The 244,755-nt window shown below is 56.6% G+C and overlaps 15 protein-coding genes and 3 long non-coding RNA genes across 36 annotated transcripts; 10 read left to right on the forward strand and 8 right to left on the reverse strand.

Moving 5' to 3' along the window:
* Positions 1 to 43,287: 43,287 nt before the first annotated feature.
* LOC148220727 (Fc receptor-like protein 4) lies at positions 43,288 to 46,744 on the forward strand. Its single transcript, XM_088154788.1, has 9 exons — positions 43,288 to 43,336; positions 43,792 to 43,812; positions 43,901 to 44,131; positions 44,365 to 44,631; positions 45,494 to 45,796; positions 45,878 to 45,961; positions 46,364 to 46,385; positions 46,475 to 46,554; positions 46,635 to 46,744. The coding sequence occupies exons 1-9, from the start codon at positions 43,288 to 43,290 to the stop codon at positions 46,742 to 46,744; spliced, it is 1,167 nt and encodes a 388-aa protein (XP_088010914.1).
* A 30,486-nt stretch (positions 46,745 to 77,230) lies between these two features.
* Positions 77,231 to 78,131, forward strand: LOC148220728 (endogenous retrovirus group K member 5 Gag polyprotein-like). The gene is given in 3 exon segments (XM_088180994.1): positions 77,231 to 77,576; positions 77,579 to 78,046; positions 78,049 to 78,131. Coding segments are annotated over 3 exon segments (897 nt in total).
* An 11,297-nt stretch (positions 78,132 to 89,428) lies between these two features.
* On the reverse strand, positions 89,429 to 101,268 carry LOC148220729 (uncharacterized). Its single transcript, XR_015808849.1, has 3 exons — positions 100,916 to 101,268; positions 96,893 to 97,015; positions 89,429 to 89,928 (listed from the first exon to the last, which is right to left on the reverse strand). It is a non-coding gene; the product is annotated as an uncharacterized LOC148220729 (long non-coding RNA).
* A 9,949-nt stretch (positions 101,269 to 111,217) lies between these two features.
* Positions 111,218 to 120,582, reverse strand: LOC148220730 (low affinity immunoglobulin gamma Fc region receptor II-like). The gene is made up of 5 exons (XM_088180995.1): positions 120,408 to 120,582; positions 114,952 to 115,182; positions 114,442 to 114,708; positions 113,582 to 113,652; positions 111,218 to 111,235 (listed from the first exon to the last, which is right to left on the reverse strand). Exons 1-5 carry the CDS (start codon positions 120,580 to 120,582, stop codon positions 111,218 to 111,220), a joined length of 762 nt encoding a protein of 253 aa, XP_088037121.1.
* A 7,348-nt stretch (positions 120,583 to 127,930) lies between these two features.
* LOC148220731 (uncharacterized) lies at positions 127,931 to 128,645 on the forward strand. Its single transcript, XR_015798666.1, has 2 exons — positions 127,931 to 128,065; positions 128,153 to 128,645. It is a non-coding gene; the product is annotated as an uncharacterized LOC148220731 (long non-coding RNA).
* A 12,016-nt stretch (positions 128,646 to 140,661) lies between these two features.
* On the forward strand, positions 140,662 to 151,292 carry LOC148220732 (Fc receptor-like protein 4). Its single transcript, XM_088180996.1, has 9 exons — positions 140,662 to 140,710; positions 141,341 to 141,361; positions 141,450 to 141,680; positions 141,988 to 142,242; positions 142,869 to 143,171; positions 143,253 to 143,336; positions 143,749 to 143,770; positions 143,860 to 143,939; positions 151,219 to 151,292. The coding sequence occupies exons 1-9, from the start codon at positions 140,662 to 140,664 to the stop codon at positions 151,290 to 151,292; spliced, it is 1,119 nt and encodes a 372-aa protein (XP_088037122.1).
* A 201-nt stretch (positions 151,293 to 151,493) lies between these two features.
* On the reverse strand, positions 151,494 to 159,750 carry CCT3 (chaperonin containing TCP1 subunit 3). Its single transcript, XM_014892828.2, has 14 exons — positions 159,579 to 159,750; positions 157,968 to 158,029; positions 157,411 to 157,461; positions 157,251 to 157,313; positions 156,561 to 156,657; positions 156,099 to 156,216; positions 155,729 to 155,915; positions 155,098 to 155,247; positions 154,523 to 154,655; positions 153,940 to 154,021; positions 153,641 to 153,821; positions 152,885 to 153,130; positions 152,513 to 152,644; positions 151,494 to 151,841 (listed from the first exon to the last, which is right to left on the reverse strand). Exons 1-14 carry the CDS (start codon positions 159,607 to 159,609, stop codon positions 151,737 to 151,739), a joined length of 1,638 nt encoding a protein of 545 aa, XP_014748314.1. The 5' UTR covers positions 159,610 to 159,750; the 3' UTR covers positions 151,494 to 151,736.
* A 985-nt stretch (positions 159,751 to 160,735) lies between these two features.
* SSR2 (signal sequence receptor subunit 2) lies at positions 160,736 to 165,462 on the reverse strand. 3 transcript variants are annotated; one of them, XM_088181088.1, is made up of 6 exons: positions 165,327 to 165,462; positions 163,452 to 163,606; positions 162,450 to 162,548; positions 161,960 to 162,068; positions 161,738 to 161,815; positions 160,736 to 161,074 (listed from the first exon to the last, which is right to left on the reverse strand). In XM_088181088.1, exons 2-6 carry the CDS (start codon positions 163,604 to 163,606, stop codon positions 160,964 to 160,966), a joined length of 552 nt encoding a protein of 183 aa, XP_088037214.1. In that variant the 5' UTR covers positions 165,327 to 165,462; the 3' UTR covers positions 160,736 to 160,963. The 3 variants fall into 3 exon arrangements, with proteins under 3 accessions (XP_088037214.1, XP_014748312.1, XP_014748311.1); XM_014892826.2 differs by having other exon boundaries at positions 165,228 to 165,460; XM_014892825.2 differs by having other exon boundaries at positions 165,403 to 165,452.
* Positions 165,463 to 171,036: 5,574 nt separating this feature from the next.
* LOC148220733 (uncharacterized) lies at positions 171,037 to 179,282 on the forward strand. 2 transcript variants are annotated; one of them, XR_015808852.1, is made up of 4 exons: positions 171,037 to 178,082; positions 178,158 to 178,248; positions 178,343 to 178,570; positions 178,658 to 179,282. It is a non-coding gene; the product is annotated as an uncharacterized LOC148220733 (long non-coding RNA). The 2 variants fall into 2 exon arrangements; XR_015808851.1 differs by having other exon boundaries at positions 171,042 to 178,248.
* ZBTB7B (zinc finger and BTB domain containing 7B) lies at positions 179,272 to 191,785 on the reverse strand. 3 transcript variants are annotated; one of them, XM_088181089.1, is made up of 3 exons: positions 191,674 to 191,785; positions 181,451 to 182,454; positions 179,272 to 180,690 (listed from the first exon to the last, which is right to left on the reverse strand). In XM_088181089.1, exons 2-3 carry the CDS (start codon positions 182,443 to 182,445, stop codon positions 180,270 to 180,272), a joined length of 1,416 nt encoding a protein of 471 aa, XP_088037215.1. In that variant the 5' UTR covers positions 182,446 to 182,454; positions 191,674 to 191,785; the 3' UTR covers positions 179,272 to 180,269. The 3 variants fall into 3 exon arrangements, with proteins under 3 accessions (XP_088037215.1, XP_088037216.1, XP_014748280.2); XM_088181090.1 differs by lacking the exon at positions 191,674 to 191,785 and adding an exon at positions 186,523 to 190,343; XM_014892794.2 differs by lacking the exon at positions 191,674 to 191,785 and having other exon boundaries at positions 181,451 to 183,074.
* Positions 191,786 to 193,251: 1,466 nt separating this feature from the next.
* Positions 193,252 to 196,276, reverse strand: LOC106863367 (SMAD family member 6-like). 3 transcript variants are annotated; one of them, XM_088181086.1, is made up of 4 exons: positions 196,205 to 196,276; positions 195,429 to 195,842; positions 195,182 to 195,295; positions 193,252 to 194,560 (listed from the first exon to the last, which is right to left on the reverse strand). In XM_088181086.1, exons 2-4 carry the CDS (start codon positions 195,820 to 195,822, stop codon positions 194,025 to 194,027), a joined length of 1,044 nt encoding a protein of 347 aa, XP_088037212.1. In that variant the 5' UTR covers positions 195,823 to 195,842; positions 196,205 to 196,276; the 3' UTR covers positions 193,252 to 194,024. The 3 variants fall into 3 exon arrangements, with proteins under 3 accessions (XP_088037212.1, XP_014748284.2, XP_014748283.2); XM_014892798.2 differs by having other exon boundaries at positions 195,197 to 195,295; positions 195,429 to 196,264; XM_014892797.2 differs by having other exon boundaries at positions 195,429 to 196,262.
* Positions 196,277 to 198,463: 2,187 nt separating this feature from the next.
* FLAD1 (flavin adenine dinucleotide synthetase 1) lies at positions 198,464 to 201,406 on the reverse strand. Its single transcript, XM_014892845.2, has 7 exons — positions 201,213 to 201,406; positions 200,369 to 201,116; positions 199,777 to 199,924; positions 199,485 to 199,583; positions 199,207 to 199,396; positions 198,763 to 198,836; positions 198,464 to 198,681 (listed from the first exon to the last, which is right to left on the reverse strand). The coding sequence occupies exons 1-7, from the start codon at positions 201,372 to 201,374 to the stop codon at positions 198,546 to 198,548; spliced, it is 1,557 nt and encodes a 518-aa protein (XP_014748331.2). The 5' UTR covers positions 201,375 to 201,406; the 3' UTR covers positions 198,464 to 198,545.
* A 304-nt stretch (positions 201,407 to 201,710) lies between these two features.
* Positions 201,711 to 202,633, reverse strand: CKS1B (CDC28 protein kinase regulatory subunit 1B). 2 transcript variants are annotated; one of them, XM_014892805.2, is made up of 3 exons: positions 202,502 to 202,633; positions 202,032 to 202,159; positions 201,711 to 201,965 (listed from the first exon to the last, which is right to left on the reverse strand). In XM_014892805.2, exons 1-3 carry the CDS (start codon positions 202,558 to 202,560, stop codon positions 201,913 to 201,915), a joined length of 240 nt encoding a protein of 79 aa, XP_014748291.1. In that variant the 5' UTR covers positions 202,561 to 202,633; the 3' UTR covers positions 201,711 to 201,912. The 2 variants fall into 2 exon arrangements, with proteins under 2 accessions (XP_014748291.1, XP_014748290.1); XM_014892804.2 differs by having other exon boundaries at positions 201,711 to 202,159.
* Positions 202,634 to 202,754: 121 nt separating this feature from the next.
* SHC1 (SHC adaptor protein 1) lies at positions 202,755 to 213,000 on the forward strand. Of its 7 annotated transcripts, none has more exons than XM_088181095.1 (13): positions 202,755 to 202,817; positions 208,517 to 208,678; positions 208,921 to 208,991; positions 209,284 to 209,347; positions 209,607 to 209,726; positions 210,155 to 210,208; positions 210,318 to 210,369; positions 210,553 to 210,679; positions 210,777 to 210,945; positions 211,125 to 211,185; positions 211,309 to 211,476; positions 211,563 to 211,825; positions 212,089 to 213,000. In XM_088181095.1, the coding sequence occupies exons 1-13, from the start codon at positions 202,776 to 202,778 to the stop codon at positions 212,215 to 212,217; spliced, it is 1,482 nt and encodes a 493-aa protein (XP_088037221.1). In that variant the 5' UTR covers positions 202,755 to 202,775; the 3' UTR covers positions 212,218 to 213,000. The 7 variants fall into 7 exon arrangements, with proteins under 7 accessions (XP_088037221.1, XP_088037223.1, XP_088037225.1 ...); XM_088181097.1 differs by having other exon boundaries at positions 211,312 to 211,476; XM_088181099.1 differs by lacking the exon at positions 202,755 to 202,817 and adding an exon at positions 202,835 to 202,924.
* Positions 213,001 to 213,283: 283 nt separating this feature from the next.
* PYGO2 (pygopus family PHD finger 2) lies at positions 213,284 to 215,203 on the forward strand. 2 transcript variants are annotated; one of them, XM_014892802.2, is made up of 3 exons: positions 213,286 to 213,449; positions 213,528 to 213,577; positions 213,653 to 215,203. In XM_014892802.2, the coding sequence occupies exons 1-3, from the start codon at positions 213,326 to 213,328 to the stop codon at positions 214,724 to 214,726; spliced, it is 1,248 nt and encodes a 415-aa protein (XP_014748288.2). In that variant the 5' UTR covers positions 213,286 to 213,325; the 3' UTR covers positions 214,727 to 215,203. The 2 variants fall into 2 exon arrangements, with proteins under 2 accessions (XP_088037226.1, XP_014748288.2); XM_088181100.1 differs by having other exon boundaries at positions 213,284 to 213,577.
* Positions 215,204 to 215,363: 160 nt separating this feature from the next.
* Positions 215,364 to 218,936, forward strand: PBXIP1 (PBX homeobox interacting protein 1). 4 transcript variants are annotated; one of them, XR_015808854.1, is made up of 12 exons: positions 215,364 to 215,433; positions 215,995 to 216,073; positions 216,292 to 216,403; positions 216,488 to 216,555; positions 216,649 to 216,793; positions 216,887 to 217,099; positions 217,182 to 217,205; positions 217,278 to 217,351; positions 217,436 to 217,561; positions 217,651 to 218,164; positions 218,299 to 218,621; positions 218,702 to 218,936. XR_015808854.1 is itself a non-coding variant. In XM_088181093.1 (11 exons), the coding sequence occupies exons 2-11, from the start codon at positions 216,014 to 216,016 to the stop codon at positions 218,757 to 218,759; spliced, it is 1,851 nt and encodes a 616-aa protein (XP_088037219.1). In that variant the 5' UTR covers positions 215,364 to 215,433; positions 215,995 to 216,013; the 3' UTR covers positions 218,760 to 218,936. The 4 variants fall into 4 exon arrangements, 2 of the variants coding, with proteins under 2 accessions (XP_088037219.1, XP_088037218.1); XM_088181093.1 differs by having other exon boundaries at positions 217,651 to 218,621; XR_015808853.1 differs by lacking the exon at positions 215,364 to 215,433 and having other exon boundaries at positions 215,781 to 216,073; positions 216,342 to 216,403.
* Positions 218,937 to 220,198: 1,262 nt separating this feature from the next.
* On the forward strand, positions 220,199 to 221,975 carry PMVK (phosphomevalonate kinase). Its single transcript, XM_014892847.2, has 5 exons — positions 220,199 to 220,330; positions 220,472 to 220,535; positions 221,151 to 221,303; positions 221,371 to 221,500; positions 221,714 to 221,975. The coding sequence occupies exons 1-5, from the start codon at positions 220,218 to 220,220 to the stop codon at positions 221,848 to 221,850; spliced, it is 597 nt and encodes a 198-aa protein (XP_014748333.2). The 5' UTR covers positions 220,199 to 220,217; the 3' UTR covers positions 221,851 to 221,975.
* Positions 221,976 to 222,792: 817 nt separating this feature from the next.
* Positions 222,793 to 239,748, forward strand: KCNN3 (potassium calcium-activated channel subfamily N member 3). Its single transcript, XM_014892793.2, has 8 exons — positions 222,793 to 223,619; positions 226,552 to 226,647; positions 229,844 to 230,262; positions 233,871 to 234,012; positions 235,669 to 235,779; positions 237,063 to 237,190; positions 237,362 to 237,431; positions 237,849 to 239,748. Exons 1-8 carry the CDS (start codon positions 222,903 to 222,905, stop codon positions 238,143 to 238,145), a joined length of 1,980 nt encoding a protein of 659 aa, XP_014748279.1. The 5' UTR covers positions 222,793 to 222,902; the 3' UTR covers positions 238,146 to 239,748.
* Positions 239,749 to 244,755: the final 5,007 nt, after the last annotated feature.

Here is a 244,755-nt window from a genome sequence, read left to right on the forward strand (position 1 = left end):
GAACTGAGCCTCTTTGTCTTTCCGGTGGCTGTGCAGGTAACACCAATCCGAGCTTCCCCCCGCCGTGCAGGGGGGAGGCTTGGGAGGCCGCTTGGGCCCCGTTTGCAAATGAGGAGACCCGATGGCCGGGAGGAGGAGAGGCTCCTTGATAAGACCTTCATGGCTTCCTCCTCCATGAGCCTGCGGCTCTGGGGTGGGGTGCCCGGTTCCTGCTGCTGTTGGAAAGACCAGGCCTGCCCAGCCCCGACGTGGCCTGGGGGTGGCAGCCAGGCTTTGTCTGGAAGCAGAGGTGGCCATGGGCAGTGTGGGGCTGCAGCCCAGCCCCAGAAAGGCTGATTAACACCTCAGCGACCCCCCATAGCATGGCCTGAGCCTGGCCCAATTCTTGCAGTTGTGTTAAACTTCAACTCTTTAGTGCTCAGGTAAGATTTGCAAAACCTCTGGCCTTCCTTTGAATATGAAAGGGAATAAGAAGATTTCTGAAGTCAGTGAAGCAAGAGCTAAGTTTTTTAAATGGAAGGAGAAGGAGGAGATGCTGTCCAGATGACTGAAAATCCTTTTGTAAGATTGTAGGGATGAACTGATGTAATGAATATTCCTATAAACCATAGAGAAAGACATGGGGGATTGGAGATGTTCCATTTGATAGATGATTTTAACAAAGAGCACCTGTGTTGAGAATCTTTGCCCTGAGCAAAGAAGAGGAGCTCGGTTTTCTGAGGATGAAGCCTGAACAGAGAGAAAGGAGATGAAGAGAACCTTTGCTGTGCAACATTTCATTCTTAAAAGTAATACCCCATGAGACAGACATGGCCCACATCTACAGCTCTGGGAAGGTTGTGGAGTTGGGAGGAGTGTCACGATTGCAGGTTCCCGGGCAGATGCAAATCGTGAAAAATGAAACCACGAGAGGACTGTTTTCTTCCTTCTTGTGGAAAAATGCCTACAGCTTTCAACAAGAGGACACTTCTCTCTCCGGAAGTGAACTGAAAAAGACTAAACAGGGAACTGACCGAAGTATTTGTTGTCTGTTTGTTTTGTTGTTATGAAGGTTGGGAGAGGGAAGGAAGGAGTGGTCTGAAAAAAAATCTTATTCTGAATTTGGTTCTTTTCCCCTTTCTTTGTTTGTGCAGTTAAGAAATTTTTTTTTACACTCTTAAGTTTTAGGCCTGCCTTGCTTTTTGCTCCTGGTTCTGCCACACAACAGAAAAATGAGTTTATTTAAATTGGCAAATCAAAACAAAGACACTCCGTCATGGTTCAACCTTAATACAATGATGGGGAATATTGAATGCACTGAAGCATTGTGTATCATCAGTACAAAGGCTGTGGCTGTGTTTGTGCTGGGATCATAGGTAAAATTTACTAAGTTCCACCAGGACAGGAATTCTCTTTCAAAATAGGTGACACTGTCCCAGACTATTTTTCGAATTTCAGTACAAAAAGTGCCTTCCTCACCTTCTCTTAGACTTGAAGCAGCAACCGACTGCATCCAGAACTGGGCCTGGATACAGCTGAGAGCCAGAGAGATGTTATTTTGTGTAGCACCAAGTGCATCAATTATCAATTTGTGGTCATTTACATTTACCTTTCCCCAACTGGGCAATATGTTTGATACCAACCACTGTTGGGTTCCCAAAGCTGTTAAGGATGATTGCAGTGGTTGCTGTAATTTGGTTACATCTCCAGCTGTGGTAGCCAATTTATTCATTAGTACTTCTGAATCGATGCTATTCAAAATTCCCAATCCTGTTCCCACAACACCGGTTATGACTCTTGCCATTCGTTTTTTAGAAGAATTCCACTTTTGCAACCAGGTTGTCCATCCCTCAAAAGAAGTCTGTAAAAAGGGTGAACAAGCTGGCCGAATTTCTGAGACATTGCATTGCATCAACAATTTGATCTGTTTAAGAGACCATGCAGGATTAAATAATATTTGTTTTTGGCCAGTTTTTCTAATTACATATGGTTCAATTAAAAAAATCATAGGACTCAATAGAACCAGTGGCTGGGTGGTAGGTGTTAAAATATTAAAATCAAGTTCTCCCCAGTATTTTATCTTGTTTTTACCACACATGCTATTATAGGAAAACTGTACAGCAGTTAAGTTTAGCCAACAATCTTGATTTTTTATTCTACAATATGAGGTACCTCCATGAGGTCCTATGCCATAACTATATGCAGGTTTGGTGAGAGATCCAGCCACTAATTTACAAGTTATTGTGATATCATCACCTTTTGTCACCATGAAAGGAGGAAAAACCTTGTTTTTGTCATCCAACATTAGGGGGGTGCTTACACCATAGTATGTAATTACTGCAGTCAATGTGGGTTTTTCTACAGCATTTATTTTGAACCTATGGGTTAGACGTTTCAAGCTGGACTCATCTGCTATGCCATTCTGCCAGGAGCATGTTACATAGGTTGGTCTGGTTAAAGTAAAGTTATGCCAACGGTCAGTAAATTTGTCCATGCAAAGCTTTGTAACGTCGACATTGTTGGCATCAGGGTCCAAGACATAGTTACCAATCTAACTCTGGCAACAACACAGTATTAGGGGGACTTGTTTTTTACATGTCCATACTGTTGTGGGGCAGAGACTTGCCGTGATGTTAGGGTGCAAGCTACTAGTTATATCTGATTTTAAGAAATTCCCAGCAATTGCAATAGTAGTAGCTTTCTCGTGAGGGGATTTTTCCACTTTTCTGCATCCTACCTTAATTTCTTCACCAGTTGTTCTAGTTAACACTCTAGCCCAGTCCTTTTTGTCCCAGCCCCAGTCACTGGAATGGTATACCTCAGAATCGTGCAGTACTACAGTCGCAAGGTTTGGGTGACGATCTCTGGGGTAGGGTCCTAGAGCACTGGTATACCTTCCCCACAAGATTACATCCTCCTGAACCACAAATGGCTATGTGTCCTTCAGGGCCCTTAAAACTGATAGAATATATGCTGCAAAAGCTGGCACAGTGGCCCCTAATACCTGACAGAGTGTCCAGTGATGGAATTATGATCCACTCTGGTGGCCAACGGCATTTGGAGATCAGTGTCACATCAGCTCCAGTGTCAATGAGTCCCCTGCAGACAATGTTTTTTTCCATGTGGCTCACAACACAGATGATCTCTGAGCGTCCACAACTGATCCTACTAATCCAAGCAACAAAGGGAGTACTGCACTGTGACTCTGGTAAAAGAAAAGCTTGTGCAATCATTAGTCCATGAGGAATAAAACATGGGGGGTCAGGACACGTGGCAAGGACCGTAATTTCCTGGTTTGCGGTGACTGTCAAAACAGAAGGTATCGCATAAAATCCTTCTGAGTTGGATCTACTAATTCCTATGATTAAGAACTTATGTGTCTGTTATTCTGGGCCTAACTGTCCTGTGGAAATAGTATGATGCACACAATCTGTTTTAAGTGCTGGCTGCGCAGTCAGCAGCTCCAGTCTGGTGCCTAGGGGCATTGTGACAGGGAGGTTGGCTATGATGCGCTGCAACTGTGGATTTGTGGGCTGTCAGTCGTTTCTGGCATGCTCAATACAGATTTTTGTGTCATCACGCGCCACTTTCCTGTGTTCTGCTGGCAGTTTCCTGCCTGGTGACCATTGCATCTCTGTACTTGATGAGAGATGTTAGTGCCACAACAATGCCCTTTATACCCACAATGCTTTTGAAACAATTTTCTTTTTGATTTATTACAGCTCTTTGCGAAATGTCCTTCCTTGCCACAATTGTGGCAAGGCCCTAGGTTTTGTCCTTGCTGATTTTTAATGGTCTCTTTAAATGCTATAAAAGCCTCTGCTAACATTCATGTTTGGATCATAGCAGTTTGCATTTGCTGTTTCCTTATTATCCTCTTGAGCAGATGTTAGTGCATCAGCAAGGATTTGTGCTTGCAGTACAGCAGAGTGCTCCGGAGTTGTTATGCGGTTGCATGCCTCGATCATTTGAGCAATGGTGGGCTCAGGATCAGAGGGCAATGCACTTAGTGCCTTTTTACAGTCAGAATTAGCATTTGAGACTGCCAGCCTTTTCAGTAGCTCTTCTCTTGCTCTATCCAAAACTATTTGTTTGCCAAGAGCTATTTTTAGTCTGTCCAGGAGTTTTATATAAAGCTCATTAGGGCCTTGTCTAATATCAGAAAACTCCAAATTTGACTTACTTCCACCTGGGACTTTTAAAAGAGCTTTCCTAGCAGAGTCCTTAATGTCACTTAAAATATGCCTAGGAAGGTTCTCAGCCTGATGATCCAGGTCCACATCATCTCCCTCTCCTGCTAGGTGCTCTATGGTAGAAGTTGCCCATGCCTGATCCCCTGCATGGTTCCTTACAAGGTTTTTTAAAAGCCGTTTCCATGCTAGCTCCCATAATGAATATTCAGTAGGGGACAGCAGGGTAATCATCATATAACTCAAGTCATGAGGTGTTAACACATGTGCAGAGAGGGTAGCTTGCACCAGGTTGCCAAAGTACCGTGAATCTCTCTTGTACTCCCCAGCGGCTTTACATAGTTCTTTTATTTCCCCGAAGGTGAGGGGTTCCCAATGGGGATTAGCACCTCCCCTCCCATACCAGACTGGCATTACTTAAAGATTGGATACAATTTCCCACTCCCCCTCTCTAGCTGCTTCCCTCTTTATTTTTTCCCAAGGGTCAGTGTGAAACATCCCTGGTTGGAAGTCGTCCTCAGATGAGGAGTAGGAGGAGGAGCAGGAGAAGGGATCATAGTCGGGGGTAGGCCTCAGGATAGGCCTCGGTACCAGTAGGCGAGGTGCTGCCATTTTGTGAGCAGGCCCTTCCGGAGCCCAGGTGGGTGGGGTTCTGTCATGCCAGGAGAGGGTCTGGTCTTTGGGGCAAGTTCCAGTGAGAGCACAAGAGGTGTGGCCCAGGGTGGAAGGGGAGCGCTGTAGGGATGACAGGGTGGAGCTAAGGGCAGGGTTTCCTGACCAGCCAGATAGTCGTCAGAGGAGGAGGAGTTAGTGCTCTTAATATAGCAGTCTTTGCTGGAATGGTGGCCTTTGCTGTGACTCTGGTTGAGATGAAAGGTGGTGGGTCACAACATGTTAGACGAGGGACAAGGGTGACGTGCAGGACTGGGTGGAATGGAAGAGTGGGTTCCAGAATGATATGGCCATTACCACTCTGGACCCTGAGTGGACACGATGGAGATGGACACGGGGCAGTGGATCCATCAACTGAACTGTTATTTTCTCTGAGCCATGCCTGGGCGTAGGCCTTCGCCATATTGGCCCCATATCTATCTCTAGGAAAGGTTTTTGGGCGACAGTGTGAGGGGGTGGCTCTCCCAGGCATATCTGAATCTGGAGTGAAAAGTCCCATTAATCTTCATAGGATTGGTAGGAGTTTTTTCATCAAACTATTTCCTTTGGAAGCCAAATTGTGTGATTTATCTTTACCTGAGTCCCAAAAATATTTTGTCTTTCCCTTGGGCATAGTCGAGACTGGATGATTTTTAAATGCCCATTTCACAATCAGTTTTAATTCTTGTTTTTGAAATTTGATGTCCCAGGCAGCCAGTTCAAACTTTAAAATTCATATATGTCCCTCTCATCTACTGGCAGTCTGGTACACATCTTAGACAACTGAAAAACTGGTTTCTTTAAGGCTTCTGGCAAAAACCCTCATAGAATTTGGGGCACTCTGGGGACCTTGTAAGGTTAAACTTGAAAGAAAATCGAGTGGGTGATGGGGCAACTGTCCTCCCTCACAAGTCCTTACCTGTTCCCTGCAGGCTTCTCGTGGGGCTCCTCCCCTGTGCGCTGGGCTGCCCTGCTGTCAGCACCCACGCTGCTGAAGAACAAATTCTTCAGTACTCTGTGCCAGGCCTGTGTGGTTACTGCGCTGCAAAGAGAGAGAAAAGACAGAAACACACGGTCCTTTTTTGGGGAAAAAAGGCCAACTTTATTTTACGACAGCCTGTATTTAAAGTGTGTTACGTGCAGCTAGGACAGGACAGTAGTTCATTGGACAATTGGGAATAACATCCTTGGGACAGCACCTCAGGATGTATCCCACGGGAAAGACACCAGGTGTTAATCTTTATTATGAATTCCACTCTGTTTTTCACCATATTATCACCCTGGGAGATTTCCTCCCTAACTGAAGCTGTAGTCAGCTTGTCAGCCTGGGAATGGACCTGAGAGTCAGGAGAAATCCAGGCCTGAAAAGAATTTCCAAGCTCTAATTCCCTAGCTCTCTATATGTGTGTGTCCACAGGCCTGGCTTTCTCAAAACTCACTGAAGTGAAGGACGAAAAACCTAATTGGCATACCAGGAGACCTTTCCAATGATTATCCCAGCAGATCCTTTGAATATCAAAGGTCTCTGCTTGGGCGCCACGTGCGGCAACTCGGGGTCTGGCCCGGATGGACCATCTGGGAGATTGGTGAGAGGTCTCTAAACTTGGTGATTCAAAATGAGGGATGAGCACAGATAGGTGACCCAAAAAATAAATTTATTAATATAAAAATAGCAAACTGGATGAAGGTGAGCACAGTACTAAGGGGTGCACCAAAACGGCCAAGGGCAAGGGTAAACACAATTTATATAAGGTAGGATAGAGGTGGAGATTGAAGGTGAGGGTCCAATAGGAAAGAGGAATTAGGAATATGCAAAATATTGCAGCACTTTTAAACCAATAATCCTACAGAGAATGCACAGAGGATGCTGGAAGTGAACCAGTCTCTTCACTGTAACTGTAGTGGGTTCTCCCACGCCCTTTTGCTTCAGTCTCGAAAACTTTATTTCACTCCAACACACACCTACTGACCACCCCCACTGACCATACCCCAATGACCCCCAGCTAACCATACCATTGACCACACCCACTGACCAAACTCCAATGACAAACCAACTGACCATATTCCCACTGACCACTCCACTGACCACACCCCCTGACCACCCAACTGACAACCCCCACCTGTCTACCCAACTTACCACATTCACTGACCACACCCACTTACCACAGACAGTGACCACACCCACTGACTACACTCACAGACCACCTCAGCTGACCACACCTCAAGGACCACACCCACTGACCACACTGCCACTAACCACACCACCATTGACCACCCCTAATGACCCAACACACTGACCAGCCCACTGACCACCCTCACTGACCACAACTACTGACCACACCCACTGAACATACCCATTCCTAAGACACCTACACCCATACCCCACTGACCACCCAAATCATCATACCCCAACTGACCACACCCACTGACCACACCCCACCAAATTCTCCCACCTGACCACATCAACAGCCCACTCCTACTGACCATAATCCACTGACCACCCAACTGAACAAACTGACTGACCACCCAACTGACTGTACCCCAACTGACCACATGCTACTGAGCACATCCACTGACTGCACCCCCTCATTGACCACACCCACTGACCACACCCCCACTGACCACACCAACCAAACCACCCAACTGACCACTTCCCCATTGACCGCAACCACTGACCATGCCTTCCGCCCATACCAAATGCCCACACCCATTGACCACACCCTACTGTACACTTCCACTGACCACACCCACTGCCTACATCCCACTGACCACCCAGCTTACCACACTTGCTTCCTACAGCCACTAACCACAGCCACTGACCACACTCAATCCCCTCCTTAATGACCACACTTACTGGCAACACCCACTAACTACACCTCATTGATCACACCCACTGACCACACCCACAGAGAACTTCAAAGTGACCACACCCACTGTCCAAACAAACTGACCACACCTCAATGCCCACACCTAACTGACAACACCCACTAACTACACCCACTGACCACACCCCACTCACACCCAAATCACCATACCTGTGCTGAGCACACCCAGTGAGCACATGCACTAACCACAACCACTGACCACACTCCAATGACCATACCACTGACCATACCTCCACTGACCACAGCAACTGGCCGCACAACTGTCCACATCCCAATTCAGCACAACCACTAACCACAGCTTCTCCCCACACCGAATGGCCACACCTAATTACCACACCCCAGGGACCACTCCCACTTAACGTGTCCCCCAGTGCCACCTGTCCCCTGGGAAGCTGCACCGACAAGGGCACCCCCAAGAGCGGGACCCCTGCGGGGAGACACAGGGTGGATTGGGGACATGGAAAGAGTGGGGGGCATCAGGGAGCAGTGAGGGACTCAGGAAGGGGGAGGATCAGAGAGGGGTGGAGGAATCCCAGTGAGGAAGAAGGGACCCAGAGATGGGGGGGAGGCTTGGAAAGTGGTGGAAGGGACCCCAGGGAAGGACTGGAGATTCAGTGAGGGGACACATTGAGAGGGTTGAAGGGAACCACAGGGAAGATTTTGGAGACCCAGGCAAGGATGATGGGACCTGTGGACAACGGAGGGACATCAGAGAGGGAGAGGTGCACCCAGGGAGTGGTGAGGGGACCTAGTGAGGGATGCAGGCACCAGGAAAGGTGATGGGGGAACCCAAGGAGAGAGCTGGGAAGGCAGGGCAGCACACAGAAGGTTGAGCAGGGATAGGAGACCTGGGAGGGCTGTGGGGGCGCCCCGTGCCCATCCCTGCACTCACTGCCCACCGTGACTCTGAGCCGGGTGCTGCTCTTCTGCATGGGCCTCCCCTCGGAGCGCACCTCGCAGCTCTCATGCTACTCCCCGAGTGGGAGACCCCCACGGCGGGCACCAGGAGCTGTGGGAACTCCTGCAGGCCCCCCACCAACTGCCCGTCCAGGTAGAAGCAGTACAGGAGGGGGGCTGAGGGCTGCAGGGCAGTAGGGGTGCTGAGGCAGTTTAGATTGAAGTAGAACCCCTTGGTGAGCACAGGGGGACCCTCCAGCAGCGGCACCGAGACTGTTTGTGGCTTTCCTTTTATTTCCCTTTTTATTAGTTCTTTTCAAACTAAAATGAACAAAGGAAAAAAATTTGGATAGTTTTGTCTCCCTGCTCCACTTTGAGAGTTAATAGGTCTCTAATTTTGTCCCAGGAAGAGACAGAATCTACATTTTGCAGGGTAAACTGAGGGAAATGAAGAGATAACCAGCACACAAACTGCTTTAACTGTTTCCTAGAAATTGCAACATTTCCTCTGCTTAAGATATCCCAAACTTGGGAATATATACTCCTTTTTTGTGCAGAAAGCTGAGAGGCCATACTGTCGTTAAAAACAATCTACACAATTAAATCTACCTTATCTCGCAGTCAGACACAAACAGAAAGTGTTGAAAATAGTCCACAACCAGCTTGGGGACGGGTCTGGCGTCTTCTCTTCCCTGCGTGACGCGGGGATAGGAGGAGAGATTGAGCGCTGGAGAGCCAAGCGGCTTTCAAACTGCAGCCAGCCATGCCCGTAGCCTCCACTGCTGAAACCACGCTGCTCCTCCACCCATCCCCACTGCAGCTCACTGCTGCTTGCAGCGCCACTCCACCACTCAACTCCACCGCTCCGCATGCGTGCTGCTGTGGCTTGCATGCTGCTTGCTCGCAGTTTGGGCAGCACCCTGTGGACCAGCACTGCTGCCTGTGCTACGTGGCTCAGTCCCGCATGTGCTGCACTGTGGGCACTCCCCCCCCATCACGAACGGGGGTTATTTCAGGGCCCTTGCTAACACTCGTGAGGGATATTCACCTCCCTCTTTGGCTGGCTGAAACTGCTGCAAGGTAAGTCCTTTGTCCGAGGCTGACCTACCTTTGGGCTGAAGGCAGGCTGCTGGACTCGTCCTCGTAGGCACAGCTGCACAAAAAGCAGCCTGTTGCCTGCAAGGTAACTGATATTCCAAGGACTCGTATAATCCATTCCTGGATACCCAGCCACTGCGCAGGGTCTCTGACCTTGTAGAAAGCCCCACAAGAAGGCCCAGTGCTGGACGCCAGCTGACGGGATTCTTCTTTTCCCCGGGTCCTCTCGTCTACCTCTGGACTGTGGAGATTAAGAATACTCCTTCAAGGACATAGGCAAAAGACAAAGAGGCTCCTTCTTCCCAGGAGCAAGGTCCCACTTTAATGGAGAACGCTTCCAAGGGAAGAAGAGAGAGAGGGCAGCAAATGGCGGGCAGTTTTAAACCCTGGGGGAGGGGAGGGGAGGAACAGGATCCCGACAAATGGGGTGTACCCGAAGGGGAGGGACAACGGGAGGGCAGAACCATCACCATAGCTTCGGGAAGTACAGAACAAACCATTTAGTGCAATAGAACCATCATGAGCCCTGTGATACAAGGCAAACTATTTAGTGCAATAAAACACCCCACGGACACCCAGGGGCTTTTTCCTCTCTTCATTTTCTTCTTTTAATTCTTCTTTAATTTTAATTCTTTAATTCTTCCATCTTTTCTTCTTTTAATCCCCCAGTTTCACATCCCCCCAGTTCATACCTTCATTATCCTGATATCTGAGCAGGGAATAGGACTGGGGGAAACCCAGGGTGGGGGAAGCAAGGGGAGGGGCCAGCACAGATGGGGAGGGGTGTGGGGGATGGGGGTTTCCCACTTTCCCCCCCCAACAAGTTCACTTTCTCTCTCCTGCAACAGAAGGAAGAGGCCATTTGTGCAGAGAGTCACATGGGTTGGTTCTGTCCTGGGGGGCACATACAGGGGTCCTGTCCTCGGGTTCCTGTTACTGGGGGACACATCCTGCCCACCTGAGTCCTATCTTGGGGGAAGGTGGCTCTAGGTGGATCCTGACTTCCTTATTCTTGCTCATCGCCTGCAGGATCTCAGCCAAGAAGAGCAGCTTAGGTACGGAGCCCCAAAGGAAGTGAGGTGCTCCCAAACTGCTCCTCCTTGAAGCCAGTGGCCATCCAAGTGTGGGGCCCAGCCATGGCCCAGCCCCACTGCACAGGGATGGGCATTGGCCAGCCCTGCTCTGGCCAGCCCCAGCTGGCAGCCAGGACCTGAGGCTCCCCCCGCCCCCTTGGCTTTGATTCTCGCAGCTCTCGAGCTGCTGCAAAGGTGACAATTTTGGGGGGGAAAAGGCGTGGCTGTGGTTTGCTCAGCTCTGCAAGAAGCACAAAACACAGGGTGAGCCCAAGCAGTGGCTCTGCGAGGGCCTTTGATGGTTTTCAGAGCAGGGCTGGCTGGAAACCCCCCCTGCAGGGGCAGCTGCGAGGGAACCAGTGCGGAAATGCAGCAATTGATCATTTGGTCCCTGTGCCCAAGGCACTGAGAGAGCCCCACAACTGCTGCAAATGCCACAAGGATCTGCTCAATAATACAAGTGGGACCCTCCTTCTTGAAAAAAACCTGCAGCTTTTTAGAATCTCCTGAAAAGAATGTTTGTGTTCTGGATGTGGACACCACCAGGGAGGGAAAAGTGTGGAAATATCAAGCAGGGGCCCCACATCTGGCTCTGGGGCAGAGTAGTGTCACAGAAGGAGCAAGGGTTTGCCCAAGCAGGGCAATTTAGGGCTGGATGCAGTGGATTTACCAGGGAATCAGACCCTGAGGGACACACGGGCATTTCCATAGATTGCTGTGCCCTGCTCCAAGGATGGACAGAGTTCCTCCCTTTTTGGAGTAGAATCCATGGGAAGTAAAACAAATTTCAGGGTGGGAATGAGAAAAATGGGAAGAGTTACTAACTATGGTCCAACAAAAGCCTTCCTTAGGGCTGGATTGCTGCCTAGCAGTCAGAGAACAATCCCATGGAGCTGTTGGACACTCAGGGACATTCCACACTCTGTGTTATCCACAAGCAAACACTGCTGTGGGAGGCACCAATGGGCTCCTAAAGGGAACCAACAAATCTCATTGCTTTGTGATTTATTTGTGTTTGTATTGTGAGCGACTTCTTGGGAGAGCAATGATTTAAAGGATTCTATACACTAGATCATTTTATACCTTGTCAGATTGATTTTTCTGAGTTCATTTGTGGTTGAAAAAAAGTGGTGAGGGAAAATATTTTTGCCTTTCTTCTATGAATGTATTATTTCGTCTCATCCAATTGGCCATCAGGGTATCCAAGCAAACGTAAGCTGGGATTTCCAATCATCAGGGCAAGGTCGTAATAGGCGTCCCCTTAACTTTGGACACCCCAGAGGTTCCAGGGCCCCACTGGGGACAGCGGGAATGCACAGGGCCCCCCACGACACAGGTGCCCAGGATGTGTCACCTCTGGGACAGGAATCCCCAAAGACGTGGCAGTCCAATTCCCCTGGACCCCCACTGTCCTGGACACCCATCCTTGGTTCCCCACATTCCCCGAGCCAGTCACTCCTGGGAGCTCCATCCCGCACCATGTGCCCAGACTATCCCATCATGTCCCCAGCCTGTCCCCTACTCCTTTCCTGTCTTCACCTTTCCCTCACCCTGACCCCAACAAGGGTCACCTACACGTGGGGACGAGACGTGACCTCGCTTCCTGTCCCTTCATGGGAAGAGCCAGCAGCCAGGGGACAGGTGGCCACAGCAGCGAGTGACAGCCAGTGCCCATGGCCGGGGACAGCGGGATGGCCGGGAAGGTGGCGCTGCTCCTGTGGGGTGAGTGCCCCGGGCACGGGCCTGACGGCCCGGGGATGGGCCCCGGTGAGGCAGAGAGCGGTGGGGAGGGGGCACAGGGGGGCTGCGGGGTCCCCTGAGGTCCCCAAGGCCAGCAGAGCCAGGGCATGGGCATGGACCCCAGTGTGACCAGAGTCGTGGGGTGGCCCTGGGGACAGGAAGAGGGGGACAGGAATAGGGGAACTTGGATGTGGAGATGGGAACAGGGGAATAGAGATGTGGGGACAAGGATGTGGCAATAGGAACACTGCAGCTACTGTTGGGAAAGAAACAAAGAGACAGGGAGGCAGGGACAAGGGAAATGTACATTGGAGATCGGGCATGGGGACAGGTGCCATGGGAATGGGGTCACGGACACAGGGCCATGGGGATGTGGCCGTGGGGACAGGTGCTGTAGGGCTGGGGGAGGTGACCTGTGCACACATGGGGTGTCCACAGTGTCCCCATGTCCTGCCTCAGCCCAGGGTGACCGAGGTGTCCCTGTCCTCAAATCCTCCGTGCTAGACCAGTGTTCCCGTGGGGACACTTTGGGGACAGACACCACACCAGGTGCCCCAGGTGCTGCTGTCCCCACGGTGCTACCCCCACCCAGCCCGGTCCTTTCTCCCTTCTAGCCCAGACCCTCGGCCTCGCTGGTGAGTCCTCGGGGGATGCCATGTCCCTGCCCCGCTGTCCCCAGCCCCGCAATGGCCCGACAGCTGGTGTCCCCTGTCACTCGCAGGTGCCCAGAGCCCCCAGCTTCTCGTAGAGCCCCCCTGGACACAGGCGGTGCTGTGGGACCGTGTGACACTGACCTGCCAGGGCTCAAGGACTGCCGGTGTCACCACCTGGTTCAAGGATGGCCGGCTCTGGTGGCAGGAGAGACCCGGCCACTTCCTTGTCACTGAGAGCAGCACCTACTCATGTGACAGAGCCGGCAGTGGGCTCAGCATCCCCTTGATGGTGGCAAATGGTGAGGGGGGGATCTGAAATGCTCAGGGTGGCTCCCTGATAGGTCTGGATGGGCTCTACTCTGTGGGTGGCCTCACAGCACTCGTTTGACAAAGGCTTGTTTCCTGCATTCAGGGACATCCCAGTGCATCCTAGTTCATCCCAGTGTGGTGGGAACCCTGTGATGAAAGCTGTGCCAAGGGGCTGCTCCTGGTGTCCCTGGAACCCTCCCACGTGGTGGACACTCCAGACAGATGTCCCAGGTGCCATGGGCACCCAATTTGGAGCTGTCTCGGGCTCCTCAGTGTGACGGGACCCTCCTGTCCCACAGACCCGCTGGAGCTGCAGGTGCCAGTGCAGGTGCCAGCACAGGTGCTGCTGAAGGGGGTCACAGTGACGCTGCGCTGCTGGGGCTGGCAGGACAGCCCTGTCACCAGGGTGCGATTTTAGAAGGACAGGAAGGATCTAGGGGGGTCCCTCAGGGGCGCCGAACTGTCTCTGTCCCATCTGCAGTAGCACCACAGTGGTCACTACCACTGTGGGGGCTTGATGGCCTCAGGAATGTCACCAGTGACAGTGACAGTGCAGGGTGAGCACCCCCGCGGCTGGGACTCCAAAATGCTGACACCTCCAAAGCCAGTTTGCATTGGACTCAGAATGACAGTCCCAATCCCAATCTCCTTTTCAGAGCTCTTCAGGGTGCCAGTGCTGGACGGTCCCCCCCGAACCTACAGAGGGGTCCCCCCTCAATCTAAGCTGGCTCTGCACCCCCAGCCCACTGAGGCCCCCAGCCCCCCTCCTGAGACCCTTGGCATTGGGGTGATGCCCCCATTGATGTGCATCATGACACCCATCACATCCCAGCCACGCCATTCCACACCCTCCCCACCAGGTGACGGCCATCCCTGCCGTTGGACACAGCATCCCTCATCCCACCCTCACCTCACCCTCATCCCATCCTCATCCCCCACCCCTCACCCATCACATGCCCTCATCCCACACCACATGTTGACCCCCAGCACCACGGGGTCACTGTCCTGGGTGAAGGAGACCCTCTGTCCCCAGGTGCCACCATGCAGACTCCCTCATCCACCCACACCGGGTGCCAGCCCCTTCCCCGGCCTCAGCCCTGTCTGTGTCCCCGCAGTGCCCGTGGCCAATGCCACCATCACCCCCGGTCCCCCGGCACTCCAGGTGCGCCCAGGTGACCCCGTGACCCTGCGCTGCTCGGTGCAGGTGGGCTCAGCCCCTGTCACCTTCACCTGGCTGCACCACGGGCACGAGGTGGCCCGGGGTCCCCTCCTGGAGCTTGGGGCCGTCGATGTGGGACATTCGGGCACCTACCAGTGCGTGGCCACCAACCAGCTGGGACAGGACGGGCACCGCGTGTTCCGGGCACTCAGCCCAGAGCTGGCCCTGGAGGTGACACCACAGGGACACTGGATCACAGGTGGGGTCACACGGGCTCACTGGGATTGCAGGAGCCCTGCAGTGACAGGTGACCCTGATGTGTCCCTTCTGTCCCCAGCAGTGGCCGCAGGCCTTGGCGGGTCCCTCCTCTTCCTGCTCCTGCTCCTGGCTGGAGCTGTGGGCTGGCACCGGTGCCACAACAGGGGTGGGTGACAATGGGGACAATGGGGACAATGGGGACAATGGTGACCCCGGGGAGCTGGGGGGGCACCTAAATGTGGGGGTGGTGGGGCGGCACCCAGAGCCCCTGACTTGGGCATTGCTGAGAGCTCAGGACCTTTGCTCAGGGTCCTGAAGGATTTGGGGTGGTGTTGGAGGGACTTGCAGGGATTTTGGGGGTTCCTTCAGTGATCCCAGGGGAATTTGGAAGGTCCCCCTTCCTGTCAGGCTTGAGCTTCTGGGAGCTCAGGGGGTCCAGAGAACTGGGGTGGTTCAGGGGTTCTGGGGTGCATCAGGGATGCTCAGGGGTCCTGGGAAGAATTATGGGTGCAGTGGGGTTTGAGGATTCCTGAGAGGGGTCGGGGCCATGGGGACCCCACAGTTACCCCTCCCCTCTTTCATTTGCAGCTGCCAGGAAGCAGCAGGAAAGGTGAGTGGGGGGCTCAAACCACACTCTCCCCTTTCACCCCAACCCCCAAGACCTCCCATTCCCCCCCACACATCCCCTTGATTCCCTCGGGGCCCCCCCGGAGCCCCCGACCCCCCCAGAGGAGGGGGAGGTGCTGTACACCCACGTCGTGATCCCCAAGCAGACAGGGGGTGAGTCCGGGCTGGGACACAGGGACACGTCACCCATGGGTGTCCCCGTGCCCAGATGCCACAGCCAGTGTCTCTCGCAGTGTCCCCCTGTGCCACCACACTCCAGGATTCCGAGGTGACCTACGCAGAGCTGGCAGCAACCCATGGGCGACCACGGGAATGCGGGGACATCTCCGGGAATGTGCTGTGACACTCGGGGCACGGCTGGGAACTGGGGGAACTGGGGGAACTGGGGGCACTGGGGGACCCCACTCATGGGCAACCACACGTGGGTGTCCCCCCCACGGCTCCTGTTGGTTCCCAACATTCACGGTTCGGTGGGCACAAGTGAAAGGTCACCAGGGCACCCAGAGCTCCCCATGGCCCCTGAACCACAAGGGCCTCCCCACCCCCCTTCCACTCCACCCAGTGCCTCCCCATTCCACATCCAAGTGCTCCCAGTACCCTCAGAGATTTCCCCATTCCCTCCCCACCGTGCTCCCAGTACCCCCAAGGGCTTCCTGTTTCCCCTCCCAGTGCCTCTCCATTGCTCCCAGTAGATCCAGGTGGTTCCCATTCTCTCTCCCAGTTCCCCTGTACTCCCAGTGCCTCTGCAATGCCCCTCTCAGCACTCCCAGTACACCCACGGCTCCTCATCCCTCCTCCCAGTGCCAGGGGAACACAGGACTCGTTTCCCTCTTTTTGGCACCAAAATGCAGCTTTTTGGTTCAACTGACAGAGATGGTGTTTCTTTGTTCAGCTCTGTGGCGCTTTAGGAATGGGATTCTCCAATTTTGGGCTGCCACTCTAAACCAGGGCTCTGGATTCCCTTCTGCCCTGTCTCAAACCCCTCCTGTGCCGTGTTCCCCACACCATGAGGTCACAAAGGCCCTGGGGGGGTTCCGCAGCCTCCCCCTTTCCCAGGGCACTGGGGATCAGGCCACGGCACAGGGTGGGGTGTCAGGGACAGGAAAAGTTGGATGTCTCGAGACATTTTGGAACACCTGTGTGTGGCAGGGCTGGGTCAGGCCTTGCTGTTGGTGACACAGGGCCCCGTGTGTCAGTCAGTCTGTCGGCCATGGCACTCTGGGGACAGAGTGACGCTCTGCCAAACCCAGCTCCTGAGGGGCCGAGGGACCAGGAGTCCCACCTTGGCAGAAGGATCTTGGTGGCCCAAGGGCTTCAAAGGCAGAGCATGAGGTGGCCAAGTGTCTGAGCCTGTCTGCTCTTGGAGTGTCTGCCCCATCCACGCTGGATCCCAGGAGCTGGAAACTGTCTTGGTTTAAAAGAGAAACGTCTGCCAAGGAAAGCAGGAACCTTCCTGGAATGGAAATAGGAGCCATCCCTCCAAATTGTTATAACTGTGAAAATTATGGGGCTTGCAGGCAAAAATGTAAGAAAAGGAATAACAGCTCATTGCTGGGAAATTTATAGAACAGAACAGAACAAACAACAACACGAGAAGAGAAATTTCCAACCCGCTCAGGGCTGTTTGTTCATCTTTAGTGCAGTTCTGGCCACGGCCAGCAGGGGGCGGTGCAGGGAGCACTCCCGGCCAGCAGGGGGCGCTGCAGGGAGCAATCCCGGCCAGCACGGGGCGCTGCAGGGAACAATCCCGGCCAGCAGGGGGCGCTGCAGGGAGCAATCCCGGCCAGCAGGGGGCGCCCCGGTGCCGCTCGAACCCCTCAGGGGCCATGGCGGCCTCGGGCGGGAGGGACCAGGGGAAATCGCTCCTTTTGCAAACTCACGCTTTGCACCAATCGCTCCCGGCACCAGCACCGGCAGCGCCCGGGCAGAAGAGACCAAGGCAGCAGCTTGGATCCCAGTGCCCAGGGGCAGCGGAGCAGTGTCCCGGGGCCAGGCACACACCCTGCGCAACACCCGCCACCGCTCTCCCTGATCCCCAACGCAAGGAAGGCACCACCCAACCCCAGGCAGCTCTCAGCTCCACAACAGCACCTCTCGGGCCTTTCCAGCACAACTCCTGAAAACCCTCAGCCTTTCACTGCCTTTTCCTCCTCCAGCCCTGGCACAGCAGCTTTGGGAATGCTGAATTCCCCTGGGATGCTGAGGAAAGCAGGTGCTCCTTGCTGACACTGCCAGGGCTCCTCAGGGGCTCCACAGCTCGTTTGGAGCTGCTGCTCTTCCTGGGCCACTGCTGGTCCCGATACAGCAGCCCCAGGAGAGGGAGGTGGAGCAGACTCTTAACGAGCTGTTGGAATTTGGGCCGGGGGTCCTGAAGTTCAGCTGTGCTGCTAAACCATCCCTGTGCACAAACACTCGGCTCTGCTGCCTCTCCCAGGGATTTTGGGCTTCTGTAGCAGCACTGGACACATTTAGGGGCTCAGATGCCCCCAGCTCTGCCAACAAGAATTTTTTTGGTTGCCGGCAAGGTTCGGTGGAGCTTCTCACCTTGGCCACTGCACAGGGATGGGCATTGGCCAGCCCTGCTCTGGCCAGCCCCAGCTGGCAGCCAGGACCTGAGGCTCCCCCCGCCCCCTTGGCTTTGATTCTCGCAGCTCTCGAGCTGCTGCAAAGGTGACAATTCTGGGGGGGAAAAGGCGTGGCTGTGGTTTGCTCAGCTCTGCAAGAAGCACAAAACCCAGGGTGAGCCCAAGCAGTGGCTCTGCGAGGGCCTTTGATGGTTTTCAGAGCAGGGCTGGCTGGAAACCCCCCCTGCAGGGGCAGCTGCGAGGGAACCAGTGCGGAAATGCAGCAATTGATCATTTGGTCCCTGTGCCCAAGGCACTGAGAGAGCCCCAGAACTGCTGCAAATGTCACAAGGATCTGCTCAACGACCTGACCGGGACCCTCCTCCTTCCTGAGCTGAGCAGGCAGAGCTGAACAAACCAAAACCATTTCTGCCGCTGGTTCGGGGGGACACCCCAGGCTGATTCCGGGGGGCTCTGGGTCTGTGCCTCCCCCATCCCCTGGGGCACTTTACCTCTCTTCATTTTCCATTTCCTTCCTTTAATTCCTCAATTTCACATCTCCCCCCAGTTCGTTCCTTAATGATCCTGGGGGCTCCTGAGCAGGGAACGGGTTGGGGGAACCCCAGTGTTGGGGTACGAGGGGTGCAGGGAGGTTCGGGGGGCTGTGGGGGATGGGGATGCCCGGCTGTGTCCCCCCAACACTTTCACCTTCTCTGAAAAGAGGAAACTTCTTTCACTTTGATTTTCCCGTGAGAGTCACACGGGGGCGCGTTCTGTCCTGGGGATGGCACATCCAGGGGTGACAAATCCAGGGGTGACACATCCAAGGGTCCTCTCCCCCTACTCTGGGGTCTCCCTGTCCTGGAGCTGACACATCTTGGGGTCCTGTCCCCGTTCTCTGGGGTCTCCCTGTCCTTGGGGTGACACATCCTGGGGTTCCTATCCTGGGGACGAGCCGGAAAAGCTCGAGCAGCGGCTCTGCCCCGCGGCCGTGCCGGGGCTGGCGGAGGTGACCCCGGCTGGATGGCGACAGTGGCCTCGGACACGCTGTCGCAGCCACCCTCTGTCCCCGCAGCCCGCGACAGTCCCGGCCCTGGCAGCCGCGATCGCGACAGTGCCCCGAGCTCGGGACTCCGCTCCAGCAGCGCCGGGGGCTCCTCCCCGGGCTCCCGGGTCCCCTCCGCCCTCCCGGCACCTCCCTCCCGGCGCCCCAGGGCCGCGCCCGGCGGAGGCTCCGCAGCAGCTCCGGGGCTCAGACGCCGCTCGGGGAGCGCCGAATGCGGGGCTTTGGGCACCGGCGGGCACCGGGCAGGGCTGGAGCTGGCCCGGCCTTGGGGGGCGATTTGGGGCCACCCCAGGCTCCGTGCCGGGGCTTTCGGGGCGCTCGGGGCTCCGGATCGGCCCAGGGGCTCGGCAGCTGCGGGATCGGTGCCCGCGGCCATCCCGAGGTCCCCGAGCCCTTGGCCGGTGTCACCGAGAGGGGACAAACAGCGAGCGGCAGCTCCTTCCCCTGCAGGGGCAGCTGCGAGGGAACCAGTGCGGAAATGCAGCAATTGATCATTTGGTCCCTGTGCCCGAGGCACTGAGAGAGCCCCAGAACTGCTGCAAATGCCACAAGGATCTGCTCAACGACCTGACCGGGACCCTCCTCCTTCCTGAGCTGAGCAGGCAGAGCTGAACAAACCAAAACCATTTCTGCCGCTTTAATCCAAAAGCTGCGTTTGTGTCCAGTAAGAGGGACAAGGGTCCTGTGCCCCCTGGCACTGGGGGAGGGAATGGGGAGCCCTGGGGGCATACTGGGAGCACTGGGAGCACTGGAACGGGGAGCTCTGGGCAGCCCCACATGGGACCCCCTACTCGTGGCCACCTCCCGGGCACGGTGGGCAACCACAGGAGCCGAGGGGGTGGGGACACAAGGAGTGTGCCCTCGGTTAGGGAAGGCCAGTGTCCCCATTGTCCCCATTGTCCCCAGTATCCCCAGTGTCCCCAATGCCCCCAGTGTCCCCAGTGTCCCCAGTGTCACTGCTCGTTCTCGTAGCTGTCCCTGTGGTGCCGCTGTCGCCCGTGGGGTCCCGGCAGCTCCTCGTGGTCCCCTGGGGCTGTGGAGTGTCCTGAGTGAGGCTCCGGGGTTGGGGACCTGGGTGGGGGTGACACCCGTGGGTGACGTGTCCCTGTGCCCCCCTGTACTCACCCCCTGCCCTCTCGGTGCCCACGATGTGCGGGTCCAGCACCGCCCCCTCCTCCGGGGGGGCCGAGGGCTCCTGGGGAGGCCTGCGGGGATAAGGGGGGGTCTGTGGGGGTGCGGGGCTTCCTGCGCTGAGGGTAAAATGGGGGGTCAGACCTGGAGCCCCCCACTCACCTTTCCTGCTCCTTCCTGAGGGCTGCAAAGGGAAGAGAGGGGAGGGGTGACTGTGTGGGCCTCAGGGCCCTTGAACATCCTCGGGACCCCTGACTGCCCCCTGAGCCCCCAAACTCCCCCAAAACCCCTGACAGAACCCCCAACATCCCTGCAAGACCCTCCAGGACACCCCCAAATCCCCCAGGAGCCCCAGCTGAGGTTTCTGGGGGCTCAGCTTCACCCAAGTCAGGAGCTGTTGCTGACACCCTATGGCCCCCCCACTCTGGGGGCTTCACCCCAATCCCTAGGACCCCCATGTCCCCCCATTGTCACCCACCCCGGCGGTGCCACCAGCGACAGCCCCCGATGACAGCCAGGAGCAGGAGCAGGTACAGGAGGGTCCTGCCGACATTCACAGCCACTGCCGGGGACAGAGGGGGACACACCGGGGTCACCATGAGTCCCGGGGGTCCCGAACAGCCCGGTGAGCCCTTGTGACCCCACCTGTGTTCCGGTGCTGTCCAGTGATTTCCTGTGGTGTCACCTCCAGGGCCAGCTCTGGGCTGAGTGCCCGGAACACGCCGTGCCCGTCCTGTCCCAGCTGGTTGGTGGCCACGCACTGGTAGGTGCCCGAATGTCCCACATCGACGGCCCCAAGCTCCAGGAGGGGACCCCGGGCCACCTCGTGCCCGTCACGCAGCCAGGTGAAGGTGACAGGGGCTGAGCCCACCTGCACCGAGCAGCGCAGGGTCACGGGGTCACCTGGGCGCACCTGGAGTGCCGGGGGACCGGGGGTGATGGTGGCATTGGCCACGGGCACTGCGGGGACACAGACAGGGCTGAGGCCGGGGGAGGGGCTGGCACCCGGTGTGGGTGGATGAGGGAGTCTGCATGGTGGCACCTGGGGACAGAGGGTCTCCTTCACCCAGGACAGTGACCCCGTGGTGCTGGGGGACATCATGTGGTGTGGGATGAGGACATGTGATGGGTGAGGGGTGGAGGATGAGGATGGGATGAGGGTGAGGTGAGGGTGGGATGAGGGATGCTGTGTCCAAGGGCAGGGATGGCCGTCACCTGGTGGGGGGCACGGAATGGCGTGGCTGGGATGTGATGGGTGCCATGAGGCACATCAACGGGGGCGTCACCCCGATGCCAAGGGTCTCAGTGCCCTGGGAGGGTCACGCTCAGCAGGGTGAATGTGACCTGGTGTGCAGTGGGGGATGTGACAGCTGGGCTTAGGGATGCAGGGCTTGGATGTGCTGGGTGGGCATCCCTGGAGCCAGACAGTCCCAGTTGCCCTGGTCTGTGACACCCAGTGTTGGGGGCTGCGAGCTGGGCTGGGCTGGGGCTGGTATGGGGGGATGAGGTGGGATGGGAATGTGTGGAACTGGTGATGCTGTGGGTGGGGTCACTCTCAGCCCAAGGGTCCCACTCCCCCAGGAGAGTGATGTTCAATATGGTGCTCTCAGCCACGCTGTCACCATCTCTGACCCAGCACTGGTAGTGGCTCTTCCACACAGCCCACCCCTCAGAGCGCACCTCGCAGCTGTAATTCCCCGAGTGGGAGACCCCCACGGCGGGCACCAGGAGCTGCGGGGACCCCTGCGGGCCCCCCACCAACTGCCCGTGCCGGTAGAAGCGGTACAGGAGGGGGGCTGGGGACCGCAGGGGGCTGGGGGTGCTGAGGCAGCTGAGATTGAGGGGGGACCCCTCGGGGAGCTCGGGGGGACCCTCCAGCAGCGGCACCAAGAAGAGCTCTGGGAAGGAGATGGGGCGGGGGACGTGACCCCGAGTCCGCTGTGGGGCTCTGGGGGTGCTGAGGTGTGTGGTTTGGGGGTGCTCACCGTGCACTGTCACTGTCACCGGCTCTGACTCATCCCACAGTGACGGTCGGGAGCTCCTCTGGACACTGCAGCGGTAGCGGCCGCTGTGCTGCTGCTGCAGAGGGCTCAGGGACAGCTCGGTCCCACGGTGCTGCCACCACCACCACAGTTGCTGCTCCCCATCGCGGTAGAAGCGCACTGCAGGGACTGGCTCCTTCTGCCTGAGCCGGCAGCGCAGTGTCACGTTGTCCCCCTCCAGCAGCGCCCTCGCCGGCACCTGCAGCACTGGGGTGGCTGTGGGACAGGAGGGTCTCGATGGCCACAGAAGGAACCAGGGGTCCCACATTGGAACAGGGTGGTCTCGTCACACTGGGATGCAGTGATGTGCACAGGGGATGCTCCAGCGATGCTCTGGGATGTCCCCAGAGCAGGAGACAGGCTCTGGTCACAGAGAGGCGTGACCCATGAAGCTGAGCTCACCCAGAGCGCTCGGGGTCCCCGCAGGTGCCAGGATGGGGGAACAAAGATCTCTCACCATTTACAACGTGCACGGGGGGACTGTGCCCTGAGCCAGGTCTGTCACACGTGTAGGTGCCACTCTCGGTGACATTGACGTGGTCGTGCCCCTGCAGTCCCCAGAGCTGCCCGTTCCTCTACCAGGTGGTGTCACCGGCGGTCCCCGAGCCCTGGCAGGTCAGTGTCACCCGGTCCCACAGCACCGCCGGCCTCCAGGGGGGCTCCACCAGGAGCTGGGTGCTCTGGGCACCTGCGGGTGACAGGGGACACCAGCCTGGCAGGGCCACCACGGGGCTGGGGACAGCGGGGCAGGGACATGGCATCCCCCGAGGACTCACCAGCGAGGCCGAGGGTCTGGGCTGGAAGGGAGAAGGGACAGGGATGGCTGGGGGTGGCACCATGGGGACAGCAGCACCTGGGGCACCTATTGTGGTGTCTGTCCCCAAACTGTCCCCACGGGAACACTGGTGTAGCACGGAGGGTTTGAGCACAGGGACACCTCGGTCACCCTGGGCTGAGCAGGACATGGGGACACTGTGGACACCCCATGTGTGCACAGGTCACCTCCCCCAGCCCTACAGCACCTGTCCCCACGGCCACATCCCCATGGCCCTGTGCCCGTGATCCCAATCTGATGGAACCTGCCCCATGGCCCATCTGCATGGGACGTGGCCCTTGCCCCTGTCCCTGCATTCCTGTCTCCCTCTCCCTGTCCCCACACCTGCCCCAGACCCAAGGTTCCTTTTGCCACATCTTTGTCCCCCCATCTCGATCCCCCTGTTCCCATCCCTACATCCCAGTTCCCCTCTTTCTGTCCCCAGGGCCACCCCACGACTCTGCTCACACTGGGGTCCATGCCCATGCCCTGGCTCTGCTGGCCTTGGGGACATCAGGGGACCCCGCAGCCCCCCTGTGCCCCCTCCCCACCGCTCTCTGCCTCACCGGGGCCCATCCCCGTGGCGTCAGGCCCGTGCCCGGGGCACTCACCCCACAGGAGCAGCGCCACCTTCCCGGCCATCCCGCTGTCCCCGGCCATGGGCACTGGCTGTCACTCGCTGCTGTGGCCACCTGTCCCCTGGCTGGCGGCTCTTCCCATGAAGGGACAGGAAGCGAGGTCACGTCTTGTCCTCATGTGTAGATGGCCCTTGGTGGGGGCAGGGTGTGAACAGGATGGGGGCAGGGTGGGGACCTTGTGGGACATGGGGGTGATGGTGGGACATGATGGGAACAGGATGTTGACCGAATTTGGGCACTGAGGCGATGCACGGGGCCAAGGATGGGTGTCCAGGGGATTGGGGTGCCAGGGATTGGTTCCCATGGGAATGGGGGTCCCAAGAGTTGGGTCGATTCAAACTCAGGGATGAGGGTCCCAGGACAATGTGGCCTTCAGGGATTTGTGATCATGGGATGCATCCCAGGGATGGGGGTGCCATGGGAATGCGGGTCCTGGGGGAATAATGGACCCCAAGGGAAGGGGTGTCCCAGGGGCTGGAACTACCAGGATGGAGATCCTTGGAAATGGAGATCCTGAGGAATGGCAGTCCTGGGAAGAGGGTCCTAGGGAAGGGTGGACAAGGAATGGGGGTTCCATGGTTGGATTCCCAGGGGAATGGGGATGCCATGGATGGGCAGTTGCTGGGTGGGCCCGTGGGTGTCAGCTCCTGCTCTGGGTGCCTCTGATTTTGGGGTGACCCAGGGCCCCATGCAGCCTCCCTTGGATGTTCATTTCCTGGGCAGGCATCACATGGGGTCCTGGGTAGCTCTGCTTCTGTGCCCTCCTCTGCCTTGACATTTTCCTCTCTTTATTTCTCTGTTTTCCTTATTTTCCTCACTTTTGTGCCATGCTCCCTTATTCCCAGTTCCTGGCTAAGAAATCCTGGGGAGCACCTGGGCAGGGAACGGGTTGGGGGGAACCCCAGGGAAGGAGAAAAGGGGGTGGGGGTCTGTATGGAGGGATGGGGAGGCTGTGGGGGATGGGGGTGTCCGGCTGAGCCCCCCCAACACTTTCACTTTCTCTCTCCTGCAGCAGAAGGAAGAGGCCGTTTGTGCTGAGAGTCACACGGGGGCGGGTTCTGTCCTGGGGGCACATCCAGGGGGTCCTGCCTGAGGGGATCCTGTTCTGGGGGTGACACGTTCTGGGTGGATTTTGTCCCAGTGGTGACACATCCCAGCAGGGGAGATCCTGTCCTGGGGGATGGGGGTTCTGGGCAGGGTCCCTGGACACATTCCCTGAGGAAGTCCCTGTCCAGGGTAGGGCACATCCCGCACACCCCTGTCCCGGGTGGGTGGGGGGCCCTGGCGACCCCCTCTGTCCTCAGTGGGGCACTGTGACCTCTGTGACCTCTGGGGTGCCCCAATTTGGGGTGTGACCCGCCCACTCTACACCCCCTCATTGGCTGCCCCCGCCCATCTGGGAACCCTCCATCCCCATTTGGGAACCCTCACAGGTGCAGCCCCTCGGCCCCATTGCACAGCCCACCAGGATCATTCTGTGGGGGAAAAACCCCAGCGGGGCTGACTGGGGAGGGGGATGGACATGGGCTGGTGTCAGTCAGGGAGGGCACAGACACCCCAAAAACACCCAAAGCCACCCCCACACCCAAAAGCCCTGCAGGGCCTCAGTGCTGGCAACCAGGAGATGGATGAGACCCTGCACATGAAACACTTGAGAAGCTCTTGGGGGGCTTCCCCCTCTCTCTCCTGCTCCCCACAATCCCCCCACGGGGTTTCTGTCCTGATGAATTGGGACCTGATGGTTTTATTGGGGTTTGGGAGAAATCCTCTTCCACACTTCTCCACTTTCCCTCATCCCCTGCAGGATCTGAGCTGGCAAGAGCAGCTCGGGAATGAAGCCCCAGGCAGGAAGGAGCTCCCAAAGTGCTCCTCCTTGAAGCCAGTGGCCATCCAAGTGTGGGGCCCAGCCATGGCCCAGCCCCACTGCACAGGGATGGGCATTGGCCAGCCCTGCTCTGGCCAGCCCCAGCTGGCAGCCAGGACCTGAGGCTCCCCCCGCCCCCTTGGCTTTGATTCTCGCAGCTCTCGAGCTGCTGCAAAGGTGACAATTCTGGGGGGGAAAAGGCGTGGCTGTGGTTTGCTCAGCTCTGCAAGAAGCACAAAACCCAGGCTGAGCCCAAGCAGTGGCTCTGCGAGGGCCTTTGATGGTTTTCAGAGCAGGGCTGGCTGGAAACCCCCCCTGCAGGGGCAGCTGCGAGGGAACCAGTGCGGAAATGCAGCAATTGATCATTTGGTCCCTGTGCCCAAGGCACTGAGAGAGCCCCAGAACTGCTGCAAATGCCACAAGGATCTGCTCAACGACCTGAGCGGGACCCTCCTCCATCCTGAGCTGAGCAGGCAGAGCTGAACAAACCAAAACCATTTCTGCCGCTTTAATCCAAAAGCTGCGTTTGTGTCCAATAAGAGGGACAAGTGTCCTGTGCCCCCTGGCACTGGGGGAGGGAATGGGGAGCCCTGGGGGCATACTGGGAGCACTGGGAGCACTGGAACGGGGAGCTCTGGGCAGCCCCACATGGGACCCCCCAGTCGTGGCCACCTCCCGCGCACCGTGGGCAACCACAGGAGCCGAGGGGGTGGGGACAAGGGGTGTGCCCTCGGTTAGGGGAAGGCCAGTGTCCCCAGTGTCCCCATTGTCCCCATTGTACCCAGTGTCCCCAGTGTCCCCAGTGTCCCCAGTGTCCCCAGTGTCACTGCACGTTCTCGTAGCTGTCCCTGCGGTGCCGCTGTCGCCCGTGGGGTCCCGGCAGCTCCTCGTGGTCCCCTGGGGCTGTGGAGTGTCCTGAGTGAGGCTCCGGGGTTGGGGACCTGGGTGGGGGTGACACCCGTGGGTGACGTGTCCCTGTGCCCCCCTGTACTCACCCCCTGCCCTCTCGGTGCCCACGATGTGCGGGTCCAGCACCGCCCTCTCCTCCGGGGGGGCCGAGGGCTCCTGGGGAGGCCTGCGGGGATAAGGGGGGGTCTGTGGGGGTGCGGGGCTTCCTGCGCTGAGGGTAAAATGGGGGGTCAGACCTGGAGCCCCCCACTCACCTTTCCTGCTCCTTCCTGAGGGCTGCAAAGGGAAGAGAGGGGAGGGGTGACTGTGTGGGCCTCAGGGCCCTTGAACATCCTCGGGACCCCTGACTGCCCCCTGAGCCCCCAAACTCCCCCAAAACCCCTGACAGAACCCCCAACATCCCTGCAAGACCCTCCAGGACACCCCCAAATCCCCCAGGAGCCCCAGCTGAGGTTTCTGGGGGCTCAGCTTCACCCAAGTCAGGAGCTGTTGCTGACACCCTATGGCCCCCCCACTCTGGGGGCTTCACCCCAATCCCTGGGACCCCCATGTCTCGCCATTGTCACCCACCCCGGCGGTGCCACCAGCGACAGCCCCCGATGACAGCCAGGAGCAGGAGCAGGTACAGGAGGGTCCTGCCGACATTCACAGCCACTGCCGGGGACAGAGGGGGACACACCGGGGTCACCCTGAGCCCCGGGGGTCCCGAACAGCCCGGTGAGCCCGTGTGACCCCACCTGTGTTCCGGTGCTGTCCAGTGATTTCCTGTGGTGTCACCTCCAGGGCCAGCTCTGGGCTGAGTGCCCGGAACACGCCGTGCCCGTCCTGTCCCAGCTGGTTGGTGGCCACGCACTGGTAGGTGCCCGAATGTCCCACATCGACGGCCCCAAGCTCCAGGAGGGGACCCCGGGCCACCTCGTGCCCGTCACGCAGCCAGGTGAAGGTGACAGGGGCTGAGCCCACCTGCACCGAGCAGCGCAGGGTCACGGGGTCACCTGGGCACACCTGGAGTGTCGGGGGACCGGGGGTGATGGTGGCATTGGCCACGGGCACTGCGGGGACACAGACAGGGCTGAGGCCGGGGGAGGGGCTGGCACCCGGTGTGAGGGGAGTGGGCGACGGGAGGGATGGGTTTGATGGGGAAATGTGGTGGATGGGGTCACCCCATGGAGGGGTGAGGGGACACAGAGAGCGATGAGGAGACACAGGGCAGAGGCGGGGGGGTAAAAGAAAAATTTCTGGGGGTCAGGAGTGTAGCCAGGTGGGGGTCCCGTGGGGGCTGTGGGGGCTCCCCGTGCCCATCCCCGCACTCACTGCGCACCGTGACGCCGAGCCGGGCGCTGCTCTTCCGCACGGCCCCCCCCTCGGAGCGCACCTCGCAGCTGTAATTCCCCGAGTGGGAGACCCCCACGGCGGGCACCAGGAGCTGCGGGGACCCCTGCGGGCCCCCCACCAACTGCCCGTGCCGGTAGAAGCGGTACAGGAGGGGGGCTGGAGGTCGCAGGGGGCTGGGGGTGCTGAGGCAGCTGAGATTGAGGGGGGACCCCTCGGGGAGCTCGGGGGGACCCTCCAGCAGCGGCACCGAGAAGAGCTCTGGGAAGGAGATGGGGGTGGGGACTGTGACTCTGAGTCCACTGAGAAGTGGCTTTGGGGGTGTCAGGATATTGGAGTTGCAGCCTTGGGGGTGCTCACCGTGCACTGTCACTGTCACCGGTGCTGACACTGACAGTCCTGAGCTCACCCAACCCCCACAGCGGTAGCGGCCGCTGTTGTGCATCCGCAAGGGGGACAGGGACAACTCGGTACCCTGGAGGGACTCTCCCAGATCCTTCTCGTCCTGGTAAAATCGGACCATGGTGACAGGTTTGTCCGGCCGGCCCCGGCAGCGCAGTGCCACCGTGTCCCCCTCCAGCAGCGCCCGTGCTGGCACCTGCAGCACCAGCGGCTCTGTGGGACAGGAGGGTCCCGTCACACTGAGGGTCCCGAGACAGCTCCAAAGTGGGTGCCCATGGCAGCGGGGACATCTGGCTGGAGTGTCCACTGCGCGGGAGGGTCCCAGGGACACCAGGAGCAGCCCCGTGATAGAGCTGCCCCACAGGGGTCCCACCACACTGGGATGCACTGGGATGTCCCTGTGTGCAGGGGACAGGCTCTCATCACACGAGGGCTGTGAGGCCACGCAGACCTAACAGGGAGCCACCCTGAGCATTTCAGATCCCCCCTCACCATTTGACACCATCACGGCGAGGCTGAGTCCACTTCCCGATCTCTGTCATGTGTAAGTGCCACTCTAAGTGACAAGGAAGCTGTCGCGTCCCTCCTGCCCCCAGCGCCGCCCGTCCGTGTACAAGGAGGTGTCACCGGCGGTCCCCGAGCCCTGGCAGGTCAGTGTCACCCGGTCCCACAGCACCGCCGACGTCCAGGGGGGCTCCACCAGGAGCTGGGGGCTCTGGGCACCTGCGGGTGACAGAGGACACCAGCCTGGCAGGGCCACCACGGGGCTGGGGACAGCGGGGCAGGGACATGGCATCCCCCGAGGACTCACCAGCGAGGCCGAGGGTCTGGGCTGGAAGGGAGAAGGGACAGGGATGGCTGGGGGTGGCACCGTGGGGACAGCAGCACCTGGGGCACCTGGTGTGGTGTCTGTCCCCAAACTGTCCCCACGGGAACACTGGTGTAGCACGGAGGGTTTGAGCACAGGGACACCTTGGTCACCCTGGGCTGGGGCAGGACATGGGGACACTGTGGACACCCGATGTGTGCACAGGTCACCTCCCCCAGCCCTACAGCACCTGTCCCCACGGCCACATCCCCATGGCCCTGTGCCCGTGATCCCATTCCCATGGCCCCTGTCCCCATGGCCCATCTTCATGGGACGTGGCCCTTGTCCCTGGCCCTGCATCCCTGTCTCCCTGTCCCTGTCCCCACAGCTGCCCCAGCCCCAAGGTTCCTTTTGCCACATCCTTGTCCCCCCATCTCGATCCCCCTGTTCCCATCCCCACATCCCAGTTCCCCTCTTCCTGTCCCCAGGTCCACCCCACGACTCTGCTCACACTGGGCTCCATGCCCATGCCCTGGCTCTGCTGGCCTTGGGGACCTCAGGGGACCCCGCAGCCCCCCTGTGCCCCCTCCCCACCGCTCTCTGCCTCACCGGGGCCCATCCCCGGGGCGTCAGGCCCGTGCCCGGGGCACTCACCCCACAGGAGCAGCGCCACCTTCCCGGCCATCCCGCTGTCCCCGGCCATGGGCACTGGCTGTCACTCGCTGCTGTGGCCACCTGTCCCCTGGCTGGCGGCTCTTCCCATGAAGGGACAGGAAGCGAGGTCACGTCTTGTCCTCATGTGTAGGTGGCCTCTGGTGGGGGCAGGGTGAGGGAAAGGTGGAGACAGGAAAGGAGCAGGGGACAGGCTGGGGACATTATACTATGGTCTGGGGTATGGAGCTCCCAGGAGTGACGGGCTCAGGGAATGTGGGGAACCAAGGATGGATGTCCAGGACAATGGGGATCCAGGGGAATTGGACTGCCACGTCTTTGGGGATTCCTGTCACAGAGGTGGTACATCCTGAGCACTTCCCTTCTGAGGGACCCTGAACGTTCCCGCTGTCCCCAGTGGGGCCCTGGTACCTCTGGGATGCACAAAATTACGGGGAGGTCTTATGACTGTGCTCTGATGATTCACAGGCTACATTTCGTTCAATTCCCTGATGCCCAATTGATTTAGACAAAAGTATACATCCATAGAATAAAGGCAAAAATCTTTTCCATGGCCATTTTTTGCAATAAAAACTTAACTCAGTAAAAAATCAATATGACAAGGTAGAAAATGGTCTGCTTTCTAGAATCCTTTAAATGGTTGCCCTCCCAACATGTTGCTCAAAATACAAACACAAATCACAAAGAAATGAGGTGTCTTCGTTCCCTTTAGGAGCCCATTGGTGCATCCCACAGCAGTGTTTGCTTGTGGATAACACAGAGTGTGGAATCTCCCTGAGTGTCCAACATTTCCCTGGGATTGTTCCCTGCCTGCTGGGCAGCAACTTGCCCATAAGGAAGGCTTTTGTTGGGCCAGAGTTGGAAATTATTTCCCATGGATTCAGCTCCCCAAATGGGAGAAACTCTGTCCGTCCTTGGAGCAGGGCACAGCAATCTCTGGAAATGCCCGTGTGTCCCTCAGGGTCTGATTCCCTGGTAAATCCACTGCAGCCTGCCCTCAATTCCTCTGCCTGGGCACTCCCTGCTCCTGCTGTGACACCCCTGTGCCCCAGAGCCACGGGTGCAGCCCCTGCTTGATATTTCCACACTTTTCCCTCTCTTCTGCTGTCCACATCCAGAACACAAACATTTTTCTGTGAGGTTCCAGAGGGCTGCAGGTTTTGTTCAAGGAGGAGGGTCCCGGTCAGGTCGTTGAGCAGATCCTTGTGGCATTTGCAGCAGTTCTGGGGCTCTCTCACTGCCTTGGGCACAGGGACCAAATGATCAATTGCTGCATTTCCGCACTGGTTCCCCCGCAGCTGCCCCTGCAGGGGGGGTTTCCAGCCAGCCCTGCTCTGAAAACCATCAAAGGCCCTTGCAGAGCCACTGCTTGGGCTCACCCTGGGTTTTGTGCTTCTTGCAGAGCTGAGCAAACCACAGCCACGCCTTTTCCCCCCTTAGAATTGTCACCTTTGCAGCAGCTCGAGAGCTGCGAGAATCAAAGCCAAGGGGGCGGGGGGAGCCTCAGGTCCTGGCTGCCAGCTGGGGCTGGCCAGAGCAGGGCTGGCCAATGCCCATCCCTGTGCAGTGGCCAAGGTGAGAAGCTCCACAAAACCTTGCCGGCAGCCAAAAAAATTCTTGTTGGCAGAGCTGGGGGCATCTGATCCCCTAAATGTGTCCAGTGCTGCCATAGTAGCCCAAAATCCAAAATCCCCGGGAGAGGCAGCAGAACCGAGTGTTTGTGCACAGCGATGGTTTAGCAGCACAGCTGAACTTCAGGACCCCCGGCCCAAATTCCAACAGCTCGTTAAGAGTCTGCTCCACCTCCCTCTCCTGGGGCTGCTGTATCGGGACCAGCAGTGGCCCAGGAAGAGCAGCAGCTCCAAACGAGCTGTGGAGCCCCTGAGGAGCCCTGGCAGTGTCAGCAAGGAGCACCTGCTTTCCTCAGTGTCCCAGGGGAATTCAGCATTCCCAAAACTGCTGTGCCAGGGCTGGAGGAGGAAAAGGCAGTGAAAGGCTGAGGGTTTTCAGGAGTTGTGCTGGAAAGGCCCGAGAGGTGCTGTTGTGGAGCTGAGAGCTGCCTGGGGTTGGGTGGTGCCTTCCTTGCGTTGGGGATCAGGGAGAGCGGTGGCGGGTGTTGCGCAGGGTGTGTGCCTGGCCCCGGGACACTGCTCCGCTGCCCCTGGGCACTGGGATCCAAGCTGCTGCCTTGGTCTCTTCTGCCCGGGCGCTGCCGGTGCTGGTGCCGGGAGCGATTGGTGCAAAGCGTGAGTTTGCAAAAGGAGCGATTTCCCCTGGTCCCTCCCGCCCGAGGCCGCCATGGCCCCTGAGGGGTTCGAGCGTCACCGGGGCGCCCCCTGCTGGCCGGGATTGCTCCCTGCAGCGCCCCCTGCTGGCCGGGATTGCTCCCTGCACCGCCCCCTGCTGGCCGTGGCCAGAACTGCACCAAAGATGAACAAACAGCCCTGAGCAGGTTGGAAATTTCTGTTCTTGTGTTGCTCTTTGTTCTGTTTAGTTCTATAAATTTCCTAGCAATGAACTGTTATTCCTTTTCAGACTTTTTTTGCCTGATAGCTCCATAATTTTTACAATTATAACAATTTGGAGGGATGCGTCCTCTTTCCATTCCAGAGAAGTTCCTACTTTCCTTGGAGATGGTTCTACTTTAAACCAAGACAGTTTGGTCTCTTCAGTTCCAGCACGGATGGGACAGACACTCCTAGAGAACACAGGCTCAGACACTTGGCCACCTCATGCTCTGCCTTTGAAGCCCTTGGGCCACCAAGGGGCCTCTGCCAAGGTGGGACTCCTGGTCCCTTGGCCACTCAGGAGTTGGGTTTGGCAGAGCGTCACTCTGTCCCCAGTGTTCCATGGCTGACAGACTGACTGAGATACAGGAGTCTGTCTCACCCATCCCTGCCACACACAGGTGTTCCAAAATGTCTTGAGACATCAAACTTTTCCTAACCCTGACACCCGTCCCTGCACCATGGCCTGATCCCAACTGCCCTGGGAAAGGGGGAGGCTCCAGATCGCCCCAGGGCCTTTATGACATCATGGTGTGGGGAACACGGCAGAAGAGGGGCTTGAGACAGGGCAGAAGGGAATCTAGAGCACTGGTTTTTAGTGGCAGCCTAAAATTGGAGAATCCCATCCCTAGAGCCTGGCAGATCTGAACAAAGAAACACCATTTTTGCCAGTTTAACCATAAAGCTGCATTTTGGTTCCAATAGAAAGGCAACGAGTCCTGTGTTCCTTGGGCACTGGGAGTGTAACAGCCAGGTGAGGGTTTGCATCACTTTAATTAGTGGTTTGTCATCTGTCTCGACTGTCTTCCCTCAGAGTCAGGATTAACAGGAACACGACGGAAACAGTTTCTCTGGTGTTCAGGCTTGGATGTTTATTATATCTTATCAGAAAGTACATGGAGTAAAACAGCACTTCCACTACTTGCTAGAAGCGAGGAACAATGCCTACAGATGCAACTGCTACAAGGTCTTTTATGGCAAACAGTCCAATAGAGAATTAACACCTACATTATTTATACTTTTGAACCAATAACCAGATTCCCATCACCCTTAGAGTGACACTGACTGACCAACCAGAAATTACTACCAGAAAACCATGAAGAAGAAAGAAGAAGAAGAAAGATGAACAAAGAAAGAGACAACACTCAAAAACCTCCATGTTGTCCCATACCTATTGCTATACTATAAAAACCTCAAATTTAAAACCCATCACCCCATGAAAACACACACTTCTAATTCACTGCACACACTTCTAATTCACTACACACACATGATTTCTATTTCATCATTCATATTTAGAAGATGCGGGGTGACGCGAGCGACGGGGAGGGAAGGCATGCAGACAATCAATATGATTGATAAAGCAAGCTCCGTTTATTCTCTGTTACAATGGTTTTCTATACACTTAGCAAGCAACAAGTGCAGCTGTCATATTTTGATTGGTTGCAGATTCCTGCCTCGCTGCTTCTTCTTGCCAAGTTTCTTCCTTGTTCTCATGAGAAACTTCTGTAAAGTTGCATTAGAGCAGGATGACAAGATTACAGTGCCCTTGTCACATTAAAACATATTGAAACACTTGTGAAATGATGTACAGCCTGTCTTATTCAGATCAACAAGGGGATTGATCGAACAATGCTTCCAAAGACCCATGACCCTGATCAGTAAGCCATTCCTCAACAAGAAGATGTCTCCAAGGCCTCAGGTAAAAAGCAATGTTTTTCAGTGTTTTCTCTGTGTGAAAGCACAGAACTCTCAAAACCTCCAGATTTCAGGGATCCAACATGGGAGGAGACATGAGGAGCCGTGGGTGTACTGGGAGTGCTGAGAGGGGCATTGCAGAGGCACTGGGAGTACAGGGGTATTGGGAGATAGAATGGGAACCACCTGGATCTACTGGGAGCAATGGAGAGGCACTGGGAGGGGAAAGGGAGCCCTTGGGGATACTGGGAACACTGTGGGGAGGAAATAGGGAACTGTCTGAGGGTTCAGGAAGCACTTGGATATGGAATGGGGAGCCACTGGTTATAATGGAAGGGGGTGGGGAAGCCCTTGAGGGTTCTGGGGGCATGGGGAGCTCTGGGTGCTCTGTGCAGTCGCAAACGTGACCGCCTACTTGTGCGCACTTAGGCGTGAATGTTGGGCACCCACGGGGGCAGTGGGAGGGACACACAGGTGTGGCAGCCCATGAGTGGGGTCCCCTAGTGCCCACAGTACTCCCAATGCCCCCAGTTCCCCCAGTTCCCAGCCGTGCCCCGAGTGTCACAGCACATTCCCGGAGATGTCCCCGCATTCCCGTGGTCGCCCATGGGTTGCTGCCAGCTCTGCGTAGGTCACCTCGGGATCCTGGAGTGTGGTGGCACAGGGGAACACTGCGAGAGACACTGGCTGTGGCATCTGGGCACGGGGACACCCATGGGTGACGTGTCCCTGTGTCCCAGCCCGGACTCACCCCCCGTCTGCTTGGTGACCACGACGTGGGTGTACAGCACCTCCCCCTCCTCTGGGGGGGCCGGGGGCTCCGGGGGGGCCCTGAGGGAATCAAGGGGATATGTGGGGGGGATGGGAGGTCTTGGGGGTTGGGGTGAAAGGGGAGAGTGTGGTTTGAGCCCCCCACTCACCTTTCCTGCTGCTTCCTGGCAGCTGCAAAGGAAAGAGGGGAGGGGTAACTGTGGGGTTCCCCATGGCCCTGACCCCTCTCAGGAATCCTCAAACCCCACTGCACCCTCAATTTCTCCCAGGAACCTTGGGCATCCCTGGTGAGCCCCCAGAACCCCTGAACCACCCCAGTGTTCAGGACCTCCTGAGTCTCCAGAAGCTCAAGCCTGACAGGGAAGAGCAACCTCCAAATTCCTCCGGGATCACAGAAAGAACCCTCAAAATACCTGCAAGACCCTCTGACACCACCGCAAATCCTTCAGGATCCTGAGCAGAGGTCCTAAGTGCTCAGCGCTGCCCAAGTCAAGGGCTGTGGGTGCCACCCCACACTTAGCTGGTCCCTCAGCTCCCCAGGGCCCCCATATTCCCCATTGTCACCGACCCATGTAGTTCCACCTGTGCCAGCCCACAGTTACACTCATGAGCAGGACCAGGAAGAGGAGGGACCAACCAAGCCCAGCGGCCACTGCTGGGGACAGAAGTCATCAGGGTCACCTCTCACTCTGAGGATCCTGCAATCCCAATGACCCCGTGTGACCCCACCTGTGATCCAGTGTCCCTGTGGTGTCACCTCCAGGGCCAGCTCTGGGCTGAGTGCCCGGAACACGCGGTGCCCGTCCTGTCCCAGCTGGTTGGTGGCCACGCACTGGTAGGTGCCCGAATGTCCCACATCGACGGCCCCAAGCTCCAGGAGGGGACCCCGGGCCACCTCCTGCCCGTCACGCAGCCAGGTGAAGGTGACAGGGGCTGAGCCCACCTGCACCGAGCAGCTCAGGGTCACGGGGTCACCTGGACGCACCTGGAGTGCTGGGGGACCGGGGGTGATGGTGGCATTGGCCACGGGCACTGCGGGGACACAGACAGGGCTGAGGCCGGGGGAGGGGCTGGCACCCGGTGTGGGGTCATGAGGGAGTCTGCATGGTGGCACCTGGAGATAGAGGGTCTCCTTCATCCAGGACAGTGACCCCGTGGTGCTGGGGATCATCATGTGGTGTGGGATGAGGACATGTGATGGGTGAGGGGTGGCGGATGAGGATGGGATGAGGGTGGGATAAGGGATGCTGTGTCCAAGCATGGTGGGGATGGTGGGGAGGGTGCAAAATGGCATGGGTGGGATGTGATGGGTGCCATGAGGCACATCAATGGGGGGATTCACCTCAATGCCAAAGGCCTCAGTCCCCTGAGAGGGTGATGCTCAGTAGGGTGAATGTGACCTGATGTGCCGCGGGTGATATGAGAGCTGGACTTAGAGATGCATGGCTTGGATGTGCTGGGTGGGGATCCCTGGAGCCAGACGGTCCCAGTTGCCCTGGTCTGTGACACCCAGTGGTGGGGTCTGTGAGCTGGGCTGGGCTGGGGATGGTGTTGGGGAGATGAGGTGGAAAGGGAATGTGTGGAATTGGAGATGGTGTGGGTGGGGCAACTCTCAGAGCCCAAACGTACTTTGAGAAGGAGACGGGGGTGAGGTCTGTGACTCTGAGTTTTCTGAGAAGTGGCTTTCTGGGTGTCAGGATATTGGAGTTCCAGCCTTGGAAGTGCTCACCACGCACTGTCACTGTCACTAGTGCTGACAGTGGCATTTTTGAGCCCACCAACCCCCCGCAGTGGTAGCAGCTGCTGTTGTGGAGCTGCAGAGGGGACAGAGATAGCTCAGTGCCCCTGAGGGACCTTCTGAGCTCCTTCCCATCCTTGCAAAAAAATTGCGCCCTGGTGACAGAATTTCCAGCCAGCCCCCGCAGCGCAGTGTCACCGTGTTCCCCTCCAGCAGCGCCCGTGCTGGCGCCTGCAGCACCAGCTGCTCTGTGGGACAGGAGGGTCCCGTCACACTGAGGAACACGAGACAGCTCCAAAGTGGGTGCCCATGGCAGCGGGGACATCTGGCTTGAGTGTCCACAGCATGGGAGGGTCCCAGGGACACCAGGAGCAGTCCCATGGCACAGCTGTCAGCACCAAATCCCACCACATTGGGTTGCACTGGGATGCAAACGAGGGGTGTGAGGCCAAACGAGGGCTGTGAGGCCACCCACAGAGTGGAGCCACCCAGACCTATCAGGGAGCCACCCTGAGCATTTCAGATCCTCCCTCACCATCTGACACCATCACGGTGGGGCTGAGCCCACTGCCGGCTCTGTCACCTGTGTAGGTGCCACTCTCGGTGACAAGGAAGAGGTCGAATCCCTTCTGCCCCTAGCGCTGCCTGTCCTTGTACCAGGAGGTGACACTGGTGGTCCCCGAGCCCTTTTGCCACATCCTTGTCCTCACATCTCGATCTCCCTCTTCCCATCCCCACATCCCAGTTCCTCTGTTCCTGTCCCACTGTTCCTGTCCCCAGGGCCACCCCACGACTCTGGTCACACTGGGCTCCATGCCCATGCCCTGGCTCTGCTGGCCTTGGGGACCTCAGGGGACCCCGCAGCCCCCCTGTGCCCCCTCCCCACCGCTCTCTGCCTCACCGGGGCCCATCCCCGGGGCGTCAGGCCCGTGCCCGGGGCACTCACCCCACAGGAGCAGCGCCACCTTCCCGGCCATCCCGCTGTCCCCGGCCATGGGCACTGGCTGTCACTCGCTGCTGTGGCCACCTGTCCCCTGGCTGGCGGCTCATAGAAGAAAGGGGTAGGAAGCGGGGTCAGGTCTTCTCCTCATGGGTAGGTGGCCCTTGGTGGGGGCAGCTTGGCCCCAAGCTGGGGACAGGCAGTGGGCAGATGGGGACAGGCTGGGGACAAGACTGGGTGGCACAAGGTGGGCCATGGCCCTCCAGGAATGGAGGGCTTGGAAGGTGTGTGGAGCCAGGGATGGGTGTTCAGGGGAATGGAAGGGCTTGAGTAGGGGGAGTCACCAGGGGTTGGGGGACTCAGGGATGGGAGTCCCAGGGCAATGGGTGCTTTATGGATTTGGGGACATGGATGGGGGTCCAAGGGATGAGGGTGCAAGGGGAAGGAGGGTCCAGGGATAATCATGGTTCTGGGAGAAATGGGATTGTAGGGGATGGAATTTGGGTGGAAGAGTTCCTTGGGAATGGGAGTCCTGGGCCATGGAGATCTCGGGGAATGGCAGTCCTGGGATGGGGGTTCCAAGGAAGGGGGACATAAGGAATGGGGGTCCCTTGATTGGAATCCCAGGGGAATGGGAGTGCCAGAGATGGGCAGTGGCTGGGCAGCCCCATGGGTCACAGCTCCTTCCTTGGGTCCCTCAGATTTTGGGGTGACCCAGGGCCCAGCAGAGCCCGCCCAATGTGCTGGTGTCCTGGGGTCAACCCAGGTGGATTTTGAAGGTCTCTAGGCCTGTGTTCCCCACAGTGAGGAGGCTCTGGGGGACCCCGGGCTGGGATGTAGGACAGGAACCCCTCTCAAGACGTGTGACCCCCAGAACAGGATCCCCTCAGGCAGGACCCCCTGGATGTGCCCTCCAGGACAGAACCAGCCCCGTGTGACTCTCAGCACAAGCAGCCTCTTCCTTCTACTGCAGGAGAGAGAAAGTTTCCCTCTTGTTGTTGTGGGGGCAACGCCGGACACTCCCATCCCCCGCGGCCTCCCCAACCCTCCTTGCAGACCCCTCACCCCTGCTTCCCCCACCCTGGGGTTCCCTCAACCCATTCCCTGCCCAGGTGCGCCCCAGGCTCATCAAGGCACAAACTGGGGGGTTGTAAAATTGAGGGGTTAAAGGAGGGAAATGGAAAATGAAGAGAGGAAAAAGCCCCGGAGGGATGGGGAGCACAGACCCAGAGCCCTTCAGAATCCACCTGGGGTGTTTCCCCCAAACCAGCAGCACTTTTGGGGCCGGTGCTGGTTCCAGAATCACCCCAAAATCCGTAACCATAGGGGTCTCCCACTCGGGGAATTACAGCTGCGAGGTGCGCTCCAAAGAGGGGACCGCGCAGAAGAGCAGCGCCCGGCTTGGCATCACAGTGCGCAGTGAGTGCGGGGATGGGCACGGGGAGCCCCCACAGCCCCCATGCCACCTGTAGTTGGGGAAACACCGACTTGTCTGCGGACATACAACCCATCGAGTCGCTCCTGCCTTTCCCGGGGCCCTCCCCAGGTCCCCCAGCCCTGATGTGGTGTCCCCATACATCAACATCGTTTCCGCATACACCCATAACCACCAAGGACTCCTGACCCCTGTCGGAGGTCCCCTCACCCCTCCCTGATGGCCCCTTCCTGAACCCCTCATCCTTCCTTGGGGTCCCTTTGCAGACCCCCCCCATCTCTGTCCCCCTCTCCCGCACTGGGGTCACCAGCCCCTCCCCAACCCCCCCGGGTCCCTCACTGTCCCCATTTGTCTCCTCACTCCTGCAGGGGTTCCAGTCTCAGCGGTGTCCCTGTCAGTGCAGCACCCCAGGGGACAGGTGGCACCTGGGGACCGCCTGGTGTGGAGCTGCGCTGTGGCCACGGGGACAGGTCCCCTGTCCTTCTCCTGGCACCATGGGGGCTCGGCCACACCACTGGGCACTGGCTCTCGCCTGGAGCTGCGGCACGCTGGGGACAATGACAGTGGCCACTACCAGTGCCGGGTCAGTGACAGGGACAGCGTGGCCAAAAGTGCCCCCTTGAATGTCACCGTCCTGGGTGAGCGGGACCCTCGGGCTGGAGGTGACCCCACCCACAGCATTCCCATCCCCCCCTCGCCACTTGCCAGCCCTGTCTGTGTCCCCGCAGTGCCCGTGGCCAATGCCACCATCACCCCCGGTCCCCCGGCACTCCAGGTGCGCCCAGGTGACCCCATGACCCTGCGCTGCTCGGTGCAGGTGGGCTCAGCCCCTGTCACCTTCACCTGGCTGCACGATGGGCAGGAGGTGGCCCGGGGTCCCCTCCTGGAGCTTGGGGCCGTCGATGTGGGACATTCGGGCACCTACCAGTGCGTGGCCACCAACCAGCTGGGACAGGACGGGCACCGCGTGTTCCGGGCACTCAGCCCAGAGCTGGCCCTGGAGGTGACACCACAGGGACACTGGATCACAGGTGGGGTCACACGGGCTCACCGGGCTGTTCAGGACCCCCAGGATTCAGGGTCACTGCAGTGTGTGTCCCCCTCTGTCCCCGGCAGTGGCTGTGAATGTTGTCATGACACTCCTCTTCCTGCTCCTGGCTGTCACTGGGGGCTCATACTGGTGGCACCGCCGGGGTGGGTGACAATGGGGAGGCATGGGGATCCCAGGGATTGGGGTGAAGCCCCCAGAGTGGGGGAGCCATAGGGTGAAACCAACAGCTCTTGACCCAGAGACCTCAGCTGGGGCTCCTGAGGAATTTGGGGAGGTCCTAGAGGGTCGTGCAGGGTTGTTGGGGGTTCTGGGGAGTTTTGGGGCTCAGGGGGCAGTCAGGGGTCTCGTGGGTGTTCAAGGGCCCTGAGGCCCCCACAGTCACCCCTTCCCCCTTTCTTTGCAGCCCTCAGGAAGGAGCAGGAAAGGTGAGTGGGGGGCTCCAGGTCTGACCCCCCATTTTAGCTTCACCACAGGAAGGCCCACACCCCCACAGAGCCCCCCTTATCCCCGCAGGCCTCCCCAGGAGCCGTCGGCCCCCCCGGAGGATGGGGCAGCACTGGACCCCCTCACTGTGGGCACCAAATGGGCAGGGGGTGAGTACAGGGGGGTACAGAGACACGTCACCTACGTGTGTCACCCCATCCAGGTTCCCATATATGGAGTCTCTCACAGGGCGTCCCCCCGCCCACCCCCATCGTCCAGTTGACCCACGTGAAGCTGCCAGGACTCCTGGTGTGACAGTGAGAACCCAGTGACAGCAGTGACAAAGTGCTGTGACACTGGAGGGCGCTGGGGCACTGGGGGGCACTTGAGATCCCCCGAGGACACCCCCCCATATGCCTCCCCCCCTCCCCGGGCCACTGGGTGCCCATCCTGCCCAGGAGGTGGCCACGAGTAGGGGGTCCCATTTGGGGCTGCCCAGAGCTCCCCGTTCCAGTGCTTCCAGTATCCCCAGGGGCCCCCATTCCCTCCCCCAGTGCCAGGAGACACAGGACCCTTGTCCCTCTTATTGGACATAAAACACAGCGATAGGATAAAACCGGGAGAAATTGATTTTGTTTGTTCAGCTCTGCCTGCTCAGCTCGGGAAGGAGGAGGGTCCCGGTCAGGTCGTTGAGCAGATCCTTGTGGCATTTGCAGCAGTTCTGGGGCTCTCTCAGTGCCTCGGGCACAGGGACCAAATGATCAATTGCTGCATTTCCGCACTGGTTCCCTCGCAGCTGCCCCTGCAGGGAGGGTTTCCAGCCAGCCCTGCTCTGAAAACCATCAAAGGCCCTCGCAGAGCCACTGCTTGGGCTCACCCTGGGTTTTGTGCTTCTTGCAGAACTGAGCAAACCACAGCCACGCCTTTTCCCCCCAGAATTGTCACCTTTGCAGCAGCTCGAGAGCTGCGAGAATCAAAGCCAAGGGGGCGGGGGGAGCCTCAGGTCCTGGCTGCCAGCTGGGGCTGGCCAGAGCAGGGCTGGCCAATGCCCATCCCTGTGCAGTGGGGCTGGGCCATGGCTGGGCCCCACACTTGGATGGCCACTGGCTTCAAGGAGGAGCAGTTTGGGAGCTCCTTCCTGCCTGGGGCTCCATTCCCGAGCTGCTCTTGCCAGCTCAGATCCTGCAGGGGATGAGGGAAAGTGGAGAAGTGTGGAAGAGGATTTCTCCCAAACCCCAATAAAACCATCATGTCCCAATTCATCAGGACAGAAACCCCGTGAGGGGATTGTGGGGAGCAGGAGAGAGAGGGGGAAGCCCCCCAAGAGCTTCTCAAGTGTTTCATGTGCAGGGTCTCATCCATCTCCTGGTTGCCAGCACTGAGGCCCTGCAGGGCTTTTGGGTGTGGGGGTGGCTTTGGGTGTTTTTGGGGTGTCTGTGCCCTCCCTGACTGACACCAGCCCATGTCCATCCCCCTCCCCAGTCAGCCCCGCTGGGGTTTTTCCCCCACAGAATGATCCTGGTGGGCTGTGCAATGGGGCCGAGGTGCTGCACCTGTGAGGGTTCCCAAATGGGGATGGAGGGCTCCCAGATGGGCGGGGGCAGCCAATGAGGGGGTGTAGAGTGGGCGGGTCACACCCCAAATTGGGACACCCCAGAGGTCACAGAGGTCACAGTGCCCCACTGAGGACAGAAGGGGTCGCCAGGGCCCCCCACCCACCCGGGACAGGGGTGTGCAGGATGTGCCCTACCCTGGACAGGGACTTCCTCAGGGAATGTGTCCAGGGACCCTGCCCAGAACCCCCATCCCCCAGGACAGGATCTCCCCTGCTGGGATGTGTCACCACTGGGACAAAATCCACCCAGAACGTGTCACCCCCAGAACAGGATCCCCTCAGGCAGGACCCCCTGGATGTGCCCCCAGGACAGAACCCGCCCCCATGTGACTCTCAGCACAAACGGCCTCTTCCTTCTGCTGCAGGAGAGAGAAAGTGAAAGTGTTGGGGGGGCTCAGCCGGACACCCCCAGCCCCCACAGCCTCCCCATCCCTCCCTGCAGACCCCCCACCCCCTTTTCTCCTTCCCTGGGGTTCCCCCAACCCATTCCCTGCCCAGGTGCTCCCCAGGGTTTCTGAGCCAGGAATTGGGAATAAGGGAGCATGGCACAAAAGTGAGGAAAATGAGGAAAACAGAGAAATAAAGAGAGGAAAAGTCAAGGGCAGGGGAGGGCACAGAAGCAGAGCTACCCAGGACCCCATGTGATGCCTGCCCAGGAAATGAACATCCAATGGAGGCTGCATGGGGCCCTGGGTCACCCCAAAATCAGAGGCACCCAGCGCAGGAGCTGACACCCACGGGCCCACCCAGCAACTGCCCATCCATGGCATCCCCATTCCCCTGGGAATCCAACCATGGAACCCCCATTCCTTGTCCACCCTTCCCTAGGACCCTCTTCCCAGGACTGCCATTCCTCAGGATCTCCATTTCCAAGGATCTCCATCCTGGTAGTTCCAGCCCCTGGGACACCCCTTCCCTTGGGTCCATTATTCCCCCAGGACCCCCATTCCCATGGCACCCCCATCCCTGGGATGCATCCCATGATCACAAATCCCTGAAGGCCACATTGTCCTGGGACCCTCATCCCTGAGTCTGAATCCACCCAACTCTTGGGACCCCCATTCCCATGGGAACCAATCCCTGGCACCCCAATCCCCTGGACACCCATCCTTGGCCCCGTGCATCGCCTCAGTGCCCAAATTCGGTCAACATCCTGTTCCCATCATGTCCCACCATCACCCCCATATCTCACAAGGTCCCCACCCTGCCCCCATCCTGTCCACACCCTGCCACCACCAAGGGCCACCAACACGTGGGGACGAGACGTGACCTCGCTTCCTGTCCCTTCATTGGAAGAGCCGCCACCCAGGGGACAGGTGGCCACAGCAGCGAGTGACAGCCAGTGCCCATGGCCGGGGACAGCGGGATGGCCGGGAAGGTGGCGCTGCTCCTGTGGGGTGAGTGCCCCGGGCACGGGCCTGACGGCCCGGGGATGGGCCCCGGTGAGGCAGAGAGCGGTGGGGAGGGGGCACAGGGGGGCTGCGGGGTCCCCTGAGGACCCCAAGGCCAGCAGAGCCAATCTATGAGGTGACCGGGGTAATGGGGTGGCCCTGGGGACAGGAGAGGGGGACAAGAACGTGGAGACAATAATGGTGGGACAGGGATTTAGGGAGGCATTATGGGGCTGATGGACATGACCTGTGCCAGCAGGACGTGCCCATGGCATCCCCAATTCCAGGCTGTCCACACTGCCCCCGTGTCCTGCTGGAGCATGGGGTGCATTCAGCGTCCCTGTCCTTGAGGGACCCATGCCACACAAGCACAGTTTGGGGACAGACACCAAACTCTGTGTCCCCATGCGCCTGTCCCCACATTGCTATCCCCAGCCAGCCCTGTCCCTTCTCCCTTCCAGCCCAGACCCTCGGCCTCGCTGGTGAGTCCTCGGGGGATGCCATGTCCCTGCCCCGCTGTCCCCAGCCCCGTGGTGGCCCTGCCAGGCTGGTGTCCCCTGTCACCCGCAGGTGCCCAGAGCCCCCAGATCCTCGTGGAGCCCGCCTGGAGGCCGGCGGTGCTGTGGGACCGGGTGACACTGACCTGCCAGGGCTCGGGGACCGCCGGTGACACCACCTGGTACAAGGGCGGGTGGCTCTGGTGGCAAAAGGGACTCAAACGCTTCGTTGTCAACGAGAGTGGCACCTACACGTGTGGCAGACCCGGCAGTGGGCTCAGCCTCCCCGTGAGGGTGTTAAATGGTGAGGGGGGATGTGTGCCCTGGCACCCTTGGGGTCCCCGACAGCTCTGGGTGGGCTCCTTTCCTGGGTCACACCCCCCATGTGCTGAGAGCCTGTCCCCTGCTCACGGGGACATCCCAGAGCATCCCAGTGCGCTGAGACCCCCTCAATGCAAGGGGGGACCCCTGGTGCCTCCCAAGGCCTTTGGGAACCCCCAGACTCCCCAGATGTGACAGGTCCTTCCTGTCCCACAGAGCGTCTTGTGCTGCAGCTGCCGGCACGGGCGCTGCTGGAGGGGGACACGGTGACACTGCGCTGCCGGGGCTGGCACGATGGCACAGTCACTGGAGTACGATTTTACCATGGGGACAGGGATCTGGGGAGGACCCTCTGCGGGACCCAGCTGTCCCTGTCCCCCCTGCAGCTGCACCACAGTGGCCGCTACCGCTGTGGGGGCTGGGTGAACTCTGGGCCATCACCGTGCTGGGAGAAGTCAGCCCCAGTGACAGTGACAGTACATGGTGAATGTGGGAATGGGGACGGGAAACCCCCAAATCCTCCCAGCTTTCACCCACCAGTGCCTGGGTCCCTCAGCCTTCCTTTCATCCCTCCCTGGCTCACCCAGACCTTCCCATGTCCGTCTCGGGTCCCTCCATCTCTGTCCGGGTCCTTCTCCAGGTCCCCCCATTCCTACCTGGCATCCTATACCCCTCCCGAATTCCCAGCTCCATCCTCTACTCTCCCTTCCCTACCCAGCTTGCTTCCACCCCTCCCTGCTTCCCTCCAGTCCCTCCCTGGGCTCCTCCCGCCCTTCTCTGAGCCACCCCACATCCCCCCCGGGGTCTCCTCTGTCCTAGCTCGTGTCCCTCATCCCTGCCTGCCTCAACTCCACCCGTCCCTGGGTTCACTTCTCCCTCAATGGGGTCCACTCCCCATATGTTTCACCCCTCCCATGTCCCCAATCCCTCCTGTGTCCCCTCGCAGGGGTCCCGCCCTCGGGGGTGTCGCTGTCGGTGCAGACCCCCGGGGCACAGGTGGCACTGGGGGACTGCCTGGTGCTGAGCTGTGCGGTGGCCATGGGGACAGGTCCCCTGTTCTTCTCCTGGCACCGGGGGGGTTCGGGGACACCACTGGGCACTGGCTCCAACGTGGAGGTGTGGCACGCTGGGGACAATGACAGTGGCCACTACCACTGGAGACAACATGGCCAAGAGTGTCCCCCTGAATGTCACCATCCTGGGTGAGCAGGACCCTCGGGCTGGGAGTGACCTCATCCACAGCATTCACATCCCACCCATCCCACCCTTATTCCCCCCTCGGGGTCCTCTCCCCTAGTGGGTGCCAGCCCCTCCCCCGGCCTCAGTCCTGTCTGTGTCCCCGCAGTGCCCGTGGCCAATGCCACCATCACCCCCGGTCCCCCGGCACTCCAGGTGCGCCCAGGTGACCCCGTGACCCTGAGCTGCTCCGTGCAGGTGGGCTCAGCCCCTGTCACCTTCACCTGGCTGCGTGACGGGCACGAGGTGGCCCGGGGTCCCCTCCTGGAGCTTGGGGCCGTCGATGTGGGACATTCGGGCACCTACCAGTGCGTGGCCACCAACCAGCTGGGACAGGACGGGCACCACGTGTTCCGGGCACTCAGCCCAGAGCTGGCCCTGGAGGTGACACCACAGGGACACTGGATCACAGGTGGGGTCACACGGGCTCACTGGGATTGCAGGAGCCCTGCAGTGACAGGTGACCCTGATGTGTCCCTTCTGTCCCCAGCAGTGGCCGCAGGCCTTGGCGGGTCCCTCCTCTTCCTGCTCCTGCTCCTTGCTGGGGCTGTGGGCTGGCACCGGTGCCACAACAGGGGTGGGTGACAATGGGGACAATGGGGACCCCCGGGGCTGGGGGGACACCTAAATGTGGGGGTGATGGGGCGGCACCCAGAGCTCCTGACTTGGGCAGTGCTGAGAGCTCATGACCTTTACTCAGGGTCCGGAAGGATTTGGGGTCATGTTGGTGGGACTTGCAGGGTTTTTGGGGGTTCTTTCAGTGATCCCAGGGGAATTTGGAAAGTCCCCCTTCATGTCAGGCTTGAGCTTCTAGAGCTCAGGGTGTGCAGAGCACTGGGGTGGTTCAGGGGTTCTGGGGACCTCCAGGGATGCTCAGGGGTCCTGGGGAAAACTGAGGGTGCAGTGGGGTTTGATGATTCCTGAGAGGGGTCGGGGCCATGGGGACCCCACAGTTACCCCTCCCCTCTTTCCTTTGCAGCTGCCAGGAAGCAGCAGGAAAGGTGAGTGGGGGGCTCAAACCACACTCTCCCCTTTCACCCCAACCCCCAAGACCTCCCATCCCCCCCACACATCCCCTTGATTCCCTCAGGGCCCCCCCGGAGCCCCCGGCCCCCCCAGAGGAGGGGGAGGTGCTGTACACCCACGTCGTGATCACCAAGCAGACGGGGGGTGAGTCCGGGCTGGGACACAGGGACACGTCACCCATGGGTGTCCCTGTGCCCAGATGCCACAGCCAGTGTCTCTCGCAGTGTCCCCCTGTGCCACCACACTCCAGGATCCCCAGGTGACCTACACAGAGCTGGCAGCAACCCATGGGCGACCTCGGGAATGTGGGGACATCTCCGGGAATGTGCTGTGACACTCGGGGCATGGCTGGGAACTGGGGGAACTGGGGACACTGGGGAAACTGGGGGACCCCACCCATGGGCAACCACCCGTGTGTGTCCCCCCTACGGCTCCCGTGGGTGCCCAACATTCACGGCTAGGTGGGCACAAGTGAGGGGTCACCAGGGCACCCAGAGCTCCCCATGGCCTCTGAACCCCCAAGGGCCTCCCCACCCCCCTTCCACTGCCCCCCGTGCCTCCCCATTCCACATCCAAGTGCTCCCAGTACCCTCAGAGATTTCCCCATTCCCTCCCCACCGTGCTCCCAGTACCCCCAAGAGCTCCCTGTTTCCCCTCCCTCTGCCTCTCCATTGCTCCCAGTAGATCCAGGTGGTTCCCATTCTCTCTCCCAGTTCCCCTGTACTCCCACTGCCTCTGCAATGCCCCTCTCAGCACTCCCAGTACACCCACGGCTCCTCATCCCTCCTCCCAGTGCCCGGGGAACACAGGACTCGTTTCCCTCTTTTTGGCACCAAAATGCAGCTTTTTGGTTCAACTGGCAGAGATGGTGTTTCTTTGTTCAGCTCTGTGGCGCTTTAGGAATGGGATTCTCCAATTTTGGGCTGCCACTAAAAAACAGAGCTCTGGATTCCCTTCTGCCCTGTCTCAAACCCCTCCTGTGCCGTGTTCCCCACACCATGAGGTCACAAAGGCCCTGGGGGGGTTCCGCAGCCTCCCCCTTTCCCAGGGCACTGGGGATCAGGCCATGGCACAGGGTGGGGTGTCAGGGACAGGAAAAGTTGGAAGTCTCGAGACATTTTGGGACACCTGTGTGTGACAGGGATGGGTCAGGCCTTGCTGTTGGTGACACAGGGCCCCATGTGTCAGTCAGTCTGTCAGCCATGGCACTCTGGGGACAGAGTGACGCTCTGCCAAACCCAGCTCCTGAGGGGCCGAGGGACCAGGAGTCCCACCTTGGCAGAAGGATCTTGGTGGCCCAAGGGCTTCAAAGGCAGAGCATGAGGTGGCCCAGTGTCTGAGCCTGTCTCTTCTTGGAGTGTCTGCCCCATCCACGCTGGATCCCAGGAGCTGGAAACTGTCTTGGTTTAAAAGAGAAACGTCTGCCAAGGAAAGCAGGAACCTTCCTGGAATGGAAATAGGAGCCGTCCCTCCAAATTGTTATAACTGTGAAAATTATGGGGCTTGCAGGCAAAAATGTAAGAAAAGGAATAACAGCTCATTGCTGGGAAATTTATAGAACAGAACAGAACAAAGAGCAACACAAGAACAGAAATTTCCAACCCACTCAGGGCTGTTTGTTCATCCTTGGTGCAGTTCTGGCCACGGCCAGCAGGGGGCGGTGCAGGGAGCAATCCCGGCCAGCAAGGGGCGCTGCAGGGAGCAATCCCTGCCAGCAGGGGGCGCTGCAGGGAGCAATCCCGGCCAGCAGGGGGCGCCCCGGTGCCGCTCGAACCCCTCAGGGGCCATGGCGGCCTCGGGCGGGAGGGACCAGGGGAAATCGCTCCTTTTGCAAACTCACGCTTTGCACCAATCGCTCCCGGCACCAGCACCGGCAGCGCCCGGGCAGAAGAGACCAAGGCAGCAGCTTGGATCCCAGTGCCCAGGGGCAGCGGAGCAGTGTCCCGGGGCCAGGCACACACCCTGCGCAACACCCGCCACCGCTCTCCCTGATCCCCAACGCAAGGAAGGCACCACCCAACCCCAGGCAGCTCTCAGCTCCACAACAGCACCTCTCGGGCCTTTCCAGCACAACTCCTGAAAACCCTCAGCCTTTCACTGCCTTTTCCTCCTCCAGCCCTGGCACAGCAGCTTTGGGAATGCTGAATTCCCCTGGGATGCTGAGGAAAGCAGGTGCTCCTTGCTGACACTGCCAGGGCTCCTCAGGGGCTCCACAGCTCGTTTGGAGCTGCTGCTCTTCCTGGGCCACTGCTGGTCCCGATACAGCAGCCCCAGGAGAGGGAGGTGGAGCAGACTCTTAACGAGCTGTTGGAATTTGGGCCGGGGGTCCTGAAGTTCAGCTCTGCTGCTAAACCATCCCTGTGCACAAACACTCGGCTCTGCTGCCTCTCCCAGGGATTTTGGGCTACTGTGGCAGCACTGGACACATTTAGGGGATGACAGGTCCCAGCTCTGCCAACAAGAATTTTTTTGGTTGCCGGCAAGGTTTGGTGGAGTTTGTCACCTTGGCCACTGCACAGGGATGGGCATTGGCCAGCCCTGCTCTGGCCAGCCCCAGCTGGCAGCCAGGACCTGAGGCTCCCCCCGCCCCCTTGGCTTTGATTCTCGCAGCTCTCGAGCTGCTGCTAAGGTGAGAATTCTAAGGGGGAAAAAGGCGTGGCTGTGGTTTGCTCAGCTCTGCAAGAAGCACAAAACCCAGGGTGAGCCCAAGCAGTGGCTCTGCGAGGGCCTTTGATGGTTTTCAGAGCAGGGCTGGCTGGAAACCCCCCCTGCAGGGGCAGCTGCGAGGGAACCAGTGCGGAAATGCAGCAATTGATCATTTGGTCCCTGTGCCCAAGCACTGAGAGAGCCCCAGAACTGCTGCAAATGCCACAAGGATCTGCTCAGCGACCTAACCAGGACCCTCCTCCTTCCCGAGCTGAGCAGGCAGAGCTGAACAAACCAAAACCATTTCTGCCGCTGGTTCGGGGGGACACCCCTGGCTGATTCCGGGGGGCTCTGGGTCTGTGCCTCCCCCTCCCCCTGGGCTTTTTCCTCTCTTCATTTTCCATTTCCTTCCTTTAATTCCTCAATTTCACATCTCCCCCGATTTCGTGCCTTGATGATCCTGGGGGCTCCTGAGCAGGGAACGGGTTGGGGGAACCCCAGGGTTGGAATACGGGGGCTGCAGGGGATGGGGATGCCCGGCTGTGTCCCCCCAACACTTTCACCTTCTCTGAAAAGAGGAAACTTCTTTCACTTTGATTCTCCCGTGAGAGTCAAACGGGGGCTCGTTCTGTCCTGGGGATGGCACATCCAGTGGTGACACATCCAGGGCTGACACATCCACGGGTGAGAAATCCCGGGGTGACACATCCTGGGGTTCCTCTCCCCGTTCTCTTGGGTCTCCCTGTCCTGGAGCTGACACATCTTCGGGTCCTGTCCCCGTTCTCTGGGGTCTCCCTGTCCTCGGGGTGACACATCCTGGGGTTCCTGTCCTGGGGACGAGCCGGAAAAGCTCGAGCAGCGGCTCTGCCCCGCGGCCGTGCCGGGGCTGGCGGAGGTGACCCCGGCTGGATGGCCACAGTGGCCTCGGACACGCCGTCGCAGCCACCCTCTGTCCCCGCAGCCCGCGACAGTCCCGGCCCTGGCAGCCGCGATCGCGACAGTGCCCCGAGCTCGGGACTCCGCTCCCGCAGCGCCGGGGGCTCCTCCCCGGGCTCCCGGGACCCCTCCGCCCTCCCGGCACCTCCCTCCCGGCGCCCCGGGGCCGCGCCCGGCGGAGGCTCCGCAGCAGCTCCGGGGCTCAGACGCCGCTCGGGGAGCGCCGAATGCGGGGCTTTGGGCACCGGCGGGCACGGGGCAGGGCTGGAGCTGGCCCGGCCTTGGGGGTGATTTGGGGCCACCCCCGGCTCCGTGCCGGGGCTTTCGGGGCGCTCGGGGCTCCAGATCGGCCCAGGGGCTCGGCAGCTGCGGGATCGGTGCCCGCGGCCATCCCGAGGTCCCCGAGCCCTTGACCGGTGTCACCGAGAGGGGACAAACAGCGAGCGGCAGCTCCTTCCCCTCTGCGGGGGCAGCTGCGAGGGAACCAGTGCGGAAATGCAGCAATTGACCATTTGGTCCCTGTGCCCGAGGCACTGAGAGAGCCCCAGAACTGCTGCAAATGCCACAAGGATCTGCTCAACGACCTGACCGGGACCCTCCTCCTTCCTGAGCTGAGCAGGCAGAGCTGAATAAACCAAAACCATTTCTGCCGCTTTAATCCAAAAGCTGCGTTTGTGTCCAATAAGAGGGACAAGTGTCCTGTGCCCCCTGGCACTGGGGGAGGAAATGGGGAGCACTGGGGGGGTACTGGGAGCACTGGGAGCACTGGAACGGGGAGCTCTGGGCAGCCCCACATGGGACCCCCCAGTCGTGGCCACCTCCCGGGCACGGTGGGCAACCACAGGAGCCGAGGGGGTGGGGAAAAGGGGTGTGCCCTCGGTTAGGGAACTCCATTGTCCCCAGTGTCCCCAGTGTCCCCAGTCTCCCCAGTGTCCCCAGTGTCCCCAGTGTCCCCAGTGTCCCCAGTGTCACTGCTCGTTCTCGTAGCTGTCCCTGCGGTGCCGCTGTCGCCCGTGGGGTCCCGGCAGCTCCTCGTGGTCCCCTGGGGCTGTGGAGTGTCCTGAGTGAGGCTCCGGGGTTGGGGACCTGGGTGGGGGTGACACCCGTGGGTGACGTGTCCCTGTGCCCCCCTGTACTCACCCCCTGCCCTCTCAGTGCCCACGATGTGCGGGTCCAGCACCGCCCCCTCCTCCGGGGGGGCCGAGGGCTCCTGGGGAGGCCTGCGGGGAAAAGGGGGGGTCTGTCGGGGTGCGGGGCTTCCTGCGCTGAGGGTAAAATGGGGGGTCAGACCTGGAGCCCCCCACTCACCTTTCCTGCTCCTTCCTGAGGGCTGCAAAGGAAAGGGGGGAGGGGTGACTGTGGGGACCTCAGGGCCCTTGAACACCCTCGGGACCCCTGACTGCCCCCTGAGCCCCCAAACTCCCCAAAACCCCTGACAGAACCCCCAACATCCCTGCACGACCCTCCAGGACATCCCCAAATCCCCCAGGAGCCCCAGCTGAGGTGTCTGGGGGCTCAGCTTCACCCAAGTCAGGAGCTGTTGCTGACACCCAATGGCCCCCCCACTCTGGTGACTTCACCCCAATTCCTGGGACCCCCATGTCCCCCCATTGTCACCCACCCCGGCGGTGCCACCAGCGACAGCCCCCGATGACAGCCAGGAGCAGGAGCAGGTACAGGAGGGTCCTGCCGACATTCACAGCCACTGCCGGGGACAGAGGGGGACACACCGGGGTCACCCTGAGCCCCGGGGGTCCTGAACAGCCCGGTGAGCCCGTGTGACCCCACCTGTGATCCAGTGTCCCTGTGGTGTCACCTCCAGGGCCAACTCTGGGCTGAGTGCCCGGAACACGCGGTGCCCGTCCTGTCCCAGCTGGTTGGTGGCCACGCACTGGTAGGTGCCCGAATGTCCCACATCGACGGCCCCAAGCTCCAGGAGGGGACCCCGGGCCACCTCGTGCCCGTCACGCAGTCAGGTGAAGGTGACAGGGGCTGAGCCCACCTGCACGGAGCAGCGCAGGGTCACGGGGTCACCTGGGCGCACCTGGAGTGCCGGGGGACCGGGGGTGATGGTGGCATTGGCCACGGGCACTGCGGGGACACAGACACGGCTGAGGCCGGGGGGAGGGGCTGGCACCCGGTATGGGGGGAGGGGGGGACGGGAGAGATGGTTTTGATGGGGAAATGTGGTGGGTGGGGACACTCCATGGAGGGGTGAAGGAACACAGAGAGCGATGAGGAGACACAGGGCAGAGGCGGGGGACACAGGAGAGATTTCTGGGGGTCAGGGATGTAGCCAGGTGGGGGTCCCGTGGGGGCTGTGGGGGCTCCCCGTGCCCATCCCCGCACTCACTGCGCACCGTGACGCCGAGCCGGGCGCTGCTCTTCCACACGGCCCCCCCCTCGGAGCGCACCTCGCAGCTGTAATTCCCCGAGTGGGAGACCCCCACGGCGGGCACCAGGAGCTGCGGGGACCCCTGCGGGCCCCCCACCAACTGCCCGTGCCGGTAGAAGCGGTACAGGAGGGGGGCTGGGGGCCGCAGGGAGCAGGGGGTGCTGAGGCAGCTGAGATTGAGGGGGGACCCCTCGGGGAGCTCGGGGGGACCCTCCAGCAGCGGCACCGAGAAGAGCTCTGGGAAGGAGATGGGGGTGGGGACTGTGACTCTGAGTCCACTGAGAAGAGGCTTTGGGGGTGTCAGGATATTGGAGTTGCAGCCGTGGGGTGCTCACCGTGCACTGTCACTGTCACCGGTGCTGAATGTGTCGCTCCTGAACCCACCCAGCCCTCTCAGAGGTAGCGGCCGCTGTTCTGAAGCCACAGGGGGACAGGGACAGCTCGGTCCCACGATGCTGCCGCCACAGACGCTCCCCATCGCGGTAGAAGCGCACTGCAGGGACTGGCTCCTTCTACCAGCCCCGACAGCGCAGTGTCACCGTGTCCCCCTCCAGCAGCGCCCGTGCTGGCACCTGCAGCACCAGCTGCTCTGTGGGACAGGAGGGTCCCGTCACACTGAGGGTCCCGAGACAGCTCCAAAGTGGGTGCCCATGGCAGCGGGGACATCTGGCTGGAGTGTCCACTGCGAGGGAGGGTCCCAGGGACACCAGGAGCAGCCCCGTGGCACAGCTGCCCCCACGGGAGTCCCACCACACTGGGATGCACTGGGATGCACTGGGATGTCCCTGTGTCCACGGAACAGGCTCTGGCCACACGAGGGCTGTGAGGCCACCCACGGAGTGGAGCCCACGCAGACCTATCAGGGAGCCACCCTGAGCATTTCAGATCCCCCTCACCATCTGACACCATCACTGGGGTCTGAGCCCACTGCCGGGTCTCTGACACTGCTAGGTGCCACTCTCGGTGACAAGGAAGTGGTCCCGTGGCTCCAGTCCCCATCTCTGCCCGTCCTTGTACCAGGTGGTGTCACCGGCGGTCCCCGAGCCCTGGCAGGTCAGTGTCACCCGGTCCCACAGCACCGCCGGCCTCCAGGGGGGCTGCACGAGGAGCTGGGGGGTCTGGGCACCTGTGGGTGACAGGGGACACCAGCCTGCCAGGGCCACCACGGGGCTGGGGACATGGCATCCCCGGAGGGTCTGGGCTGGAAGGGAGAAGGGACAGGACTGGCTGTGGAACCAGGTGTGGTCTTTGTCCCCAAACTGTCTGTCTTAGGTTGCAATACAGGATGTAACCAAAAGTATGCATTCTATCACCATCTGATAAAATCAGCTGAGGTAGTATCCTTATGTCTCTGGGAGATAATCTTTGCTAAGAGGCCATCTCATAAAACCCAGTAGAACCGTCATCTTTTTCTTTTCCACAACTCATTCTTTTTCCAAAAAATATTGTCTGTTAATGGGCCATTGGGTCCCACTGTATGACTGATCAAATTACATCATCCCACTGGGAGATGATCCAGCCAGTGGCAGGAGCCAAGCCTTTCCTACCTAGATACAAACTGAGATTTGGAACACCAAGGCAGCCTTCTTCCACTGGAACCCAGAGGAGAAACCAGTCCTTTCCACATCATCACTGGACCTTTGGAGGAAAACTGCACCTTCTACAGGACCACTGCTTCAACTGAGCCACATCTGTCATCCAGCAGGGCTGCAGCCACCATTTAATAGGACTGCTACCAACAGCCTGACTGACGGGGTGTCAGAGTTATATTCTGACTGTCAGTGTTTTGGGTTTGTTCTCTGTAATACTGTATTTCTATTTTAATTTTCCTAGTAAAGAACTGTTATTCCTATTCCCATATCTTTGCATGAGAGCACCTTAATTTCAAAATTATAATAATTTGGAGGGAGGGGATTTACATTCTCTGTTTTAAAAAAAGAGGCTCCTGCCTTTCTTGGCAGACACCTGTCTTTCAAACCAAGACACCGTCCCCACAGGAACACTGGTGTAGCACACAGGTTTTGAAGAACAGGTCACCTCGGACACCCTGGCCTGAGGCAGGGCATGGGGACACTGTGGACACCCCATGTGTGCACAGGTCACCTCCCCCAGCCCTACAGCACCTGTCCCCATGGCCACATCCCCATGGCCCTGTGCCCGTGATCCCATTCCCATGGCCCCTGTCCCCATGGCCCATCTGCATGGGACGTGGCCCTTGTCCCTGGCCCTGCATCCCTGTCTCCCTGTCCCTGTCCCTACAGCTGCCCCAGCCCCAAGGTTCCTTTTGACACGTCCTTATCCCCACATCTCTATTCCCCTGTTCCCATCCCCACATCCCAGTTCCCCTCTTCCTGTCCCCAGGGCCACCCCACGACTCTGCTCACACTGGGGTCCATGCCCATGCCCTGGCTCTGCTGGCCTTGGGGACCTCAGGGGACCCCGCAGCCCCCCTGTGCCCCCTCCCCACCGCTCTCTGCCTCACCGGGGCCCATCCCCGGGCCGTCAGGCCCGTGCCCGGGGCACTCACCCCACAGGAGCAGCGCCACCTTCCCGGCCATCCTGCTGTCCCCGGCCATGGGCACGGGCTGTCACTCGCTGCTGTGGCCACGTGTCCCCTGGCTGGCGGCTCTTCCCATGAAGGGACAGGAAGCGAGGTCACGTCTCGTCCCCACGTGTAGGTGGCCCTTGTTGGGGTCAGGGTGAGGGAAAGGTGGAGACAGGAAAGGAGCAGGGGACAGGCTGGGGACATGATGGGATAGTCTGGCAACATGGTGGGGGATGGAGTTCCCAGGAGTTGGGGGCTCAGGGCATGTGGGGAACCAAGGATGGGTGTCCAGGACAGTGGGGGTCCAGGGGAATTGAGAGCTCCATGCCAGCAGGGATTCAGGGATGGGGGTCCTCTGGGAACATGGTGCCCAGGGATTTGTGATCATGCCATGTGGGTCCCAGGGTAGGGAGTGCAGGGGGGAAAAAGGCACCCTCAGGAATGGGGGTTCTGGGGTAGAAGCATCCCATGGGATGGGATCAAGGCAATGGTGGTGCTGGGCAATGGGAGTGCTGAGATGGGGGTCCCCAGGGAGGAGCGACCATGGGAATGGGGATGCCAGGGATGCCAGGGTTGGGCTCCCAGGGGAATGGGGGTGCCATAGTTGGGTTCCCAGGGAAATGAGGATCCCAGCAATGGGCAGTGGCTGGGTGGGCAGCAAGGTCACAGCTCTTTCATGGGGTGTCTCAGATTTTGAGGGGACTCAGAACCCAGCATAGCTCCCACAGGGTGCTCATGGCCAGGAGGGAACCCCAGGCTTTTCATGGGAGGCTGTGGCTCTCTGCCTCACACACCCCTGGGCTTTTTCCCATCCCCTCATTTCGTGGCTCAGCCATCCCAGGGAAAACCGGAGCAGAAAACAGGTGGGGGATCCCAGGAAGGGGAAAAGAGGGCTGGGGGGTGCAGGCAGAGACTGGGGGGCTGTGAGGGTTGGGGCTCTCTGGCTGTGTTCCCCCAATATATTAATTTTCTCTTTCCTGAGCAGAAGGAAGAGGCCGTTTATGCTGAGGCCAGGACATGGATTCTGTCCTGGGAGGGCACATCCAGAGAGGGATCCTGCCCTGACAGAAAAGGGCTCCTCTGGGGTGGATGCCTGGGTCTTGTCCCAGGGTCTTGTCCCAGGGAGGTCCTAGTTCTGGGGGTGGCAGCTGCTCTTGCAGGCACAGATCCTGCAGGGAAGGAGCAAGAATGGAGAAGTCTGGAATCCCCCAGAGCCACCATCCCCCAGGACAGCATCATTTCCTTCTGCTTCAGGAGAGAGAAAATGAAAGTGTTGGGGGACAAAGCTGGACACCCCCATCCCCCAGAGCCCTCAACCCCTCCCTGCAGACCCCCTACCCCCTTTTGTCCCAGTCTGGGGTTTCCCCAACCCATTTCCTGCTGAGGTGCCCTCCAAGATCATCAAGTCACGAACTGGAGGGTTGTGAAATTGAGGAATTAAAATAAGGAAATTCAATTGAAGACAGGAAAAAGCCCCTGAGTGGTGGGAGGGGCACCTGGGTGGTAAGGAGGCACAGACCCAGAGACCCATGGAATCCACCGTTGGGGTTTAGGTGACCCCCCAAACCAGGGGCACCCCGGGAGACAGCACTGGGCTTGGGTCACCCCAAACTCTGAGGCATCCAGGGAAGGAACTGTGACCCACGGGCCTGCCCAGCAACTGCCCATCCCTGGCACTTCCATTCCCCTGGCACTCCAATCAAGGGACCCCCTTCATTATGTCCTTTCTCCCTGGGACCCCATCCCAGGACTGCCATTTCCCAGGATCTCCATGGCCCAGGACCCCCCGTTCCCAAGGAACCCTCTCCCCAAAATTCCATCCCCTACAAGCCCCCTTCCTGCAGAACCTTGATTATCCCAGGACCCTCCATTTCACTGGGGCCCCCTCATTCTCCCATCACCATCATCCCTCGGACCCCCATCCATGACCCCAAATCCCTGGAGCCCAAATTCCCCTGGGACTCTGATCCCTGAGTCTCCCTGGCCCTGGTGACACCCCCTCCTCAGGACCCCCATTCCCCTAGACACCCATTCCTGGCTCCCCACTCCCTCTGAGCCCTCCTGGGAACTCCATCTCCCACCTTGTGCCACCCAGCCTTGTCCCCATTCTGCCCACAGCCTGTCCCCATCTTGTGGCCACCCTGCCCCCACCACAGGCCACCTACACAATGAGATGAGACGTGACCTCGCTTCCTTCCCCTTCATGAGAGGAGCCGCCAGCCAGGGGACAGGTGGCCACAGCAGCGAGTGACAGCCAGTGCCCATGGCCGGGGACAGCGGGATGGCCGGGAAGGTGGCGCTGCTCCTGTGGGGTGAGTGCCCCGGGCACGGGCCTGACGGCCCGGGGATGGGCCCCGGTGAGGCAGAGAGCGGTGGGGAGGGGGCACAGGGGGGCTGCGGGGTCCCCTGAGGACCCCAAGGCCAGCAGAGCCAATCTATGAGGTGACCGGGGTAATGGGGTGGCCCTGGGGACAGGAGAGGGGGACAAGAACGTGGAGACAATAATGGTGGGACCGGGATTTAGCGAGGCATTATGGGGCTGATGGACATGACCTGTGCCAGCAGGACGTGCCCATGGCATCCCCAATTCCAGGCTGTCCACACTGCCCTCGTGTCCTGCTGGAGCATGGGGTGCATTCAGCGTCCCTGTCCTTGAGGGACCCATGCCACACAAGCACAGTTTGGGGACAGACACCAAACTCTCTGTCCCCGTGCGCCTGTCCCCACATTGCTATCCCCAGCCAGCCCTGTCCCTTGTCCCTTCCAGCCCTGACCCTCGGCCTCGCTGGTGAGTCCTCGGGGGATGCCATGTCCCTGCCCCGCTCTCCCCAGCCCCGTGGTGGCCCTGCCAGGCTGGTGTCCCCTGTCACCCGCAGGCGCTCAGAGCCCCCAGCTCCTGGTGGAGCCCCCCTGGAGGCCGGCGGTGCTGTGGGACCGGGTGACACTGACCTGCCAGGGCTCGGGGACCGCCGGTGACACCACCTGGTACAAGGGCGGGTGGCTCTGGTGGCAAAAGGGACCCAAACGCTTCGTTGTCAACGAGAGTGGCACCTACACGTGTGGCAGACCCGGCAGTGGGCTCAGCCTCCCCGTGAGGGTGTTAAATGGTGAGGGGGGATGTGTGCCCTGGCACCCTTGGGGTCCCCGACAGCTCTGGGTGGGCTCCTTTCCTGGGTCACACCCCCCATGTGCTGAGAGCCTGTCCCCTGCTCACGGGGACATCCCAGAGCATCCCAGTGCACTGAGACCCCCTCAATGCAAGGGGGGACCCCTGGTGCCTCCCAAGGCCTTTGGAAACCCCCAGACTCCCCAGATGTGACAGGTCCTTCCTGTCCCACAGAGCGTCTTGTGCTGCAGCTGCCGGCACGGGCGCTGCTGGAGGGGGACACGGTGACACTGCGCTGCCGGGGCTGGCACGATGGCACAGTCACTGGAGTACGATTTTACCATGGGGACAGGGATCTGGGGAGGACCCTCTGCGGGACCCAGCTGTCCCTGTCCCCCCTGCAGCTGCACCACAGTGGCCGCTACCGCTGTGGGGGCTGGGTGAACTCTGGGCCATCACCGTGCTGGGAGAAGTCAGCCCCAGTGACAGTGACAGTACATGGTGAATGTGGGAATGGGGACGGAAAACCCCCAAATCCTCCCAGCTTTCACGCACCAGTGCCTGGGTCCCTCAGCCTTCCTTTCATCCCTCCCTGGCTCACCCAGACCTTCCCATGTCCGTCTCGGGTCCCTCCATCTCTGTCCGGGTCCCTCTCCAGGTTCCCCCATCCCTACCTGGCATCCTATACCCCTCCCGAATTCCCAGCTCCATCCTCTACTCTCCCTTCCCTACCCAGCTTGCTTCCACCCCTCCCTGCTTCCCTCCAGTCCCTCCCTGGGCTCCTCCCGCCCCTCTCTGAGCCACCCCACATCCCCCCCGGGGTCTCCTCTGTCCTATCTCGTGTCCCTCATCCCTGCCTGCCTCAACTCCACCCGTCCCTGGGTTCACTTCTCCCTCAATGGGGTCCACTCCCCATATGTTTCACCCCTCCCATGTCCCCAATTCCTCCTGTGTCCCCTCGCAGGGGTCCCGCCCTCGGGGGTGTCGCTGTCGGTGCAGCCCCCCGGGGCACAGGTGGCACTGGGGGACTGCCTGGTGCTGAGCTGTGCGGTGGCCATGGGGACAGGTCCCCTGTTCTTCTCCTGGCACCGGGGGGGTTCGGGGACACCACTGGGCACTGGCTCCCACGTGGAGGTGTGGCACGTTGGGGACAATGACAGTGGCCACTACCACTGGAGACAACATGGCCAAGAGTGTCCCCCTGAATGTCACCATCCTGGGTGAGCAGGACCCTCGGGCTGGGCGTGACCTCATCCACAGCATTCACATCCCACCCATCCCACCCTTATTCCCCCCTCGGGTCCTCTCCCCTAGTGGGTGCCAGCCCCTCCCCCGGCCTCAGCCCTGTCTGTGTCCCCGCAGTGCCCGTGGCCAATGCCACCATCACCCCCGGTCCCCCGGCACTCCAGGTGCGCCCAGGTGACCCCGTGACCCTGCGCTGCTCGGTGCAGGTGGGCTCAGCCCCTGTCACCTTCACCTGGCTGCGTGACGGGCACGAGGTGGCCCGGGGTCCCCTCCTGGAGCTTGGGGCCGTCGATGTGGGACATTCGGGCACCTACCAGTGCGTGGCCACCAACCAGCTGGGACAGGACGGGCACCGCGTGTTCCGGGCACTCAGCCCAGAGCTGGCCCTGGAGGTGACACCACAGGGAACCACTGGACAGCACCGGAACACAGGTGGGGTCACACGGGTCCTAATTGGGTCTGAGACCCTCGGATCATTGATGACCCAGGTTCACCCCTCGCTCTGTCCCTGCCAGTGACACAAACGGAACAGGGCACAGGAAGGGAACTCCTGAGGTCACTGGGATTGGTAAAAAACCTCTGGGGTGACCCCAGTGACCCCAGTCTGTCCCCCTCTATTTCCTGCAGTGGCTGCAGTGGTTCTTGGGTCCTTGTTGTTCCTAGTCCTGCTCATGGGCATCATTGTGGCCTTTCACTGGTGGATCCACATGCGTGGGTGACAATGGGGGACATGGGTCCAGGAGAGTGGTGGGAAGGCGCTCAGAGAAGGGGGGGTTGGCACCCACAGCCCCTCACTTGGGAGGGGCTGAGCTCCCAGTGACCTTGGCTCAGGGCCCTGGGGTGTGTGGGGAGGTGCTGAAGGGTCGTGCAGGGATGTTGGGGGTCCTATCAGGGCTTTTTGGGGATTTCAGAGAGTGCCCTTCCCTGCCAGGCTTGGGGTTCTGGGAGTTCAGGATGTTAGGGAAGTGGTGTGGTTCAGGGATTCTGAGGTGACCTGAAGGGAACTGAGGTTCTGGTGGCAGTTCAGGATTCCTGAGGGTGGATGGGGAATCAAAGTCACCCCTCCAGTTTTCCTTTGCAGCTGCCAGGAAGCACCAGCAAAGGTGAGTGCAGGCTCCAACCGTGATTTGGGTTTTCCCCAAACCCCCAGGACCTCCCATTCCCTTCCACACACCCCCTTGTTCCCACAGGGCCCCCCCGCTGAAGGATCCTCAGGCGACCTACATGGAGCTACAGGGGCCACATGGGCAACCATGGGATCCCAGTGACATCTATGACAATCTACAACAAAAGTTGTGACACTCTGGGAAGCCAGAGGCACTGGGTGACACGGGGTGCTCCCTCCATGGCTCCTGTGGTTGCCCGTCCTTCCAAGGGAGGTGGTCATGAGTCAGGAGGAGGCTACACAGGGCACCCTGTGCTCCCCATTTCCTCTCCCAGTACCCCCAGGGGCTCCCCCATCCCCTTGCCCGTACCTGCAGGGACTCCCCACCCCCCATCCGAGCGCTCCAAGTACCCTCAGTGACTTCCCCATTCTCTGGCCACAGTGCTCGCAGTACACCCAGGGGTTCCCCATCCCCCCTCCCACACCCCCTGTCCCATCCCGCTCTCAAAGGGGGAGTCGCGAGGATTCTTTCTGATCCATTTCTCAGATGAAAATGAAGCACAAATGCGGCAATATCATATCTGAGAAGTGTTTATTGATAAAGGAGGGGAAGTGTTCTCACCAACGGGCACAGATGAGAGAGCAGAGAGGGAAAAAGCGAGACAGAGAGAGAAACAGAAGACAGGGACAGTGTTACTGCAAGAACCCCAGGTGCTCTGTTGGCATCAGCTCGGCAGGTGCAGTGTGAGTGTTGAAATCCACAGCGAGCCCACGTGGCTTTTGTGAGTGCCTGGGCGCGATTTCCAAGCGGTGGCACCTGCGTGTCTGTGGTTTGGCCAACGATGGCCATGGGCTGGTGATGCAGAACTGGTGGCCATGGGCTGGTGATGCAGCACGGGTGGCCATGGGCTGGTGATGCAGCACGGGTGGCCATGAGCTGGTGATGCAGCACTGGTGGCCATGGGCTGGTGATGCAGCACTGGTGGCCATGGGCCGGTGATGCAGCACTGGTGGCCATGGGCTGGTGATGCAGCACGGGTGGCCATGAGCTGGTGATGCAGCACTGGTGGCTATGGGCTGGTGATGCAGCACTGGTGGCCATGAGCTGGTGATGCAGCACGGGTGGCCATGGGCCAGTGATGCAGCACTAGTGGCTATGGGCTGGTGATGCAGCACTGGTGGCCATGAGCTGGTGATGCAGCACGGGTGGCTATGGGCTGGTGATGCAGCACTGGTGGCTATGGGCTGGCTGCTGCAGGTTGGTGCTGCAGGGCTTGTGCAGCTCCTGGCTGTGGGCAACACGGGAATCACGGCAGAGGCGGTGGGTGCGTGCAGGCTTCTTGATAAGTCCTTTTGTAAGTTTCCAGACAGGGCTGTTTTGGCACTCCTGCCCCTGTTCAGGTCATGAAAGCTGCACGGTGGTTTGGTAATTTCTCTTCTGACTGGGCCTCATTTTCCTGGTGCCAAGTGATGTCTGGTCAATTGAATAGATCCTACTTTGAACCTGCTGATGATGAAAACACATGCATATCTTCTCTTTAACTTAGTGAATCAATTATGCGCTGTCATTGTACATTCAATTGAGGGGATTTATCTAAAAATCGTTTAACAATTTTTTATATATAAATTTTGCATTACTCAGACTTCTTTAGAAGCTAATTCCCCTTTCTTTTTGTTTTAAAAGCGGTATGCATGACTCTTGCTAAGAACATGAAGAGAATAACAAAGCAATATGTCTAGTGAGACCAGAAACTTACAGTAGTCAGGAATAATTCAGATATAACAATCCAAAACATTTCCAATAACAGACATAATTAATAACACATGTGAAATTAGATGATTACCAAGCACTAAAACATTGTGCTATCATCCCAGTGTCTGCAAGAACTGATAAACCTCAAATCAGTGAAGAACTGGATAATCATCTCTGGAAAACGATTCCCAAGCTCACTTGAAAAATAGGTCCAGCTCTCATATTGATAGGGTCAAATTGCCAAGTCAAAGTGACTCGAGTGTTGTTTTGATACAGAAAACATCTGAGTGTGTTGGCAGTTTCCCATCCAGGTAGAGCCAGGGCATGGCCAGAGTCCTGGCTCTAATTGGAAAAGAATTCCCTGATATAATTTAAAAAACAGGACTCTTAAGAGTAGAAGTTATGAGTACATTGAGAATATGAGAATATTCAGAATATTGAAAATTGAGAACAAATTGAAAAGATGAGAATTTTTGAGTAAAGGTCTTGGGGTGAAAGACTAATCAAACCCATCCAATAGGTGGTTCCCTCCAAAGATTTCCTCAGGATAGAGATGAGAAAAGCAGCAAACTGCTGGAGTGCTTCTGTAAGAAATAATTGGGATTGCATCTGTGCTCTGTCCTCTCTCACAATAACCACAAGATCATCAGTTTAGAGGAGGTTTTCAACAAAGCTCAGATACTGTTTCTTGGAACTCTTAAAAGACTGACAATCATGAGACAAGAGAGAGGTAGCCTGGATAAAGGAGATGCATATGCAACTAGAGGAGAAAAAGAAAAGATCCTGACAATGACACGTGTCTCATAGAGAATTACACCATGAGATGTTAAAACATATGAAAAAGCCAGCTATAAATCCGATATTAATATCTTAGGAATTATGCCTTTTACAAAATCGGTAAATTCACACCATGCAATCAATAGTGTTGCAGCAGACCTTAGATTTGAGATAGAAATGAATCAAGACACAGACTCTTGTTTAACACAAAAAAAGGTCCCGGTTTATTCTTAATTATCACTTGAGTAGAACAAAAAGCACACTTAAGAGAACTCAGTGAATCAGTATTAATACCGAACATAACATGATCTAAATAAAACTGGAACAGAACGATGTCTAAATTTAGTGGTACTGAAACTTACAGAAATGAAACTTAACAGAATGAACCTAATAGAACTTAGCCTTAGTCAATATTAACAGAACGTAACTGGACATTACAATACTGGACCTTGACAGGAATAGAAACCAACATCTATTACAAGTTATAGACATAACTTACTCTAATGCTAGTAATATAAAAAGGCACTAAAAGGTTCGAACAATCTGCGAACAGGATGATTTTACTGGAGGGATTAAAATGGATGTGATAAGTATCTTGTGATTCTATGTCGTTTGGATCATGATAATTGCAATTACTAAGTATAGCTCTTATTAGGATTTTTCAAAGTACAGTTTTAATCATTCTTAAATTACTGAAGAGGTATACATAATCAAAATGTCGACACATCTGTTTTATGGCAATAAGGATTTTCAGTCTGGGTTTAAATATTGATTGCTGTTCTACTAACATTTAATTAAAAACATTTGTGAAGAAAGAGTCCCCCGAATTAAGGAGGCAGAAACATTATCCGACTGTAAATATTGTTTGGTATATAAATTTCCAATTTTTATACTAAAAGCCAGTACCATTATAATGTGCCACAGTGCACATAGTTTTAAATTCCTCCAGCAAAACAATAAAAATCATCCTTTTCCCCCTTTTTTTTTTCTTTTTTCTGATAGAAGGGATTTGCAGACACAGTCGCCTGTGGGCTGTGGTAAAGAGAGGTAGCTCAGAAGTCGGGCAGCAGACGGCGGGGGGGCAGCTCCGGGCCCCGCGGGGAAAACGGAGCCGCCCCGAGAGCGGGAGCAGAGGGGGACAGGGAAAAAAAAACTTTTGCTGTATGGCATCTATATTCGTAGGGGTTGCATGCCTACATTTGGAACGAGCAGGTGGCGCTGGAAGCCGTGCGGACCCGCCACGGCACCGAGCCCGAAGCGAGCCCGGCACAGCCCCCCGGGGCTGCTGCACCCCCAAGGACACGCGGGGGAAAAAGAGGAGGGGAAAAGGCAGTAAAAACAAACCCTAAAACTGCACACAGGAGCGGGAAAAAACACCGGGAAATGAAGGCAGAACAAGGCTAAAAAGGCACAAAGCCCCCCCACCCCTCACCCCCCGCCCCAGCAGAGCCGCCGGCTCCGCCAAAAGCCGCGCCCCGAGACCACGAGAGAATGCGAGCGGAGCCCCCAGCTCCGGAAAGGAGCCGTGCCGCAGGAAATGCCGCCCGGTCCCCGCAGCTCCGGAGCCCGCACACTCCCCGCAAAGCCGCGGCCAGGCGCAGCCGGGGCTTCGGGGGGCTCTGGAGCACAGGACTCACCCGGACGCTGCTGCGCCACGGCCGCGGCTCCCCAGAGGGCGGGAGCGGCTGCCCCGCGCTATCGGGGGAACTAAACCGCGCCCCGGCTATTGTGCAGGCGCACGCAATGGAATTCCGGATCCCGGTTTCTTTGTCCCTCTCCATGCATCTTCACGTGGCTGGATTAAAAGCAGTTTCAAAAGCGACTATAACATTTGCTAGTAGTTTTTTCAACATGACAAACGGACTTAGAAGGTAATCTTTCCATCATTCGTGGGCAAAGGGAACAGAAACAGAGCCACAGACACGGGGGGCACCGTTCGAAAGTTTTCCGGCACCCTAGGGGGGGCGTCGAGAGCCGCAGCGGCAAGCGGCAAGCCGTCTGTAATTTTTTCTTTTTTTATACCATGTAGGTAGCGATTTTGTGGCTGCCATGTCATCCCCTATGGCCTCTGTCTCCCCGACTCGCTGGCCCTATCTCTCCCACGATTCCAGATCGCGGCTCCGCGGTTGCTTTGCTCATGTGTTCCCCGGTTCTTCAGACCGTGCCTCGCGTCGCCTTGGACGCTTTTTATTTTTTTTTTTTTCCGGCTCTCGTCTGTTCCCTCACCACGGTTCTTGAGACCGCTGTCCCCACGACTCGCTCGGCCGTGCTCCCACGCTCAAGGGCGTGATATATTTTCCGGTTCGTGACTTTTTCTTGTTTCTTGCTGTCCTGTGGCTGGCTGTAGCCGTAGCCTTTCGCTACTTTATATATTCCATTTCTGAGTGCCTTGCTTTCTTTTGACCCATCGCTTAATGCATCCCACAGTTAATTCCCACTCGAGGTTGTCGAAAACACTCCTGGGGTGGCAAAAAATCCTCTCTCCTGAGTCCATCACAACAGTCTTTTGAAGACCTGCGGGTCATACTTAACTGCTCTCTTAGAGAGAATAAGCTGGAGGACATTCAGCGTGGCCTGTTCTTCTTTTGACAGTGCCTTTCCCATCCTTCCAGCCCCTGCCGCTCACCTTTTCCCGATGTACCCTGGGCAGTGTGCATATTTTTCCCGGAGCCTTTCTCCCGAGCCTTCTTTCTCCTGCACTCCTTGGAGCCGCCCTCCGGCTCCCCCAGCACGGTCCTGTAGCGGCGATCTCCGACCCAGCCCCCGCCTTTTCACCCTGCAGAGCCACCTGCAGAGTCCAAAGGGGCCGATGCTCTGCTTCATTATCACCGTGTTAATCACATCGTGGAGTCACCAACATGCAGGAACTCAGGACTTCTGAACAGCTAAGCAATGGGATTAAGCAGAAGCCACTTTATTGTTTACATTATGCATTACTTACACATTCTAAACCCAGTACTTGATTTGAAATGAATGGGGCAGGAGACCTGCTCCTTTTTAAGGCCTTTATTAAAAGTCAGGTTTGGGTGGGGAACCCGAAGGGCTGTGCACACCGCTGCTCTTCCCCCGGATGACGCGAAGGAGCAGAAGTGCAGCTTTGTCTTTGGGCAGAGCTGGGCCTTCCATTCTCACAGGGTCTGTAAGAAGACAAGTGTCCCTCATAGTCAAGGAAGGTCATGTTAGTTGGTGCTATTAAGTCATGGCAGTGGAACAAAACAACTCTGGATGGTAAATTCGTTCTCTGCACTAATTTCCTGACCTGGAAACAGTATTCTCAGTTCCAGATGTTATTTGGGCTCGTTGTTTTAGGGGTTTTTAACTCTGAATAGTGTCCCATGAACACGTGCGGTTGCATCTCGTTTAACTGGTTTCGGGGAGGTGGGCGTGGATACCAAATATAGGTACGGGAACTGGGAAGGGACAAACAACTTGGAGCATTATGGCTGGGCATGGATACAAGGTAGGTACCGGGAAAAGGAAAGGACAGACAGCTGGGGACATTTACAGTTTACAAAAACATAAAGCATTAACAAACAAACAGTTAACATAAAAGACAACAACCTCCTAGAGACAAACTTGCATCTGGGAATTTATTCCCCACATGATTGGTGCCTCTATCTTGTCCACGTGCTCTACTTGCACCTTGTAGGAAATAGGATTGGTTACAGTCCAGTGCTTCCAAGCCCTTCTTTATCTTAGTTCTTGCAATCTTGGTATTGTGTTTTTCAGCCTCTTCTTTCCCAGTGTCACAGCATGTTTCTCGTAGCTGTCACTGGGGTCCCAGCAGCTCCTTGTGGTCACCTGGGGGGATGTGGCCGGGGGAGGTCCTGAGAGAGACTCTGGGGTTGGGGACCTGGGTGGGGGTGACACTCGTGAGTGATGTGTTCCTGCTCCCCCTGTACTCACCCCCTGCCCACTTGGAGCCCGCAGCATGGGGGTCCAGCACCGCCTCCTCCTCCAGGGGGTCCTGTAGGGATAAGGGGAGGTCTGGATGGTGACTGGGGAGGGGGTAAAGGGGAGTCCCAGTCAGAGCCTCACACTGACCTGTCCCGGGGCTTCCTGGCAGCTGCAAGGAAAAGGGGAGGGGGTGACCGTGGGGACCCTGGGAACCCTTCCTGGGACCTAAGCAGCTCCAACCACCCAAAGATCAAACCCCCAAATTCCCATGGAGCCCCAATTCCCACCGTACCCCTGATTTCCCCCCAGACACTCCAAGCATCCCTGAACTCCCCAGAACTTCTGCACCACCACAGTACCCCCAACGCCCCCCTGTGCCTCTGACTCTCTTAGCAACAAAACTCAAAGCCTTGCAGGGAGGGGCACCCCCCAAACTCCCCCAGGATCCCAAAAAGATCCCCCAACATCCCCGCATGACAGTCCAAGAGCTCCTCAAACCCTCCAGGAGCTCCCAGTGCCACCCCAATGTTCCTCAAAGCCCACCCAGGGATTCCCCTGGAGCCCAAACAAGACCCTCAAAATTCCCCCCAACCCCCAGGACCCCCAGCCGAGGTCACTGTGGGTTCCGTTTCCCCCAGCCCAGGGACCCTGGGTGCTGCCTGATCTCTGCCAAAACTCTAGGGGTTTCCCCTCACAATGATGTTTCTTTGTGGACAATATGAATAAAGTAGAACAAAGTAAAAGAAGCTCCAAAATGAAACCAACAAGAAGTATCAAAGATGACTTTTATTGTAAGTGTTTTGTAGATATTTGCCAGCAATTTAATGTTTCTGAAACCATCCAGTCATTGGTATCCACACTGCAGCCTTGAGCTCCTGGTTCCTCAGGCTGTAATGAGGGGGTTCAGGGTTTGAGGCACCATTGAGTACAGAACTGACAGTGCCAGATCCAGGGATGAGGAGGACATGGAAGGGGGCTTCATGTAGGAAAGTATACCATTACTAAGGAACAGGGAGAGCACGGCCAGGTGAGGGAGGCAAGTGGAAAAGGCTTTGTGCCATCCCTGCTCAGAGGGGATCCTCAGCACAGCCCTGAAGATCTGCACATAGGAGAAAACAATGAACGTAAAACAGCCGAGTGTTAAGCAGAGACCAACAGCAAGAAGTCCAAGTTCCCTGAGGCTGGAGTGTGAGCAGGAGAACTTGAGGATGTGTGGAATTTCACAGAACTGGCCCAGAGCATTGCCCTGGCACAGAGGCAGGGAAAATGTACTGGCCGTGAGCAGCAGAGCATTAAGAAAGTCACTGGCCCAGGCAGCTGCTGCCATGTGGGAACAAGCTCTGCTGCCCAGGAGGGTCCTGTAGTACAGGGGTTTGCAAATGTACACTTAGTTGTTGCAGTACATGATGGTCAGGAGGAAAGAAGAACAGAAACAAAAATAGTTGTGCAGCACGTCCTGCATAAGAGATGGTCCTGGTGTCCCAGAGGGAATTGTGCATGGCTTTGGGGACAGTGGTGCAGATGGAGCCCAGGTCACTGAGGGCCAAGTTGAGCAGGAAGAAGAACATGGGGGTGTGCAGGTGGTGGCCACAGGCTATGGCACTGATGATGAGGCCGTTGGTCAGGAGGGCAGCCAGGGAGATGGCCAGGAAGAGGCAGAAGTGCAGGAGCTGCAGCTGCCGCGTGTCTGCCAATGCCAGCAGGAGGAAGTCGCTGATGGAGCTGCTGTTGGACATTTCTTCACTATGGGCAAGGAGTCCTGTTGAAGGAGGGCACAGTGAAAAGTCAGGGCAGACTTTGTTGAGTAATATGTAAACCCCTTCTCCCAGCCCTGCCTCGGCTGCTCTGTGCCACTCCATTTTCCTTTTCTTTGAGCTTTTCCTTCAGCTCCGTGCCTCGAGCTCTACTGGGATCTGGCCCCGTTGCTGTGACGAGCAGGGGCTCTGCCCATGGACACCAAGGGGTCAGCTCTGCTCTGCCACAGTAGGGTCATGGGAACAGGGACAGGGCCCAGTCCTGGGGCTCCAAACTGCTCCTGAGGCAGAGGAGCTTGGCAGCATCTCCTGTCCCAGGGCTAAGGAATGGTGATGACCAAAGGCAGTTTGAGAGGGTTTCTTGCTCTGCCCAGGGAGAACAGAGAGAACTGTGCAATACAGAAGCATTGGCTGTAACTCAGTGGAGGGTGATGGGAGCTGCTCTGTCACTCCATCTTTCCCCAGCTGCCCTTTCTGAGATCAAGGGTAGTCACTGTGTTCCCCTGAAAATCAGCTTGACACAGCTGAGAGCAGGACCCACAGCAGAGCAACCTGGCTCAGCCTTTCTCAGAATCTCAGCCCCACTCCTGTCCAAGGACATTCCTGTCCCCTAGTGTTCCCTGGAGGCAGCTCCCAGTTTGGATGGCATCCCGAGGACACACCAAGAGTCCTGTTCATGGCACTGCTTGAAGAGAGTCAGCTCATTCCCAGCCTCCCAGCCTGCCCTGCCCTGAGCTCCCCGGAGCTGGGACACCCCATTGCTGTGCTCAGCCTGTACAGGAGGAGCCCAGGGGCTGGGCCTGAGCCTGCAGCTCAAACTGCCATTCCCAGAGAGCCCGTCAGCAATGCCAGGAGCATCTGGGCAAGGCAAGGAGAGAGAGCTGGGCCCTGAGGAAAAGCTTTTTCCTGAAAGCCCTGCCCAGCCCCTCCCAGGCAGCACCAGGGCAAGACAAAGGCCCTCAGGCCGTGGTCAGCAGGGATTGGGCACATGGCAGAGATGCCCTTCATGTCTGGTGCTGCTCTGCTGGCCTAGGAGGGGACTGAGGGGCCTGAGCCCCCGGACTGAGGGCTGTACTGGCTGGGAGGGGACACAAGAGCTGTGCTGCTCAAGGCAGTGTCAGCCCTGCAGGGCAGGGCCGGCAGGTGCCACATCTGCCCTGCAGCAGGGCTTCCCTCAGCAGTGCTTCCCTCTTTCCCTGCTGTCACGATCCGCTATTAATGCAGAGCGGGGGTCGTGATGGTTCTTTTGATCTTAAAGGTGCAAACAGGCAAAATGCAGGCGACAAAATCAGTTTATTCAACAGCAGAAAATCAGTTTATTCAACAACAGCAATGCATTTCATCAAATGCCAACAACTCAGTTACGGTAAAGGGGAGAGGTATAGGATAGGGAAAGGGGAAGGAAAGGAAGGGATGGGAGAATAGCTACCAACAGACGAGACGGGCGTCCTCGCGGGTCATCCGATAGACGAGTCTTCATCCGTGGGGAGATCTCAGAGGTCTTCTCCAGGGGGTCTTCATCAGTGGAGAGATCTCAAAGGGTTCTTTCCAGAGGGTCGCTCTTTTATAGTCCTTCTCCAAAGCGAGTGGCTTCTGGCCAAGAGGTGGGAAGATTTATGGACCATTGTGTGGTGCTGCAGGACACAGGTACGGACAAGCAGTCCTCAGTTGGTACAACACAGTCTCTGGTTGGTGCCACAACAGCACGGTCCAGTGAACACAATACACCAGCACACAGTCACGAGCATCCACCTGGCCCGGCCAGTAAACCATTGTCGGGAGTCAGCCTGGGTGGGGGTCCACGAGGTCTCCTTGCGACGGTCGGGAGGCAAAATCGAGGGGAACTTCGGACCGACCCTTACACCATCCCATCTCCACAGACCAGCACAACAGTCTTGGTCTTGGAGCCCTCAAGAGCTATTCCTGCTCCAGGCCCAGGGCCCATCCCAAAGCTGGGGCAGCCAGAAAGCTGTGCCCATTTCTATTCATTCCTGCTCAAATGAGGATGGATCCTCAGCCACTTGGAGGTTGCTGATGAATTTTACTACTGCAGAGGTCTCTTCTTTCTTGAGCACTTCAGTTCAGGAATTCAGTTACAAATGCTCATAAACATTTGTTCAAAACATCCAAACAAGAAAATCCCCTAGGAATAATTTTTCAATTCTTCTGTGCTTAATTACACAGATTTCAGAAGTCTATTTAAAGTGAATATATCATATTGAAAACAATGCAGAGAGAACTGTTTTGTCCTGTTTTCTTTTCCTGTTTGTAAATTGATATCAGCCATGTCCAATTGATACTGATCCCCTTCTATTGAGCACCTTCTAATGCAGTCTAAATAGATATGAAAATCAAGACTCTTCATGGCTGACAGTCAATCAAACTTTGTTCCCTCTCCCTCCCCACCATTTCCCTCATCCAACCCCTGGGACTCCTATGGATCAGGAATGGTGTTGCCAGCAGGACCAAGGCAGTGATTCTTCCCCTGTGCTCAGCATGGTTGGGCAGCATCTCGAGTCCCGTGTCCAGTTCTGAGCCTCCAATTTAGGAAGGACATGGAGAGGATGGACCATGCCCAGAGAAGGGCAACAAGGCTGGTGAGGGGTCTGGAACACAAGTCCTGTGAGGAGCAGCTGGGAGAGCTAGGTTTGTTTATCCTGGAGAAGAGGAGGCTCAGGGGAGACCTCATCACTCTCTACAACTCCCTGACAGGAGGGTGCAGACAGAGGGGATTGGGCTCTTTTCCCAGGGAACAGTGAAAGGACATGAGGACAGAGCCCTAAACATTTCCAAGGGAAGGTTAGACTGGACATTAGGAATACGTTCTTCAAAAAGAGGGTGATTGGACATTGGAATGGGCTGCCCAGGGAGGTGAGTGAGTCACCATCCCTGGAAGTGTTTAAGGAAAGACCGGATGAGGCATTGAGTGGTCTGAGTGACAAGGTGGCGTTAGGTGGCAGGTTGGACTTGATGCTCTCAAAGGTCTTTGCCAGTCTGGCTGATTCTGTGATAATTGTGACACTGCAGAGCCCTGGGGAAGCAAGGGGCCATTGTGACACTGCAGGGCCTCGTGGAACTGAGAGGACCAGAGTGACACTGTGTATGACAAGGCATCATAGAGCCAAGGGGCCATTGTGACACTGTGGGGCTACATGGGAGCAACGAGTCCATTGTGACAGTCTGGGTCCTTGTGGAACCACAGAGGCCACTGTGACACTGCAGGGCCTTGTGGAACCAAGAGGCCATTGTGCCACTGTGGAAACAGAGAGAGACCCTTGTGAGAGCCTAGGGCCTAATGGAATCAAGGGACCATTGTTCCCTTGTAAGAACTCTTGGAACTAAGAGAACAATTGCGACACTATGGTGCCCCATGGAACCAAGGGTCCCTTGTGACACTGCAAGATCTTGTGTAACCAGGGCTCCACTGTGACACTGCAGCAGCAAGGAATTCATGGTGGCACTTGGAGGCTTCATGGAACCAAGAGGCCACTGTGACTCTACAAGGTCTTGTGGATCTACCTGCTTGTTGTTTTGGTGTTCCTCATTAGCCTGACTCTTAGGGACATGGGCAGACTTTCAGAGGCAGCTTCTCTACCCAGGTGGCAATGTCTTTCCACTAATCAGCAGCCCAGATTTGTTTTCATCTATGTTGCTAGTTAGCCTTTTTCCACCTTTCCAGCCATCCCCACAGAGCATTGGCTACCATCCATGAATCAGTGTAAAGGTAGAGCTTTGGCCACTTCTCTCTTTCAACAATGTCCAGGACCAGCTGAACAGCTTTGAGTTCCACAAGTTGACTCCATCCACCTTCTCCTTCGGTATCTTGTGCAACCTGTCATGTGGGGCTCCATACGGCTGCTTTCCACTTCCGGTTCATCCCCACGATGCGGCAGGAGCCATCAGTGAAAAGAGCATAGCGTGTTTCATCTGCTGCCAGTTGGTTATATGGTGGGGCTTCTTCAGCCAGGGTCACTTGTTCCTGTTCCTCTTCCTCGGTGAGACCAAAGTTTTCACCTTCCGGCCAGTTTGCAATTATCTCCAAAATCCTAGGGCAATTTGGATTTCCAATATGGGCACGTTGTGTGATGAGGGCAATCCACTTGCTCCATGTGGCGTTGGTGGCATGGTGGGTCAAGGGAACCTATGCTTTAAACATCCACCCCAGCACTCGTAGTCGGGGTGCCAGGAGGAGTTGTGTTTCCGTGCCAATTACCACTGAGGCAGCTTGGACCCCTTCATAGGCGGCCAAGATCTCCTTCTCTGTTGGAGTATAGCGGGCTCTGTAACTTCAGCTCCAGAATCCCAAAGATCAGCCTAGAGTCTCACCAGGCAGCTTCTGCCAAAGGCTCCAGGACAAACCATTGCTCCTGATTGCAGAGTAAAGCACATTCTTCACCTCTGGTCCTGTCCTGACTGGGCCAAGGGCTACCGCATGAGCAATCTCCTGCTTGCTCTGGGTGAAGGCTTGCTGCTGCTCAGGCCCCCAGTGGAAATCGTTCTTCTTGAAGGGGACCAGGTAAAGAGGGCTCACAATCTGGCTGTACTCAGGAATGTGCATTCTCCAAAAGTCTATAGCACCTAGGAAAGATTGTGTTTCCTTCTTGCTGGTTGGTGGAGACATTATGGATGACCTCATGGGGATCTGGTATCATCCGTCTTGCCACTTTACTCCCAGGAACTGGATCTCTTGGGCAGGCCCTTTGACTTTGCTTTTCTTGACATTGAAGCTGGCTCCCAGCAGAATCTGGATGATCTTCTCTCCTTTCTCAAATACCTCCATTACCAGTTTACCCCACACAATGATGTCATCAATGTACTGTAGATCTTCTGGAACTTCATCCTTTTCTGGTGCAGCCTGGATCAGTCCATGGCAGATGGTGGGACTGTGTTTCCACCCCTGGGGGAGTCAGTTCTACCTGTACTGCATGCCCCTCTAGGTGGAAGCAAACTGAGGCCTGCACTCTGCTGCCAGAGGAATGGAGAAAAATGCATTGGCAATGTCAATGGCGGCGTACCACTTTGCTGCCTTGGACTCCAGCTCGTACTGCAGTTCCAGCATGTCCGGCACGGCAGCGCTCAGCAGTGGAGTCACTTCATTCAATGCACAATAGTCCACAGTCAATCTCCATTCTCCATCAGACTTGTGCACAGGCAAGATGGCGCTGTTGAAGGGTGAGTGGGTTTTTCTGACCACCCCTTGGCCCTCCAGCTCATGGATCATCTTGTGGATCATGGCATCCCAATTTGTCCAATATTGTTGGGGGTGTGCCATCAGGTGGGTAATTGGCACGTGTTGCTCATCCACTTTTGGGAGACCTACTGCAGATGGGTTTTCTGATAGTCCAGGCAAGGTGTTCAACTGCTTAATGCCCTCTGCCTCTACAGCAGCTGTTCCAAAAGCCCACCTGAGTCTCTTTGGGTCTTTGTAATAGCTGTTCTGGAGGAAGTCTATGCCTAGAATACACGGTGCCTCTGGACCAGTCACAATTGGATGGTTCTGCCACTCCTTCCCAGTCAGGCTCACCTCAGCCTCCAGTAAAGTCGATTCCTGCCATCCCTTTGTCACCCCAGCAATGGAAACAGGTTCTTCCCCCACATGTCCTGATTGCTTTAGGGTACACTGTGCATTATATTTCTGTGGCTCTGATGTGCCAGGCCATTGGATCCATACCGTCCAAAAGACCTGGTTTTCCCATGCCTCTACCTGGCTAGAGGCAGGGCCTCTCTAGCCCTGGTTATTATTTCTCTCCTGGGCATACATAGTAGAGGTTCCTTCAAGGGGATCAGATAGATCATTCTCCGTTCTGTCATACGCAACACATTGGTCATAGTAGGTTGAGGCAACCTTCACTTTAGCCAAAGTCCCTTGGTTAGTGTTTCCCTCCCTGAGTTGACACACCCATGCTGCTAGAACAGAAGTGGGTTTCCCATCCCACTTTCTCATGTCTTCCCCATGCTCATGCAGAAAGAGCCACAGTTCAGCTTGTGGGACATATCCTCTCTTGCTAGCTGGGGGACGTTGCATTCTGACTTTGGGGGCCTGTGACTTGCACAGGTGCCATACGGAACCTGTTCCTCCTTACCTCCTCCCTCATCTCCCTCATCTCCTCTTGGAGGCTCCTAATCCCCTCAGAGACATGGACCTGCATCGGGCCATCGATCATACTCTCAAAATTTCTAAGCTTGTTGGCAACAGAACCCACTGTCTCTCAGTTTTTATTGGCATTAATAGTCACAATAAAGGTGGTGTAGTGTGGACGCTGGTGAGACCCGGGGAAAACAGCAGTTTGAGTTTTCCCAAGCTACTCGAAGGAAAACAGAAGGGAAAGAATTAATAACAAAGTTTAGCACCTGGTGTTGTGGACAGGAGTCGTAAGTGAGGAAAGTGATATTTTGGTAAGAGCATGTTTACAAGAGGTGTTGTCTTCCTTGGACCAATGAGCTTTTTCTATCCTCAGTTCAGCAAACCAGTCTATAAAAATATGCCTACTCCTGCAATAAATCACTTCTTCTGCTTTCTGGATAAAGCCTGTGTTGCTGTATTTTTTTTGCTACTCCCTAGCCTTACAGCAGCAATGGAGGTTCCACCGAGATCACATTTGGGACATTACTGACGTTCATAGCACTGGGATATATCCAGGTGCTTGGAGTCTGCCAGGACCAGGAGGGATCCTTTGAGGTCTGTCAGAACTGAGGCTACGGCCCGAGCTAGATTAATCCTGGCCAGAGCCATGCCGTGAGCAGACTGAGCAACCCAGAAGATTGGGACAGCAGAGCCTGAGGCCAAAACCAGTGCCATGACGATATGGCCAGAGTTAGAACCATCTGGGAAGCCACAGACTCCCCCTCCCCAGATGCAGTGGGACAGGAGGTCCACGGGATATGTCGGACTGTCTCCTCCCTCGTTAAGAAAGGTACTGTGTTTTCTGTCCTCCTTTGAGAGGATCAATTTTATTGGAACACGAGCATATAGCTCGGGAGCCTATTGGCTTGTTTTGGAGCAGTGAACCCCCTGGCTTAGTTTCTAGGAGGAAAGAGCTCTCTTTAAAGATGGGGAGCCAACTATCTAAAAATCAGGAAACTCTACTCTCAACATGGAGAAATGTTTTGGCAGGCATGGAGACTCTGGTCTCAGATGAAGACCTGTGTACTTTGTTAGCTTGGGTGAAAGATTGTGGTTTCTCAGATTATACAGAAGTGGCATTCTCTCCGACACTGTGGGGAAAGCTTGGGGGCCATAGATGGAACGCTTTTTGGAGAGGGGACATTTCAGTTTCCTCTCTAATAGGTACTCGGGGAATTACTTGGGGAATTATTTATAGAAGTATGAGGGGTGGAATCCCATGAAATAGTGAGGCACAGGAGGGAAGTGAATCAGATCTAGCAACCGACCAGGATGAGGAAGAATCTGCCTTCCAGTCTGGCAATGGACAGGACTGCACGGGGGTCCCTTGCTCTGTAACTTCCCCTGGAAATCTGTTGACCCCAGTGACCCCCTGTGCATTGTACCCTTCACGTAAGGACTATGTTCCGCTCATATACCGTTCCCCAAAAGATTGTATTAAACCAATATATCCCTCACCAGCAGGGATGGGGGGGGCCAATCAGCAGATAATGGTGTCAATCGCCCCCCCCATTTGCGCCTCAAGGGGCAATTGCCCCCTCTGCCCACAGGCACCTACCCATGCAGGGCCAGCCACCCGCTGACATCGCTGCTACAGTCACTCTCACCGTCCCTCTGCTGCTACCCAAGGGAGCCACGCATGCCCTGTTTTTCCCTATGGATGCGGCCGGCCAAGCGGCAGCAGAGGCTCATATGGCAGCCACAGTGGCAGAGCAGGCAGCAGCCACGGTGTAAACTGCAATGACAGCATTGGCAGCCGCCTATGTATGGCAGCCTACAAGGGTGTTGTCCACACCTGCAGTGGATGTGAGCCTATGGCATCCATTGGCTGCAGATGGCCTGCAAGTGCCACCTGTCGCAGATATGGGGATGGCACCAGCCCCTCCCTCATCTCTGCTGTCTGAGCTAGGCCCACCCGCCAGGGTGGGGCCGCGGGCACCCTCCTCTGCTCCTGCAGGGGTGGAGCTGCCTTCTGCTTTACTCCCAGAATCATTGCCCACCCACTTGGAAATGACAGCCTCTTCATCGGCTTCAGCAGGGGCAGTGCCGGCCCCCCCACCACCTCTGGTGCTGCGTCTCGCCTCACCAGCCAAAGAAGATGTAGCTATTTGTGCACCCATGGGCAGGCCTCTTCCATCAATGCCTCCAGTAGCCATGCCATCTTCTGTCAGGCAGGCACTGCCTTCATCACTCCCACCCCATGCTGACGCCACCGATGGGCAGCATCCCCCCCTCCAGGGGCATGCCTTCGTTTTGTAAAGCCGACACAATGACAGTCCAGAGGTTTCCCCCCAGAGCCATCTCTGGACGCTTCCCCCATGTTCAGACACTGTGAGACCTAAAAATCACTGTGATTTTTGGGAAGCAGTCAAGCTTCAAGCATTGCAACAGGGTGACTGGGACTTGTTAGAACACATCGTGATGCCCAGGGGTGGTGTCAGTCATATGGAGGGGGTGGGGGAGAGTGTTCAAGTGGATGCTTGTGAGCTCAACCTGACCTCTAGGGGAGAATGACCACAAAATTATAGTGAATCCAAATGAAAGGGGAAGCTCAGGCATTTCCCGTGTTTAAAGCTGTCCTTAATACAGGACTACTTGATAGCCACGATGTCATAGCCTGGTGTGTAGTCCAGGATTTCCAGGACAAAGTTGCACAATATGTGCTTGGCTCTACACAAGTTATACAAGTTATCAGGGTATTGAATACAGATTTACTGGCACCATATGACATTAAGCATATAGCCCAAGTGCTGTTCCAGCCTGTTCAATTTACAGTTTTTGAAGATAATTGGAGGCAGATGACTGAAAAGGCAGCTGCAGAGAATATGCAGCACCATCGGACAGATCTTAGGTTTGCAATGGGAAGCAATGCTCTAATGGGCAGCATTGCTTTTCTAATCCTGATTTTCAGGCTACCTTGGACCCTCTGGTCCTTGAACAGTGCCAAAAAATAGGTTTTGCAGCAATGCTAAAGATGATAGAGCTAGCAGCTCCTAAGCCAAGATGTGTAAAAATTGTTCAGGGTCCCAGAGAACCATTCTTGCAATTTGTTGAAAAGATGGCAGCAGCCTTGGAAAAACAGGTTGAGGATGATAATCTAAGGCAACTGTTATGCAAACAGCTGGCCAGGGACGATGCAAATGTTGATAGTAAGAAGATTATACAGGCTTTGCCAGGAGATCCATCATTAACTGACATGATTGAGGCATGTGCTAATGTAGGTACCATAGACCATGAGGTCTCTACTCTAGCAGCTGCCATGTGGCACCATCATACGATTTCAGGGGGTGGACAATGGAAACTGGGAAAAATAAGGGCAAGGATAAGCAGAAACCAGAGAAGTGAAAGGCTAATGAGCCTACTTTTCTATGTTCCAAGTGCAGAAAACTGGGTCACTTTGTAAATCAATGCAAACCAGACCATGCTAATGGTCAATGATTGGAGGCCCAGGGAAACGGATAGATTAGCACCAACGGGTACAGCGTGCAGACACAAGCAGTGCCTCAGAACCCAGCACTGGCACATGTTTCCTCAGTCAATTTTCAGCCAGTACCGGAGGATCAGCCGGGGTGGGTGTACACACAGCAACAACAGTCACCCTAGACTCTAACAGTGTACATAAGATTCCTCTGGATGCCTTTGGAACTTTAGGCCAAGGGCTGAGTGCACTACTAGTTGGATGATCTAGTGCTACTCTTCAAGGAATCTTTGTTCACCCAGATGTCATAGATGCTGACTTTACGGGTCAAATCTCTGCTTTAGTTTCTATGCTTTGTCCCCATCACTATCCCAGCAGGAACTTGTATTGCTCAGCTTGTGCCTTTTTGTTCTTGTGTTCCCAGGGCTGATAAGCAAGATCGCAAAGATGGTGGCTTCAGATCTAAGGGACCACCACAAGTCTTTTGGACTGTGCACATCTCCAAACAGCGCCCACAGATGTGCACTCTGATTTTACCCAGCGCCAGCCTGCCTCAGATTCAGCTAAGAGGTTTGATAGATGCTGGGGTGGATGTAACAGTGATGTCCCTTTCTGCCTGGCCTCCCACATGGCCAATGGCCCCTCTTGGCCAAGCCACTGAAGGGCTGGGGGGAGCAACACAGACCTTTCTAAGTCAACGGCCTGTGCTGCTCAAAAATTTTGAGAGGCAGACAGCCGCAGTCTGACTGTCCATTACCACAGCCCCTATCAACCTCTGGGGGCAGGATGTTTTGGTGGCCTGGGGAGTGCAAACTGAAACATATTTTTGTTTGGGGCCACTGAAATGAAGGGCAAAAATTATTCTATGATGCCTTTACGGTGCCTGACCAATACCCGTATTTGGAAGAATTAATGGCCCCTAACAAAAACTGAATTGATCGCCCTTTGTCAATTGGTTCAGGAACAGTTACAGCAGGGACACATTGAACCTTCTAATAGTCCCTGGAATACACCCATTTTTGTTATAAAGAAAAAATCGGGGAAATGGAAATTGTTACAAGATCTCAGAAAGATTAATGCAATGATGGAAAGCATGGGGGCATTGCAGCCTGGTATGCCCTCCCCCACCCTGGTCCCTGCTGGATGGGACATTCCAATCAATGATTTGAAGGATTGCTTTTCACAACTTCTTTGTGTCCTGAGGACAGATGGAAATTTGCTTTTCCAGTGCCTACAATTAACAGTTCTGAGCCAGGACAGAGATATCAATGGAAAGTTTTGACACAAGGCTGTCCTAGTAGCCCAATGCTCTGTCAATGGTGTGTGGCTCAAGCCTTGTCTGGAGTCCGCAAGCAGTTTCCTGACCCATACTGTTACCATTACATGGACAACATCCTAATAGCAGCTTCTACTCAAGATGAGTTGCTGAGCATAGAGCCTCAGCTGCTCACTGCTTTACACTGTTATGGACTGCAAGTGACCCCAGAAAAGGTCCAGTGACAACCTTCTTGAAAATATTTTGGGGGTCAAGATCTTGGATCAAACAATTCAGCACGAAGAGGTGCAATTTGCAGATTCTATTAAAACTCTGAATGATCAAAAATTACTGGGTGCTATAGGTTAGTTACGTCCTTACTTAGGACTAACCACAGCACAGTTGTCCCTCCTTTTCAACATTCTGAAGGGGTGTGGAGGGAGCAGAAAACACAGAAGAAAGTTTCCCTGCATCCTCAGAACAAGCTCCTTGGAAAACCATAGCTTAAAGATAAGAAATGGCTTGTGAAATGACGAATACAAAAGGAATTTAGCTTCCCCCCCTTGGAAGACCCTCTTATCTATCTTCAATATTAGTGGTTCATTTTCTTTTAGTATCCATAGGCCAGCTTTGAATGTAAAATCCCTCAAGGATTGGTTAGAAAGTAGAATTCCCTTGGTGATTGGTGCAAATTGTAAAATCCTCAAAAGATATAAAACCCCTGTAAAACAATAGCCGTTGGTATATGCTAGATAGGATGCCTTCATAGAATAAACTATGGATTTGTGCCTTTCTGCATATGCTGGTTTCTTTTCCCCGCTGGTCTGAGAGCTCACCGCGAGCCAAAATTCTATCTGAGCAAGGCTCGGGAATTTGCTCGGTCACTGAAGGCTGCAGAAGCAGTCTCAGGGATCCCAAAGGGACCCTGAAAACCCCACCAGTGGCAAAGGGGGACTCTCGTTTAGATTCACCTCGGAGAGTGACCCCTGAGGGGCAGCAAGCACTGAAGGAGGTGCAGCAAGCTCTTTCTACTCCTCAGGTATACTGAGTAGATCCTTCCAGTGATATCACCGTGTTTACAACCAATCCAGATTTACATCCTACAGGTATCATTGGCCAATGGAATGACAAATGGTCTGATCCCTTGCACATTCTAGAATGGGTCTTTTTGCCACATCAGTTAAAGAAGACAGCAACTACCTTGCTTGAATTGTTTGCTCGACTGATAATCAAATGCCATCAACGATGCTTGCAATTGATGGCAGCAGATCCCACGAAAATTATTCTTCCTGTAGAGTGGGAATTCTCTGAAGGGAGCTTTGTTAATAGGGTTCCCTTGCAAAACACACTGCAAGACCTTACAGGACAGATTGCTTATGATCTACTCAGCCATAAGCTACTGTAAATGGCAAAAACAGCCAAGCTGCTGTTGAGACCCAGAAACAGTCGGGTGCCAATGCAAGGCCCTACAGTCTTCAATGATGGGTCAGGCAAAACAGGTAAAGCATTGTTACCTAAGAGGATGAGTCTGGCTGGCAAATGCTGGAAGGCCATGAGACAGGCTCTGCTCAAATGCTTGAGTTGAAGGCTGTCACCATGGCAACTTCCAAAACTTTTCTCAGGTACCCTTGAATTTGGTCATTGACTCTGCTTATGCTGCAGAAATAAGTCAGCATTTGGATTGCTCACTCCTAAAGGAAGTTGACAATGCCGTGTTCTTTCAGCTGTTGAAGGCCCTGTGGTGTGCAATTCAAGCTCAAGTTCATCTGTATTATATTCTGCACATACAGAGTCACACAAACTTACCAGGTTTTCTAATGGAAGGTAATGCCAGGGCTGACAGGTTGGCTAACCCCCACGGGGGTAGCACCTCAGCCTGACAAGATTGCACAAGCCAGAGTATCGCATGACTTTTTCCATCAGAATGCACATGCTCTGCAAAAACAATTTCATTTAACAGCAGCTGAGGCTGGTGACAGTGTCAATTCTTGTGTTGACTGTCATGGGCTTGCTGCACCTTTACCAGCGAGGCTGAACCCTAGAGGTCTAAAGGCCCTGCTGTTTTGGCAAACACATGTTACTCACGTCGCTGAATTTGGCAGATTTAAGTATGTGCACTTGTCTATTGACACCTTTTCTTCCACCATATGGGCATCTGCTCATACTGGGGGAAAAGGTCGCAATGTGATTGTCCATTGGAGGATGGCTTTTGTGATTCTGGGCATACCTTCTGCAGTGAAAACTGACAATGGCTCTGCTTACGTCTCACAAAAGATGAGGCAGTTTTTGCAGCTGTGAGGAGTCTCGCATAAATTTGGCATTCCACATTCTCCAACCGGTCAAGCCACTGTTGTACACTCTCATGGTACTCTAAAGTGTGTTTTGGACAAACAGAAAAGGGGAATGGCTGGAGAAACACTACACAGCCCATTGGGAAAAGCTGTTCATACCATCAATCACCTTACAGTGCCACAAGACTGTTATTGTAAATTACTTGACCTGATTACAGACTTCAGACGAGACATGTCTGCCTCAAGCAAAGGTCTTTATACATGACCTAACCACAAACAAGTGGGAGAGCCCACATGAACTTATCGTTTGGGGTCATGGATACTCTTGCATCTCAACAAATACCGGGGTACACTGGCTACCTGCAAGGTGTGTCCACCCTGGACTGCAATACCAGAAACAGAATATGGCCAATACACAACCTTCAACTGCTGAGCAACATACTGATCACCAACCAGATGGTCCCTCTACAAGTAGAGAATGAATATTCATCTGTTCATGCCTGAACTAATTTGAATTTTTAGACAGATTTTATTAATGTATTAGAAATAGTAATAGATTTTAATTCTAGTAAGCAGTAACAGATCTCACTATTGTATTAGAAATAACACTATGGTAATGTACTTCTTGCAGAGAAGAGCAACAGGTTTGAAAATTTCCTAAGCAGTAGAGGTATCCTCAGGTCTCTTGAGTTTGTTTGTTTTCACTTGCAAGGGGCCCCACAAGGAACCACAAACATTTCTCTTTTTAAATAAAAAAGGGGGACTTTTGGATGCTGGTGAGAGTCAGGGAAAAACAGCAGTCTGATTTTCCCAAGCTACTCAAAGGAAAACAGAAGGGAAAGAATTAATAACAAAGTTTAGCAGCTGGTGTTGACAGGATGAGTGCATGAGGAACATGACGTTTTGGTAAAAGCATGTTTACATGAAGTGTTGCCTTCCTTGGACCAATGACCTTATTCTATCCTTTGATTCTGCAAACCAGTCTATAAAAATGTGTCTACTTTTGCAATAAATGGCTTCTTCTGCTTTTGGGAAGGAGCCTGTGTTGCTGTGTTTCTTGGTCGCTCCCTAGCCTTACAGCGACACAGATGTGCCTGTATAGATTGACCCAGGAAAATGAAAATAAAATAAATCCAAAAGTTTGGTATCAAAAAGGGAAAATTGAGAAGTTGGAGAAAGAGTCCATAAGTATTGAAATTATGACCCTGAATAACCCAGTAAGGGTGAAACAATATCCTATATCTTCAGAGGGAAGGGACTAAAGCCAGTAATAGATGACTTACTAAGGCAAGGGCCTTTGGAACCCTGTATGTCTCCACATAATACTCCTATGCTCCCAATAAAAAAAAAGAAGCCTAATGGGAGTTAAGGACCTAAAAGATGCCTTTTGGGCTTGCCCCTTGGATGATAAAAGCCGAGACTATTTTGCCTTTGAATGGAAGGATCTCGAGACAAAAAGAAAACAGCAACTCTGATGGACCATTCTTCTCCAGGGATTTACCAATTCCCCAAATCTATTTGGGCAAGCCTTGGAAAAATTGTTATCCTTTGATCACTCAAGAGAAGTTAAATTGTTACAGTATATTGATGACTTGTTAATTGCTGGAAAAACAAAAGAAGTAGTTTAAAAAAAAGCACCAAAGACCTTTTAAATTTCTTAGGGGACAAGAGGTTGAAGGTCTCCAGATCAAAACTACAATTTACAGAGCAAGAGGTAAAATACCTGGGTCATTAGATTAGTGAAGGGAAAAAGAAATTAGACCTGGACAGAGTATTAGGAATCTTGGGTTTACCATCCCCTTACAGGGAACAGGAAATAGAAGCCCCCTTTTAACCAAAACCTCATAGCTCCTCCTCCTTTGCCCCCTTCAAGTAGGACTAGAAGTAAAAATCACCTTAGAGAAGTCCCAATGGGAGGGAAATGTAGGGGAGATAGGATTTGTAAGTCTCCCTCAGTACTGGGGATGTGAGGACCTTTAGAAAGGAAATGGGCTGGCTACTTGATAATCCACTCAGAGTAGCCAAACAATTCGATCAATTTCTGGGACCTAACACCTACACCTGGGACGAATTACAGTCTATTTTAGGTATACCATTTACTACAGAAGAAAAAGCAATGGTTAGACATTCTGGAATGTGGAATTGGGAAAGGAGGCATCAATAGAGTCCTCCTGGTGACCAAAAATGGCCTAATCAAAGACCAAATTGGAATCATCAAAATGCCCAGGATAGCCAGAATATGATAGATCTGAGAGATATCATTATCCAGGGCATCTGAGAAGCAGTGGCTAGGGGACAGAATATTAATAAAGCTTTTAATGAACATCAAGAAAAAGATGAATCTCCCACCGATTGGTTAGAAAGGCTGAGGAAAGCTTGCAGATGTATTCAGGAGTGAATCCAGCCTCCCCTATGAGGGAAGCACTCTTAAAAACACAATTTGTGGCAAAATCATGGGGAGACATAAGAAAAAATTGGAAAACCAGAACTTGAGCTAAAAATAACTACAGCTAGGAACCTGACTCAATTTCTGTTTGGGAAAACTGACGAAAAATTAAACCATAATTGCATAGAATTAACAGAATTACAGACTAAAGTAAGACCAGACCTAGAAGAGTGGGCTGGTTTCACCTGGGGATGACAGATTCAGAGAGAGGTTTTCTCTATGAGAACTTCCTCTGTGAGTTGACAGGACCAACTGAAGGCGGATTTGGTTATTGACAGCCTGAGGAACCAATTGGAGAAAGTTCGTTCACTCTGTGAACACACATTTTGAAGGAGGTAACCCAGAAAAGAGCTCTCTCTCTTTTCCAGTAGCAGTGCAGGTAACACCAGCCCGGCCTGGCTCCACTGCAGGCCTGTGGGCCTGGCAGGGGGGGCACGGCCGGGCCCCCCTGTCTGGGGAGCTGGCATGGCCCGGCAGGGAGGAGGGGTGGCCATGACAGTGACTGCTGCTGCTGCTGAGCCCCAGGGAGGCTGATTGAGATCTCAGCCGTTCCCCCCACACACCTTTTCCAGCACAGTCTGAGTTTCCGAGATCCTGGCACAGCTTCAGCACTGCAGCCTTGCTTTCCCGTGTGAAATCTTAACTCTTTCAATGCTCAGATAAGACTTGCAGACTTTTCAATCCTCCCCAGAGTGAAAAGGGAAAAATAAAAGAGCTAAGTTTCTTTAGATGAAAGGAGAATGAGGAGCTGCTGTGAAGATGGCTGAAAATCCTTTTGTAAGATTGTGGGGATGAACTAATATTGCACTGAATACTCCTATAAACCATGGAGAAAGACATGGGGGGTTGGAGATGTTCCATTTGATAAATTGTTAATCAACAAGCATCTGTGTTGAGAATCCTTCGCCCTGAGGAGAAAAGGGGATCTCTTTTTCTGGAGATGAAGCATGAAGAGAGAGAAAGAGAGATTAAGAGAATTTTTGGTTTGGAACAGTTTATTCTTAGAAGTAAATACCCCATGAGTTTAACATGGCCCATAAGCACATCTTTGGGAAATCTGTGAAGATGGGAGGAGCTTCCCAACTTGCGAGTTCTTTCCTGGGCAGATGTAAATTGTGAAAGTGAAACCACCAGAGAATTGGGTTTTTTCCTTCCCTGTGGAGAAGTCCCTATGGCCTAACAAGAGGAAACTTCTCTCTCTGAAGTGAACTGAATAGGATTATTTAAGTGGAGAACTGACTGAAGTATGTTGTTGTTAAGAAGGAGTGGGAAGAGGGAGAAGGGAGAGGTCTGAAAATCTTATTCTGAATTTGTTTCTTTCTTTCTTTGTCTAGTTAATAAATTTATTGTTATACCCCTTTTAAGTTTTAGGCCTGCCTTGCTCTTTTGCTCCTGTCTCTGTCTCACAACAGGAAAATGACTATATTTAAATTGGCAAGTCAAAACTTTGACATTATTTGGTGCATTGAGCAGTAAATTCAAATTAAACTAAGACAAAGAGGAAGAGCTGACTGAAAGAAAGAGGCTGTTTATAGATGGATCCTTAAGGGTAACAGAAGGAAAACATAAATCTAGATACGCAGTTGTAGATGAGAGAACATGGGAAGTAGTGGTCGACCACAAAGACCGCTACAAGCACCGTGGAAAAGGAGTGGATGCATGCATCTCGGGTAAAAGGACCTATGTGAGACAAAGACTGGAAAATAACTTCTACTCCAAGAGACTTGAAGATAAAGATCATCAGGCCATCAAATCATCCACCAAATGCTGGGCGATAAGATGTTTGCAGAAAGGGTATAATTGTTATCCATTCCCTTGTGCTAAGTGTAAATATTTTAAAGAGAATGGTATTATCATTGTCTAAGGGGGTACCCTCCAAGGAGACTGTGCCTAAACTGTTTGTATATTGAACAAATATTATCAAGTAGCATTTTGAAAGAAGCAGTGCAAAAGGAGCTACTTGAATTAGATTCACCGAAGTGGTGGGATATTTGGAACCACGGGTTAAGAGGGAAACTGGATAGCAAGCCATAGGTAATAAGAATAGAGTGTTGCAAGAGAAACCAAATTCCTTGTAACGGACCTCCAGTAAAGGTTAAAAAGTGGGGGGCATTTATAAAGAGGCATGAGATCCATAAAAGCCAGTATGGAGCCCCAAAGAATATCCTTGCTGCCAAAAAGATGATTCACTCGGTAGGCGGAGGAGGCAGAGGGTAAGATTGTTGTGGAGACTAATACTCATTCTGAGCCTTGCCCCGAGTGGGATTACAGATCCAGGCTCAAAGTGTGTCCAAAATGGTAAATATGGCATAAAAACCTTCCAGTCTGTTGCTGTTCACTCCAACATAAATGCAACTTGTTACAACCAAGTGAAATTAGAAACTTGTCGATATGGAGGTCAAGAGTATTGGGTAGCAGAAAAATCTAAGACCGGGGGCCTTAGGCAAGAGGAGCTTACCAAAGCTGTCCTATAGAAAAAGATACTTATTTTACTAAAAGAAATATGTGGGGATATTCAGATTACAGAGAAGTACAGGACGAGTATAAGAAAAAATTTAGCAAAAAAGTGTAACTAAACACTTAAAAGGAAGTAACACTAATCAAAATAAACAACACACAGAAAGCTTATATGAGCAAATAAAAAAGAGAGTTGGTGAGTGGAATTTACTAGCTTTAGAGAAAAGTTTGTTTGTTGATCTGATACAAAGAGTGGCACAAGAATTAAACATAATCTCCTGTTGGATATGTGGGGCCAGTCAAATAACTGAACAGTGGCCATAGGAAAGGGAAGGGCTAAGCCTAGACCAATTAGTAATTTGGAATAGAACTCATAAATCAAGGGAAAACCACCCTGAGGGATGGGTCATGAGCAACAAAATACTAGGTCAAGTATGTATTACACAAGGAAGTCCCAGTTTTGCAAAATCTCTGGGACACACTGCCTGCAAACTGATATATACCACTAACTCTACATCAGAAAATGGAACTTGGTGGCCAAAATCGCCACAAGGGTATTGTACTACGAATTCTAGCTCTGAAACATTGTGTTAAGTAAATCAAACTAATGCTAACCCCTTTGAAGAGGTATCTAACTTAAATCAAACTAATGCTAACCCCTTTGAAGAGGTATCTAACTTAAAAAAAAAAAAAGTACTGGGACAATTCAGGAAAAATCAATGAAAGGTAGAAAGCACCAGACGGGTTATTTTGGATCTGTGGGAATAGAGCATATGCAGAGTTAGAGAAAAAAGTGGAAAGAAACCTGCACCATTGGTGTGATACAACCAGTCTATTTCTTACTCCCAAGGTGGAAGGGGAAGCCAATTAAGAAAACCATTATATGAGACTTTAAAAAGAAGGAAGAGGAATGTTAACATAGATGGTACACAAACATGGAAAAATGATCAAGGGCCACCCCAAAGAATTATTGAATATTATGACCCCACCACCTGGGCACAAGCGGAAGTTGGGGTTACCATACTCCTGTATATATGTTAAATCGTATTATTTGGCTACAAGCAGTGGTTGAAATCAAAACTAACCAGACAGCACAAGAGATAGAATTATAGCAAAACAATTGTTGCAAACCAGAGCCACAGTGTATCAAAATCGATTAGCATTAGAGTACTTATTATCAGAAGAAGGAGAAGTATGTTGAAAATTTAATACCTCTGAATGTTGCCTGGAAATTAATGATAATGGGAAAGCTATTACTAAAATAGCTGGGAAAAAAAAAAATAATTGCCCACGTTCCAGTTCAGAAATGGAACTCTATACCATCTGACCATTACTGAGTTAAATTATTTGGAGGCTCTTGGTGGAAAAAAGTGGGATTTATGCTATTGTGTTCTTTGTTAAGACTATTGTTTGTAGTAGGTATGATTCCATGCTTTATTCAGCTGATTCATTCTGTGATTCAGGGAATGCAGATAGCCACAATGCCTGTAGACCCTGAAGCTGCCAAAAGGGGAAAAACTCACTCTCTTGTGATTATAAAATCAGAACCCAACTAAAGCTTATGGCTGCTCAAAAGACCATTGCATATGAATCAATAAATTAAAGAAAAATGGGAGGGATTGTGAAAAATGTATGTGAGATTCATGTTACGAGGCAATAGTAGAAATGAAACCATGCAAATGCTATGTGATGAGCAGAATAAGTGCCTAGAATAATTATAAAAATCAATTTTAAAAAGTCAAATAAAGCATAGAATAATGTCTGCATAAAAATAAGGAACTCGTGGTTACATCAGCTTGCTTGTGCTTATGCTTACTTGCACAAAAAAAAATGAGGTACCTCTGGTTATATTTTGCTTGCATAGAACAAAAATTAAGTAAATTGTGAAAACTATATTATGCAAATAACTGTAGATGTATAAATATCTGATAATTACACGTGCAAAAAGAAAAGGTCATGAAAAAAGACACTGAGGGAGACACAGAGCCCTCATCCAAAAGACCACCAAAAGAGGGCAAACAACCCCCTAGCAACAACCAACACCTGCACAGAAGATTACCATTGCCGTGAAATTAAGGAAACAAAAGAAGGCGGGGGGTACCAGGAGAACAAAACAAGCTGAACTAATGCTATGTTGTATGCGTCGTTGGTGGAGTGGCTCCCCAGAGCACCCAGAGTTGTTTGCTTGCTGCTTTTTCTATTAATAAATAATTATTGGAGGGATCATAATTTCTCGTGAATTTATAACACCAGCACCCCCTTCACCCCCTTTTTCCTCCACCTCTGAGTCCCCAAAAACTTGTACCTGCTCAAGTGTTCCCTGGGATCAGGAAACTAGGAACTGAGGGGGGGGCATGAAAGTGAGGAAAATATGGATAAATTAAAAATAAAGAGATGGAAAAGCCTCGTGAAGGGTAGGAGGCACAGCCTTGGAGCCCCCCAGAGCCACCAGGAGTCCCTCTGGAGAGGACCCCAAGCAACGAGCACCCTGAGGGATGCTGCCCTCAACCCTGGGTCACCCAAAAATCTGAGGGACCCAGTGAAGGAGCTGCACCCCCTGTGTCCACCCAGCCACTCCCCAACACTGGGACCCTCATTCTCCTGGGAACTCTACTATGGGACCCCTATTCCTTAGGCCTTCCTTCTTTGATACCCCTGTCCTGGGACTGTGCCATGATCTGTTATTAATACAGAGCGGTCGTGATGGTTCGTTTGATCTCAAAGGTGCAAACAGGCAAAATGCAGGGGACAAAATCAGTTTATTCAACAATAGCAATGCATTTTTATTAAATGCCAATAACTCAGTTGTGATAGAGGGGAGAGATATAGGAAACAAAGTATAGAGAGAGAAAAAGAAGAGGATGGGAAAATAGCTACCAATGAGACAAGATGGATGTCCTCATGGGCCAGCCAATAGATGAGTCTTATCCGTGGGGAGATCTCAAGGGTCTTCTCCAGAGGGTCGCTCTTTTATAGTCCTTCTCTAAAGCAAGTGACTTCTGGTCAAAAAGTGGGAAGATTTATGGACCATTGTGTGGTGCTGTGGAAGACAGGTGCAGTTGGGCAGAACATGCAGTCTCCAGTTGGTACAACACAATCTCTGGTTGGTGACAAAACAGCACAGTGAACACAATACACCAGCACACAGTCACCTGACAAGCATCCATCTTGGCCAGGCCAGGGAACCATTGTTTGGAGTCAGCCTGGGTGGGGGTCCTCGAGGTCTCCTTGTGACGGTCGAGAGGCAAAAACGAGGGAAACTTCAGACCAACCCTTACACCACCCTGTGACTCACGATCGTAGTCAAGAGTGCTCCTTTGTGGAGTTGTTGTGAAGTCTTCAGGACTCATCCAATCTGGTAGCATATCCTGAAAAACAGTGACAGAGTCAGACAAAATAGAAAAGTAGGAAAGAATAAGGGAGAGGAAAAGGAGAGAGAGAGAGATCAAAACAAAACAAATAATCAATTCTCAATTAAAATATGCATTCAATTTTGATTACAAAGAAATAAGCAATTTTTTAAATTTTTTTATTAGAAAAGAAGAAGTACATGATTTTGATTCCAAAAATACCACACAATGAAAAAAATAAGCAATTTCAGTCAATATCACCTTTTATCTTATTTTTTAAATACCTGTGCAGTTTGTCTTGTGTCAATAACTTTAGGGATGTCAACAGTGACCGATTTGGGTATTTCTATCAGATGCAAATTGTGCTAACTGTTTCATCATTCTCCAATTCATAATGTATAGGATTGCTGATAAAACAAAAGCAATCAAAACCAAAATCAAGAGAACAATGATGGGATGACACAATTTGTTCAGGACACCTTTAGCAGTAGGTGACCACCCAAAGAGAGTATCCCACCACCTGTGTTCAGCATCTGTCTTTCCTCTTTCCAAAACACGATGTATTTTTTCCACATTGTGATGAACAGCTATTAGAGTTTTCTGTCCGTTTCTCTTGATCCTCTCCAAAATTTCGATCAGATCTTGGTGGAGCAACAATTGCTTCACCAGAGAGAGGTTCATTCCAATTGGAGTGGGCAATAGATGGTGGATCAGCGTGTAATTTGACTGCAAAAGATGGTAAGAAGTAACTGGAGCTACATAGGAAAAATCACACCCTGCAATTCTAGTAAAGTTAAAACACAAAGATTTGAATGATTTTTAGTATCCACTCCCAAATTTTCTATAAAGCAGTTCTAAAGCATGCACATCCATTGCCATATACCCCAGTACAGTTTCAGGAATCTCGTTTGGATGAATTTCAAAGTTACAAACATTCTGTTCTGTGTCCAAGCAGATATCTTGAGCTCTAATTGCATTACTTTCATAGATAAATCCTTGTTGTTCCTGGACCATGCAAGTTTCCAAATTGACAGTTTGCCATTTCTCACCAATTTGACAGGCCCATTCCCTATGCTCAAAAGGATAGAGAATAGCTCCGTGTGATGGGTTGACTTGGGAAGAAGAAACTCAGAGAGAAGTTCTCTCTAAGGGAGCTTCCTTTGTGAGGGTTGGGACAACTTCAACAGCCAATGGGAGAAAGTCAGTTCTCTCCGTGAACACACATTTTGAAGGAGGTAATCCAGAACTGAGCCTCTTTGTCTTTCCGGTGGCTGTGCAGGTAACACCAATCCGAGCTTCCCCCCGCCATGCAGGGGGGAGGCTTGGGAGGCCGCTTGGGCCCCGTTTGCAAATGAGGAGACCCAATGGCCGGGAGGAGGAGAGGCTCCTTGATAAGACCTTCATGGCTTCCTCCTCCATGAGCCTGCAGCTCTGGGGTGGGGTGCCCGGTTCCTGCTGCTGTTGGAAAGACCAGGCCTGCCCAGCCCCGACGTGGCCTGGGGGTGGCAGCCAGGCTTTGTCTGGAAGCAGAGGTGGCCATGGGCAGTGTGGGGCTGCAGCCCAGCCCCAGAAAGGCTGATTAACACCTCAGCGACCCCCCATAGCATGGCCTGGGCCTGGCCCAAGTCTTGCAGTTGTGTTAAACTTCAACTCTTTAGTGCTCAGGTAAGATTTGCAAAACCTCTGGCCTTCCTTTGAATATGAAAGGGAATAAGAAGATTTCTGAAGTCAGTGAAGCAAGAGCTAAGTTTTTTAAATGGAAGGAGAAGGAGGAGATGCTGTCCAGATGACTGAAAATCCTTTTGTAAGATTGTAGGGATGAACTGATGTAATGAATATTCCTATAAACCATAGAGAAAGACATGGGGGATTGGAGATGTTCCATTTGATAGACGATTTTAACAAAGAGCACCTGTGTTGAGAATCTTTGCCCTGAGCAAAGAAGAGGAGCTCGGTTTTCTGAGGATGAAGCCTGAACAGAGAGAAAGGAGATGAAGAGAACCTTTGCTGTGCAACATTTCATTCTTAAAAGTAATACCCCATGAGACAGACATGGCCCACATCTACAGCTCTGGGAAGGTTGTGGAGTTGGGAGGAGTGTCACGATTGCAGGTTCCCGGGCGGATGCAAATCGTGAAAAATGAAACCACGAGAGGACTGTTTTCTTCCTTCTTGTGGAAAAATGCCTACAGCTTTCAACAAGAGGACACTTCTCTCTCCGGAAGTGAACTGAAAAAGACTAAATAGGGAACTGACCGAAGTATTTGTTGTCTGTTTGTTTTGTTGTTATGAAGGTTGGGAGAGGGAAGGAAGGAGTGGTCTGAAAAAAAATCTTATTCTGAATTTGGTTCTTTTCCCCTTTCTTTGTTTGTGCAGTTAAGAAATTTTTTTTTACACTCTTAAGTTTTAGGCCTGCCTTGCTTTTTGCTCCTGGTTCTGCCACACAACAGAAAAATGAGTTTATTTAAATTGGCAAATCAAAACAAAGACACTCCGTCATGGTTCAACCTTAATACAATGATGGGGAATATTGAATGCACTGAAGCATTGTGTATCATCAGTACAAAGGCTGTGGCTGTGTTTGTGCTGGGGTCATAGGTAAAATTTACTAAGTTCCACCAGGACAGGAATTCTCTTTCAAAATAGGTGACACTATCCCAGACTATTTTTCGAATTTCAGTACAAAAAGTGCCTTCCTCACCTTCTCTTATACTTGAAGCAGCAACCGACTGCATCCAGAACTGGGCCTGGATACAGCTGAGAGCCAGAGAGATGTTATTTTGTGTAGCACCAAGTGCATCAATTATCAATTTGTGGTCATTTACATTTACCTTTCCCCAATTGGGCAATATGTTTGATACCAACCACTGTTGGGTTCCCAAAGCTGTTAAGGATGATTGCAGTGGTTGCTGTAATTTGGTTACATCTCCAGCTGTGGTAGCCGATTTATTCATTGGTACTTCTGAATCGATGCTATTCAAAATTCCCAATCCTGTTCCCACAACACTGGTTATGTCTCTTGCCATTCGTTTTTTAGAAGAATTCCACTTTTGCAACCAGGTTGTCCATCCCTCAAAAGAAGTCTGTAAAAAGGGTGAACAAGCTGGCCGAATTTCTGAGACATTGCATTGCATCAACAATTTGATCTGTTTAAGAGACCATGCAGGATTAAATAATATTTGGTTTTGGCCAGTTTTTCTAATTACATATGGTTCAATTCAAAAAATCATAGGACTCAATAGAACCAGTGGCTGGGTGGTAGGTGTTAAAATATTAAAATCAAGTTCTCCCCAGTATTTTATCTTGTTTTTACCACACATGCTATTATAGGAAAACTGTACAGCAGTTAAGTTTAGCCAACAATCTTGATTTTTTATTCTACAATATGAGGTACCTCCATGAGGTCCTATGCCATAACTATATGCAGGTTTGGTGAGAGATCCAGCCACTAATTTGCAAGTTATTGTGATATCATCACCTTTTGTCACCATGAAAGGAGGAAAAACCTTGTTTTTGTCATCCAACATTAGGGGGGTCCTTACACCATAGTATGTAATTACTGCAGTCAATGTGGGTTTTTCTACAGCATTTATTTTGAACCTATGGGTTAGACGTTTCAAGCTGGACTCATCTGCTGTGTCATTCTGCCAGGAGCATGTTACATAGGTTGGTCTGGTTAAAGTAAAGTTATGCCAACGGCCAGTAAATTTGTCCATGCAAAGCTTTGTAACGTCGACATTGTTGGCATCAGGGTCCAAGACATAGTTACCAATCTAACTCTGGCAACAACACAGTATTAGGGGGACTTTTTTTTTACATGTCCATACTGTTGTGGGGCAGAGACTTGCTGTGATGTTAGGGTGCAAGCTACTAGTTATATCTGATTTTAAGAAATTCCCAGCAATTGCAATAGTAGTAACTTTCTCGTGAGGGGATTTTTCCACTTTTCTGCATCCTACCTTAATTTCTTCACCAGTTGTTCTAGTTAACACTCTAGCCCAGTCCTTTTTGTCCCAGCCCCAGTCACTGGAATGGTATACCTCAGAATCGTGCAGTACTACGGTCACAAGGTTTGGGTGACGATCTCTGGGGTAGGGTCCTAGAGCACTGGTATACCTTCCCCACGAGATTACATCCTCCTGAACCACAAATGGCTATGTGTCCTTCAGGGCCCTTAAAACTGATAGAATATATGCTGCAAAAGCTGGCACAGTGGCCCCTAATACCTGACACAGTGTCCAGTGATGGAATTATGATCCACTCTGGTGGCCAACGGCATTTGGAGATCAGTGTCACATCTGCTCCAGTGTCAATGAGTCCCCTGCAGACAATGTTTTTTTCCATGTGGCTCACAACACAGATGATCTCTGAGCGTCCACAACTGATCCTACTAATCCAAGCAACAAAGGGAGTACTACACTGTGACTCTGGTAAAAGAAAAGCTTGTGCAATCATTAGTCCATGAGGAATAAAACATGGGGGGTCAGGACACGTGGCAAGGACCGTAATTTCCTGGTTTGCGGTGACTGTCAAAACAGAAGGTATCGCATAAAATCCTTCTGAGTTGGATCTACTAATTCCTATGATTAAGAACTTATGTGTCTGTTATTCTGGGCCTAACTGTCCTGTGGAAATAGTATGATGCACACAATCTGTTTTAAGTGCTGGCTGCGCAGTCAGCAGCTCCAGTCTGGTGCCTAGGGGCATTGTGACAGGGAGGTTGGCTATGATGTGCTGCAACTGTGGATTTGTGGGCTGTCAGTCGTTTCTGGCATGCTCAATACAGATTTGTGTGTCATCACGCGCCACTTTCCTGTGCTCCGCTGGCAGTTTCCTGCCCGGTGACCATTGCATCTCTGTACTTGATGAGAGATGTTAGTGCCACAACAATGCCCTTTATACCCACAATGCTTTTGAAACAATTTTCTTTTTGATTTATTACAGCTCTTTGCGAAATGTCCTTCCTTGCCACAATTGTGGCAAGGCCCTAGGTTTTGTCCTTGCTGATTTTTAATGGTCTCTTTAAATGCTATAAAAGCCTCTGCTAACATTCATGTTTGGATCATAGCAGTTTGCATTTGCTGTTTCCTTATTATCCTCTTGAGCAGATGTTAGTGCATCAGCAAGGATTTGTGCTTGCAGTACAGCAGAGTGCTCCGGAGTTGTTATGCGGTTGCATGCCTCGATCATTTGAGCAATGGTGGGCTCAGGATCAGAGGGCAATGCACTTAGTGCCTTTTTACAGTCAGAATTAGCATTTGAGACTGCCAGCCTTTTCAGTAGCTCTTCTCTTGCTCTATCCAAAACTATTTGTTTGCCAAGAGCTATGTTTAGTCTGTCCAGGAGTTTTATATAAAGCTCATTAGGGCCTTGTCTAATATCAGAAAACTCCAAATTTGACTTACTTCCACCTGGGACTTTTAAAAGAGCTTTCTTAGCAGAGTCCTTAATGTCACTTAAAATATGCCTAGGAAGGTTCTCAGCCTGATGATCCAGGTCCACATCATCTCCCTCTCCTGCTAGGTGCTCTATGGTAGAAGTTGCCCATGCCTGATCCCCTGCATGGTTCCTTAGCAGGTTTTTTAAAAGCCGTTTCCATGCTAGCTCCCATAAGGAATATTCAGTAGGGGACAGCAGGGTAATCATCATATAACTCAAGTCATGAGGTGTTAACACATGTGCAGAGAGGGTAGCTTGCACCAGGTTGCCAAAGTACCGTGAATCTCTCTTGTACTCCCCAGCGGCTTTACATAGTTCTTTTATTTCCCCGAAGGTGAGGGGTTCCCAATGGGGATTAGCACCTCCCCTCCCATACCAGACTGGCATTACTTAAAGATTGGATACAATTTCCCCCTCCCCCTCTCTAGCTGCTTCCCTCTTTATTTTTTCCCAAGGGTCAGTGTGAAACATCCCTGGTTGGAAGTCGTCCTCAGATGAGGAGTAGGAGGAGGAGCAGGAGGAGGGATCATAGTCGGGGGTAGGCCTCAGGATAGGCCTCGGTACCAGTAGGCGAGGTGCTGCCATTTTGTGAGCAGGCCCTTCCGGAGCCCAGGTGGGTGGGGTTCTGTCATGCCAGGAGAGGGTCTGGTCTTTGGGGCAAGTTCCAGTGAGAGCACAAGAGGTGTGGCCCAGGGTGGAAGGGGAGCGGTGTAGGGATGACAGGGTGGAGCTAAGGGCAGGGTTTCCTGACCAGCCAGATAGTCGTCAGAGGAGGAGGAGTTAGTGCTCTTAATATAGCAGTCTTTGCTGGAATGGTGGCCTTTGCTGTGACTCTGGTTGAGATGAAAGGTGGTGGGTCACAACATGTTAGACGAGGGACAAGGGTGACGTGCAGGACTGGGTGGAATGGAACAGTGGGTTCCAGAATGATATGGCCATTACCACTCTGGACCCTGAGTGGACACGATGGAGATGGACACGGGGCAGTGGATCCATCAACTGAACTGTTATTTTCTCTGAGCCATGCCTGGGCGTAGGCCTTCACCATATTGGCCCCATATCTATCTCTAGGAAAGGTTTTTGGGCGACAGTGTGAGGGGGTGGCTCTCCCAGGCATATCTGAATCTGGAGTGAAAAGTCCCATTAATCTTCATAGGATTGGTAGGAGTTTTTTCATCAAACTATTTCCTTTGGAAGCCAAATTGTGTGATTTATCTTTACCTGAGTCCCAAAAATATTTTGTCTTTCCCTTGGGCATAGTCGAGACTGGATGATTTTTAAATGCCCATTTCACAATCAGTTTTAATTCTTGTTTTTGAAATTTGATGTCCCAGGCAGCCAGTTCAAACTTTAAAATTCATATATGTCCCTCTCATCTACTGGCAGTCTGGTATACATCTTAGACAACTGAAAAACTGGTTTCTTTAAGGCTTCTGGCAAAAACCCTCATAGAATTTGGGGCACTCTGGGGACCTTGTAAGGTTAAACTTGAAAGAAAATCGAGTGGGTGATGGGGCAACTGTCCTCCCTCACAAGTCCTTACCTGTTCCCTGCAGGCTTCTCGTGGGGCTCCTCCCCTGTGCGCTGGGCTGCCCTGCTGTCAGCACCCACGCTGCTGAAGAACAAATTCTTCAGTACTCTGTGCCAGGCCTGTGTGGTTACTGCGCTGCAAAGAGAGAGAAAAGACAGAAATACACGGTCCTCTTTTGGGGAAAAAAGGCCAACTTTATTTTACGACAGCCTGTATTTAAAGTGTGTTACGTGCAGCTAGGACAGGACAGTAGTTCATTGGACAATTGGGAATAACATCCTTGGGACAGCACCTCAGGATGTATCCCACGGGAAAGACACCAGGTGTTAATCTTTATTATGAATTCCACTCTGTTTTTCACCATATTATCACCCTGGGAGATTTCCTCCCTAACTGAAGCTGTAGTCAGCTTGTCAGCCTGAGAATGGACCTGAGAGTCAGGAGAAATCCAGGCCTGAAAAGAATTTCCAAGCTCTAATTCCCTAGCTCTCTATATGTGTGTGTCCACAGGCCTGGCTTTCTCAAAACTCACTGAAGTGAAGGACGAAAAACCTAATTGGCATACCAGGAGACCTTTCCAATGATTATCCCAGCAGATCCTTTGAATATCAAAGGTCTCTGCTTGGGCGCCACGTGCGGCAACTCGGGGTCTGGCCCGGATGGACCATCTGGGAGATTGGTGAGAGGTCTCTAAACTTGGTGATTCAAAATGAGGGATGAGCACAGATAGGTGACCCAAAAAATAAATTTATTAATATAAAAATAGCAAACTGGATGAAGGTGAGCACAGTACTAAGGGGTGCACCAAAACGGCCAAGGGCAAGGGTAAACACAATTTATATAAGGTAGGATAGAGGTGGAGATTGAAGGTGAGGGTCCAATAGGAAAGAGGAATTAGGAATATGTAAAATATTGCAGCACTTTTAAACCAATAATCCTACAGAGAATGCACAGAGGATGCTGGAAGTGAACCAGTCTCTTCACTGTAACTGTAGTGGGTTCTCCCACGCCCTTTTGCTTCAGTCTCGAAAACTTTATTTCACTCCAACACACACCTACTGACCACCCCCACTGACCATACCCCAATGACCCCCAGCTAATCATACCATTGACCACACCCACTGACCAAACTCCAATGATAAACCAACTGACCATATCCCCACTGACCACTCCACTGACCACACCCCCTGACCACCCAACTGACAACCCCCACCTGTCTACCCAACTTACCACATTCACTGACCACACCCACTTACCACAGACAGTGACCACACCCACTGACTACACTCACAGACCACCTCAGCTGACCACACCTCAAGGACCACACCCACTGACCACACTGCCACTAACCACACCACCATTGACCACCCCTAATGACCCAACACACTGACCAGCCCACTGACCACCCCAAATGGCCACACCCACTGACAACACCCTACTGACCACCCTCACTGACCACAACTACTGACCACACCCACTGAACATACCCATTCCTAAGACACCTACACCCATACCCCACTGACCACCCAAATCATCATACCCCAACTGACCACACCCACTGACCACACCCCACCAAATTCTCCCACCTGACCACATCAACAGCCCACTCCTACTGACCATAATCCACTGACCACCCAACTGAACAAACTGACTGACCACCCAACTGACTGTACCCCAACTGACCACATGCTACTGAGCACATCCACTGACTGCACCCCCTCATTGACCACACCCACTGACCACACCCCCACTGACCACACCAACCAAACCACCCAACTGACCACTTCCCCATTGACTGCAACCACTGACCATGCCTTCCGCCCATACCAAATGCCCACACCCATTGACCACACCCTACTGTACACTTCCACTGACCACACCCACTGCCTACATCCCACTGACCACCCAGCTTACCACACTTGCTTCCTACAGCCACTAACCACAGCCACTGACCACACTCAATCCCCTCCTTAATGACCACACTTACTGGCAACACCCACTAACTACACCTCATTGATCACACCCACTGACCACACCCACTGACCACCCCACAGACAACTTCAAAGTGACCGCACCCACTGTCCAAACAAACTGACCACACCTCAATGCCCACACCTAACTGACAACACCCACTAACTACACCCACTGACCACACCCCACTCACACCCAAATCACCATACCTGTGCTGAGCACACCCAGTGAGCACATGCACTAACCACAACCACTGACCACACTCCAATGACCATACCACTGACCATACCTCCACTGACCACAGCAACTGGCCGCACAACTGACCACATCCCAATTCAGCACAACCACTAACCACAGCTTCTCCCCACACCGAATGGCCACACCTAATTACCACACCCCAGGGACCACTCCCACTTAACGTGTCCCCCAGTGCCACCTGTCCCCTGGGAAGCTGCACCGACAGGGGCACCCCCGAGAGCGGGACCCCTGCGGGGAGACACAGGGTGGATTGGGGACATGGGAAGAGTGGGGGGCATCAGGGAGCAGTGAGGGACTCAGGAAGGGGGAGGATCAGAGAGGGGTGGAGGAATCCCAGTGAGGAAGAAGGGGCCCAGAGATGGGGGGGAGGCTTGGAAAGGGGTGGAAGGGACCCCAGGGAAGGACTGGAGATTCAGTGAGGGGACACATTGAGAGGGTTGAAGGGAACCACAGGGAAGATTTTGGAGACCCAGACAAGGATGGTGGGACTTGTGGACAACGGAGGGACATCAGAGAGGGAGAGGTGCACCCAGGGAGTGGTGAGGGGACCTAGTGAGGGATGCAGGCACCAGGAAAGGTGACGGGGGAACCCAAGGAGAGAGCTGGGAAGGCAGGGCAGCACACAGAAGGTTGAGCAGGGATAGGAGACCTGGGAGGGCTGTGGGGGCTCCCCGTGCCCATCCCTGCACTCACTGCCCACCGTGACTCTGAGCCGGGTGCTGCTCTTCTGCATGGGCCTCCCCTCGGAGCGCACCTCGCAGCTCTCATGCTACTCCCCGAGTGGGAGACCCCCACGGCGGGCACCAGGAGCTGTGGGAACTCCTGCAGGCCCCCCACCAACTGCTCGTCCAGGTAGAAGCAGTACAGGAGGGGGGCTGGGGGCTGCAGGGCAGTAGGGGTGCTGAGGCAGTTTAGGTTGAGGGAGAACCCCTCAGTGAGCACAGGGGGACCCTCCAGCAGCGGCACCGAGACTGTTTGTGGCTTTCCTTTTATTTCCCTTTTTATTAATTCTTTTCAAACTAAAATGAACAAAGGAAAAAAATTTGGATAGTTTTGTCTCCCTGCTCCACTTTGAGAGTTAATAGGTCTCCAATTTTGTCCCAGGAAGAGACAGAATCTACATTTTGCAGGGTAAACTGAGGGAAATGAAGAGATAACCAGCACACAAACTGCTTTAACTGTTTCCTAGAAATTGCAACATTTCCTCTGCTTAAGATATCCCAAACTTGGGAATATATACTCCTTTTTTGTGCAGAAAGCTGAGAGGCCATACTGCCGTTAAAAACAATCTACACAATTAAATCTACCTTATCTCGCAGTCAGACACAAACAGAAAGTGTTGAAAATAGTCCACAACCAGCTTGGGGACGGGTCTGGCGTCTTCTCTTCCCTGCGTGACGCGGGGATAGGAGGAGAGATTGAGCGCTGGAGAGCCAAGCGGCTTTCAAACTGCAGCCAGCCATGCCCGTAGCCTCCACTGCTGAAACCACGCTGCTCCTCCACCCATCCCCACTGCAGCTCACTGCTGCTTGCAGCGCCACTCCACCACTCAACTCCACCGCTCCGCATGCGTGCTGCTGTGGCTTGCATGCTGCTTGCTCGCAGTTTGGGCAGCACCCTGTGGACCAGCACTGCTGCCTGTGCTACGTGGCTCAGTCCCGCATGTGCTGCACTGTGGGCACTCCCCCCCCATCACGAACGGGGGTTATTTCAGGGCCCTTGCTAACACTCGTGAGGGATATTCACCTCCCTCTTTGGCTGGCTGAAACTGCTGCAAGGTAAGTCCTTTGTCCGAGGCTGACCTACCTTTGGGCTGAAGGCAGGCTGCTGGACTCGTCCTCGTAGGCACAGCTGCACAAAAAGCAGCCTGTTGCCTGCAAGGTAACTGATATTCCAAGGACTTGTATAATCCATTCCTGGATACCCAGCCACTGCGCAGGGTCTCTGACCATGTAGAAAGCCCCACAAGAAGGCCCAGTGCTGGATGCCAGCTGACGGGATTCTTCTTTTCCCCGGGTCCTCTCGTCTACCTCTGGACTGTGGAGATTAAGAATACTCCATCAAGGACATAGGCAAAAGACAAAGAGGCTCCTTCTTCCCAGGAGCAAGGTCCCACTTTAATGTAGAACGCTTCCAAGGCAAGAAGAGAGAGAGGGCAGCAAATGGCGGGCAGTTTTAAACCCTGGGGAAGGGGAGGGGAGGAACAGGATCCCGACAAATGGGGTGTACCCGAAGGGGAGGGACAACGGGAGGGCAGAACCATCACCATAGCTTCGGGAAGTACAGAACAAACCACTTAGTGCAATAGAACCATCATGAGCCCTGTGATACAAGGCAAACTATTTAGTGCAATAAAACACCCCACGGACACCCAGGGGCTTTTACCTCTCTTCATTTTCTTCTTTTAATTCTTCTTTAATTTTAATTCTTTAATTCTTCCATCTTTTCTTCTTTTAATCCCCCAGTTTCACATCCCCCCAGTTCATACCTTCATTATCCTGATATCTGAGCAGGGAATAGGACTGGGGGAAACCCAGGGTGGGGGAAGCAAGGGGAGGGACCTGCACAGATTGGGGGGGGGGGGGGGGCTGTGGGGGATGGGGGTTTCCCACTGTGCCCCCCCAGCAAGTTCACTTTCTCTCTCCTGCAACAGAAGGAAGAGGCCGTTTGTGCAGAGAGTCACATGGGTTGGTTCTGTCCTGGGGGGCACATACAGGGGTCCTGTCCTCGGGTTCCTGTTACTGGGGGACACATCCGGCCCACCTGAGTCCTATCTTGGGGGAAGGTGGCTCTAGGGGGATCCTGACTTCCTTATTCTTGCTCATCGCCTGCAGGACCTCAGCCAAGAAGAGCAGCTTAGGTACGGAGCCCCAAAGGAAGTGAGGTGCTCCCAAACTGCTCCTCCTTGAAGCCAGTGGCCATCCAAGTGTGGGGCCCAGCCATGGCCCAGCCCCACTGCACAGGGATGGGCATTGGCCAGCCCTGCTCTGGCCAGCCCCAGCTGGCAGCCAGGACCTGAGGCTCCCCCCGCCCCCTTGGCTTTGATTCTCGCAGCTCTCGAGCTGCTGCAAAGGTGACAATTCTGGGGGGGAAAAGGCGTGGCTGTGGTTTGCTCAGCTCTGCAAGAAGCACAAAACCCAGGCTGAGCCCAAGCAGTGGCTCTGCGAGGGCCTTTGATGGTTTTCAGAGCAGGGCTGGCTGGAAACCCCCCCTGCAGGGGCAGCTGCGAGGGAACCAGTGCGGAAATGCAGCAACTGATCATTTGGTGCCTGTGCCCGAGGCACTGAGAGAGCCCCAGAACTGCTGCAAATGCCACAAGGATCTGCTCAATAATACAAGTGGGACCCTCCTTCTTGAACAAAACCTGCAGCTTTTTAGAACCTCCTGAAAAGAAGGTTTGAGTTCTGGATGTGGACACCACCAGGGAGGGAAAAGTGTGGAAATATCAAGCAGGGGCCCCACATCTGGCTCTGGGGCAGAGTAGTGTCACAGCAGGAGCAAGGATTTGCCCAAGCAGGGCAATTTAGGGCTGGATGCAGTGGATTTACCAGGGAATCAGACCCTGAGGGACACACGGGCATTGCCACAGATTGCTGTGCCTTGCTCCAAGGATGGACAGAGTTCCTCCCTTTTTGGAGTAGAATCCATGGGAAGTAAAACAAATTTCAGCGTGGGAATGAGAAAAATGGGAAGAGTTACTAACTATGGTCCAACAAAAGCCTTCCTTAGGGCTGGATTGCTGCCTAGCATTCAGAGAACAATCCCATGGAGCTGTTGGACACTCAGGGACATTCCACCCTCTGTGTTATCCACAAGCAAACACTGCTGTAGGATGCACCAATGGGTTCCTAAAGGGAACCAAAACACCTCTTTTTTTGTGATTTATTTGTGTTTGTATTGTGAGCAACTTCTTGGGAGAACAATGATTTAAAGGATTCTATAGACTAGATCATTTTATACCTTGTCAGATTGATTTTTCTGAGTTCATTTGTGGTTGAAAAAAAGTGGTGAGGGAAAATATTTTTGCCTTTCTTCTATGAATGTATTATTTCGTCTCATCCAATTGGCCATCAGGGTATCCAAGCAAACGTAAGCAGGGATTTCCCATCATCAGGGCAAGGTCGTAATAGGTGTCCCCTTAACTTTGGACACCCCAGAGGTTCCAGGGCCCCACTGGGGACAGTGGGAATGCACAGGGCCCCCCACGACACAGGTGCCCAGGATGTGCCACCTCTGGGACAGGAATCCCCAAAGACGTGGCAGTCCAATTCCCCTGGACCCCCACTGTCCTGGATACCCATCCTTGGTTCCCCACATTCCCCGAGCCAGTCACTCCTGGGAGCTCCATCCCGCACCATGTGCCCAGACTATCCCATAATGTCCCCAGCCTGTCCCCTACTCCTTTCCTGTCTCCAAATTTCCCCCACCCTGACCCCACCAAGGGCCACGTAGGTACACGTGGGGACGAGACGTGACCTCGCTTCCTGTCCCTTCATGGGAAGAGCCGCCAGCCAGGGGACAGGTGGCCACAGCAGCGAGTGACAGCCAGTGCCCATGGCCGGGGACAGCGGGATGGCCGGGAAGGTGGCGCTGCTCCTGTGGGGTGAGTGCCCCGGGCACGGGCCTGACGCCCCGGGGATGGGCCCCGGTGAGGCAGAGAGCGGTGGGGAGGGGGCACAGGGGGGCTGCGGGGTCCCCTGAGGTCCCCAAGGCCAGCAGAGCCAGGGCATGGGCATGGAGCCCAGTGTGACCAGAGTCGTGGGGTGGCCCTGGGGACAGGAACAGTGGGACAGGAATAGGGGAACTGGGATCTGGAGATGGGAACAGGGGAATAGAGGTGTGGGGACAAGGATGTGGCAATAGGAACACTGTGGCTACTGTGGGGAAAGGAACAAAGAGACAGGGAGGCAGGGACAAGGGAAATGTACATTGGAGATTGGGCATGGGGACAGGTGCCATGGGAATGGGGTCACGGACACAGGGCCATGGGGATGCGGCCGTGGGGACAGGTGCTGTAGGGCTGGGGGAGGTGACCTGTGCACACATGGGGTGTCCACAGTGTCCCCATGTCCTGCCTCAGCCCAGGGTGACCAAGGTGTCCCTGTGCTCAAACCCTCCGTGCTACACCACTGTTCCCGTGGGGACAGTTTGGGGACAGACACCACACCAAGTGCCCCAGGTGCTGCTGTCCCCATGGTGCCACCCTCAGCCAGCCCGGTCCCTTCTCCCTTCCAGCCCAGACCCTCGGCCTCGCTGGTGAGTCCTCGGGGGATGCCATGTCCCTGCCCCGCTGTCCCCAGCCCCGTGGTGGCCCGACACCTGGAGTCCCCTGTCACTCGCAGGTGCCCAGACCCCCCAGCTTCTCGTGGAGCCCCCCTGGACTCCGGCGGTGCTGTGGGACCGTGTGACACTGACCTGCCAGGGCTCAAGGACTGCCGGTGTCACCACCTGGTTCAAGGATGGCCGGCTCTGGTGGCAGGAGAGACCCGGCCGCTTCCTTGTCACTGAGAGCAGCACCTACTCATGTGACAGAGCCGGCAGTGGGCTCAGCATCCCCTTGATGGTGGCAAATGGTGACGGGGGGATCTGAAATGCTCAGGGTGGCTCCCTGATAGGTCTGGATGGGCTCCACTCTGTGGGTGGCCTCACAGCACTCGTTTGACAACAGCTTGTTTCCTGCATTCAGGGACATCCCAGTGCATCCCAGTTCATCCCAGTGTGGTGGGAACCCTGTGATGAAAGCTGTGCCAAGGGGCTGATCCTGGTGTCCCTGGAACCCTCCCACGTGGTGGACACTCCAGACAGATGTCCCAGGTGCCATGGGCACCCAATTTGGAGCTGTCTCGGGCTCCTCAGTGTGACGGGACCCTCCTGTCCCACAGACCTGCTGGTGCTGCAGGTGCCAGTGCAGGTGCCAGCGCAGGTGCTGCTGAAGGGGGTCACAGTGACGCTGCGCTGCTGCGGCTGGCAGGACAACCCTGTCACCAGGGTGCGATTTTAGAAGGACAGGAAGGATCTAGTGGGGTCCCTCAGGGGCGCCGAACTGTCTCTGTCGCATATGCAGTTGCACCACAGTGGTCGCTACCACTGTGGGGGCTTGATGGCCTCAGGAATGTCACCGGTGACAGTGACAGTGCAGGGTGAGCACCCCCGCGGCTGGGACTCCAAAATGCTGACACCTCCAAAGCCAGTTTGCATTGCACTCAGAATGACAGTCCCAATCCCAATCTCCTTTTCAGAGCTCTTCAGGGTGCCAGTGCTAGACGGTCCCCCCCGAATCTACAGAGGGGTCCTCTAACCTGGCTCAGCACCCCCAGCCCACTGAGGCCCCCAGCCCCCCTCCTGAGACCCTTGGCATTGGGGTGATGCCCCCGTTGATGTGCATCATGACACCCATCACATCCCAGCCACGCCATTCCACACCCTCCCCACCAGGTGACGGCCATCCCTGCCCTTGGACACAGCATCCCTCATCCCACCCTCACCTCACCCTCATCCCATCCTCATCCCCCACCCCTCACCCATCACATGTCCTCATCCCACACCACATGTTGACCCCCAGCACCATGGGGTCACTGTCCTGGGTGAAGGAGACCCTCTGTCCCCAGGTGCCACCATGCAGACTCCCTCATCCCCCCACACCGGGTGCCAGCCCCTCCCCCGGCCTCAGCCCTGTCTGTGTCCCCGCAGTGCCCGTGGCCAATGCCACCATCACCCCCGGTCCCCCGGCACTCCAGGTGCGCCCAGGTGACCCCGTGACCCTGCGCTGCTCGGTGCAGGTGGGCTCAGCCCCTGTCACCTTCACCTGGCTGCGTGACGGGCACGAGGTGGCCCGGGGTCCCCTCCTGGAGCTTGGGGCCATCAATGTGAGACATTCAGGCACCTACAAGTGTGTGGCCACCAACCAGCTGGGACAGGACGTGTGGCTTTGCCTGTCGAGACTTTCACCCTTGTTCCCGACTAGCTCAGATGTTAGAATGAAACCTCAGAGATCCGCCACATGAATATGAATAAAAGATAACAAAAGAGGCTCTTTCGCCCCTGGGGAGATTCTTAGTTTTATTTCTTGTGCTCCTCCAGGAGCGAAAAGAGAGCGAGGTCAAGGTGCAGATGTCTTTTCTAGGGTCTGTAAGGGGGCGGGAAGAAATTGGATCTTGGCCAACTAGGCATGGCCAGACGGGGAGGGACCAGGCCACAGGATATTGCAGGGGTCACAGAATTTACCATTTCCAATACATCTAGTAAGTTACAACAAGGACTGGCACCATGTTTTCAGGGCACTCAGCCCAGAGCTGGCCCTGGAGGTGATACCACAGGGACACTGGATCACAGGTAAGTTCACAAGAGGTCACTGGGATTGGGGGACCCCTGGAGTGACAGGTGACCCTGATGTGTCCCTTCTGTCCACAGCAGTGGCAGCAGGGCTTGACGGGTCCCTCTTCCTGGTCCTGCTCATAGGTTCAGCTGTGGGCTGGCATAAGTGGAATAATATGGGTGGGTGACAATGGGGACAATGAGGGCCCTGGGGAGCTAGGGGGCTGTAGATGGAGCAGAAAACACTCATAAAGAAGAAAGTCTCTCTCTGTATCCCCAGAATAGGCCCCTTGGAAAACCATAGCTTAAAGATAAGAAATGGCTTGTTAAATGTCGAATACAAAAAGAAATCCAGTTCCCCCCGTTTGGTAAACCCTCTTATCTATCTCCAGTATTAGTGGTTCATTTTCTTTTAGTATCCATAGGCCAGCTTTGAATGTAAAATCCCTCGGGGATTGGTTAGAATGTAGAATTCCCTTGGTAATTGGTGCGAAATGTAAAACCCTCAAAAGATATAAAAACCCCTGTAAAACCCTTACCATTGAATATGCTAGATTGGATGCCTTCATAAAATAAACCATGGATTTGTGCCTTTCTGCATATTCCGATCTCTTTACCTTGCTGGTTTGAGAGCTCGCCATGAAACAAATTCTCTCTGGGAAAGGCTTGAGAATGTGCTCTGTAGCTGAGGACTGCCGAAGCAGTCTCAGGGACCCACGGGGAACCCCAAAAACCCTGCCAGTGATGGGGGCCACCTAAATGTGGGGGTGATGGTGCTGCATCCATAGCCCCTGACATGGGCAGTGATGAGAGCTCAGGACCTTTGCTCAGAGTCATGAAGTATTTGGAATGGTGTTGGGCCTTGCAGAGATTTTCGGGGTTCTTTCTGTGATCCTAAGAAATTTGGATGGTCCCCTTCGCTTCCATGCTTAAGCTCCTGGGGGATCAGGAAGTCCAGAGCACTGGCTTCATTCAGGAATTCTAGGAGGGCACCACGGATGCTCAGGGATCCTGGAAGAAATTGAGGATGCAGTGAATTTTCAGGATTCCTAAGAGGGGTCAGGTCGCTGGGGACCCCACAGTTACCCCTCCCCTCTTTCCTTTGCAGCCTCCAGGAAGCAGCAGGAAAGGTGAGTGGGGGGCTCAAACCACACTTTTGTTTTTCATCCCAACCCCCAAGACCTCCCATTGCCTTCCACACATCCCCTTGATTCCCTCAGGGCCCCCCCGGAGCCCCCGGTCCCCCCAGAGGAGGGGGAGGTGCTGTACACCCACGTCGTGGTCACCAAGCAGACGGGGGGTGAGTCCGGGCTGGGACACAGGGACACGTCACCCATGGGTGTCCCCGTGCCCAGATGCCACAGCCAGTGTCTCTCGCAGTGTTCCCCCTGTGCCACCACACTCCAGGATCCCGAGGTGACCTACGCAGAGCTGGCAGCAACCCATGGGTGACGGTGGGAATCAGAGAATATCTATGGGAATGTGCTGTGACACTCGGGGCACCAGAGGGCACTTGGGGGCTCTGGGGGAACTGAGGGCACTGGGTGAAACTGGGGGCACTGGGGGCACTAGTGGTCCCTGTCTGAGGGCAGCCCCCGTGTGTCACCCCCTCCCCCCCCTTGTCTCCCTTGGGTGCCCAGCCTGCCTCGGAGTTCGCTATGAGTGGGGGGTCCCACGTGGGGCTGCCCAGAGCTCCACGTTCCAGTGCTCCCAGTGCTCTCAATACCCCCAGGGGCTCCCCATTCCCTCCTTCAATGCCAGGGGGCACAGGACCCTTGTCTCTCTTATTGGACACAAAATGCAGCTATTGTATTAAACCGGGGAAAATTGCTTTTGTTTCTTCAGCTCTGCCTGTGAATCACGGTTTTAAAAAGTTAAAATTTTTGCTAAGAATAGAAGTAGTTTCCATGACCAAGATGTAAGCTAGGTAGGTAAATGGTAGGTTAATAATTTCTAGATGCTTAGGCTAGAGCTAATTGGTATAATTATCTGCTATTAGAAATGTACATACAGAAGAACGTAAAATAAGTAAATTGTTAACCATGAAGCACAGGACCTTGGATTGTGCCACAGGGTCACAGAGACCTGATGAAGACTCTCCTGACTTCATCCTTCGAGACCACTGACCTATTTTGAGACCACCAACCCAATTCAAGAGAAGAACTGCACACGCGTAAAGGACTAATGGGCTCATTTTAATATGGAATGGGGATGGGAGGTACTGGGGTTATGCATATGTATTGTATGTAAGACCTTGGGGAATAAATAGATGGCAAAGAACCTTGCTCGGGGCGGTCACACCTTTCAGAGGTGACTCCCGTGCCGCCTGCCAGTGAATAAACATATCACTTTGTAACTTTCATTAGTTAGAGGGTCTTTGTCCAAGATTATACCGCTTTTTGTAATGATTCACCTGCTCAGCTCAGGAAGGAGGAGGGTCCCGGTCAGGTCGTTGAGCAGATCCTTGTGGCATTTGCAGCAGTTCTGGGGCTCTCTCAGTGCCTTGGGCACAGGGACCAAATGATCAATTGCTGCATTTCCGCACTGGTTCCCTCGCAGCTGCCCCTGCAGGGGGGGTTTCCAGCCAGCCCTGCTCTGAAAACCATCAAAGGCCCTCGCAGAGCCACTGCTTGGGCTCACCCTGGTTTTGTGCTACTTGGGCCTTTTTTCCTCCACAGAAAGAATTCTCACGTTTGCAGCAGCTCAAAAGCTGTGAGAATCAAAGCCAAGGGGATGGTGGGAACCCTCAGGTCCTGGCTGCCAGCTGGGGCTGGCCAGAGCAGGGCTGGCCAATGCCCATCCCTGTGCAGTGGCCAAGGTGACAAGCTCCACAAAACATTCCTGGCAGCAAAAAATCTTATTGTGGGCAGAAATGGGGGCATCTGAGCCCCAAAACGTGTGCAATGCTGCCTCAGCAGCCCAAGGTGCCTGGGAGAGGCAGCAGAGCCGAGTGTTTGTGCACATGGATGGTTTAGCAGCAAGGCTGAAATTTTGGAACCCTGGCACAAATTTCAGCTGCTTGTTAAGGGTCTGCAGCCCTCAGAGAAGAATAGGGGCATTGGCCCAAGCAGCTTCAATTTCACCCCATTTTACCATCCCAATGCACTGCTCCCAGCCCAGGCTGTCCCTCTGCTCGAGCTGCAGCTGCAGAGTCCTCGGTGCTGTGACTCTGCCCTCCTCCTCCTCCTCATCCCCCACTGACTGCTGTGTTGGGACCAGCAGTGGCCCAGGAAGAGCAGCAGCTCCAAACGAGCTGTGGAGCCCCTGAGGAGCCCTGGCAGTGTCAGCAAGGAGCACCTGCTTTCCTCAGCATCCCAGGGCAATTCAGCATTCCCAAAGCTGCTGTGCCAGGGCTGGAGGAGGAAAAGGCAGTGAAAGGCTGAGGGTTTTCAGGAGTTGTGCTGGAAAGGCCCGAGAGGTGCTGTTGTGGAGCTGAGAGCTGCCTGGGGTTGGGTGGTGCCTTCCTTGCGTTGGGGATCAGGGAGAGCGGTGGCGGGTGTTGCGCAGGGTGTGTGCCTGGCCCCGGGACACTGCTCCACTGCCCCTGGGCACTGGGATCCAAGCTGCTGCCTTGGTCTCTTCTGCCCGGGCGCTGCCGGTGCTGGTGCCGGGAGCGATTGGTGCAAAGCGTGAGTTTGCAAAAGGAGCGATTTCCCCTGGTCCCTCCCGCCCGAGGCCGCCATGGCCCCTGAGGGGTTCGAGCGGCACCGGGGCGCCCCCTGCTGGCCGGGATTGCTCCCTGCAGCGCCCCCTGCTGGCCGGGATTGCTCCCTGCAGCGCCCCCTGCTGGCCGTGGCCAAAACTGCACCAAAGAGGAGCAAACAGCCCTGTGCGGGTTGGAAATTTCTGTTCTCGTGGTGCTGTTTCCTCTGTTCTGTTCTATAAATTTCCTAGCATTGATCTGTTATTCCTTTTCTTACAGTTTTGTCTGCAAGCCCCATAATTTTCACAGTTATAACAATTTGGAGGGACGGGTCCTATTTCCATTCCAGGAACATTCCTGCTTTCCTTGGTGGATGTTTCTCTTTTAAACCAAGATAGTTTCCAGCTCCTGGGGTCCCCAGTGTGGATGGAGCCGGCACTCCAAGAGCAGACAGGGTCAGACAATTGGCCACCTCATGCTCTGCCTTTGAAGCCCTTAGCCTGCAAGTTCCCTCTGCCAAGGTGGGACTCCTGATCCCTCGGCCCCTCAGGAGCTGGGTTTGGCAGAGCGTCACTCTGTCCCCAGAGTGCCATGGCTGACAGACTGACTGACACACGGGGCCCTGTGTCACCAACAGCAAGGCCTGACCCAGCCCTGCCACACACAGGTGTCCCAAAATGTCTCGAGAAATCCAACTTTTCCTGTCCCTGACACCCCACCCTGTGCCGTGGCTTGATCCCCGCTGGAAAATGGGGAAGCTGTGGAACCCCCCCAGGGCCTTTGTGACATCATGGTGTGGGGAACACGGCACAGGAGGGGTTTGAGACAAGGGAGAACGGAATCCAGAGCTCTGGTTTTCAGTGGCACGCCAAAATTGGAGAATCCCATTCCTTAAACCTAACAGATCTGAGCAAAGAAACACCATCTCTGCCAGTTGAACCAAAAAGCTGCATTTTGGGGCCAATAAGAAGGAAATGAGTCCTCTGTTCCCCAGACACAAGAAGGAGAGATGAGGAGCCGTGGGTGTACTGGGATGCTGAGAGGGGCATTGCAGAGGCACTGGGAGTACAGGGGAACTGGGAGAGAGAATGGGAACCTCCTGGATCTGCTGGGAGCAATGGAGAGGCATTGGGAGGGGAAATAGGGAGCCCTTAGGGGTACTGGGAGCACTGTGAGGAGGGAATGGTGAAGTGCCTGAGGGTTCTGGGAGCACTTGGATGTGGAATGGGGAGGCACTGGGGGCAGTGGTAAGGGGGTGGGCAAGGTCTTGGGGGTTCAGGGGTCATGAGGACTCCTGAGTGCCCTGTGCAGCCTCACATGTGACTCTCCACTTTTGCCCACCTACCCGTAAATGGTGGGAAGCCTCGGGAGCAGTGGGGGGGCACACGTGTGGCTGCCCATGAGGGGGGTCCCAAGTGCCTCCAGTGACCCCAGAGCACCCACTACCCAGCCATGCCCCGAGTGTCACAGCACATTCCCGGAGATGTCCCCTCATTCCCATGGTCGCCCATGGGTTGCTGCCAGCTCTGTGTAGGTCACCTCTGGATCCTGGAGTGTGGTGGCACAGGGGGACACTGCGAGAGACACTGGCTGTGGCATCTGGGCACGGGGACACCCATGGGTGACGTGTCCCTGTGTCCCAGCCTGGACTCACCCCCCGTCTGCCTGGTGACCACGACGTGGGTGTACAGCACCTCCCCCTCCTCTGGGGGGGCCGGGGGCTCCGGGGGGGCCCTGAGGGAATCAAGGGGATGTGTGGAAGGCAATGGGAGGTCTTGGGAGTTGGGATCAAAGGTGCGAGTGTGGTTTGAGCCCCCCACTCACCATTCCTGCTGCTTCCTGGAGGCTGCAAAGGAAAGAGGGGAGGGGTAACTGTGGGGTCCTCGGTGCCGTGACCCCTGTCAGGAATCCTCAAACCCCACTGCACCCTCAATTTCCCCCAGGAACCCTGAGCATCCCTATTTCTCGCCAGACCCCCTGAACCACCCCAGTGCTCTGGAATCCCTGATCCCCCAGAAGCTCAAGCCTGCAAGGGAGGGGGAACCTCCAAACTACCCTGGAATCACTGAAACCCCCCAAAATCCCTGTAAAGCCCTCCAACACCACCCCAAATCCTTCAGGACCCTGAGCAAAGGTTCAGAGTTCTCAGTGCTGCCCAAATCAGGGGTTGTGGGTGCCAACCCATCACTCCCAAGTTCAGGTGGATCCCCAGCTCTGCAAGGCCACCACTGTCCCCATTGTCACCCACACTTGTTTTTCCACCGGTGCCAGCCCACAGCTCCAGCCAGGAGCAGGAGCAGGAAGAGGAGGGACCCGCCAAGGCCTGCGGCCACTGCTGGGGACAGAAGGGACACATCAGGGTCACCTGTCACTGCAGGGCTCCTGCAATCCCAGTGAGCCCGTGTGACCCCACCTGTGATCCAGTGCCCCTGTGGTGTCACCTCCAGGGCCAGCTCTGGGCTGAGTGCCCGGAACACGCGGTGCCCGTCCTGTCCCAGCTGGTTGGTGGCCACGCACTGGTAGGTGCCCGAATGTCCCACATCGACGGCCCCAAGCTCCAGGAGGGGACCCTGGGCCACCTCCTGCCCATCGTGCAGCCAGGTGAAGGTGACAGGGGCTGAGCCCACCTGCACCGAGCAGCGCAGGGTCACGGGGTCACCTGGGCGCACCTGGAGTGCCGGGGGACCGGGGGTGATGGTGGCATTGGCCACGGGCACTGCGGGGACACAGACAGGGCTGAGGCCGGGGGGAGGGGCTGGCACCCGGTGTGGGGGGATGAGGGAGTCTGCATGGTGGCACGTGGAGACAGAGGGTCTCCTTCACCCAGGACAGTGACCCCGTGGTGCTGGGGGTCATCATGTGGTGTGGGATGAGGGCATGTGATGGATGAGGCGTGGGGGCTGAGGATGGGATGAGGGTGAGGTGAGGGTGGGATGAGGGATGCCGTGTCCAAGGGCAGGGATGGCCGTCACCTGGTGGGGGGCACGGAATGGCGTGGGTGGGATGTGATGGGTGCCATGAGGCCATCAACGGGGACATCACCCCGATGCCAAGGGTCTCGGTGCCCTGGGAGGGTCACGCTCAGCAGGGTGAATGTGACCTGGTGTGCAGTGGGGGATGTGACAGCTGGGCTTAGGGATGCAGGGCTTGGATGTGCTGGGTGGGGATCCCTGGAGCCAGACGGTCCCAGTTGCCCTGGTCTGTGACACCCAGTGGTGGGGGCTGTGAGCTGAGCTGGGCTGGGGATGGAGTGGGGGGATGAGGTGGGATGGGAATGTGTGGAATTGGGGATGCTGTGGGTGAGGCCACTCATTGCCCAAAGATTCCATTCACCCAGGACAGTGACGTTCAATGAGGGGCTCTCAGCCACTTTGTCCCCGTCACGGACCCAGCACTGGTACTGGCTGCTGTCATTGTTCCCCATGTATCGCAGCTCCAGGCGGTGGCTGGAGCCCAGTGGCACCCGGACACCCCCGGTGCCAGGGGAAGGACAGGGGACCTGTCCCCATGGTCACCGTGCAGCTCAGCACCAGGCGGTTCCCCAGTGCCACCTGTCCCGCGGGGGGCTGCACCGACAGCTGGACCCCTGCGGGGGGACACAGGAGAGATTGGGGACACGGGGGGAGGGGGGTCCACCAAGGAGCAATGAGGCATTCAGAGAGGGGGGAGATCAGAGAGGGGTGGGTGATCCCAGTGAGTAAGAAGGGGGCCCAGAGAGGGGGGGGAGGCTTGGAAAGTGGTGGAAGGGACCCCAGGGAAGGATGGGAGATTTAGAGAGGGAACACAAGGAGAGGATTGATGGGAAACACAGGGAAGATTTTGGGGACATAGGCAGGGATGGTGAGACGTCTGGAAAATGGAGGGATGCAGGCAAAAGGGAAGGCGATGGGGGGGACCCAGGGACGGAGCTGGGAAGGCAGGGCGGCACGTAGAGGTTGAGCAGGGATGGGAGACCTGGGAGGGCTGTGGGGCTCCCCGTGCCCATCCCCGCACTCACTGCGCACCGTGACGCCGAGCCGGGCGCTGCTCTTCCACACGGCCCCCCCCTCGGAGCGCACCTCGCAGCTGTAATTCCCCGAGTGGGAGACCCCCACGGCGGGCACCAGGAGCTGCGGGGACCCCTGCGGGCCCCCCACCAACTGCCCGTGCCGGTAGAAGCGGTACAGGAGGGGGGCTGGGGGCCGCAGGGGGCTGGGGATGCTGAGGCAGCTGAGATTGAGGAGGGACCCCTCGGGGAGCTCGGGGGGACCCTCCAGCAGCGGCACCGAGAAGAGCTCTGGGAAGGAGATGGGGGTGGGGACTGTGACTCTGAGTCCACTGTGAAGTGGCTTTGGGGGTGTCAGGATATTGGAGTTGCAGCCGTGGGGGTGCTCACCGTGCACTGTCACTGTCACCGGCTCTGACTCATCCCACAGTGACGGTCGGGAGTTCCTCTGGACACGGCAGCGGTAGCGGCCGCTGTTCTGCTGCTGCAGAGGGCTCAGGGACAGCTCGGTCTCACGGTGCTGCCACCACATTTGCTGCTCCCCATCGCGGTAGAAGTGCACTACAGGGACTGGCTCCTTCTGCCTGAGCCGGCAGCGCAGTGTCACGTTGTCCCCCTCCAGCAGCGCCCTCGCCGGCACCTGCAGCACTGGGGTGGCTGTGGGACAGGAGGGTCTCGATGGCCACAGAAGGAATCAGGGGCCCCACATTGTAACAGGGTGGTCTCGTCACACTGGGATGCAGTGGTGTGCACAGGGGATGCTCCAGCGATGCTCTGGGATGTCCCCGTGTGCAGGGCACGGGCTCTGGTCACACGAGAGGTGTGACCCATGAAGCTGAGCTCACCCAGAGCGCTCGGGGTCCCCGCAGGTGCCAGGATGGGGGAACAAAGATCTCTCACCATTTACAACGTGCACGGGGGGGCTGTGCCCTGAGACGGGTCTGTCACATGTGTAGGTGCCACTCTCAGTGACAAGGAAGAGGTCGTGCCCCTGCAGTCCCCAGAGCTGCCCGTCCTTGTACCAGGTGGTGTCACCGGCGGTCCCCGAGCCCTGGCAGGTCAATGTCACCCGGTCCCACAGCACCGCCGGCATCCAGCGGGGCTCCACCAGGAGCTGGGTGCTCTGGGCACCTGCGAGTGACAGGGGACACCAGCCTGGCAGGGCCACCACGGGGCTGGGGACAGCGGGGCAGGGACATGGCATCCCCCGAGGACTCACCAGCGAGGCCGAGGGTCTGGGCTGGAAGGGAGAAGGGACAGGGCTGGCTGGGGGTGGCACCATGGGGACAGCAGCACCTGGGGCACCTGGTGTGGTGTCTGTCCCCAAAGTGTCCCCACGGGAACACTGGTGTAGCACGGAGGGTTTGAGCACAGGGACACCTCGGTCACCCTGGCCTGAGGCAGGACATGGGGACACTGTGGACACCCCATGTGTGCACAGGTCTCCTCCACTACCCCTACATCACCTGTCCCCACGGCCACATCCCCATGGCCCTGTGCCCGTGACCCCATTCCCATGGCCCCTGTCCCCATGGCCCATCTGCATGGGACGTGGCCCTTGTCCCTGTCCCTGCATCCCTGTCTCCCTCTCCCTGTCCCCACAGCTGCCCCAGCCCCAAGGTTCCTTTTGCCACATCCTTGTCCCCCCATCTCGATCCCCCTGTTCCCATCCCCACATCCCAGTTCCCCTCTTCCTGTCCCCAGGGCCACCCCACGACTCTGGTCACACTGGGCTCCATGCCCATGCCCTGGCTCTGCTGGCCTTGGGGACCTCAGGGGACCCCACAGCCCCCCTGTGCCCCCTCCACACCGCTCTCTGCCTCACCGGGGCCCATCCCCGGGGCGTCAGGCCCGTGCCCGGGGCACTCACCCCACAGGAGCAGCGCCACCTTCCCGGCCATCCCGCTGTCCCCGGCCATGGGCACTGGCTGTCACTCGCTGCTGTGGCCACCTGTCCCCTGGCTGGCGGCTCTTCCCATGAAGGGACAGGAAGCGAGGTCACGTCTCGTCCCCACGTGTTGGTGGCCCTTGGTGGGGGCAGGGTGTGGACAGGATGGGGGCAGGGTGGGGACCTTGTGAGATATGGGGGTGATGGTGGGACATGATGGGAACAGGATGTTGACCGAATTTGGGCACTGAGGTGATGCACGGGGCCAAGGATGGGTGTGCAGGGGATTGGGGTGCCAGGGATTGGTTCCCATGGGAATGGGGGTCCCAAGAGTTGGGTCAATTCAGACTCAGGGATGAGGGTCCCAGGACAATGTGGCCTTCAGGGATTTGTGATCATGGGATGCATCCCAGGGATGGGGGTGCCATGGGAATGCGGGTGCTGGGGGAATAATGGACCCCAAGGGAAGGGGTGTCCCAGGGGCTGGAACTACCAGGATGGAGATCCTTGGAAATGGAGATCCTGAGGAATGGCAGTCCTGGGAAGAGGGTCCTAGGGAAGGGTGGACAAGGAATGGGGGTTCCATGGTTGGATTCCCAGGGGAATGGGGATGCCATGGATGGGCAGTTGCTGGGTGGGACCGTGGGTGTCAGCTCCTGCTCTGGGTGCCTCTGATTTTGGGGTGACCCAGGTCCCCATGCAGCCTCCCTTGGATGTTCATTTCCTGGGCAGGCATCACATGGGGTCCTGGGTAGCTCTGCTTCTGTGCCCTCCCCTGCCTTGACATTTTCCTCTCTTTATTTCTCTGTTTTCCTTATTTTCCTCACTTTTGTGCCATGCTCCCTTATTCCCAATTCCTGGCTCAGAAACCCTGGTGAGCACCTGGGCAGGGAATGGGTTGGGGGGAACCCCAGGGAAGGAGAAAAGGGGGTGGGGGGTCTCTATGGAGGGATGGGGTGGCTGTGGGGGCTGGGGGTGTCCGGCTGAGCCCCCCCAACACTTTCACTTTCTCTCTCCTGCAGCAGAAGGAAGAGGCCGTTTGTGCTGAGAGTCACACGGGGGCGGGTTCTGTCCTGGGGGGCACATCCAGGGGGTCCTGCCTGAGGGGATCCTGTTCTGGGGGTGACACGTTCTGGGTGGATTTTGTCCCAGTGGTGACACATCCCAGCAGGGGAGATCCTGTCCTGGGGGATGGGGGTTCTGGGCAGGGTCCCTGGACACATTCCCTGAGGAAGTCCCTGTCCAGGGTAGGGCACATCCTGCACACCCCTGTCCCGGGTGGGTGGGGGGCCCTGGCGACCCCCTCTGTCCTCAGTGGGGCACTGTGACCTCTGTGACCTCTGGGGTGCCCCAATTTGGGGTGTGACCCGCCCACTCTACACCCCCTCATTGGCTGCCCCCGCCCATCTGGGAGCCCTCCATCCCCATTTGGGAACCCTCACAGGTGCAGCCCCTCGGCCCCATTGCACAGCCCACCAGGATCATTCTGTGGGGGAAAAACCCCAGCGGGGCTGACTGGGGAGGGGGATGGACATGGGCTGGTGTCAGTCAGGGAGGGCACAGACACCCCAAAAACACCCAAAGCCACCCCCATACCCAAAAGCCCTGCAGGGCCTCAGTGCTGGCAACCAGGAGATGGATGAGACCCTGCACATGAAACACTTGAGAAGCTCTTGGGGGGCTTCCCCCTCTCCCTCCTGCTCCCCAAAATCCCCCCACGGGGTTTTTGTCCTGATGAATTGGGACACTTTGGGATTATTGGGTTTTGGGAGAAATCCTGTTCCACACTTCTCCATTTTCCCTCATCCCCTGCAGGATCTGAGCTGGCAAGAGCAGCTCGGGAATGGAGCCCCAGGCAGGAAGGAGCTCCCAAAGTGCTCCTCCTTGAAGCCAGTGGCCATCCAAGTGTGGGGCCCAGCCATGGCCCAGCCCCACTGCATAGGGATGGGCATTGGCCAGCCCTGCTCTGGCCAGCCCCAGCTGGCAGCCAGGACCTGAGGCTCCCCCCGCCCCCTTGGCTTTGATTCTCGCAGCTCTCGAGCTGCTGCAAAGGTGACAATTCTGGGGGGGAAAAGGCGTGGCTGTGGTTTGCTCAGCTCTGCAAGAAGCACAAAACCCAGGCTGAGCCCAAGCAGTGGCTCTGCGAGGGCCTTTGATGGTTTTCAGAGCAGGGCTGGCTGGAAACCCCCCCTGCAGGGGCAGCTGTGAGGGAACCAGTGCGGAAATGCAGCAATTGATCATTTGGTGCCTGTGCCCGAGGCACTGAGAGAGCCCCAGAACTGCTGCAAATGCCACAAGGATCTGCTCAACGAGCTGACCGGGACCCTCCTCCATCCTGAGCTGAGCAGGCAGAGCTGAACAAACCAAAACCATTTCTGCCGCTTTAATCCAAAAGCTGCGTTTGTGTCCAATAAGAGGGACAAGGGTCCTGTGCCCCCTGGCACTGGGGGAGGGAATGGGGAGCCCTGGGGGCATACTGGGAGCACTGGGAGCACTGGAACGGGGAGCTCTGGGCAGCCCCACATGGGACCCCCCAGTCGTGGCCACCTCCCGGGCACGGTGGGCACTCACGGGACCCGAGGAGGTGTGGGTCACAAGGAGTGTGCCCTCGGTTAGGGAACTCCAGTGTCCCCAGTATCCCCAGTGTCCCCAGTGTCCCCAGTGTCCCCAGTGTCCCCAGTGTCCCCAGTGTCCCCAGTGTCACTGCACGCTCTCGTAGCTGTCACTGCGGTGCCGCTGTCGCCCGTGGGGTCCCGGCAGCTCCTCGTGGTCCCCTGGGGCTGTGGAGTGTCCTGAGTGAGGCTCCGGGGTTGGGGACCTGGGTGGGGGTGACACCCGTGGGTGACGTGTCCCTGTGCCCCCCTGTACTCACCCCCTGCCCTCTCGGTGCCCACGATGTGCGGGTCCAGCACCGCCCCCTCCTCCGGGGGGGCCGAGGGCTCCTGGGGAGGCCTGCGGGGATAAGGGGGGGTCTGTCGGGGTGCGGGGCTTCCTGCGCTGACGGTAAAATGGGGGGTCAGACCTGGAGCCCCCCACTCACCTTTCCTGCTCCTTCCTGAGGGCTGCAAAGGAAAGGGGGGAGGGGTGACTGTGAGGGCCTCAGGGCCCTTGAACACCCTCGGGACCCCTGACTGCCCCCTGAGCCCCCAAACTCCCCCAAAACCCCTGACAGAACCCCCAACATCCCTGCACGACCCTCCAGGGCCTCCCCAAATCCCCCAGGAGCCCCAGCTGAGGTCTCTGGGGGCTCAGCTTCACCCAAGTCAGGAGCTGTTGGTGACACCCTATGGCCCCCCCACTCTGGGGGCTTCACCCCAATCCCTAGGACCCCCATGTCCCCCCATTGTCACCCACCCCGGCGGTGCCACCAGCGACAGCCCCCGATGACAGCCAGGAGCAGGAGCAGGTACAGGAGGGTCCTGCCGACATTCACAGCCACTGCAGGGGACAGAGGGGGACACAGCGGGGTCACCCTGAGCCCCGGGGGTCCCGAACAGCCCGGTGAGCCCGTGTGACCCCACCTGTGATCCAGTGTCCCTGTGGTGTCACGTCCAGGGCCAGCTCTGGGCTGAGTGCCCGGAACACGCGGTGCCCGTCCTGTCCCAGCTGGTTGGTGGCCACGCACTGGTAGGTGCCCGAATGTCCCACATCGACGGCCCCAAGCTCCAGGAGGGGACCCCGGGCCACCTCGTGCCCGTCACGCAGCCAGGTGAAGGTGACAGGGGCTGAGCCCACCTGCACCGAGCAGCGCAGGGTCACGGGGTCACCTGGGCGCACCTGGAGTGCCGGGGGACCGGGGGTGATGGTGGCATTGGCCACGGGCACTGCGGGGACACAGACAGGACTGAGGCCGGGGGAAGGGGCTGGCACCCGGTGTGAGGGGAGTGGGCGACGGGAGCGGAGGGATGGGTTTGATGGGGAAATGTGGTGGATGGGGTCACCCCATGGAGGGGTGAGGGGACACAGAGAGCGATGGGGGGACATAGGGCAGAGGCGGGGGGCACAAGAAAAATTTCTGGGGGTCAGGACTGTAGCCAGGTGGGGGTCCCGTGGGGGCTGTAGGGGATCCCCGTGCCCATCCCCGCACTCACTGCGCACCGTGACGCCGAGCCGGGCGCTGCTCTTCCGCACGGCCCCCCCCTCGGAGCGCACCTCGCAGCTGTAATTCCCCGAGTGGGAGACCCCCACGGCGGGCACCAGGAGCTGCGGGGACCCCTGCGAGCCCCCCACCAACTGCCCGTGCCGGTAGAAGCGGTACAGGAGGGGGGCTGGGGGCCGCAGGGGGCTGGGGGTGCTGAGGCAGCTGAGATTGAGGGGGGACCCCTCGGGGAGCTCGGGGGGACCCTCCAGCATCGGCACCGAGAAGAGCTCTGGGAAGGAGATGGGGGTGGGGACTGTGACTCTGAGTCCATTGAGAAGTGGCTTTGGGGGTGTCAGGATATTGGAGTTGCGGCCGTGGGGTGCTCACCGTGCACTGTCACTGTCACCGGTGCTGACAGTGACAGTCCTGAGCTCACCCAACCCCCACAGCGGTAGCGGCCGCTGTTGTGCAGCCGCAGGGGGGACAGGGACAACTCGGTACCCTGGAGGGACTCTCCCAGATCCTTCTCGTCCTGGTAAAATCGGACCATGGTGACAGGCATGGCCGGCCGGCCCCGGCAGCGCAGTGTCACCGTGTCCCCCTCCAGCAGCGCCCGTGCTGGCACCTGCAGCACCAGCGGCTCTGTGGGACAGGAGGGTCCCGTCACACTGAGGAGCCCGAGACAGTTCCAAAGTGGGTGCCCATGGCAGCGGGGACATCTGGCTGGAGTGTCCACTGCGAGGGAGGGTCCCAGGGACACCAGGAGCACAGCTGCCCCCACGGGAGTCCCACCACATGGGATGCACTGGGGTTCACTGGGATGTCCCTGTGTCCACGGAACAGGCTCTGGCCACACGAGGGCTGTGAGGCCACCCACGGAGTGGAGCCCATGCAGACTTATCAGGGAGCCACCCTGAGCATTTCAGATCCCCCTCACCATCTGACACCATCACGGGGGTCTGAGCCCACTGCTGGGTCTCTGACACTGCTAGGTGCCACTCTCGTTGACAAGGAAGTGGTCCCGTGGCTCCAGTCCCCATCTCTGCCCGTCCTTGTACCAGATGCTGACACCGGTGGTCCCCGAGCCCTGGCAGGTCAGTGTCACCCGGTCCCACAGCACCGCCGGCCTCCAGGGGGGCTGCACGAGGAGCTGGGGGGTCTGGGCACCTGTGGGTGACAGGGGACACCAGCCTGCCAGGGCCACCACGGGGCTGGGGACATGGCATCCCCCGAGGGTCTGGGCTGGAAGGGAGAAGGGACAGGACTGGCTGTGGAACCAGGTGTGGTCTTTGTCCCCAAACTGTCTGTCTTAGGTTGCAATACAGGATGTAACCAAAAGTATGCATTCTATCACCATCTGTTAAAATCACCTGAGGTAGTATCCTTATGTCTCTGGGAGATAATCTTTGCTAAGAGGCCATCTCATAAAACCCAGTAGAATCGTCATATTTTTCTTTTCCATAACTCATTCTTTTTCCAAAAAATATTGTCTGTTAATGGGCCATTGGGTCCCACTGTATGACTGATCAAATTACATCATCCCATTGAGAGATGATCCAGCCAGTGGCAGGAGCCAAGCCTTTCCTACCTAGATACAAACTGAGATTTGGAACACCAAGGCAGCCTTCTTCCACTGGAACCCAGAGGAGAAACCAGTCCTTTCCACATCATCACTGGACCTTCGGAGGAAAACTGCACCTTCTACAGGACCACTGCTTCAACTGAGCCACATCTGTCATCCAGCAGGGCTGCAGCCACCATTTAATGGGACTGCTACCAACAGCCTGACTGACGGGGTGTCAGAGTTATATTCTGACTGTCAATGTTTTGGGTTTGTTCTCTGTAATACTGTATTTCTATTTTAATTTTCCTAGTAAAGAACTGTTATTCCTATTCCCATATCTTTGCCTGAGAGCACCTTAATTTCAAAATTATAATAATTTGGAGGGAGGGGATTTACATTCTCTGTTTTAAAAAAAGAGGCTCCTGCCTTTCTTGGCAGACACCTGTCTTTCAAACCAAGACACCGTCCCCACAGGAACACTGGTGTAGCACACAGGTTTTGAAGAACAGGTCACCTCGGACACCCTGGCCTGAGGCAGGGCATGGGGACACTGTGGACACCCCATGTGTGCACAGGTCACCTCCCCCAGCACTACAGCACCTGTCCCCATGGCCACATCCCCATGGCCCTGTGCCCGTGATCCCATTCCCATGGCCCCTGTCCCCATGGCCCATCTGCATGGGACGTGGCCCTTGTCCCTGGCACCAAATCCCTGTCTCCCTGTCCCTGTCCCTACAGCTGCCCCAGCCCCAAGGTTCCTTTTGCCACATCCTTGTCCCCCCATCTCGATCCCCCTGTTCCCATCCCCACATCCCAGTTCCCCTCTTCCTGTCCCCAGGGCCACCCCACGACTCTGCTCACACTGGGGTCCATGCCCATGCCCTGGCTCTGCTGGCCTTGGGGACCTCAGGGGACCCCGCAGCCCCCCTGTGCCCCCTCCCCACCGCTCTCTGCCTCACCGGGGCCCATCCCCGGGCCGTCAGGCCCGTGCCCGGGGCACTCACCCCACAGGAGCAGCGCCACCTTCCCGGCCATCCCGCTGTCCCCGGCCATGGGCACTGGCTGTCACTCGCTGCTGTGGCCACCTGTCCCCTGGCTGGCGGCTCTTCCCATGAAGGGACAGGAAGCGAGGTCACGTCTCGTCCCCACGTGTAGGTGGCCTCTGGTGGGGGCAGGGTGGGGGAAAGGTGGAGACAGGAAAGGAGCAGGGGACAGGCTGGGGACATGATGGGATAGTCTGGCAACATGGTGGGGGATGGAGTTCCCAGGAGTTGGGGGCTCAGGGCATGTGGGGAACCAAGGATGGGTGTCCAGGACAGTGGGGGTCCAGGGGAATTGAGAGCTCCATGCCAGCAGGGATTCAGGGATGGGGGTCCTCTGGGAACAAGGTGCCCAGGGATTTGTGATCATGGCATGTGGGTCCCAGGGTAGGGAGTGCAGGGGGGAAAAAGGCACCCTCAGGAATGGGGGTTCTGGGGTAGAAGCATCCCATGGGATGGGATCAAGACAATGATGGTGCTGGGCAATGGGAGTGCTGAGATGGGGGTCCCCAGGGAGGAGCGACCAAGGGAATGGGGATGCCAGGGATGCCAGGGTTGGGCTCCCAGGGGAATGGGGGTGCCATAGTTGGGTTCCCAGGGAAATGAGGATCCCAGCAATGGGCAGTGGCTGGGTGGGCAGCAAGGTCACAGCTCTTTCATGGGGTGTCTCAGATTTTGAGGGGACTCAGAACCCAGCATAGCTCCCACAGGGTGCTCATGGCCAGGAGGGAACCCCAGGCTTTTCATGGGAGGCTGTGGCTCTCTGCCTCACACACCCCTGGGCTTTTTCCCATCCCCTCATTTCCTGGCTCAGCCATCCCAGGGAAAACCGGAGCAGAAAACAGGTGGGGATCCCAGGAAGGGGAAAAGAGGGCTGGGGGGTGCAGGCAGAGACTGGGGGGCTGTGAGGGTTGGGGCTCTCTGGCTGTGTTCCCCCAATATATTAATTTTCTCTTTCCTGAGCAGAAGGAAGAGGCCGTTTATGCTGAGGCCAGGACATGGATTCTGTCCTGGGAGGGCACATCCAGAGAGGGATCCTGCCCTGACAGAAAAGGGCTCCTCTGGGGTGGATGCCTGGGTCTTGTCCCAGGGTCTTGTCCCAGGGAGGTCCTAGTTCTGGGGGTGGCAGCTGCTCTTGCAGGCTCAGATCCTGCAGGGAAGGAGCAAGAATGGAGAAGTCTGGAATCCCCCAGAGCCACCATCCCCCAGGACAGCATCATTTCCTTCTGCTTCAGGAGAGAGAAAATGAAAGTGTTGGGGGACAAAGCTGGACACCCCCATCCCCCAGAGCCCTCAACCCCTCCCTGCAGACCCCCTACCCCCTTTTGTCCCAGCCTGGGGTTTCCCCAACCCATTTCCTGCTGAGGTGCCCTCCAAGATCATCAAGTCACGAACTGGAGGGTTGTGAAATTGAGGAACTAAAAGAAGGAAATTCAATTGAAGACAGGAAAAAGCCCCTGAGTGGTGGGAGGGGCACCTGGGTGGTAAGGAGGCACAGACCCAGAGACCCATGGAATCCACCGTTGGGGTTTAGGTGACCCCCCAAACCAGGGGCACCCCGGGAGACAGCACTGGGCTTGGGTCACCCCAAACTCTGAGGCATCCAGGGAAGGAACTGTGACCCACGGGCCTGCCCAGCAACTGCCCATCCCTGGCACTTCCATTCCCCTGGCACTCCAATCAAGGGACCCCCTTCATTATGTCCTTTCTCCCTGGGACCCCATCCCAGGACTGCCATTTCCCAGGATCTCCATGGCCCAGGACCCCCCGTTCCCAAGGAACCCTGTCCCCAAAATTCCATCCCCTACAACCCCCCTTCCAGCAGAACCTTGATTATCCCAGGACCCTCCATTTCACTGGGGCCCCCTCATTCTCCCATCACCATCATCCCTCGGACCCCCATCCATGACCCCAAATACCTGGAGCCCAAATTCCCCTGGGACTCTGATCCCTGAGTCTCCCTGGCCCTGGTGACTCCCCCTCCTCAGGACCCCCATTCCCCTAGACACCCATTCCTGGCTCCCCACTCCCTCTGAGCCCTCCACTCCCGGGAACTCCATCTCCCACCTTGTGCCACCCAGCCTTGTCCCCATTCTGCCCACAGCCTGTCCCCAGCTTGTGGCCACCCTGCCCCCACCACAGGCCACCTACACAATGAGATGAGACCTGACCTCGCTTCCTTCCCCTTCATGAGAGGAGCCGCCAGCCAGGGGACAGGTGGCCACAGCAGCGAGTGACAGCCAGTGCCCATGGCCGGGGACAGCGGGATGGCCGGGAAGGTGGCGCTGCTCCTGTGGGGTGAGTGCCCCGGGCACGGGCCTGACGCCCCGGGGATGGGCCCCGGTGAGGCAGAGAGCGGTGGGGAGGGGGCACAGGGGGGCTGCGGGGTCCCCTGAGGTCCCCAAGGCCAGCAGAGCCAATCTATGAGGTGACCGGGGTAATGGGGTGGCCCTGGGGACAGGAGAGGGGGACAAGAACGTGGAGACAATAATGGTGGGACAGGGATTTAGGGAGGCATTATGGGGCTGATGGAGATGACCTGTGCCAGCAGGACGTGCCCATGGCATCCCCAATTCCAGGCTGTCCACACTGCCCCCGTGTCCTGCTGGAGCATGGGGTGCATTCAGCGTCCCTGTCCTTGAGGGACCCATGCCACACAAGCACAGTTTGGGGTCAGACACCAAACTCTGTGTCCCCGTGCGCCTGTCCCCACATTGCTATCCCCAGCCAGCCCTGTCCCTTCTCCCTTCCAGCCCAGACCCTCGGCCTCGCTGGTGAGTCCTCGGGGGATGCCATGTCCCTGCCCCGCTGTCCCCAGCCCCGTGGTGGCCCTGCCAGGCTGGTGTCCCCTGTCACCCGCAGGTGCCCAGAGCCCCCAGATCCTCGTGGAGCCCCCCTGGAGGCCGGCGGTGCTGTGGGACCGGGTGACACTGACCTGCCAGGGCTCGGGGACCACCGGTGACACCACCTGGTACAAGGGCGGGTGGCTCTGGTGGCAAAAGGGACCCAAACGCTTCGTTGTCAACGAGAGTGGCACCTACACGTGTGGCAGACCCGGCAGTGGGCTCAGCCTCCCCGTGAGGGTGTTAAATGGTGAGGGGGGATGTGTGCCCTGGCACCCTTGGGGTCCCCGACAGCTCTGGGTGGGCTCCTTTCCTGGGTCACCCCCCACCATGTGCTGAGAGCCTGTCCCCTGCTCACGGGGACATCCCAGAGCATCCCAGTGCACTGAGACCCCCTCAATGCAAGGGGGGACCCCTGGTGCCTCCCAAGGCCTTTGGGAACCCCCAGACTCCCCAGATGTGACAGGTCCTTCCTGTCCCACAGAGCGTCTTGTGCTGCAGCTGCCGGCACGGGCGCTGCTGGAGGGGGACACGGTGACACTGCGCTGCCGGGGCTGGCACGATGGCACAGTCACTGGAGTACGATTTTACCATGGGGACAGGGATCTGGGGAGGACCCTCTGCGGGACCCAGCTGTCCCTGTCCCCCCTGCAGCTGCACCACAGTGGCCGCTACCGCTGTGGGGGCTGGGTGAACTCTGGGCCATCACCGTGCTGGGAGAAGTCAGCCCCAGTGACAGTGACAGTACATGGTGAATGTGGGAATGGGGACGGGAAACCCCCAAATCCTCCCAGCTTTCACGCACCAGTGCCTGGGTCCCTCAGCCTTCCTTTCATCCCTCCCTGGCTCACCCAGACCTTCCCATGTCCGTCTCGGGTCCCTCCATCTCTGTCCGGGTCCTTCTCCAGGTCCCCCCATTCCTACCTGGCATCCTATACCCCTCCCGAATTCCCAGCTCCATCCTCTACTCTCCCTTCCCTACCCAGCTTGCTTCCACCCCTCCCTGCTTCCCTCCAGTCCCTCCCTGGGCTCCTCCCGCCCCTCTCTGAGCCACCCCACATCCCCCCCGGGGTCTCCTCTGTCCTATCTCGTGTCCCTCATCCCTGCCTGCCTCAACTCCACCCGTCCCTGGGTTCACTTCTCCCTCAATGGGGTCCACTCCCCATATGTTTCACCCCTCCCATGTCCCCAGTTCCTCCTGTGTCCCCTCGCAGGGGTCCCGCCCTCGGGGGTGTCGCTGTCGGTGCAGCCCCCCGGGGCACAGGTGGCACTGGGGGACTGCCTGGTGCTGAGCTGTGCGGTGGCCATGGGGACAGGTCCCCTGTTCTTCTCCTGGCACCGGGGGGGTTCGGGGACACCACTGGGCACTGGCTCCAACGTGGAGGTGTGGCACGTTGGGGACAATGACAGTGGCCACTACCACTGGAGACAACATCGCCAAGAGTGTCCCCCTGAATGTCACCATCCTGGGTGAGCAGGACCCTCGGGCTGGGCGTGACCTCATCCACAGCAATCACATCCCACCCATCCCACCCTTATTCCCCCCTCGGGTCCTCTCCCCTAGTGGGTGCCAGCCCCTCCCCCGGCCTCAGCCCTGTCTGTGTCCCCGCAGTGCCCGTGGCCAATGCCACCATCACCCCCGGTCCCCCGGCACTCCAGGTGCGCCCAGGTGACCCCGTGACCCTGCGCTGCTCGGTGCAGGTGGGCTCAGCCCCTGTCACCTTCACCTGGCTGCGTGACGGGCACGAGGTGGCCCGGGGTCCCCTCCTGGAGCTTGGGGCCGTCGATGTGGGACATTCGGGCACCTACCAGTGCGTGGCCACCAACCAGCTGGGACAGGACGGGCACCGCGTGTTCCGGGCACTCAGCCCAGAGCTGGCCCTGGACGTGACACCACAGGGAACCACTGGACAGCACCGGAACACAGGTGGGGTCACACGGGTCCTAATTGGGTCTGAGACCCTCGGATCATTGATGACCCAGGTTCACCCCTCGCTCTGTCCCTGCCAGTGACACAAACGGAACAGGGCACAGGAAGGGAACTCCTGAGGTCACTGGGATTGGTAAAAAACCTCTGGGGTGACCCCAGTGACCCCAGTCTGTCCCCCTCTATTTCCTGCAGTGGCTGCAGTGGTCCTTGGGTCCTTGTTGTTCCTGGTCCTGCTCATGGGCATCATTGTGGCCTTTCACTGGTGGATCCACATGCGTGGGTGACAATGGGGGACATGGGTCCTGGAGAGTGGTGGGAAGGCGCTCAGAGAAGGGGGGGTTGGCACCCACAGCCCCTCACTTGGGAGGGGCTGAGCTCCCAGTGACCTTGGCTGAGGGCCCTGGGGTGTGTGGGGAGGTGCTGAAGGGTCGTACAGGGATGTTGGGGGTCCTATCAGGGCTTTTTGGGGAATTCAGAGAGTGCCCTTCCCTGCCAGGCTTGGGGTTCTGGGAGTTCAGGATGTTGGGGAAGTGGTGTGGTTCAGGGATTCTGAGGTGACCTGAAGGGAATTGAGGTTCTGGTGGCAGTTCAGGATTCCTGAGGGTGGATGGGGAATCAAAGTCACCCCTCCAGTTTTCCTTTGCAGCTGCCAGGAAGCACCAGCAAAGGTGAGTGCAGGCTCCAACCGTGATTTGGGTTTTCCCCAAACCCCCAGGACCTCCCATTCCCTTCCACACACCCCCTTGTTCCCACAGGGCCCCCCCGCTGAAGGATCCTCAGGCGACCTACATGGAGCTACAGGGGCCACATGGGCAACCATGGGATCCCAGTGACATCTATGACAATCTACAACAAAAGTTGTGACACTCTGGGAAGCCAGAGGCACTGGGTGACACGGGGTGCTCCCTCCATGGCTCCTGTGGTTGCCCGTCCTTCCAAGGGAGGTGGTCATGAGTCAGGAGGAGGCTACACAGGGCACCCTGTGCTCCCCATTTCCTCTCCCAGTACCCCCAGGGGCTCCCCCATCCCCTTGCCCGTACCTGCAGGGACTCCCCACCCCCCATCCGAGCGCTCCAAGTACCCTCAGTGACTTCCCCATTCTCTGGCCACAGTGCTCGCAGTACACCCAGGGGTTCCCCATCCCCCCTCCCACACCCCCTGTCCCATCCCGCTCTCAAAGGGGGAGTCGCGAGGATTCTTTCTGATCGATTTCTCAGATGAAAATGAAGCACAAATGCTGCAATATCATATCTGAGAAGTGTTTATTGATAAAGGAGGGGAAGTGTTCTCACCAACGGGCACAGATGAGAGAGCAGAGAGGGAAAAAGCGAGACAGAGAGAGAAACAGAAGACGGGGACAGTGTTACTGCAAGAACCCCAGGTGCTCTGTTGGCATCAGCTCGGCAGGTGCAGTGTGAGTGTTGAAATCCACAGCGAGCCCACGTGGCTTTTGTGAGTGCCTGGGTGCGATTTCCAAGCGGTGGCACCTGCGTGTCTGTGGTTTGGCCAACGATGGCCATGGGCTGGTGATGCAGCACTGGTGGCCATGGGCTGGTGCTGCAGGACGGGTGGCCATGGGCTGGTGATGCAGCACTGGTGGCCATGGGCCGGTGATGCAGCACTGGTGGCCATGGGCTGGTGATGCAGCACGGGTGGCCATGAGCTGGTGATGCAGCACTAGTGGCTATGGGGTGGTGATGCAGCACTGGTGGCCATGGGCTGGTGATGCAGCACGAGTGGCCATGGGCTGGTGATGCAGCACGGGTGGCCATGGGCTGGTGATGCAGCACTGGTGGCTATGGGCTGGTGATGCAGCACTGGTGGCCATGGGCTGGTGATGCAGCACGGGTGGCTATGGGCTGGTGATGCAGGTTGGTGCTGCAGGGCTTGTGCAGCTCCTGGCTGTGGGCAACACGGGAATCACGGCAGAGGCGGTGGGTGCGTGCAGGCTTCTTGATAAGTCCTTTTGTAAGTTTCCAGACAGGGCTGTTTTGGCAGTCCTGCCCCTGTTCAGGTCATGAAAGCTGCACGGTGGTTTGGTAATTTCTCTTCTGACTGGGCCTCATTTTCCTGGTGCCAAGTGATGTCTGGTCAATTGAATAGATCCCTACTTTGAACCTGCTGATGATGAAAACACATGCATATCTTCTCTTTAACTTAGTGAATCAATTATGCGCTGTCATTGTACATTCAATTGAGGGGATTTATCTAAAAATCGTTTAACAGTTTTTTATATATAAATTTTGCATTACTCAGACTTCTTTAGAAGCTAATTCCCCTTGCTTTTTGTTTTAAAAGCGGTATGCATGACTCTTGCTAAGAACATGAAGAGAATAACAAAGCAATATGTCTAGTGAGACCAGAAACTTACAGCAGTCAGGAATAATTCAGATATAACAATCCAAAACATTTCCAATAACAGACATAATTAATAACACATGTGAAATTAGATGATTACCAAGCACTAAAACATTGTGCTATCATCCCAGTGTCTGCAAGAACTGATAAACCTCAAATCAGTGAAGAACTGGATAATCATCTCTGGAAAACGATTCCCAAGCTCACTTGAAAAATAGGTCCAGCTCTCATATTGATAGGGTCAAATTGCCAAGTCAAAGTGACTCGAGTGTTGTTTTGATACAGAAAACATCTGAGGGTGTTGGCAGTTTCCCATCCAGGTAGAGCCAGGGCATGGCCAGAGTCCTGGCTCTAATTGGAAAAGAATTCCCTGATATAATTTAAAAAACAGGACTCTTAAGAGTAGAAGTTATGAGTACATTGAGAATATGAGAATATTCAGAATATTGAAAATTGAGAACAAATTGAAAAGATGAGAATTTTTGAGTAAAGGTCTTGGGGTAAAAGACTAATCAAACCCATCCAATAGGTGGTTCCCTCCAAAGATTTCCTCAGGATAGAGATGAGAAAAGCAGCAAACTGCTGGAGTGCTTCTGTAAGAAATAATTGGGATTGCATCTGTGCTCTGTCCTCTCTCACAATAACCACAAGATCATCAGTTTAGAGGAGGTTTTCAACAAAGCTCAGATACTGTTTCTTGGAACTCTTAAAAGACTGACAACCATGAGACAAGAGAGAGGTAGCCTGGATAAAGGAGATGCATATGCAACTAGAGGAGAAAAAGAAAAGATCCTGACAATGACACGTGTCTCATAGAGAATTACACCATGAGATGTTAAAACATATGAAAAAGCCAGCTATAAATCCGATATTAATATCTTAGGAATTATGCCTTTTACAAAATCGGTAAATTCACACCATGCAATCAATAGTGTTGCAGCAGACCTTAGATTTGAGATAGAAATGAATCAAGACACAGACTCTTGTTTAACACATGAAAAGGTCCCGGTTTATTCTTCATTATCACTTGAGTAGAACAAAAAGCACACTTAAGAGAACTCAGTGAATCAGTATTAAAACCGAACATAACATGATCTAAATAAAACTGGAACAGAAGGTTGTCTAAATTTAGTGGTACTGAAACTTACAGAAATGAAACTTAACAGAATGAACCTAATAGAACTTAGCCTTAGTCAATCTTAACAGAACGTAACTGGACATTACAATACTGGACCTTAACAGGAATAGAAACCAACACCTATTACAAGTTATAGACATAACTTACTCTAATGCTAGTAATATAAAAAGGCACTAAAAGGTTCGAACAATCTGTGACCAGGATGATTTTACTGGAGGGATTAAAATGGATGTGATAAGTATCTTGTGATTCTATGTCGTTTGGATCATGATAATTGCAATTATTAAGTATAGCTCTTATTAGGATTTTTCAAAGTACAGTTTTAATCATTCGTAAATTACTGAAGAGGTATACATAATCAAAATGTTGATACATCTGTTATGGCAATAAGGATTTTCAGTCTGGGCTTAAATATTGATTGCTGTTCTACTAACATTTAATTAAAAACATTTGGGAAGAAAGAGTCCCCCGAATTAAGGAGGCAGAAACATTATCCGCCTGTAAATATTGTTGGGTATATAAATTTCCAGTTATTATAGTAAAAGCCAATACCATTATAATGTGCCACAGTGCACGTAGTTTTAAATTCCTCCAGTAAAACAATAAAAATAATTCCTTTCCCCCTTTTTTTTCTTTTTTTTTTTTTTTCTTTTTTTTTTTTTTTTCTTTTTTCTGATAGAAGGGATTTGCAGACACAGTCGCCTGTGGGCTGTGGTAAAGAGAGGTAGCTCAGAAGTCGAGCAGCAGACGGCGGGGGGGCAGCTCCGGGCCCCGCGGGGAAAACGGAGCCGCCCCGAGAGCGGGGGCAGAGGGGGACAGGGAAAAAAAACTTTTGCTGTATGGCATCTATATTCGTAGGGGTTGCATCCCTACATTTGGAACGAGCAGGTGGCGCTGGAAGCCGTGCGGACCCGCCACGGCACCGAGCCCGAACCGAGCCCGGCACAGCCCCCCGGGGCTGCTGCACCCCCAAGGACACGCGGGGGAAAAAGAGGAGGGGAAAAGGCAGTAAAAACAAACCCTAAAACTGCACACAGGAGCGGGAAAAACACCGGAAAATGAACGCAGAACAAGGCTAAAAAGGCACAAAGCCCCCCCACCCCTCACCCCCCGCCCCAGCAGAGCCGCCGGCTCCGCCAAAAGCCGCGCCCCGAGACCACGAGAGAATGCGAGCGGAGCCCCCAGCTCCGGAAAGGAGCCGTGCCGCAGGAAATGCCGCCCGGCCCCCGCAGCTCCGGAGCCCGCACACTCCCCGCAAAGCCGCGGCCAGGCGCAGCCGGGGCTTCGGGGGGCTCTGGAGCACAGGACTCACCCGGACGCTGCTGCGCCACGGCCGCGGCTCCCCAGAGGGCGGGAGCGGCTGCCCCGCGCTATCGGGGGAACTAAACCGCGCCCCGGCTATTGTGCAGGCGCACGCAATGGAATTCCGGATCCCGGTTTCTTTGTCCCTCTCCATGCATCTTCACGTGGCTGGATTAAAAGCAGTTTCAAAAGCGACTATAACATTTGCTAGTAGTTTTTTCAACATGACAAAGGGACTTAGAAGGTAATCTTTCCATCATTCGTGGGCAAAGGGAACAGAAACAGAGCCACAGACACGGGGGGCACCGTTCGAAAGTTTTCCGGCACCCTAGGGGGGGCGTCGAGAGCCGCAGCGGCAAGCGGCAAGCCGTCTGTAATTTTTTCTTTTTTTATACCATGTAGGTAGCGATTTTGTGGCTGCCATGTCATCCCCTATGGCCTCTGTCTCCCCGGCTCGCTGGCCCTATCTCTCCCACGATTCCAGATCGCGGCTCCGCGGTTGCTTTGCTCATGTGTTCCCCGGTTCTTCAGACCGTGCCTCGCGTCGCCTTGGACGCTTTTTATTTTTTTTTTTTTCCGGCTCTCGTCTGTTCCCTCACCACGGTTCTTGAGACCGCTGTCCCCACGACTCGCTCGGCCGTGCTCCCACGCTCAAGGGCTTGATACATTTTCCGGTTCGTGACTTTTTCTTGTTTCTTGCTGTCCTGTGGCTGGCTGTAGCCGTAGCCTTTCGCTACTTTATATATTCCATTTCTGAGTGCCTTGCTTTCTTTTGACCCATCGCTTAATGCATCCCACAGTTATTTCCCACTCGAGGTTGTCGAAAACACTCCTGGGGTGGCAAAAAATCCTCTCTCCTGAGTCCATCACAACAGTCTTTTGAAGACCTGCGGGTCATACTTAACTGCTCTCTTAGAGAGAATAAGCTGGAGGACATTCAGCGTGGCCTGTTCTTCTTTTGACAGTGCCTTTCCCATCCTTCCAGCCCCTGCCGCTCACCTTTTCCCGATGTACCCTGGGCAGTGTGCATATTTTTCCCGGAGCCTTTTCCCGAGCCTTCTTTCTCCTGCACTCCTTGGAGCCGCCCTCCGGCTCCCCCAGCACGGTCCTGTAGCGGCGATCTCCGACCGAGCCCCCGCCTTTTCACCCTGCAGAGCCACCTGCAGAGTCCAAAGGGGCCGATGCTCTGCTTCATTATCACCGTGTTAATCACATCGTGGAGTCACCAACATGCAGGAACTCAGGACTTCTGAACAGCTAAGCAATGGGATTAAGCAGAAGCCACTTCATTGTTTACATTATGCACTACTTATACATTCTAGAACTCCTGTTCACACGATCACACTGTACTTGATCTTGTCCACACGCTCTACTCACACCTTGCAGGAAAAAGGATTGGTTACAGTCCAGTGCTTCACGGCCCTTCTTTATCTGAGTTCTTGCAATCTTGGTATTCTGTTTTTCAGCCTCTTCTTTCCCAATTTAGCATAATTTGTGTTTCAGTAGCTGTGACAAATTCCAGACTCTTTGATAAGAATATCTAAAAATGGTTTGGCCTGAGCAAACTGTGGCCTAAGCTGTTCAAATACATTGGTACAGTGGGCACCCATGGGAACAAGAGGGGTAGGGACACAGGGGGGCCACCTTCGGGCAGGGACCCCCAGTGCCCCTAGAGCCCCCCAGTTCCCAGCCGTGCCCCGAGTGTCACAGCACATTCCCGGAGATGTCCCCACATTCCCGAGGTCGCCCATGGGTTGCTGCCAGCTCTGCGTAGGTCACCTCGGGATCCTGGAGTGTGGTGGCACAGGGGGACACTGCGAGAGACACTGGCTGTGGCATCTGGGCACGGGGACACCCATGGGTGACGTGTCCCTGTGTCCCAGCCCGGACTCACCCCCCGTCTGCTTGGTGATCACGACGTGGGTGTACAGCACCTCCCCCTCCTCTGGGGGGGCCGGGGGCTCCGGGGGGGCCCTGAGGGAATCAAGGGGATGTGTGGGGGGGAATGGGAGGTCTTGGGGGTTGGGGTGAAAGGGGAGAGTGTGGTTTGAGCCCCCCACTCACCTTTCCTGCTGCTTCCTGGCAGCTGCAAAGGAAAGAGGGGAGGGATAACTGTGGGGTCCCCATGGCCCCGACCCCTCTCAGGAATCCTCAAACCCCACTGCTCCCTCAATTTCCCGAAGGACCCCTGAGCATCCATGGTGTCCCTCAGAAACCCTGAACCACCCCAGTGCTCTGGAACCCCTAAGCCCCTGGAAGCTCAAGCCTGGCAGGGAAGGGGAGCATCCAAATTCCGCCTGGCTCGCTGAAGGAACCCCCAAAATCCCTGCAAATCCCTCCAACACCACCCCAAATCCTTCAAAACCCTGAGCAAAGGTCCTGAGCTCTCAGCACTGCCAAAGTCCAAGGCTGTGGGTTCTGCCCCATCATCCCACATTTAGGCGGCTCCCCAGGATACTCATTGTCACCCACCCCTGTTGTGGCACCGGTGCCAGCCCACAGCTCCAGCCAGGAGCAGGAGCAGGAAGAGGAGGGACCCGCCAAGGCCTGCGGCCACTGCTGGGGACAGAAGGGACACATCAGGGTCACCTGTCACGGCAGGGCTCCTGCAATCCCAGTGAGCCCGTGTGACCCCACCTGTGATCCAGTGTCCCTGTGGTGTCACCTCCAGGGCCAGCTCTGGGCTGAGTGCCCGGAACACGCGGTGCCCGTCCTGTCCCAGCTGGTTGGTGGCCACGCACTGGTAGGTGCCCGAATGTCCCACATCGACGGCCCCAAGCTCCAGGAGGGGACCCCGGGCCACCTCGTGCCCGTCACGCAGCCAGGTGAAGGTGACAGGGGCTGAGCCCACCTGCACCGAGCAGCGCAGGGTCACGGGGTCACCTGGGCGCACCTGGAGTGCCGGGGGACCGGGGGTGATGGTGGCATTGGCCACGGGCACTGCGGGGACACAGACAGGACTGAGGCCGGGGGAGGGGCTGGCACCCGGTATGGGGGACGGGAGGGATGGGTTTGATGGGGAAATGTGGTGGATGGGGACACTCCATGGAGGGGTGAGGGGACACAGGGCAGAGGCGGGGGGCACAAGAAAAATTTCTGGGGGTCAGGAATGTAGCCAGGTGGGGGTCCCGTGGGGGCTGTGGGGGCTCCCCGTGCCCATCCCCGCACTCACTGCGCACCGTGACGCCGAGCCGGGCGCTGCTCTTCCGCACGGCCCCCCCCCTCGGAGCGCACCTCGCAGCTGTAATTCCCCGAGTGGGAGACCCCCACGGAGGGCACCAGGAGCTGCGGGGACCCCTGCGGGCCCCCCACCAACTGCCCGTGCCGGTAGAAGCGGTACAGGAGGGGGGCTGGGGGCCGCAGGGGGCTGGGGGTGCTGAGGCAGCTGAGATTGAGGGGGGACCCCTCGGGGAGCTCGGGGGGACCCTCCAGCAGCGGCACCGAGAAGAGCTCTGGGAAGGAGATGGGGGTGGGGACTGTGACTCTGAGTCCACTGAGAAGTGGCTTTGGGGGTGTCAGGATATTGGAGTTGCAGCCTTGGGGGTGCTCACCGTGCACTGTCACTGTCACCGGTGCTGACACTGACAGTCCTGAGCTCACCCAACCCCCACAGCGGTAGCGGCCGCTGTTGTGCATCCGCAAGGGGGACAGGGACAACTCGGTACCCTGGAGGGACTCTCCCAGATCCTTCTCGTCCTGGTAAAATCGGACCATGGTGACAGGCTTGTCCGGCCGGCCCCGGCAGCGCAGTGTCACCGTGTCCACCTCCAGCAGCGCCCGTGCTTGCACCTGCAGCACCAGCGGCTCTGTGGGACAGGAGGGTCCCGTCACACTGAGGAGCCCGAGACAGCTCCAAAGTGGGTGCCCATGGCAGCGGGGACATCTGGCTGGAGTGTCCACTGCGAGGGAGGGTCCCAGGGACACCAGGAGCAGCCCCGTGATAGAGCTGCCCCACAGGGGTCCCACCACACTGGGATGCACTGGGATGTCCCTGTGTGCAGGGGACAGGCTCTCATCACACGAGAGGTGTGAGGCCACGCAGACCTATCAGGGAGCCACCCTGAGCATTTCAGATCCCCCCTCACCGTTTGACACCCTCACGGCGAGGCTGAGTCCACTTCCCGATCTCTGTCATGTGTAAGTGCCACTCTAAGTGACAAGGAAGCTGTCGCGTCCCTCCTGCCCCCAGCGCCGCCCGTCCGTGTACAAGGAGGTGTCACCGGCGGTCTCCGAGCCCTGGCAGGTCAGTGTCACCCGGTCCCACAGCACCGCCGGCCTCCAGGGGGGCTCCACCAGGAGCTGGGGGCTCTGGGCACCTGCGGGTGACAGGGGACACCAGCCTGGCAGGGCCACCACGGGGCTGGGGACAGCGGGGCAGGGACATGGCATCCCCCGAGGACTCACCAGCGAGGCCGAGGGTCTGGGCTGGAAGGGAGAAGGGACAGGGCTGGCTGGGGGTGGCACCGTGGGGACAGCAGCACCTGGGACACCCGGTGTGGTGTCTGTCCCCAAAGTGTCCCCACGGGAACACTGGTGTAGCACGGAGGGTTTGAGCACAGGGACACCTCGGTCACCCTGGGCTGGGGCAGGACATGGGGACACTGTGGACACCCCATGTGTGCACAGGTCACCTCCCCCAGCCCTACAGCACCTGTCCCCACGGCCGCATCCCCATGGCCCTGTGCCCGTGACCCCATTCCCATGGCCCCTGTCCCCATGGCCCATCTGCATGGGACGTGGCCCTTGTCCCTGGCACCAAATCCCTGTCTCCCTGTCCCTGTCCCCACAGCTGCCCCAGCCCCAAGGTTCCTTTTGCCACATCCTTGTCCCCCCATCTCGATCCCCCTGTTCCCATCCCCACATCCCAGTTCCCCTCTTCCTGTCCCCAGGGCCACCCCACGACTCTGCTCACACTGGGCTCCATGCCCATGCCCTGGCTCTGCTGGCCTTGGGGACCTCAGGGGACCCCGCAGCCCCCCTGTGCCCCCTCCCCACCGCTCTCTGCCTCACCGGGGCCCATCCCCGGGCCGTCAGGCCCGTGCCCGGGGCACTCACCCCACAGGAGCAGCGCCACCTTCCCGGCCATCCCGCTGTCCCCGGCCATGGGCACTGGCTGTCACTCGCTGCTGTGGCCACCTGTCCCCTGGCTGGTGGCTCTTCCGATGAAGGGACAGGAAGCGAGGTCACGTCTCGTCCCCACGTGTAGGTGGCCCTTGTTGGGGTCAGGGTGGGGGAAAGGTGAAGACAGGAAAGGAGTAGGGGACAGGCTGGGGACATTATGGGATAGTCTGGGCACATGGTGGGGGATGTTGTTCCCAGGTGTAGGGGGCTCAGGACATGTGGGAACCAAGGATGTGTGTCCAGGACAGTGGGGGTCCAGGCGAATTGGGGTGCCCCGTCCTTGGCGATTTCTGTCCCAGAGGTGGCACATCCTGGACGCCTTTGTCCTGAGGGTCCTGAGCATTCCTGCTGTCCCCAGTGGGGCCCTGGAACCTCTGGGGTGTCCAAAGTTAAGGGGACACCGGTTACAACCTTGCCTTGATGATGGGAAATCCCAGGAAACATTTGCTTGAATTCCCTGATGCCCAATTCTTTGAGACAAAATTATAAATCCGTAGAAAAAAGGCAAAAATCTTTGCCCCTACCATTTTTTTCCCCAATCAAAAATGAACTCAGCAAAAATCAGTCTGACAAGATATTAAATGATCTGATGTATAGAAACCTTTGAATCATTGCTCTCCCAACAAGTTGCTCACAATACAAACACAAACAAATCACAAAGAAATGAGATTTGTTGGTTCCCTTTAGGAGCCCATTGGTGCCATCCCACAGCAGCATTTCCTTGTGGATAACACAGAGGGTGGAATGTCCCTGAGTATCCAACAGCTCCATGGGATTGTTCCCTGCCTGCTGGGCACCAACCCAGCCCTAAGGAAGGCTTTCCTTGGGCCATAGTCAGGAACTCTTCCCATTTTTCTCATTCCCACTCTCAAACTTGATTTACTTCCCATGGATTCTGCTCCCAAGCAGGGAGGAACTCTGTCCATCCTTGGAGCAGGGCACAGCAATCTGTGGCAATGCCCGTGTGTCCCTCAGGGTCTGATTCCCTGGTAAATCCACTGCAGCCTGCCCTCAATTCCCCTGCCTGGGCACTCCCTGCTCCTGCTGTGACACCCCTGTGCCCCAGAGCCACGGGTGGAGCCCCTGCTCGATATTTCCACACTTTTCCCTCTCTTCTGCTGTCCACATCCAGAACGCAAACATTCTTTCTGGCAGGTTCCAGAGGGCTGCAGGTTTTGTTCAAGGAGGAGGGTCCTGGTGAGGTCGTTGAGCAGATCCTTGTGGCATTTGCAGCAGTTCTGGGGCTCTCTCAGTGCCTTGGGCACAGGGACCAAATGATCAATTGCTGCATTTCCGCACTGGTTCCCTCGCAGCTGCCCCTGCAGGGGGGGTTTCCAGCCAGCCCTGCTCTGAAAACCATCAAAGGCCCTCGCAGAGCCACGGCTTGGGCTCACCCTGGGTTTTGTGCTTCTTGCAGAGCTGAGCAAACCACAGCCACGCCTTTTCCCCCCCAGAATTGTCACCTTTGCAGCAGCTCGAGAGCTGCGAGAATCAAAGCCAAGGGGGCGGGGGGAGCCTCAGGTCCTGGCTGCCAGCTGGGGCTGGCCAGAGCAGGGCTGGCCAATGCCCATCCCTATGCAGTGGGGCTGGGCCATGGCTGGGCCCCACACTTGGATGGCCACTGGCTTCAAGGAGGAGCACTTTGGGAGCTCCTTCCTGCCTGGGGCTCCATTCCCGAGCTGCTCTTGCCAGCTCAGATCCTGCAGGGGATGAGGGAAAGTGGAGAAGTGTGGAACAGGATTTCTCCCAAACCCCAATAAAACCATCATGTCCCAATTCATCAGGACAGAAACCCCGTGGGGGGATTGTGGGGAGCAGGAGAGAGAGGGGGAAGCCCCCCAAGAGCTTCTCAAGTGTTTCATGTGCAGGGTCTCATCCATCTCCTGGTTGCCAGCACTGAGGCCCTGCAGGGCTTTTGGGTGTGGGGGTGGCTTTGGGTGTTTTTGGGGTGGCTTTGGGTGTTTTTGGGGTGTCTGTGCCCTCCCTGACTGACACCAGCCCATGTCCATCCCCCTCCCCAGTCAGCCCCGCTGGGGTTTTTCCCCCACAGAATGATCCTGGTGGGCTGTGCAATGGGGCCGAGGTGCTGCACCTGTGAGGGTTCCCAAATGGGGATGGAGGGCTCCCAGATGGGCGGGGGCAGCCAATGAGGGGGTGTAGAGTGGGCGGGTCACACCCCAAATTGGGGCACCCCAGAGGTCACAGAGGTCACAGTGCCCCACTGAGGACAGAGGGGGTCGCCAGGGCCCCCCACCCACCCGGGACAGGGGTGTGCAGGATGTGCCCTACCCTGGACAGGGACTTCCTCAGGGAATGTGTCCAGGGACCCTGCCCAGAACCCCCATCCCCCAGGACAGGATCTCCCCTGCTGGGATGTGTCACCACTGGGACAAAATCCACCCAGAACGTGTCACCCCCAGAACAGGATCCCCTCAGGCAGGACCCCCTGGATGTGCCCCCCAGGACAGAACCCGCCCCCGTGTGACTCTCAGCACAAACGGCCTCTTCCTTCTGCTGCAGGAGAGAGAAAGGGAAAGTGTTGGGGGGGCTCAGCCGGACACCCCCATCCCCCACAGCCACCCCATCCCTCCCTGCAGACCCCCCACCCCCTTTTCTCCTTCCCTGGGGCCTCCCCAACCCATTCCCTGCTCAGGTGCTCCCCAGGATTTCTGACCCAGGAACTGGGGATGAGGGAGCATGGCACAAAACTGAGGAAAATGAGGAAAACAGAGAAATAAAGAGAGGAAAAGTCAAGGGCAGGGGAGGTCACAAAAGCAGAGCGACCCAGGAGCCCCATGTGATGCCGGCCCAGGAAACGAGAAGCCCAGGGGGGCAGCGCTGGTCCCTGGGTCACACCAAAATCTGAGACACCCAGGGAAGGAGCTGTGACCCAGGGGCTGCCCAGCCACTGCGCATCCCAGCACACTCATTCCCCTGGGAGCCCAACCATGGGACTCCCATTCCATATGTCCCACCTTCCCTGGGACTTCCATTCCTGGGACCCATCCCATGATCACAAATCCCTGGAGGCCACGTTGTTCTGGGACCCTCATCCCTGAGTCTGAATCAACCCAACCCTTGGGACCCCCATTCTCATGGGACCCCATCCATGGTACTCCAGTGCCCTGGACACCCATCCTTGGCCCCCTGCACCACCTCAGCTTCCAAATTCTGGAAACATCCTGTTCCTGTCATGTCACACTATCACCCCCATGTTACCACCCTGCCCCCACCAAGGGCCACCTACACATGAGGACGAGACGTGACCTCGCTTCCTGTCCCTTCATCGGAAGAGCCACCACCCAGGGGACAGGTGGCCACAGCAGCGAGTGACAGCCAGTGCCCATGGCCGGGGACAGCGGGATGGCCGGGAAGGTGGCGCTGCTCCTGTGGGGTGAGTGCCCCTGGCACGGGCCTGACGCCCCGGGGATGGGCCCCGGTGAGGCAGAGAGCGGTGGGGAGGGGGCACAGGGGGGCTGCGGGGTCCCCTGAGGTCCCCAAGGCCAGCAGAGCCAGGGCATGGGCATGGAGCCCAGTGTGAGCAGAGTCGTGGGGTGGCCCTGGGGACAGGAAGAGGGGAACTGGGATGTGGGGATGGGAACAGGGGGATCGAGATGGGGGGACAAGGATGTGGCAAAAGGAACCTTGGGGCTGGGGCAGCTGTGGGGACAGGGACAGGGAGACAGGGATTTGGTGCCAGGGACAAGGGCCACGTCCCATGCAGATGGGCCATGGGGACAGGGGCCATGGGAATGGGATCACGGGCACAGGGCCATGGGGATGCGGCCGTGGGGACAGGTGCTGTAGGGCTGGGGGAGGTGACCTGTGCACACATGGGGTGTCCACAGTGTCCCCATGTCCTGCCCCAGCCCAGGGTGACCGAGGTGTCCCTGTGCTCAAACCCTCCGTGCTACACCAGTGTTCCCGTGGGGACACTTTGGGGACAGACACCACACCAGGTGCCCCGGGTGCTGCTGTCCCCATGGGGCCACCCCCAGCCAGCCCTGTCCCTTCTCCCTTCCAGCCCAGACCCTCGGCCTCGCTGGTGAGTCCTCGGGGGATGCCATGTCCCTGCCCCGCTGTCCCCAGCCCCGTGGTGGCCCTGCCAGGCTGGTGTCCCCTGTCACCCGCAGGTGCCCAGAGCCCCCAGCTCCTGGTGGAGCCCCCCTGGAGGCCGGCGGTGCTGTGGGACCGGGTGACACTGACCTGCCAGGGCTCGGGGACCGCCGGTGACACCACCTGGTACAAGGACGGGCAGAGATGGGGACAGGAGAGAAGCGACAGCTTCACTGTCACCGGGAATGGCACGTACCACTGTCAGAGACCAGGCAGTGGACTCAGCCTCGCCGTGAGGGTGTTAAATGGTGAGGGGGGATCTGAAATGCTCAGGGTGGCTCCCTGATAGGTCTGCGTGGGCTCCACTCCGTGGGTGGCCTCACAGCCCTCGTGTGGTCAGAGCCTGTCCCCTGCACACAGGCACATCCCAGGGCATCCCAGTGCATCCCAGTGTGGTGGGACTCCTGTGGGGCAGCTGTTTCACGGGGCTGTTCCTGGTGTCCCTGGGACCCTCCCTCGCAGTGGACACTCCAGCCACATGTCCCCGCTGCCATGGGCACCCACTTTGGAACTGTCTCGGGCTCCTCAGTGTGACGGGACCCTCCTGTCCCACAGACCTGCTGGTGCTGCAGGTGCCAGCACGGGCGCTGCTGGAGGGGGACACGGTGACACTGCGCTGCCGGGGCCGGCCGGCCATGCCTGTCACCATGGTCCGATTTTACAAGGACGAGAAGGAGCTGGGAGAGTCCCTCCAGGGTACCGAGTTGTCCCTGTCCCCCCTGCGGATGCACAAGAGCGGCCGCTACCGCTGTGGGGGTTGGGTGAGCTCAGGACTGTCAGTGTCAGCACCGGTGACAGTGACAGTGCAGGGTGAGCACCCCACAGCCCCACCCCGACACCCCCACAGCCCCTCCCCAGGCGCTCGGTGTCACAAATCCCCCTCCCATCTCCACAGAGCTCAAGCCTGTCTTGGTGCTGGAGGGTCCCCCCGAGCTCCCCGAGGGGTCCCCCCTCAATCTCAGCTGCCTCAGCACCCCCAGCTCCCTGCGGCCCCCAGCCCCCCTCCTGTACCGCTTCTACCGGCACGGGCAGTTGGTGGGGGGCCCGCAGGGGTCCCCGCAGCTCCTGGTGCCCTCCGTGGGGGTCTCCCACTCGGGGAATTACAGCTGCGAGGTGCGCTCCGAGGGGGGGGGCGTGTGGAAGAGCAGCGCCCGGCTCGGCGTCACGGTGCGCAGTGAGTGCGGGGATGGGCACGGGGAGCCCCCACAGCCCCCACGGGACCCCCACCTGGCTACATCCCTGACCCCCAGAAATTTTTCTTGTGCCCCCCGCCTCTGCCCTGTGTCCCCCCATCGCTCTCTGTGTCCCCTCACCCCTCCATGGGGTGACCCCATCCACCGCATTTCCCCATCAAACCCATCCCTCCCGTCCCCCCCTCCCCTCACACCGGGTGCCAGCCCCTCCCCCCGGCCTCAGCCCTGTCTGTGTCCCCGCAGTGCCCGTGGCCAATGCCACCATCACCCCCGGTCCCCCGGCACTCCAGGTGCGCCCAGGTGACCCCGTGACCCTGCGCTGCTCGGTGCAGGTGGGCTCAGCCCCTGTCACCTTCACCTGGCTGCGTGACGGGCACGAGGTGGCCCGGGGTCCCCTCCTGGAGCTTGGGGTCGTCGATGTGGGACATTCGGGCACCTACCAGTGCGTGGCCACCAACCAGCTGGGACAGGACGGGCACCGCGTGTTCCGGGCACTCAGCCCAGAGCTGGCCCTGGAGGTGACACCACAGGGACACTGGATCACAGGTGGGGTCACACGGGCTCACTGGGATTGCAGGAGCCCTGCAGTGACAGGTGACCCTGATGTGTCCCTTCTGTCCCCAGCAGTGGCCGCAGGCCTTGGCGGGTCCCTCCTCTTCCTGCTCCTGCTCCTGGCTGGAGCTGTGGGCTGGCACCGGTGCCACAACAGGGGTGGGTGACAATGGGGACAATGGGGACAATGGGGACCCCGGGAGCTGGGGGAACACCTAAATGTGGGGGTGATGGGGCGGCACCCAGAGCCCCTGACTTGGGCAGTGCTGAGAGCTCAGGACCTGTGCTCAGGGTCCTGAAGGATTTGGGGTGGTGTTGGGGGGTCTAGCAGGGATTTTGGGGGTTCTTTCAGTGATCCCAGGGGAATTTGGAGGGTCCCCCTCCCTGTCAGGCTTGAGCTTCTGGGAGCTCAGGGGGTCCAGAGAACTGGGGTGGTTCAGGGGTTCTGGGGGGCTCCAGGGATGCTCAGGGGTCCTGGGGGAAATTGAGGGTGCAGTGGGGTTTGAGGATTCCTGAGAGGGGTCGGGGCCATGGGGACCCCACAGTTACCCCTCCCCTCTTTCCTTTGCAGCTGCCAGGAAGCAGCAGGAAAGGTGAGTGGGGGGCTCAAACCACACTCTCCCCTTTCACCCCAACCCCCAAGACCTCCCATCCCCCCCACACATCCCCTCGATTCCCTCAGGGCCCCCCCGGAGCCCCCGGCCCCCCCAGAGGAGGGGGAGGTGCTGTACACCCACGTCGTGATCACCAAGCAGACGGGGGGTGAGTCCGGGCTGGGACACAGGGACACGTCACCCATGGGTGTCCCCGTGCCCAGATGCCACAGCCAGTGTCTCTCGCAGTGTCCCCCTGTGCCACCACACTCCAGGATCCCGAGGTGACCTACGCAGAGGTGGCAGCAACCCATGGGCGACCACGGGAATGTGGGGACATCTACGGGAATGTGCTGTGACACTCGGGGCACGGCTGGGAACTGGGGGAACTGGGGACACTGGGGGAACTGGGGACACTGGGGACCCCACTCATGGGCAACCACCCGTGTGTGTCCCCCCCACTGCTCCCTTGGGTGCCCAACATTCACGGGTAGGTGGGCACAACTGAGGGGTCACCAGGGCACCCAGAGCTCCCCATGGCCCCTGAACCCCCAAGGGCCTCCCCACCCCCCTTCCACTGCCCCCAGTGCCTCCCCATTCCACATCCAAGTGCTCCCAGTACCCTCAGAGATTTCCCCATTCCCTCCCCACCGTGCTCCCAGTACCCCCAAGGGCTCCCTGTTCCCCCTCCCAGTGCCTCTCCATTGCTCCCAGTAGATCCAGGTGGTTCCCATTCTCTCTCCCAGTTCCCCTGTACTCCCAGTGCCTCTGCAATGCCCCTCTCAGCACTCCCAGTACACCCACGGCTCCTCATCCCTCCTCCCAGTGCCAGGGGAACACAGGACTCGTTTCCCTCTTTTTGGCACCAAAATGCAGCTTTTTGGTTCAACTGGCAGAGATGGTGTTTCTTTGTTCAGCTCTGTCGCGCTTTAGGAATGGGATTCTCCAATTTTGGGCTGCCACTCTAAACCAGAGCTCTGGATTCCCTCCTGCCCTGTCTCAAACCCCTCCTGTGCCGTGTTCCCCACACCATGAGGTCACAAAGGCCCTGGGGGGGTTCCGCAGCCTCCCCCTTTCCCAGGGCACTGGGGATCAGGCCATGGCACAGGGTGGGCTGTCAGGGACAGGAAAAGTTGGATGTCTCGAGACATTTTGGGACACCTGTGTGTGGCAGGGCTGGGTCAGGCCTTGCTGTTGGTGACACAGGGCCCCGTGTGTCAGTCAGTCTGTCAGCCATGGCACTCTGGGGACAGAGTGACGCTCTGCCAAACCCAGCTTCTGAGTGGCCGAGGGACCAGGAGTCCCACCTTGGCAGAGGGACCTTGGTGGCCCAAGGGCTTCAAAGGCAGAGCATGAGGTGGCCAAGTGTCTGAGCCTGTCTGCTCTTGGAGTGTCTGCCCCATCCACGCTGGATCCCAGGAGCTGGAAACTGTCTTGGTTTAAAAGAGAAACGTCTGCCAAGGAACCTTCCGGGAATGGAAATAGGAGCCATCCCTCCAAATTGTTATAACTGTGAAAATTATGGGGCTTGCAGGCAAAAATGTAAGAAAAGGAATAACAGCTCATTGCTGGGAAATTTATAGAACAGAACAGAACAAACAACACGAGAACAGAAATTTCCAACCCGCTCAGGGCTGTTTGTTCATCTTTGGTGCAGTTCTGGCCACGGCCAGCAGGGGGCGCTGCAGGGAGCACTCCCGGCCAGCAGGGGGCGCTGCAGGGAGCAATCCCGGCCAGCAGGGGGCGCTGCAGGGAGCAATCCCGGCCAGCAGGGGGCGCCCCGGTGCCGCTCGAACCCCTCAGGGGCCATGGCGGCCTCGGGCGGGAGGGACCAGGGGAAATCGCTCCTTTTGCAAACTCACGCTTTGCACCAATCGCTCCCGGCACCAGCACCGGCAGCGCCCGGGCAGAAGAGACCAAGGCAGCAGCTTGGATCCCAGTGCCCAGGGGCAGCGGAGCAGTGTCCCGGGGCCAGGCACACACCCTGCGCAACACCCGCCACCGCTCTCCCTGATCCCCAACGCAAGGAAGGCACCACCCAACCCCAGGCAGCTCTCAGCTCCACAACAGCACCTCTCGGGCCTTTCCAGCACAACTCCTGAAAACCCTCTGCCTTTCACTGCCTTTTCCTCCTCCAGCCCTGGCACAGCAGCTTTGGGAATGCTGAATTGCCCTGGGATGTTGAGGAAAGCAGGTGCTCCTTGCTGACACTGCCAGGGCTCCTCAGGGGCTCCAGAGCTCGTTTGGATCTGCTGCTCTTCCTGGGCCACTGCTGGTCCCGATACAGCAGCCCCAGGAGAGGGAGGTGGAGCAGACTCTTAACGAGCTGTTGGAATTTGGGCCGGGGGTCCTGAAGTTCAGCTGTGCTGCTAAACCATCCCTGTGCACAAACACTCGGCTCTGCTGCCTCTCCCAGGGATTTTGGGCCACTGTGGCAGCACTGGACACATTTAGGGGATGACAGGGTCCCAGCTCTGCCAACAAGAATTTTTTTGGTTGGCGGCAAGGTTTGGTGGAGCTTCTCACCTTGGCCACTGCACAGGGATGGGCATTGGCCAGCCCTGCTCTGGCCAGCCCCAGCTGGCAGCCAGGACCTGAGGCTCCCCCCGCCCCCTTGGCTTTGATTCTCGCAGCTCTCGAGCTGCTGCAAAGGTGACAATTCTGGGGGGGAAAAGGCGTGGCTGTGGTTTGCTCAGCTCTGCAAGAAGCACAAAACCCAGGGTGAGCCCAAGCAGTGGCTCTGCGAGGGCCTTTGATGGTTTTCAGAGCAGGGCTGGCTGGAAACCCTCCCTGCAGGGGCAGCTGCGAGGGAACCAGTGCGGAAATGCAGCAATTGATCATTTGGTCCCTGTGCCCGAGGCACTGAGAGAGCCCCAGAACTGCTGCAAATGCCACAAGGATCTGCTCAACGACCTGACCGGGACCCTCCTCCTTCCTGAGCTGAGCAGGCAGAGCTGAACAAACCAAAACCATTTCTGCCGCTTTAATCCAAAACCTGCGTTTGTGTCCAATAAGAGGGACAAGGGTCCTGTGCCCCCTGGCACTGGGGGAGGGAATGGGGAGCCATGGGGGGGTACTGGGAGCACTGGGAGCACTGGAACGGGGAGCTCTGGGCAGCCCCACATGGGACCCTCCAGTCGTGGCCACCTCCCGGGCACGGGGGGCAACCACAGGAGCCGAGGGGGTGTGGGACACAAGAGGTGTGCCCTCGGTTAGGGAACTCCAGTGTCCCCAGTGTCCCCAGTATCCCCAGTGTCCCCAGTGTCCCCAGTGTCCCCAGTGCCCCCAGTGTCCCCAGTGCCCCCGGTGTCCCCATTGTCCCCATTGTCCCCAGTGTCCCCAGTGTCCCCAGTGTCACCAGTGTCCCCAGTGTCCCCAGTGTCCCCAGTGTCACTGCTCCTTCTCGTAGCTGTCCCTGCGGTGCCGCTGTCGCCCGTGGGGTCCCGGCAGCTCCTCGTGGTCCCCTGGGGCTGTGGAGTGTCCTGAGTGAGGCTCCGGAGTTGGGGACCTGGGTGGGGGTGACACCCGTGGGTGACGTGTCCCTGTGCCCCCCTGTACTCACCCCCTGCCCTCTCGGTGCCCACGATGTGCGGGTCCAGCACCGCCCCCTCCTCCGGGGGGGCCGAGGGCTCCTGGGGAGGCCTGCGGGGATAAAGGGGGGGTCTGTGGGGGTGCGGGGCTTCCTGCGCTGACGGTAAAATGGGGGGTCAGACCTGGAGCCCCCCACTCACCTTTCCTGCTCCTTCCTGAGGGCTGCAAAGGAAAGAGGGGAGAGGGGTGACTGAGGGGGCCTCAGGGCCCTTGAACACCCTCGGGACCCCTGACTGCCCCCTGAGCCCCCAAACTCCCCCAAAACCCCTGACAGAACCCCCAACATCCCTGCACGACCCTCCAGGGTCTCCCCAAATCCCCCAGGAGCCCCAGCTGAGGTCTCTGGGGGCTCAGCTTCACCCAAGTCAGGAGCTGTTGGTGACACCCTATGGCCCCCCCACTCTGGTGACTTCACCCCAATCCCTGGGACCCCCATGTCCCCCCATTGTCACCCACCCCGGCGGTGCCACCAGCGACAGCCCCCGATGACAGCCAGGAGCAGGAGCAGGTACAGGAGGGCCCTGCCGACATTCACAGCCACTGCCGGGGACAGAGGGGGACACAGCGGGGTCACCCTGAGCCCCGGGGGTCCCGAACAGCCCGGTGAGCCCGTGTGACCCCACCTGTGATCCAGTGTCCCTATGGTGTCACCTCCAGGGCCAGCTCTGGGCTGAGTGCCCGGAACACGCGGTGCACGTCCTGTCCCAGCTGGTTGGTGGCCACGCACTGGTAGGTGCCCGAATGTCCCACATCGGCGGCCCCAAGCTCCAGGAGGGGACCCCGGGCCACCTCGTGCCCGTCACGCAGCCAGGTGAAGGTGACAGGGGCTGAGCCCACCTGCACCGAGCAGCGCAGGGTCACGGGGTCACCTGGGCGCACCTGGAGTGCCGGGGGACCGGGGGTGATGGTGGCATTGGCCACGGGCACTGCGGGGACACAGACAGGGCTGAGGCCGGGGGAGGGGCTGGCACCCGGTGTGGGGGGAAGGGGGGACGGGAGGGATGGGTTTGATGGGGAAATGTGGTGGATGGGGACACCCCATGGGGGGGTGAGGGGACACAGAGAGCGATGAGGGGACACAGGGCAGAGGTGGGGGGCACAGGAGAGATTTCTGAGGGTCGGGGATGTAGCCAGGTGGGGGTCCCGTGGGGGCTGTGGGGGCTCCCCGTGCCCATCCCCGCACTCGCTGCGCACCGGACCCACCCTCGGAGCGCACCTCGCAGCTGTAATTCCCCGAGTGGGAGACCCCCACGGCGGGCACCAGGAGCTGCGGGGACCCCTGCGGGCCCCCCACCAACTGCCCGTGCCGGTAGAAGCGGTACAGGAGGGGGGCTGGGGGCCGCAGGGAGCTGGGGGTGCTGAGGCAGCTGAGATTGAGGGGGGACCCCTCGGGGAGCTCGGGGGGACCCTCCAGCACCAAGACAGGCGTGAGCTCAGTGGAGATGGGAGGGGGATTTGTGACCCCGAGTGCCTGGGGAGGGGCTGTGGGGGTGTCGGGGTGGGGCTGTGGGGTGCTCACCCTGCACTGTCACTGTCACCTGCGCAGATTCCTTCCACCCCCAGATTCCCATCCAGCCCCTGCAGTGGTAGCGGCCGCTGTGGTTCAGCCCCAGAGGGGACAGGGACAGCTCGGGGCCATCGCCGATCGTCCCCAGTTTGTTCCCGTCCCGGTAGAAGGACACCCAGGTGACCGAATTTTCACGCCAGCCCCGGCAGCGCAGTGTCACCGTGTCCCTCTCCAGCAGCGCCCGCGCCGGCACCTGCAGCACCAGCCAGTCTGTGGGACAGGGGGGACCTGTCACAGCCGATGTCACCAGAACCCCCCATTGGGTCACAGCAGGGGTCTCCAATTCCAGCACGGGGATCCCCCTGCACTGGGATGCTCTGGGATGTCCCCAGAGCAGGGGACAGGCTCTGGTCACACCAGGGGTGACCCATGGAGCTGAGCCCACCCTGAGCCCTCGGGGTCCCCGCGGGTGCCAGGCTGGGGACACCCAAATCTCTCTCACCAATTGAGACTGTCAGTCGGCGGCTGAACCTGGTCCCGGGTCTCTCACACCGGTAGGTGCCATTCTCGGTGACAGTGAAGCTGTCGCTTCTCTCCTGTCCCCATCTCTGCCCGTCCTTGTACCAGGTGGTGTCACCGGCGGTCCCCGAGCCCTGGCAGGTCAGTGTCACCCGGTCCCACAGCACCGCCGGCCTCCAGGGGGGCTCCACCAGGAGCTGGGGGCTCTGGGCACCTGCGGGTGACAGGGGACACCAGCCTGGCAGGGCCACCACGGGGCTGGGGACAGCGGGGCAGGGACATGGCATCCCCCGAGGACTCACCAGCGAGGCCGAGGGTCTGGGCTGGAAGGGAGAAGGGACAGGGCTGGCTGGGGGTGGCCCCGCTTGGACAGCAGCACCCGGGGGCGGGGTGTGGGCTGTCCCCGAGCTGTTCCCGTGGGGACACCGCTTCTTGTGGGAAAGTGTCCAGGGAAGGTCCCCAACAGGTCTGGAGAGGCTCCCAAGGGGCAGCTCTGGGTGGCACGGATGCCTTGGTGGCAGGGACACCACGGCCACCCCGTGCTGGCACAGTTCACCAGCACCAGCCCCATGGCCACATGCTCCTGGTACTTGTCCCCTTGTCCCTGTATTCCTGTCCCCGTGTTCCAGTCCCCACAGCTGCCCCGGCCTCGTGGAGCCAAACTCCACATTCCTGTCCCCCTATCCCTGTGCCCAAATAAATCCCTTTCCCATTCCTGTCCCCTTGTCCCTGTCCCCAGGGCCACGCCGGTCATACTGAGGGGCTGGGCTGTCTCGCACTGGTTGTGCTGGCCTTGGGGACCTCAGGGGACCCCGCAGCCCCCCTGTGCCCCCTCCCCACCGCTCTCTGCCTCACCGGGGCCCATCCCCGGGGCGTCAGGCCCGTGCCCGGGGCACTCACCCCACAGGAGCAGCGCCACCTTCCCGGCCATCCCGCTGTCCCCGGCCATGGGCACTGGCTGTCACTCGCTGCTGTGGCCACCTGTCCCCTGGCTGGTGGCTCTTCCCATGAAGGGACAGGAAGCGAGGTCAGCCCTTGTCCTGATGTGTAGCTGCCCTCGGTGGGGGTAGGGTGACCACAAGAAGTGACAGGCTGTGGGCAGGGTGGGGACAAGCTGAGGACAAGGATGAGTGGCACAAGGTGAGACATGGATTTCCCAGGACTGGAGGGCTCAGAGGGTGTGGGGAGCCAGGGATGGGGCCCAGGGGAATGGGGATCCTGAGGACGGGGAGTCACCAGGGTTGAGGGGACTCAGGGATGGGAATCCCAGGAGAATGGGGGATCAAGGGATTTGGGGTTATGGAGGGAGGTCCGAGGGATGAGGGTGCTGGGGGAATGGGAGGGTCTTGGGATAATCAAAGAAGGGGGGTTGTAGTGGACAGTATTCAGGGAGAGGGGGTTCCTTGGGAAGGGGGGCCTGGGCCATGAAGATCCTGGGCAATGGCAGTCCTGGGATGGGGGTCCCAAAGAGGTGGGTCATAAGGAATGGGGGTTCCATGGTTGGGTTCCCAGGGGAATGAGGGTGCCAGGGATGGGCAGTGTCTGGGCAGGCCCGTGGGTCACAGCTCCTTCCCTGGGTGCCTCAGATTTTGGGGTGAGCCATGGCCCAGCACAGCCCGCCCAATGTGTTGGTGGCCTGGGGTCAGCCCAGGCAGATTCCGAGGGACTGTGGGTCTGTGTCTCCCACAGTGGGGAGGCTCTGGGGATTCCCGGGCTGGGATATGGGACAGGATCCACACCACCCCCCCTTCCCCCCCGCCCCAGGACATGTCACCCCCAGAACATGGGACACCCCAGAACAGTGACAGGACCCGCTGGCTGTGCCCCCTAGGACAGAACCCACCCCCATGTTACTCTCAGCCTGGTCTCTTCCTCAGGAGGGAACCACCGGCTTTCATCCACTGAACCTACCACTCACTGCCCACAGGAGATCCCAATCATTGGAGGAGGTGTGGGGGCAGCGAGAAGCTGATGGCAGCAGCCTGGCAGGGTCATGGCCCCTCCAGGCACCCCCGCTCCAGGATTCTGCGCCAAGACCTTGCCCAGCCTTTAGGCAGAGCTTTTCCATCACACCCCCCCCCTTCTCTGGGAGATTAAACACAGAAACAGCCTGAAACAATGTATTTATTTTGAGGCAAAGATAATTTTCTGTCTGGAACCCATCCCCCAGTGCAGGGATGCCAACAGCCCATGTCCAGGGTATTTTCCCCATATCCAGGGTATTTTCCATCCCTAGCAGACTTTAAACAAACTTTTCCAGGCTCAGCCTTGAGACCAGGTGACTGCAGTAAGCTCTTCCCCACGTCAACGTCAAGGCAGCTGGTTTCTCCCCTGCCACGACTCAACCTCTCATTCCTGGGCTGTCTCTGGTGCTGCAGATTGCTTGCTCTGGTTCTCACCCTTCTTTTTGTGCCCCGAAACGATGTCGTCAATGCGGAGGAGGAGAACTGCAGTCTGCAGAGAAACCCCACACCCAGGGCTCATCTGGAGTTCATCACAAAAGACAAAATCCAACCTGCCCAGCTTCCACACCACACAACCATCAGCCTGGGTGGAAATGGTTCAGTACAGGAGAAGGGATTGGTGCCTCAAGGCTTGTGGGAGCAGCAAGGGGCTGCTTTCCCATCACCATGGAAACAAGGACACCCATTTTTTCTTGTTGACTGACATAGAAGGGACACAGTATCCCTTCGAGGAACAGCCTTTGACCCAACACCAGCAGGGTAATGGCAGGATCTGTAAGAGGGGCAACTGAGACATGGCAGCCCAAGCCAGTCAAAGGGACAAAGCTCCGACGAGCACTAATGATTCCAGCATGTTGCACTGGACTGCTCAGGCACAACTCTGTCTGGCATTGGAAGCAGTAAAAATACTCTGCACCATTTGCAGGAAAAGATGGAATGAAATATGATGAAATTTAGCCGCAGGATCAAAAACCCTGGGAAAGCCTGAGTCTGGATTCCCTCATCTCTCATTACCCCATCTCCAGCAACAAGCTCAGACACCTGCATGCCCTGAGCTGGGTGTGTGATGCCCACCCAAACACCCGAGCATACAGTGAAGGATGTCCTCCTCTCCCAAATGATAACCCACCGACGCTCTGAAGTTTTCCCACTTCTCCTTACCTCCACGGCTGTTTTGTAGGTCTGAAGTTTGACAGCCAAGGGCTCCCAGATCCCCAGCTCCTTCATGTCAACCAGGGCTCCAGTCTCCCCATTCACCCCCCATGTCTGGCTCCCTTCCTGAGTGTGCTTGGCCTGGAAGCAGAAAGACAGGTGGGGTGAGATGGCGAATTCCCCTCTGGAGTCTCGAACTGACCACAGGCTCAGGAATATTCATAAGAATATTAATTAGAATATTCTCGATTTTGCAGTTTATACAAGAATATGTTACTGATAGCACGACAAGGGCACTGCTTTGAACAGTGACTCATCCAGGGAGCTGCGTGAACTAGGAAAGGCCTGCCTCTCTCCTGGAGCCCCTGCCACACGCCTTACCCTGAGTGAAGTCAGAACACGGATTGTACTAGCACCACAGTTCTGGATCAGCGTCCGGGGAATGACTTCCAGAGCCTGGGCCACTGCACGGTAGGGCCATTGCTCCACGCCTGTCATGCCCTTGGACTTCTCTGTCAGTGCATGGGAAACAGCCATTTCAGTGGCTCCCCCACCTGGCACCAGCTGCGGGTCCATGAGGACATTGCGGCACACCTGCATGGCATCCTGCAGGTTGCGCTCCACCTCCTGCAACAGATACAGAATCACAACATTGTTGAGGCTGGAAAGCCCTCTAACATCATCAAGTCAAAAAATTCCCCCAGCACTGCCAAGGCCACCACTAACCCAAGTCCCAAAGTGTCACATCCATACATCTGATAAATCCTTCCGGGGATAGTAACTCCACTACTGCCCTGGGTACCTTGTGCCAGTGCCTGACCACACTTTCCATGAAGAAATATCCAATCCAATCTAATATCCAATCTAAACCTCCCCTGGTGCAACTTGAGGCCACTTCCTCTTGCTCTGTCACTTTTTACTAGGGTGAAGAGCCTGACTCCCAGTGAGCTAGACCATCCTGTCAGGGAGCAGTAAGGTCCTCACTGAGCGCCCCCCAGCTCCCTCAGCTGCTTCTTGTGCTCCAGACCCTTCCTCAGCTCCACTGCCCTCCTCATTATTAACTGGAGCACCACACTAGCTGAAAGCCCAGCCTGCAGCCATGGCACAGGAGGTGAAGCAGTCCATGCACTCACTCACCGCAAGGATTTCCTTGCTGGCTCCCCGCAGGATGATGGTGCAAGCCTTAGGATCTTTGCAATCAGTGATGAAAGCAAAATACTCATCTCCTATTTTTTTCACTTCAAAGAGCCTAGCACCAGTTCCCACATCCTCCTCCCGGAGCTCATCTGTGCGACTGACGATGCGAGCTCCACAGGCCCTGGCACACCAAAGCATGACATCAGACACTCACAAATCAGAACTGAGAAAGAGTGAGATCAGAACAATTCCATGTCATACGCAGCAGGAATGGGCTCCAGACAGGAGCCAACACCTACCTGGCAATCCGGTTGTTGTCAGTTTTCCGCACCCTGCGGATGGCGGTGATGTTGGCTCTCATCAGGTAGTGCTGGGCCAGGTCTGAAACCAGGTTTGTGCAATTTCAGTAATGACTCAGCAATATCATGTTAAACTTCATCTGTTTATCAGTTATCAATCCAGCTATTTTAATTCTAGTCTTTGAAGCAAAAGGGATTACAGGAAAAAAGCACCTAAAATGTAGCTTTTTAAACCAGGCTGCAAGGGAAAATGGTAGCATAGCTCTCCAGGGGTTAAGACTCAGCTTCACTTGTTTTGGTATCTTTCCCAAACGCTGGAATAGCAAAATATTATTGTAAGGGTCTACTTTCACAAAGCAACATCAAGGATAAATTTCAATGCCTGCAGTGTACACCTCTTCACTAGAAAGCTAAAATAAAACCCAAACCAGGTTCAGCACCAGGTTTGGGAGGAGTTGTATTAGTTTGCTGTTGTGTCTTTTTTCAGTTTTGGTTGGGTTTTTTCCAGGTTCTTGAGCAGTGCACTTAACACCATTAACCTCACTACGATGAATTCAACACAGAGGATGACATGTGCTATTACCAGAAACTCCTTTTTCTGTGATGACCAGATCTGGCTTGACTCTTATCAGATCTTCACACATCTGCTGAATGTACTCTTCCTCCATCTGCAGGATACGGGCAAAGTCTTCCTCCCGAGTAATTTCAATGTCAGTCTGTACAAAAGAGGTGTAAACAGCTTAGAGTGCTCATTCCAACCTTCACAGTATTAGACACACCTCCCCTACCTTCAAGCAGATCAATTTCTCCAGTACAACCAGGGAAAGAGTCAGGGATGAAAACCACTGATCAGTTAAACTGCCACACTGTGTCAGTTGAGCATTAACCTTAGTTCAAGCTCAGAAACATTTCTTTTGCTTTTGACCAGCACTTAGATACACTAATCACTGTAGCTGATTCAATGAGTCAAAACACTGTAGCCTGACTCCTATTTTTATGGACCTCACAGCAGAATTAAGCCCCACATTCAACAGGCCTCTCAAAGGTAGAACACAGAAAACCTTTCACCACTTGCACTTTTAACAAGACATCTACATTTGTTCATTTTACTCACTCTAAATCAAGACTTGCAGATGTCTCAAACAGGACTCACTTTACCTGGCTCTCTCCTTTCTTGTACTCCAGTGAACAATCCAGAAGGACAATGCGTGGATTCTTAATAAGGCGACGCATTCTGGGATGCGTTACATCTTTGTTCACCATGATTCCACGCAAAACACACGAGTCTTCACTAAAACCACCTGGAATCTGACACAAGGCAGGGAGAAAATTAGGTGAGTCAATTTAGACTACAAAATGTGTGTATCTGAAAGTATCTCCTGAAGCTGTCTCACATACAGAAAAGGGAAAACATCTCCCAAGTAACCACGGTGCATCCAGACCACTATACAACTTTAATTTTAAACACACACTGACTTAGATTTTAAATGGGAAGCCATGAAAGAACTTAAGAAACTTTTAACATCCTATTGTCTGGCAATGTTTCATTTCCCATCTTCCAAATCCAATTGAAATTATCTTTTTGACAACTACTCTAAAAGAGCTGAAATAGCAGCCCCTGTTGGCATTGTAAATGAGCATGGCTGACACCACTGACTGAAATATTTTCAATGATTATGTCTGTGGACTGAGAGAAGAAACACAAAATTCTTCCCAATGCAGTCTGCAATAAACTAGTTCAGAACAAGAAAGAGGTACAAGGATAAGAAACAGTTCAGGACAAACTCACCTTTTCTACTTTTGCATATTTTTTAATATCTATTTCTTTTCTACCATTTTCTTCAAACTCCACAGTCTTAACAGCTTCAAGAGCGATGCTACAGGCTAAGTCAGACCAGCGGTTTATTGCCTTGGTGTTTATAGCACTCTTAATTATTTTAAGCATCATCTCTTTATTGTTCACATCCACTGGAGTGCTGAGATAAAGGAAAAAACAAAGAGCAAACTGAGTGTTAATTCCAAGCAACAACAACCTAACCCTTTTGACTCCCCCTCCAATTTTGCTAAGCTGTATTTGACTAACACGACTGCCTGAAGGAGCAGCTTGAAGCAGTACAGAAAGTCCCCATCCCTCCTCTCTAACTTCAGCCCATACTTACCCAATCTTCTTTAGAATACTGATCATGTCATCAAGAGCCTTACGATAAGCCCAGATGATCACAGTTGGGTGCATCTGCTGTTCAAGAAAGTGTTCAGCAACAGAGAGCATCTCTCCAGCTAAAAAAAAAAAATCAATCAAGATCCCCCAAGTAAGTTAGTAGGATAATTAACAGTCAAGAAAGGAGAGCATATAGCAGAAAAAAATATATTTTCTATCCATGCAGAGAGCTCTAACATCACCTATCTTTCCACTTAACAATGGTTATCATGGGGAAAGAACAACTTCCCAAAGTGTGGAGCTGATCACCTTAGGGTCTCATGAACCTAGCATGCTCTTACACAGTAAAAAAACCGCTCTCCATCTCAAGGTTAGTAAATAACTAAGATGTGTCTCATCACGAGCTCCGCTTAGAAAAAAGGGTGAACTTCAAAGTTCAAAGTGTCAGAGTCAGTCTCCTTACCAAGGATAATGACAGATGTGGTCCCATCTCCAACTTCTTCATCCTGAGTGCGGCTGATCTCTATCATTGATTTTGCAGCTGGATGCTGGACTTGAATCTATGTAGGAGCAAGGGGTACGGATTTGTCCCAGAATATTAAAGCAGAAATGTCTCATGCCACTCAATGGAACAAATATCACACCTTTAACACAATCAAAGGCATTCTGTCCAACCACAGCAAGGCTTTTTCTTCCCTTTTGAGACCAAAACCAAGCCCTTGTAATTGGCAGTATTGGGTCTCTTCACTGTTTTTCAGGCATGACAGTTTTTAGGATGTTCTTTAACAGCTCTTGCACCAGACAGAGGATAATAATTTCTAGGTCTCATCATGTGGCATTGCGAACACCACCATCTACTCAAAAGGTCTCAATGCAGTTGATAATAGCTCCAATTAGCAAAGAATTTGCATTACTCTTGTAAACATTCCATGAAAACTTCCCACTCTAGGATCAAATCTACATTTCTGTAGAGCAAGAACACTTGCTGGATATGTTTCATTTCTCCTCAGTAAGAACCTTTCTTGGTGCAGCTGCTTACCACTTGCTGGCTCTCAGGACAGGTGAGGAGTTCACACAACTCCACTGTCATCCAAGATCCAGACTGACATACTGACTTAATGTTAAGCAAGACAATCCTTTAGGAGAAACTTACTTCTCTAAGAATAGCATTGCCATCGTTGGTCATCACAATCCCACCCATGGGGTCCAAAAGCATCTGCAAGCACAAAGAGAACCAACACTTGACTGCTCTGCCCCATGTGTGCCTCACTTCTAGTCAGCTGCAGCTCAGGTGTTGCAGCACAAATTCTTACCTTCATCATTGCTCTCGGTCCTAAACATGTCCGGATAATGTCAGCAATAGTCTAGGAGGAATCAAAGAAATTAGGAATAGAGGAGGGCATCAAAAAGTCTAAAAAAATCCCCACAGTGAAATCAGCAGCTCTTGCAAAATTTAAGTGATCCAACAACTCTGCTGTGGTTGAGATGCAGCCAAGGTTAAGAATTGTATGGAAATGAGAATATGGGGATTATCAAGACACTTGAAACACACTAAATTATTATCTTAATCAGATGTCAAACCTGAGACACTTTCAGACTTCACAGAGAAAGGGAGTTTGGTTGGTTAAATCCCTCCATGGTTATTTCTAGGGTACCCATTGCATTAATAATGCAGATATTTTATTTTTATACAGAATTTTTATGTAATACTATAAAAAATCTTCTGCTAAGATAGAAAATTATCTTCTATGTTGCTTCTTCTTCTACTCTATATTCATATAGAGTAGAGAAAATATGCTTCACATCCAGTTTTCCCTCTGAAATATATAGATACACACACACAGAACAGAACAGCCTGAGAATTTGGTACCTTTGCAGCAGTGATGTTTCCAGTCTGGACTTTTCTTCCAGACTCACGTTTTGTATTCTGACCTAAAGAATACAGAAAAAATAAAATTAATCAAATACAATCAAGTACAAAACAATAAGGATGCAGTCACCTCTCAGTCACGCATTCAACATGTCACCAGTTTGAAATTCAGAGTTTACAATATAAATACTGCAGTGATGATGAGAAACACACTGACAGATTGTCAGTGAAAAACATTCCCTATTATAACAGAACTCCTCGTTAGCATCCTGAAACAAAGCTTTGCAACCCTGAAACAGGACCTATTACCCAGAAAATCAAACTGCAGTGACTCACTAGGATCTGACAGATCTCACAAAGCCAAGGAGCTGCTATTGTACAGTAGCGTTCAGTAAAAAAAAGTTACAGTGGCTTATGTACAGTAAGCAGAACTGGGTGAACATAAAGTTAATCCATCAACGTTGCTTTGGCACATGAAGATGACCCACTGCTGCCAACAAACTCAGCCCTAGCATATTTGGGCTCAGGTATACTCTTCTAGTATTAAAAGCAAGGCCTGAGCACGCCCAGATTTACTCAGGAGCAGATGCATGCGCACACGAAGGTGTAAGACAGAACAAAAGAAAGCAACAGCAAGAGCAGCACCAAGCCTCAGGCAAGCAGGCTTATAGAAAAGGGGCAATAGGCTACCACAGTCTGCCTATTGGATTAGTAGAGCACAGGATGGATGGAGGAAAGAGAATGAGATATCCGAACAAAAAAAAAAAAAAATCCCTCGGAACACTTCATTTTGATAGATGGTGACAGAATCATAGAATGGTTTGATTTGGAGGGGGCCTTAAGGATTACCTCGTTCCAAAGCCCTCTCACGGGCAGGGACACCTATCCCATCACTAAAGGCCCTTGTCCAAAGTCCCTCTCCCTCTTTCGGAGCCCCTTTTGGCACTCGAACGAATTCTGAGGTCTCCCTGGAGCCTTTACTTCTCCAGGCTCAACACCCCCAGCTCTCCCAGCCTGTCTTCAGAGCAGAAGGGCTTCAGCCCTTGGAGCATCACTGTGGACTCATTTAGACTCGCTCCAGTAGCTCCACGTCCTTAACATATTAGAGGCCCAAGAACTGGGGTTCACATGGGGTTCAAACGGGACAGTACAAAAAAACATGCTGAGAAAGATGTGAGAACAGCTGAGAGCACCGAAGGCTGCCAGAAGAAGGTCTGAGCGCAGTGGGGCTCCGAGATATCCCGCGGAGAACACGGCAGAGGCTGTGGGTACGGAGCTGTGAGGGGGAACAGAGGCTGAGGCTGTGGAGCTAAGAGGGGGAGCAGAGGCTGAGGGTATGGAGCTGAGGAGGAGAGCAGAGGCTGCGGGTAGGGAGCTGTGAGGGGGAGCTGTGGGTCGGGAGGTATGAGGGGGAGCTCGGGCCGCGCCCATCGCCAGCGGATGCCCGGCAGCACAGGGGTCCCCGGCCGGAACGGGCAGTGAAAAGCCGCCCGGCCATGAGGAGACCCAACATGGCGGCGAGTCAAGCGAGCGGCAAAGCGGGGCGGAGGTCCGAACCGTGCATACCCTCGCCCCTCGCCCGAGAATCCGGGCCGGGCCGGCGGAACTTACTAAGAACCAGGACGGGGCGTGGGCCCATCATCGCGGCGGAACCTTCTGGAGCCTCGGCACTGTCGCCTCGCAAAGCCGCGACTCCGCGCACCGCCTCCCACCGCCGCGGAGAATCGCGCGTGAGCGCCGCGCCCAATCAGAGGGAACGCCCGGCGGGTTCCGGCCGGGAAGTGACGCCGGGCGCGCGGGGCGGGAACCACAGGGGCTCCGCACGAGCGGGGTGCGCGGTGGCCGCGGGCAGGAGAGGCCGCAGGGCCCGCGGAGTGCAGGTCTCGCTGCCGCCTCCCCGTTCCTTCCGGAAGGCACCGGCTCCGAGATGTCACCCCGGCTCCGAAACGCATATCTCAGTGCCCCTGCCCCTCCACCCCCCTCGGTCAGCACGGTGGTCTCGCCCAGCCCGCGCTGCAGGCCACTGGCCACGGCCGCGCTACAGAACGCCAGGAAAAGGACGGATACTGGGGAGGTAGCGCCTGTGCGATAGGGCAGGCCGTGCCCGGCTCCTGCAGCAGCAGCTCCTGCTGCTAGAACGAACTGAGCCCGAGCCCCAGGCTCCGGTGTCCGCTCCAAGCAAGGCCCTTAGCCCTCTTCAGCCGCCAGCGGCCATTTTGTGTTCCAGGCCGTTCAGTGTCACCCGAAGAGACCGGGGGTCACATAATGGCATGAGAAAAGACCTGGTGTCATAGGACACGACCTGATCCACTGTCAGCAGAAAGCTGGACCGTGTCCAGGTGTGGGTGCATGTAGTTAAACAGAGCATACCCAATGCAGGAAGGGAGAGTTTCCCAGCCTCTGCACCTGATTCTTGAGGAATTTAACTCCGATCCTCCTCCCTGCACTCCACCCTCATTGCTTTACAAGCCCACCATGGACCTGAGTAGGCTGGTGGGCCAGAAAACAGCATCAACAGGGCAAAGTAGCAGCTCTGACATCCTCTATCAAATCAGGTCTGTGGTGTGACCAGAGCAAACTCCATCCCACAGAGAAGGCAGCACCTGGAAGGTACCCTCAGATATGACACCCTGCAGAAACCTGCAGCAGGCAAATGAGAGCTGGAGGCACCACAAGGGGCAAAGCCCCACAAACAGGCACTAACACACTGTTCCTACATATGTATTGCTGCAGCTGCAGAGGAAAGAAGAGATCTGTCTCCAAGGCAGTTTGGGACTTTTAGTTGTTCTTTTTTCTGTTTTCTTGTTTCTCCATTAGAACACAGAGGACACCTCATCGCTGCTGCTGCAGCCACCAAATCCTTTGCCCAGAGGGCTGAAAGCGCAGCATAGGCAGCACCTCTCAGGGAACGGTGCCACCCCGACCCAGCCACTGTTCTTGATGATTCAGGGTTGTCCTTTCCCAAGCTCTGGGATGCTGGTGGCATTTGACTCTGCTCAGTTCTTTTTGGTCTTGGGGGTGTCATACTTCCTCTTGCTCGAGTACCAGAGCAGCAGGGGGATCCCGATGGACGGCAGGGTCATCACACCAAATGCTGCCCAGTCCAGCTAGAGGGAGAAATTGTTAAAGTCAAAACAATCCAGGCCAGAGGAATCTTAGAGCAGTATGGTCAGAGGAGGAGAGAGGGGAGACCTCACACTGTCTGCAGCTTCCTCATGTGGGGAAGCGCAGGGGCAGGCTCTGCCCTCGGTGACCAGTGACAGGACCTGAGGGAGTGCCTGCAGTGGTGTCAGGGCAGGGTTAGGCTGGATAGTAAGGAAAGGTTCCTCTCCCAGAGGATGGTCTCCCAGCCACTGGAAAAGGCTCCCCAGGAAAGTGGTCACAGCACCGAGCTTGACAAGAGCTCAAGGAGTTGGATAGGGCCGACAGGCACCTGGTTGACACTCATGGGGTTGTCCTCTGTAAGGCCAGGACTTGGACTCCACGATCCATGCGGGTCCCTTCCAGCCTAGGAGGTTCTAAGATTCTACTCTCAGATTTTCTGGATCAAATCCCACAGTGTAGCTCCTTCACATAGGGAGCTGAGATGGAAACTCAGCTGCTTCTGTGATAGTCCTCTGGAGAACTGACAGGAATTAACTCCAGCTCCAGCTGGAACTCTCCAGGTGACTGCAGAGCAAGCCACACACACCTCGTGCAAGCAGGAAGCCACGGCACTGGGCTGCAGCTGCCGTGGTGCACTTTTCCATTTTCAATTGACAGGCACTTACAAAGTGAGGGGAGAACCTCCTGTCGAAGTCGCGCTGAGCCAGGATTCCTCCCTGCCCGGGAGCACTAGTGAAGCCAACCTGGAAAAGGCAGGGAAGACACAGGCTGTGCCACCTTTCCTCCTGGCTCCAAAACCGGGCAGGGTGACAGCACAGGGACAGGCATCATCCCTGACCACGCAGCTCCAGGAGCATCTGCAGGGCTCCCATAAATCAGCCACTTACCACAACCTGTGCACCTTCCTGGGCCAGGTAAGTGATGGTGGCAGAGGTGAAGTTGAAGTAGCCAGCTTTGAGAGGCCGTAGAACCACGGTGTGGGACACGTTGCTCGCTCTGGGAGCCGGACATTAAGGAAAATGGTTTTATTTCATCACAGGAAGAAAAGTGAGGAGATGGGAAAGAGCAGCCTGGAGCCAGGTGCAAAAGTCAGTGCTGCTGACAAATCTGAATGCTCGTGGTCACAGCCAGCAAGACCCACCTGAGGCTGACCCAGCTGCTCCTCCACAGGCAGAGCAACAGCCCCAGGACCTGGTCCTGTCTGCAAGTAACTTTAATTTTACACTGCACCATCCAGAAGAGCAGGGGTTTGGATTTGACACCCTGGCCAGGCTCTGGAAGGAATTTCAGAGACAGCAGATAAACATATGACGAAGCTGCAGGATGCTCAGGGGCAAGAAAAAGAGTTGGGAGAAATTTCAAAACATTAAAAGATACGGAGCAATCCTGTCCCACTTGACATTGAGCATGCCAGAGACGATGCCAAAATCTTCTGGGGGGAAGGAATCATCCGACAGCTCCACATCTAGGGCAGCGCTAAACACAACAAAGAGAGGGGTGAGATGGAAATCTTATGATTTGCCATCTGCTCATAGGCTCTGCAGCAAAGTGCACTGACAGTTCCATCCTGACCAAATGGAAAAACTGGTTTTTGAAAGATGAAATTTCACCAGTAGAAGATGGGGAGGAGACCTGTGGCGTCCTACAGGGAGACTGCACAGAGAGGAAGGCAAAACTGAGAGAAACAACTGCAAGGACAGGAAAACCACCGCTTTTTCCACAACAGGATTTGGCAGCTTGCTGAACTTCTGATACCATCCCATGGATACAAATGTTGGCCTAAATAATAACTTAATTCCACATATAAAATCACAGTATCTCATTAATGTTGCATGAATCCAACATTACAGCACCTTATATTCTTCTCTTAGCAATACCATACTCAGCATGCATTATTCTGCCTTTAAAAAAAAAATCTAAAGAACAAAACTGCAAAGCTTTTTAATAGTGTCCTGCATTTTGTCCAATCAGCTTTTCATTCTGCAACTGAAGCTTTTTACCAGCATCGTGGAAGTTCTGTTTTATCTTTGCCAGGTCCTGATAGCAAAAAGGAATTTTCATTAAAAAGAATAAACATGAAAAAGAGCTCACAAAGCCAAGGGAGCTGCATGCGTGGGGAGCAGAGTGTCACCAGGACACCACAGGAATTATACCATGCTGGACTGCCAGCTTGAGCAGCCACAAAATGAAAGCAGGGACAACGGAGGAGGAAGGAAAAGGCAAATTTCAGGGTCAATCCTTCAGGCACTGCTGGAAAGCTCAGAGTTAGAGGGAGCAAAAGCAACAGCACATCACGGAGCTCAGAAATCACCTTGTAGCCTGCAGCCACACAGAGAACATTTTGCTCATGGTCAGTACTGATGCCTGGACAGGGCTTACCTGGAGCCAACGTTGTAGATGTTGTACTGCAAAGTCAAGTCCTTGCCCTCCACTGCATATCTGTTTAACAGGGATTTGGAGGCCAGGAGCCTGGCACCATCCTCACAGTGAGCCACAGACACCAGGGCAAACACAGCCAGAAGCACGAGCTTCATCTAGAAACACAAGGAAATGGAATGGCACTGATCATTTGAAATCTATGAACACTTGCCTGGGGGGATGTAAGAACTGGCACAGCAGTGTCCCAGATCTGCAGCCGATGGTCTTCTCCCCTTTCAAAGCCCTGGCCGATATCACTCCCGTTTACAGAATCATGGAATATGCTGAGGTGAAAGGGACCCACAAGGATCATCGAGTCCAACCCCTGGCCCTGCACATCTCAGGAATGGGCAAAGCTTTCCGATCACTAAACCTCTTCTAGTAACTTCCAGACCAAAAGCTTTTGCAATTAACAATTTCATCAGTTTTAGCAACTAACAGTTAATTTTCCTTGCAAAACCTGGCAACTTTCCAGCACTGTCTTACACACCAGAGTTAGTTCTTTTCAGAAAGCACCAGCTCCTCACTTCCGACATTTATTCTTTCCTATTTCCGGCCACTGAGGAACCACCAACTCCCTCCAGTGGCTTTTATGATCCCCTGCACAAATCCCTGCTTCAGGCCACGTGGCCTGACTTACCCAAACACAGTGCCTGCCTCTGAAGCCACCCTGTTGAGAGGGCAAGGAAACAGGAACACTACAGATGTAACCACTGAGGACACTTGATGGGATTTTTAAATGCAAAATCTGCTTCAATATCAGGGCCTCTGCCCTCCACAGTCACAGGGTGGTTGGGGTTGGACAGGACTGTAAAGACCATCCGATTGCACCCCCCTGTCATGGGCAGGGACACCTTCCACTAGACCAGGTCGCTCCAAGCCCCATCCAAACTAGCCTTTGACACTTCTAGAGATGGGGCAGCCACAACTTCTCTGGGCAACCTGTGCCAACGACTCACCTCCCTCACAAGGAACAATTTCTTCCCAATATCCCATCTAACTCTGCGCTCTGGCAGTGGGAAGCCTTGTTCTGTCACTCCAGGTCCTCATCCAAAGTCCCTCACCAGCTCTCTTGGAGCTCTTTTAAGCAGTGGAAGGAGCTCTGAGGTCTCCCTGGAGCCTTCTCTGAGCTGAGCACTCTAAGCTCTCCCAGCCTGTCTCCAGAGCAGAGGATCTAGATCATCTAGAGCAGTCCCTGGATCATCTCTATGGCCTCCTCTGGACTCACTCCAGCAGCTCCACGTCCTTCCTGTGCTAGGGGCCCAGAGCTGGAGGCAGCTCTGCAGGGCAGGGTGTCAGGAGTGCTCTGCTGAGGGGCAGAATCTCCTCCTTCACATGCTGCCCAAGCTGTTGGGGATGTGCCCAGGACAGTGTTGGCTTTCTGAGCCCCTTGTGCACGTTAACTCAGCCACGGCATGCTGAGCTTCTTGTCAACCCATGCCCCCAAAATTCTTCTCAGGGCTGCTCTCCATCCATTCACCTCCAGTCTGGTTGTGTTTCGGTGCAGGTGCAGCACCTGCCTTTGGCCTCGCTGAAGCTCGTGGGCCTGGCACGGACTCGCCTGCCCAGCCCGACCCAATGCGGCTGCCAGAAGCCCCTTCCTTCCCCCCTGTCCTGCCCTACTGCAGCCGCACACCAGCGCATGCAGCCCAGGCTGCTCCAGCCCACTCACGAAGCCCACGGGCCCAGAGGGGTTCAGGGACACCTCTCAAGAGGGAACCGCCCGGTTTCACCCACCGCTGCCCGCGGAAGACCCCGACTCTGACGCTCCAGCTCCAGAAACCGGCCGCTCCTTCCCGGCCCCTCAGAGCCCACGACCGATCCTCTCCTACAGACCCTTCCCAGCGCTCTCCACTCCGTCCAGAGGCCCGAGGACACAGCTTCGAGATGCTCCGGGCCTCCCGCCCCTCACCGTCTCTCCCGCCGCCAACGCCGCAACGACGAGTCAGCGCAGCCGCGGCGGAAATGTCGCACTTGAACCACGCCTCAGTGTGGCCCTTTGCCCCCTGGGAAATGGAGTCCAGAGCCGTGCCCACGCAGGGACTCCGCGCCTGCGCAGGGCGCGCTTCCTGCGCTGCCCCATCGCCCGCTGGTGGCAGAGTGAGGGGAAAGGAGGCGGCGGGAGCGGCAGGGGCGCGTTCTGCTGGGCCTGGGCTCTAATGGGGCTCTGGCGAAGAGCAGCGGCTATGTCTCGGCGCAAGTTGCTCTGCCCTCGCCAGCACCCTGCGCAGGTCTGTGGTGGATGTGTAAAGCGGTGAGGGAGGAGTGAAGGAGAAGGAGCACGGCTAAATTCCTCAAGAATCACAGAAGCCCAGAATGTCCCTTGCTGCTTGACTCATTCACCCTAGAGAGGCTGCGGCCTTCTGCTGCCCGCGGAACAGGCCGTGTTCCGACCTAGCTAGTGCAAAGCCAGGAGCATAACAAAACTCTTGGCGTTTCCAGCACTGCAGGAAGCCCCCAGAGCTCCCCTGTGCCCATGTCTCTCACGCAGATGCTTCTGGTGGGAGAAAGGCCTCCGGACCCTCATCTGTACAAATACTGCTCCTCACACACACCTGTTCCTTTCGTTGCAGGTCCCCACTCCTGGCCTGTGCCAACACCTCTTCCTACCACGGCTTTCTGCTTTCCCTGCTCCCTCAAGCAGAAGTTCTCCAAGCTGCAGAGAATGAAAAGCAAGACACTTAACTATTCTCTCTCCCACCCCACCTCTCTGCCTGGTTTTTCTGCAGCCAGGGCAGGCTGTTCGCAGTCTTGAAACACTGATAAAAAACCTGTCCTAGCTCTTAGAACCTCAGACCTTTTTCTGTGAAGCAAGAGCATTTTTGGGAAATATTTAATTCCTCCCCTGTAAGCACCTATGTTGGTGTGATGGCTTTCAGGCCAGAAGAGGAGATCACACAACTCCATTGCCACCCACATAACTGTATTCTGGAAGATTCTGACTTGGGTTAAGGAGGGTTGAAGCCACACACTTTTAGAAGGGGTTCCAGGAAGGTGATGTGGTTGTTGGCTGGGTCAGTGTCTAAGAGCAGAGAAATGTGTGGCATCTGTGTTAAGTATTTACCTTTGGCTTTGTGGGTGCTGTGTGGGCAGCATTTTCAATTGGATGAGTATTTGAGCTGAGTTGGGCCATAGCAAGGAGGAGCTCAGAGCTGGTGATTTCTCACAGGTGCAGTGGTAGTTTTCTGTCTTTTGGTAACTTTGGTACCACGAGCCATGACGGCTGCAGCGTCCTGTCAGAACAGGAGAGCAGAAGGCTGTGGAGCTTTTGAGGGCAGGGTTGTTGTGGAAGACCTCTGCGGTGTCCAGTGTGATTCTGACTAGGGAGTTTTCTTGCACATGATGGAGAGTGACCTGCCAGCTGCAGGAATGGTGCAGTTAGCTGATGGGGCTTCTGCTGAGGATGACCCCTCTGCCCTCTGAAAGCTCCATTGAGGGGCCAAAGACCTCTGGCCTCCAGTGTGTAGTTTTAACTTTGGTTGGAAAGAGATCCCAGCGTAGCACATCTTCCAAAAAATTGCTGGCATTGCATCTGCATTAATTGTCTCACGTCCAATGGTGTGTGTCCCAGCAGCATCTCCTTTGGGCAGTGCAGCTGGCCAGATATCCCTCCTAACTCTGTAACACAAAAACTCCTAGTCAGGGTAAAACCATGTATTTTGGGGATGGAAAAATTTATTGGTACCAGTTTACAGCTGTGTAAGTTCAGTTAATGCAAAAGAAAAATCAAAGATTTCTGTCATAGAAGTATTTTACTGGATGTGTATAACCACACACGCCCCTCTTCAGGAAAAAGTGAATTACTAAGATTTGTTCTTTATTTTATTCTTCAAAGTTTTACACTTCAGTTCCAGTTTTATTGGCCAAGCAAGTATGGTCTGCAGCAGCAGTGCAATAACTCAAGCTGTTGAGGGAATGATACCTCCCCTTCTTTTGCAGGGGGGAATTTGTCCATTTTGAATGGCATTGTTGAAAAGAATGATCTTCTGGTCAGAGCTCTTTCCCTTGTTTTGTGCCTCTTTGTGAGGTTGAGGTGAGATCATGTCTATTGGGACATCCAATGTCACGGTGAGGAGTGGGCAATGGTGCAGCAGAAGAGCAGGTGTGAGGAGGATGAGAGGGTCACAGGGGATTTCCAAAAGGTGTCTGTGTTGGTTTCAACAACCAACGAGGAGCTAAACTCCAAACAAGCCACTGTCTTTCCCCTCCTGCCGTCAAGGGAGGGACAATAAATCAGAGATGATGACTTAAAAATAACAATTTCTTAAAAAATAAATCACAAAGCAATGGAATGAGACATACAGGATGGAAAGAAAATGATACAAAATAAAGGAAAATATTTTAATCAGCAAATAGCAAGGTGTTAAATAGCCCCCTTGTAATAAAGATAAAATGGCTGCTGCTTCCTTTAGCAGCTCATGTGGGCCAGGAGGACAAAGACACGATGTTGGTGAGGTTCTCTTGGCTCAACTCTTCCCTCCTGGAAGTAAAAAACGCCGGGATGTCAGGAGCTTATGGAGTAATTCTGCTGGCAGATGGGGGCGTGCTGGCATTGCCTAGTGAGCTCCAGACCTCCACTGTCAGTTCCCTGCTCCCTCCCACTGACAGCAGCAGTGTCTCTATAGGTCCGTTTTGGCACTTCACTGCCTCTTTTCGCATCAGCTGGGCTCTCCCTTGGCTTGGATGGACTCAGCTGGTCTCGACTCTGCTGCTTTTGGTCTCTTCTGCACCCGGGGGAGGAAGGAACGCCCAGTGAGGGAAGCCAGGCACTGAAAACTGCACCCCTGGCTCCACAGGAAGATCTTTCTGTCCTTACTCCTCTTGTCTGGGAGTAATTCTTTGACATAATGAATTTTGGAGGCTGAATCAAAATTTCAGGGGTGGTTACCTCACAGAGGATGAATCTGGCTTTTGTCTGGGAGCAATCCTTGAATATATAGAATTTTGGAGGTGGAATCCAGTTTTGGCGATGGGCTCCTGAATGATAATGACACCATAGAAAAGCTTCCTGTGATGAGTGGAAGCTTCAGGCAAGCCCTGCCTTAGCCTCAGATTTTGGTAACAGTTTAAATTTAAGAGATCACTCTGGACTGCAAGTTCTAATGATTGCAGATCAGATCTATTTATAAAAATTAGTTATTTATTAAACAGACCAGAGACGACAAATGAAAGATCCTAATCAGAGTTACTTACTACACGATAGAAAACTAAAGACCTACTAGTAGACTATAGCATAACATAAAACAGTGCACTGTATCAAGGTAATGATATTAAAGCCAGCTAAAGAAATAGTATTGATTAGGAGGCAAATGTAACTTAGCACCAAAATGTACAATAATGCACACAGATTCCTTCACTTAACCCCTGGGGAGTAACTGTGAAGCAGGTGTCCCTACTCACAAGAGAAACTCCCCACATTTCCATGGAAATGTACAGAAAGTTTCTGCCTCGTGAAAGTTTGATGTGGCTTTTAGAATTTGTAAATTGAGGTATCTGTCAGTTAAAAATCTGTCTTACATTGCCACTTCTCACTTCAACACTAAGATGTTTATTGGCAGTTGGGAGATGCCAGACCAGTGTTAAACCCATGGTACCAGAATAACTCCCTACAAGACAGCTTGTCCTGTTTGAATTACCTGACTGGTTACTGACAAACTATTGATAAGCCCTTGTGGGAGGGTGAGATGCTCTGCTATGGAAGGAAATCACATAGGCCCAAAGTTTCAGGTATAGATGAGAAGCTGCCCAGGGGAGGCCAAGGCCACCAGACCATCTGTCCTGGCAGCTTTCATCTGGGAGCAACCCTTAGATGTATTGCATTTTGGAGGTGGAATCCAAATTTTGGCCATGAGCTCCTGGAAACAGGAATGACAGTTCTTTTCCATAGGAAGTAAAGCACATAGCCCCAGTGTTTCAGGTGCAGATGAGAGGAAGCCCAGAAGAGATCAATGCCAGGCAGACCAGTCTGTCCTGGCAGCTTTTGTCTGGAAGCAATCCTTGGACATACTTCTTGCTTTGCCTTGTAAACCCAACCCCTTACTTGCCTTGCACTACCTTGCATACCCATCCTTCACCTGTCAGCTGCTTTCATTCCTGGCCTTCTCTTGCAAGGCTTACCCCTCCTTTGATTTGCCTTCCCATGCCTACCTCAACCTTGCATTTCTCTATGGACCCCTCTGTGTTCTTTTCTTGCCCTTCCTCCACTCCATTGCCTTGCACTGCCTTGCTCACCCATCTCCCAAGCTTGACAAGAAAAGGGTTCTTCCAGGTTTTACTCTTGTTCCTGTTTCACACTGGTTGTTTTTTTTGGGGGGGGAACAGGGAGTTCTGTAAACCTGGAAGGTCTTTAGCTGTGTTGTTTTTCCTTTCTTCCTTCTCTCCACTACATTGCCAGGAGTGGACTTCTCCTCCATTCTTGCCTTTGTCCCCTGGGCTACATGGTCTTCTACTGAGATAAAGGTATTATTTTTCCCATACTGGGGGAGGGGGCTTCCCTGTCCCATTGTCTTTGCCCTTGTCGGGTTCTGCAGCCCCATCTTGATGGAGGGGCTTCTCTGATATTTTGTTTTCCTTATTTCTGGGGTACTACTTCAGTCTTAGCTTTAGAGCCTTTGTATTTTTGGTTACTGCTGTTTCCTTATTAATTGATGTTTTGTTTTTTTAGTAAGCTGCTATTTTTTCACTTTTATCTTCTCACATTTGTCTCTCCTCCTGTTGAAAGGGGAGTGCTTAAAACTAAAAGAGAGGTAGCTTGTTCCCCAGGCTCCACCCTGTAAATAGTCTTAAACTGAGACAAATTTGGCACATAACTAAAGGGGCTTGAAAGAGAAAATGACAAAATAACAATATTGTCTGAAACATTTATATGTTGGGTACAGAACTCCCTGGTCAGATGCTTCTGGGTCTAGTCATGTGGGTGTGGCACCTTTGTGCCCCTATATGTGGAGCCATTTGCCCATCATGATGGATGTCCTTTTTCAGATCAGGGAGAGAGAGAAACCAAGATTGCTTTGTGGATACACTTTGTGATATCAGTTTATGGAAAGTTAACATCAGTGGTAATAAAGATCATTTTGGATGTGTTTGCCTGTCCAGGTCTAGCATGCTACTTCTGGGGTTTTATTAATGATTACACCCAACCTACTGGGAGAATGGGAGAGGATGATTTTTCCCAGCCTTTCACCTCCTTCTCCCCCTTCAGGTCTGGCATATTACTTTTTGAGAATGTTGAATTCCCTCAAAATGTTAGAAGACACCATAATTTGTTGCCTCTTGTGGAGCTAATACAAATTTCCACACATAAGGAGCAAGGTCCCAGAAAGCTTCTTTTCCTGGCACACATTTATCTGTGAGAGATGCAGCTGAGAACGTTTTGGTTTAGACTCGGACTACAGCAGTGACAGAATGTGATTGTACATAGACCTGAGAAGGAAAGTGCATGGCACTGGCGTGTTGTGATAGAAGCAGTGTGCTCGATGGCTCCTGTGCTGGCTCATTGTTCTGTGTCAGGAGTAGATGGACAATTCACCCTTTGGGAGGATGGAAACGTGTGATGCTGTATAAGGTGAGGAAGGAACCTGCAGAGCACCGTGGCTGTCTGTGCAGGGTACTTGTACAAGCTGCAAGAGGAGCGTGGCTGCCTGCCAAATTCAAGTTGTCCGTTTTAAGGGGGAAGGTCTGCCGCAGCTACCTGTGCTGATACATATTCCTAACTCAGCCCTATGTGAAAACAATTCCATTTAGCTTTAGACTCTGGGATCCAAAGAACCTGATGGTTGATGTAGCCAAGAAGGAAAGTACAGAGTACACGAGGATATGCACAACAGGTGCTCCCTGCCTGAGTCCAGGAGCAGCAGGGATGTGCAGGCCCTGGTATGGAAGTTAGAGGCAGAATTGTCAAGCAGAAGGAACCAAAGAACTGATCACACATTTTTCAGCAGCAAAGCATATTTTTCTGAGTAAGCCTAGCAATGCATAGTCTAAAAATGAATGTGACTGACAGTCGCATGTTATAAAAGGCCAGTCCCACATTTTCACAGTGAGGACTTCTAGCACACCTCCCTAAGGTGTGTGTGAAGATCTTTCCCATGAGTGGGGATGCCCCTCAAGGTTACACCTCGAGGCTCAGCAAAAGGCATTTGCCCACAGTTGCTGATAGAGGCAAAGAACATCAATCTCTACTTAAAAATTGGGGGTTTTCTAGCTTTAATGAAATTGCTTCAATATTGTTTCAAAAATAGAGCATTATGCTAGAAGTTACAGCTACCTATCCTGTGTACTAGATAATTCTGACTAAGGTATTTTTGTCTAAGCATTATCACCATTGTAATGGAATTAAAGAAATAATTTATTTTATTTGTATAAATATATTTGGTTAGCTATCCAAGACAAAGTTGTATAAAGGTAGGGTTACACCTGTAAGATCCTTTAGACATAAACCTTTGACCACATCTGGGATTGGATTTAGCCACACCCAGACTCCTCTATGAGAAGGAGTTTAGAAAGCCAGGGCATTCTTTCTGCACCTCCTAACACAAGGTGAGGGCTTCTCTAATAAATTTTGTCTGAAGCTCCCATCCTGCCTGTGACAAAGTGGGAGGTAGTTCATCAGTAATCAGTGTTATAAAGTTACTGAGAGCAGGTACTCTCAAATTTAAGACAAGCTGCCCTGGATGTCCAAGTTAAACCTTGAAGGTACATGCTAATTGCTCCATAGTCACTACGCTGAAAGAATAATGATAATAATAATAATGGGTTAGTTACAGTAAAAACCTACACACAAGTTTTTACATACTGTACTTGCAGAAATGTATTCAAGGTATGTGCTGTGTGGCCTACAAAGCACAAGGAACCAGCTTGTGATAAGGGAGGAAAATAGGAGTGTCTTCTCTGTCCAGGAATACATACAGTTTTGTCCCAGTTCCTGCAGCTAATATTGTTCCAGACTCGGGAACTTGATATGGGATAATTGCCCACAGATATCGAAGAGCTGGTGAATTGCCTTCTACAGGTTGGACTTCAATTTCATGTTTGATTTGTGACACCAATAACAGAGTTCCAGTGCTATCCCTTCTAAATAAGGCACAGAAGATCATCAAATATACCTAAAATACAGGAACTTGAGAATATGATGCCAACAGAGGATGTAGAAGGGGAGAATTCAGAGTAGAGAACTATACTGCATTTTCAGGGGTTGTTATATAAATGGTCATTTCTAGGTTAATAGGTTGCAGTTCCAGCACAGAATCCATTGGTGTAAACAATTTCACTTATTCTAACATTTTGGAAGAGACACCATCTAGAAGAATTTCAGTCCTCACCATGTTTTATACTGGAGGAACAGTCACAGTATTTCAGCTTGTAATTCTTTCTGTTTCTTGCAAGGCTCAAATTGCAGCTTTAATTCATTTTTCCATTGCATTATAACGTATGCCTTGTAATGCCTTGGACCAAAATCCTAGTGATTTTTTCTCACTTTTCAGCCCAGTTGTCTGCCACAAATCCCATAAGATTTTATCACCTAGAATTTTTACTATCAATTCCAAAGGATTTCCTTGAGTGTGTAATTTGGCTTGCTCAATCAAAACATTTTTGCAGGTATCAAAGGCTTCTTCTTGTTTCTTTGTCCATTGCCAAGCAACTTTCTTCCTGGTCCATTTCTGCTGTTATAGCATTTGCCAGGTAGTGTCTTGGTGTGAGGTGACAGGAGGGTTGAAAGAGAATTTTTTTGCATAGGCATTGACTTTGTCAATGATGAAAAATTTTTGCTGTTAAGTTCCTATTTATTTCTGATCGTGGGACACTGACTTTCACAAGATCATTCCATATTGTTTCCTCATCACACATAAGATGAGTCTTCAGTTTTGCCAGATGATTTTTGTTCACCACTCTCAGGGCTGGCTCTGAAATTAGAGCCCAAATTTCCCCTAAGGTATTTGCTAGGACTCCTGTATTACTGGTAGCTCTGTGATGGCTGGTGTAATCAAGGTGTTCAATGAAACAGGCACCTCTCTCAAAAGGTATATTTTTAGTTAGATTTTTAGCAGATACTTTTAGTTACTGCTGCCCCATCCAGACTAGATCCTGCAATTAGAGTGTGAGCCATCCCTACCTGCTGCAGGAAACTAAAACCTTCTGCCTTGAACATCAACTTCTGAGGGATGGCACGGATTCATCAGTGTCTGCATATGCTGTTAAAACTGCTGCGCACAGCTCTTGATGCAGCACAAGGGTGGCAATACCCTGCCAAACAGGACCCCTGATAATTTGTCACTGAGTACATCCTCTGTGTATCTGATCCTTACTGCCTATAGGACTTAATAGATTTTTTCACCAATTAGTAAGTGGGCAGACACAGTCCCACTATGCCAAGCTGACAAAATCCGTATCAGTTTGTCTTCTCCTCTCTTCTGCTGATAGATCTCCAGAAATTCCATTTTGGAATATAAGTGCACCCCTCCATCTAACAGATCCCTCTGCTCTTCCATTTGTATGAGGGGTATGCTTGTACCACCTCCCTTTCTGCTAAATCTGGCTAAAGCTCAACCTTGGAGTCTGAGGACTCGTTTAAGATATTTCTAACCCATTTCTCAGGATCCTGTGAATATGATTGGGAAATCAAAATCTTGTTTTGCCCATATGTCTTGGTTTGAAAGACAGGTATCTGCTAAAAGAGGCAAGGGCCTCTTATTTAGAAAAGGAGAGTATAATCCTCCCTCTCCCTTCACTCTACTATGACTTTGAAATTAAGGGCTCTCAGGTGAAGATATGGGAGTAGGAATAACGGTTCTTTACTGATATATATATATATACATGTAACAAGAGAAAAAAACACAACAACAATAAGTGCGAGATCAATAGCAACAGAGCAGAAAACCCAGTGAACAGTTCTCCCGGTTGTGGATACCTTTCCTCTGGTGCAGTTTCCGTTCTGGCGCTGCCTGCCAGCTCTGGGTGAGCAGGGAGGAGATGCGGGGATCCCACCTGGCTGTAGTGAATGGCGTCTGTGTCCCAGATGGGAAGGGCGGAGGGGAGAAGCTGCTCACAGGAGCCAGGGCAGTGTCAGTCCTGAAGCTCCAAAGGGATGTGCTGGAGTCAGCAGGAGATGCAGGAGAGCGTCCGAGCAGGGAGGTTGTGAGATCCCACAGTCAAGGAAGGCAGCTCCCGGCGTCAGCGTGGCAGAGCCGAGTTTTCAGCGACCGTCCTTCTCCGAGCCAGAGAGCGAGAGAGCCAGAGCCCGAGACAACAGCCCCCTATCCCACCTTTCCTTTTCCGATGTTCCCCCTGTCCCCACCCCCTGCGAGAGAAACTGTTACTAGCTAAGGTGTAGCCACAAATACTTAGCATAACTATGGGGGAAATTCCACAGACAGAAAAGGAAAAATTCAACCCCCAACACCATATCTGTACCTTTGTTTGTGAGCAGTATGTGCCACCACATATTGCTGTTTTCAGTCATTCTACACTGCATTGCTGCTCATAGCACCGCTGTGCTGGAGTATAATTAGATCTTGTGTGATTGCCTTTGCATCTTGTAAAGTCCTGACTTTCTTTTCCAACTCTCACATTGCTCTGCAATGCTATAACTTCATGGTCCGAAGCTCTAAAGAAAGGCAGCTAGCAGCCATCTCTATCTCCCCACTAACTTGCAACAAGGCTTTGATGCCCTTCCCCAGAGTAAATACTCATGTGCTGGATCTCTAAGAAGAGACAAAGGAAGTTGCAGCTCATGACAACAGATGATCCATACCTTATCCATAGCTTATCCATAGTTTTAGATTGTGGTGTTTATGGGAAATGTGAATCTGTTGCTCTTTGAAATGTATCAGAGCAGGTGACTGGCACCGGGGGATTCACTACCCAACACCCATCTCCACACAGTCATAGAAGAAACAAGTGTCCCAACTCTGGGTGTGGATCAGTTCCTGGCACACTGTGGAAAGAGCCCACTTTGGGGACATTATGGTGACTCAGATGGGGTGGCCATAAGGTCTTGCCTAGATCATCTTGCTGCCCCTGGCAATGGAGAATCAGAACAGACTCCAGGAGGCACCAGCCAGATGATCAGGGACTCCTCCAAATCTGCTTCAGCATTATGGCAGTGAGCAAACTCAAAATGCTCCAGAGATATTCAAGCAAGGGTGGATGAGTGGACGGAATTCTTGGATTGGCAAGTGCACTTTTGTTCCTTTTTCATATTGCTTTTACAAAAGGTGTAGATTTATCAGTGTAACTTATCAGTGGTATCAATCTCCATGTAAGTCACAAGGAAACACTGGGCAGTGAGCCTTAATCAATCAATGGGATGGGAGCACTGTAACTACTTAAGGGCCAAACTTTCTTACCATAGAAGAAAAAAGAATGATGTTATAGAAGGAAGAAGAAGAGGAATGGCCTGGAGATTTGGGCTCTTGGCCTGAATGTGTTATTTGTTATTTGTTATTGGACAGGAGGAGTCAGTTATAAGAGTTAGATGTTATGATGGTGGAAAATTTTGACAGTGAGGGAAGGGGACCAGGGGAAAATATCAGGGCATGCCCAGTTGATATTCTGGTTCCAATAAAGCTGGGGAATTAAACACTAGATTTTTCTATCTATAGTGGAGCCACACTTTCAGAAGTAACTTGCTGCAAGGGCCTGCTGAGGAAAGTTCCAGTACAGATTTTTGAGACAGTAGGAAAATGAGCTTTGTAGCCACTCCTACCACCCATGGCATGGATAGTTGGTGACACTAAAACAACTCATCCATTTCTATATATGCCATAATGCCCCCTTCCCTTTCCGGGATGAGATATATTTTGTAGCTTAAGTGCACAAAACCTTAAACCTTTTCTGAGAATACCATGCAGCTTCACATTCCACCTGAGATAGGCTGGAAAGCTCAGATCTGCCTGTTAATGTGTAAACCATCGGAGGACATTGGAGAAAATATTCTGGATGCCATTTCAAATGCAGTGATCCGCATGGGCCACAGGAAAATGAGGTAAAGCAAAGAATATGACTCCAGTTAAGACAAAAAGCTCAGAACGAAAAGTTAAACCATTAAGAATAAATAAATATCCTATAAAGACAGAAGCACAAAAAGGTCTGGAACCACTGACATACACATTCTTACAATTTGGTATACTCAGACAATGTCAATCTGACTTTTAGATGCTTTTCTCCAGGTAAAGAAGCCCTGTTCTTGAGAATGCAGATTAGTACAAGTTTAAGAGTAGTCAATCAAATATGCACAGATATACACCCAAGTGTACCAAATCCTTATGGCTTGTTAACCTCAGTGCTGGAAACAAACTTTTATTTTACTGTTTTGGCTTTAAAGAATGCTTTCTCTTATATCCCAATAGACAAGCAGAGCCAAATCATCTTTGCCTATGAATGAGAGAATCCTGTGGCTGGAAGAAAGATGCAGTTGCACAGTGCTCCCTCGAGGATTCAAAAATAAGCCCACTTTATTTGGTGGTTTTGGCAAAAGTAGAACAATGGAAAAAAGGTAAGTGTTCTTCTTTTGCAGAGTGTAGATGACATCCTAATTGGAGCTGGAAAGGAACAAACCTTCTTGAAAGTGACCATGAGCCTGCAGAACTTTTTGGGACTTGCTGGAATTTCCAGGAAAAAAAGGTAAGACAAATACCTTAGCTTTAAGGTATCAAAAGGACAATGAGCTCTGGGAGAAGGAAAAAGTAGTGATATTCCAAACTTCAGCTCCTAGGACTAAAAGATAACTAACAGGAGTTTTGTTAGTGGCAGGATTTTTCCCTATACAGGTTCAACGTTTTGGACTAATAGCCGAGCCCCTTTATTTGGCAGTCAAAGGCCCTGAAGAATTGCTGGAATGGCCCTGAGATGGTTAAACCAGTTATAACACCATAAAGGATGCTCATGAAAGCACCTTCCAGATACGACTAAGCCCTTTTCATGTGCACAAAGGCAACAAGTAGTCTCTTTGGGGATGACACAGCTTCTTGGAAGTTGGCAGAAGCCAGTGGCATCCTTCTCCAACTGGACCAGCAACTAGATGGCCAGCATACTTATGGGCCATAGCAGCCAGCACCTTAATGATGGAGGAGGCCCAGAAATTCACTTTGAGATGATCACTAACTGTGCTAGTCCCATATGCCATTGCTGGCTGTTTGGAATCCAAAGGGACATCACTGGATCTCTCCAAGCTGACTGGCAAAATACCAAGCTGTGCTAATGGACCAGGGAGGGAAGTAGCCATGTGTGTGACATCAACTTTAAATGAAGCCATTTTGCTCCCTACTGAAAAGCAAGGACCTTTTCAATATGGCTGGCTGCAGACCGTGGAGCAGTCAAGATGCCGAGATTTAAGGCATGAACCTTTGAAAAAAGCCTACGTTTTTGGCAGCAGGTTTGTGAATACAGGTAAGTTACCCCTGGTGGGATAGAAGAGATCAGTGGTATCCCTTAGGGTCTGTGTCAGGGACCCCTAGGATGACATTGACCCATAGAGCATCACCCTGTGCCCACAAATCTCCTGCCTTCACTCACTTCACTCACTTCTTGGGCATCTAGCTACCTGACCTGAGGACCAGCCGGGTTTCACTGCCTGCATCACACCTGGAGGCAAAGGTAGGAGCCCCCACAGCCTGGGGACCCCCTCCCCAGAAAATTCCACGTCCTCCCTGACAGCCCCATTTTCCGCAGGGTTGTATTGCAGTGAATGCTACAGAACCCTGAACATCTGCACCGTCTGCATGGCCCCCCTGAGCTTCCCAGACGCTGGGGAGGAGGAGATGTGAGCAGAGGGGTGCTGGGAGCCCACCCGAGCCGGGGGGGCTGCAGCAGATGGTGGGGACTGCAGCTCACCCCTGCCTTCTCTGCCCCTGCAGGGACTCCAGTGACGAGGAGACACCGGAGCTGCAGCTGGGTGCTGTGCAGGAGCGAGGGGGCCAGGAGCGAGGGCAGCGGCTGCTGCAGCGCATCAAGGACATGATAAAGGACCGGAGACTCCCCTTCAGAATGGCTGCTCAGCTGTGAGCCCAGCTGGAGGAGGAAAAGAGCGAGGAGAGTCATGTGGGCAGCAATGGGATGGCCAACAAGAACAGATTGCTCTGTAGGTGAGGTCTGGCTGCAGGGGTGGCAATGTCCCTGTCCCCCGCAGCACTGGCGATGCTGGATGCCAGCACTGCACTCCTCTCTCACAGCAAGACTTCAACTACCAGCAGAAGGCCAAGAACAGTGAAAGTGTGGGCAAGGGCCCAGTGACAGCAGGATAGTGTCACGTGGCAGCAAAAACATGGGTCCAGGTGCTGGGATGTGTCTGGAGCCCCACCAGTGCAGCAGAAGCTGAGAGCCACTGGGTGGGGATGGGCTGGTGAATAAATCATCTGGTCCTCAAGGCAACAGAGTCCTGGTACTCTGAGTTGGTATCCACCATTCCATGGTGATCCTGACCTTGTGATACCCCAGCTCCATGCTGTCCCTGGCTCCATCCCTGCTGTCACCCCAGCCTCTCAATGCCCCCCAGCCCCTACCTCCAGCACCTTGGTGCCACCATCTTCATGCCCACTGTGCCTCCAGCCCCTACACATCCCTGTTGCCAGCCTTTATGGTGTCCCCATTCCCATCCCTGTGGTGCCCCCAGCCCCATGCTGATCCTCACCCCTCGATGTCCCTCTCCCCATACATGGTGCCCCCTCCTCATCCCTGCAGTGCCCCAGACTCTCACTGTTCCTGTCCCCAGTCCCACAGTGCCTCCCATCCCGAGCTGTTCCAGGGTGGGGGTGCAGAATATACAGACAGCTGGACACGGGGGAAGTCCCTGCTTCTCCGTTTATTACCAAGCAGCCTTCGTTTAAAAAAAAAAAAAAAAACAAACACAGACATACAGACAGGCAGAGGCGGCCCGGCGGGGCGGGGGCCGCCCGCCCATGGTTTGTTTGGTTCCTGACACCAGAGAGGTTCAAGTAGCCGAAAAGGTTCAAGTTCACCATAAGGCACTTTAAAGCCATGACGGGAGCAGAGCCCCCCCGGCCCCATCACCCCTCCCGGCACCCCATGGCAGATGTGGAGGCCGGGCAGCGCTGGTGGTTGGCAGCGAAGGGGCTGGGGGGGGGGGGAATATATTACATCATCTTTTTAAATATAGATAAAACTCTTATTTGTAGACAAATAGTGCCGGTCCCCTACACCCCCGGGGAGGCTGCGCCCTGCGGGGGGCATGTGCAAAGGACAGAGGGGTGACCGTAGGGGCCCGGCCACCCCAGGGAAGGGGGGGGTCCCACAGGGCCGGGGGATTTTGGAAGGGAGAAGGGTCCGGGGGGGGCCGGGGCTGCCCCGCACCCGGGTGGGCTCACCCAAATAGTGCAACCAAGAGAAAGCAGCCGGGAGTGCAGGGGCGAGGGGGGCTCGCCGGGGGGGGGCTGCTCAGAGTGGGGAGGTGGGGAGACAAGCTATGCACAGCGCAGGACAGTGTCCCCCCCACACTGGGGAGAGGATGAAGGGGCTCTCCCCACCTGGGGGGGGGCGGGCCTTGGTCCATGGGTGTCCCTGCCCAGTCCTGGCATCCACGAGGGGTTTGGTGGGGGGACATCCAAGTCCCAATCCCGCCATCACCCACCTGGGCATGACCAGGTGGGCCCGGGCATGGTGGGGGGGTGGTAGGGGCCCCCCACCCCCTTGTGCAAATCGGCCGAGGGGAGTTTCCCCCTTTGCATAACTAGGAATGAACCGTGACGGGAAAAACAGGAACAGAAACCCCAGTGGGCACGGCACAGCTCAGCACGGAACGGCACGACACCTGCCGTTGCATCGGCCCTATGCCATCTCCACCGGCACGGTGCCATCTGGCTGCGGCCCCTCCTCACCCTCCGGCTCCTCATCCTCCTCCTCGGGCTGCCCTGGAGCCCAGTAGCGGGCGATGGAGAGGCGCAGCCCCTCCAGCCGCCCGTTGGAGAGGTCGAGGCCGGGGGGCCCAGCGGGCGGTGGAGGGGGCTCATCACGGCGGCGGCGGCGGGTCCGCACCTCCAGGCAGTTCTGGCCCTTGAGGTGCCGCTGGAGGTGGTCGTCCTTGGCGAAGGCCTTGTGGCAGAGGTAGCACTCGTAGGGCCGGGCGCCTGTGTGCAGGTGCATGTGGTTCTTCAGGTCATAGCTGTGCAGGAAGCGGGCACTGCAGTGCTGGCAGGAGTAGGGCCGCTCACCTGTGTGCTTCCGCATGTGGATCTTCAATTTGTCATTCCTGGAGTTGGGACACACAGGGAGATATTGGCATTGAGTAGCCAGCATGCCAATCCAATCACAGCAGAGAGGGCAATGGTGCTGAAAGCCCGACAGCAGGGATGCTCTGCAAGGCACAAGGGTCTGGGTGCTGCATGACAGGGCAGGGGACCATGGTACAGCTGCATGGCTGAGATGCAGCTGGCTGCAGGGATGCTGCTGGGTACCTGGGCTGGTCTGGCAGCATTAACAGTGTGGAAGACTTCCCTGGACCTGCACCACAACCATGCTGGGGCTGGCAGATGTGTTATGGGTGCCATCAGGTATCAGACCTTGGCTGATCTGGCAGCACTCAGAGTGCAGAACACCCCACTGACCTGACTTCACCAGCAGCTATGGCAGAGGGGCACTACAAGGGATGCTACTGGGTACCTTAGGTCAGTCCAGCAGCTCTCATGAGGTGCAGAAGGCCCCATAACCCCATGCACCACAACAGAACTTGCATGGAGGATGCCATTGGGTACCCTGTGTTGCTCTAGAGCACTCATGGGGTGCAGAAGACCCTCTGAATCTGCATTGCACTGGCAGGACTGGCAGAGGTGTGCCGTGCAGTATGCCATCAGGTACCCGAATTTGGTCCGGCAGCACTCAGGGCATGCAAAAAGACCCCATGAGCCATGCCAGGCCTGCGGCTAGATCCCAGTAGGACTGGCAGGGGAGTGCCATAGGGGATGTCATTTGGTACGTGTCAGGTGGGGAAGCGTCCATCCAGCAGCACTCACCGTGTGAATCGGACTCCACAGACCTGGCAGGCGAAGGGTTTCTCGCCCGTGTGCGTGCGCATGTGGCGGGGCAGCTTGCCGGCGCCATGGATGACCTTGTGGCACACAGGGCACTCCTGGGGCATCTGCGAGCGGCGCTTGCGCACCAGCTTGTCAGGGCTATCCAGCCCAGGCGCCAGCGACTCATGGTGCAGAGAGCTCAGATACGCCATCAGGTCGGGGTCGATGGCGTCGTCATCAGAAGCAGCCTCCTCAGGGGACAGGGGTGGCTGGTAGGGGAAGGGGAAGGAGTGTGGGGGCAGCTCCTCCTCCTCAGGCAGCTCAAAGCTGTCATATGGCAGGGGCAGCGCCTCAGGCAGAGGGGGCGAGGGCAGCTGGGAGGGCGGCGGGGGGCTGCCAGAACCCTCGGCCTCAGTGGGTGGCTCCTCGGCATGGTTGTTGAGACGGGCACCACGGGCTTGCAGGAACTTGCGGGTCTTCTTGCTGCGGCGGGGGGTGGGGCGGGGGGGTGGTGGGGCGGGCACCTCACCCTCGGGGAGGGTGGAGAAAGCCTCCAGGTAGCGGCGGGCGCGTTCGCAGTCGCCATCATCGGGGCCAGGTGCCTCCATCCCATTGCCCTGCAGGATCTCTACACAGGCAGCAATGACACAGGGGATCTCCAGCAGCCGGGCAGCACGCAGCACCTCGCCCATGTTGGCGCTGCTTATGGTCAGTGTGGCTGTGTAAGCAAACTCCAGCAGTGCACCCAGTGCCTCTGGCCCCACAAAGTCCAGCTCACAGACCTCCTGCCCTGGCCCCGGCCCTGCAAAGAGCTTCTTAAAATAGCGGCTGGAGGCAGCCAGGACAGCACGGTGGGTGCGGTACTCCAGCCCTTGCGTCTTGATGGTGACGTCGCAGAGCAGCCCCAGCTGCCGTTGCTCATTCAGGCAGCTCAGCAGCTCGCTGCTGTGCTCGGGGAAGGGGATGCCGATGAGGTCGTCCTCTGGGCTGGCCATTGTCCTCACCTGCAGGAAGGATAGGATGCTGCCTGACTGATGGAGGAATAACCTGGGAGAGAGCACTTGGAAGAAACCCTGCAGCTGGAGCATCACTGTCAGGAAGCCAGCGCACAAGGAACCCTCCATGTACATGCTGGTGGCACTGGGGTTTCAGTGGGACACTAAAACGGGGCAGGCTTGGGGCCTGCAGTCTGCCCTCAGCTTCCTCCGTACTATGTAGAGGTTGGCGGGCACAGGCCCCCCACCACAGGCCCCCCACCACAGGCCCCCACGCTTCCTCCACTACCACCAGCAGCCAGCCGTCTGCACCGCCACAGCAAAGGGGGAAATCTCAGTGTGGTGCCTTTGAACAGCGCTAAGGTGCAGCACTTCCTGTGTCAGCCCACCCAAAATCCCCCCAGCTCACTGTCATGGCCAAGCGCACCCATTGGCTCCCAGCAACCCCATCCTGGGAATGTGGGCCTCACTGGCAGCAGGCACGGGTGGGCGGGCGAGTGCTGGGAAGAGCACCCTGAGGGTTGGGGGCCGCCCCATGGAGCCCAGCTGGGCTGGGAACAGGGGCCACATTTCCTGCCACAGCAGATTAGGATCAGCACCCATGCCACCGGTTCCTGCCCCCGCTCCTGGTCGGGACTGGGCCCCCTCCCTCCCTCCCCCTGTGCCCCAGCCCGGGGCCACTCCTCGCCCAGCCAAGCCCAGCCTGCGCCAGCCAGGCCTTTCCCACGCTGCGGCTGGCAGAGCTTGGCCTCAGCCCTAAACCCAGCACTGCTCACACTCCCACTGTGGTCCCCATGGTGCAGCACCAGGGTCCCATGCATTCCTGTGGAGTCAGCACAGGTGGGAAGGGGGAAGCCCATGACCCTCACCACCTGCAGGCAGGGTGCAGGCAGCAGTGGCAGCTCCGGAGCTGCAACCTGCCCTGTGACACCATGCCCAGCTACAGCCCTTGCAGCCAGCCAGGCCGCTGGGTGACAGTGGCACTGCGGGGTGATTACCAATTGCAGCCTGGGGGAGGCAGAGGTGGGTACCACCTCTGTATTGTGGATTTTGGTGCTGCCAGAGTAGTGCCATGCCAAATCAAATCATGGTGGACGGTGGCATGTGGCACCAGCCGTTGCCAAGCCATGCCAGGCAACGCTGAGCCGTGCCAGGCCCATCCACCCCAAACCCCTCGTGCTGTGCCAAGCCACACTGTGCCGTCGGCAGGCGGGCGTGGGGGACGTGCCCCCTCTTGCCCATGGAGGGGCGGCGCGGCCGACGGCCCCCGGCACAGGGGCCCATCCCCAAGCCGGCCGCTCCCTGCGCTTGGGCGGCTGCCAGCTGGGGCTGCCTCGGCAGGCAGCTGGGAACGGCCCTGGAGCAACCGGCTGCGGAGCCGCCCCAGCCGCTGCCGAGCAGGCCCAACCGGCATGGCAGGCGGCAGCCGCCCCTGAAACCGGGAGCCAGGCAGTGCCGACCGCCTGGGATGCTGGCGCCAGCACCCATGGCCAAGCCCCCCGCCTTGGCAGGAGCCCATCCCACCACCAGTTGAGGTCCCCTCTGCCTGCTGAGGTGGGGGTGATCGGATTAGGGGTGATTAAACCATCAGGGCCCTGGGAGCCAACAGGCAGTGACAGCCCCCAGTGGGATTAGGCAGGATTAGCTGCAGGGGCAGGATTAAGCAGGGGGGCAAGTACCCCATGCCACAGCTTGGGCAGCTGGAGAGGGATGACAGGGATGTGGCACCTGACAAGGGTGGCCCAGAACCCCACAGACCTCGAGGACTGTTGCAAGCAATGGTCACAGGATAGGGTGGCACTGTGTCCTCCAACACTGCCTCCCCCAGTAATAGCACCAGGACAGACGCCCTTCTGCCCTGGTCCCCACAGCACCTCCAGCCCCACAAGACACCTGGGCACAGGACACTCACAAGACGGATGGCACACCCTGGCACATGCCTGTGGGGGTGTCTGGGTGCAGGGCAGCAGCTGAGACCCCGTCATATCCCAGCAGGTGGCAGGGTGCTCTGAGGGACGGGCACGGGCACCAGCCTCACCATGTCACAGTGCAGATGGACACAGCCTCAGTGCTGCCAATGCCACTGAAACTACCAGCAGAGGTCTGGTGAGGGAGTTGGGACCCCTGTGAGCAGCCACAGGACTCGATGCCAGCAGACATAGCTGTAGGGCTGGGGCAGAGTGGGGGCGAGGTGGTAGTGACAGGAGGGGGATTTTCCATCGCACCAAACCGCCCGTTACGGCTCCTTTGCTGACACCCCCACCCCCCCGCACATCCTCCTCACTGGAGCGAAGTCACATGCTGAGCGGGTGCTGCCGTCGAGGAGATCACCGCAGTGATAAGGAAATGGCAGAGGATGAGGTGTGAGGGGACTGGAGCCGCCCCCAACATTCCCTGGCTGGTGCTGGAGATGATGGCTGGGAGGGAGCAGGTGGTGATGCCCATGTCCTCGCCATGCCAGAGCTTTCTCAGTTACGTCAATGCTGTGGCTGGGCACATTTCGGCTGCAGCAGGCGAGCAGAACTGAGGAAGGGGGAATTGCTCCCCATGCTGAGCTAGATCCCATGCAAGGCGGGTGGCAGGAGGAACAATGTCTGCCCAGGTCACCCTGACATCCCTCTGCCAGCCCATGCAATCTGAAACAAGCAAGGCCAGGCTCCACCCACCTGCCAGCTCCCTCCATCCTAGGGGTCCAGCCACCCAGGCAGAGCCATGGACAGCGGGGTGGGGCCCCTGCAGCACCCATCCTGCATAGGCTGTGTCCCATGACACCAAGCCGGGATGGCACACTGGATGAGGACACATTGCCAGCCTGCACTGACTACTGGGCCACGGCTTGAGGATGGTGGATATTGTGAGGTCGAAAGGGGTGTCTAGGAGGGATCTCCTTAACTGTTCCCCCATGGGGAAGAAGGGCGGAAGTCCTGGGGAGCACATTCCGCACCCTGGGCTGCTGCCAAGTGCCCCTGCTTTCGGTCACAAGAGTCACAAATGCTGTCGAGGGACTTCACAGCCCCACTGGGGAGAATGAGTCACCCAGGAAGGGGAGCGCAGTGCAGTGTCACCCTGGCCCCTCACCCCGTGGGGCCCCTCACCTTTTGGGAACTAGGACCTGGACCCAGGAGTCTGGGCTGTGCAAGCACCCCACCCTGCTACTGCCCTGCCTGAAACCAGTTGGGAACAGCATGGCCCATAGTGTGGAGGGTGGTGGGGCTGCAGGGCAGGGGCTGTGCAGCCCCTCTGTCAGCCCAGCAGGGAAGGTGGTGGCCGGGGTCTGGCTCAGCTGGTGACCCTGTAGCAAGCACATGCCGGGGGTCCCATTGCTGGAGGAAGTGGGGAAAGCAGCACTACTCTTTCAAAGAAAAGAACGAGTAGAAACAAAAGGAAATGGTTTGGAGATGAAAGAGGATAAACAGTCCCCCATTCCACAGCACTGAGAGTGAGCCCCATGGCACTGCTCAGGCCCCCGATACTGGCCAGCTCACCCATAGAGCTCCCAGGCACAAGTGTGTGCTGCGCGGCCATGGAACATTCGCCATGGGCACAAGGGGGTTGGAGCGCTGTGGGCCAGGGCAGCCTCAGCGCCCAGCCGGCACCTGGGGCCCAGTGCCAGCCCGGCACGAGAGCTGCCACGGAGGCTGGGCACAGGGCATCCTTGTTAGAGCAGGACTGGCAATGTTGCCAGAGCCACTCCTGGCGTCTGTGGCAGGGACAAGAAGCAAAGTCCCCATGCTGCCCACCAAGCCTGTTGGCACCGTGCAGGTATCCTGCTGCCAAAACCTACCCCACTGCCACATCCAGTTGTCTGGCATTGCCACTGTAGGGTGTGGGCCCAGCTCTGCCAAACCGAAGTGACCCAGATCTCACCACTCGTCCCATCCCATGCCACCCCATCCCATCCCACCAGCAGCAAGGGTGGCATAGGGCTCAGACAACACCAACATCCCACAGCTTGCTGGTGCCGAAGCAGCTAGCCCAGATCGCCTAGTGCCCAGTGGTACCACACCGAGTCCCCACCACCCTGGCAACTTCCTCCACCATAGCAGCCAGTGATGGCAGGGTGGGTGTGTAGCTCACCTGCCCCGTGTCCTGGCGTGGCTCAGCGCTGCGTCGCGGCCAGGCTGGCGGCCCGCGAGTGGCAGGGAGGGGAAAGCAGGGTGCTGTGTGAACTTGGCCCCGCTCCCCGCTGCACTTGAGCTCAGGATCCCACCTCAAAAGGAGTCGACGCCCACACCCCGGGTCACGCACCTCCCAGCCCCACTTCCCAGAACACACACGGCATTAACTCTTTGCGGCCGGTACTGCGCGGTGGGGCAGCAACCCGGAACCAGGCAGGGGGCATCCCCTGGCCTAGTCCCACGGGAGAAGATTCCTAGCACTGCCAGGACTGGCACCCCGTACCATAAGTATGCCTTCCCCGCTACTAGCATTGTCTCCAAGCCGTCTGCCCCTTCCCCCCACGCCGAGGCATCACACAGGCCCTCACCTTCTCCTCTGCCGCAAGGCAGGGCGCTGGGTGCTCGCCACTGGCCATGGCCAGCCTGGCCGAGCTGGGAGGGCGCCTGCGCTTGGAGGGAGCAGGGCAGGGCTCGCTGCAGCATGCTGCAGCCTGCCCAGCCAGCCCTGGAGCCACCCCCCGGTCCTATGGATTCCTGCCCTGCTCTACCCTTGGAGTGGGTTCCTGAGGTGCCATGGGGAATGTAGGAAGGAATGATGGTCCAGCTGGACTATGCTGCCTGATCCCCTCCACTCCCTGGGCAGGGGCACTCGTGGGCTTCCCAGCCAGGCTGCAGATTCACGCAATCCCCCCCATAATTACACCCTCTGTGTCCCCAGCTAAACAGCAATTAGCAGCCTGGAGAGAGCGCCCCACACCCCACCACCAGCACCAGCACCCGCCCAGGCCACCCACGCCAGACTGGTCAGGGGCACCTGCACTGCAGCACCCTGGCATGGCCCTGGATGGGCTCCAGGCACCATGCTGGTGCTGTCTGTAGCAGGAGGCCAGGCAGAAAGGGGAAGAGCCCCATACCAGCTGGACAGTAAAGGGCTTCTGGTGTCAGCAATGCTGATGGGAAGAGCTGGGTTGTGCAAGAGCCTGTGGGCAGGCAGTGGAGATGGCAGGTGGGCAGAGGGGCATCGCCAACCCCAACCCTAACCTCTCCCATCACTGCGGTGCTGGGTAGGAGCCAGCTGTGGCACCACGAGTTGCCCAGTGCCTGGAGTGCAGGCAGCACACAGCCAGTGGCAGCAGGGTTGTGGGCAGCGTTGTCCACCACACTGCCACAATGCCCCAGGCTGACCACCTGCCTCAGTTGGGGGCACAAAAGACGGCACAGCCCTGGACAGCATCTGTGAGAGGGAGGGAGGAAGGACGGGAGGGAAGGAGGAGGGATGTGGCACCTGCTGCCAACCCTTCCCCTGCCCTTTGTTCCCCATAAAGGAGGGGAATGGCGCCAGTCCCCCCTGGCCCAGGTGTGCCAGGTGCTAAGGGCGGGAGATAAGGTGGGCGAGGCGGGCAGGGAGGGGCATGGCACAGCATGGGCACGCAGCCCTGAGTCAGGGTTCCTACTGGTGGCCAGGATGGGGTGAGTCACCGTGGGCCCCCCCACCCTGGGGGTGTCGCAACCACCCAGGCGCTGGCCACAAACTGCTGCTTGCCCTGGCTGGGGGGCATCAGGCTGCCTACCTGGGGGGCCAGGTGGGAAGGCGCTGGCCTTTGGGGAAGATGGGCTAACCTCCATCAGTCCATCCATCCATTCATCCTCCTCCAAGCTACGTCCTTGCCTTGGCCAGTGGCACCCTGACCAGTGTCACCAGTGATGGGACATGGCCTCATCCCAGCTCCTCTCCCAACAGCAGGATGGGCAACCCCATCTCCTGCATCATCTCCTGACACAGAGCAGTACCCTGACCTGCCAGGACATGGCATGCCATGGCCACATGCTTGCCCATGACAGAGGTGGCCAAGGACATGTGGCCTCTGTGTGTCACCTCTGGCCTTCCCAATGTGCCAAGGAGATGGCAGAAACACGCAAGGGAGAAGGAAGGAAGGATTCCAAGAAGGAAGAAGGGAAAAAGGGAAGAAGGGAAGAAGGGAAAAAGGGAAGACAAGGCTCTGCCAGCCACCAGCCTGGGACAGTCAGGCTCACCTACAACTGGGCCTGCTCGCTGGCCTCAGGGTGAGCTGGCTCTGGAGTTGCTGGCCCTGCAGCACAGTCACGGGAACCCCTTGGAGGGCAGCCAGACCCCCTGGGTCCCACTGTGCTGCACAGCCCCAAGAGGCCCCCCAGCTGGTGGCACCTCCTACTCAATATGCAGGGTTCATGTCCTCACAGCACCTCGGGGACTGAGCATCGCCAGTGGCACAGGTTGGGTCCCAGTGCTCCATCCTGGCACCAGGGTGGTGCTGGTCCTGGTGGGGTCACCTGGCAAGGACAGTGCCAGCCCACAGCCCCCCCCTCCACATCCTCCAAAATAGCCCGGCTTCCGCCCCCACGGCAGCTGCCTGCTGCCAGCTCCCCGCTGCCCACGGCTGATCCCAGGGAGGGAAGGGGGGCAGGCGATTCTAATCCCCCCCGGCCCCCCCGAGCCCACACAGCACTGACAGTGAGGCCGTGCCCGCCACAGTCACTCCGACCCACATAGCACCCCTGATGAGACCCCAGTCAGCCCTGCACAAAGGGCAGGGCAATGGCCCCACGGCTCCACAGTGCAGCAGGCACGGCAGCCTCTGTGGAGACCCTCGGTGAGCCATGGAGCTTTCCCCAAGGCCCACCACGATGTCCGCACCACACCGGATGCCTTGTGCCACCCAAGCAGGATCCAAGGGTCTCTTACCTTCTTTTCCTTGGCCCTGCAGAGTGGCTGACAATCCTCCTGTCCACCCTTGCTATGACTCCAAGCCCTGTGCCCTGAGGGTTGCCCATGGGAGGGGAATCAAAGCAAAACTGCTGGGGTGCCACTGTACCTAACAAATGTCAGCCAACACAGCCACACTCTCCACTCTGCTGGTGTTCACTGTAGGCAGGCTTGGCACCCACCCTGCCTGGGACCCAGTGCCTGGCAGCAGGGCCCCCTTACCCACTACCCACTCCACCTGCTGCCCATGGGGCCTGGCATGACAGAGACAGCTGGGCAGAGTGGAGCACGCAGTGCAACCAAGGCTGCGGGGAGAGGCCAGAGCTCACCTGACCTACTTCTCCTTCCGCATCACCTGCTTTCATTTTCCCTCACCCTGGCTGGTCCCCCCTGCCTGCCCATGGCTCTATCAAGTCATGCCACTAACGCTGGGGATACAAGTCACTCAGGCACCATGACTCCCACTGCACCATCCCGCATGTCAAGTGACCTCCCCAGCCCTGGGCACGGAGCACGGCCGGGTGCACTGGCCACAGCCCCAGCACCACCACCACCCCCCCCGCCTGCACGGCTACCCAAGCACCATCTTCCTGGCACGAAGCGAGTTTGACGGGTCTCAGCCCAGCCCCTCGCCAGGTCCTCTGACCGCCCTGGGGCTTGCTGGGGTGTGGACATGCAGCTCTCGGGGCATGTCAGGGACGCCAGTGCTGCCACGGGGAGCCAGGCGGGCGCCAATCCTCCAGACGGGGCGGACGCTCCCACCGGCACCCTGCCTGCTCCCGCCGTGGAGTTACCATGGGAAGGCAGTGCTGGTGGCGCAGGGGGAGCGCAGGCTCCCGGGGGCTCCCGCCAGCAGCCCACATGCTGCCAGGAGAGATTTCTCCCTGGTTTCATCATCCGCTGCCTGCGCTGAAGGAGAAGTTCCTGCTTCACGCACGGGGCAGCAGCCACCCCTCGAGGGCTGGGGTGCAGCAGGGGCTGTGCTGGTCCCGCACCCCGTGCTGTGCCCACTCCGCCCCCGTGTGCTCAGGCCTGTCGCACTCGTGCCACGTGTGCACTGAGGGTGCACGGCACCAGCTGGCAGAGACGCGCTGCCATAGCCTCGGGCTCAGCACCACAGCGCTGGGAGCAGCCTGCGTCCAGGCAGGGGGTCTTGGAGGGTCCCCAAGACTCAACACTGGTATGCCCCCCCCCCCCCACATCTGTCACCTCCCCGTCCTCACTTCTGCACCCATCCCCAGCATGGGCACTCCAGCCCTGCTGCCCCGCTCTCCGTTGCGCCAGTTTCCCCTTCTCCATGCACCCACTTTAAGTTCCTGAGCTCAGTCCCTCCCTCCGCACCCAGCACCAGCATCACCACTGAAGCTTTGAGTCGCCGCAGCTGTCGCTTGCCTCCGGCAGTGCCGAGGATTCCAGACTGCTCCCCGCTCCTACTAGCCCAGCTGTGGTGGGGCAAACCGAGGTACGGTGCGACTCACCCCACGACAAAACTGGCACTATGTCCCCTTGCCAAGCGAACGCAGCCACGGATCGAAGACGGCTGTGGCCCAAGACGTGGATCTGCTCCGGCGGGAGGGTAAATACCGCACCCCGCCCCGGGCAAACAGCGGCCGGGGGCAGCCAGCCAGGGGGACGAGGACAGGTACGGCAGGGCTGGGCGCACGGGGCAGAGTCCACCGGTGCTTGGCAGGTGCTACCACGACACCGATCCCAGGGGACCACTGCACAGCCGAGCAGAGGCACCCACTGCTGCTGCCAGTGTGTCAGGTCCGGGGCTCACCAGCGTGGCACAGCATGCTGGGACACTGGGATACCCTCCAACTCTAACAATATCGCTGGAGAAGGGGCTCCCTGAGTTGCCTTCCTCCTGCAACGGTGCCGTGCCTACCCGGTGCACCAGGCATGCCGCCAAGCTGCTCACCATGTTAGGAAGGGCGGGGTGGCAGCACCCAGTCACCCGCGGGAGACCTGCGGGGGACCCTGGCTGGATGGAGCAGCACCGCAACAGGACCACAGCGGAGCCTTGGCAGCTGCCCCGGCACGCAGCGGGCACCTGCCGATGTCACAGATTTCCCGCAGCCCCGTGCGCAAGGGAGCGGGAACAGCCCACGAGTGACACCCCCCGCCCCACGGGCGACGTGTCCACCGGCTCCGGCGGCGGGCGGGGACAGAGGGGCCGTGCAGTGATCCGCACGCCGACCGTACCCACCCGCTGCCAGCAGCATCCCAAATCAACGCGACTCACCGCAACCGGGCGGCAAAAGCGGTCGCCGCACCGGTCCCCGTCCCGATCCCGCTGCCGGAGGGTCGGTACCTCGGCGCAACCGTCGTCGGTGGGTCTGTCCACTCCCACCCACCGCCGCTCACCTGCGCGCCCCGCCCGAGCCACAGACCGGTCCCGGAGCCACAGCCCCGCCTCCGCCTTCACCTGCCGCCGCCGCGCCCCGCCCGCCCCCCGGCCACAGCCACCGCCGCCGCCGCCGCCGCCGCCGGGGCTCCAGGAAGCGCCCGCCCCCGCCTGCTCATTGGGCAGCGCGCCGGCGGTCACGCGTGCGATTGGTGGGAAGCCCCGCCCATCAGCCTCGCCACACCCCCTCGGGAGGGCGGGGGTCTTGCGGGCCCCCGGGACCGGGGTGCGCGGGTGGGGGGCAGCTGAGTCAGAGGCGGGGAACGGGATCGGGCGCGAGCCGGTCCCTCCGGCCTGGGGAGGAGAGCATAAGACGGCCCCGGTGCGGCCCTACCGGCGCCGAGCGCAGTGCCAGGCGCCGAGCGCGCCCCGCCCGCTGCGGCCGCCGAGTGTCGGGGCCGGCACGGCACTGCCCGCTCCGCCCCGCGGACAAGGGGGGCGGGGAACCGGTATGGGGGGGGTAAGAACCGAGAAGTGTGCACCGAGGGAGACTTTCGACTGCTGGGCACGGGAAAGCGTGCATAGGGTGAGGTAGGGGGGTGGAGAGTCGGACTCGGAGGGCCGGGCAATGAGAAGCGGGCACCGGGGTACTGGAATGCCGGGCACGGGGGCACGGAGAGCTGGACACGAAGAGCGTGGCATCGCGGGGTGCCGGTCGGGCTGGGGCGCGGAGAGGCGCGGCGCGGGGAGCAGCCCCCTGGTCTCGGCGGCGCTGGAGCGGGGTGCGGCGGCCCCCAGCGGGGTGGCTCCTTCGCAGGTGCTTGGGCGCGGGCCCCGCGCAACCTGTTTGGCCGCTGCCGGCTCAGGGAGGCAGCGGCGGCCGCGGGGTTCACCTCGGTTCACCCCGGCCCCCCCGCGCCTGGCTCGGAGCGCGGCCACTGCCCGGCGCTAGCGGAAAGTGTGAGGAGCCACTGCCGCTCTGGGGCTGCCAAGGCAAACACGGCCCCGCGCAGACGTTATGTCAGTGGGTGGGGGGGCCGCGCCGGGGCACCGCGCCGGGACCGAGAACGGGACCCTCCACCCCTTCGCCAAGCCCCCGGTACCGGGCACCTGCTGCCGCGCCTCGCCCAGCCGCCCGCTTCGCTTCTCCCAGCTCCGTCCCTCTGACCGTGCTCCTGCATCCCCGTCGAGGGTACCGGCCCGCCAGGCTCCGGGCTTCCGCAGGGCGGAGGGGAGGACCCGCACAACCACCTCCCCCTCCGCGCCGCTGCCACCGACCCCCGGCTCCATCGCTCCCCGCCCGTCCCCTCGGGCCACGGCTCGCCATAGCCACTGCGCTCTGCTACTGCCTGCGGCTGTGCTCCCGGTGTCTCTCTCTCCCTGCTTCTCTCGAGGCGACTCCGGCGGTGCGGTCGAACTCACCTCTCGCGGCGGGGCCAAGACCGGGGCCGGGCAGGGGCCGCGGGCTCAGCCGGGCCGGCGGCGTGGCAGGAAGGACCGGGTGGTCATCGCGGCCCGCTGCAGCTGCCTGCAGAGGGCACTGCTGGTTCCCGGAGCCGAGCCCCGTGGGCGGCACTGATACGCGTAGGGACACGGGCGTCTCTTGGTGCCGGTGGCACCGTTTATTTGGGTTAAAAACAGCAGACACGACTCAGGCAATCGGAGATCCCCTCGGCTGCACTTTCTCGGGGCTCCCCCATGCTGCCCGATCGGTTGAAGGACCTCCCCCGGGCCTGGGACCCATCTTTGGTAACTCCGAACCAGTCCCCACCCCAGGGGTGCTCACCTGCCCCCGCCCCTCATTCGACCTGCCCCACACCTATCCAGATGCTCTAACCTGCCGCACATTCCAGCTGTGCTCACTTGCCTCACCCCCCCGCAGTGCCAGTTCACTCCTATTCCTTGTCTACAGTGACATTTAGGCCCACAGCTCCCCCCTCCTCCCCACTCCCTCCCACCTCCCTTCTCTCCTGCTCCTCCTGTCCCCACCGGCTCTGGCTGCCACCCCCCAGGCCTGGCCCTGACAATGGGGACTTCTGCCTCATTCCTCGCTTTTTTTACAAAAATAGATAAATTAATATAAACTTGAACATTAAAATAATAAAATTAAAAGAAAAAAAAAAGATATTAAATATAGCGCCCTGTGTCACTGAGAGCCCCATGGCTGGGGGAAGCAGGTGCTGGCAAAGTGGTGAGCCATGCAAGGGGGGGCACTGCATCCAGCCAGCACTCAGACAGACAGTCCCCAGAGCCAGGACAATCCTGCTGCAACACAGCCCTGGAAGACACAGGCTGGGGTACAGTAGAAGGGCCCCCCAGCTTGTGAACTTGCTTTGGGGGAGCTCCCTGGCATCCCCCATCAGCCCCAGCCTCAGCGTGGCTGGTTCAGCAGGACCTCAAGCCAGCATGGGCAGGAGGTGATGAACTGCCGGGAGTAGCAGGGTCCCCAGCCCTTGGCAAAGCTGATACGGATACTGTGGGGATCGCAGGGTCCCTCTCTAGGTAGCTGCCAACCCTCTCTGTCCCCTGCCCACTGAAAATCGAACACCTTTGCCGAGTAGCCAGGCAGCACCTTGAGGACAGTGAGCCTGCAGGCAGCAGGGGGGCTCAGGGTGGGTGAGCTGACGAAGATGGGGTGCTCGCTGCGGTTGTACACCCAGACACCACCTGGCTCCCGGCTCAGCAGCAGCCCCCGGCCAATCTTGCCACGTGCTCGCCGGACAGCACAGCTGCGGTAGGCAGCTGGCAGCTGGGCCAGGCAGAACCCGCTGCCCCATGGCAGCTCACAGAAGACGTTCACTGATGCCTCGTGCACGGCGTAGAGGCGGCCCACGCGTGTCCGGTACTCCCAGTAAGCCAGTTTACACCAACAGCCATCCTTGATGGTGCTCCATGAGAGGCTGGTGTCTGGCAGGGGAGAGCAGAGCTGTCAGCACCAGGACATGACTGAGCCAAGCAGCTGGATGAGCCAAGGGGAGTGGGCACAAGAGGGCATATGAGGACAGATGGATGGACATGGCGCAGCAGGGATGCCTTAGCACGGGGTCCTGCACTGGGTGTGAGTCTCTGGAGCTGTTCCCAGTCCCCAAGTACCATGGTGAAGAGATGGGGGAGGGCTGTGAGGAGGGTTGGTCCCTGAGTGCAGGGGAAGGTGGGGCTGTGGTAGCTGGTGGCCTTGGTGGCCAGCAGCCAGGCGGGAGCTGGGGCTGTGTGCGTCAAGGCACATTGTGTGTGTCCCCATAGGCAGTGCTTCCTCCAGCAGGGAGCCCGGCACTGCCAAAAATAACAGGAGCTTCGGGGGGGCGAGGGGGGGGTGTGTCTGGGCCCAGGCTGCTCCCCCAGCAGGAACCCCTCATCCTGTGTCGGAGTCTTTTCCTCCTGCTGGGGGTGACTGCTGGCTCCATTCCCTGATTTTCATGTTCTGTCCCTTCCAACCTCTGCTTCTGACTCAGGGGTTCAGCCCTGCCCAGTGCCCTTCTGCCCGCTGGGTGTGGCAGAAGATTGTGGAGTGTGGTGGGCCAATCTTACCGCACCAGTCCCCACCGTTGTAGCTGAACTCCAGGAGCTGGGTGCTGGGGTGTTGGGGCTCATCTGGCCAGGAAGGCCCACAGGATGCCTTCAAGTAGGGGGGTGGCGGGGTTTCTGTAGGGGAGAGAGAAGGAAATGAGAGGCTGGGACTGCATCCTGCCCCCCTGGAGCCCTGAGCCACTCCCAGAGGGCAGGGGTCAGAGCCTGAGTGGGCAAAGCAGCCTCCGGTGTTGCCACCAGCACTCACCAGGTACAGCCAGGCGGCTGAAATGATGGGGGTTGCAGCACAGCACAGCCAAGTCCCCACAGGACCCCTGGCCCCCAGCACAGTAGCAGAGGTGCTTAAGCTCATGGGACTGGTGGAGGTCAGGCCAGCGGAAGAGGCGACAGAGCAGGACTTGAGGGGGGAGTCCCTGCTTGACCCCTCGTGGGTCCCCCCGTGGTGCCAAAACACAGCCAGACTCCCAGGCGCCTCGGCTCTCCACCACCTGCACCAGCAACTCCAGCTCCTCGTCCTTCAGCTTCTTGAAGAGGGCATTCGCTGCTAGTTTGAGGGCACTGGGGCCATCCTCGGGGCTGGCTGCTCCACAGCGCTGCCGCCACAGCCTCCGCACCAGCCCAGCACGGCGTGAACGGAACATGGGGTGGTCGTGGGGACCACCTGCAGGATGGAGACAGGCATCACCTCCCGTGCCCTGAGAGGGCTGTGGCTCCAGGGGATCCCAGTGGGGACCCTGCTGCATCCTCCTGTGTCCTCCCAGATCCCTGGCAAGGCTGCTTTGCCTGGGTTTGCTGCTGCCATCCCCACCATGAGGTGGGGTGCCACTTCAAGGAGTACTGGCATCCCCAAGGTCACATCAGACATGACCCCAAAAAACCACCCCCACTGCTGGAGAACCTGCCTGTGCTGAGACAGCGAGGGCAGGGGTTCATATGCGCCTGCCTACAGCACCCTCCCACTCCCCTCTCACCCCCTATCACGGGGCTGGGCAAGGGGTCCCTGCAGAAGAGGGTCTCACTCACGGTGGGTGGCGGAGGTGGGTGACAGGCTCCGGGGCACTGCATGGGGCTGTGCTCTCAGGGCGGCCGGCACTGCTCTGCCCGCCACGCGTCACTGCCTGGACTTTTTCCTGTGCTAGGACGCTCTCCCCTCCCCCGGACCTTCCCGTTTGGGGAATTCATTGGATTTCCCTCATCCCAGCCAGCCCTGGGGCTGAGCCATCGCCAGGGCCACCACATCAGGGCTACCACGGCAGGACGTGGCAGATGTCAGATGCGTGGGCTCCAGTGGTCAGGGTTGCCCAGCACCATGCTACCAAGGCAGCTGGGCACAGCCAGGAGCCCAGCCAGCACCACAGACACCAGTGCACAATCACAGGGCAGGGTCCAGCTGAATAGCTCATCTGGGCAGGGGGAAGCCATGAGGCACAGTGGCAGGACACCGTTGTGGCAGACCCCATCCCTACTCGCGTCCTCACAGGGTTCACTGCAAGGACCACCTAAGCCCCTCGTGGCATCTCGGGCCAGGGTTCCTGTTGCCCCTCAATTCTTGACCTGGCCAGGCCCTCCCCCCCCCCGCGAGCAGTGGGTGAGGGTGGGAGCCTGCTCCACAACAAAGGAGCTAATGTAAACGGGACCCTTATCCCGCGCCAGGCCAGGCTTCCTGCTCCCGACTTCCCGCAGAGATAAGGGAGGCCACACTGGCGCCAGTGCTGCTGCCGAGGATGGGGCGTGCAGAGCTTCCCCTGTGCTGGGACCAGGCACCAGCACAGGCAGCAATGGGGCACGGTGTGCTCATGGACCCACAGCTACCCCCATACTAGCATAGGGCACCACTCTGTTCCAGGCTTGTACAGATAGAACTAGAAAATAGGGATCTGACTCAGTCTCTGTGGAAAGCATTTCATTAAGTGTAGCATCTTCTGATGCCACCTGACCTCAAATATCTATTTCACCAAATGCAGACATATTTTTGGCCAGTCTCCTTCCTACCATGAGAGTTATATGCAACACATACAACAGGAGACTTTCAGAAGACTGAAAGATTTAAGTAATAGAGGAGAAAAAGCATAGGGCAAAGAAATTAATTATGAATTTTGTATGTTATTATTATTTATATTCACCAGAATTCTTTACAGATAACCATATTAAATGGAGCATGGCACCACATTTGCTGCAGCTCCCAGCCAGGCTGGGCCCATTGAAGATATTTTGCTCTTGCTGCTTCCCACAAACTGAAACAGGAAATGGCCAGGACTGGAGGAGCAGGCAGGAAATGCAGGCAGAACCCCAGCTCCCCACTCTTGCCTCTTGGCCCCAAGGGATGTGGGGACCCTCAGTCCTGGACATGGGCAAGGGGTCCACTGGAGTGCCTTAGTGCTACCCAGGGCTAGGATTGGAAGGTTTGGGGACACACACAGACAGACACATTCCCAGAGCTCTGCCCAAACAGATGCAGCCAGTCAGGTTTATTGGGGTCTCTGGTCAGGGGGAGCACAAGTTGGAGCAGAGTTTCAGTGCCAGAGGTCCATCAACTCCATCAGCATAGGGTAACAAGCACAGTCCTGGGGAGGGGAAAGAGGCATAGGGGGTAACAACCCACTAACCAGTACCAAGGCCACACCCTCTCAACCCCCAGGACCGCCACAGCCAGGCTCTCTGCTTCCCCTCAAGCACCACAGCCAGGCCCTTTTCCCTCCAGGAGCACCATGGTTGGGCTCTGCCACCCCCAAACACCACAGCCAGGCCCCTGTCATGTTCCAAGCACCACGTCAAGTGAAGCTGCAGGCAGGTAACTCACCCACAGCACCAGGGCAGGCAGGGGCTGACGGGGTCCTGTGACACTAGGGGGGCCCTTCCCTAGTCCAGCAGCTCACGGATGCACCAGCTGCAGAGAAGGAGGTAGATGCATTCCCGCAGAAGCCGCAGCAACCAAGAGCCCAGGCGCAGCCCCAGGGAGGTGGCAGTGGGTGCTGGCAGTGCCAGTGCCTGTACCCGTGCCACTTGCCGGGGAGCGCCCTGCAGACAGGCTGCCATGGTCCAGAAGAGGTGCATGGCCCATGAGGAATCAGCAGGATCTGACACGGTGGGAGAGGCAGCAGTGGTGACATGCCCTGGCAAGCACTGGAACCTGCTACATTCTCCACATTTCCAAAACTTCCCCAACAGTGGGTGCAGGGAGGGGGCAGAACCTGGGGACCCTTTTGTTCCTCCCACTCCTGCCCCATGGAGCCCTCTGGGCTCAACAAAGCCACGTGCCAGTGCAGTGCAGACTGCAGCAGGTTTATTTACTGCTGACAGGCAGCAACTTTATTCAATGTCACTCTCAGCAGCATTCCAGTGGAGCCTCCCAGAGCGTGGCCCTTCACTGGCGGGAGGTGCGCTCCTCTTCCTCATTTTCCAGCTCGTAGGCAGGCCGGTAGCCCTCCCGGCCCTGAGCATCAGTATAGCGTAGTGCTGGGTTCTTCTGTGTGTTGGTCATGCTCCCCAGGGATGTGTAGCTGCAGAGGGAAGAAGCAGCTGCAGGACTGCACCCAGGGGCACTGCCTGTGCATACGAGAAGGGCAGCACTGGGCACTCACCCTTTGTCATAAAGGATACAGTAGGGGACAAAGAGCTTGCGCAGGAACTCCCAGATGTCCCGGTAGGTCCAGTCCTGCAGGCAGAATTAGGCAGGGATTGAGGCAGAGGCAAAAGGCTGCTCCCTTGTCTCCCAGGGAAGCAAGTCAGACTTTCCTAGAGAGTACCTGGGATAGCCAGATGGTCATCAGAGCACCACTGTACCTCCCAGCACTTCCCCAAACACAGGGAAATCCCCCAGCAGGCAAACAGCACCCAGCAGCCTTGCTGCAGCAAGGGGCACCCACAGCTGCACAGTGGTGCAGCAAATACTCTGAGAGAGTGAGAATTGTGAGAGAAGCTGTCCAGGATAGGGGTGGATCACTGCTGGTTCCCAGCGCCATCGGGTCCCCCTGCCAAGCCCTGTAGCAACGGTCCCAGCCCCAAAGCAGGTAGAGGCCACATACCAGCAAGGGGTTCACCCGCATGTAAGGGGGCCAGCCGGGGTCTGTCACACACATGGGGGTCAGGGTGCATGAGTAAGGGTCCGTCCGCCGTGTTCCCATCAGGACAGCCTCCAGCTGTGGCTGCTGCTCCTTCAGATGGGCCAGCGCCTCCCGGATGGAGCCCTCCACAGTGCAGAGCTGGACGCCATACCTGTGCAGGCAGGGCGGGCAGCTGTCTGCAGGCTGCAAGCAACACTGCACACCCTCTGTGCAGCAGCCCACCCCACTCTGCCTCCTACCTCTGGACTGTTGCCTGAATGAACTGCTCCATTTCAGGGAACGGCGACACAATGCGAATGTAGAGCACCTGCAGCCTCTCCTGCCTGGCTGGGAACCGCCTGCAGAGAGACCCAGTGCAGCTGGACTCTGACCAATGGCAACTGGAGGCAAGGTAGCATCCAGTCCCCACCAGCTAGACCCCAGGAATCCACACATTGCCTCAGGGTGGAGCAAGCAAGAGCCCCAGAGCCCTGGCCAGAGTCTGCAGGACCCCTCAGCCTTGCCCCAGCCTGGAGCCCCATGCGTGGGTACCTCTGCACAGCAGCATGGACGAGGTGCAGCAGGGCTGTGCAGTCCTTGCCCCCGTTGAAGCCCACGCAGAGCTGGACCAGGCTGTACTGGTCCAAAGCCTCCTCGATGGTTCGCAGGGCTGCTGCCACCTTCTGCCCCAGGGCCGAGCCTGCCAGGACAGGACAGTCGGTGCCTGCCCAGCTCATGTTGCCTCAGCACGGCCCCAGGGCCTATGGCACTTCACCCTCTGGATACATCTCATACACAGGTACATAGCAGAGCCATTGTTGGCACCACAGCCAAGAGCTTGTTCAACCCAGAGATCTGGGCTACAACATGACAGGGATCCTGAGGGCACTGGGGAACTGTGGCGCTGCTGCTACTGCTGTACACTGTGCTCTCAGACCCTGCCACCACCAGCCCTGAGGTTACAGGTCCCATTCCCACCTGCATGGGATGAAGCCCACTGCAGCTGCAGCACCCCTCATGCCTCCCAGCACAATACAAGTCAAGCTCTGCTCCCAGGCTGGTGTTCCCATTGCCCCAGCCCTGACAGGCTGCATAGGAGAAGCATGGAGGCATAGAGCTGTGCTGCAGCACCTCTTTGCAGTACCTGACTCAGCCAGGCCATAAACCTTCACAGCTGCTGTAGAAACACAGTCTGTCACCGACGGCACAGCAACACCCGGCGGCAGCTCCCTCATCAAGAAGCAATACGCTTCCTCCAGGTCCTGCTCCGACTCTGAGTCCAGGGTCAGCTTCACACGGTAGTAGTTGCTGGTCCAGTCTGGGTAGGAACCGAAGCTGACACGGCCTCGGAAGGTGGCATCAGCCCTGTCCAGCATGGGCGCAATGAGCATCTCATCGGATGCCACATAGATGGTGCGGGAGTGGAAATGGGTCTGTTTGCTGCGAAAGAGGTGAGCAAGGCCATCCAGGGCACGCTCCATCAGTGCCGGGATGCCAGGGAAGATGTAGACATTGCGCACACTGACTAATGGGTACTTGAACGTGTTGCCAGTGCCATAGTTGAGGCGGGAGGACTCGGGGACACGAGCTAGCTTCATCTCTGGGCATTGCACCTCCGTCTTGCCAAAGAACTTGTGCACCAAGGCCATCAGCTCGGGGTGGAGGACGACCTTCTCCCCAAAGGCCTTAGCCACAGCCTCGAAGGTCACATCGTCGTGCGTGGGGCCGATGCCCCCGGAAGTCAGCACGTAGGTGAAGCGGGCAGCAAAGGCGGCCACCTCACTGGCGATGGCCTCCACGTCATCGGGCACCACCGAGATCCGGGCGACACTCACACCAAGGGCACGTAGTCGCCGGCACATGAAGAAGGAGTTTGTATCCTGCGTGTAGCCCTGAAGGGAACGGAGACCATGACGGCGGGGTGCCCCGACCCCAGGCGCAGGCCCCAGCCCACCCCACACCCGCAACCCAGGCCCACCCCCAGGCACCTTGAGAATCTCATCGCCGATGACGATGATACCGGCGGTGTTGGCGGAACCTCGGGCCACCGCCGCAGGGCCCGAAGCAGCCATGGGGCGACAGGCGGCAGCGCTCAGGGGGCCGCCCACTCGCCCCGTAGCCCGCAGCGCAGCCCGCAGCACCCTCCACATGGAGCCGCCCAGCCAGCCCCGCACACCGCGACACCGCCCCGCGCGCTCACGGGCCGGCCCGCACGTCCGTCAAGCGGCCTCGCCAGCACCCATTGGCCGGGAGGCGGGACCTGCGGGGACGGAACCATCGCGGGGGGACGGGGATATCGGCCAGCTCCATCTCCGTGGCCGTGCCCGGCGGACCAGGGCACGTGCGCCCCCGTCTCCGGGGGGCACGGGGAGGGTCCGTCCGTGTCCCCCCCAAGACTCCGAGAAGCCCTCCTCGGGAACCCACGCAGGACAGACTCCACGGTACCGGGACCCCTTCGCCCTCCATCCTGCACTACAGACACAGGGTTCACAAACATAACTTTATTGAAGCTTTGGAGGCATCGCAACAACGGGAAGGGCCTCCGGAACCAAGGCCGAGTCGCCAAAACGGCGCCCAGGCAGTATCGAGGGTCAGGGGGTGAAGCCCCCGAGAAATGTGGAGAAGAAGGAGGAGGAAGGTGCTTGCTCAGCGTGGAAGGACTGGGAGCTTCGGCACACCAGGAACCACTCACTTTTCTGGCTTCTTGGGCAATGGCCGTCGGAAGAGTAGAATGTGGGGCTCTGCGGGGCAAAAGAGAGGGTCAGGCCGGGCCCCCTGGGCGCCACCCGCTCCCCCGCGGGGCTCACCTGGCTCGTGGATCATGTAGTGGACCCAGCCCTGGCTCTGCTGCACCCCCAGGTTCCGCCACTCCGACTCCGACAGCAGGTGGGTCTTGGGCACCAGCTTGGCGATGTCCTTGGGCAGCATCACGTGCCTGCGCCCCGCATCTCTCAGTAAACACCGGGGCACCCCCAACAACCCCTCATTCCCCAGGACGGAGATTCCCTACCGGGGAGCTGTTAACGGGACGAGCACCGTGACCCCATACACAACCCTGATCGGGATCTCCCGTGTTACCAGGATAATTCCCCTCTTTCTTCACTAGAGAGCCATGACTCGCCTACCACTCCTCTCCCACTAGCGAGCCGTTAATGGCCTCTCCACCCCACCGTTTTACGTTATCGAGGCATTTCCCTCCCTCGCCCCAATAAACCTTAACCGAGATCCCTGCATCTTTATCAAGCAGATGTTACCGGGACCCCTTCCCACTCCGTACCGGTACTCAAACTCCTCATCATCGTACTTGTCGGAGTAGTAGATCTGTTTGTGCGCCATGACAGGCCCACGGTGCCCTCCCTCGGCGGCCGTTGGCGCCCCCGCCCCCCGCGGCGCTTTCAAACACCGCCGCCTCACGCGTCCATTGGCTGGCGCTGCGCCGGAGCGGGGCGGGGCTGTTGCCCATTGGCCGAAGCGCGCGCGACGCGGCGAGGCCGTGGCGCCGCTTCCCGCGGGCCAGGCGCCGTCCGTGATTGGCTCGTGAGTCACGTGACATGGGGCGCAGCGGGGCCACGCCGGAGGGGCGCGGGCCGGAAGTGAGTGGCGGCGAGTGTGGCGGGGGGGGGGGCCGGGGGAGCGGGGGCGCGCGAGCGCGGGACCGGCGGAGAGCGGCGTGAGACCCGCGCGTGACCGATGGTGCCCGGTGAGCGCGCGCCGGCCGGGGCGGTGAGGGCGCGCGCGGATGGAGGCGGAGGGCGGGGGGGGACCCGCGCAGGGCCCGGGATCCAAGGCCGGGCCCCCGCGGTGCCCCCGCGTACGCAGTGTCGCCGGACTGAGGCCGCGTCGCTCGCCGCCGCCGCCTTCCGCGGAACGAGTTGGGGTCCTGCTACAGCCGCCCGCGAGACGCCGCCGCTCCCTGTGCTGTGAGGGCCGAGCCGCCCTTCCCAGCTGCCTCGTTTGCCTAGCGTGAGGGAGCCTAGCTGCGGGGCAGGCCCGGACCCTCCTGTATGCGGCCCGACGGGGGCTGGAGGGGCCGGTACCGTGCTGTGCTAAGGTCTTGGGATGACCCACTCGACTTGGCGGCTGGTTGCGTGTGCCTGGGCCTCGGGCTTGCATCGCCCCACCCTGTGCTATACACGGGAAGGAGGTGTAGAGCTGTAGCGGTGCTCCAGGGTCTGGAGAGAACCCCGAGCCCCAAGACTGGCATGACCTTCAGCAGGGACGGGGCACCGGCTGGGTGTAGAGGGTTCCTCGGCCTCTGTGGTGCTGGAGTCTGCCCTCCTGTCATCCTGCCTTCTGTGCTTCAGAGTAAGGCAGCAGTGAGTACCTGGAGCCTAAATAACTGTTGTGAACGGGTACGTGTTCCCCCTTGCAGATCTGTGTCTGCCCTCCAGCAGTGTGTTGTGTCCATCTGTTCTTGCTTCTCCTCTTGAATCTCTTAGATGGGGTCATCCACACAGATTGTAGACCATGGACACGGGTTCCAAGGAAACGTGACCTGGGCCCTGCTTGCCACGTTGGCGCTGCAGAAGTCTTGTGGGCAAAGGACACTTCTTGTCAGTGCTTGTCAGGTCTGTCTTGGCGTCAGCCTGCAACAGGGGCTGAAGATGCCATCTCTTCTCCGCCAAGCGGGGCATGAGGATCCACCCACTGCCCTTTGGTGGGGGAATGCCTTGCCTGGGCTACCCTGGAGCTGTGCAAAGCAGTGTCCCATCCTCAGGAGGGACACATATGGCCTTCGGTAAGGCTGAGCATTCTGGCTCCAGGTCCAGATGCTCCTTCCCTGCCACCAGCCTCGGTGCCCGATGTCCAAAGGGCCCGGTTGTCACCTCTGCTTGGCAGTGGTGTAGTACTGCAGGGGTCAATCTCCACTGCCATTGCCATGCATAGCCCTCCTTATCTCGCTGCCTTCCAGGCTAATGGCGACAGCTCGCACAGGCTGCAGATAAAGGTGCAATTGCTGCCAAGCAGTAAATTATGTCTGCTGCCCTGCACTGCTCCACTGGCCTGGCCTCAACTGCCTCAGCTGGGCAGTGGGAGTAGGAGTGAGAAGAGCAGCATCTCCTGATCTGCTGCTTTGCTTGCCTTGGTTTTCCCTCTCAGAGCTTCCTGCCTCTGCCAGCTCACCCCTTGTAGAATCTTTCCATGATTCCTGTCTTCACTGGTCCCCTGGGAGGAAGGAACACAGCCCGGGAGGCTCTGTGTATAATTTTGCATCAGGGTGCTAGTTGAGGGGGTGGAGGAAGGGGTAGCTCTGCCCCCCTAAGTTGCCTTCACTCTCCCTCCTTGCACGTGGCTTTCCAGTAGTTTTTTGGGCTGGGCAGCGATTGGTTCCGACACTTGTCTTGGGTCACAGAGTGACTCTTGGCCCCCGATACCATTTGCCAATAGCAAATGTGAGCAGGGTTCAAGCAGTGCCAGGCTCAGCCTCGTGTTCCTGTCCCAGTGCATCCCATCTCCATCTTATTTACAGTGGGAAGAAGGTGGCTTCCAGTTTTCTTTCCCTCTGTGTTAGCAGCATGTTGCACAGCAGCCACAGCCCCATCCACCTGTGCATGGAGGAGCAGGGTCTGCCTTTGGCACCATGGCCCCCACCTCAGCGGGCTGGGACAGGGCTGGCTAACTCCCTGTTTGTCCCCGAACCGCAGGTCGGAGTGCCAGACGAGAGGGGCTGTGTCTCTGCTCCCTGCCCGGGGCCTGCCCTGCCCTCCGCCGGCGATGGAGTATGTGGTAAGGACTTCGGTGGAGGGCTAAGTGGCTTCGGTGGTGGATCCTGCCTGCCTCCTCTGTCTTCTGGGAGGTCTCCAGCCTCTTCCCCACATCTCCACTGGCATCTCCTAACCCCCTCTTCAGAAAGAAGGAGAGGTTGCGTGCAGGAATGCATAAATGTTGTTTGATGCTGCTGTGATGCGTGGGGGAAAAATCAGCTGATGGCTGGATTTGAATGTTCTCCTTTGCTTCAACCCCTGCCTCAGAAGTTCAGCATTGGCTGCAGTTTGACAGAGGGGGTCTTCTGCCCAGGGTGAGGTTTGTATGTGTGGCCATCTGCACCTTGCTGCAATTTCTTGCCAAATCACTGGCATGTTCCAGGCCTCTGACTCAGCTTCCAGCTTTTTCCAGGGAGGATGTTGGTAGCGGAGCCCTGAGTGTCCCCACTCTGCTTTTCTTCCTTGCCTCAGGTAGTGTGTGAAGTCCCAGTCTCAGGTGCCTGAAAGTAGTCCACATCCTTCTTTTTCTTATGATCCATTGTCTTCCTGTGATGGCAGGGCACATGGGGAGCAGCTGGGCCAGGATGTGTCCCCAGAGCTCCTTGGGGGCAGTTGTTCCAGGTGCCCTGCTCATACTCTGCTGCACAGGCAGGAGCTCCTGGTATCTGCCTGGCAAGGGGAAGGGCTGCAGCCTGTGATATGGGGCTTGGGACTGCCTGTTCAGGTAGGGCCAGTGTTCTGTGCCTTTGCACATCTCCAGGTTTGCCTTCTGCACTGAGGCCACTGGGAGGGAGCTCTGATGCCCTGGGGTGGACTCTGGGGCTGGGGGGGGCTATCATGATAGCACCTCTGGTCTCTAAGGGCTGGGAGCTGCGATGCATCTTGTCACAGGCTGTTGAGTGATGTGGATAGACTGGCCTCGAAGGTTCTGAGAAAATCGGGAGTTACTCTAGCTTATAAAAGCAAAGATGTGTCTGAGCAGGGGCTTCAGCTGGGAGGCTCATGAGCCCCTTGCTGCCTGGAGGTAATAGCTGCTCCAAGCCCTGGGGTGGTGAGAAGGGGCCAAGGAGACACTCCTGCCCCCCTGCAATTCCCTCCTGCTCTTATCCTGAGGAAGCATCAGGGCTCACAGATCTGCCACGCCAGGCAAGCCCAGGCCCACATCAACCAATGGCCAGTCCCTCATGGGCAAACATCACTGCTCCGTGGCCACTTGATGCCGCCCAGCCAGGCTTCCCTAGCAGCAGGGCTGTACTGGCCCCTCACCGGGCCAGCGACTTCCTGGCTCCGGGCTTCCTGCTTTTCTTCAGAGGAGTGGTGCTGCGGCCACAGGAAGGTCACAGCGCCAAACAGCCGGGGGCCCCTGGAGGGGACAAGCACTTTGTGGAACAGCCAGCACGGGCTCTCTGTGCCTGTGGGACCACCATGGCTGAGGTGGGGAGGGGGGCCGGCATTCACAGAGCTAGTGTGCGTGGCCAGGGAGATGCTTCAGTGACAGGCCCACTGTCACGTGCCACAGCCCCTCGCATCAAGTAGGTGGCAATTTCTAGCCCTGTTCTGGCTTTCCTTTCCCTGTCCCCATGGCAATATGCCAGGCTTTGTGAAGTGGGGCAGGCAGCTGCCAGTACCAAGCAGTGCTGGGCAAAGGCTCCAAGCAGGGAGAGCCTTTTCCTTGGCCTGGATTTACCCAGTTTTGGTTTGGTGGCCAGAGCACCTGGTGGTTGGTAAGGGTCTGGTTTGTGGTGTGTCAGGACGTTGGGTTCTGTCTGAACTCCTTGCCTCATCCCATAGATGGTGGAGGGGAAAGAGCTCTTGTCCCTCAGTGGGGCCAAGGCTGTGGAAGGCAGCACAGTCGGGCTGGCCCAAGTTCCTACTGCATGCAAGTGCGTCAGTGATGGGGAACAGGGGAGACCTGCCCCTAGCCTCCCTGATCCACAGGTGGGAGCGTTGCCCAGCTTCCCGAGGTTGAAGGGGCCGACTTTGGCCCCGGCACGTTCTTGCCGCCCGCTCCTGGTAGCTCCGCCTGTGACCTTGATTTTTCTGCTCCAGATAAGCGCTGCGTCCCCACCCCTCGCCGGGAGCCCCTCCTGCGCTGCGCCCCAGCCCCAGCGCAGCCCGCGCCGCGGGCAGAGCCTGCCCCGCCGCCTGTGAGTCAGCACAGCTCTTCCGATCAGCCGCAGCCCCTTCATCTCTTCTCCCGGGAGGAACAGCTGGGATGCGGGAAGCAGCAGCGATTAGCTGCAGCCTTTCCCACAGGCTCCCCACCACGGCTGGGGAGCCGTGCTGAGCCCAGCCTTGCCCAGCGCACAGCCTACCTGTATCCTACTCCTGGCCGTCCTCCTCTTTCTCCCACCGGCCCTCCAGGGAAGATCTGTGCTCTCAAAGGACTGCTTGTCCCTGTATTCCAGGAAGCTGCGAGCACTGGTGTCATCTCAGCATCGCTGCTCCCCCCGGCAGAGCCCGGCAAGCCAACAGCAGCTGCTCATCACCGGCACGTGGGTTGGGTGGCGCTGGCTGCCACAGAAGGACCTTGTTCCCTCCTGGACAGTGCTCGGAGCAGGGCTGGGATGGGCTTGGATGCGCTCTGTGTCTGCCTCATCTCCGGGCTTTAAATATTCATGCTTTTGATTTTCTCTTATCGGGCAGCCGCACAGAGGGCTGGAGTGAGCTGTGGGGCGGAGGGTGGCCGAGCTGAATCCAGCAGCAGGGCAGAGGGAGCTGGATCTGGACCTGGATGAAGATAATGGGATTTTTTGCTGGCCCGGTGTTGGAGTGGCAAGGGGCTTGAGGACCTCCAGGCTGGGGACAGAGCATTCTGAGCTCCCCTCCCTGTGCCAGCGGCTCCCCAGAGTGTCGCTGCAGCCCCATTTCCTCCCTGCTGTGGTGTGTTGCTCTCAGTCTGAACGGATCTGCACATCCTTCCTGACGCCGATCACGATTGATCGGCTGTGCCTGCACAGTGCTGGGCAGCCCCTGGACCCACTGCCCAGCAGCCCACGCCCAGCTCTCCTTGCCAGCCATGCCGGGCTGGCGTGGACCTAGCACAAAGCTCAGCCGAGGCTTCTGCTTGGGGGCAGCTTCCCGGCGGCTGCAGGCACTCGGTCTCTCTGTGGGGTCCCTGTGAGGCCCAGCTAGCTGCATCCACCCTACCGCCACTCTGGACAGGGCGGCTGTGGCCCTTCTCTCCTGTCTCCAGCATGGATCTCCTGCAAAAAAGCAAATACAGCCACCTGCGGAACGAGTCTGTCTCCTCTCCGGAGGAGGCCGTGGCGGGCCTGGGAGTCCCGCCCTCCCCAGTGGAGTCCCTTGCAAGCATGCGGTCTCTGCCTGGTTCCCTGTCCTCCTCCTCCCTCAGCCACGCTGCACCTCTTGGGGAGCTCTCACCTGAGGAGAGCCCTACCACCCTCTGCTCCTTCTTCCCCAAAATGGCCAACCTGAAGCTCTCCAATCCTGCCAACTTGCTCAGCTTGCGGGGCTCTTCAGCCAGCAGCAGCCCAGGGGAACCTGGTCCCCTTGGGATGCCAGCACTGGTGCCAGGGGGTGCTGCCAGCCCTGGCTCAGTGAGACCTGTCACTGTCTGTTCTCAGGATATGAACAAGCTGAGCTGTGGGAAGAAGACGCGGGTGGAAGGTGGCCAGCTGGGGGGTGATGAATGGACCCGCCACGGCAGCTTTGTCAATAAGCCCACCCGTGGCTGGCTGCATCCTGATGACAAGGTCATGGGCTCCGGGGTCTCCTACCACGTCCGGGTGAGTGCTGGGGAGTGGAGGAGAGTGGGAAGGGTCACTGTGGGGATTTTAGGACCTCCTGGTGATAGGATGCACCATGCTCTTTGAGGGAGGGGTGGGGGACAGGGCGGGGCAATGGGCAGTGAGATACCCAGGGAAGTTAACTGCTGCAGAGCCGGCATGCTTGAGGCCCCAGCCCCTTCCCTGACTGCATGGGGGACAAATTCCATGGCTAGCCAAGCTCACCTTGCTCTCTTGCACAGTACATGGGCTGTGTGGAAGTGCTCCAGTCCATGAGGGCTCTGGATTTCAACACCAGGACACAGGTGACCAGGTGAGTTCTGCCTCTCCCCAGAGGCTGCTCCTGTTGGGGAGGGGTGAGCCCTAGGCAAGCTCCTGGTAGCACATGGGGCTTTCAGTGGGGGCCAGGGGCTGCTGCAGCCCATCAAATACTAATTCCAGTGCACTTTGTCCACCCAAAGAGCCCCAGCTGGCACTCCCTGAGAGCTTCCGCTTTGTCTCTCTCTCTCTCCTGTGCTGATCCCCGTGTCCTCAGTCCTGTGGTTGGGGGGTCTTGGGGCAAGGCAGGCACTGTGGGGACTGACATCTCACTGTACTCCCTACAGGGAGGCCATTGGGCTGGTATGTGAGGCTGTGCCTGGTGCCAAGGGAGCCGTGAGGAGACGGAAGGTGAGGCCTGGCTGGGAAGCTGCTGGGGGAGTGTGCATGGCTGGTTTGGGCACAGGGCCAAGGACCACATCCCAGCCCAACTGGCAGTGGTGTGCTGGTCAGCCCAGGGCTCTGATCTCCCAGCTGAGGCTTGGGCCAGAGCCAGTGGTGAGGACAAGGTACCTATTTCTGCTGTGGAAGCAGTGGGAAGTACCCTGTCCTCCTGCTGCTGGGCTGTCTGGTCTGGGGAGCCCTTCTCTACACTAGTGTTTGCCCCTAGCCCTGCAGCCGCTCCCTGAACTCCATCCTGGGCAAGAGCAACCTGAAGTTTGCAGGCATGCCCATCACCCTGACCATCTCCACCAGCAGCCTCAACCTCATGGCCTCAGACTGCAAGCAGGTGAGAATGGGGAGGGGTTGGGTTGGCTTTGGACAAGCAGGAATCCTCATGTACCTCACCCCAAGTCTTGCTGGGGCAGGGGATGTACCCAGCCTCCTCAGGGAATGTCTGGATGGGCTGTGTGATGAGTGCCCACCTCCCCGCAATTCCTGGGGCTGAAGAGGTGGGAGGAATATCCCATGTGCTTTGTGGGATCTCTCCTGGAGATGGTGAGACCCAATTCATCTTGCCTGGGGCCAGATCTCCTGGTTTTGACACCATTCCCAGTGATGTCCCAGTCCTTTTCCTGGTGTCTGTGGCTCATAACCAGGGCTCTGGAGGATTTTGAACCCTCATGGTGGGTCAGCCCTGGGAGGAGTGGGATGTGCCACCTCTGGGTGGGTGACAAGAAATCCCTGGTTGTGTCCAACAAACTCTCCACCTTGCAGATCATTGCCAACCACCACATGCAGTCTATATCCTTCGCATCAGGGGGAGACCCGGTGAGTACTCAGGGTCCCCATTCATGCCCTGTGTAGGGGCCTCTCCTGCCCTCTCCTGGGCCCAGTGCTCCCCAGCAGCCCTGTCTCACTGCTGCTGTCTCACCCACAGGACACAGCCGAATATGTTGCCTATGTTGCCAAAGACCCCGTCAATCAGAGAGGTGAGGGTGCTGCAAGGGTCCTCAATGCCAAAGCCCCATTTTGGAGGTGTTCAGGATCAGTTTAGTGTAGCGGGGGGAAACTGGATGACCCATAAGAAAGCTCTGGGGTGTGCAGAGCAGGCTCAGGGGTGAAGAACCTTAGTACTGGAGTTCCACAATTGCATCCCACCATTTTCTATCCAGCCTGCCATATCCTGGAGTGTCCTGAAGGCTTGGCACAGGATGTGATCAGCACCATTGGGCAGGCCTTTGAGCTGCGTTTCAAGCAGTACCTGAAGAACCCTCCAAAGCTGGTGACTCCGCACGACAGGTCAGACCAGGGTTGTGTCACAGGGAGGAAGATGGTTTTGGAGAGGGGATGCAGCTGTGGCTGCTGTCACAGGCTTATCTGTACTGTGCTCTCCCAGAATGGCAGGGTTTGATGGCTCTGCCTGGGATGAGGAAGAGGAGGAACCAGCCCCAGATCACCAGTACTACAACGACTTCCCTGGCAAGGAGCCTCCCATTGGGGGGGTCGTGGACATGCGGCTGCAGGATGGGGCTGCTCAGACCCCAAATCACTTGGGTGCCACGCTGGTGAGGCTCTGGGCATGTCTTCTTGGGGAGGCACCATCTTAAAAGGGAGATGTAGGGCCATGGGTTCTGCTGAGGGTTATTCATGTCTCCTTGGTGTCTCTGGCAGCTTGGGGAGTGGGGAGCAGGAAGGGGGATGAGTATAAAAGGGGGTGGGAACTCATCACTGTCTCTCCCTGCAGCCTGTCGGCCAGTCATCCGGTGGGGAGTATGACCCCCAGAAGCAGCATGCTCCTGCCCAAGGTAATGTGATAGGTGTGGCCAGTGTCTATCCTCTTTCATGGATCTCAATTGCTCTGATGATGGGCACTGGTGGGGGGGTGCCAAGGTGGGCTGAAGCCCTGCTGACCACAGTGCTCCTGGTAGCAGGGAGAGAGAAATACCCAGCTCCAGCAGGCACATCTGGCCGCACAGACCTGTTTGATGACCCATCTTACGTCAACGTGCAGAACATAGACAAGACACGCCAAGCTTCAGCTGCCAGCAACCCAGGCACAGCCAATGGCAGCACACAGAGGGACCTTTTTGACATGAGTGAGTGGGACAATAACTACAAGCCAGGGTAGTGGATAGGTGGCTGTGTGCTTGTTCATGGTTCCCCTGCTCCTCTCTCCTTGCAGAGCCCTTTGAAGATGCCCTGCGTGTGCCCCCGTCTGTGCCTGTGGGGCTGCCCCCTGCCCAGGTGGTGGCCTCCATGGAGGAGCAGCTGAGACGGGAGCCCTGGTACCATGGGAAAATGAACCGCAAGGAGGCTGAGAAGCTGCTGAAGGTGAACGGAGACTTTCTGGTGCGGGAGAGCACCACCACCCCGGGCCAGTATGTGCTGACTGGTTTGCAGGGTGGACAGCCCAAGCATTTGCTGCTTGTCGATCCCGAGGGAGTGGTGAGTCCATGTAGGGGCCTGGGAATGGAGTTTGGGACAGCGGGGGGAGGTCCTAAGGGTTATGAGAGCCACTGGAGGATTTGGGTTCTGCACTGCTTATCAGGGGAGAACTCTGGGCTGACTGGGGATGGAGAGGGCCTGGTGGAGCACGGGTTTGAGACTGCAGCCCTAGGTCTGTGCCTTGCCCATGCCATGGGGGGTGGTGGCTCTGGCCTCACATGGGCACTGACAGCCTCCTGAGCACTCCTTTTCCGGCCCACCAGGTGCGGACAAAAGATCATCGTTTTGAGAGTGTCAGCCACCTCATCAGCTACCACATGGACAATCACCTGCCCATCATCTCGGCCGGCAGTGAGATGTGCCTGCAGCAGCCAGTGGAGAGGAGACTGTGAGCGCCTGGGGACCCCAGTGCACAGCACCCCCAATGCGCAGCCCTCTGGCCGTGTTCCATGCCTCAGGGAGCCCTCAGACTCTTCTAGGTGCTCCAACCAGGACTGAGCATGGACTTGGCTGAGGACAGGGCCTCTCTTCACCACATGGAGCTGGTGGCCATGGGGGGCTCAGGCTGTGAGTGCCTGCAGGGTGGGGAACTGTTCTTGCAAAACCCCTGCCCCTCCAGCTCCAGCCTTTGCAGAGCAGCTCAGCTCCTACCAAAACCCAGCCCTGCTGTCGTGCCACAGCCATTCTTGTGCTCACCAGCACGGGCTCAGACTGGCAGGGCTGAGTCCCCCTGAGCCAGAGGCAGCCTGTCCTTACCTCTGGCCCCTGGGCCAAGGAGGGGGCCTCTGGGGGGCTCTGCTCCTCCAAGCACGAGGCCCTCGACTGTACCGGATCACTTTATGTGTTAACTCTGTGCCTTGACCCCGCAGGTCCCACACTCTTATGCAAGAGCAGGGGCTGGTTACAGAGCCTCCCCCGTGCTCCCAGCACCCTGTACCCCATCCGTGACATGCTTGTGCTCCAGGATATGTGCCACCAAGTCCCCTTCCTCCCTGCCCGTCCCGGCTGGGCACGGGCAGCCCTGGCAGCCCCGGGGGGTTGGCGGGAGGACCCCCCCTGCATGCACAGTGTAACTCCCCCCAAGCCAAAGCGCATCCCCGCCCCTCGCAGCCCCAGGGCCCTGGCCCCGCTATACCAAAGGAACTGGCGGTTGTATTAAAGTTGGTATTTCTCTAGGCCCTGGCTGGTGTGAGCTGGGGGGTCACTGTGGGCGGGTGGTTCCTTCCTGTGCAACCCTATGGGCGCTACAGCTCGTCCTTTTTCTTTCCCCTCCCCCCCAGGACCTCATACGTGGTTTGTCCGGTCTGTTCTTTTCACTGTACCCCCCCCCCCCCTTCCATCGCGCTGCACTTGGTTTGGTCCGACCGAGGGGTAGGGTGGGAGTCTGCGGTGATTGACACATCTTGCGCGTTTCGCTCCGCCCCCCCCGCGGTGTGATTGGCCCTGCGTTGCTTCCGGTTCCGGTCGGGCCATGGCGGCGACGCGCGCGCTGTGAGGGCTATGGCGGCCCCGCACGCAGAGAAGCTGGAGGGAGCGGTCCCAGCCCCGCCGCCCCCGCCGGGGCCCCCGCACCCCGCGGGCAGCGCTGCCGCCGGCGGGCCCGGCCGGAAGCAAGGGAAGGCAGGTGAGCGCGGGTGGGCCGGGAGCGGGGTGGGTGGGGGTCGCCCCGGCCCCGCTGACGCGGCCTCCCTTGTCCCCTCAGGGCTGCAGATGAAGAGCCCCGAAAAGAAGCGGCGCAAGTCCAACACGCAGGTAAGGCTGGGCTTGGGGCGGCTCGGGGGCCGGGGACAGGCTGCAGCCACCCTGACCGCCACCTTCTCCCCGCAGGGCCCTGCCTATTCGCACCTCTCGGAGTTCGCCCCGCCGCCCACTCCCATGGTGGACCACCTGGTGGCCTCCAATCCCTTCGAGGATGATTTCGGGGCCCCCAAAGTGGGGGCGGCCCCTGCCCCCTTCCTGGGCAGCCCTGTCCCCTTCGGCGGTTTCCGCGTGCAAGGGGGGATGTCGCCGCAGGTTCCCCCCGGTTACGGCGGGGGTCCCCAGCCCCTGCGGAGGCAAGCCCCCCCTTTCGCCCCCGGGCAGATGGGCCCGGCCTTTAGCATGCCCCCCCAGAATCCAAACTACGTGCAGCCGGGGGGCTTGACCTTCGCCGGGCAGCCCTTCAGCCAGCCCCTTGGACAGAACTTTAGCCCTCCGATGGGGCAGCTCATGCAGGGGCCTGTTGCGGGCTTTGGGCCCATGATGTCCCCTACTATGGGGCAGCCCCCGCGGGGGGACATGGGCCCTGGGCCAGCCCTCAATCCCCCCGGGGGACCAGCAGTGGCTCAGCGCTTCAGCCAACCTAGCAACCTCTTTGGACAATCGCCCATGCAGCGCCCCGGGCAGAACATGCCACCCCTGCCCCCCACAGCCAGTCCCTTCCCTGGGGCGGATCCCAGCTTCCCTACTAGCAGCGAAGAGGGGGGCAAGAACCCTCCCCCCAGCACCTTCGTCCAGGAGCAGCACTCGGGCTCCCCCGCGACCGTCAATGGGGCACAGCCTGGGTTCGCCCCCAACAGTGCTGGCCGCAGTGCCAGCACCCCTGAGACCAATAGCCTCCCACTGCCACCCCCTGGCAAGGCCACCAGCACCTCAGGGCACCAGCCACCACCAGGGCTTGTGTACCCCTGCGGGGCCTGTCGCAACGAGGTGAACGATGACCAGGATGCCATCCTGTGCGAGGCCTCCTGCCAGAAGTGGTTCCACCGAGAGTGCACAGGGATGACCGAGAATGCTTACGGGCTGCTCACCACTGAGGCCTCTGCTGTCTGGGCCTGCGACTTCTGCCTCAAGACGAAGGAGATCCAGTCGGTCTACATCCGGGAGGGCATGGGACAGCTGGTGACTGCCAACGACGGCTGAACCACCATATAGCTGCCATGTACAGCTTTCCCCCACTGATTTAGGACCAAACCCCCATTTTTTGTAGCTGTCGCCCCCCTGCCAGCCAGAGAGGCACTGCCATGCACTGGCTGTGGCCGCTCACCAGGCACTGCCTGCCACCGGGACCCACCAGGGGATCTGGGACGGTGCTGGCTATGCCGTTGTCAGGCCCTTGCTGTGGGCAAGGCTCTGGCCCCAGCGCACGGGCTTTGTGAGGGCTGAGGCTTCCTGGTGCTCCACAGTGCTGTCCCCAGTTAGATCATTGCCCTTGCAGGGGGCACCTCCTGGGCTGTGCAGCGGTCCTGGTGCCCCCTTCCGCATTCACAGGGCAGTCCCGGTGCCCTCTGCTCCGGTGCTCGGGATGCTCCCGGTACCCACTCCCCACCCCAGGTCCGTCCGTTTTAGCCAATCGTTAATGGAAATTTTTGTACCGTCGTTATAAAACTCTTAAACGCGCGTGTCGGTGTCTGTCCGAGGCAGGTGTCCGGGGGTGTCGGGGTGTGTGTGTGTGGTAACGGGTGGGGGTGCCGTGGGACCGGTTGTTCGGTACCGGCGGGGCCGCGCGCGCTGTTCCCGCCCCCCCGCGCGCCGCGGCCTATGATTGGCTGCTCGCGTCACGTGCGCGCCCTGGCTCGGGGGCGGCGGCGGCCCCGGGGAAAGTTCCCGGCAGGACGCGGCGGGTGCAGGTACGGCCCGGGGCACGGGGGGGCGGCGGCTCCCCTGCCAGGCCGGACCCGCCGTCGGGACGGGGCTCATCAGCGGCGCAGGCGCACCTCGGATATGAAGCCGCGGGAAGCGGAGAGGAGGGGGGGGATTGTCAGCGGCGGGGTCGTCACCCCTCCCAGGGCGGTTCTGGGTCCTGGGCGGGTGGTGGCGGCGGCGGCGGGGGGGTTGGGGGGGGGGGGGGGGGCGGCAAAGGGGCAGGGGTTGCTCGAGACCCCCTTCCAATACTGCCGCTTTGCTGTGGGACGGTGCGATCCCCACCGGGGCCCCTGGTTTCCCCACGCCAGGCTCCGCGTCTCCCGTCCACCTGCTGGGCGGCATCACCGGCTAAAAATACCCCGCGACGGCAGCTGGTGTCAGTGGGGGTGGAGCCGCAGAGCCGGTGCACCGGGACAGCTCCCTAAAAACTCCCCAGCTACAGCGGGGCTGTACTGGGACCATGGTTCTCCCGGTCACATTCAGCTGGTACTGGGAGTTGGGTCATGTCCCGCTGTCCGCGCGTCCGCCCGTCTGTCTTCTTGCAGGTAGCGCTGGACTGTCCCTATGGCGGAGAAATCGGATCCCCGAGATTCAGAGAGCAGCTGGGTACTGGCGGGCAGTGAGGTGAGGACTGGCAACTCCCAGAGCAGACCCTCACTGCTTGAGATCTCCAGGGCAACATCCCAGAATTATGCACCCCATGCCTTGTGGCCCTTAAGGCAGCCCCCCAGAGCTGGAGACCCCTAGGCACACTCCTCAGAGCCTGCCCGAGGCTGCAGGGAGAATGGGGCACGTGGAGGTCGGGGCTCAAGGTGTCTCCCTATGTCCCCCCCTTCCCGTAGGGTCTGCCCATTGACACAGTGGGTCCAGAGCAGGACTCAACCTCCCACAGGTCTGATGATGAGGAACCGGAGGAGAAGGAGCAGGATGAAGGCACCCAGGAGACAGTCACAGGCAGGCAGCCACCATGGGTATGGGGCAAGCCTGGTGTCACCTTGCTGTGCCACTGTGTCATCCCCATGCTCTGCCTCTCCCTAGGCGTGACCACCAATGGTGCCACTACCTTTCCCAGCCGGACCTTGTGCCTTGAGGGCAGCAGGCAGGGGGTGAGTCAGAACCCGGAGGCCTGGGGCTGAGTTAGAACTGGTGGGCTGCTCCCCACAGAGGGACACCCCATGTGCCGGTGCCTATGTCTGCAGGACCCAGAGGAATGTGAGGACTCCAGGGAGGGGGCAGTGCCTGCCCTGCATGACTGTGCAGAACCCAGCAGGTTGGAAGGTGATGAGCAGGAGGAGCCGAATGCTGAGGCTGAGCCACAGCCCTGCCCTGACACCCCTCAAGCAGGTCTGGGTCTCACAGGGGACTGGCCTGGGGGAATATGTGCTGACAGTGTTGAAGTGTAGGCCCTCTCTGGAGGTACCCCCCATCTCCCTCTAGGGCCAACAGTGGAGGACGTGTGCTGTACCAGTAGTGACAATAACGTGGAGGGGCTGCGGTGGCGACAGGGCCACAAGCCCCACCCTGGGCCCCCCACTGTCACGCCTGCCCCACACCGGGGGACACCGGACATTGGTGATGATGGGCTCAATATGAGCAAGTACCTGCTGGGTGCCTTGGCGTTGGTTGCTGTGGGGCTGCTGATCATCACTGGTAAGTGGGGGTCCCAGTGGCTAAGGTCCCAGGGACAGGGTAGGGTCCAGACATCCCCCTCATTATCTCCTCCTCTCCCCAGGTGGTATCTACGATGTGGCAGATGGTGAGTACAGGTGACAGACCCACCCACATCTTGCAGCACCCTGGACATTCAGACCCATGTCCTCCTCTGCAGGCCCTGTGGAGAGTGTGAGGAGCTGGGACTTGGCTGCTGAGGAGCAGGAGTCTCTGCTGTCCGTAGACAGCAATGTAAGGAGGGGTCTCACGCACGGCTGAGTCAGGGCAGAGGGTGTCCTCAACATCCCCAAGGCTCCCAACCTTCCTGTCCTCCAGGAGTCTGAGCAGCAGCCCCCTCTGCCAGATGCTGGGGACTCACAGAGTGTGCAGTCCATGAGCCAACTCCTGGACAAGCTGGCCAAAGAGAACCAAGAGATCCGGCTCATGCAGGCGGAGCTACAGGTTGGTGCCCAGTGCCATGTTTCAGTGCTGTGTGCTGGTGCTGCTCTCCCGCTGCCGCCTCTTTCACATCCCCCCCACCCCTGCCCCAGGCCCACAAGGAAGATCTGCGGGCACTGCTGCACAAGAGCGAGGGTGAGGCGGCAGCAGCCGGAGCACAGCAGCAGAGTCTGGCCGCAGAAAACGCGCGGCTGCGCATGGCGCTGGAGCGGGAGGTCGCCGCGCTGCGGGAGGCCCGGGCCGAGCTGCGGCGCCTGCAGGCTCCAGGGGCACCAGGCAGCCCCAGGGAGCCACCAGCAGAGCAGCCACATGCCACAGGTGCGCCAGTGCACGGCAAGGCCGCGGCACGGCAGCACGGCAGTCTGCATTCATTGCGGCAGGAGCTTGCGGACGCCCTGGACCGTGTGCGGGGCTCTGGCGATCTCAAGGGGCTCGTGGAGGAACTGAGCACCCTGGAGCAGCACCTGGGCCAGGTGCTGGAGGCGGAGGGGTTGGGATCCTTCTCTACATCCTGGAAGAAGCCATTCAAGGTGGAGAAGGAGAACAGGTGGCACAAACAGCATGGCACCAGGGGGTCCCCCCATGAGCAGGAGAGGAGAGAACATGGTAAACCCCACAAGAAGGATCCCCGAGCCCCCCGTGAACACAAGCCAGGCAAAGCCTGGGGGAAGCTGTCTCACAGCCACCCCCAGCATGGTTCCCGTGAGTTGCCCCGGCTCAGGCGGTACCGGGCACCACAGGGCTGTTCTGGGGTGACAGACTGTGCCCACAAGGAAGGCCAGGAAGTGCTTGGGGCTGCACTGGAGCCGGTGCAGAAGGTGCAATTCCTGCAGCTGCTGGAGAGCTTCATGGGGAAGCTGGGCTTGGGGAGACAATTCGGAAGGCTGGCACCGCAGCTTGATGGGGCCTTTAGGGCTGACGGTGTCTTTGCCCACGACCGCCTGCGGTTTGTTGATTTTGTGGATGATGTGGAGGAGCTGCTTGAGGAGGTGGCGTGGCAGGAGTGGGGCAACAAGAAGGCAGTTGATGGCTTCGAGGAGTACATGCTGCGGCACTACAGTGGGTGAGCTGGGGTGGGTGGTGCTGGGGGCCCCCAGGGATTCCCCCCTCCTGCACACCATCACACCTCCCCTTCTCTTGCAGCACCTCCGGGAACGTGTGGAGCCAGAGAGCCCCAAGGCAGCATGGCACGCGTGGGTAGAACCAAGTGTAGTAGTGTGCCAGCACCCCCACGCAAGGGCTCCCCACGTGCTCTTTGTGGGGGTCTGGGTGCTACCATTGTTCCCTGTAGGGCCAAGTAGAAGTAGGGCCACATCCTCCACCAAATGCACTGTGTGATGCTGCACTGCCACCATGAATAAAGTCACCACTGGGCAGAGCTGTGTGGGTGTGGGGAAAATGATGCTGGGGATGGGGGGAAGGGAGGGTGCTAAGGGAAGAGAGCTGGGAAAATGGGGATTCAGAGGGGGAATAGGGCAAATAAGGGGAGAGCAGAAGGGACGAATGGTGTGGACAAAGAAGGTGCTGTGAGAGGGAAGGAAGGAGTGCAGGGAGGAGGAAGGGCTGCTGGGGGAAAGGGGGTGCAGGTGAAAAGGGGGGGCAGAGACGAATACGGTCTTTTAGAGGGGAAGGGGGTTGCTGGGGGAGAAGAAAGGCTATTGGAGGCGCTGGGGGAAAATGAGGATTTAGAGGAGGAATAGCGAAGAGGAAAGGGAAGTGCTGGAGGAAGTGAGGGGCAGTTGAAAAGTGGGGTGCTGAGGGGGCATAGGGATGTTGAGGAGGAAAGGTACTCAGCGAGAAAAGGGGGTATAGGGGGAAATGGATGCTGGAAGAAAGTGGAGTGCAGAAGTGCAATAAGTAGGGGGAAGAGTGCTGAGGGAATGCAAATGTTGGGAGGAAAGGGCATGTTGGGAGGAGCAGGGTGCTGGGGAAAGGGAGTTTCAGAGGAGAATGGAGGGTGTGAGGAGGAGGTGCGGGTGCTGGGGGAAGGGGAGGATAGGGAGCAGAAGGCTGCTGGGGGTACAGGGTACTGGGGGTAAAGGATGCTGGGAGTACAAGGTACTGGGGCGTATGGAATACTAGGGGTAAAGAATGCTGGGGGTACAGAATACAGGGGGTACAGAATACTGGGAGTAAAGGATATTGGGGGTAGAGGATACTGGGGGATATGGAATACTGGGGGTACAGAATACTTGGAGTAAAGGATGCTGGGAGTACAGGGTACTGGGGCGTATGGAATACTGGGGGTAAAGAATGCTGGGGGTACAGAATACTGGGGGTTATGGAATACTGGGGGTACAGGATACTGGGGGGCAGGATACTGGGGCGGTACAGATTACTGGGGGGTACAGAATACTGGGAGTAAAGGACGCTGGGAGTACGGAATACTGGGGGTAAAGGATACTGGGGGTACAGGATGCTGGGAGTACGGAATAGGGGTAAAGGGTGCTGGGCGTACAGACTACTGGGGGGTACAGGATACTGGGGGGACAGGATGCTGGGGGGCAGGACCCGCCATATCCCCGCGGGGATTCGCGGGCACCCTCGCTGCCGTGCTGGCTCTTTCCGGGAGGGGGCGCCGTGAGACGGGGGTCCCGTCGGGGGCGGGGCCATTTGGGCGGGGCCGTGGGCGGGGCCCATGGGGCCATGGGCGGGCCCAATGGGGCCATGGGCGGGGCCGGAGGCGCCGATGGCGGCGCCGCGCGTGGTGCTGCTGCTGAGCGGGAAGAGGAAATCGGGGAAGGATTTCGTGGCCGAGGAGCTGCGGAACCGGTACCGGGCGGGGCGGGACTCGGCCCGGAGTGTGGGCGGGGAAGGCACGGGGTGTGCGGATAGTACCGGAGGATAGGGAGGCTGGGACTTGGCCGAGTGGAGCCAGTGCCAGTGCCCGTCCCGCTTAACCCTCTCCCACAGGCTGGGCCCCGACGTCTGCACCATTCTGCGCCTCTCCGGGCCCCTCAAGGAGCAGTACGCCAAGGTACCGCCGAGCCTTGTCACACCCCGCCGAGCTGTGCCCGGACACTGTGCCGTGCTGTGCCATCCCACGCTCATACCGTACCAACCATGACAGAACCACACCGTCCTGAGCTGTGCCGGGCACTGCCGTGCTGTGCCGTGCCACGCTTATACCGTACCAACCATGACAGAGCCACACCGTCCTGAGTTGTGCCATCTCACATGCTGTGCCATCTCACCATCATAGCGTACCACACTGACATGCCATGCCACATTGAGATGTGCGAGAGTGTGTGCTTTGCAGTTCTATGCCTTCCCATGCTCATGCCGTACTACAGTGCTGAGCTGTGCCCTGCCCTGCTGCACTGTGCTGTGCCATCTGATGCTTTGCCATGCTGTGCTGAGCTCTGCCATGCTACCACACACCAAGCTATGTCAGGACATGCTGTGCCAAGTTGTGCCATCCCACAGTCATGCTGTACCGCATTGTGCCAAGCTTTTGCGTGCTATGCTGTACTGAGCCACCCCATTCCACCTGGCTGTGCTGAGGCATGGCATGTCACAACAGCCATGGCTATGCCGTGCCATGCCATGCTTGTTGGCCCAGGACATGCCTACTGAACCCCCTTCCCCACAGGAGCATGGTCTCGACTTTCAGCGACTCCTGGATGCCAGCACCTACAAGGAGATGTTCCGTCAGGACATGATCCGCTGGGGCGAGGAGAAGCGCCAAGTTGACCCTGGCTTCTTCTGCCGGGCAGCAGTCGAGGGGGCACTGCAGCCAGTGTGGGTGAGTTTTGGGGAGTTCACAGGGGCACTGGGGACAGAGCACAAGTGCTGATGGAGCCCCTGTGCAGGTGGTGAGTGACACACGGCGCCTCTCGGATGTGGAGTGGTTCCGGGATGCCTATGGGGATGCGGTGCAGACTGTGCGGGTGGTGGCTACTGAGGAGACAAGGAAGAGGAGGAACTGGGTCTTTGTCACTGGTGAGCAAGTGAGGGGCAGCTTCACCTAGTGTGACACCAAAACTGGGGTTGCCCAATGGGCACAGGTCTGCTGCCTCCGCTACCATTCCTTGGCAGTGGGAGAAAGAGGCTTTGGATCAAGGCCCCCAGCTCTGGGGGATGAGGTCATGATGAGGGGTACAGATAAACATATCCTGACCATCCTTGGGGCCTCCCTGGGTTCTGTGCTACCAGGGGTGGACGACGCTGAATCTGAGTGTGGCCTGGACCAGGGAGTGGCCTTTGATTGGGTGATCACCAATGACGGGGATAAGGTGGCCCTGGGTGAGCAGCTGGAGATGCTGGTGCAGTCACTCCGCAGTAGCCTATAGCTCCATGTCTCTCGACTGGGGCTTGGGGACTGCATCATCCTCCCCTTCTCTCCAGCCCCTCAGCATCTCCCCCTCCAGCTCCTGCTAATGTTTCCTGGTCTGGAATAAAGCTCTGACACTGACAACCGCTGCCACACTGGGCCTGTGTCTCATTCCTGGGGAAAGGACACACAGGTGATCCTGCCCCACCCCCTCCATGGGTTTCCCAGCTTTTGGGAGGCAGAAGTGCAGTTCAATACCTTCTGTCCAAGCAGGGGGGGGTCACCAACTGGATGTTTCATGGTGTCTTTCAATGAGGTTTCTAGCTGCCCTAGTATCTTTTAATAAGGTTTCTAGCAATTCCCTACAGCTTATCTGCTTCCCAAACTCATACACTTATATCTGCTCTCTCCAGCAACAGCTGGGCTCGGAGGGGGGTGGGGGGTGGCGGTGGTGGTTCCCGGGTGGGCTGCGAGTGTTGAGGGGGGATTAGGGCCCTTTATACATCTATACGTATGTATCCCATACTCTGGGTCTACCATTACCCTGACCCCGACCTTGGGGACCTCCTGAGACGCACACATCGTGCCCCCCATCCTTGGGGGTGACCCAGCCCCAGGATGGGAGCACCTGCTCCAGCTGCTGCTCGTAATCTCCAGCCTCTATAAACGGATTAAGAGGGATTATATAAAAGGAGGAGGGATGCCCGTGGGGGAGCCCAATGGGTTAAACAGATGAGGGGTCTTTCGGGACTTGTCCGTCGGGACGCACGGGGGTACTGGCGCCCGGTGCAACCCGGTGCACTACAATCCCGAACGACCCCGCAGAGATGCAGGAACCGGGGGTGTGATGGAGGGGGAGATACAAAGCGGGGAGCGGGCGGGGATGATGTCAGCCTGCGGGGAGCCCCAGCGTGGCCAATGGCGCTGCGGGGCCGGGCCAGCGGCAGCGGCGGGGGCGGTGGCGGCGGCGATAGCGGCGAGAGCACGGAGCCCATTCATGATCCAGCGAACGGGGCCGGTGGCAAGTAAAGCGGAACCGGTGCCCTGTAAAGCGGCGCCGGTACCGCCGTCATGGAGACATCGGGACATCTCCACGATTCGGGCGTGGGGGACTTGGAGGAGGATGGTCGGTGTCCCTGCCCGTTACCGGGGGATGAACGGTCACCGCCGCCGCCCTCCGCGCTGCCGCCGCTCCAGCACAGCCTGTTGCACTCCTCGCCCGGGTCGCTACGGGCCCCTCCTCCTCCTCCCGCCGCCCCCGCCGCCCTCCACCCTTCCTCCCGCCACGGTAGCCAGCTCAACCTCGGCGACCACCCAGCGGGCTCTGGGGTGGCTAGCAGCAAACACCGGCAGCCCAGCCCCTTGGTTCATCGGCGGGACAGCAACCCCTTCACCGAGATTGCCATGAGCTCCTGCAAGTACAGCGGAGGGGTGATGAAGCCCCTGAGCCGACTCAGCGCATCCCGACGGAACCTCATCGAGGCCGAGCCGGAGGCACAACCCCTGCAGCTCTTTGGTGCCGGTGATCCCCCTGAAATTGTTGTCTCACGGGAGGACAACCATGCTCCCGCCACCCACCGTCCCACCCGCCCGCCTGCCCGGCCGGCTCCCACCACCTTTGCCAAGGGGCCCAAGCGCAAGGCTCAGAACATTGGCTACCGGCTTGGGCACCGCCGGGCACTGTTCGAGAAGAGGAAGCGCCTCAGTGACTACGCGCTCATCTTCGGCATGTTTGGCATTGTCGTCATGGTCATTGAGACCGAGCTCTCCTGGGGGCTCTACTCCAAGGTACCAAGGGGGCCAGGGGGGTGTGTGTGGGGCTGGTGGCACCAGATAGTGCCCGGTGGGGTGAGAATGGAGCCATTTGCCCCATCCATCCCATAGGATAAATATGGAGCTGTTTGGCCCATCTGGAGTGGATAGGCTGGTTGGTGACTTGACAGGATGTTCCCAGAGCTTTAGTGGATGCTGCAGCCACAGGTGTCGGACAGGGTGACCACCCGGCTGGAGGTGTGGGGACTATATGCTGGTGGCTGCTCTGTTGAGTCCTGCCCCATGCACTTGTAGCAGCAGTCACCGACCCACTGAGGTCTGTGGTGCCTGTTGCTGGCATGTCAGTTCGCTGCTCAAAAGCACTGTGCCCCCGGCAGTGCAGCAAAGCACCCCCTCCCTCCTCCGCCTCCTCCCCCACACCCCTTCCTGCCCTTTTTTTTCCTCTTTTTTTTTGCAGGACAGTGCCTTTTATTTATAATTCTCCCCCCCGCCAGGCCCCCCCCCCCCCCCCCCCCGGTCCCTTCCAGCTCCTGCTCCCGGGCTGCGCTGGTTGGCAGTGATATGAATAACTCTTTGTATAGACATCTGTCATGTTATTTATACCTATCCAGAGAGGGGAAGGCATCGGCACCCCCACCAGCACCCATGGGCGTCAGCGGGACGGCACTGCTGAGGGGGCTGGGGTGCAGCCAGCGGGGGTCCCCTTGCCGTGATGCTGTCAATGGAGGGGAAGGAGCAGGGTGGGAAGGGGCTGTTCACCACTTCCTGCCATTATCCGGCATGGGCAGTGGGGAGAGCAGGGTGAGCAGAGGAGGTGGAGGAAGGGAGGCAAGTCGCTGGGGGGGGGTCCTGTGGTTTGGGGAGCCCTCTGCCTCCTCACCGAGGTGCCTGGGGCGGGGGGGGGCGTCCTGAGCCCCGTCTTTCCATGGCTGCCAGGGTCAGTGGGCATGTGGTGGCTGCGGGCAGCAGTTCTGCTGCTCTGTCTGAGGCAGAGGCATGCCTTAGTACTAAGCTGACATCCCTGGCATCCTTGCCGAGAAAGAAAGATGCTTCAATGCCAGAGCCTTTATCTGGTGGTTCCCACTCCCCTTTGGCAGGAGCAAAGCCAAACCACCATCCCCCACCTGCATTTGCTACCTGTTGAGTTGCAGCCACCCTCGCAGGCTCCGTGTGCCTGCATGCCTGGTACCAGGGGACTGTCCACCCTTAGCAAGCTGCCAGCAGCACCGCTGCCATGCTCGCTGGCCCCACCACGCTGAGCTGCTGTGTCAGCTGGGGAAGACCCTGTGAGTCAGCGCTGCTGCCATGCAGCAGCTGTGACACGCTGCTACGCCCCTGCCCCACTGTGACACAAACAATTGTGCTGACAACCACAGAGTGCAGGAGAGTTCCTGGCTCCGGCCTCTGCAGGCCCTTGGCCAGATTTGCAGCAGCTGTATATAAATTCCCCCCCCCCCCAGCAGCCCCCAGTGAGAAACCAGAACTCACTGGCAGGGACGTGACCGTGAGTGTGGGAGTGCATGTGATCAGGGCTGGCTGTCATTGTATACATGGGGATGTCAGTGCAGCTCCAGCTCTGCCCCATGGCCCCAGCCATGCCACAGCCTGATCCCAGCCAGAGGATGAGCTGAGCTGGAAGCAAGGATACACTGGCCAGGTTTTCCCTGCTCTCTGCTTGTCAATTGACTGTGGGCAGAACAGGGCCTCTCCTGCCCACAGGACAATATTGCTGCTTCCCACCATGTGTGCAGCACTACCAGAGAGAAGTATCCTGCCATCCACGTGGTGGGGCAGGACATGTTCCAGGGGTGCCAAGGTCTTTCCCCACTTCTGCCAAGACCCCATGTTGTTTGCTGCAAGCATGGAATCCAGGAATGACACTTCCTGACAGGTCTCTTCAGGCAGGAGGCATTGGTAAACGTCGTGTAACATTTGCCAAGTGAGGAAGGGGGTGCCCATGCAGGTTTTGTGCCCCTGGGAAGGGTCTCACCAGAGCCACCTTGGCACAATGCTGCCCCGGAGTTAGCCTGTTAATAGTAGTGTTTAGTCCCAGCACTTTTCTTAGCACCAGCCATTATATCCACACAATTGCACAGCCAGAGCCAAGTTGTTAACAATGCGGCGCCGCCTCCACAGCAAATAGTCCCTTCTCTGCGTGCAAACACCCTGTGGAGATGAGGAACACTGGGGAGAGGGAGCCAAACAAGACCAAAGCCAGCCCAGCACACTGGGGAGCCAAGGACAGTATGCCATGAGTATGCCAGGTCTCAGCATGCCATGAGTGTGCCATGGGTCACCATGCTGGGGCTCAGCATGTTGGGGATGGTGGGGAGGTGTGGGATGGGTGCGTTGTAAGGGTGGGCTGGTTTGGGAATAACATCTTGGTGAAGGGCTGCCAATGCCCTAGCATCAGTAGGGCTGGATTGTAGCTGGCACATACACGAGTTTACCAGTATCCAAAGGGAACAGTGAATCCTGCTTTTCCCAGTGGGGTCCTGGGGACCTGCCAGTTCAGCCATCAGTGAATCAGGGGCTGGTTTAATTTACATAAGACCGATTAGCTGGAGGGTCTAGTTAGATCATCTGTTTGGATACCATAATACTGGGCTCAGGCTAGATGAGGCCAGGGCACTGGCATTGCACATCTCAGAGGGGAGGCTGGGAGCTGCACTCAGAATTAAATAAGCAGAATAGAATTTAAAAAGAGGTTTGGAGAGAGGGCACGTGGTGCTGGTGGTACCAGTGGTGGCAGTGATGCTGATGGTACTGATGGTGCCCTTACTACTGTGTTAAGCTGCTTAGGGGGGAAGCTGAAGCAGCAAAAGTGCTGTTGAGGATGGGATTGCAGGTGTTGGGGGGCAGTATTTTCTTTAGGGTGTGGAATCCAGTGCCAGCAGAGTCCCACAGCTGTGTACCCCTTAATGCCTTTCCTGCTTTCACTCTGCAGGACTCCATGTTCTCCCTGGCCCTGAAATGCCTTATAAGCCTCTCCACTGTCATCCTGCTGGGCCTCATCATCGCCTATCACACACGGGAGGTGCAGGTAGGTCCTGGCATCATCGAGGGGTGCTGGAGTGTGCTGTGGGGTTTGCCAACCACCTGAGTGGGACACAGTACCTGAGCTCACATCCTGCTCCACCCTGGAGCCTCTTCCTCTTTGTCAGGGTTTTGGGGGGCAGTGAGGGTTCTTGGGGGACAGTCAGGCCAGTCATCAACGGGTCTGTCTGAGCCCCAGGTGCCTGGCAGATATGGTGGTGGCTGGGAGAGACTATAGCCAGGAAGGGCTCAGGCCAGTCAAAGTGCCAAGGAAAGCCACAAAATCCTTTCCTAATCAGGGCTGCGCACTCTCTTCCTCCCTGGGAAGTTAAAGGACTCCCAGTTTGTTCCAGGAAGGCTGTGCTTCCCTGTGCAACCTAGCTTCGGCACAATGCCAGCCTGTTTTGGGCATGGGAAGAATGAATCACCAGTCAGGAGAAGGAGCATCCTGGGAAGGGATGTCAAAGCCCCTGGCCCTGAGTGCACCATAATCCCACCTTGCCCCTCCTGGGGCTGGGGGACAGAGGGGCCTTGCCATATAGGGGGCTGGCATCCCACTCCCTGCCTGCCTCTGTCCCTGCAGTCCCCACTCCAGCTCAGCCTGCCCGCATGGGGACGAAGCCTGGGGGTGAGTTACTCAAGGCAAATATTTGAGAGCTTTGGTTCTTGCTGGAATAATATTTACCCCAGGATGACGGTGGTTGGGGTCAGCCGGGTGAGCCATGCCCCCGGTGCTCACTGTTTCCTCTGCTTGTTGTTCCTGGCAGTGGGTTGTGCAAACACAACATCCACCCAAGGCAGCACAAGGGTCATCCTACCTCCCCTGCCTTGACCACAGCCAAAATCTCACTGCTGTCCCTCTGCACATGGGGTCTGAACCTCTCCATGGTCCCAGCTGCTCTGCCAGGCCAGTTACACTGTCAAGACAGGGAATTAGATGAGTTTGACTTGATCTGCTCCCAACAAAGCTGTGCTGGCTGCATGTTGCCCTAGTGTTAGGAAGTGTTATGAAGGAATTGCTGATAATCCAACTGAAATGGAATGGGGCTGCCAGAGCTGTAAATCCTCAACTTCTTGTACCTCTTGGCCGAGGTGGGGGACTGTGCTCCCTTGGCCATGGCACTTGCCAGCCCTCCCAGCCTCTGGAAAACGATGACTTCAGCCTCTTCCCTCAGGATTCCGCCTTCCTTTCTTGCCCAGAGAAGCTGTGGCTGCCTCAGTCACTGGAAGTGTTCAAGGCCAGGTTGAATGGAGCTTGGAGCAATCTGGTCTAGTGGAAGGTGTCCATGCTCATGCAAGTGGGTGGAATGAGATGAGCTTTAAGGTCCTGTTCAACCCAAACCAGTTTGTGATTCCATTCTCCTACTAATTGTGTTAATTAGACTTGAAGGTCTTCCTGTGCCTCAGTTTCTCTGAGCCTGAGGCATCACTCGGCACGCCAATGATGTCTCTGGTGCCTAGGGCAGAACATGCCATGCTCTGCCAGCACCACATTATCATCACCTCACATGAAGGAGAGCAGTTCTGGCAATGCTGCCAGCTCTCGCCAAGGTCGGGTTTTTTGGGGGGTGGCGGAGATCCCTCATCCCAATGTTTGGATAACAACAGCCTGAGGCTGTTTATGCTTTTGGTGAAACTTTAGTCCCCAGGAGGTGTCTCGATAGCTTTTCTTGGGCTTTGTTTTTCTGGAGAAGTGGTGGCCGACACTCCTTTTCCTTCCCCTGTTGGAGCCAGTGATGCTGGATATGTTGGGGAATGCCCCCTTGGGTACCACTGAACCACACTAGGTTTCCATGGAAACCTGCATTGATGCTTTACAGGTACGGAACTGAGAGGGGCTGGCTCAGGGGAATCCTGCCCAAGTCCTCTCTTGCTCCTTCCCTTCCCTGGCCTATGGCAACCCCCCATCATGCAGTCAAAAGGCTCCTGCCTTTTTCCGCTTGCTAATTTGTTTATTTTAACACCCTTTTCCAGGAAGGAATAGGCTGTCAGCTTGCTAAATGCCTGAGGATCTCCCTTGACAGCTTGGAGCATTTTTGTAAACAATTTCTCAAACAAAGCAGCTAAAAGGAGCAGAGTTTTCCCTACAGAAAGGGAGGTGGCTGGGACAGCCACTCCGTGAGTCAGTCCCAGTGGCTCCTGCCATCCCCAGGGACAGCCCCAAGTGCCATGCCGTGCTAGTGAGATGGCTGGCACAGGTGTACTGGGGCCTCTGGCAGGGCAGGAGGGTTGTTCCTGGGCTCAGTGCCAGCTGGGGCCATGCTCCCCACCCACCTCTCATCCGCTGCCCTGGCTGTGTGCAGCCCTGGCATCTGTGAGCGAGCCAGCATCATTTCATGCTTGCAGGATTGAGGACGCGGACAGCAGCACCAGCTGCCACATCCCCTTTGGATCCCTTCCTGCTGGTTTCTTTGCCAAGTGCTGCTTGCAGAGAGGCCCTGAGCACATCCCTGCTGCTGTGGGTGATACTGGTGTCCCTGTCACATCAGGCAGAAGCTGATGGCAGCCTCAGGACAGCCCTGCCGACAGGACAGGGTGGGTGACTCCCAGGGCTCTGGTGGCATCCCAGAGAGGCCAACTGAGCTGCCATCTTCCCAGCTCCTGCAGAGACCCCAACTCCATCACTGATGATGAGAGAGGAGCTGGTGTACCCAGGATGAACCATCAGTTGCCATGACAACTGAATCCCATCTCTGCCAGCAGCTGGATGCTCTGACTGTGGCGTTCACTGCCCAGATATTGCTCTGGCACTCAGGGTGTCATGACTGTCAGTGAAATCAGTGCAGCACCAGGAGCAGAGGGACTGGGGTGGCTCATGCTGATGCTCTGTGCCACCACGGCTTGCCCATTTCTGTGACTTGGATGAGGGGGACATTCCAGGAGGTGGGCTCCTGCCAGCCAGATTTTGAGTGAGCTGTCACCATGCTGTGCCTGGGTGTGTGCCCAAGGCTAGGCACCTTAAAGCTTTTGGTGTCCCCTGCAATGTGGCCATCCCTGACACACACTAGCAGGGCAGCAGAGAGGTCGGTGGTGACAGAATCTCATGTCTTTCTTCTCCATCCATCCCCTTCAGCACTTCTGGCTGAGCCACACCCAGCTCCTCTTGGCTTTGATGTCAGACCCCCACTGCCTGTGGAGGGAGGGATGCCAGTGGGCAACTTGTGTGGGGCCACTAGTAACCACATGGTGTTGCATCTTGGTAGCTCTTTGTGATCGACAATGGAGCTGACGACTGGCGGATAGCAATGACCTACGAGCGCATCCTCTACATCAGCCTGGAGATGCTGGTTTGTGCCATACACCCCATTCCTGGGGAGTACAAATTTTTCTGGACAGCTCGCCTGGCTTTCTCCTACACACCTTCTCGGGCAGAGGCTGATGTGGACATCATCCTGTCTATCCCCATGTTCCTGCGCCTCTACCTGATTGCTCGGGTGATGCTGCTGCACAGCAAGCTCTTCACTGATGCCTCCTCACGCAGCATTGGGGCACTCAACAAGATTAACTTCAACACCCGCTTTGTCATGAAGACACTCATGACCATCTGCCCTGGGACCGTGCTGCTGGTCTTCAGCATTTCCCTCTGGATCATCGCTGCATGGACAGTCCGTGTGTGCGAGAGGTGAGAGGGGTTTGGGATGCGTGGTACTTTGGGACTCACAGTGGTTTGGAATGAGCAGTGGTTTGGGGTATGTGGCAGCTCAGGATGCTTGGCAGCTCAGGACGCTCAACACTTCGGAATGCCTGGTGGTTTGGAATGCTCAGCTGTTCAGGATGTGAGAACGACGAGCAGAAGTTTGGGCTGTGAGGAGCTTTGGGGTGCTCCATGGGTCAGGACGTGCAGTGGTTCAGCATGTACAGAACTGAGGACTTCATGATGATGTGCAGTGGTTCTGGATGCTCAGCAGTTTGTGTTTTGGGATTCGTGGCAGTTTGAGATTCTCAATGGAGATGCGAGTCCCAACACCCTGTGAGAGCAATGCAGGGCTCCAGGGCCTCAGCAGCCACAGGTTCCCTCCACCGAGCCCTGCTGTTACCAGATGATAAATTATCTACACAGGCAGGAAGCAGAGCAGGGTCAGCCATGTCCTCACAGTGCAGTGCCTAGGCCAGGCAGGGTCCTTGTGGAAGAGGACAGTGTGTGGTGCCAGGAGCCCCAGGAGCATGGGCGGGAGACATGGAGAATGGTGGGAGCTGGGGGGCTGTGTGTGGGGAGGGGCCAGAGGTGCTGATGGTAAGTGACAGGGCCTGGTTCAGGCTCTAGCAGCACTGCCATGACAACACTGTGGTGACAAACCCACAGCCTGATGGCATCATGCCAGCATCAGTGTGCTCAGCACCGGGGTTGCTGTGGCGACCAGCCTGGTGGGTATCATTGCACCTCCATCTCTCAGGGACCTGCCACCACTCTTTGTCTACTGAGGGAACCAGGAGGCTGCAGTGGTGGCATCCCAGTGCTGTGCCAGAAGGTTTTCTCCACAGCCACAGTGCAGGGTGCCAGCAGCACCTGTGGAAGGGAGGGCAGGTCATCCAAAAGCTGTCCTTTTGTGGCAGCTTTGTGTCATCCTTGGAACTAAGGTGTGAGGGATCACACCTACTGGCTCCCCAGGGTTGCCTGGGACACCCAGATTAATTCTAGATTGCTTGCAAAGTGAGGGGAAGGCCACCCCCCCCTCTTCCCCAGGGTAGGACCCGTTGCTCTGGTTATGCTGCAAAGGGGTATTAGGGGAGCTGTAAGTGGTGTGGGATGGCACACTGAGATTTTATGAGCTTTTACTGGCTGTGTTTGCCTTCCTGCCTCCCTTAATGATGCTCTCTTTATGAGCTGGATCCTCAGGCACTGCCTAATTGTGTTTGAGAAACTGTGGTTTATGCCTCCTAAACAGGGAGCAGGCGGACAGGCACCCAGGACACACACAGGAGGGTAATCCCCCACCTGGAGAGGCTTAGGCTGGAAAATGCCATGAACTATTAGGGGAAAAAAAACAAAATAAAACCAGAAATTATGCAGACAACGCACTGCAGATCATTGGCACCGCAGTTACCATCACCTCCCTCTATGTACAGAGAGCAGGAGCAAACCCAGGTGGGCTGGAGATGCGTCAGTCCTGGGGGATGCAGGACTGGGGGAATGCAGAACTCCTGGGACATGCTCCATGTGTGAGGGATGCAATATCACTTGTGCATCCACCATCCCTGGGGGTCACACAGCTCCCACAGGAGGATGTGTCTCCCTGTCCACACTGATGTCCCTGCCACTGGAAACCAATTTGCTGCGATTTTCAGGACCGTTCCCAACCAGCACCCACTGGGGCCGGGCAGTTTGGAAGTGGTTGTGCCTCTCCAAGACACGTTTCTCGGGCTGGGGTGGCACGGCCATGGCACTGAGCCGTGGTCCCCGCTGTCTGTGGGCGCAGCATCCTCCCGTGCGCGCCGCGGGGCCGCACCTCTCCGAAGGCAGGAGTCGCTAGGCAACCTCGCCTGCTCGCCTGGCCACCGCACTCAGCCGCCTGCGGTGCCGCCAGCGCTGCCGGGCCTGCCCGCCGACGTGTGCTCACACGTGTGCTCCTTGTGTGCTCCTTGTGTGCTCCTTGTGTGCTCCTTCGTGCCGCCAGCCCGCTCCTGGGACGGGGCTGCAGCCAGCCTGGACCACCAGCCGGGGCTGCCCAACACCACGCTGTGGGTTCAGCCGGGATGGTGCTGCCATAGTGGCGTGGCATTGGGGTGATGCTCACAGCTGCAGATGTACTCAGATGTGCACAGATGTGCACAGGTGTACACTGGTGAGGGAGGCTGTGGCCTTAGTGGGGGCAGGCAGACAAGGGGACAACAGAAAGCAGTGCTGGTGTCTGACTGATTGAGGCAACCCTTGGCATAAGCAGGTGGCCCCTCTTTCTGCCCACACCAGCCACGGCGTGTGCCAGCCCCTCTGGTTTATCAATTCTTGCTCAAAGTGCTACTCAGAAGAGAAAATGTCCCTCTGTCCAGTAGGCCTGTAACCCTCTTGTCCAGCATGATGCTCTTGGGGTTGTCCCCTCAGGACATTCCATCCTGCGAGATGAGGTGGGCTCAGCTCTCCTCAGGACAATACACTGGACAGGATAAGTGTGTGTGCCCCACTGCTGGTGCTGGAATTTTGGGGAGTGCCATTGCAGTTACCAGCTCTAGCTCTCCTGGCCAACCCTGCCCAGAGTGAGTCTCACCACGGCTGAGGGTGCTTTCTCCTGCACCAGGTCCTCGTTTGAGTCTCCAGCTGAGGGAAAAACATTTCAGAAGAGGAGAAAACCCAACTGCTCTGCTAGTGATGATCTTGGAGTTGGGATTGCCAAAAGCTCCATCTGTTTTCCCTCTCTGGATTCTGTGAAGAGGCTGGGAGAAGCCTGCCAGAGAGGCAGGAAAACAACCATCCTATTCAAAGTGGAGTAAAGGCATTGCTTGCCCCTGCCGACTTAGGGCTGAGTCCCAATGCAAACTGGGCCAGGCCCTGCTCTGTTGCCAGGAGTCAGCACTGCATCCCTCAGGAAACCTACCTGCATGGCTTGGCTGTGCTTGTACCAGCCCTGGGGAACTAGAGGCAGCTGGGGCCCCTGGCTGCATGTTTGCTGGAAGAGCCAATGTCTGGGACAGCCAGAGTGGTCATTGACCTCACATCTCAGCAGGGACCTGGAAAATTTGCAGCATTCCCAAAGCTGCAGCCACTCCACATGTGCTGTGTCTTGAGTGTGTGAGCTGTTCCTCTGTTCCTGAAAGCCAAGTGCATGCCAGAGGCTCGATAGGATCCATCCCCAGCAATTCTGCTGGGGCTGCTGACAGCACTGTCTCCTGGGGCAGCACAGCCCAGGCTGCAGCACCAGTAGGATGCAGGGGAGGATGCCAACAGAGCTGCTGTGGTCAGGGCCTTTGCAAAGCCACAGCTCTTTCCTCCATCAGCTAATTCTTGCTGCAGCACCACATGACACCAGGGACACACAACAGAACTGGGATGTGGTGACAGGTCTGACTGAAAGCAGAAACCCTTTCCACTGAGATTTTGCTCTCATTTTGTCCATGTGGGTTTTCCAGTGCCAGAAATTGTGCAACCACTGCTACTATGGCACATCCTGCTGTGTTGTTAGTCCTGTACCCCAGCACAGCCCATGCCAGGGGAGCCACTGTGCCCAGGTACCCCCTTTTCTGCTACATCCATCCCTGTCCCCTGCTGTGACACTGATGTCCGTGTCTCCTTGGCAGGTACCATGACCAGCAGGATGTAACCAGCAACTTCCTGGGTGCAATGTGGCTCATCTCCATCACCTTCCTCTCCATCGGCTATGGTGACATGGTCCCACACACCTACTGTGGGAAGGGAGTCTGCCTGCTCACTGGCATCATGGTAAGGGCCATGCCAAGCTGATTGTCCATTCTGTGGGCTCTGCCTGTCTCCATTGCAGAGGTGGAGCCACTGGATTTTACAGGGACCTGTTTCTCAGCTGTTTTGTCCATGTACAAGGCCTAATGACTTCAGCTCTGAGGTCTCATAGCCTGGAAGTTGATGGAGTTGTCTCAGCTGGTGAATTTGAGGTGGATTTGGACCCACATTCAGTAAGGGTGGAGAGGCTTTGGTGGAGTCAGTGATGTCCCCAGGGAGCAGAAGAGCCCCTTAGCATGCCTTGGCCATCCTGGTCCACACCATCTGGCTTCCATTGCTCATCTGCCATGGGTTCCTTTCCTTCTGGCCAAAAGCTCACCATTCTCCAGGGCCTCCAGCGTACCTGCCCCAAGGAGACCACCATGAGATCTCCTGGCTTGTGGGACTTTCCAGCCAGGGCTGCTGAAGGAGCAGCTGGGGGCCCTGTGGTCACGATTCCTCCACAGATCCACCCCAACCATCAGCACCCCAGCTCTGCCCACCTCAGCTCCAGGCCCTGGGGATGGAGCCATCCCTCCTCCCAGCTAGGGCAGATTGAGCTGACACCCCATGAATATCAGCTGGGGAGGCTCCACCAAGAAGTATTACTTCTATATTATCTTCAAGTCTTTTACCTGTCTTGGATGAGGTCAGACACAGCAAGGCTGATATTATTGGTGGGAGCCAAGCAAGGGAGAAAATCCCTATGGATGGGGGTGATGCAGCAAGTGCCAGCAGAGGAGAAGCTGCTGGTTCAGCTGAGGGGATCCCGGTGCTGCAGGCTCCCAAAGCTCTTTCCCTACCAGTGGTTACTTTGAAGTGAGACAGCATCTGTGAAAGTGTCCCTCTACACCCAGCACTGCCCCTCACCCCTGGGAACAGAGACACCCACTGGGGTTGGAGGCTTTGCTGGGCTTCCCCCAGTCCCCAGACTTCCCCCAAGGGCAGTAACTCCATCAGGAAGAGAGAGGTGGTGAGAGTCAAGAGTGTGCAGCAGGACCTTTGAGGATGGATTCAGGGTATCAGGTTAATTAATGACTCTTTAAGGAGAGCTCTTTAAGGCTGACAGCACCCTGCCAGAGCACTAGGGGGAAGCAACCCAGCTGGTAGGAGCAGCAGTGGGCAGAGCTCAGGAGCACAGCAGGGAGGGTCTGGAAAGAACAGCTTGGCACAGATGTGCACTGGAGATGATGGCTGCCACACACATCTGGCCCTAATTGCTGGGATAAGTGAGTTCCCAGCTGGTGCAGTTGGGATACATGGCAATTTGAAGGGTCCTGATTTGGGGCCCCTTCTCTGTTCTCACCCATGCTGCCTGGTGCTTCCCCACTGCTCTCCCACCCCAGACCTCTTGGGAGTGGAGGGGTCCCCATCCCACTGGGCACTGGCACAGGGCAGATCTCTGGCCCACAGTGGCACAGGCTCACCACTGACCACTGCCAACCTTGTTAATAGCCCTGGCCTCTCCCATTAGTTACACAGCCCATCATCAAGGACACCTAGGCTCTGTAATATCTTCTTTTTAGGATAATGGGGAGGACACGTAGCTTTAGTTAATTAGTGGATTGCAAGGATGAGGGTGGGAGTGCTGGTGTTACAAGAGGGTGACAAACTGCTTCCCCAACTAATGTCCCTGGACAGGGTGCTGGATGTACAGCACTGGTGGTGGCTGTGGTGGCCAGGAAGCTGGAGCTCACCAAAGCTGAGAAGCACGTCCACAACTTCATGATGGACACACAACTGACAAAGCGGGTAAGGTGCCATGGGGGGCAGCAGGAGTTGGGGGCATTACTGGGTGCCAGGAGCTTGGGATTTCGGCTACCATGGCAGGAGAAAGTGGGTACCACAGTGGAAGAAGGTGCCAGCATCTCTGGGTGAGGCTACAACAGGAGAGGAAGGTGTTGGCATCTTTAGATGTGGATCCTGCAGGTACCACTGCTGAGGAAGGTGTCCAAGTGCTGTAGATATAGCACAGGCGTGAGAGTTATGCTGAGATAAAGAGAACCAGCTCTGTTACAGGGATTTAGGTGGTGCTCCCTCTGGGAGCATACTCCATCCTTTTCCATACCATGATCTCACTCCTCTTGGTGTCAGGAAGACAAGTGGGTTTCAGTGATTCAGCGCCCACCACAAATAAGAACGACACCATGAGGTTCCCCTGAGGAGGCGCCCAGAGCCAGCAGTGGGGCATTCATGGTATGAGACCCTGTCATACCAGGGTCTGGTGTCACATCCCTGGTAGGATGCAGGAGCAGCAGGAGGTTGCTGGTTTTGGCAGCAACCATCCATCATGGCAAAGCATCAGCAAACCAACAGTAGTGGTTGGTTGGTCATATCATGGGCTCTGCACACTAGAATATGTTTTAGAGGGGATGGTGGCAAAATGAGCATCAGTGCAGCCCTTGGGAAGGCAACCAGTGGTGGGATGCAACCAGGGCACCCACTTCACCCCAGAGAGCAGAGCCCCAGACAAAGTCCTGACACCCCAGGAATAGTCAGGACCGTGGTGTGAACAGTCTGGGAAAGCAAAACAGCTGGTCAGCCCTGCTCCACTGGCCATTGATATGGATCTGCAGGCTCCATGCCAGGCAGACAGCAGCCAGTTCCTCCTGGGATGAGCAGCCGAGCTATGGTTTAGCTGGAGAGTCTGTGGAAGTCATGTCCCAGCGCTGGCAGCACAATTGGGACCTGCCAGGATTGGGAGATGGGTGCAGGAATCAAGAAAAACTTTGGGATTTTTTTTCTTGAGGCTTATGGTACAACTTTGTGTGTAGGCAAAGAGCCAAGTGCTGGAGCATGAGTGCAGATTAGGACTGGGATGTGAGTGCACCAAGGGCCAACAGCTCTTCCTTCTCTTACTGCTGCTTGAACTGCTCATCATCCCTTGCAACAGTCCAGGAAATCGTGAGGGTGCAAAGCTCACTCCAGCTGGGGCAGCTCAAGTGCTCTTGCAACATTGGTTCATGGCAGAGCCAGATCAGTGTCTCTGTGAAATCTCACATGGCTGGTGACCTGCAGCCACTCTTCCTTTTCAGATCAAGAATGCAGCAGCCAACGTCCTGCGGGAAACATGGCTTATCTACAAGCACACCAAGCTGTTGAAGAAGATCGACCATGCTAAAGTCAGAAAGCATCAGAGGAAGTTCCTACAAGCCATCCACCAGTAAGAGGCTGTGCAGTGGGCTGGGGGCAGACTGAGCTCCAGATAAACCAGGATCCTGTTCCTGGCAGGGGCGTGGGGACAGTTTTCCATTGCCCAGGATGCAGGCAGGTCTCCAGATGCTGTTTGAAAGAGGGGAGGGAGTACAGCCATGTGCTCTTTCCTTCTCCCCAGGTTACGGAGCGTGAAGATGGAGCAGAGGAAGCTGAGTGACCAAGCCAACACCCTTGTCGACCTCTCGAAGGCAAGTCCCATAGGGACCTTGTGGCTTGGCCAGACTGAGTGTTTTTCTTCACTTGGAAAAACTAAAGCAGACTTGGCTGACCGCAAAATGCTCCGACTCAGTAAATGTCAGCAAGGAATAGCTGCTATGGGATGGCTGCCCTTGCAAAGCAGGAGGAGAAACACATACATGAGCCAAGGGGTCCCTGCAACCCTTTTTGCAAGGGATACCACTGCTCAGCAGCACAGGGCCAGCAGAGTTTCCTTGCTTTGATGGCCAGGGATGAGCCAAACTGCAGTCGCAGAACCCTCAGAGAACCTGGGGTGGGCTGAAATGGGGCAGAAAGGGGTAAAGAGGTGAGCTCTGCTAGTGGCTGTGGCACCAACCCCTCTAGCCATGGTACTAACCCCGCCACTGTCCCCTGTGTCCCCTCCCCAGATGCAGAACGTGATGTACGACCTCATCACAGAACTAAATGACCGCAGCGAGGACCTGGAAAAGCAGATCAGTGGCCTGGAATCCAAGCTGGAGCAGCTCAGTGCCAGCTTCAACTCCCTGCCCCTGCTGATGGCCGACATGCTGCGCCAGCAGCAGCAGCGCCTGCTCACCGCTGTCCTGGAGGCCCGGGGGGTTGGTGTGCCAGTGGGCACCCCCCAAACACCTCTCTCTGAGAGCCCCATTGGGGTCAGCTCCACCTCCTTCCCCACCCCTTACACGAGCTCAAGCAGCTGCTAAAACGCAGCCCCTCGGCCCCACCGTGGACAGGGGAAGCATTTCCACACAGATCATGAGGTCTCTGTGAACTTTCTTCTGGTCCTTGAACCGCTGCAGGACCCTTCAGCTGGAGCCAGTGGGACCAGCAGTGCCGAGCAACGCTCGGAGCTTTGCCAACGCCTTGGTATCGGGAATTGCATCCCCGTTCAGGTGCCTCTACACGTGGTGAAGGAAGGGGACAGAAGGTGATGCCTTGGGCCAGCCTGTGCCGTGGCGTCCGGTGAGAGACGGAAAACCCACGCTCAATCTCAGGTCTTCACATTTGAAAACAAAACAAAACAAAACAAAACAAAACAAAACACCAAGTCAGGAGCACTGAAGCAACGGAGACACCGGAGGGAGAGCTTTCCTCCCTGGGGCACTCCCCTCGCCCCCTGCCCCTCTCACGATTTGCCAAACCTCGCCAGGCAGATGCCAATGTGGGGGGTTCGTTATGCAGGCTCTGGCTGACGCTGCCGATGCTCCATCCCATCTCCTTGCCAGGATCCACAGGACAGCCCCCTCACGCTGACAGCTGGGTGACAATGTCTGGCTGTAACCTTCCTGGGGAGTTCTCTGGAGCTGTGAATGTTTTCTACCCAGAGAAGAACAACAGATACTTCTTCTTTCTGGTCCTTAGTGTCATATCCTGCCTGGAGACACGTGCCAGAGCCAGGAAAGCAGTGCCTACAGCGTGCAGGGCCACGCAGGGCTGCCCCCAGCCCGTGGGGCTGGCAGGCCAGCCCGGGCGCTGAGGGAGTCTCCAGGTGCTCACATCACTGCCTGCTGGGAGCCTCCCAGCATTTTGCAAAGCCAGTGGGCTCTTTGCAGCAGTCTCAGAAGTGCTGGATGAACATCCCATCAGCTCCAACCGTCTCCACTTGTGCTGGGAACATCCGTGCTTGAGCCCAGTTGGCACCAGGATCAAGCAGGAGCTCACTGGAAAGTGATGTGTTAGCAGGGGCAGGTGCTTCATCTGTTTAAAACAAAGCCCATCACCTTCGTGCCACTTCTGCTGGGTTTGGTGGAGGGCAGCAGCACTCTCTGATACCGTCTTGGCAATGGCACTGCTGCCCATGCCTGCCAAAGTGCAGCACCTCAGACTCCATTATACTTTTTTGCTGGTGTTCAGCTTCCTGAGGTACCCTTGACATCACTTAGCTGCTTCTGGAACCAGCCACTTTCTGTTTTGCTTTCACCATTTCTCCCTTTTTCCTCCTCAGTTCTTCCCCAGTGTCGTGTTCTGGCTTTCCTGGATCCTTGCATGGAGCTGCGCCAGGCTCCAATTTTGGGGTTGGTGTTTGCTGCTTTCCATGAAAACTCAGCAGAGAATACTTATATATTTTTAAACAGATGAAGTAACTATGTAATTACTCTGCAATATTAATTACACCTTGCCCAGCAGTGTCAGTAATTGTAATCAGTCACTGTGTTACTCCAGGTATACTCAGCCTGTAATGCTCTCCTTTGTAACTTTTTCCCTTCCATAAATAATGCTGGATTTTGTGCGCACGTAGGGGCAGAGACACACCCTCCTGCACCACCACCCCTACACCCCTAATGCTGAAGAATTTCTTTGCTGCCAGTGGTGTGAGGTGGTTTCTCTACTTGTGCCCTGCAGTTACATAGAAAAAAAGCAGTAGTTAGTGAGGAGTACTGTCCCCATGCTGGCCCTAGGAGGAGAAGGAGGAGGAAGAAGGCTGTAAGGCAACAGCAGGAGTGCTGCAAAATGAGATGTCTGTGCTGCAGAGGTGTTGGTAGCAGGGTACCAAACCCAGTCATCCCTGTTTCCTTCAGGTAGGCACATGCCCATTGCTACTGGTCCTTGTCCAGTGGGAGATACACAGCTTCTGGGAATGAGCTGTTCTTCCAAGCTCTTGTAATTATTATCATTGATATCCCGTGGATGGCTGGGAATTCACTGCTGCCTTGGAAGCCCCCCATGATCTATTCTCAGCCCAGCTGCTGCTCTCCATATGTCTATGGGTGCCCCCTCATCCATCTTGCCCAGCAGAAGCTCCTACTCATCTCTGTCAGGAGGTTCCCAGCATAGCAATGGAGAATATGTTAGAAATTCTGAGAAAGAGTCTCAAATGCAGCGTTCTCCCTGGCCTGCAGGCAGCTAGTGGAGAAAAATGCTTTCTGGGCCTCAGAGAGGAGCAAACTGCCCATGGAATGGCGCTGTGCATGGGGCAAGGTGCAAAGACGTGTCCTGGGGCATCAGAGAGCCAGAGGAACTATTGATTCTTAAAGATCAATATTGCCAGCAGGAACCCAGGAGCCTCCCTGCCCAGCTCATGACCAAGTCTGGAAAATCCAACCAAGTGAGACAAGAGCAGGTGCTGTCAGTTGGCAGGCCCCAAAGCTGGAGGTGGTAAGGACCACGGTGAGAGTGTTGGGATTGAACCAGAACCCTTGTTCTGGGCCAGAGCAGCTGCTGCTGCCGTGGGATTTCGACAGGGCTGGGGCAGTGGATCCCTGCCCCACACCCTCCCTCCCCTGGCCTCACCTCAGCACAACCTGCACTGAAACAACCCTTCTGCCTGGGACCTGGCAGCCCAGGGTCTGCACCCTACACCTTACACCCTGCATCCCATACACCCCGACACCCCTATCCCACCCCCTGCACCCCCCATTCCACACCCCTGAATCCCCATCCCAATCCCCAAAGCCCCTTTCCCGCCCATTCACCCCCACCTCTGCCAGTTCTTCCCAGTAGCCCTGATCCATTACCCCCAGCACTGGACTCCACCGTGGCCAGCACCAAGACTAACCCCCCTCTAGCCCCACTGCCAGGACCACAGAGCCAACCTGAAGCCACAGTGAGGGCAGGCATGGTGTGGAGCCCCCGGTGCAGCCCAGCCCAGCGTGCCCACCCAGAGCTGCTGCCCTGCTCCCTGACAGCAGCTCTTGGTCACCAGCAGCCTTGGCTGGCACAGCCCCAGTAAACAACTCCAGTAAATGCTCCCCAGCCAGTCCTGGCCACACACCTGAGATGATCACTTTGGATACCCTAAGGGACATTGGGACAAACAGAGAGAAGAGCCAAGATCACCAACCGAGGAGGAGGAACAGCACAAGAGGAAAATCGCAGAGATGCCGACCTCCTGCAGCTGCCAAGCATCTGATCCCACAGTCCAATGAGGCCAATCCCCAATGCCCCTCCAGGACCCACCTAACCCAGACAACCCCATTTTTGGCACAGTCTTGGGGTTTTTTTTTGCTCCACGACTCTTCTTCCTGCACCACCTGCAAGGAACCATCCTAGAAATACCAGAAAAATTCCACGGTCTCTCTGCAAACTCATGGATGTTTCTGTGCAGACTTAAGGAGCTTTGACCTGGGTTTGCATCTTGCCTCTGTACTGCTCGCTTCTTTTTTAATGATAGGGGAAAGCATAATAGTTTATTTTAACTATGAAATATATTGCTATATTATGATGGTTATGGTAATTTCAATTATGGTTTTGTACCCAACACGGTTGTTAGCAGGCAGCAATGCCAGGCTGCTGCCAAAAATGTCTGTTTCTGAGTACAGCTACTACTGCCAATGAGGATGGGGGACAGGAAGGCAGGGAGAGGTGAAGAACCCAAGTCGTTATCCTTTATCTCCCTTGTACTTATTCCCATTACTTGGAAGCTGACCTCTAGCAGGTCTGGATCTGTGCGTTTCCCAATGGTACCAGAGCTTTGCTTCTCCTTAAAGAAAGGTCAGACTCCCCATTTTTCCCAGGTTCTGGAAAGCCATTCCCCCCAGATTGTCTCCTCCAGCAGAAGGAGGGACTCTGCTCCCTGGGCACAAGCTCTGCAAGAGTCAAACTTCCCCTTTTCCTCCAGGACACAGGTCTTGAGAAAGCAGTGGTGCAGAGTGCATTTTCATAGAATTATGGAATTGTTAACGTTGGAAAAGTCTTCTAAGAACATCAAGTCTAACTGTTAGCCCAGCATCACCAAGCCCACCTCTAACCCATGTGCCCAAGTGCCACATACACAAATCTTCTCAATTCCTCCAGGGATGGGGTCTCCACTGCTGTCTTGGGCAGCCTGTACCAGAGCCTGACCACACTTAGACGCAAGAAATTTTCCCAATATCCAACCTAAACCTCCTGTGGCACAACTTGCAGGCATTTTCTCTTGTCCTTTCACTTGTTACTTGGGAGAAGAGACTGGGACATGTCCAGTTCACATTTCACCCCCTGCCCTGGGGACTTGCAGCTTTTGCTCAACCTCAGAAAATGATGGCATAGGAGGACAAAACCCTGAGCATGAAAGAGGAATGAGACAAGGTTGCAGGTACTGCTTTGTCTCAGCCTTCCAGCTGGGAACAGGCTGCTCAGAGTTGTGTCTGCCCCATCCCTGGAGGTATTCAAGGCCAGGTTAGATGGGGCTTGGAACAATCCGGTCTAGTGGAAGGTGTCCTATGGCATGGGGTGGAATGAGATGAGCTTTAAATCCCTTCCAACCCAAACTACTCTGTGATTCCATGATTCTGTGATTCCATGGACTCCTTGAGCCCCAGAGAGCATCACTTCCTTATCTCCAGCCACTGAGCTGCTGGACCTGATCTCTGCTGGATCATAAGTCTTAAACTGCTCTTTGGCAGCCACACTTTGTCCTGGCCAGTCTTCACAGAGCATAATGTGTCCAGGAATGAGCAGCACCTATGGGGCCAATTCCTGCTGCTTTTGTCCAGAGAAAGTCTAAAAGTTCCTACACTGGCCCTTCCTGGTAAGAGCTGCAGTCACTGCCATGCTGTGACACTGTTACCACTGTCAGAGCTGTGCTGGTCTCACCCTTCCAGGCCAGTCCAACCTGGCAAAGCCCTAGCAGCAATGAGCTGCCATGAGATCTGGATGCTCCTTGCTGGACCCCCGACCTGAAATCTCCCTGCAGAAACCAGCTCTGATGGAGGAAAGAAGCTGGTTCTTCTGAGAGGCCAGGGCTGAGCCTCTGCTGCTGCCAGCTAGGTCTGGGGCTGCCAGGGGATTCCTGGTCCTCTGCACCACTCTTCCTTGGGCTTCTCCTGCCCAGCATCTCCCAGGCAGCTCAGAGCCCTGTGCCATGGCCACCAGGTATGTTTGGTGGGGGGCGATGGCGGGGATTGCTCAGCAGTTTGGTAAAATTCTGCTGCCAGGCTCTGTACTGGTCTGAGCTACTTCTCACTTAACTCCAAGCTCCCACCTAAAAGGTATCCGAAGGGTTTGAGGTTGTAGAGAGAGGCTTTCGCAGGAGAGAGAAAAAGCTTCTCCATGGCATTAGTTACTTCTCCATGGGATGAGCCACCTCAGAGCCCCATGAGGCACCAGGCAGGGCCCCAGAACCACCTGCCCAGTGGGTGCTCTTGGCTGAGGGTCCTGGTGCACCCAGTTCTGCTCCTTCTTCCACCCAAAGTGTTCTTCCCCCTGCTGGGGTCTCGGCACTGCCGATGCACCTGTCAGCAGGAGCTGCTTGCATGTCTCTGTGGTCAGGATCCAGTCCCGGGCTTACATTCCTCCTTCAGGGCCAGTCTCTCAGCTGGAGGACAAGAGTGGGGACTGGCCCATATGACAACAGCCTGTCCCCACAACATTGCCATAAACCCGAGCTGTACCCAGAAACAGGCATGTTTTAAACTATGGCTTTAACCTGTTCACTGTAAAAAGTGCCTTGGACTTTAATCTGAAGAGGTCAGTATCTAGAAGTATTTACCTGTGCGGGTGTGTAAGGATGCAGCTCTCTGTGCAGAGTTACACACACAAATATATGATCTATACGTACATCTATCAGTGCCTCAGACCCTCTGTTCTGCAAGCTGTGAGAGCTCTTTTCTTTCTGCCACTGGGGCCAAGAGTGGAGTGATATTGGAGGCATTCCTGACACAGGAGCCCCTTGCCGAAGTGAAATTTTGTGCCACGAGGGTTGTGCTGGGTGCAGTGATTCCCCTCAACAATGCTGAGCTGTCCTGTTCATCCCCAGGAAGCAGCTCTGTGCTTCTCAGGGTCCATCTGCACAGTTTGGGAAGACCCAGTGAAGGGGATACATCCCTGTTCCCTTGTGCAGAGGGAAGCTGAGGCTGAGGTCACATCTCTGGACCCCTCATGCCAGGAGCTGCTGGGCACTTTGTAAAACCAGGGGGCACCCCCAGATGCCTTGTTTATGGGAGCAATGAGGGGTTTTCCACACACCTGCTCTCAAAAAGGATTTTTGGTTCCCATGTTCTTGGGCTGTGGCTCAAGAAAGGAGTGTAGGAGGTTGATGGCATGGCAGATGCTCTCTCCTCTGGCTCTGGACTGAGGGTCCCCATGCTCATTCAACTCTGTTCAAACATTAAAGCTGGGCTGCTCCCTCCAGCTCATCCCTCACCTTTAAAAAAACAAGAATAGAAGTTGTCTGGGGTGCAAAGGGCACACAAATAACTTTACCAAAGTGAATGCATTGATTGAGATAAGGGGAAGCTGGATACTTTCCCATTGAGCACCACTCTGAGCCTTGCTCAGAGCCTGGCAATGGGGCACTGCTGGCTTCATTTCACTCTGAAGATTGCAGGCTGAGGGACTGGCACCCCAAATTCCATCCTAATATGCAGGCTAGGAGGATGCCAACAGAAACAACTC

The sequence above is a fragment of the Sturnus vulgaris genome, chromosome 31 (genome assembly GCF_052056855.1).
Source record: "Sturnus vulgaris isolate bStuVul1 chromosome 31, bStuVul1.hap1, whole genome shotgun sequence".
In the NCBI taxonomy this organism is placed as follows: domain Eukaryota; kingdom Metazoa; phylum Chordata; class Aves; order Passeriformes; family Sturnidae; genus Sturnus; species Sturnus vulgaris.

Bases quoted from the DNA above. Each gene is read 5' to 3' on its own strand.
- SSR2 (XM_088181088.1), bottom strand. From the start codon at position 163,606: ATGAAGCTCGTGCTTCTGGCTGTGTTTGCCCTGGTGTCTGTGGCTCAC. The intron at 162,549-163,451 runs GTAAGCCCTGTC...TGTTGTGTTTAG, and splicing joins ATCTACAACGTTGGCTCCAG to CGCTGCCCTAGATGTGGAGC. The intron at 161,075-161,737 runs GTAAGTGCCTGT...TTCTCCCTCTAG, and splicing joins GGAGGTTCTCCCCTCACTTT to CTGGACTGGGCAGCATTTGG.
- FLAD1 (XM_014892845.2), bottom strand. From the start codon at position 201,374: ATGTGGAGGGTGCTGCGGGCTGCGCTGCGGGCTACGGGGCGAGTGGGC. The intron at 199,584-199,776 runs GTACCCACGCAT...GTCTCTCTGCAG, and splicing joins GTCCATGCTGCTGTGCAGAG to GCGGTTCCCAGCCAGGCAGG. The intron at 199,397-199,484 runs GTAGGAGGCAGA...CTGCCTGCACAG, and splicing joins ATTCAGGCAACAGTCCAGAG to GTATGGCGTCCAGCTCTGCA.
- PYGO2 (XM_088181100.1), top strand. From the start codon at position 213,326: ATGGCGGCCCCGCACGCAGAGAAGCTGGAGGGAGCGGTCCCAGCCCCG. The intron at 213,578-213,652 runs GTAAGGCTGGGC...TTCTCCCCGCAG, and splicing joins GGCGCAAGTCCAACACGCAG to GGCCCTGCCTATTCGCACCT.
- PMVK (XM_014892847.2), top strand. From the start codon at position 220,218: ATGGGGCCATGGGCGGGGCCGGAGGCGCCGATGGCGGCGCCGCGCGTG. The intron at 221,304-221,370 runs GTGAGTTTTGGG...GCCCCTGTGCAG, and splicing joins GGGCACTGCAGCCAGTGTGG to GTGGTGAGTGACACACGGCG. The intron at 221,501-221,713 runs GTGAGCAAGTGA...CTGTGCTACCAG, and splicing joins GAACTGGGTCTTTGTCACTG to GGGTGGACGACGCTGAATCT.
- LOC106863367 (XM_014892797.2), bottom strand. From the start codon at position 195,924: ATGCAGCAGGGTCCCCACTGGGATCCCCTGGAGCCACAGCCCTCTCAG. The intron at 195,296-195,428 runs GTGAGTGCTGGT...TCTCCCCTACAG, and splicing joins CAGCCGCCTGGCTGTACCTG to AAACCCCGCCACCCCCCTAC. The intron at 194,561-195,181 runs GTAAGATTGGCC...CTCCCCTGCCAG, and splicing joins CAACGGTGGGGACTGGTGCG to ACACCAGCCTCTCATGGAGC.
- ZBTB7B (XM_014892794.2), bottom strand. From the start codon at position 182,580: ATGTACATGGAGGGTTCCTTGTGCGCTGGCTTCCTGACAGTGATGCTC. The intron at 180,691-181,450 runs GTGAGTGCTGCT...TCCCAACTCCAG, and splicing joins TGTGGAGTCCGATTCACACG to GAATGACAAATTGAAGATCC.
- CCT3 (XM_014892828.2), bottom strand. From the start codon at position 159,609: ATGATGGGCCCACGCCCCGTCCTGGTTCTTA. The intron at 153,822-153,939 runs GTAGGTGTTGGC...TTGGTGTGCCAG, and splicing joins GACAACAACCGGATTGCCAG to GGCCTGTGGAGCTCGCATCG. The intron at 151,842-152,512 runs GTAAGGAGAAGT...GTTTCTCTGCAG, and splicing joins CCTACAAAACAGCCGTGGAG to ACTGCAGTTCTCCTCCTCCG.
- LOC148220727 (XM_088154788.1), top strand. From the start codon at position 43,288: ATGGCCGGGGACAGCGGGATGGCCGGGAAGGTGGCGCTGCTCCTGTGG. The intron at 43,337-43,791 runs GTGAGTGCCCCG...TCTCCCTTCCAG, and splicing joins GGTGGCGCTGCTCCTGTGGG to CCCAGACCCTCGGCCTCGCT. The intron at 46,386-46,474 runs GTGAGTGGGGGG...TGATTCCCTCAG, and splicing joins GCCAGGAAGCAGCAGGAAAG to GGCCCCCCCGGAGCCCCCGG.
- SHC1 (XM_014892836.2), top strand. From the start codon at position 208,127: ATGGATCTCCTGCAAAAAAGCAAATACAGCCACCTGCGGAACGAGTCT. The intron at 208,679-208,920 runs GTGAGTGCTGGG...TCTCTTGCACAG, and splicing joins GGGTCTCCTACCACGTCCGG to TACATGGGCTGTGTGGAAGT. The intron at 208,992-209,283 runs GTGAGTTCTGCC...TACTCCCTACAG, and splicing joins ACCAGGACACAGGTGACCAG to GGAGGCCATTGGGCTGGTAT.
- LOC148220730 (XM_088180995.1), bottom strand. From the start codon at position 120,582: ATGCCTGTCACCATGGTCCGATTTTACCAGGACGAGAAGGATCTGGGA. The intron at 114,709-114,951 runs GTGAGAGATCTT...CCTGTCCCACAG, and splicing joins CCCCGTGCACGTTGTAAATG to CCACCCCAGTGCTGCAGGTG. The intron at 113,653-114,441 runs GTGAGCACCCCC...GTCCCCCCGCAG, and splicing joins GGTGACAGTGACAGTGCACG to GGGTCCAGCTGTCGGTGCAG.
- KCNN3 (XM_014892793.2), top strand. From the start codon at position 222,903: ATGGAGACATCGGGACATCTCCACGATTCGGGCGTGGGGGACTTGGAG. The intron at 223,620-226,551 runs GTACCAAGGGGG...TTCACTCTGCAG, and splicing joins CCTGGGGGCTCTACTCCAAG to GACTCCATGTTCTCCCTGGC. The intron at 226,648-229,843 runs GTAGGTCCTGGC...GCATCTTGGTAG, and splicing joins ATCACACACGGGAGGTGCAG to CTCTTTGTGATCGACAATGG.
- PBXIP1 (XM_088181092.1), top strand. From the start codon at position 215,910: ATGGTTCTCCCGGTCACATTCAGCTGGTACTGGGAGTTGGGTCATGTC. The intron at 216,074-216,341 runs GTGAGGACTGGC...AACCTCCCACAG, and splicing joins GGGTACTGGCGGGCAGTGAG to GTCTGATGATGAGGAACCGG. The intron at 217,206-217,277 runs GTGAGTACAGGT...CCTCCTCTGCAG, and splicing joins TATCTACGATGTGGCAGATG to GCCCTGTGGAGAGTGTGAGG.
- CKS1B (XM_014892804.2), bottom strand. From the start codon at position 202,560: ATGGCGCACAAACAGATCTACTACTCCGACAAGTACGATGATGAGGAG. The intron at 202,160-202,501 runs GTACGGAGTGGG...TGCGGGGCGCAG, and splicing joins GATGAGGAGTTTGAGTACCG to GCACGTGATGCTGCCCAAGG.
- LOC148220732 (XM_088180996.1), top strand. From the start codon at position 140,662: ATGGCCGGGGACAGCGGGATGGCCGGGAAGGTGGCGCTGCTCCTGTGG. The intron at 142,243-142,868 runs GTGAGCACCCCA...GTGTCCCCGCAG, and splicing joins GGTGACAGTGACAGTGCAGG to TGCCCGTGGCCAATGCCACC. The intron at 143,337-143,748 runs GTGGGTGACAAT...TTTCCTTTGCAG, and splicing joins GCACCGGTGCCACAACAGGG to CTGCCAGGAAGCAGCAGGAA.